This window comes from Phytophthora ramorum, assembly GCF_020800215.1.
Source record: "Phytophthora ramorum isolate Pr-102 chromosome Unknown Phyram_PR-102_s0020, whole genome shotgun sequence".
In the NCBI taxonomy this organism is placed as follows: domain Eukaryota; phylum Oomycota; class Peronosporomycetes; order Peronosporales; family Peronosporaceae; genus Phytophthora; species Phytophthora ramorum.
The window spans coordinates 4,882-275,570 of NW_027150666.1; the positions used below are offsets into that span (position 1 = coordinate 4,882).

At 54.3% G+C, this 270,689-nt stretch overlaps 76 protein-coding genes across 77 annotated transcripts; 35 read left to right on the top strand and 41 right to left on the bottom strand.

Moving 5' to 3' along the window:
• Positions 1-10,162: 10,162 nt before the first annotated feature.
• Positions 10,163-12,124, top strand: KRP23_14054 (uncharacterized protein; the record flags this gene model as incomplete). Of its 2 annotated transcripts, none has more annotated exons than XM_067884839.1 (1): positions 10,163-12,124. In XM_067884839.1, one exon carries the CDS (start codon positions 10,163-10,165, stop codon positions 12,122-12,124), a length of 1,962 nt encoding a protein of 653 aa, XP_067737607.1. The 2 variants fall into 2 exon arrangements, with proteins under 2 accessions (XP_067737607.1, XP_067737608.1); XM_067884840.1 differs by having other exon boundaries at positions 10,532-12,124.
• Positions 12,125-14,939: 2,815 nt separating this feature from the next.
• Positions 14,940-15,767, top strand: KRP23_14055 (uncharacterized protein; the record flags this gene model as incomplete). Its single annotated transcript, XM_067884841.1, has 1 exon — positions 14,940-15,767. The coding sequence occupies one exon, from the start codon at positions 14,940-14,942 to the stop codon at positions 15,765-15,767; it is 828 nt and encodes a 275-aa protein (XP_067737609.1).
• Positions 15,768-18,291: 2,524 nt separating this feature from the next.
• KRP23_14056 (Adenylate kinase 7) lies at positions 18,292-20,703 on the bottom strand (the record flags this gene model as incomplete). The annotated part of the gene is made up of 1 exon (XM_067884842.1): positions 18,292-20,703. The coding sequence occupies one exon, from the start codon at positions 20,701-20,703 to the stop codon at positions 18,292-18,294; it is 2,412 nt and encodes an 803-aa protein (XP_067737610.1).
• A 282-nt stretch (positions 20,704-20,985) lies between these two features.
• On the top strand, positions 20,986-22,054 carry KRP23_14057 (Parkin coregulated gene-like protein; the record flags this gene model as incomplete). Its single annotated transcript, XM_067884843.1, has 2 exons — positions 20,986-21,061; positions 21,138-22,054. 2 exons carry the CDS (start codon positions 20,986-20,988, stop codon positions 22,052-22,054), a joined length of 993 nt encoding a protein of 330 aa, XP_067737611.1.
• A 70-nt stretch (positions 22,055-22,124) lies between these two features.
• Positions 22,125-24,167, bottom strand: KRP23_14058 (Kinesin-like protein KIF20B; the record flags this gene model as incomplete). Its single annotated transcript, XM_067884844.1, has 3 exons — positions 22,125-22,490; positions 22,545-22,572; positions 23,551-24,167. The coding sequence occupies 3 exons, from the start codon at positions 24,165-24,167 to the stop codon at positions 22,125-22,127; spliced, it is 1,011 nt and encodes a 336-aa protein (XP_067737612.1).
• Positions 24,168-24,296: 129 nt separating this feature from the next.
• Positions 24,297-25,377, top strand: KRP23_14059 (uncharacterized protein; the record flags this gene model as incomplete). Its single annotated transcript, XM_067884845.1, has 4 exons — positions 24,297-24,391; positions 24,483-24,992; positions 25,060-25,177; positions 25,258-25,377. 4 exons carry the CDS (start codon positions 24,297-24,299, stop codon positions 25,375-25,377), a joined length of 843 nt encoding a protein of 280 aa, XP_067737613.1.
• Positions 25,378-25,493: 116 nt separating this feature from the next.
• On the bottom strand, positions 25,494-26,284 carry KRP23_14060 (Sodium/potassium-transporting ATPase subunit alpha-4; the record flags this gene model as incomplete). The annotated part of the gene is made up of 2 exons (XM_067884846.1): positions 25,494-26,174; positions 26,270-26,284. 2 exons carry the CDS (start codon positions 26,282-26,284, stop codon positions 25,494-25,496), a joined length of 696 nt encoding a protein of 231 aa, XP_067737614.1.
• A 2,652-nt stretch (positions 26,285-28,936) lies between these two features.
• On the top strand, positions 28,937-30,152 carry KRP23_14061 (ABC transporter B family member 3; the record flags this gene model as incomplete). The annotated part of the gene is made up of 2 exons (XM_067884848.1): positions 28,937-29,910; positions 30,044-30,152. 2 exons carry the CDS (start codon positions 28,937-28,939, stop codon positions 30,150-30,152), a joined length of 1,083 nt encoding a protein of 360 aa, XP_067737615.1.
• A 2,944-nt stretch (positions 30,153-33,096) lies between these two features.
• KRP23_14062 (Phosphatidylserine decarboxylase proenzyme 1, mitochondrial) lies at positions 33,097-34,464 on the top strand (the record flags this gene model as incomplete). The annotated part of the gene is made up of 4 exons (XM_067884849.1): positions 33,097-33,449; positions 33,513-34,209; positions 34,278-34,349; positions 34,426-34,464. The coding sequence occupies 4 exons, from the start codon at positions 33,097-33,099 to the stop codon at positions 34,462-34,464; spliced, it is 1,161 nt and encodes a 386-aa protein (XP_067737616.1).
• A 1,188-nt stretch (positions 34,465-35,652) lies between these two features.
• On the bottom strand, positions 35,653-36,315 carry KRP23_14063 (uncharacterized protein; the record flags this gene model as incomplete). The annotated part of the gene is made up of 1 exon (XM_067884850.1): positions 35,653-36,315. The coding sequence occupies one exon, from the start codon at positions 36,313-36,315 to the stop codon at positions 35,653-35,655; it is 663 nt and encodes a 220-aa protein (XP_067737617.1).
• A 2,235-nt stretch (positions 36,316-38,550) lies between these two features.
• KRP23_14064 (uncharacterized protein) lies at positions 38,551-39,405 on the bottom strand (the record flags this gene model as incomplete). The annotated part of the gene is made up of 1 exon (XM_067884851.1): positions 38,551-39,405. One exon carries the CDS (start codon positions 39,403-39,405, stop codon positions 38,551-38,553), a length of 855 nt encoding a protein of 284 aa, XP_067737618.1.
• Positions 39,406-40,352: 947 nt separating this feature from the next.
• On the top strand, positions 40,353-40,961 carry KRP23_14065 (uncharacterized protein; the record flags this gene model as incomplete). Its single annotated transcript, XM_067884852.1, has 1 exon — positions 40,353-40,961. The coding sequence occupies one exon, from the start codon at positions 40,353-40,355 to the stop codon at positions 40,959-40,961; it is 609 nt and encodes a 202-aa protein (XP_067737619.1).
• A 293-nt stretch (positions 40,962-41,254) lies between these two features.
• Positions 41,255-41,951, bottom strand: KRP23_14066 (Peptidyl-prolyl cis-trans isomerase CYP19-4; the record flags this gene model as incomplete). The annotated part of the gene is made up of 2 exons (XM_067884853.1): positions 41,255-41,507; positions 41,584-41,951. The coding sequence occupies 2 exons, from the start codon at positions 41,949-41,951 to the stop codon at positions 41,255-41,257; spliced, it is 621 nt and encodes a 206-aa protein (XP_067737620.1).
• Positions 41,952-42,388: 437 nt separating this feature from the next.
• KRP23_14067 (uncharacterized protein) lies at positions 42,389-43,009 on the top strand (the record flags this gene model as incomplete). Its single annotated transcript, XM_067884854.1, has 2 exons — positions 42,389-42,578; positions 42,648-43,009. 2 exons carry the CDS (start codon positions 42,389-42,391, stop codon positions 43,007-43,009), a joined length of 552 nt encoding a protein of 183 aa, XP_067737621.1.
• Positions 43,010-43,124: 115 nt separating this feature from the next.
• On the bottom strand, positions 43,125-44,750 carry KRP23_14068 (Aldehyde dehydrogenase, dimeric NADP-preferring; the record flags this gene model as incomplete). The annotated part of the gene is made up of 1 exon (XM_067884855.1): positions 43,125-44,750. One exon carries the CDS (start codon positions 44,748-44,750, stop codon positions 43,125-43,127), a length of 1,626 nt encoding a protein of 541 aa, XP_067737622.1.
• A 2,819-nt stretch (positions 44,751-47,569) lies between these two features.
• On the top strand, positions 47,570-48,691 carry KRP23_14069 (Unsaturated rhamnogalacturonyl hydrolase YteR; the record flags this gene model as incomplete). Its single annotated transcript, XM_067884856.1, has 1 exon — positions 47,570-48,691. The coding sequence occupies one exon, from the start codon at positions 47,570-47,572 to the stop codon at positions 48,689-48,691; it is 1,122 nt and encodes a 373-aa protein (XP_067737623.1).
• Positions 48,692-48,861: 170 nt separating this feature from the next.
• Positions 48,862-49,395, bottom strand: KRP23_14070 (uncharacterized protein; the record flags this gene model as incomplete). Its single annotated transcript, XM_067884857.1, has 1 exon — positions 48,862-49,395. One exon carries the CDS (start codon positions 49,393-49,395, stop codon positions 48,862-48,864), a length of 534 nt encoding a protein of 177 aa, XP_067737624.1.
• A 2,247-nt stretch (positions 49,396-51,642) lies between these two features.
• On the bottom strand, positions 51,643-52,497 carry KRP23_14071 (uncharacterized protein; the record flags this gene model as incomplete). Its single annotated transcript, XM_067884859.1, has 1 exon — positions 51,643-52,497. One exon carries the CDS (start codon positions 52,495-52,497, stop codon positions 51,643-51,645), a length of 855 nt encoding a protein of 284 aa, XP_067737625.1.
• Positions 52,498-53,444: 947 nt separating this feature from the next.
• KRP23_14072 (uncharacterized protein) lies at positions 53,445-54,059 on the top strand (the record flags this gene model as incomplete). Its single annotated transcript, XM_067884860.1, has 1 exon — positions 53,445-54,059. One exon carries the CDS (start codon positions 53,445-53,447, stop codon positions 54,057-54,059), a length of 615 nt encoding a protein of 204 aa, XP_067737626.1.
• A 620-nt stretch (positions 54,060-54,679) lies between these two features.
• On the top strand, positions 54,680-58,618 carry KRP23_14073 (Inositol polyphosphate-4-phosphatase type I A; the record flags this gene model as incomplete). The annotated part of the gene is made up of 1 exon (XM_067884861.1): positions 54,680-58,618. One exon carries the CDS (start codon positions 54,680-54,682, stop codon positions 58,616-58,618), a length of 3,939 nt encoding a protein of 1,312 aa, XP_067737627.1.
• Positions 58,619-58,829: 211 nt separating this feature from the next.
• KRP23_14074 (Eukaryotic translation initiation factor 4 gamma 2) lies at positions 58,830-60,131 on the bottom strand (the record flags this gene model as incomplete). The annotated part of the gene is made up of 1 exon (XM_067884862.1): positions 58,830-60,131. One exon carries the CDS (start codon positions 60,129-60,131, stop codon positions 58,830-58,832), a length of 1,302 nt encoding a protein of 433 aa, XP_067737628.1.
• A 298-nt stretch (positions 60,132-60,429) lies between these two features.
• KRP23_14075 (Leucine-rich repeat-containing protein 74A) lies at positions 60,430-64,883 on the top strand (the record flags this gene model as incomplete). The annotated part of the gene is made up of 4 exons (XM_067884863.1): positions 60,430-60,492; positions 60,557-64,282; positions 64,345-64,515; positions 64,584-64,883. The coding sequence occupies 4 exons, from the start codon at positions 60,430-60,432 to the stop codon at positions 64,881-64,883; spliced, it is 4,260 nt and encodes a 1,419-aa protein (XP_067737629.1).
• A 286-nt stretch (positions 64,884-65,169) lies between these two features.
• Positions 65,170-66,244, top strand: KRP23_14076 (Nicotinamidase; the record flags this gene model as incomplete). The annotated part of the gene is made up of 3 exons (XM_067884864.1): positions 65,170-65,858; positions 65,916-66,105; positions 66,179-66,244. The coding sequence occupies 3 exons, from the start codon at positions 65,170-65,172 to the stop codon at positions 66,242-66,244; spliced, it is 945 nt and encodes a 314-aa protein (XP_067737630.1).
• Positions 66,245-67,360: 1,116 nt separating this feature from the next.
• KRP23_14077 (uncharacterized protein) lies at positions 67,361-68,056 on the top strand (the record flags this gene model as incomplete). The annotated part of the gene is made up of 1 exon (XM_067884865.1): positions 67,361-68,056. One exon carries the CDS (start codon positions 67,361-67,363, stop codon positions 68,054-68,056), a length of 696 nt encoding a protein of 231 aa, XP_067737631.1.
• A 575-nt stretch (positions 68,057-68,631) lies between these two features.
• Positions 68,632-69,726, top strand: KRP23_14078 (Nicotinamidase; the record flags this gene model as incomplete). The annotated part of the gene is made up of 3 exons (XM_067884866.1): positions 68,632-69,326; positions 69,395-69,584; positions 69,661-69,726. The coding sequence occupies 3 exons, from the start codon at positions 68,632-68,634 to the stop codon at positions 69,724-69,726; spliced, it is 951 nt and encodes a 316-aa protein (XP_067737632.1).
• Positions 69,727-70,341: 615 nt separating this feature from the next.
• KRP23_14079 (putative serine esterase) lies at positions 70,342-72,570 on the top strand (the record flags this gene model as incomplete). Its single annotated transcript, XM_067884867.1, has 1 exon — positions 70,342-72,570. The coding sequence occupies one exon, from the start codon at positions 70,342-70,344 to the stop codon at positions 72,568-72,570; it is 2,229 nt and encodes a 742-aa protein (XP_067737633.1).
• Positions 72,571-72,664: 94 nt separating this feature from the next.
• On the bottom strand, positions 72,665-77,746 carry KRP23_14080 (Dual 3',5'-cyclic-AMP and -GMP phosphodiesterase 11A; the record flags this gene model as incomplete). Its single annotated transcript, XM_067884868.1, has 1 exon — positions 72,665-77,746. The coding sequence occupies one exon, from the start codon at positions 77,744-77,746 to the stop codon at positions 72,665-72,667; it is 5,082 nt and encodes a 1,693-aa protein (XP_067737634.1).
• Positions 77,747-78,024: 278 nt separating this feature from the next.
• Positions 78,025-80,493, bottom strand: KRP23_14081 (Ubiquitin-like domain-containing protein CIP73; the record flags this gene model as incomplete). The annotated part of the gene is made up of 1 exon (XM_067884870.1): positions 78,025-80,493. The coding sequence occupies one exon, from the start codon at positions 80,491-80,493 to the stop codon at positions 78,025-78,027; it is 2,469 nt and encodes an 822-aa protein (XP_067737635.1).
• A 2,057-nt stretch (positions 80,494-82,550) lies between these two features.
• Positions 82,551-83,464, bottom strand: KRP23_14082 (uncharacterized protein; the record flags this gene model as incomplete). The annotated part of the gene is made up of 5 exons (XM_067884871.1): positions 82,551-82,717; positions 82,787-82,880; positions 82,955-83,129; positions 83,198-83,248; positions 83,319-83,464. The coding sequence occupies 5 exons, from the start codon at positions 83,462-83,464 to the stop codon at positions 82,551-82,553; spliced, it is 633 nt and encodes a 210-aa protein (XP_067737636.1).
• Positions 83,465-83,605: 141 nt separating this feature from the next.
• KRP23_14083 (uncharacterized protein) lies at positions 83,606-84,401 on the bottom strand (the record flags this gene model as incomplete). The annotated part of the gene is made up of 3 exons (XM_067884872.1): positions 83,606-84,056; positions 84,115-84,165; positions 84,256-84,401. The coding sequence occupies 3 exons, from the start codon at positions 84,399-84,401 to the stop codon at positions 83,606-83,608; spliced, it is 648 nt and encodes a 215-aa protein (XP_067737637.1).
• Positions 84,402-87,725: 3,324 nt separating this feature from the next.
• On the top strand, positions 87,726-88,780 carry KRP23_14084 (uncharacterized protein; the record flags this gene model as incomplete). Its single annotated transcript, XM_067884873.1, has 3 exons — positions 87,726-87,899; positions 87,975-88,274; positions 88,343-88,780. 3 exons carry the CDS (start codon positions 87,726-87,728, stop codon positions 88,778-88,780), a joined length of 912 nt encoding a protein of 303 aa, XP_067737638.1.
• Positions 88,781-89,089: 309 nt separating this feature from the next.
• On the bottom strand, positions 89,090-89,350 carry KRP23_14085 (uncharacterized protein; the record flags this gene model as incomplete). The annotated part of the gene is made up of 1 exon (XM_067884874.1): positions 89,090-89,350. One exon carries the CDS (start codon positions 89,348-89,350, stop codon positions 89,090-89,092), a length of 261 nt encoding a protein of 86 aa, XP_067737639.1.
• Positions 89,351-90,152: 802 nt separating this feature from the next.
• Positions 90,153-90,497, bottom strand: KRP23_14086 (DIS3-like exonuclease 2; the record flags this gene model as incomplete). Its single annotated transcript, XM_067884875.1, has 1 exon — positions 90,153-90,497. One exon carries the CDS (start codon positions 90,495-90,497, stop codon positions 90,153-90,155), a length of 345 nt encoding a protein of 114 aa, XP_067737640.1.
• Positions 90,498-90,838: 341 nt separating this feature from the next.
• KRP23_14087 (Exosome complex exonuclease RRP44) lies at positions 90,839-92,009 on the bottom strand (the record flags this gene model as incomplete). The annotated part of the gene is made up of 3 exons (XM_067884876.1): positions 90,839-91,377; positions 91,446-91,532; positions 91,706-92,009. 3 exons carry the CDS (start codon positions 92,007-92,009, stop codon positions 90,839-90,841), a joined length of 930 nt encoding a protein of 309 aa, XP_067737641.1.
• A 627-nt stretch (positions 92,010-92,636) lies between these two features.
• KRP23_14088 (uncharacterized protein) lies at positions 92,637-93,650 on the top strand (the record flags this gene model as incomplete). Its single annotated transcript, XM_067884877.1, has 1 exon — positions 92,637-93,650. One exon carries the CDS (start codon positions 92,637-92,639, stop codon positions 93,648-93,650), a length of 1,014 nt encoding a protein of 337 aa, XP_067737642.1.
• A 504-nt stretch (positions 93,651-94,154) lies between these two features.
• On the bottom strand, positions 94,155-95,342 carry KRP23_14089 (Nicotinamidase; the record flags this gene model as incomplete). Its single annotated transcript, XM_067884878.1, has 4 exons — positions 94,155-94,164; positions 94,236-94,312; positions 94,376-94,565; positions 94,633-95,342. The coding sequence occupies 4 exons, from the start codon at positions 95,340-95,342 to the stop codon at positions 94,155-94,157; spliced, it is 987 nt and encodes a 328-aa protein (XP_067737643.1).
• A 347-nt stretch (positions 95,343-95,689) lies between these two features.
• KRP23_14090 (uncharacterized protein) lies at positions 95,690-96,202 on the bottom strand (the record flags this gene model as incomplete). Its single annotated transcript, XM_067884879.1, has 1 exon — positions 95,690-96,202. One exon carries the CDS (start codon positions 96,200-96,202, stop codon positions 95,690-95,692), a length of 513 nt encoding a protein of 170 aa, XP_067737644.1.
• A 455-nt stretch (positions 96,203-96,657) lies between these two features.
• On the bottom strand, positions 96,658-97,659 carry KRP23_14091 (Prostaglandin reductase-3; the record flags this gene model as incomplete). Its single annotated transcript, XM_067884881.1, has 1 exon — positions 96,658-97,659. The coding sequence occupies one exon, from the start codon at positions 97,657-97,659 to the stop codon at positions 96,658-96,660; it is 1,002 nt and encodes a 333-aa protein (XP_067737645.1).
• Positions 97,660-98,393: 734 nt separating this feature from the next.
• On the bottom strand, positions 98,394-99,634 carry KRP23_14092 (putative WRKY transcription factor 19; the record flags this gene model as incomplete). The annotated part of the gene is made up of 5 exons (XM_067884882.1): positions 98,394-98,521; positions 98,592-98,741; positions 98,808-98,877; positions 98,952-99,193; positions 99,265-99,634. 5 exons carry the CDS (start codon positions 99,632-99,634, stop codon positions 98,394-98,396), a joined length of 960 nt encoding a protein of 319 aa, XP_067737646.1.
• Positions 99,635-100,558: 924 nt separating this feature from the next.
• Positions 100,559-108,139, top strand: KRP23_14093 (uncharacterized protein; the record flags this gene model as incomplete). Its single annotated transcript, XM_067884883.1, has 2 exons — positions 100,559-100,602; positions 100,669-108,139. 2 exons carry the CDS (start codon positions 100,559-100,561, stop codon positions 108,137-108,139), a joined length of 7,515 nt encoding a protein of 2,504 aa, XP_067737647.1.
• Positions 108,140-108,220: 81 nt separating this feature from the next.
• Positions 108,221-109,789, bottom strand: KRP23_14094 (Protein ABHD15; the record flags this gene model as incomplete). Its single annotated transcript, XM_067884884.1, has 3 exons — positions 108,221-109,264; positions 109,349-109,484; positions 109,680-109,789. 3 exons carry the CDS (start codon positions 109,787-109,789, stop codon positions 108,221-108,223), a joined length of 1,290 nt encoding a protein of 429 aa, XP_067737648.1.
• A 686-nt stretch (positions 109,790-110,475) lies between these two features.
• KRP23_14095 (uncharacterized protein) lies at positions 110,476-111,483 on the bottom strand (the record flags this gene model as incomplete). The annotated part of the gene is made up of 1 exon (XM_067884885.1): positions 110,476-111,483. One exon carries the CDS (start codon positions 111,481-111,483, stop codon positions 110,476-110,478), a length of 1,008 nt encoding a protein of 335 aa, XP_067737649.1.
• Positions 111,484-112,536: 1,053 nt separating this feature from the next.
• On the bottom strand, positions 112,537-113,712 carry KRP23_14096 (putative aminopeptidase NPEPL1; the record flags this gene model as incomplete). Its single annotated transcript, XM_067884886.1, has 1 exon — positions 112,537-113,712. One exon carries the CDS (start codon positions 113,710-113,712, stop codon positions 112,537-112,539), a length of 1,176 nt encoding a protein of 391 aa, XP_067737650.1.
• Positions 113,713-119,140: 5,428 nt separating this feature from the next.
• KRP23_14097 (uncharacterized protein) lies at positions 119,141-119,404 on the top strand (the record flags this gene model as incomplete). Its single annotated transcript, XM_067884887.1, has 1 exon — positions 119,141-119,404. One exon carries the CDS (start codon positions 119,141-119,143, stop codon positions 119,402-119,404), a length of 264 nt encoding a protein of 87 aa, XP_067737651.1.
• Positions 119,405-119,519: 115 nt separating this feature from the next.
• KRP23_14098 (putative aminopeptidase NPEPL1) lies at positions 119,520-119,819 on the bottom strand (the record flags this gene model as incomplete). Its single annotated transcript, XM_067884888.1, has 1 exon — positions 119,520-119,819. One exon carries the CDS (start codon positions 119,817-119,819, stop codon positions 119,520-119,522), a length of 300 nt encoding a protein of 99 aa, XP_067737652.1.
• Positions 119,820-125,759: 5,940 nt separating this feature from the next.
• On the top strand, positions 125,760-126,023 carry KRP23_14099 (uncharacterized protein; the record flags this gene model as incomplete). The annotated part of the gene is made up of 1 exon (XM_067884889.1): positions 125,760-126,023. One exon carries the CDS (start codon positions 125,760-125,762, stop codon positions 126,021-126,023), a length of 264 nt encoding a protein of 87 aa, XP_067737653.1.
• A 115-nt stretch (positions 126,024-126,138) lies between these two features.
• Positions 126,139-126,438, bottom strand: KRP23_14100 (putative aminopeptidase NPEPL1; the record flags this gene model as incomplete). Its single annotated transcript, XM_067884890.1, has 1 exon — positions 126,139-126,438. The coding sequence occupies one exon, from the start codon at positions 126,436-126,438 to the stop codon at positions 126,139-126,141; it is 300 nt and encodes a 99-aa protein (XP_067737654.1).
• Positions 126,439-132,378: 5,940 nt separating this feature from the next.
• Positions 132,379-132,642, top strand: KRP23_14101 (uncharacterized protein; the record flags this gene model as incomplete). Its single annotated transcript, XM_067884892.1, has 1 exon — positions 132,379-132,642. One exon carries the CDS (start codon positions 132,379-132,381, stop codon positions 132,640-132,642), a length of 264 nt encoding a protein of 87 aa, XP_067737655.1.
• A 115-nt stretch (positions 132,643-132,757) lies between these two features.
• On the bottom strand, positions 132,758-133,057 carry KRP23_14102 (putative aminopeptidase NPEPL1; the record flags this gene model as incomplete). The annotated part of the gene is made up of 1 exon (XM_067884893.1): positions 132,758-133,057. The coding sequence occupies one exon, from the start codon at positions 133,055-133,057 to the stop codon at positions 132,758-132,760; it is 300 nt and encodes a 99-aa protein (XP_067737656.1).
• A 5,939-nt stretch (positions 133,058-138,996) lies between these two features.
• KRP23_14103 (uncharacterized protein) lies at positions 138,997-139,260 on the top strand (the record flags this gene model as incomplete). The annotated part of the gene is made up of 1 exon (XM_067884894.1): positions 138,997-139,260. One exon carries the CDS (start codon positions 138,997-138,999, stop codon positions 139,258-139,260), a length of 264 nt encoding a protein of 87 aa, XP_067737657.1.
• Positions 139,261-139,367: 107 nt separating this feature from the next.
• On the bottom strand, positions 139,368-139,667 carry KRP23_14104 (putative aminopeptidase NPEPL1; the record flags this gene model as incomplete). Its single annotated transcript, XM_067884895.1, has 1 exon — positions 139,368-139,667. One exon carries the CDS (start codon positions 139,665-139,667, stop codon positions 139,368-139,370), a length of 300 nt encoding a protein of 99 aa, XP_067737658.1.
• A 5,889-nt stretch (positions 139,668-145,556) lies between these two features.
• Positions 145,557-145,820, top strand: KRP23_14105 (uncharacterized protein; the record flags this gene model as incomplete). Its single annotated transcript, XM_067884896.1, has 1 exon — positions 145,557-145,820. One exon carries the CDS (start codon positions 145,557-145,559, stop codon positions 145,818-145,820), a length of 264 nt encoding a protein of 87 aa, XP_067737659.1.
• Positions 145,821-145,927: 107 nt separating this feature from the next.
• Positions 145,928-146,227, bottom strand: KRP23_14106 (putative aminopeptidase NPEPL1; the record flags this gene model as incomplete). Its single annotated transcript, XM_067884897.1, has 1 exon — positions 145,928-146,227. One exon carries the CDS (start codon positions 146,225-146,227, stop codon positions 145,928-145,930), a length of 300 nt encoding a protein of 99 aa, XP_067737660.1.
• Positions 146,228-152,095: 5,868 nt separating this feature from the next.
• KRP23_14107 (uncharacterized protein) lies at positions 152,096-152,359 on the top strand (the record flags this gene model as incomplete). The annotated part of the gene is made up of 1 exon (XM_067884898.1): positions 152,096-152,359. The coding sequence occupies one exon, from the start codon at positions 152,096-152,098 to the stop codon at positions 152,357-152,359; it is 264 nt and encodes an 87-aa protein (XP_067737661.1).
• Positions 152,360-152,466: 107 nt separating this feature from the next.
• On the bottom strand, positions 152,467-152,766 carry KRP23_14108 (putative aminopeptidase NPEPL1; the record flags this gene model as incomplete). Its single annotated transcript, XM_067884899.1, has 1 exon — positions 152,467-152,766. The coding sequence occupies one exon, from the start codon at positions 152,764-152,766 to the stop codon at positions 152,467-152,469; it is 300 nt and encodes a 99-aa protein (XP_067737662.1).
• Positions 152,767-185,342: 32,576 nt separating this feature from the next.
• On the top strand, positions 185,343-185,606 carry KRP23_14109 (uncharacterized protein; the record flags this gene model as incomplete). Its single annotated transcript, XM_067884900.1, has 1 exon — positions 185,343-185,606. The coding sequence occupies one exon, from the start codon at positions 185,343-185,345 to the stop codon at positions 185,604-185,606; it is 264 nt and encodes an 87-aa protein (XP_067737663.1).
• A 107-nt stretch (positions 185,607-185,713) lies between these two features.
• KRP23_14110 (putative aminopeptidase NPEPL1) lies at positions 185,714-185,998 on the bottom strand (the record flags this gene model as incomplete). The annotated part of the gene is made up of 1 exon (XM_067884901.1): positions 185,714-185,998. One exon carries the CDS (start codon positions 185,996-185,998, stop codon positions 185,714-185,716), a length of 285 nt encoding a protein of 94 aa, XP_067737664.1.
• A 5,012-nt stretch (positions 185,999-191,010) lies between these two features.
• KRP23_14111 (Transcription initiation factor TFIID subunit 2) lies at positions 191,011-192,477 on the top strand (the record flags this gene model as incomplete). Its single annotated transcript, XM_067884903.1, has 1 exon — positions 191,011-192,477. One exon carries the CDS (start codon positions 191,011-191,013, stop codon positions 192,475-192,477), a length of 1,467 nt encoding a protein of 488 aa, XP_067737665.1.
• Positions 192,478-192,616: 139 nt separating this feature from the next.
• Positions 192,617-198,982, bottom strand: KRP23_14112 (E3 ubiquitin-protein ligase UBR1; the record flags this gene model as incomplete). Its single annotated transcript, XM_067884904.1, has 1 exon — positions 192,617-198,982. The coding sequence occupies one exon, from the start codon at positions 198,980-198,982 to the stop codon at positions 192,617-192,619; it is 6,366 nt and encodes a 2,121-aa protein (XP_067737666.1).
• Positions 198,983-217,950: 18,968 nt separating this feature from the next.
• On the bottom strand, positions 217,951-219,001 carry KRP23_14113 (uncharacterized protein; the record flags this gene model as incomplete). Its single annotated transcript, XM_067884905.1, has 2 exons — positions 217,951-218,841; positions 218,900-219,001. 2 exons carry the CDS (start codon positions 218,999-219,001, stop codon positions 217,951-217,953), a joined length of 993 nt encoding a protein of 330 aa, XP_067737667.1.
• A 103-nt stretch (positions 219,002-219,104) lies between these two features.
• KRP23_14114 (uncharacterized protein) lies at positions 219,105-219,926 on the top strand (the record flags this gene model as incomplete). Its single annotated transcript, XM_067884906.1, has 1 exon — positions 219,105-219,926. The coding sequence occupies one exon, from the start codon at positions 219,105-219,107 to the stop codon at positions 219,924-219,926; it is 822 nt and encodes a 273-aa protein (XP_067737668.1).
• Positions 219,927-220,185: 259 nt separating this feature from the next.
• KRP23_14115 (NEDD4-binding protein 2-like 2) lies at positions 220,186-223,881 on the top strand (the record flags this gene model as incomplete). The annotated part of the gene is made up of 1 exon (XM_067884907.1): positions 220,186-223,881. One exon carries the CDS (start codon positions 220,186-220,188, stop codon positions 223,879-223,881), a length of 3,696 nt encoding a protein of 1,231 aa, XP_067737669.1.
• Positions 223,882-224,434: 553 nt separating this feature from the next.
• KRP23_14116 (Mitogen-activated protein kinase kinase kinase 1a) lies at positions 224,435-227,443 on the top strand (the record flags this gene model as incomplete). Its single annotated transcript, XM_067884908.1, has 1 exon — positions 224,435-227,443. One exon carries the CDS (start codon positions 224,435-224,437, stop codon positions 227,441-227,443), a length of 3,009 nt encoding a protein of 1,002 aa, XP_067737670.1.
• A 1,681-nt stretch (positions 227,444-229,124) lies between these two features.
• Positions 229,125-229,868, bottom strand: KRP23_14117 (uncharacterized protein; the record flags this gene model as incomplete). Its single annotated transcript, XM_067884909.1, has 1 exon — positions 229,125-229,868. The coding sequence occupies one exon, from the start codon at positions 229,866-229,868 to the stop codon at positions 229,125-229,127; it is 744 nt and encodes a 247-aa protein (XP_067737671.1).
• A 3,215-nt stretch (positions 229,869-233,083) lies between these two features.
• KRP23_14118 (uncharacterized protein) lies at positions 233,084-233,827 on the bottom strand (the record flags this gene model as incomplete). Its single annotated transcript, XM_067884910.1, has 1 exon — positions 233,084-233,827. One exon carries the CDS (start codon positions 233,825-233,827, stop codon positions 233,084-233,086), a length of 744 nt encoding a protein of 247 aa, XP_067737672.1.
• A 1,803-nt stretch (positions 233,828-235,630) lies between these two features.
• Positions 235,631-236,152, top strand: KRP23_14119 (putative WRKY transcription factor 19; the record flags this gene model as incomplete). The annotated part of the gene is made up of 1 exon (XM_067884911.1): positions 235,631-236,152. The coding sequence occupies one exon, from the start codon at positions 235,631-235,633 to the stop codon at positions 236,150-236,152; it is 522 nt and encodes a 173-aa protein (XP_067737673.1).
• A 4,643-nt stretch (positions 236,153-240,795) lies between these two features.
• Positions 240,796-241,548, top strand: KRP23_14120 (RxLR effector protein; the record flags this gene model as incomplete). The annotated part of the gene is made up of 1 exon (XM_067884912.1): positions 240,796-241,548. The coding sequence occupies one exon, from the start codon at positions 240,796-240,798 to the stop codon at positions 241,546-241,548; it is 753 nt and encodes a 250-aa protein (XP_067737674.1).
• A 5,566-nt stretch (positions 241,549-247,114) lies between these two features.
• Positions 247,115-249,055, bottom strand: KRP23_14121 (uncharacterized protein; the record flags this gene model as incomplete). The annotated part of the gene is made up of 1 exon (XM_067884914.1): positions 247,115-249,055. The coding sequence occupies one exon, from the start codon at positions 249,053-249,055 to the stop codon at positions 247,115-247,117; it is 1,941 nt and encodes a 646-aa protein (XP_067737675.1).
• A 94-nt stretch (positions 249,056-249,149) lies between these two features.
• Positions 249,150-249,538, top strand: KRP23_14122 (LYR motif-containing protein 4B; the record flags this gene model as incomplete). Its single annotated transcript, XM_067884915.1, has 2 exons — positions 249,150-249,209; positions 249,338-249,538. 2 exons carry the CDS (start codon positions 249,150-249,152, stop codon positions 249,536-249,538), a joined length of 261 nt encoding a protein of 86 aa, XP_067737676.1.
• A 178-nt stretch (positions 249,539-249,716) lies between these two features.
• On the bottom strand, positions 249,717-252,713 carry KRP23_14123 (uncharacterized protein; the record flags this gene model as incomplete). Its single annotated transcript, XM_067884916.1, has 1 exon — positions 249,717-252,713. The coding sequence occupies one exon, from the start codon at positions 252,711-252,713 to the stop codon at positions 249,717-249,719; it is 2,997 nt and encodes a 998-aa protein (XP_067737677.1).
• Positions 252,714-252,995: 282 nt separating this feature from the next.
• On the bottom strand, positions 252,996-255,917 carry KRP23_14124 (uncharacterized protein; the record flags this gene model as incomplete). Its single annotated transcript, XM_067884917.1, has 1 exon — positions 252,996-255,917. One exon carries the CDS (start codon positions 255,915-255,917, stop codon positions 252,996-252,998), a length of 2,922 nt encoding a protein of 973 aa, XP_067737678.1.
• A 994-nt stretch (positions 255,918-256,911) lies between these two features.
• Positions 256,912-257,394, top strand: KRP23_14125 (uncharacterized protein; the record flags this gene model as incomplete). Its single annotated transcript, XM_067884918.1, has 1 exon — positions 256,912-257,394. The coding sequence occupies one exon, from the start codon at positions 256,912-256,914 to the stop codon at positions 257,392-257,394; it is 483 nt and encodes a 160-aa protein (XP_067737679.1).
• A 752-nt stretch (positions 257,395-258,146) lies between these two features.
• Positions 258,147-260,131, top strand: KRP23_14126 (uncharacterized protein; the record flags this gene model as incomplete). Its single annotated transcript, XM_067884919.1, has 2 exons — positions 258,147-258,838; positions 259,216-260,131. 2 exons carry the CDS (start codon positions 258,147-258,149, stop codon positions 260,129-260,131), a joined length of 1,608 nt encoding a protein of 535 aa, XP_067737680.1.
• Positions 260,132-261,292: 1,161 nt separating this feature from the next.
• Positions 261,293-263,127, bottom strand: KRP23_14127 (1,3-beta-glucanosyltransferase; the record flags this gene model as incomplete). The annotated part of the gene is made up of 6 exons (XM_067884920.1): positions 261,293-261,522; positions 261,602-261,838; positions 261,913-262,009; positions 262,071-262,499; positions 262,564-262,675; positions 262,748-263,127. 6 exons carry the CDS (start codon positions 263,125-263,127, stop codon positions 261,293-261,295), a joined length of 1,485 nt encoding a protein of 494 aa, XP_067737681.1.
• Positions 263,128-263,569: 442 nt separating this feature from the next.
• KRP23_14128 (Prostaglandin reductase-3) lies at positions 263,570-264,644 on the bottom strand (the record flags this gene model as incomplete). Its single annotated transcript, XM_067884921.1, has 2 exons — positions 263,570-264,285; positions 264,362-264,644. 2 exons carry the CDS (start codon positions 264,642-264,644, stop codon positions 263,570-263,572), a joined length of 999 nt encoding a protein of 332 aa, XP_067737682.1.
• Positions 264,645-264,758: 114 nt separating this feature from the next.
• On the bottom strand, positions 264,759-268,997 carry KRP23_14129 (ATP-dependent translocase ABCB1; the record flags this gene model as incomplete). The annotated part of the gene is made up of 3 exons (XM_067884922.1): positions 264,759-264,874; positions 265,844-266,704; positions 267,665-268,997. The coding sequence occupies 3 exons, from the start codon at positions 268,995-268,997 to the stop codon at positions 264,759-264,761; spliced, it is 2,310 nt and encodes a 769-aa protein (XP_067737683.1).
• Positions 268,998-270,689: the final 1,692 nt, after the last annotated feature.

Genomic DNA, 270,689 nt, shown 5'->3' on the forward strand with positions numbered 1-270,689 from the left:
TTCTTTTCGGTCTTGGCCGAACCATCGAACGACATCACAAATCCGGTATACGACCTCGGTAGGCAGGCATAAAGCAAGTGGGGGTCCATACGAGCAGTAGGTGACCCTTTCGTCGGCGGTGTAACCGGGGCTAACGAGTCTTCCAATTCCACGAAGCTCGTGAGTCCAGCTTGGAGAAGCTGAGCAAACGTGCAATCACGTTCCTTGACTCGGTTAACCACCAGGTGCCACGGGGACAACATAACCGCAAAGTGGGTCGCTCGACCGAACAGTGTCTTAGATTTGTGCACCCAGTCGAGCGTCGAAAAACGCGTATAGACGTGGATGGTCCGACCCACCAACTGGGAGTAGCACACTTTCAACACCAACAGTAGCGCTAAGACCTCCTTCTCGGCCGGGTGGTAGTTCATCTCGGCGTCCTTGAGGACTCGGCCACAAAATCGAACCGGGTGTAACTTGTCATCATGGTATTGCATCAAAGTGGAGCTCAATGCCCACTCATTCGCGAATAACGTGACATGCACCTCCTTAGTCTCGGTCAAAGTGCCGGAGGATCGGTGCCTCTGCAACCTTCTGTTGGAGCGCGGCGAAGCTTCGTTTGGCTGCCGAGAGGCTGCCACCTAGGCGTGAAGTCTCCGTCCTTCAACTGGTACAAAGCTGCTCCATACACTGCGAAATCCTGGATGAATCGACTGTAATAATTCAGCGCACCGAGGAAAGACTGCATCCCCTTTTTCGAAGCAGGGAATGGCAGCTCGGTCACTGCTTTCATCTTCTTGGTGTCGGCTCGAATACCTTCTGCAGAGACTTCGTGTGACAGGAAGTCCACCTTTGGCTGGACGAAGATACTCTTCGTAAAGCTCACACTAATGCGACATTCGGTGAACCGTTGGAGCAGACGGTCTAACGTCTCCAGGCACGCGTCGAAAGTCTCGGACCCAAAACAGATATCATCGACAAACGACCGTCGGTCGAACACTGGCACCAACGAGGATTCATCCGGTTCTCCGGTGGAGAACATGTCGGCAACAGGGCTGTTCACTAACCCATTCACTGCGTCAAGCGTGACCGAGGACTCGCGGTCGGCCTCGAATTTGGTCAACCGAGTTGTTGACTCCTCGAGTCGTCGCGACTGAAGGGTCGGTCACCCCTGTCCCGCGCAACCTCGGCGTGGGCTTCGGCTGTTCGCATAAGCTCCGAGAAGTGGAGCCAGCCGCCTTTGGGTTGGACGAAACCCCACAGAGCATTGTCAATCATTCGCTGGTAAATCATCGGTGCATTCTTCAATCCAAACGGCATACGAAGCCATTCGAAATGTCCGAGTGCACAGACGAATGCCGAGACTTTGCGGGCCCGCATCGTCATCATAATAGCCCAGAATCCACTGGCCGCGTCAAGCGAGCAGAACCATAGGTAGGCTTCCAGGTCGGTCAACAAGTCGTCGACTAACGGCATGGCGTACTCCATAATCGCCGTCACTGCATTCACCAGCTTGTAGTCGATGCACAACCGAATATCAACCCATTCTTCTTGAGCACGATCACGATGGGCGACGCCCATGGGCTGTCCGAAAAAGCCACTAGACGAGCTTTCAGCAAGCCTTTCAGAAGCTCGTACAGCTTCCGAAGGTGTCGGAGCGGTGTTCTCCGAGGCTCTCTGTTTGATGGGTGGATGCCCCTGTACGTCAATATCGCACACCACACCGTAGGCCGGTGGTGGCAGAGCAGTTCCACTCGCAATCATGATCTTCTCGTGTCGTTTCAGCACCGCAACGAGACTTCTTGTTGACGGGCTGTCGCGCTCGGTTCAGAACATTCGGTCCTGAATAATCCAGTACCGTTTCCGAGGCTTCGGTCAGGTCCGGTAAGAACGCCAACTCGTGTGCATAGTCCGTCAACTCGATCTCATTCGCCAAATGTTCGGACGTATTGGTATCGGTGTTCTCACTACCTGAACCGTCCCCCGTGGTAATATCATGCATCATTGCTACGAAGGCAGAGTCCAATCTGAGTCTCCGGGTCATCACCGAGGACTGGGATAGGAGTCCCTTCACTCGTATACGAGGTATCCGCGCCATCAGAGGTGTCGGTCGCCACCGAGTCGTCATCTTCCGTCGACCCAACTACTTCCAACGGTTCGTCAGAGGATTGCATCGTAGTCGTCAACGGCATTCGGTCTCGTTCAGTCGGTTCCTCAGTACTCCTATCTGCGAACGTTATCTGGCCCTCGTCTAGGTTCCCACATCGTCGGATGGTCGAGGTAGGATGCCGCGAGGTGTCGGATAGTCTCGTCGTTCTACAGCGGGTGGCTGATCTGCCAGCCATCGTTCGTAGAGTTTGGCGTTCCCGCGCGAACAAAGTCTCGTCCCGACACTCCGCGTACGCCAGGACTTGCCACTCCTCATACTTAGCGGAGTTCAACCGAGTGTATCCATCTCCTTGTGGCAAGTCACCCCTTTTCACCCAAAGCATACCGATTCGTGTCTCGCGCAGTGAGCAATCTTCGGTGACACGTTCGTTAGTCGCACCATCGTCGGCTGCCCCCGTCGAGACCTCGTTACAGTGGGCACCAGGTTCCCAATCCGGCGGGCCCACACATCATGAGTAGTCAGAGGCGGCCGTCGTCGTGGTAACCTAAATTCTCGCCACTCACGCCCTGGGACCGACAAATCTTCGGTCGGGCGTCCAGTCACTTGCATGCTGTACGGCTCGGCCTCTGCTGGGTTCTGCGACTTCACCAGGGGCACCATTACCTCGTCCGGTAGTCTCGCAGTACCGTGGAAACAGATCCAACCGGACTCCGGCTGGAATCATGAAGTCCGTTCCCAAGACCACATCAACTCCTGCACTGTGATCCATAATCCATACTTCAAATTCGTACACGCGTTCCCAGCCTAGCGTGACTTTAACGAGTGCTCGTCTGCGGGTCTCCATCACCCCTGGGTTAATTCCTCGCACTTCCAGACTCCTACCGTGGTCTGGAACTTCGCGCAAGCGCAACCGTTTCGCATATGACGCGGAAATCACACTGACATTCGCTACCAGTGTCCAGTAGAATCCTCGTTCGCGAGTCGTTTACAGCCCCATTGACGAGGGCTCGCAATCGCTTCCTCTTGTCATAGCGCTGGGATGACCACCACCCCATTCTCTCGCCAGATAACAGTTTAATCGTCTGGCCGAGGTCTCGGGATGGATGGTCGATTTTGGCCATGCTGAGGATCGAAGCATTCGGTTAGCTCCACTCCGTCTCCGTCCACACGTCGTCCATTCACTTCACTCTCACCGAGGCTTACGCCTCTCTCCTTTACATTTTCCGTCGTTTTCACATATTCCATATTCAAGTCATCAGGCCGTTTGCTCACACCTGCGAATGCGAACATATAGTCCGCATCCAGCGCAGGTTTGGCTAACTGTGGCAGCCCGATTGGGACCAACCCAGTTTCAGTTGGCGGGCTGCCTAGTTTAAATGACTCCCATAGACGAGTTCCTGCAATTCCGGCGAGAGGTCCTTCTTCTCGACCTTAGCTCGGAGGAGATTCGTGAGTTCTTGGAAGGCTTCACACTTCCCGGCATCATGAACCTGTTTGCACATCTTGCATCGCTTAAAGCAGTAGTGAGCCGAATGAGTGAGTCCTCCGCAGGCGGCGCACTGGACCATATTGGCGTCGACCATCGCGTCCGGTGGAGTTTCGGCGCTGGTCGTCTCGGTCATACGGGCGTTGGCCATTACTTGCCCTCGGCCGACGGTTGTCGGCGCGAGCGAACGTTCCTTCAGCCGCATTGCGACGTTCAGAGTCGTTTGCAGCAGCCATGTGGCCTCGGTCCTCGGTCGACGCGTATCCGTCGTCCGAGTACCCTTCGGAGTATCGGTCGTCATCGCCAGAGTGATACTCCGTCCCATACTCCTCGGTGTCATCATATCCGTCGTTGTACGCTTCCGGGTATCCTCCACGCGTGTCCGCCGAACGCCCCGTATTCAGTGCCGTCACTATGTTGGTCAGTGCGTCAGTGAGAGTGACCCTCGGCCGATACTGTTGGTCATCCCGGCGACGGTTATCGTCTCGGTAACGGTCTTCTCGACGACGGTCGTCCTCTCGGTGACGTCGGTCTCGGCGATAGCCGTCCCGCGGATCCTCGGAGCGTCCACCATCGCGTCGGCGTGCTACCTCTTGTCCCTCGAGGGCGGCGGACCGAGGACTCGCGTCCGATTTTCGCTCCCTGCGACGAAGGAATATCATTGATCATATCTTCGAGGTCGTGAATGTTCTTAACTCGGACGTGGCACAGACGCTCTTCTAGACCTCGGTCTTCGCACGAATCCAAGAAGTGCTCGACGTGGTCCTTGGCATCACGACCGCCATGCTCGAACTGCACTCCGGCGTTGCGAGCATAGCCGTTGAGTCGGTTGAGGTAGTCGCAGACATGCTCCTTCTCCTCTCGCTTGGCCGAGTAGTACCGAGCCTTCGCAGACTGGTTGAACCTCGAACAGTAGTACTTGATGAACGCATCGCTCAACAATTTCCACGTGCGCCTCGTTTTGCGGGGCAGCTGTCGGTACCAATGCAGAGCACCATCTTGGAGGCTCAATTCGAACGCCATGCACCATTCGTTGGGCGGCGTGTGCGTCCCTTTCATCTCGTATATGAACGCTCGGAGCCACTGCATGGACTTCTCGCTCTTATCGCGGAGTCCCAAGTACGGCTTGATGTTTCCGAGTGGGAGATGCGTAGCGATCTCTAGCCTCGGTGTCGCACTGTCATTCCCAACAGCGCTCAACTCACGAATTTGGCGTGCCCATTCTCCCGTCAAGTCACCCCCGGTGTCTCCGACGTCGAACGAATCTTCGTCAGATGAGTCATCGCGGAGGTCGTAACGTCGGCTGGGCGTCCGACTTGCGCTTCGTCCAGCAGTCGGAGCGGTTCGATATCCATCGGCCTCTCTCGCCAGTCGTTCTGTACGACTGACCGACCTTGGCGTCACCATGTGAGAGTCTTGGAAATACGTCGACGTCGCACCTTGGGCTGAAAATATTCCGGCCTCGGTCGACTCTCTGGGGCGTCTCCCAGGGGTCGATGGCAATGGAATCATGGACGGGTCGACCGGATCCGATGCGTGGCGGACGTTCGGTGGACGGCTAACTCCCGCCTCGGCCACCCCGAAGGCCGACCGAAGCTTCTGCTTCCACTTGCGAAGCGCCGTAGCGGCGTCCTCGGGTGCCCATGCTCGGAGGTCTGCTTCCGACGGGAACACTTGGGGTTCACATCCCATAGCGCGTAGGAGTTGCACCGTGTCCTCGGCCACCTGCCGAGTATTCCACGCCTCCACGGGCACAGTTAACTCGCCACTGAGCTCCATCCAGATGGCTTGGCGAACAACCTCTGGAGCGAAGGATCGCATCCAGTTGCTCTTCACCTTCATGAGTTCTAGGTATCGACCCAGAACTCGGTTGGCGGCCGGGGTGTCTCCGTTAAGAGGAGGTCGGCCGCCATTCGGCCGAGAATTCGCATCCTCGGCCATCGTCGACGATCGGTGATCGTCGGACTCATCTTCGTCGTAACCGTTGGCTGGTTCGGGGACCAGCCACTTCGTTCAACTCTTCGGTGAGGTTTCGCGCAAGCGACCTCACCCCTCCGCTGCGTCCTGCAGATACTGCAGCGGCTTCCGAAAGCTCGGGCATAGCTGCCTTCTCTTCCAGGTCATCTTCTTCGTCATCTTCCTTGGCGTCAGAATAGTCCATCGGCTCATCAAAACTGTCCGAACGCTCGTTGATCGACGCCAACGTACTCGGCGTCGCGAACGACGAACCGGAACGCCCCGAACCCTCGGTACGCGTTCCACTTGACCTCGCCGGCGTTGCTGGTACCGCTGACTTCGCTTCTTTCGCCATCTTCTTTCTTCTTCTCTTCTTTCTTCTCTCGAATGCTCGTTAAGGTAAGAACCTATATGCAACCAAGACACACAGAAGGTCACACCAATCCCGGGTCGCGGCACCAGTTGTCGTGTAGGAACACGCAGAAAATCTCACTACCGAACGGTATGAGTCCCACCAACAACACACGCTTCCCTCGCGAAAGGTCAGCGAACGTTGGATCAACACCTGAAGACCAGGAACGATCCCTTACACCGGGTTGGTTGTAAGCGCCTCTGTATACCAAGGTTGAGTTCGGTCAACCTTAAAACCTGCACTACTAGCCACGAGCGAGGGCTAGAATGCAATATTGCGCTTTCGCGCGAACCCCCGCAGTCCCTCAGAAGTAAGGGTACCGGCAGTCACGCCTAATACGGGTTTGCCGAGGGTAACCTCGGCGGGTAGTGAAATACACTTGGGAACACTCGGGTTCCACCAATATATAGGGACCGACACTCCTTGTCGCCCCTAACATCTCGGCCACTCCTATCTCTTGGACTGACCAGCAACAAACTCTCGGTTCAATGTACCTCAAGCTCGCTGACAGGCATCCCACGCAGCCGAGCGTATCCAGACCCTAAGACAAGCTAGCTAGACTTACCGAAGACGGACTTGACCCTTGGTGGCTTGTGGGGAAGACTGCTGATTTATTTCTCTTATCCTACAGCTCTGGGAGCCTCTGTAGGTCATCATTTGGCTAGTCCTATATCTCTATACAAATATCAAGTGTAAACAGATCTCTGTGGAAATCGTATAGCCGGCTCTACACAGCCGAGGGTACGACACCGAAGTGGGTACAAACGAGGTTTTTAACCTCGGCCGGGGTTTTATTAGACCCAGCCGAGACCTCGGTCACTATTGTTCCTAGGTCACTATAGCGCGGGAAATGAGACCAGCCAATCAAGACACTCTGTCGCCGTTCACTGAAAGGTGCACCGTCCGCCGGGCCTTGACTGTTCGGCTCCAAAACCCAACGCCACAGTAATGTCCGTAGCGCGAAGCCGTTTCTTGAGCTTTGTACACAGGCTTTTCTTTAAGCAGAGTTATCCGCACCATCAATCTACCTTTCGTTTAACTGAGGGTAAACTGCATTCCTACAAATATATCATTTAAAGATAAGTAAAAACAATAATAACAAAATATTCATACCTTTTGCTGTCAGCCACGCGTGCATACCAGCACGATTCCAGCCCATGATTGGGCTTTTATTAATTTGGTACTTATGATAAGAAGCTCCATCCATGCGAATTCTGCAGGATCCATGCTGAGATGCCAAAGTCACACACAATCTTTCAAACCACCGGTCGAACTTTTCTGTGTTAAAGTTGCCGCGATAGTCCACGTCTTCATCGAGCTCGTCTTTTTTTTCTTTTCAGCGTGGAGTTCCAGCATTTAATTGATTTCTCAACAAAGCCAACCTTCACACGACCGCCTACAAACGAAACAAAGCATGCAGCAATGATACAAGCACTAATAATTTGTTTTAGTAAATTGCAACTAATAAAATTAGCAAAATTGAACGCACGTTATTTAATTTTCAAAAAACAGCGTACCGTGCTCCTTTGCCGCTTTTGTTGTAGCGACTTCTGTCTTCGAGAACCCACGCCTTTTCCTGAAATGTGGTTCACGTTGCAGAATGACTCGTCGAGAATACCTCTGTGAGGCGCGGGTTACACTTACCATATCGACATGGTCGCCGTTTCGCAAGTTTTTTTTTCTCTAGATACGTAGCACGGAAAAGTACATTTTCAACCCCATTAGCATTTACATGCCTTTTCTTACCAACAATGTAGTGAAAATCGAGCTCGTTTAGAAGCCGCACTGCATGGTTCGCAGTTCAAGGGTGACATTTGTCTTGGCTGTAACCTCCAAGATGACTTTGTTGGCTGAACGAGTTTGTTCTGCGTCTTTATGAATCTGCGGATAACAGGTTCTAACAGTGCAGGGTCGAACGTGCGCTGTTTACCGCGTTGAGATGGCTTGGAGTACATAATAAAATTATAGAGATTTTGTTATATAACTGATAAGAAAAGAAAGCATGAGCGATTTGGTAGGTAACCTTGAAGTCGGTCAAGTTCTCGGCCTTGTACTCCTCCATGTCCGTCGAAACCGTGCCGTGTCTAATCCCAAGACACGGGGCTACAAGTTCCCTGGTTCGGTGGACCTTGAAGACATTCAGGGCGTCTGCATTGTCCATAAATTTGTAGCACCTTACTGTGAACATTTTCTCCCCCGGTGTCAGCTCTTCGCGAGCCTCCATCGCGGAATGCGCTTTTTCAATAAGCTAAAGAGTCCTGTACACGCCTAGCAATCAATAGAAGCGACTGGTGGTTTTTAAAGTGCCAACAGATAAGTATTTAAAGAGCTACGACATTTTATGTGGTCGGTTAGAAAGTCTTGGTTCAATGATCTATCTATGTCGAGTACAATAGAGCTGAAATCTTCGGAGAAAATTCGATAATAAAATGCTGGTTGTGGTTTGGCGCGCAGATAGCAAAGAACTGTTGGTGGTGCAAACTTTACCCAAAAGTGAGGTTGGTGGTTCATAAATAGGCATTTACCCTTTCCCCAAATCTAAATCCCGCCTCAGTTACACTATAGAGAACCGCCTACCCCAATTGACCTAGCCCTACTCAAAATCGCACACGTTTAACGAAGTCCTACTTCTCTATCCACAGCATCGTTCCCAATTAATGCACGCCCCAAGGCCACAGGAGATTGTCGGTTGAGCTACATAAGGCTAGACGCAGTGAGCACATCGGGTGCTACAAACTTAGGACCAAGTAGCTCGTACATTTGCTTTACGTATTAAAAAAAAAAAAAGAAGAAAGCAATATCACTTTTCTGAAATGCAATGAATCCTTGGATGAAAGCCAATAATAAATGGGTAGAAGCCAAAATGACCATAGTGAAAAAGTATCCGAAAAAAAGAATGGAAAAAATGCCCCCGTCCTAACAAAATCAAATCCGTTTTACAGCATCGTACGGTCCAGGATTTAGGGGGGGGGGGGCAATACGTTTACGTGTACTGTAAAGCTCATGAGGAAGCGATCCAGTGTCACAATATCCAGCTTGCCAGGGATAACGACTAGGTTTTTTTTTCGTGTGCATGTACTACGGCACTACGTTGCCAACGGCACCATTGACCGTCAATTTGACGATCTTTTAGGATCGGCTCTCTGTGACACGCTGTTTTTGACGTCAGCAGCAAGTTGCTGCACATACCATGCGCGTTTGACATTCACTTGTGCCCTCGTGCTGCGGCACGAAGCCCTGGTCCCGCGGAGAGGCAGTGTGCACAACCAATTGTCGCTATTTCTATCGGGTGCGCACAACTCCAGTGCCTACTGTTCTTCGGTATTACTTAAGTAGCACTGAGTTCACGTCCAGCGTGTTAGAAACGAACGAACTACCACTCAGAGTAAGATTATGGCAACTGTGGTTGCACTCAACGCAAGTGCTGTCAGCAGGAACTCGCAGATCCGGTTGCAGTCACTGCTCCTGTTGGAAAAGCAGACTGTCTGCTGCGCTGACGCCGCCAAGCAGAGGATCGGGCCGATCATTGGTCGGAAACTCACTTGAAGCATTATTTGAGCGCATAACGGCACAACGCTGGCACACGAAGTGCACAAGGCGAGATCGCCCGCAGAACTATAATACACACGCAACGGTGAATGCAATGTGTTGAACTTACGTGTCGAGGGCGACAAACGTCAGCCATCCCCGCGAGCAACGGCTTCGTGGCAATCAAGTGGCTGAAGTTGGGCAAGCTCAAGCCCAGGTAGGAGGAGGAGCTCACGAGAGCGGCGCACTGAATACTTTGCTCTGCCTGCACAGTGCAAGTGTACCCCTATCCTTTGCGCTGTTACATGTACGAGACCACTTTTTCCCGTTTATGTTCGCCGTGTTTCCTCTGAAGCGGAGCCTGCCGCCTTCGACACGCTGTCGCCCCCGCAGCTCCAGCTGCCTTGAGCAGCTTCTGCCTTAAGCACTTGCTTTGGTCTCAATGCCCTCAAAGTTTGTCGACTCGTGAGGTTGCGTCAGTGCAGCAGTATACAAACGCCAAGGTAAAGCGTGACGCGACACACATACGTTCACATTACCTGCTGCAGGTCGCGGTGTCGCCATCAGAGAGGGGGCAGGTGCGGGTTGCTCGCTTTTCTGCTCTGGTCTTCAGTTCCAGTTTCTCCCCCAGCAAAGCGCAAGCAGCAAAGCCAAAGAAGAGAGAGAGGACCAGACGCAAGCACAAGTAACCATGGATCTCTCCATGATACTCAGCCCCGCCCTCGAGGAAGAGGAGCGCGTGCTTCGTCCGCCGCACGCTCCTCCGCGGGAGCCCAGTCGCAAGTGGAGTGCTGAAGAGCTCCAATGCGCCGTGGCGATCCTCCAGGACTTCCAACAGCCTTTGAGCGAGCCCGCATTTGACGTCCGTGGCAGAGATGGTGTTGAGTCACTGCGCTACTACCCTGAGTTGCGGTTCAATCAGGAACACCACGTTGATGTTCAACCAGCCTTCGCTCGTTCAGACGACGCCGTCCTCAGGGTGGCAGATGGCCGCCAGCGTGGAAAGCATAGCAAAAGGGCAAAGTCGCAGCAGCAAGGGTCCTCCTCCACTGTAGACGATATGTCCAAGCTGGACCTGCTATTCCAGGCGGATGCCATCATCAAGCGTCGCCGTCCGAAAAAGGCGCCGCCGTCTCCCACAGGTGACAAGCCACAGCATCTTCGTAGCGGAGTGTGGTCTCGTGCAGAGGAAGCGTACGCAGCAGCACTCGTGTCGTACTTCCTGCAAGGCCTGCTAAACTTGCCCGAGGGTATGACGCTCCGTAAGTTCCTTGCCGAGAAGCTTTGCTGCAATCGCCGACGTGTCTCGATGAAACTAGGCACGGAGTCGCTGGCAGGTCAGAAAATCCCAAGGAAAGTTGGCGCCTCGGCGTTTGTTGCTGCTGACCCTCCTCTAAGCGATAAGGAGCGACACGAAGTTAAGTGTGTGCTTGACGAACTCCGAGCGGCCAACTTCTGCTCCGAGCTGTTGAGCGGCAGCTATCCTGACGAAGACGACGAAAGCGACAGCCACCCACAACGCAGACTGTTTAAGCTGGATGAGGACAACGAAGGCGGTAGTTCTCGTCGCTTCAGCCAGCGCAAGAGCTTTAAGCCCAAGCGCGGCAAGCCCACAATCATCCGCACAGGCTTCGAATCACCGGAAGAAGAGGAGTTTGTCAACACCATGTTCGAGTACTTTATGACCGGTGCTCTCGACTTGCCTGAGGGCACGAAACTCGTGAGCTATCTATGCCGGCAACTAGGCTGCACCCCGAAGCAGTTGTCTATGAAGTTAGCGCCACAGCGTATGGGCGAGCGCAGGTTTCCGGATAACGTTGGCTCCATCACTTACGTGCGCAAGAAGGTTGGAGATGCCCCGCCGGATAATTCCGGCGACGACGATTTCTCGGAGGAGCTGTTCGAGATCGAGAGCCGCCTAACCGAGCTGCGTCTTGCTCATGAGGAGACACACAAAAGTGCTTCCGCTGTGGTGTCGACGCCTGTTAAGCGTGAGCGAACGTTTAGCACGGCCAGTGTGTCTAGCACGGCTGCAGCCAGCGTCACCAGTACGCCAAACACTAGCCCCATGCGTGCCTTCCGGCGGAGTGGTCCATGGACTCATGATGAAGAAGTATTTGCATCAGCACTGATTGACTGCTTCTTCAAGGGAGTGCTCAACATTGCTGAGGGGACTACACTTCGTGCATTTCTGTCGTCGCGGCTGTGCTGTAATCCCATGCGCATCTCCAAGAAACTCGCGAGTGAATGCATCGCCGATATTCCGATCCCGAAGAAGCTTGGGAGCTCGACCTACGTGCGCCGCCCTGAATCAACTTTAGAGGAGCAAACTGAGGCCGAGGACGCTCTACAGAGCTTACAGCACACGTATCTGCAATCGAGTTCGAAAAAGGGCAATTCCGTCTCGGGCTCGAAGCGCCCCCGATCGTCTCGCGGTCCACGACCAGTTGTTACCACTGTTGATACGGACTCGGACTCTGCCGAATTGGACTCGGATGCCTCCGTTCGCCCACGCGGAAAGAGCCTCGAGAAGCTGCAGAAGACGGTGAAGACTTACTCGCCAGCCCAGGAAGCACGGAGGCAACGATTCCACGTGCCCCACGTCGGTCCCGAGCTAGTAGTCCCGACACCACTAAAGGAGCAGCTGGCCTAAGACTTTGGTAGACCAAGTTATAAATCTGTACGGGCAAACGTGTGTGCAATGCCGGTAGAGATGAACAGTTATGTGGATTGCAGCTCACTCTGTGGAGTGCCAACTTCTTTGAGGATGGACATGCTGAAGTGCTGTTGAGTGCGCCTTGCCCTCAAATGGTTGACGTTATTTGTGATCGACGGACAAACATAGGCACAAGTTAAAGCCCCCGAGGTTGGTAGTCTATGAAAGCCGCTGCACCGCCCACAGCACCGCGACGAGTTCGTCGTCTCAGATCTCCCGGTGTAGTGGTGCCCCGCCGACTGGTGCCAGGACTACCACCAGTGGTGCAGCGCTCGCGAACACCGGATGGTCCTTCACCACGCGTCAACAGAAGTCCACGCCGACTGGTGGATAGCGCTGCAGATCTGGCGGTGATTCGTGAAGTTGGCCAAGATGATGCTGAGGCCAACAGCCAAGTCGCGAGACTAGCAGATACAGTGCGCGTAGTAATACGATGTCGGCCCACGAATACAACGGAGCGCGCCAGAGGCGATCCGTCGCTGTTTCGCTTTCCGCTGAAGGAGTCTACCACGCTCCACGTCGTGTCGTCTGCAAACGGTGGAAATAGCAGCAGCTCTGGCTCGGCGCGTGAGCTCGTGCGCAGCTTCCAGTTCGATCTTTGCGCGTCAGAGGAGCTTTCGCAGGGACAGTTTTTCCGCGCCTGCGGCGTGATCCCGCTACTTGAGTCAGTGACGGAAGGATATCTCGCCACGGTTTTCGCTTACGGGCAAACAGGATCAGGCAAGACGTACAGCATGTCAGGGCTCGACGAGCTCTTAGCAGGCTCAGACTCGCGAGAGGGTCTGGTGGGGGCGTCTAACAATGCTAGGGAGCTCTCCGACGGGCTCATTCCACGAGCTCTCAAGCACCTCTTTGCGCTACTAGAGCAAGCTCCCATTGATGTGAAGACAGTCGTCCGTGCGTCATATTGCGAGATCTACAACGAGCAGGTTTTCGACCTGCTGAATCCTGGCTCCGGCGCGTTGAATGTGCGGTGGAACGCACGCGCCGGCTTTTACGTGCAAGACCTCCTCGTCGTTCGCTGTGATTCACTCTCCGATGTGCTGGCTGTCGTAGATGAAGGTCATCGGAACCGGCACGTTGCGTCGCACGGTATGAATGCAGACTCGAGTCGCAGCCACTCACTCCTCACGATACACGTGGATCGCACCGAGACGCGAGACTCGGATAGCGGCAATAGTAGTATCACTCGATATGGGAAAATGAGCTTTGTGGACCTCGCTGGTAGCGAGCGGTTGAAAGAAACACGATCCAGCAACGCCGAGGAACCAGCAACATTAACCGTAGCTTGCTTACTCTGGGCAAAGTCATCTCAGCGCTGGCAGCATCATCGACCACCAGCCAATTCCACTACTACGAACTCAAACCACTTCATCCCATATCGTGACAGCAAACTAACAAAACTTTTGATGGACTCGCTGGGAGGGCAAAGCCTGACACTTATGATCGCTTGTGTATCGCCGTCTGCCGCCGCACTGGAGGACACACTCAGCACACTAAATTATGCTACGCGGGCGAAAAACATTCGAAACAAACCGGCAGTCCAGGTGGATCCTATCGAGTTGGAACTTAGCAATCTGCGGCACGAGAACCATGTTCTCCGGACTGAAAACGACGCGCTTCGCCTGCGGCTACAACTGGCTGGCCCAACATCAAGCCAATCGACTACCCAGCTCCAACGACAGTCAAGTCTGGCGTCCATCCCGTCCAGCTCACGCCTACCTCCATTACTGAGCGTGTTGCCGTCCTCTCTTTCCAGCCCCAAACCCTCGCTCCCTTCTCCATCACGTCTTCCAACCTCGCAACGCAACCAGCTTCAGGCGCTTCAGGACTGACCACGAGAAACTGACGCTGCGGGCTCTGGCATCGGAACAGAAGTCGAAGCAACTAGAAGCTGAGAACAACACTCTCCGGCAAAACCAGAATCGGCATCCCTCCCAGCAGCAATCTTCTCCTCGCCAAACCGGTAATAAGCTTAACAGTCCAAGCAACAAGATGAGGCATTTGCAGGAGCAGGTGTATCAGTTGCAACAGCGAGAACAAGAGCTATGCACGCTTTGGTACGTACCCACCACGTCGACTTCAACCCCCAGAGCAAGTCTAACGATCTCAACAAACTTTATGATCTTCGTGCAGTCTCGACGAAGTCGTGGGTGGCGTGACGCACAGGAGTCTGGTGAGTCGGCTAGACATCATTAATCACGGTAATGTGCAATAGAATAACGAAACAAGAGGCCGCACGATGCGACCCGCACCAATTTCAGTGGTGTTGAAATTCATCAAGGTGCAGCCTACGCGTGATCGACTATAATACCTGTCCGAGAATTTCAAGATCCTGGTAAAGGAATGACCCGTTCAAGTCGCCACAATGGATGCTGAGGATTTCAAATGGCGAAGCACTTCGACGAAAGACTGGAGCTCAAACCATATCACTCGTAGTACTTTTGGGACTGGCCCGTTGGAGGAATTCGTTTGTCCATACTAAGTATTCAAGAAATTCCGTGCTATCATCGCCCTTCAACTGATAATGGTGTACTGCCCGCATCGCGCGAGTGAAGGTATTTCGTGCCACGTGCGTTTCGGACTCGCGTTTTCGTGCTGTTCCCATCTTTTTAAAAGGTACCGAATTTGTCTAGTGTGCTCCACACCACGCTCATTTCTCAAAGGCTCAGTTGCATCATGGCGGCGCCGGCGGCGAAGCCCGCTCTTAAGAAGATGCTGCCGTGGCTCAAGCGCCTGAAGGGGGCCCTGGATGACGACTGACTCGTCCGACTCCACGTCACAGCCGTCGGAGGCGACGCCCAAGAAGGTGGAGAGGGAGACGAAGCGTGGGGAGGGCGGGAAACGCCTCAAGAAGCGGCGCCGCGACGAGGAGTCGGGACCTGAAGGCAAGCGTAGCCAGAGTGAAGGGAAGCGCCGCCATGTCCGCCACAACTCCAAGAGCCCCAAGCGCGCTGGAAAATCTCGTCGTGCGTCCTCCGAGAGCAACAGCGATGAAGATCCGGACAAGATTCGACATCGGCGGCTGGAGACGGCGGCACGACGTAAACGGTCGAGACTGGGGGATTCAGATGGCTCCAAGACAGCCCAGTCGCCTGTTGGCTCAGCGCAGGCCAAAGCGGCGACGTCTCGAAAGCATCGGATGCAAAAACTGCGAGCTCTACGACACGAGACTGGTGAGGATGCGAGGCTCACTGCCTTCAAGTTGAAGAGGCAACAATCCTATGAAACGTTTAAGGAGAAGGAGAGAGTCCGGATGCGAGCTATTCGAGCTGGGAGGGTCTCTGGAACTGATGCAGATGTAGAGGATGAAATCGCCCCACGGCCGCGCATTCCGCTTCCCGGTAAACGTGGCACTGCTGGCAAGTCTGGAGTGCCCAAACCTCTAGCTTCGAAAAAATTCCGTGTAAAGGAAATGTTGCATACGACGACATCTGAAGCCGCTAGTCCAAAACCAGCCGAGTCTGAAGAGGAAGATACTGCGGATTCCGCTGTGGTCGCTAAAGATGCCCAGGTTGATACAGCGAAGCCAAAAGGCAACGATGACGAAACCACCAAATGCTCTGCGGATCGCTATTGAGCACCCAGAACCAGTGGAGAATAATGAAGAACAAACAGAGGTGTCTGCCGTCAAGAGCGTCGCATCTGATGAACTGCTGCAAGTGAAACCCGATGTCAATGACGAACAGGACAAAAAGACCAACGGCGTAACTAGTGTCAACAATGTTGAGTCCAACATCCAGGAATGCAACGAGGAAAGGCAGACAACTTCAGTGGCGCTTGTAAACACACCTGTTGTGGCGGTCAAACACGAAGAAATGCAGGTGAAAGCTTGGGTCATCCGCGAGCGACACCACTTCAGGAGTATATGGGGTTGGAACAAGGTCAGTCGATGTATTCCTCGGCTACTAAAAGCTTGTCTGACCCAGCAGAAGCTCAAAATGGAGATAAGGAGACAACATTTGCCGTGAAGAACGAGCAAGTACTGCCCGACGCGATCCCAATCCCAAGGAAAACTGCTGAAAATGGATCAGCCACGATTGCAAATGCTTCGGAATTTGTGATCCCGAAGCGATCTTTTGCAAAACCAGGGAGTCAGAAAGAGGCACCTCGGGGGCAAGTGAACATGGGTGGTACCAAGCGCTTTTTACAGTCCCGTGTTCCCGTCGTATTGAAACCACTGCCGTCTCCTGAATCGAGCCCGCAGTTGTCAAAGCCTGACCCTATACGCCCCCGACGAAAGCGGACGAAGAACCATGTGCCAGTGAAGCCTATGGCGATTTCTAAGCAAGATCGAGCCATGATGCGCCTGTCCAAGAGGCGTAACTCGATCTTCATGGCAATAACAGAGCTGGCGGTTCAATCTAATAAGGCATCAGCACCATCCACGATTGGGTATGAGGTTTTCGACGTCCATGGAGAAGTACTGCCTGATTTGATCCCTCGCTTGAGCTGCGCTACGAAGCCTGAAATTGCGTTGAATCGGGAATCTTACGCCGCTTCGTTCTTTGGTGTGTCACTTTCTGCCCCAAAGTCTAAAGAAAAAGCAAACCCCGACTCTGATGAATACATCAGCGACGAACCGAAGACTCGCGAAATTAACTGCTATGAAAAGCTGCGTTTCGAGCGCCCTAAGGACAGAGAGTTTTACCAACAACGAATGTACGGGACCGCGTTCGTACCGCAGTCATTACGTGGATGGATAACGGTGATTATTCGCAACGCGCGTTTTGAGCGGAGGTCCACCGGCATCCGATTTAATCAGGATCGCGACCGCGAGGAGTTTGCTGCCTCGCTGGTGAAGCGCTATACAATCAACAAATCCGTGCCGCGCTGCGATATCCCACGCGAAAACTGGCAGAGACTGATGAAGAATCAATCTGGTACGGTATATTTGCACTTCTACAATCGCGAGGACGCCAAGCAGGCGTCACAAGTCTTCCGGGATGACTTTGGGGGACCTTTAGAGTTGAAAACGGAGTATAAGGCGGGCGTGAGTATCAGCCCATGCTCTTCCCCTGCTGCAGATATGAGGTTCCAAAGCACCCCGAGGCGATCTTGTTCAAGCGACCGCAATGCACCGAGACCGTCTCCTCTTTCATCGCAAAATGGGAGCGCACGTAGTACCCCATTACGGCAACGAGATCGTCTTCTTGCGTTGAAAAATGGTAATCGGTCCTCGAGATACGATCGTGGCCCACCTCCAGCCGTATCGCCATGGTCCAGAGACGGGAGTCGATTTGGTCCTTCTCTAAGTGGAAACAAGCGCCCACGTAGATCCAGATCCAGGTCTCGCTCGTGGCCCAAGCCGCTCCCTGCTGAGCAATACGATCCAGCAGCTAAAAAATCGGGAGCTTCATCGATATCAGCCGAGTCAAATACTCATCTGCAAAAACCAAAGGATGAAGCATTGCCAAATAATCACGAAGGAACTGGTGCTTACAGTGATAATGGCGATGGCAATCTCGCACAGCAGCGCGTCGCGTCTCCTTCTCCGCTTCGGCCATCAAACGGTTGCCAGGAGAGAGAGATGCGTGAAAAGGAGACGCATAACGATCAAAGAGGAAATTCTGAAAGAGGAAACAGACCTGAAGCTGTGCATGCACACCCTTGTGGAAACAATAGCAAGAGAAGCGCACGTCATACCAGGTCTCCTCCTCGAGGACGATGGACGCAGCAACCAGACCGCATGGAAAACCGTGAACGACGGGATGACTACACGGATAATGCACGCGGTCGATCGCGAGAAAATGACACGGCGTATCGTCAGGGCCAGGAGCAGGTGAACTACCCCCAAAAAAATATGAGACGATCGGGATCGCGACCACGGCGCGAGATCTCGCCATCTTTTGGCGGGCGTAGTAGCGGCCGAGACGCTCCGTCCACCAAAGAGCGTCGGCGGTCCCAGGACTTTGTATCAAATGATGGTAACGATCGTGGAGAGCGCGTGCAGTCGAATAGTACGAATCGCTACGGTGGACGAGGCTATCGAAACAGAGGATCAAACGACCGCAGAGGAGGCGGAGCGTACGCACAACCTTAAAGATTGGTTGATGTATTACGAAGTTGTGAGTGCTTGTATCTCAAGCAGTGTCCAGTGTTGTCTAAGCCTCGTTTGCCTCGTCCTCAAGCTCCTGACCCTTGCGAAAAAGAAACTCCGCCAAGTAGTCGATCGGGTCCGTCGGCTGAACTTTGACGACTTCTAGCATCCCTTCGGTCAGTGCTGGTAGCACTGTATCCATGAGATAAGTACGCAACGGCTTAGCGCGCGTCTCGAGTAGTTCGGTCTCTTCGCGTTGTAGAAGCTCAAGCCGTGCTCGTTCCCGAGCCAGCTTTGCTTGCTGAGCCGCCTCGTCTTGGGCACCTTGTTCCCGTGTGCGTTGTGCAGCACGAGCTTCGGCCTCACGAACTTGCTTTTCTGCGGCAAGGCGCTGGTCACGCAGCTCTGCACGTGTCGGATGAAAGTTGCGTGGTGCCCGACCGCCTTGTTCCATGTAGCGGTTGATCGGCGCAATGAAGGTTGAATCATCACGGTACGCGTGCTCGTCCCTCAGAGCCAGCTCTAGTACCTCCACCCCGTCCATTTTGGGCTCAGGTGTGTTAGCACGAGGCTTCGGCTTCTCGAAGAATGCCTCCAACGCTTCAATGCTGGTCTCGAATTCGTCGAAACGTCGGGCAAATGCGTCCTGGGTGTTGTCTGTGCGCTCAGCTTCCGCCTCTGACAGCGCCTGTGCCCGTATTTCCAGCATTGCCCGAGGTGCCTGTAGCACCATGACTCGGTTGGGTGCCTGTATATGTCGTCGAGGCTTCAGACGTGCCAGTAGTGCTTCAATATCTACAGCGGGGATGGCCATTCCTCCTTCAGCATTCGCGTCTCCAGTTGCTGCTTCGGCGCTATCTCCCTCATCACCAGGATTGCCTCCTTTCTCCTCAGCTCCCCCTGAGGACTCGCCCTCTCCGTCAAGGTTACTGTCGCTGGTTTGGTCATGCGCGAATATTTGTTCTGCTTGAGCAGCTGAAAGAGGGAGTCCGTCCAGCACGTAGCCTTGGTTGCGGCAAGCAGCACCGCGCAGTTTCCAGCGAAGCAACGCCACCAACGCGCTCTCTGGAAGTTGAGTTGTATTTTCAGCCGAGCCACGTGTTGGAGCCCACTGCTGCAGCTCGTCACGCAGCTTCTGCATTTCGGCAACATCCGAAGCCTCGTTTAGCTGGTTGCTTGCATCTGGTGATTCAGCGCTACCTTTATTGCTTTCCGGGGTCAGTGCCTTGGACGACGTAGAATACGTCTCGTCATTTTCAGGCGCGAAAAGCTCCTGCAGGAGTGTTGCAGGAGACAGATACGGCAGATAGTAGTCTTTCGCAAGCCGCCGACTGAGCAACGTTTTGCCGACTCGAGGAGCTCCCAAGATGATTGAGCGCAGTGGATGCAAATCCATGGCGTGAATGAAGTCATCGACAAAGAAGGCTAAGTTCCCTAGCAGACCGCGTGAGTAGTGCTGCCACTCCTCTGGTGCCACCAACGTATGCATCGCTCCAGCAGACGTATCGAAGCGCAAGTGCAGCTGAAGTGGCGTCACAAGTTCCTCCTCTTCATCCAAAAGCAGTGCGTCAGCTTCAGCGTCGGCGGCACCGGCAGAGTCGTCGCGGTCGCGCAGACGCCCGGTGGCAAGCAAAGTACTAACTCCGCGACACACATCACGCAGGGTTGTATGGCCGCTAGTCTTGTCCACTGCAAGCAAGTACTTCTTCGGAGGCGGTGAAGGCGAAGCTATCACGCGGAAAACTAGCAAGGCCAGGTCGTAAAGACTGATCATGGGCAGCAGATTGCGACCTTGACTGGTGGGCTGAGCCTGTGTTGCAAGGCTGGGTACCAACAGTGACTGATCCGGGTTCAGCCAAGCCTCACGGAAGATCAGCTGGAGTTGTGACTGAGCACCGCCATATATAAGTCCTGCACCAACGATGCAGGTTTCCAGCTCCCCAGTGCGATGGGCACTCATGATCTGCGTCTCGGCGGTCTTGAGCTCAGTATACTTCCGAGCTGGGCGTCGAGACTTGAAGTCGTCTTCGACGTGCCCTGAACTTGCACCTGAAGCTGCGAATGGCGCGTTCTTGCTCCACGACAATATCGAAGACACGGCGATAAAGCGTTTAACGTTCTCGCCACTTTCATCTTCGTTCGTCTCCTCGTCCCCCTTGGTCACCCCGCGCTTCTCGAAGGCCTTGAGAGTCTCCATGGCTAGCTTCGGATCGGAGACTACTGCAGTGACCACGACAACGTCGGCCATTTGCACCAGTCGTCGCCACGCTGCGGGGTCACTTTGCAGTGCTACAGGCTCCTTGGCGGCTCCATCAACATCGCTACTCGGATGACTCTGGAGTTGACGTTTCAGCGCCGCCATTTCGGACTTGCCGCCGCGGGCAGCCGTTCCCAGGACTTCAAGTCCCGCATCTTGGCAGTTGCGAGCCAACTCCGTCGACAGCGATGATCCTAAGTCTGTGATGAAGACGCGCATGCTGTGAGAACTGGAACGCGAAGTTGGCTGGAACTAGATGATCTCGAGTGGTGTTGGCACATCGAGGAGGAGTCTCATGGCGGCGGTTGCAAGCGATTCCGACCCGCCGCTGACTCGCTATTTTTGCGATGGCCGTTGTCCGTAACTCACTATGCACGTATATTAGGACTTCGCGGCAAGAGATTGGTGTCACCAAGCTCGAGATTTTCGCCAAGCTGTGTGATGTGCATTCGGCTGCCGATATACTAGTGGGTTTTGCACGCTTAATTCACAACCACAGCCATGAAAAAGGAACTCGCGCCGCTATCCACGGGCCCAAAGAGCATTGCATCGTCGTCGCATCCACGCAAGCGCAATGGTACAGTCGAATGTCTAGGTCGGGGTGATGACTGTGGTAATTGTAATCTAATGATTGGTATTGCGTGTCCATGTAGTGGGTGTGCTCGAAGTCAAGATGAAACATCGACTGCAGGAAGACCAGACAGCCGTGGCGATGGGAGTCTTGTGCCGATCAGGCAAAGCGCAGGGAAATCATCACCATTCGAAGAAGCCGCAGCGACTTCCCACGCTTTCGTCAAAATCGGAGCCTGTACTCAACTCACGTCCGATCTCTTTCGAGACCGATCGAGAGCTGGTGATGTCGGATCTGCAGTTACCATCGCCTACGCGGTCAGTCATTGACCGTCATGTACAAATCACCAAACACAGTATCAAGCTCGCGCACGATACCCTACCACCAGTGGCAGGAGCATTCAAAAAGCGTGGAGCCCCGGCGTCGATGTTTCCTCAGGCATATGCAAGGAACGAACTGCCTATCATGATCGAAGGGGGCAAAGGTGGCGGTAAGACCGGCCTTCGATGGACGGCTCCAGTCGAAGACCTGGACTTCAGTAAGTACTTCCCGCTGTTTGTAGACGGTATGCGTGAGAAAGTGTTCCCATTCAGCTTCTTGGCTCGGGAAGGAGCCTTTCAACTAGCTGCCTTCGCTCAAAGGCACCCAAACAAACTTGTAGATTGTCTGCACCGAGTGATACCAGCACTTCGCACGAATATGGAGACTCGAGATGACGGAGCACTGCGCGACGGACTGTTACTGCTACAGCAACTAACACTAACAGCGGGCGTTGGGCCATTGATCGTGCCTTACTACCGGCAGATTCTGCCGATACTGAATCTTTTCAAGAGCAAACGACGCAACCTCGGAGATGAGATAGACTTCCGCCAGCATCGGTTGCAAGACCTGGGTGAGGTGATTAGCGAGACGCTCGAGTTGTTGGAACGGACAGGAGGCGAAGACGCGTTCATTAACATCAAGTACATGGTGCCAACGTACGAAAGCGCATTGAGCTGACAAGATTAGAGGCATAAAGCAAATTAATACAGGGTGCAGAGCTATCTCTTGTTGTAGGCACAATCACGGTTCACATATTGTCTACTACTGATACTGGTACAAGTTGGGGCTGCAATTTGTCAATTTCTGCTTGATGACGCTTGTGGATGCGCTGAATTTCGTCTTCGCATTCGCGTACCTTCTCGCGAAGCTCCTGCACATGCACACGAAGTTTTTCGCTCTCCTCAGCGTGCTGACGCTCTCGCTTCTTTCGTGCTGACGGCAGATCCTCACGCTGCAAGCGCTGCATACTTTGGTACTGTGTTCGAATCTGCTGCAGCTGCTCGCGCATTTCGTTGCCAATCTCAGCACGAATACGAACCTCCATCTGCATTTTTTCGGCTTCGGTCTGCGCCAACTGCTCTCGCAGCTCCTCATTTTCAAGCTCCAGCTTAGCCTGCAGATGAATGTTAAACAAAACCCACAGCAGGAAATTCACCATGCTACGTACCCAGTGTAGGTTCCTCTCGGCGACCTCCCTTTGGGACTCCATCGGTGATGTCCCAACATCTGTGTTCTTTGGTTTTCCTAAAGACGCAAGTGACCTGTGCTGACGGCGTGCAGAAGATTCACTCGTACGATGTTTGGTTTTGGCTCGAGGTGGGGGCGATACAGCAGTCGATTTCGGTCCCGCAACACTTCGATCCACGGGCGGCTTTGGCACATGAGATGCCGGTGCATCCGTTGACTGCCGCCTCCTCTTCTTTAATCGGCCATCTAGGTCGTAAAATGTAGCCGTCGGGGCAGCTTTCCTAGGAATGGACGTGCGTGTACGCACTAGTTCGCGTGCAACGGCACTATACTTGAGCGTGCGCAGGGTCTCGTCGAACTCATGACTCGAAGGGTTCACTGCCACAATCATCACTAGTGGGCCGTGATCACTGCCCACGAGGTTCTCCTGGAAAAGGCGCGCTAGCTTGGACTCGCGGAACGGAACCATCTTCTGAAGACTCGGCGGGTGCTGTTGGTTCCATCGCAACGTCTCGAGGCATCGCATGAGGTTCATGAGCGAGCCGTTAATCTTGCTGGCCTCCTGCATGCGCAGCCCCGTGGCTCCGCTCTTAGAACCGCGTTCCGAACCAGCCAAATCCACGATGGATACTTTACTGCACAAGTCGGACGAAAACCGCGATACGTGCTGGTAGAAATGCAGCGTGAAAACGCAGTGGCTGCGGCTCGAGTCCGAGTTGCAGTTCGTCTCCGCCATCTGCTTGTGCCGACGTCCCTGTTCCAGCAGCTCCAGGCCGTCTCCCAACGTCTTGATAGGTTTCTCCACAGCCCCACGCACCTGGATCTTACCGTCACAGTCCTGCACACGCAATGCTCTCCGCTTGCGAAGAGCCGGCGACAGCAGGTCGTACACGTTCTCGTTGTAGATCTCAAGATACGTGGCCGTCACGCGCGTCACAGGCTGCGCGTCGTGCTCCTTCCGTCGTGGCAGCTCGTCCATGACATACTGCAGCGCCTGTGGGAGCACCCCGGGCGCGTCCGTCGTGCCGCTGATCGTATACGTCTTGCCCGAGTTGGTGACTCCGTAGGCGAACACGAGGCCACTCTTGCCGCCGAACGCCGCATCCAGCACGGGCTGCGTCGTGGCCTCGAACAACTCCGTCTGCTGCGTCTCCTGCGAGAAGATGCGCGAGAAGTGGAAGTTCGTAGCCGTGCCCGTGGAGCGGTACGACTGCGACGTCTTGGGCGGTTGTGCGAGCAGCGACACGTCCGATAGCACGCGGAAGCTCTCCGGATCCTTCTCCTCGGGCGCGCGCTCCAGCGGCCGCAGACGGATCACGATTTGCACCTTGTTGGGGTCCTTCCTGTCATCCTGTGCATTGACCTGATTGACGTCCTGCTCTTCGTCCTGTCCGTCGTCCTGTCCGTTGTCTTGTTCAGGCTCCGGCTCGTGCTGTTCGTCCTGTTGCGGGTGCTCGTCCTGCTCGTCCATGGCGGCGCCGCTGAAACTCAGTCTTCGCACGATAGTGCTCACCTCTTCTTCCGTGAGGGACGGCGTGTCGCCCGCGCGGTTGTTGCCGTTGCGGTCACGAATGGCGAGCGCGACGTCCTCCCGAGATGCCATCCAAGTACCGAGAAAGTGCGCGCCAACTTTCAAAATGGCAGTTTTCAAGCATACATCACCCTCATTACAGTGACGGGTCTTGTTTCGGGGGAGGGGGCGACATTTGGCTCATCACTCAACGTACTGAAGATGACGCTGTCGAGAGTGTGCACACTGCTGCTCGTGCTGGCCGCGACGGTACTGGTAGCGACGTCCGCCGACCCGCGCGAGGTGGAGAACGCCGAGTACGTGCCTCTGTACATACCACTCCTGCGTCTCTAGTTGCTCTGTAGCCTTAGATCTCATCATCTCCCCCACCGTTCCACGTGTCCACAGACTCCAAAAGGAATTCGGCGACGACTTCGAGGACGAGCGCGCCTTTCCTGCGCTTGGAGAGTTAGAGCAGCATCTCAAATTCGATCTGGAGCACCGGCTGGCGGTGGACGCGCCCTTCGTGCCGCGCGGCATCGTGGAGATCGTGGCCACCGCATCGTCCCCCAAGCCCAAAATCTCCTTCTCCGGGCTACCCACGCTGAGCGGAGACGACGTGGAGAAGCTCGAGACGCTGCTGCGCCAAGGTCGCCACTATACAGTGCGTGCCAAGGCGGACCCAGCCGACCCGGACTCGCACTACGTTATGACGTCCGTACCTATGTGCATGCTGGCGGCCATGCGACTGCGCGAGGACTTCGCCTTCCACCTATCGGACAGCGGAAAACTCGTGGCTATTGAGTACCTCACGCCGTACTTGGATCAGGAGACCTGTGTTGAGTACCAGACGCGCACCCTTAAGGACGTGCGCTTCGGCCCGCTCGGAACGGTCTTGAAGGCACAGACCGGCCCTTCGTACGTAGCAGTTCTGTTGTGTTTGGTTGATGCGGTGGATAGTACTAACGTGTGGTGATCGATGCAGCCCTCCTAAGAGCATTGTGGTCAAGCGCGACCGCGCTCCTCAGGGCGTGAAACCCGTCAAGAGCGAGGACGGCAATGACGAACCGGAAGAAGAGAGCCAATCTTTCCTCCGCAAATACGTACGTGATGTGCCGTTCGTAGTCGCAGGGATGTGTGTTAGTTAAATGTGTGCTGATGTTATTTTCCTTGCTTGTTGCAGTGGTACATCATTTTACCTATCGTCGTCATGAGCCTGTTCGGTGGCGATAACGGTGCTGCGCCTGCTGCTGGAGCTGGTGCAGCCCCCGCTGCTCCTGCCGCTGGTGGAAGACGACGATAGAGCGCTGGGCCGGGATATCGTGAGCGCTCGTAGTGCAATGCTCTTTCAAGTTGATCTTTTGCAGGCACAATATCCCGCAGTAGAACAGAATCTAAGCCCAAGCTGGCAACTCTCCTCTAAACGATCAAGCTCGTTTGCTCCTCTTGGTCTCCCTTTTCCTTTTTCCTCGACGCAGATCCTGGTGCTGGGGGCCACTCGTGGAGCGAGACCATACTTCCCCAGAGCGTGTGGTCTCCGGTAGACACCACCACCGCTACAGCGGTTCCTTGAATCACACTCGCCGTCATCGGGATGATGTTCCCACACCGCAGTGGGTCCTGCTGCAGATGCGTCGGCGGAGTAACCGTTGTCACATGTTTCCTGCTACCTCCCTGTCCTGCCTCGGCATCGTCGCCCACGAGCGTCGTCTGGTCCACCACGCAGTCGTCCGAGCACTCGACAACACGTAGATCGGCGCCCGCCACGTCTCCGGCCTTGAGCTCCACCACATCTCCGTATACGAGACTCATGGCATCCATCCTCATGCGTCGAGTGGCCGCTTGGCCCTGCGTTGCGAACACTCGACGACGCACCGTCGCTTCACGAGGCAGCGCCTCCTGGTACGCCTGCATGGAGGCGGTGCGCAGGAGGCACGGGAGCAGGCAGCAGACCCAGGACGGGCAGTTGACAGGCGGCGTCACGCGGTTGGCGCCGTACAGCGCGCGGCGCGTCATGGCGTCGTCCCGCGAGAGGCCGAGGGCGGGATCCACGCCCACCTCCGCCACGAAGTCCGCGACGTTCGCAGGCTGCTGGTAGTCCTGATGCAGCAGTAAGGAGAGAGGGGCCATGAGCAAGAGGGGGACAAGAAATAAGAGGGGCGAGTGGCAACAGCAGTGGCAGAGCGAGTACGAACCTCGAGCTCCTTCATCTTCAGCGTCAGTTGCTATTTCGTTTCTCACTCATAGTTACTGACAAAACGGTACATACAACAAGCAGCATTTTCGGTGCGCAACGAAAAGGACTCGGTACATTTATTTTCCAGCCTACTCGATAAAGACACATACTTCTCAGCGGTTGAGTCTCAACGCAGTAGCATTGGTGACCTTATAGCGAGGAGCTCACCTCACGTGAAATGGGTCCTCGTCCGCTCTACTCCACCGAGTGAAGTTTGCGGTACGCCTTCTGAGAAGTGTTAGCGCCCGCACCGGCCTTCGCCCCAGTGTTCGTATTAGCGTTCGCAGAAGCAGTCGCCGTCGCAGAGGCACTCACCGACGCACCACCAGTCTTTGTCGTGGTGGTGCCGTCGCCGTTCGTGACAGCCACAGTCTTGCTTGAGTAGCCATCTCCGCCAACGTCGGTTCCAACGCCGGTTCCAACGCCGACGTCAACATCGTGGACCCCTACGGCAGGCGCACCAACACCGACATCGACACCGCTGACACCCACAACACCTGGGAGTCCCACGCCGACACCAGCAACACCGGGGACGCCAACGCCAACGCCCAAGCCCAAGCCATTCACGCCAACTGCTGCAGGAACTCCGACACCCACACTGGCAACGCCCGGGACACCGACACCGACACCGGGGACATCCAGTAGGCCGAAGGTCTCGGCAGCCTCCTTCTCGGCGCGGGCGTTGCTGGAGAGAGCTGCGATGGCGATGCACAGGACGAAGATCTTGCTGCTGTTGAACATGGCTGAAGTTGTTCTGGATTGTAGTAGGGGTCGACTTGGTCCGATAAAACGAGGAAAGTGCTTGGTCTTGGTGGAGTAGGCTCTAGAGGTAGGAGCTCGAGTGGGTGAATTTGAGAATGAGGTGTGCAGGCCAGTGCGCTGATACGGTGTCGAGCTGTGTCGAGTAGCGTAGCTGCTGATGAATACCCTGGACTAATACAGTATGGAGCCCAGTACGCCTCTGACGGCCATTTCCAGTACGTAGAGACGTTGCTGTCACGACGAAGGGGGTGGTGGTCATAGCGCCGGATAACACACAGACGCAGGATTTCTTGTCTGTCGCTCCGTATCGACAATGTTATCCCGCTTCAACTTAGACCATACAAACGGTAGTACAAATGGGTATAAGAAACGGCCGGGCTTTTTCGCTTTGACAGAGAGTGGATTGTGGAGAAACCATAGTCGTAGTCGGTGCCAACCAACCGTTTGAGAGCTCGTACAGCCAACAGGTATTCGATACATGCTTGGTGTCGACTACAACATTTGTAGCAAAATTCGTCAATGTTGGGCCCATGCAGCATCCACAAACTCTCGCACATAATTACCGGATGGTATTTGGCTTAACGGAGGAAGGCACCCAGATAAGAAGATGTAGAGACTGACTGCAAGCGCCCGGAGTGACTGTAAACCGGCGTGCGGCGATTCGCATCTGGTCGTCATCTAGAATGGCCAATACTACAAACGGCACCAAGAATTCGTGCACACACGGAGCTCCGTATCTATCTACAAGTGCTAAGGATCTTTACCACTGTCAATCATGCTCCTCGACAGTTGACCCACCTGACCCGGGCGCGTTGTACGGACAGTAAGTAGGGTCACCACTCCGTATCAGCGCACTGGCCTGCACACCTCATTCTCAAATTCACCCACTCGAGCTCCTACCTCTAGAGCCTACTCCACCAAGACCAAGCACTTTCCTCGTTTTATCGGACCAAGTCGACCCCTACTACAATCCAGAACAACTTCAGCCATGTTCAACAGCAGCAAGATCTTCGTCCTGTGCATCGCCATCGCAGCTCTCTCCAGCAACGCCCGCGCCGAGAAGGAGGCTGCCGAGACCTTCGGCCTACTGGATGTCCCCGGTGTCGGTGTCGGTGTCCCGGGCGTTGCCAGTGTGGGTGTCGGAGTTCCTGCAGCAGTTGGCGTGAATGGCTTGGGCTTGGGCGTTGGCGTTGGCGTCCCCGGTGTTGCTGGTGTCGGCGTGGGACTCCCAGGTGTTGTGGGTGTCAGCGGTGTCGATGTCGGTGTTGGTGCGCCTGCCGTAGGGGTCCACGATGTTGACGTCGGCGTTGGAACCGGCGTTGGAACCGACGTTGGCGGGGATGGCTACTCGAGCAAGACCGTGGCTGTCACGAACGGCGACGGCACCACCACGGCAAAGACTGGTGGTGCGTCGGTGAGTGCCTCTGCGACGGCGACTGCTTCTGCGAACGCTAATACGAACACTGGGGCGAAGGCCGGTGCGGGCGCTAACACTTCTCAGAAGGCGTACCGCAAACTTCGTTCGGTAGAGTAGGCGACTGAAAACCCAATTCGTGTGCCGATTTCGTGAGACGTATTTTAGGTCCCGCAACGACTGGTAGGATTTTTCTACGTTGTATCTTAAGATTTCCAAGCTCAAATACTGGATACAAGCAACCGTTCTTGTGTTTCGATTGTAGTCTGCCCGTTGTACTGGACAGGGGAGAGATGTTCGCGAAAGCAAACTGTGTCAACTGGTGCTACTGAGCCTGCCACCAAACGATGAGACCCCATGAACACTCATCAACCCTGTCTCACCGGATCCCCGCGGCCGAAGTCTCCTTAGTCACCTTTCAATTTGCCAGTAACTGGACGACGCACGATCATGGCGAACTCCCTCCCAGAGCAGCTTCCGTACGCGCGGCTGATAACTCCACGCGCGTCTTCCTCCTCCGTGAGTAAGGAGGCGGCAAGCGTCAACGGGAGCACTTTGGCAGTGGATGTCTTGCACCCGAGCACCGTCACTGAACAACAAGCAAAAGATCCCGAGCTCCAGGCCGTGGATGCCTCGTCCTTCTCGTTCCTGGAGCTCTACCGCTTTGCAACGCTCTACGATCGCGTGTTACTGGGGTTTGGCGTGGTTATGGCAGCAATTAACGGCGCCCTCTTCCCATGCATCGCTCTGGTGTTTGGCGAGGCCATCGCTGCATTTGCCCAGGCGGACGGTGGCGTGGATCGCGAGGCGCTGAACAAGGCCTCGCTCCACTACTTCCTCATCGCCATTGGACTCTTCGTGACGGATTATCTGGCCTATCTGCTCTTCTCCCTTTCAGCAGAACGGCAGATGAAGGCACTGAGAGCTCACGCGCTGCAGCACATGCTGTATATGGATATCTCCTGGTACGATCTCCACGACCCGCTGCAATTGTCGAGTCGAATCACGGGAGACACGGTAAAAATCAAAGATGGCATGGGTCAGAAGCTGGGTGACTTTGTCAAGTACGTGTGCCAGTTTTTTGCAGGCTACATCATTGGATTCGCGCGTGGATGGGATATTACACTGGTGATGATGTGTGTCATGCCGCTAATGACATGGTCCATGACCTACGTTCTACGAAGTTGGCACGCTCGTGCTGCGTATACCCAGAGGATGTACGCAGAGGCAGGTGCAGTGGCTGAGGAAACCTTGAGCTCGATTCGCACGGTCAGTTCGTTGACAGCAGAGCATCGGGCCATCGAGAAATACAACGCAAGAACGTTGGAGGTGGAAAAGGGCAATATTACTCAAGGGCGGGTGTTTGCGCTCATGCTGGGCATCTTTCGGGGCTGCTCGTGGCTCATTTACGCTGCCGGGCTGTGGTATGGTGGATTTCAGGTGTACAAAGGCAAAGTATCTCCTCAACAGGTTTTTCAATCTTTGATGGCCATCGTCATGGGCTCGCGCTCGTTAGCTTTCATCTCGCCAAACCTCACTGCTGTCATGGATGCAAAGGGCGCCGCTGTTGCTCTGTATGAACTTCTCGACACACAGTCTCGAATCGATGCTTCTCAACAAGACCAGGGCATCATTCCCGATTCGTGCGTCGGCAGAATTGAAGTGACTAATGTCGACTTCGCTTATCCGAGTCGGATGGATGCTCCGATTCTCAGAAACTACTGCGTTATAATCGAACCAGGTCAGACGGTTGCGTTCGTAGGCGCTAGTGGTGGTGGTAAAAGCACTATCATTTCGTTGTTGGAGAGGTTTTATGACCCCACAAGCGGTTCGATTCTGCTGGACGGACAAGATCTGAGAACTCTGAACATTAAGTGGCTGCGTTCACAAATTGGGCTCGTATCGCAGGAACCAGTACTTTTTGCAGCAACCGTAGCAGAGAATATCATGGCTGGCCGTACCAATTTCACTCGCGCCGACGTCGTTGCTGCCGCTAAGCTAGCCAACGCTCACACGTTTATCATGTCACTTCCAGAAACGTACGACACTTTGATCGGCGAGAAGGGGGTATCTCTATCGGGAGGGCAAAAGCAGCGTGTGGCAATTGCTCGCGCGATTATCCGAAAGCCAAATATCTTGGTGCTGGACGAAGCCACGAGTGCGTTGGATGCTGAAAGCGAGCGAGTCGTGCAAGAAGCTTTGAATGACTTGATGGCCAAGACAAATATGACGACTTTAGCAATTGCGCATCGGTTGAGTACAATTCGACACGCAGACAAGATTGTGGTTTTAGAGGATGGTCATGTCGTCGAAGAAGGTCCTCACGACGAGCTGGTGGAGATTGAGCATGGCGTTTACCATAATTTGTATACAATTCAAGAGGCAAAACTTCAGGAAGAATTAGAAGCTGCAGCGCTAGCTCGCGCTGAAGCTGAGTCTGAGCGAATTCGTCAAAAGAAAGAAGAGCCCGGTGGATTACTGAGCCGACAAGCAAGCAGTCGCTCTATAAGGAGCAGTGATACTTTCACCAGCGTTCGACAGTCAGCGGATGGAGCTCAAGAACTGGATGCTGGGGGTACAAAAGGCCAACCAAAATTTACTGTGGGAATCGCCAACGCTATCAGTAGGCCGGAACGCAAGTATTTTATGCTGGGTATGGTTGGGTCTGCCATCAATGGCTCAGCTTTTCCTGCTTCGGCCGTTCTTATTAGCGAGCTGGTCGCGATTATGACTGTCGATTATGCCAACTATCAGGAGTATCACGATCGCTCCTATTTGTCCACATTACCTCACGAGGTTACAGTATTTGGCGTGCTCTACCTCGCTGGATCGTTTGTTCTCTTCGCTGGCGCGGCAATCCAAAGTTACGGATTCAGATATGTGGCTGAAAAGTTGACATCACGACTTCGAGAAATGCACTTTTCGTCCCTTTGCCGTCAAAACATCGCCTTCTTTGACGAAACCGAGCACGCGACAGGAGCACTGACAGCAGATCTGGCAACGAGTGCGTTGCGTGTTGCATTGATATCCGGAGAGGCTCAAGGGCGGTTATTCCAAGCTGTGTTCACAACTGTGGCCGCGCTGTTGATCTCGTTTTTATCAGGGAGCTGGCTTCTTACACTCGTGATGCTAGCCATTATTCCCGTTCTTGTGCTCGGCAATGTGTTTCGGTCTAAAAACATGCGTGGCAACGGGATCCTCGCTGATGATATGGCCAATGTTGGTGCTCACGCTTCAGAAGTGCTCGGTAATATTCGCACAGTCGTATCACTTGGACTGGAACCGTCTTCGTGCGACAAATTTTCGGTTCTCCTTGACGAGCCCAGGAAAGCAGGCGAGCGAGACGCACAAGTAAACGGGTTGGCAGTGGGTTTTAGCTCGTTCATTGTGTTCGCGACTTACGCTTTCACATTTTGGTATGGCGGTAAGCTTGTGAATGATGGAAGTATCACGTTTCGTCAGCTGATGCGCTCGCTAATGGCGATCATCATGTCTTCTCAGAGCGTGGGGGCCTCAGTAGCATACGTTGCCGATTCAGATAGCGCATTTGAAGCTGGAAGTGCCATCTTATCTATCCGTGACCGGTATTTACCTATTGATTCCTTCCAAGAAGATGGCCTTCGACCCGCTCACGTTTTTGGCAAAATCGAGTTCAAGGACATTACCTTCCGGTATCCGACACGACCGAGGGTGGCAGTATTGAAAAACTACAACCTCACCATTGAGCCGGGCGAGACTGTCGCGTTTTGTGGGCCAAGTGGAGGCGGCAAAAGCACGTGTGTGGGGTTACTCGAGCGATTTTACGATCCAATCCACGGCCAGGTCTTGCTTGATGGAGTAGACTTGAAGCAGCTAAATGTACGCTGGCTTCGGAGTCAACTTGGACTCGTGGGACAAGAGCCGACTTTATTCATCGGCACGATAGCGGAGAACATCGCGTACGGCCTGGACACCATGCCAAGCATGGAAGAAGTTGCGGCAGTGGCAAAGATGTCGAATGCACATGACTTCATCATGCAATTCCCGGACGGGTACAATACACAGGTGGGAATGAAGGGCGAGCAACTGTCGGGTGGCCAAAAACAGAGGATTGCTATCGCTCGCGCGATGATCAAGAACCCCAGTATTTTGCTGCTGGACGAAGCCACAAGTGCTCTCGATTCCGAAAGCGAGAAGGTCGTTCAGGAAGCGCTTGACAAGGTGGTCGCTCTTCATCGACGCACAACCATTGTGATCGCGCACCGCTTATCTACAATTCGGAAGGCGGACAAGATCTGCGTCATAAGTGGTGGGAAAGTCGCGGAGCAAGGCGCGCATCAGGAGCTAATCAATCGCCGTGGCATCTACGCAAAGTTAGTGGAGACATCAGCCAACTAGGCCTTCGTGCAAGCACCAAACTCGCAATCAAGTAAAGCAGCTCACACACACCTTGTTCGTCCTCGTCATCTACTTGGTCTTCATCGAGAGCTAAATGGCCGGACGACGCGAGTTCTGTGTATCCACACACCAATTTACATATCTCCTAACACATCTACTTGATGAATACCAACGCTTAAGATATCTGCAATTATCCAAACTTCGGTCTCATCTCATTCACAAACGTGGGGACCATGGTCGTCACATATGTCGGTCGTCGCCGCTCCGCTCTCCTTACGCTGCAGCAGCGCCGACAGTTTTCCCAGCAGCAGCCGAATGCCAACAGCAGCGGCTCATTCTTCTCTGGTGGCTGGAAGATCCCGGCCACTGCGGGCTTCGCACTCATTGGCTTCCTGCAGTGGCAGCAGCTCAACCACCCGACGGACGAGGAGCGCAAGACGCACCCGGCGGCGGCGCTGCAACGACTTCCTGGGAGTCACACTGTGTTTGAGGGATCCATGGCCACAGAGCGCCAGCTGCAGTCGCTTAAGCTCTTCCCGTACCGAGCCGCGTCCAGACTATGGGGCCAAGTGCACGACAAGGAGCTGTACGACGAGATTTTGTGATTTATCAGCTTTGGTGGTGAAATTCTCATCGGTTTTTATTGTAGTCCCGTGTGGATGCGTGAACCCGTGTACAAGGCCTGGACCACCGTGTTCGACTGCAAACTGGACGAGATGAAGTATCCCCTGCAAGATTACGCTAACCTCGGTGAGTTCTTCTCGCGTCCGCTGAAGGAGGGCGTCCGTCCGTTCGACTCGGTTCCTGGCCATCTTGCCAGCCCCGTGGACGGCACTGTGGCATCGATTGGTGTGGTGAACGACACGGCCGATGTGCCAACGCTGGAGCAGATCAAAGGCGCACGATACCGACTCGACGAGTTTCTCGGCGGCCTGCCTTCGTTCTTCACCAAGAAGACAGCAGCTTCGCAAGGCAAGAAAGTATTCCACTGCGTGCTGTATCTCGCGCCTGGGGACTACCACCGCATCCACGCGCCTGTGGACTGGCAGGTTGAAGAGCGTCGCCACTTCCCTGGAAACCTCTTTCCGGTGAATCAAACTGCTGCGCGGTTGATCCCGAGCTTGTTCGTGGAAAATGAGCGTGTAGCTTTACTTGGCGAATGGAAGCACGGTTTCTTCTCTCTGACGGCTGTTGGTGCCACCAACGTGGGTTCCATTGTCCTCACGAAGGAGCCGGAATTCTGCTCCAACACTTCTGCACAGGATCCACTTGTGGGTCAGTGTGTTACCAAAAACTACGGTGTTAAGGTGGACACGACGCGCGGCGAGGAGATGGCACAGTTTAAGGTATGACGATACTTTACTTCGGTTATGGCCTAATATTGCACGCTAATATTTGTTGTTTGTGTGAACAGTTGGGCTCTACAGTTGTGCTAGTTTTTGAGGCACCCGAGTCGTTCGAGTTCACTATCAAGCCTGGTGACAAGGTGAGTTACGGCATTCGTGCCGTGGGTCTTATTTCGCTCCAGGAACTGATGGCCTGATGTGTGCGTGTTGTCACAGTTGATTCTTGGTAAGTGCATTGGTAAAGTGGCAAACTAACGTTAGCGAGGATTCACGTGCGAGATACACCCCTGTGAGCAACGCAGCGCTATAACTAGTTGTCAATAGCATAGTACTTCTTCGAGGGCAGATGACCTTGACTTGTCATAGTGCTAGCTATGCATTCAGAGCACATCTTGGAGCTGGAAACAGACGTATCCGTCGCAGTCTGCGCTCCCCCATCAGCTAGAACTTCTAGCTGATGGGGATCTAACAGTCTTGAGGTAGATGTTAAGTTTCTGAACTAAGATTACCAAACCAGTATCTTGATCCATGAATCAAGAGACCAAGACAACCAAATTATCTTAGTGAGGATCAACCGTTCCTCTATTTAATCTGCAGCGTGCAGATTTAAAACCTGTATTTGACAGGTTTTCGCCTGCTCTCTTGCGGTGCACGCGCCCAACTCACTCACGTCGCTGCAACGCTAAAAGTGTTCACTCTCATTCGTAAGCACTTTCACCCAGCAACGGGTGTCTTCCATCGTCCAGTTTAGCCATCCCTAGAACGACTTGCAACGAGGCCAGAAGCGAGCTCCCGGGAAACAATCCCCACGACCTCCCCATCCGCGGCAGCGTGGCCACACGCGCGAGCCCGGGAAGCAGCCACCACCACCATGCCATGGTGCGTGGTCCTCGTCACCCTCCGTCGGTAGCTCTTCTGCGATATCTTCCGACGGTTCTTCCTCGAGGTAGCGGTCGCTATGGCAGCGAGGCCAGAAACGCGAGCCAGGAGAGCAACTGACTCCTCTGTGCCACCAGGCATGATGCTCATCGCTCTCCACCACGGAATCCTTAGGGGCTATCATCTCCGGAGGCTCCTCACGCTGTACTTCAGAGAGGCGACGCAAACGTGCTCCTGTGTCGTGTATATGACGCAGTTAGTTTTAACCTTCTTGAGCTCTTTACTAAAGAGTCTTTAGGTACCAGGCATGTATCTACCTTGTTCCTCAGTCAGAGCGACACTATCTTCGAGCCCGTATATAGTCGGCGCAATAGCAACAGCACACATCGCCACAGCGAGCACCACCAGAAGCGAAGACCCCTTCATTGCTCCTTCTTAACTATTGCTCCAGCAGGTGCTTTCCTTGGCTTGTTACTTTTGAGAGAGATCTCAGAATGAGGCTAAGTTTTCTGGATAGGATATTGTGTTATGATTGATCGCTTTTCCTTACTATTTGGCTAGATCTTACTGGTCGACGCGCACAGCTCCAAACGAACCGCGACGACGCTGGTTAGATCCGCTATACTCCACCGAGTAGAGTTTGCGGTACGCCTTCTGAGAAGTATTAGCGCCCGCACCGGCCTTCGCCCCAGTGTTCCTATTAGCGTTCGCAGAAGCAGTCGCCGTCGCAGAGGCGCTCACCGACGCACCACCAGTCTTTGCCGTGGTGGTGCCGTCGCCGTTCGTGACAGCCACAGTCTTGCTCGAGTAGCCATCTCCGCCAACGCCGGTTCCAACGCCGACGTCAACATCGTGGACCCCTACGGCAGGCGCACCAACACCGACATCGACACCGCTGACACCCACAACACCTGGGAGTCCCACGCCGACACCAGCAACACCGGGGACGCCAACGCCAACGCCCAAGCCCAAGCCATTCACGCCAACTGCTGCAGGAACTCCGACACCCACACTGGCAACGCCCGGGACGCCGACACTGACGCCGGGGCCGACACCACCAGGAACACCGACACCGACGCCGACGCTAGCGACGCCCGGGACACCGACACCGACACCGGGGACACCCAGTAGACCGAAGGTCTCGGCGGCCTCCTTCTCGGCGCGGGCGTTGCTGGAGAGAGCTGCGATGGCGATGCACAGGACGAAGATCTTGCTGCTGTTGAACATGGCTGAAGTTGTTCTGGATGGTAGTAGGGGTCGACTTGGTCCGATAAAACGAGGAAAGTGCTTGGTCTTGGTGGAGTAGGCTCGAGAGGTAGGAGCTCGAGTGGGTGAATTTGAGAATGAGGTGTGCAGGCCAGTGCGCTGATACGGTGTCGAGCTGTGTCGAGTAGCGTAGCTGCTGATGAATACCCTGGACTAATACAGTATGGAGCCCAGTACGCCTCTGACGGCCATTTTCGCTACGTAGAGACGTTGCTGTCACGACGAAGGGGGTGGTGGTCATAGCGCCGGATAACACACAGACGCAGGATTTCTTGTCTGTCGCTCCGTATCGACAATGTTATCCCGCTTCAACTTAGACCATACAAACGGTAGTACAAATGGGTATAAGAAACGGCCGGGCTTTTTCGCTTTGACAGAGAGTGGATTGTGGAGAAACCATAGTCGTAGTCGGTGCCAACCAACCGTTTGAGAGCTCGTACAGCCAACAGGTATTCGATACATGCTTGGTGTCGACTACAACATTTGTAGCAAAATTCGTCAATGTTGGGCCCATGCAGCATCCACAAACTCTCGCACATAATTACCGGATGGTATTTGGCTTAACGGAGGAAGGCACCCAGATAAGAAGATGTAGAGACTGACTGCAAGCGCCCGGAGTGACTGTAAACCGGCGTGCGGCGATTCGCATCTGGTCGTCATCTAGAATGGCCAATACTACAAACGGCACCAAGAATTCGTGCACACACGGAGCTCCGTATCTATCTACAAGTGCTAAGGATCTTTACCACTGTCAATCATGCTCCTCGACAGTTGACCCACCTGACCCGGGCGCGTTGTACGGACAGTAAGTAGGGTCACCACTCCGTATCAGCGCACTGGCCTGCACACCTCATTCTCAAATTCACCCACTCGAGCTCCTACCTCTAGAGCCTACTCCACCAAGACCAAGCACTTTCCTCGTTTTATCGGACCAAGTCGACCCCTACTACAATCCAGAACAACTTCAGCCATGTTCAACAGCAGCAAGATCTTCGTCCTGTGCATCGCCATCGCAGCTCTCTCCAGCAACGCCCGCGCCGAGAAGGAGGCCGCCGAGACCTTCGGCCTACTGGATGTCCCCGATGTCGGTGTCGGTGTCCCGGGCGTCGCTAGCGTCGGCGTCGGTGTTCCTGGTGGTGTCGGCCCCGGTGTCAGTGTCGGCGTCCCGGGCGTTGCCAGTGTGGGTGTCGGAGTTCCTGCAGCAGTTGGCGTGAATGGCTTGGGCTTGGGCGTTGGCGTTAGCGTCCCCGGTGTTGCTGGTGTCGGCGTGGGACTCCCAGGTGTTGTGGGTGTCAGCGGTGTCGATGTCGGTGTTGGTGCGCCTGCCGTAGGGGTCCACGATGTTGACGTCGGCGTTGGAACCGGCGTTGGCGGGGATGGCTACTCGAGCAAGACCGTGGCTGTCACGAACGGCGACGGCACCACCACGGCAAAGACTGGTGGTGCGTCGGTGAGCGCCTCTGCGACGGCGACTGCTTCTGCGAACGCTAATAGGAACACTGGGGCGAAGGCCGGTGCGGGCGCTAATACTTCTCAGAAGGCGTACCGCAAGCTCCGCTCGATGGAGTAAGCTAATCTCGCCTCCCTGAACAGCGTCGCGCCTCCCGGTGCTCTTACAGGCACAGGATGGTCATTCTTACTTGTAAGCACGCCCTGTAGCGTACCGTCGCTATGAGTTGTAGTCCATGTTTACTTGCAGAAATACAACATTTGTATTTCTTAGTGTGCATTTAATATTGTTGTATAATCCATTTTTGACTTGAAATACCCTCAAGTTGAGGGCCTCAACAAGAATATGAAACTGTCGTTACAAGCCTCATCCATAACTCTTGAAAGGCACTTCTGTACAGAACGTCCGAAGCCGTCGAGTGCTGCTTCTGTCGTTGGCTCTGGTCTAATTCCAACCATGAATCTTGCTACAGCGATTACTTGTGCAATAGGTTGGTGTGACAGGCTTGGTCCGCGTTGGTGAGGAGCTCGGCGATCCACCGAAAGAAATCATGGTGAGCCTGGGCCAGACTACTGTGGTGATTAGCCTACAAATCGTTGCCTATATGACCGGAAAAGCGAAATAAGCAGACAATACGCAAGCTGGCATATCACACATTTATTCTTTTTGCACTGCAACAACTACAACTACGCCAGGACCTCAACAAAGAAATCTCCGCAAGCAACAGTCAACGGGTGACGCGGACCTTACTCTGAACGAAGATTGCGGTACGTCTTCTGGGACGGAGTAGCACCTCCAGATGCACCGGCGTCGGCAGTTCCAGTATCAGCAGTTGTCCCAGTACTGCTCGCCTGGGTGGCACCAGTAGCCCCAGTATCAAGGCTTGTAGCATCCGTGCCGGGCGCGTGAACCGTTCCTGGCCCGTAACCCCCTGCTCCACCATTTCCGGCCCCAGGAATCATCTTGCTCAAGCTTGACAGGCCGCCCCCGGCGCTGCCGGCACCAGGGATCATTTTACTGAGCCCAGAGAGACCGCCGCTAGCTCCTCCCGTGCCAGGAATCATCTTGCTCAAGCTTGACAGGCCGCCCCCGGTACTGCCGGCACCAGGAATCATTTTACTGAGCCCAGAGAGACCGCCGCTAGCTCCTCCCGTGCCAGGAATCATCTTGCTCAAGCTTGAAAGGCCGCCCCCGGTACTGCCGGCACCAGGAATCATTTTACTGAGCCCAGAGAGACCGCCGCTAGCTCCTCCCGTGCCAGGAATCATCTTGCTCAAGCTTGAAAGGCCGCCCCCGGCACTGCCGGCACCAGGAATCATTTTACTGAGTCCAGAGAGACCGCCCCCACTTGTTCCAGTACCGCCCATACCAGGTAGCATTTTGCTGAGACCGCCGCCCATGCCAGAAAGACCGCCGCTGGTTCCACTACTGCCCATACTAGGAATCATCTTGGTTATGTCGGAGAGGCCACCGCTCATACCAGGGAGACCACCACTCGTGCCACCTCCACTGTAATTCTCAGCGGCTTCTTGGTCAGCACGTGCACCACCTGAGACGGCGGCGACAGCGATAAGAAGAGCAAATACTTTGTTGGCCGGCATTGGGGCGTGGTGGGCTTCGTGTAATATCTTGGCTTGGCGAAGAACGGGTGAGCAGCTCTATCCGTGCGTTTGTAGGTCGCGCGAGCAGATTTGGAAGTGAGCGTAGGACCTCGAGCTGCAGGGGAGTTGGACCAGATAGCAATGTTCCTGACAGCGCAGAGGGGCTCACGGGATAGTGTTCATGGCGTACTACGACGGCCGTGGATGCCACAGCTGTTGAGCACCATGTGTAAACGTATTCGTGGTACATGTGAGCTCAATATCAATACATGGTTCGGATGCGTGATTGCGGGCATGAACAGCGCCTTCAGCCAGTTCGTTTGCCGTTCTGCGCCGCCCAATGTAGGCTCTCTTCTGCCACTTGAGCAGTTGGTAAATTCGTGATGGCGGGCGCCACTTGGTCACTTTCGTACGAATTGGTCCGGAGGCTTGATTATCCTGCATTCTGTTCGCTGTTCGTGTCCGTCGTGTCGTGCCTTGAACTCAAAATCTTATCCGACGATTGAAATACTGACATTTGTATGCGCAAAGTTGAAGCTAAGTTCGCCATGTCAAGCACGATTTGCATTCGCCCAGACGGACGCTAGATTGTGGTTCACGGACCCGTTATACATATAATAGCAGCTCAACGAGCGCCCGTTTGTATACGGCCATGAAGTGGTATACATGCTTAAGCGGCTGCCATGAACTCCACACAGAACAGATCAAGCCGGTAGGTATATTGCTGTGACCACTCTCGTTGCGGTGACGGATCACAAAAACGCACTCTAGTTGCTGGCGCTCTATACGAATATTTTTCTGAGGCGAGACGCCCTCAACTCCATGCAGACCCACATCCTAGTGCAGCAGTACCGTATTTCGTCGTCGGGGTCACCTTTCGTAGCTCATTTCCGAATCTACTTTATCAAGCTCCGGTTGCATCAATTGGATCAAGCACCAATCCAATAATGGTTAGCAGCAACAAGATCTTCGCGCTACTCGTCGCAGTTGTGGCTCTATCGGTGTGTGTGGACGCCGAACAAGAAGCAGCTCAAACATTCGGTATGTTCGGCGGTGGACTGCCTGGCACGGGTGGAGGCATGGGTGGGGGTCTGTCTAGCCTCACTAAGATGATCCCCAGCATGGGTGGTCTCCCCGGCATGGGCGGTGGTGGCATGTCTGGACTAGGCGGTGGCTTCTCCGGCCTCACTAAGATGCTCCCCGGCATGGGTGGCGGCGGTGGCACCTCCGGCATGAGCAACGGTCTCTCTAGCTTGACCAACATGATTCCTGGCTTGGGTGCAGGTGGTGCCTCTGGTATGAGCGGCGGTCTACCCGGAATGGGTGGTGGTATGAGCGGAGGCTCCGCCAAAACTACTACAGGCTTGACTGGACCGGGCTCAGTCCACGCACCTGACCTTAGCACTGGCACGGGCATTGGCGGTGCTGGTGCTGGGACGACTGGCGTGGGCGGAACGACAGGGACAGCAGGCACTACTGGCACAACCGAGATAACAAAAACTGCTGGAGCTACTGGCGCGGGTCAGCAAATATACCGTCGGCTTCGCTCGGAGTGAACGAGCGTACCCTTTAAGAAGCTGAATGCTTTGCTCGCATCCACCAGTCTTCTATCCACGTGCAGACGCACTCATTCATAGCGAGCTCGTACCCTTGTCGATGAGTTTAGTTTACGATAGCAGTTTTTGAAAACAGTAAATGCGTTCTTTACACGAGTTGTTCTTGCGCGGCATTGTGGGTCTGTTGCACCACAAATGAAATGCGGACAGCACGTCGTTATTTCTTGAAAGTATCACGCTAAGAAGTCGACTCGAGTGACGCTCATCCGATCTGTTCTGCACATTCGCGCCATCTACTCCTCCTCAACGAAGGCGTCCTCGGCCAACTCTCCGCTGTCGGAGATGATCACCTTCTTGCTTGGAGTGCCGCTGGGGGAGCCCACAGCCTCAAGTGCGTCCAGCACGTCCATGCCCTGCACCACGCGGCCGAAAACGACGTGGCGGCCGTCCAGCCACGAGGTCTTGACCGTGCAGATAAAGAACTGGCTGCCGTTCGTGTTGGCGCCAGAGTTGGCCATGCTGAGCGTGCCCTTGCCGGCGTGTTTCCTGCAAATACCCAGCAGCGAAATATAACGTTAGTGCCAGTGATAGAGTGGATAACATTCTGGTTATTTGACCGTACAGCTTGAAGTTCTCGTCCGGGAACTTGGCGCCGTAGATGCTCTCGCCGCCCATGCCGTTAAAGTTGGTGAAGTCTCCGCCCTGGATCATGAAGTTGGGGATGATGCGGTGGAAGATGCTTTCCTTGTAGTGCAGTGGCTTGCCGCTGTTTCCCACGCCCTTCTCGCCCGTGCACAGCGCGCGGAAGTTCTCAACTGTCTTGGGCACGGTCTTGCCGTAGAGACCCATGACGATGCGGCCCGCGGGCTCGCCGTCGATGCTCACGTCGAAGTAGACCTGGTTGGTGATCTTGGGGCCCTTGCTAGCCTGAATCGCCAGCACCAGCGCCGAGAGGCACAGTACCAAGAGGGAGAACGTCCACTTGGCCATTGTCGTCGCGATTGAACGTTAATACAGACAGCAACAATTGAGATATCTTGGAGGGGGGCCAAAGTGGCCGTCAAAAAGATTCCTGTTTGTTTTTTTACGTAAAAAGAGGTAATTACGGATGACGTCAGTATGGTACCCAAACGGTACATGGCTACACAGGGTCAAGTTGAACCAACACGGCAACTATGGCCCCGCGCTACAACTAAGTTGTAGAGCATGGCGCCGACACCAACTACACCCGCTATTGAGCGCCAGACCAGTACGGAAGTATATATTGCTGCGGAGAGTTCCTGCGCGGTGGCAGTGCAGCTATTTCAAGCGAGGTGAACGCGGCGGGCGGTTTCTCCCTGTGCCAATGTGGCGGTTCGAGAACGGCGCAGTCTGCAAGAGGCGAGCAACAGCGATACAGCGTGACGTGATCCTCCCTCACCATCGCTATGGACGACAAGATTCAGGACCCTGTGGTGCGCGCGCTCGCAGAGTACATCAAGACGACGCAGTTCCAGCGCCAGTTCGAGCAGTTCTTCCTGGACCACGCGCTCAGCTTCACGAACGACTTGGAGCACCAGCTCGCGTACATGACCATCTACATCGAGTTCCAGCACATGTTCAACGAGCACATGAAAAGTGAGTTGCATTAGGTTTTGCAGCCTCATCCCGGCCGCCATAGATACTGATGAACTCTTGTCGTGATAGCTTTTCTGGCGGAGCAAGGCGTGACGGAGGATGAGTTCGCAGAGCATTGCCAAAAGGCTATCAAGGTGGACCCCAAAGCCGAGCAGTACCTCGAAATCGTGATCGCGTCCATGGACTATGACGCCTTTTACGGGCTCATGAAGTCGATGCGGGCGCGTGCATCGGTCGAAACCCGTGCCGACGCAAAAGACTGCGAGGACACTGCGAGGACTTGTGGGAAGCGCAAAAGCTCGGAGGGGAAGCTCAGCAAGGATGAGGAAGGCCCAGAAGATGTTGAAGACGAAGGAGCAGCAAAAGGTGCGAAGGTCACCAACAACGAGGAGAAGGATATAGTGGAACTGGACAACAAGGAAAGCAAATAGTAAGCAGTGTCAGCTAGTAAAGCGATACTGCAACTTCATTGTGTTACGCAACGCCTCATTCATTGGAGTCCCGAATAAAAAGATTAAGGAGAGGACGCCTTCTCTGGATCGGTGCTTAGACCGAGAACTTGACAATGACTGCGATGATGGCGAGCACCGCTGCGAACCCCAGAGACTTGAGCAATCGCATGTGTAGGCGGGTGAACGGGTACATGGCGATGCTCAGCACGAACTTCTTAGCCGGTGTGTATGGCGCGTAGCGTTGCGGTAGATCCAGCAGCCCATTTTTGTAGATCACTGCCTTGTAGTGGGAGAAGACTTCAAAGCCGTAATGGCCGTGGTAAGCTCCCATGCCAGAGTTGCCAACGCCGCCAAATGGCACATTCGCGTTCGACAACTGCATAAGCACGTCGTTGACGACCATGCTGCCGGCGGAGGTTTCATTCACCACACGCTCTTTGTTCGTTCCATTGCTGCTGAAATGGTAGAGCGCAAGCGGCTTCTCTCGAGCAGTGATGAAGTTTATGGGCTCGTCCAAGTCACCGACGGAGTAATAATACACCGGCAGCAACGGTCCAAAGATCTCTTCACTCATACAAGCACTGGACACGAAGGAGTCGAGCTTCGTGCGGAAGTTTAACAGCGTAGGCGAAATGAAGCGCTGCTTGTCGTCACTCTCACCACCGTAGGTCACATGCTTGCGATCCTTATCAAGAATACGCGCTAGTCGCTCGTACATGCGCTGGTTGACCACACGACCGTAGCTGTCCGACTCCTTTCCATTGGCACCGCCGTATTGCGCTACCAGCTCCTCTTCGAGCAACTTGACGAACTTGTCACCCACACTAGCGTCCACGAGCAGGTAGTCCGGACGAACACACGTCTGGCCAGCGTTTACAAAAGCTCCCCACGCGATACGCTTCGCAGCCAACTTCATGTCGGCGGTGCCGTCAATAATGCACGGGGACTTGCCTCCCAGCTCCAGCACTGTTGGCGTCAAGTGCTGCGCAGCTGCCTGCGCCACGATCTTTCCCAAAAAGTTGCCACCAGTGGCGAAAATGAGGTCGTATCGTTCCTGCAGCATCTTCTTGGTCTCCTCTACTCCTCCGTACACGCAGCGCACGTAGCGCCTGTCCATATACTTGTCAAAGAGCTGGAGCAGCACGTTATTCAGGTACCGCGTGGTGTCGTCTCCTGGGAGTCGCACGATGACACAATTGCCCGCTCCCAGTGCCGCCACGAGCGGCATGAGCAGCAGATTGATAGGGTAGTTCCACGTGCCAATGACGCACACCACGCCCAGCGGCTCGGGTCTCACGTAGGACAGTCCTGGAAGGTTCACAATATTCGTGGGCTTGAGCTTGGGCTTGGACCAGTCGTCCACGTAGTCGATGAAGTCCTGGAGATCGGCCTTGAGCAGCGAGACCTCCGTGCCAAACAGCTCCACCGGGTGCTTGTGCAGATCCTTCCACACGGCCTCGTTCAGGAGCGTCTCGTTCTCGTTCACGAGCCTCTGCAGCGCCTTGAGCAGCGTCTTGCGCGTCTGCAGGTCCTTGGTGGCGCCCGACGCGAAGCTGGCGCGGAGAGCAGCCACGTCAGCGTGCGTGTCCTGTTTGGCCACGTCTGGCAGCGGTGGGACGTCGGTGGTGGAGCCGTACATGTCCACGACGGTGGGGGCCACGTCGGATACGGCGACGTAGAGGGCGGTCTGCGGGGTATCTGGCGGATCGGAGACTGACATCGCTGATGGAAAAGTGGAAATGATCACGGTACGCCCGTTCGAAATTGTCGATCACTAGATGTTTGTATAAAGTAGACCGTGATTGGCTGAAAAACTGGTGATTAGTGTGTTGGCACGAACTTCAACGTCGGCAACTTTGTTTTTGGGTTGATGGCTGTATCGACTCGCATTGAGATCACTGTCGACTCGCATTGAGATCACTGCATGAAGTCGGCCAGATGTGCTGTTCCTGGTCCTGCGCTGTGCTCACTTGCGCTGTGATCAGCGTGGTAGAAAGCAAAAGAATCGGGGTTACTTCGAGAAAAAAACTTGAGTCTGACAAATGCGTCGCTGGCGTCGCTTTCCTTCGTCACAAAACAACCGTCTCCATACTGATCCTCATGGGGGAACCATGCCGGCACCTCTTCCTTGAACAGTCAAACCAGCCGCGTGGATAGCTGTTGCAACACTTCTTACTGGTGATCAAGTTCCTGCAGGGATACGAATACTCTAAGGAAGAGGTCGTTGACCTTGTGGCATCGTAGGCGTTCGGTAAAGCAGGATACCTGCCAGGCTGCTGCTATTCTCGCTCTCGTCTGGTTGAATAGATATCGCTGGTGTGCCGACGTAGACTGAGGATACCACTGGTATGTTTGATCAGCGACTGTTTGGGCTGCTACTAGTCGTGGACTTGCCTTCCGACCCCGCCACTTATTCGGGTGTTTGGCTCCGATTCCGGGTAAGCACTTCCCAACGGTTCTTGTAGAGATATCGCTGGACGGCTGACGTCGAACTCTTTACTTGCTTTTCGCCTTCGTTGATCACGTTGTCCCCAACGTGAGCCCCATTCAGCTCGTGGTCACGACAGTAGTGTTCTTGCCGCTGCATGCACCGAGGGTAGCTCATCTGACCACCAAAGAAACGGCAGAGACTACCGACTTCCTTGGCTTACTTATTACGGTCACCCATGTACATGGTACAGCATACCACCGATAAACCAGGGTTGAATGCAGCCAACCGTTTCGTATAGATGAAGGTGTTGTGCTTTTGTATCAGTTGGGCTGAGCATTTGGCACACAAATGTTTCGTGCAAATTGAACGATTCAAGCGCATTTTGGGGTTTCACTGTGAATTTGCATGCTGGACATGTTCGGAATTCGCCGTTCCACAAGAGAATGGCAGGTGGAACAACGATCTTGACCTTGTTGAGCAACTCGGGATAATGCCTAGAATCCTGAGTGCAGGAGTATTGCTCGAGATGCATACCGTAATGTTTGCATGCATCATATTATTAACACTTGTAGTATTGTGCCTTTCCCGACTGACTCAGCTGCTTCATCCAGAGCATTGCTCGCACTATTGACTATTTCCGGCTGTCATAAGAAAATCTGACCCCAAAAGGTATTATAGGAAAGCTTTCGTAAGACTCCTCCTCCTACGCAGGACCTTAAAACGGAGGGCGTTTTTGCAGAAAGGCACAATATGATAACTTATGCGGACCATGGGCCGGCGTTTGATTTTACATGCAACCCTTTGCGGATCTAGCCTGCATACGATAACGTACGGACGTGATACCCACTTGATGATCGGTAGGCAACACATCTCGATCCTCGTTGAGAGCAGCTGGCGCATTGGGGTAGCCATCTATCTCCACGCAGCTTGGCGGTGGCGGGTCAACCACTTTGACGAGTCGAACAACATCGCGGAAGGGCACCACGTGGCACTCCTTAACAAGCGGCTGCGAGAGGGTTACAATACTGTCCAGGCACACTTACGGGCAGCGCCATCACTAGTAGTTGGAGCGACGGCGGCGAAGATCGTCGGTAGAGCCCTTCACTCGGGAGGGGACACACTGCCAGCAGTGGATCACGCCGAGGGAGGAACCAGGTACATACTGTTCGTGGCCGGACGGGTGGCAGGAACAAAAAGATCAGGAGCTTGCGGGGCGATCATTGTCAGCTGTAATGACATATCGAGCGGGGCCAACTGGAGCGGGCACATGTCATACGCCAGCTCGTCACCGACGACCACGGAAGCGGAACACTTAGGGCTCCTCATGGGACTCAAGGCGTGCGAGAAGAAGCGGTACTGGCCGCTATGGGTGGTGAGCACGAACAAGATGCTGATTGCACAGCATCGGCAACGCAAGCCCCCAAAGGCACGGCATTTAACACAAATCTACTGGAGGAGTCGGCGCATCGTGGATCGGCTCCGGGAAGTAGAATGGCTACACCACGCCAAAGAAGCCAACCGTATGGCAATGGAGCTAACAAACACAGCGCTCGAAAGCAGAACGAGCGTACAACAGTACACGGCTGACACGGGCACCGATTCAGGGAAATGGAGGAAAGTACTCCGCCACCTAGATGGAGACATGATACAATGGAAAACACACGAGGACAACGCGGCGCAAGCGGACGTCGTGGCCGACAGTCAGTAAGGACACCGGCACGTAACGGGGAAGCGTAAGCTAGGACCTGGAGAAGGCTAACTACCGACATAGGGGCGATGGTTAGAACGGACATAGGAAGTCGTTAGCACAACTAAGTGACATCAATGTACCTCACTGAAAAACGAAACAACACATCTCGATCGCGCTCTTACAAGGGCACGATAGTGCACGGTTGGAAGTTCCTACTTGGAACCCTACCAGTGTTGAATAATCACAAGTTGTTACACAGCGGACAACAGTGAGGCAGGACCATTGACTTGTCCATAAGCCAATCCACACCTCGAGCAACAGCAGCACCACCACGATGAGGAGTTTCCCGATATTCCACCTGGTCGCAGTCGCCATTGCCACCGTCACGACCGCAGCCGACCTCCCGTATTCGACACGAATGATCGAGAGCGTCGTCAGTCGCGAGCAGGGCGTGGTCTCATCGGGCGCCGTGACAAGCACCCTTGAGTCCGGCATCCTCACCCTCGCGATCCAGTCCTGGCTTAACACCTACAGCAAAGACGGCGACTCGGAGCGCGTTGCCAACTTCACGACGTATGCTGACTCCATCGTCGCGTCAATCTCGCCGTCCTTCAAGGGCCCCTCAGCCGCGGCAAAGATGCCCTTGGATAGATTCACCATTGGTCAGGCCCTCCTGGATATCAACGCGACCCAGGGGTCTCTCACCACGGCCGAGGCGGAGACCTTGACGACACTCAACAGCTCCCTCGTCCTGCAGAACCGAAACCAGTACAACGGTTTCTGGTACTACGTCTACCCATACTGGTCGTATCTCGACGGCGCCGTGTCCTTCCTGCCCTATATGGCCGCCGCGCCAGGCTGGTCGTACGAGGACATGCTGTCACAGATTGAGCTACTCTACAACAACACGTATGACAACACCACAGCGCTGGCCGTGCACGGCTACGACGCCTCCAAGACGGCTGTGTGGGCCAACAAGGCAACTGGTGCCAGCCCCTACGTCTGGGGTAGATCTCTCGGCTGGTACCTTGCTGGCCTCGTCAATGCCTGGGAGCAGCTTGGGGACTGTCACGGCGGGTCCAACGCCGATTGTGTGCGGCTGGCGTCCGCGATCCAGCTTCAAGCCTCCCAGTTGTGCGAAAGCATCGTCACCTATGCAGACACAGACACGGGTGTGTGGTGGCAACTTCCTACGTTTGGCGGCAAACAAGGGAACTTTCTCGAGAGCTCTTCGACGATGCTCTACACATTTGCCATTCTGAAGGGCTTGCGTCTCGGGCTACTCAAGGATAATGCCACCTCTGCCCACGGGCTGCAGACCGCCGCGATGAGGGCCTACAACTACACCGTGACCAAAGGCACCTTTCTCGTCGACTACGGCAATGGCACGCTGGGCTGGAACGGGACTGTTGCAGTGTGCAGCTTGAATTCGACGGCTACGTACGAGTACTATGTCGGGAGGCCGATCGTGCACAATCACGCTCTGGGAGAGGGGGCCTTCATTTTAGCAAGCCTGGAGGTCGAGCAAGTTGCCAAGTAGCATGGTTCTCATGCACACTAAGAAATACAAATGTTGTATTTCTGCAAGTAAACATGGACTACAACTCATAGCGACGGTACGCTACAGGGCGTGCTTACAAGTAAGAATGACCATCCTGTGCCTGTAAGAGCACCGGGAGGCGCGACGCTGTTCAGGGAGGCGAGATTAGCTTACTCCATCGAGCGGAGCTTGCGGTACGCCTTCTGAGAAGTATTAGCGCCCGCACCGGCCTTCGCCCCAGTGTTCGTATTAGCGTTCACAGAAGCAGTCGCCGTCGCAGAGGCACTCACCGACGCACCACCAGTCTTTGTCGTGGTGGTGCCGTCGCCGTTCGTGACAGCCACGGTCTTGCTCGAGTAGCCATCCCCGCCAACGCCGGTTCCAACGCCGACGTCAACATCGTGGACCCCTACGGCAGGCGCACCAACACTGACACCGGCACCGTTGACACCCACAACACCTGGGAGTCCCACGCCGACACCAGCAACACCGGGGACGCCAACGCCAACGCCCAAGCCCAAGCCATTCACGCCAACTGCTGCAGGAACTCCGACACCCACACTGGCAACGCCCGGGACACCGACACCGACACCGGGGACATCCAGTAGGCCGAAGGTCTCGGCAGCCTCCTTCTCGGCGCGGGCGTTGCTGGAGAGAGCTGCGATGGCGATGCACAGGACGAAGATCTTGCTGCTGTTGAACATGGCTGAAGTTGTTCTGGATTGTAGTAGGGGTCGACTTGGTCCGATAAAACGAGGAAAGTGCTTGGTCTTGGTGGAGTAGGCTCTAGAGGTAGGAGCTCGAGTGGGTGAATTTGAGAATGAGGTGTGCAGGCCAGTGCGCTGATACGGAGTGGTGACCCTACTTACTGTCCGTACAACGCGCCCGGGTCAGGTGGGTCAACTGTCGAGGAGCATGATTGACAGTGATAAAGATCCTTGGCACTTGTAGATAGATACGGAGCTCCGTGTGTGCACGAATTCTTGGTGCCGTTTGTAGTATTGGCCATTCTAGATGACGACCAGATGCGAATCGCCGCACGCCGGTTTACAGTCACTCCGGGCGCTTGCAGTCAGTCTCTACATCTTCTTATCTGGGTGCCTTCCTCCGTTAAGCCAAATACCATCCGGTAATTATGTGCGAGAGTTTGTGGATGCTGCATGGGCCCAACATTGACGAATTTTGCTACAAATGTTGTAGTCGACACCAAGCATGTATCGAATACCTGTTGGCTGTACGAGCTCTCAAACGGTTGGTTGGCACCGACTACGACTATGGTTTCTCCACAATCCACTCTCTGTCAAAGCGAAAAAGCCCGGCCGTTTCTTATACCCATTTGTACTACCGTTTGTATGGTCTAAGTTGAAGCGGGATAACATTGTCGATACGGAGCGACAGACAAGAAATCCTGCGTCTGTGTGTTATCCGGCGCTATGACCACCACCCCCTTCGTCGTGACAGCAACGTCTCTACGTAGCGAAAATGGCCGTCAGAGGCGTACTGGGCTCCATACTGTATTAGTCCAGGGTATTCATCAGCAGCTACGCTACTCGACGCAGCTCGACACCGTATCAGCGCACTGGCCTGCACACCTCATTCTCAAATTCACCCACTCGAGCTCCTACCTCTCGAGCCTACTCCACCAAGACCAAGCACTTTCCTCGTTTTATCGGACCAAGTCGACCCCTACTACAATCCAGAACAACTTCAGCCATGTTCAACAGCAGCAAGATCTTCGTCCTGTGCATCGCCATCGCAGCTCTCTCCAGCAACGCCCGCGCCGAGAAGGAGGCCGCCGAGACCTTCGGCCTACTGGATGTCCCCGGTGTCGGTGTCGGTGTCGGTGTCCCGGGCGTCGCTAGCGTCGGCGTCGGTGTCGGTGTCGGTGTTCCTGGTGGTGTCGGCCCCGGTGTCAGTGTCGGTGTCCCGGGCGTTGCCAGTGTGGGTGTCGGAGTTCCTGCAGCAGTTGGCGTGAATGGCTTGGGCGTTGGCGTTGGCGTCCCCGGTGTTGCTGGTGTCGGCGTGGGACTCCCAGGTGTTGTGGGTGTCAACGGTGCCGGTGTCAGTGTTGGTGCGCCTGCCGTAGGGGTCCACGATGTTGACGTCGGCGTTGGAACCGGCGTTGGCGGGGATGGCTACTCGAGCAAGACCGTGGCTGTCACGAACGGCGACGGCACCACCACGACAAAGACTGGTGGTGCGTCGGTAAGTGCCTCTGCGACGGCGACTGCTTCTGCGAACGCTAATACGAACACTGGGGCGAAGGCCGGTGCGGGCGCTAATACTTCTCAGAAGGCGTACCGCAAGCTCCGCTCGATGGAGTAAGCTAATCTCGCCTCCCTGAACAGCGTCGCGCCTCCCGGTGCTCTTACAGGCACAGGATGGTCATTCTTACTTGTAAGCACGCCCTGTAGCGTACCGTCGCTATGAGTTGTAGTCCATGTTTACTTGCAGAAATACAACATTTGTATTTCTTAGTGTGCATTTAATATTGTTGTATAATCCATTTTTGACTTGAAATACCCTCAAGTTGAGGGCCTCAACAAGAATATGAAACTGTCGTTACAAGCCTCATCCATAACTCTTGAAAGGCACTTCTGTACAGAACGTCCGAAGCCGTCGAGTGCTGCTTCTGTCGTTGGCTCTGGTCTAATTCCAACCATGAATCTTGCTACAGCGATTACTTGTGCAATAGGTTGGTGTGACAGGCTTGGTCCGCGTTGGTGAGGAGCTCGGCGATCCACCGAAAGAAATCATGGTGAGCCTGGGCCAGACTACTGTGGTGATTAGCCTACAAATCGTTGCCTATATGACCGGAAAAGCGAAATAAGCAGACAATACGCAAGCTGGCATATCACACATTTATTCTTTTTGCACTGCAACAACTACAACTACGCCAGGACCTCAACAAAGAAATCTCCGCAAGCAACAGTCAACGGGTGACGCGGACCTTACTCTGAACGAAGATTGCGGTACGTCTTCTGGGACGGAGTAGCACCTCCAGATGCACCGGCGTCGGCAGTTCCAGTATCAGCAGTTGTCCCAGTACTGCTCGCCTGGGTGGCACCAGTAGCCCCAGTATCAAGGCTTGTAGCATCCGTGCCGGGCGCGTGAACCGTTCCTGGCCCGTAACCCCCTGCTCCACCATTTCCGGCCCCAGGAATCATCTTGCTCAAGCTTGACAGGCCGCCCCCGGCGCTGCCGGCACCAGGGATCATTTTACTGAGCCCAGAGAGACCGCCGCTAGCTCCTCCCGTGCCAGGAATCATCTTGCTCAAGCTTGACAGGCCGCCCCCGGTACTGCCGGCACCAGGAATCATTTTACTGAGCCCAGAGAGACCGCCGCTAGCTCCTCCCGTGCCAGGAATCATCTTGCTCAAGCTTGAAAGGCCGCCCCCGGTACTGCCGGCACCAGGAATCATTTTACTGAGCCCAGAGAGACCGCCGCTAGCTCCTCCCGTGCCAGGAATCATCTTGCTCAAGCTTGAAAGGCCGCCCCCGGCACTGCCGGCACCAGGAATCATTTTACTGAGTCCAGAGAGACCGCCCCCACTTGTTCCAGTACCGCCCATACCAGGTAGCATTTTGCTGAGACCGCCGCCCATGCCAGAAAGACCGCCGCTGGTTCCACTACTGCCCATACTAGGAATCATCTTGGTTATGTCGGAGAGGCCACCGCTCATACCAGGGAGACCACCACTCGTGCCACCTCCACTGTAATTCTCAGCGGCTTCTTGGTCAGCACGTGCACCACCTGAGACGGCGGCGACAGCGATAAGAAGAGCAAATACTTTGTTGGCCGGCATTGGGGCGTGGTGGGCTTCGTGTAATATCTTGGCTTGGCGAAGAACGGGTGAGCAGCTCTATCCGTGCGTTTGTAGGTCGCGCGAGCAGATTTGGAAGTGAGCGTAGGACCTCGAGCTGCAGGGGAGTTGGACCAGATAGCAATGTTCCTGACAGCGCAGAGGGGCTCACGGGATAGTGTTCATGGCGTACTACGACGGCCGTGGATGCCACAGCTGTTGAGCACCATGTGTAAACGTATTCGTGGTACATGTGAGCTCAATATCAATACATGGTTCGGATGCGTGATTGCGGGCATGAACAGCGCCTTCAGCCAGTTCGTTTGCCGTTCTGCGCCGCCCAATGTAGGCTCTCTTCTGCCACTTGAGCAGTTGGTAAATTCGTGATGGCGGGCGCCACTTGGTCACTTTCGTACGAATTGGTCCGGAGGCTTGATTATCCTGCATTCTGTTCGCTGTTCGTGTCCGTCGTGTCGTGCCTTGAACTCAAAATCTTATCCGACGATTGAAATACTGACATTTGTATGCGCAAAGTTGAAGCTAAGTTCGCCATGTCAAGCACGATTTGCATTCGCCCAGACGGACGCTAGATTGTGGTTCACGGACCCGTTATACATATAATAGCAGCTCAACGAGCGCCCGTTTGTATACGGCCATGAAGTGGTATACATGCTTAAGCGGCTGCCATGAACTCCACACAGAACAGATCAAGCCGGTAGGTATATTGCTGTGACCACTCTCGTTGCGGTGACGGATCACAAAAACGCACTCTAGTTGCTGGCGCTCTATACGAATATTTTTCTGAGGCGAGACGCCCTCAACTCCATGCAGACCCACATCCTAGTGCAGCAGTACCGTATTTCGTCGTCGGGGTCACCTTTCGTAGCTCATTTCCGAATCTACTTTATCAAGCTCCGGTTGCATCAATTGGATCAAGCACCAATCCAATAATGGTTAGCAGCAACAAGATCTTCGCGCTACTCGTCGCAGTTGTGGCTCTATCGGTGTGTGTGGACGCCGAACAAGAAGCAGCTCAAACATTCGGTATGTTCGGCGGTGGACTGCCTGGCACGGGTGGAGGCATGGGTGGGGGTCTGTCTAGCCTCACTAAGATGATCCCCAGCATGGGTGGTCTCCCCGGCATGGGCGGTGGTGGCATGTCTGGACTAGGCGGTGGCTTCTCCGGCCTCACTAAGATGCTCCCCGGCATGGGTGGCGACGGTGGCACCTCCGGCATGAGCAACGGTCTCTCTAGCTTGACCAACATGATTCCTGGCTTGGGTGCAGGTGGTGCCTCTGGTATGAGCGGCGGTCTACCCGGAATGGGTGGTGGTATGAGCGGAGGCTCCGCCAAAACTACTACAGGCTTGACTGGACCGGGCTCAGTCCACGCACCTGACCTTAGCACTGGCACGGGCATTGGCGGTGCTGGTGCTGGTGCTGGGACGACTGGCGTGGGCGGAACGACAGGGACAGCGGGCACTACTGGCACAACCGAGATAACAAAAACTGCTGGAGCTACTGGCGCGGGTCAGCAAATATACCGTCGGCTTCGCTCGGAGTGAACGAGCGTACCCTTTAAGAAGCTGAATGCTTTGCTCGCATCCACCAGTCTTCTATCCACGTGCAGACGCACTCATTCATAGCGAGCTCGTACCCTTGTCGATGAGTTTAGTTTACGATAGCAGTTTTTGAAAACAGTAAATGCGTTCTTTACATGAGTTGTTCTTGCGCGGCATTGTGGGTCTGTTGCACCACAAATGAAATGCGAACAGTACGTCGTTATTTCTTGAAAGTATCACGCTAAGAAGTCGACTTGAGTGGCGCTCATCCGTTTTGATTTGGCGTCTTTTCCAGCACTACGTTGTTTTCATCATTACCTTTTCATTAAACTTGGTTGCTGCGGTTTTAGCTTGAGCCCCGATACATTTCATCACTTGATGGGTGTGTGCGACCGAGTGTGTGCATCCACGCTTCTACGAGAACTACAGAGGAGTTCGCAAGTTGAGATGACAGATCACTATTTCCCTTCGAACTCAAGTCCTTGCTGCCATCAGCCGCAAATCAATATCTTCACAAAAACAAAATAACAGCTACCAGGAATCACAATATTCGCATCAACTTCGACGCAAATAAATTCAAAATACATTCCGAAACCTCCCAAACGCAGATTTCGTCTCTCGCCATGGCGGCGCCGCAGAGTCCGAACCTTATGGTCTTTGACGACGAGCCCGTGGCTGTTCCCGCATCGCCCGCGTCCCCCGTGGAGATGCCTCCGAGCGACACCGAGCAGGACCGCACAGCGCTGCACTTCTTCGTGGCCTGCAGGGGCGTGGACGGCAACTCGCTCGTGTCCCCCGCGCGCTCGGCGCAGACGCTCGTGCGTGGCGCGTTCAACATGCTCAGCAGCGCCGCGGCTTTGAGCAACACCAAGTCGCCGCGCGCCAAGCCGCCCACTGATGTGAACGTGGAGGTCCGCGTGGCTCGGGAGACGCCGCTCTTCGGCTTTGGCGCACACTTTCCGATACATCAGACGCCGCCAACTAGTGGCGGACTCACTGTGGAGATGAACAACTTCGGAGAACTAGGCGCGGTCTTTGCGGACAAGGCGGCTCTGCCGGCCGATGGCCTCCTGGACAGTGAGAGCTACTGGAGTGAGCGCCACAAGAGCCGTAACCCCAGGTTCTCTGTGGGCTTCAGTGTGCGCTGCAAGAGCCCGGCAGAGTACGACCGACACGTGCAGATTATGGTCATGATCCCGGACGAAGGCACCACGTCAAACCGCAACTGCCAGGTGTTCGGCTACGCGTTGACGTCCTTTCAGGAGATGTACACCGTTGCTACGAGCGGCAACTTCAAGCAGAAGATGACGCTGCCCGTGCACTCGACGGTGTTGGACGGCGCGACGGTGGAGCTGCAATTTGCCGACATTCAACCACAGCAGCATCCGCTGTTCCAGGCACAGCACAATTTGTTCCGCAGCTTTTTATTCTACCCACTGATGCGTGACGAGCACGCGGAGATGCAAGCTGCGAATGCAAAATTGGCCGTTGAAGAAGCGGCTGAAGTCGACTTCAGTGTCAAAATTCCGTTGCAATTGCTGCGAGTATGCCAGGTTGAGCTGCTGCAAATGTACGACGACTGGAAGTTGCGATACAATTACAACCGCAAGAAAAGTCGCTACTTCGATAACGACGCTGAGGCATTAAACTTCGGCCATGACGTTTTCCGTGTTCAGGTGGTTAGTGGACGAGACCTTAAAACAAGATCGAGAGCCATTTCAACTGCGGGTGTTGAAACTGAAATGAGTATGGAATTGGATGAAAGGCCATCACGCCCGTCAGGTTTCGCGATGGGGATGGTAAGCAGTCGAGGTGGGTTTGTAAATCGGATCAAGGCCGGTAAATGGGGTGGCAATGGTAGCAGTGGGTCGTCATCGTTTAGCGGCAATGACCCCGACACGGCTGATCTGGGGGTTGAAACTGGTACTGGTATCCATCCTTTCGTTGTGGTCAAGTTTGAAGACGGTGTGATTGGAAACCATGAGTACACTGTGGGAAAAACGAACACCGAGTACGACTCGCCCAATCCTGTTTGGTCAACGAATAAGTCTGCAGGTACCAAGTGTCCTCATGGCAAGCCTAACACTAAGTATCATGCGTCAAGAGTATTGCGGAGCCGTGTGGTGGTGTCCCCAGTGAACGCACTCAAGCAGTTTGTATTTTATCGACCGAGTGTGCAAGGATCAAGCGATCAAGCACTTGGCGGGTGGCTGCGCTTCCAAGTTTTTAACGAGCACTATGGCTACATGAGTGGCGTTGAAAATGATTTGATCGGTGAGGTGATGATTCCGCTGCAGAGTGTACGAGATGCGATGGCCGTTGAAGAGAAAACTGTATTTGACGACGATGACGGTATTGAAGGCAATACGGATGCAAATCATGAAACGAAGTCACGCCAACTTGTGACGTCTCTCACGCTCGTCGATTGGTTTGATGTTCGTTCTCCTTCCACGGATGAGATATTTGGTCAAATCCAACTTCGCATTAATATTCTGTTGGCAAACCCGCTGGCACCACGGAGTGATGATCTGATGGCAGTGCATGCAGCGGAACTATCACCAGCTTTGCCAAGGCGATACAGACGAGTTGCTGACTGTTCACCACCACCCGCAGATGGTATTATTGAAAGCGAGATACCGCTTAATTTTTTGTATCCGCACGTGTTAAACATCCGCAAGCAAGTGACGGAAGTAACCGATATGGTTCGACTGTGTGAGCATTTGGTGGAGGAAAAGAAGACGTTCAAATCAAGTCTTCATAAGAAGCGTGCCGATATTCAAGGAATACCAACAAACCTGCACGTGTCTTACTTTCGCATATTCCGCCACTTTGGATCGCAATCTCTGCCGCACCCCGCGATGGATGCTCAGACATCGACCGAGGACTTGCTCGGCTTGGAAGACATCGACGCGCACTTTGGAGCGCCTGTTTCGCACGAGTCCGTGTCGATACAAGAGCGTATGATGATACCAGAGACTCACGCAACAGTGACTTGTGGGGCTCCGACTGCGCACGCGATGGGGCTAAGCGACTGCGGACTGGGTGAAATGGAGTTGGAGATGCACAACTTTCAAAATATCCTCGAGAAGAGTTCGCCACAGCTACTGGGAAGCCCAGTCAGTGATAGTAACTGCTATATTCCGGAAGATTCTTCCGACTTTTTCTATCCCCCGCTAGAAGACGATAATGATACGGATGTGGAGGATGATGTACGCAGCACCGAAAGCGGATTTTCTTCAGATGTGGTCGCTTCCAGCAACCCCAACAATCCTGCTGCGGCTACAGCCGCCTCCACGATTCAAGCAGACGCTGCCCCAAAACAGAAAACCTCGAAGTATTCGATGATGGCTCGCAAGGCTGCTGCGGCTAGAGCGAAGGCGCTGTCGAACAAGCGATTTGTGAAGAAGAAGAGTTCTCGGCAACTTGATCAAAAGAACAGTGAGGAGAAGGCCGCTGTCTATGCGAAGTATCCTTCACTGCGCACTGAGCCAGAGGAAGGTGTGGATCCGACAACGTCCATACACTACGCTGTAAGGATGCTGTGCCGCCTTGAAATGCTCCGCATCGAGCATTATTTGAGAAAAAGCGTCGCTGTGTCTCAATCTGTGAGCAGTCTTGTTACCTGTTTCGTGGCGGAGCTAGATCTGTGTCTGCAGGAAAAGAACGACAAGGTGCTGGATCAAATGGCCAAAATTGGGTTCCTAATCGGATGGGAGAGCCTCATTTCATCTCATGGCAAGGAGCTGTACATGATTTCCGACGCGTGGGTTGCTATCAAATGTTTAGAAACGTTTTCCTTTAAGCTCTGTGAGGGGAGAGACTTGAAGGTAGTGGTGGAAAAGCACGAGGATGCGGGTTACATCATCAAAGTACCAGTACCCCCAGCTCAATTCGCGGTACTCCCGGAGAGTTTGCAAAGTGGGAATTTGATCAGCGTCACGGCGGTGCTATTTACCCAAGGTATCAACGAAATGCAGAGTTTGGCGAACATGGTGGGGCACTCGGGTGTATCGATTCAGCGTAAGATCAACAGCACCAGCTTCCGCACCATCTCGGAGTACTACAATCGCTTCACAGAGGTTTGCGGTATCGGCATGTCGGAGGTTAGTGTGGGGTCACACCCCGACGAGATTTTGCGTAACCTGCGAGTGAGTGTGGAAAGCGAGAACTCGGCTTCCAAGAACACGTGCATCTTACTGCATGCTGCAGACGCAGTGCGAAGCCTGAACGGCGGCCGCGTAACCTACTGCAAGTCTGGCAAGGACAGAACTGCCATGAGTGCGACACTCGAGCAGGCTAGGCTTCTTGTCCAGCGCAAACGCCACGTACTTCAAGAAATTGAATCGGGGAGCGCTACCGAGTACGGCCCGCTTGAGGAAGTGAAGGATGTAGCCAACACGATGCGCGAGTTTGGCGTTCGTATCCACATCGCCAAGAAGAACGTCGGTCGCTTCAAATACTCCTTCAACTCGCTGCAGCGCAAACTGCTCCCGGAGATTTACCGCCCGCCCATGTCGACGATCCAAGACATGGTGACATCGGTCACCGCTCGTGATTCTTAGGACTCTGCTCGGATTATATGCCTGAGTGTATGATTGATGCACATTTTCATTCGAAGTTGTAACTTAGACGCGCATGCCGGAATTGACATGAAAGCAGCAGGTGAGCGACCACTTTGGCCGTCACAATGAACTATGCTAACAACAGCCAGAGCTTAAGTGTCTCTCCCTGCGCACCCGTACGTAAGCACCCTCCTCAACACGCACATGAAATCTATTCTTCGTCCTCCTCCTCGCTCTCCTCCTCGGGCGTCTCGAGCCACGTGAGCCACGACGACGTCTGGATAATAGCCTTCATTCGACCGGGGACGTCACCGTCCACGTCGTACTTGTACTCGAAGAAGCCTGTCTCGTCGATAATGTCCAGACTGTACAGGGCCATGAAGCACTTCTCAAACACACCCTTGGGGAAGTCGTGCTTGTTCAGGAAGATCTGCAGCGCGTACAGCGCCTCCATCTGGTCCTTCTTGTCCGCGTCCTCCATGCCGAACTTGAGCAGCTCGCCATACGCCGGCAAGGCGATCCAGTTGGCGCTGGCCTTGGCCACGTCCTCCGCAGCGGTAGTCACCGCCTCGAAGAGCACAGCGCCGCTAGGGCGTCCGTTCTTAGCAAACACGTCCTTGGCCACGTCCGCAAGGGCCTCGCCCTTCTTGCCGCACGCTAGCACCTGCTTCAAGGTCTCGCGGTCAACGTCGGCCTTCTTAGCCGCCTCTTCCTCCGCCTTCTTCTTCTCCTCCGCCGCGACGCGCTTGGCCTCCTCAGCGGCCAGACGCTCCTCCTCCGCCTTCTTCTTGCGCTCCTCGCGCTTCTGCTGGGCGCGCAGCTTCTTGTCCGACATCTGCGGCTCGGGAGCCGCCTGCTCCTGTCGCCCGCCCACGCGCATGTTCGAGAAGGAGGACGACACGTCGTCTCCTCCGCGCGCAAAGCGTCCGGCCGCGCGGCCACCGCTTTCAAACCGGTCGCCTCCCCGGTCTCCAAAGCGGTCACCACCCCGGTCTCCGAACCGGTCGCCACCTCGGTCACCGAAGCGATCACCGCCGCGGTCTCCAAAGCGGCCGCCACTGTTTCCGCCGCTGTTACCGCCGAACGCGCCAGACCACTTGTCGCCGCTGCTGTTGCGTGCATCGCCGCTGGGACCCTCTCCGCGGCGCGCCAGGTTTAACCGCATGTGAGCGGGGCGTTCCTCGGCCTGGAAGTCGTCGCGCGCCGGGCGGTCGTAGCGCGAGGGGCCGCCGAAGCGGTCACCGCCTCCTCCGCGCCAGTTACCACCGTCCTCACGGCCTCCACCGAAGCGGTCGCCTCCGCCGCTGCGGTCTCCGCGCCACTGGTCCGACGAATCGCTGCGCGTCGGCTCGCGGTCTCCGTAGCGGTCGCCGCCACGGCCGCCGCGGAAGCTGTTTCCGTCGTCGTCGTCGGCGCGCGCGCGGGGGCCCGAGGGCAGCGCCGCCTCCGGGATGTAAGCGGCCGCCTGGTCGCCCAGGAACTCGCCCAGACCGATCTTCTTGCCGCGCACCATGTTTCCTGCTCTGTTGGGGGAGTGACTTGTGTCGGGGCTGGGCTCGATGGGATATGAGCGAAGAATGGCTGGCCCGAGTCAGGGTACACTGTACCGCGTCACTTAATCTGGATCGGCAGGCTGTTTCTCGCTTTACAAAAATGAAGAAACACCGCAGCAGAATTGTCTGCGACCCGAAATAACTGGTCGCCAAGTCGTTCATCCAGATGGCTACACTCTGCCACGTCAGTAACGGCTGACGCCTATTTTCAGGGAAGCCCATGCTGCTGCGTCTGGGCGATTGAGTCGTCTCGAGGCCATGGCGTCAAAGCGCGGCGTCGACAGCAAGGGCCTGACCCAATTGCCGGCAGTGGCCCACCATGTAAGACGCCATATTTGTTTATAGAGACGTATCTCCGCTAACCAGTTGCTTGTCATCAGCGTAGAATGGCGCCGCTACGAACACGAAACACCCCGTTGCAACGCCCAGTGCATTGTCGCCGACGCAGTTCCTCGGCCGCATGAGCTGGGAGAAAGGTATGCTCGACAACGCGTCATACCGCGGCTGCAAGGAGACTCCGGCAGTACCACATCCGTCGCCCACGACCTTGAAGAAGTCGGGGAAAGCGGGGTCACGACCCATGACGATGGAGGAGTCGTACGATCAAGTGGAAAAGATGCTGGCGGAGCACATGCACCAACAGAAGGAGTCGCGACCACGTCGGGTTGAAGCGTTGACGACTGTCGGCGAGCGATCTCCACTGCCGCGCCACACGTTCGTGTTCGCTCCATTAGATGACTCGCGAATGCTGTCCGAGATTGCCGTGCAGGAGGCAGTCGATGCACGCGAAGGGTTTTCAAGAAGCGAAGCTGACATGGAGATTGATCGCGACGTCGGTGCATCGAGCACGCGGTTCAAATACTTTGGCCCCGAGGCGCGCGCTTCTTACTATCGAACCTACAGGGAGCTCCACAGCAAACCCCAACTTTTCGTTGATCGTGACGTCCACGTAAGTCACAGTCTGCGCAACTCAAGTGTCTCCAGTCTAAGACACCCAACAGGAATGAGGCGATCCCTACCGACCTTGGAGCAAGCACAGATTTCCGTGGGCGGCGGCGAGACGAATCTCTTATCATCCGTACCCCGGTCACCTCGTGCGCTCTTCCTTGGGGCGTGCCTGGCGGGGGGCCAAGCTGCACCAACACTACTACTGCGCAAAGAGCACAACAAGCGTTCCTTTGACTTCAGTCACCAAGGCCTTAGCGACAATTCTATTGTTCGCTTTGCTGCTTGTTTGCCCGAGCTGCCGCTTGTTGAGTGCATCAACGTTTGCGACAACCGCTTGACAGACGCGGGGATCAGCTGCCTACTACGTGCACTCGAGAACAAGCCTCACCTAACATCACTGGATGTGTCGTCAAATCCGATGGGCCTCAATGCAGCTAGCGTTCTCCGAGGCTACATACGCTCCACGCTCTGTACATTGCGTGTACTAGCGCTGAACGAAGTGGCGCTATGTGACCACGAGTGTGCACTACTCGCAAAAGCTTTGGAGACCAACAAGTCTATTGAGCGACTTTTGCTTCGAGGGAATCGGGTCGGACTGCACATACTCGCAGCAAATGGGAGGCAACAGGTTGATGCAGATGAGACAGACGATGAAGAGAAACAGATGAAGCTTTTAGCAGGCGGTCAGGCCATGGGTGCCATGCTCACTGCAAACATAACACTGGAGCAGCTAGACCTATCCTGGAACCAGCTACGCGCGGTTGGAACTGCCTTCATCGCTGCGGCACTGCCGATGAACTATCAGCTGCGAGAGCTGGACCTGAGCTACAACTCTTTAGGTAATAAGGGAGCTTTGTCGCTTGCTCACGCTTTGCGAGCTGGTGCACGCATACGAAGACTCACGGTGAGCTACAACGGTATCTCGCCTCGCGGGGGTGTGGGTCTGGCTAGTGGTTTAGCAGTGAATACGTCACTGTCGTTGCTCATACTCGACGGAAATCCGCTAGGAGCTCAAGGCGGTAAGGCGCTCATGCATGCGAGCTGTGCCCCACGATCAAACACAAGTGCTACGTCAAGCGTCTGTCAACTGTCGCTTATGGATTGCAGCTTAAACGTGTCCGCGCCAACAATGTCTGCAACTGGCGACGAGCAGCTACATGTTTTCAACCCGATGGATCCCGCGGGAAGCTACGTGCTAGATCTCAGTGATGCCTACGAGTACATGGTAGCCCATGAACTGCTGCGACTAGCAGTAACTCACCCAGAACGCTACCATTTCACAAGACTTGAGTACCTACCGTCGGCTCAAAATCGAGGACAGGTAACCAAGCTGGAGATGATTAAGCGACGGATTCAACCTTCCACTTCGCCATGTTCAGAAGATGTTGTTGGCGATAACAACAGTAGTAATGGTGGTGGAGCGCAGTCTTTTAATCCGGTGGCACTGCTGTTTCGACGTTTGGATGAAGATGGATCTGGTTCCGTGGAGCTCAGCGAGCTCTTGAATGCGCTACGCAGCTATGGACTTAACGTTTCGGACGAACAGCTCACTGAATTGCTACAGAAGTACGACTACGATAAAAGTGGAGCACTACACAAGCGCGAATTTGCCGATCTGTTCGCACGCGTTGGTTTTACATTTGTTGACGGGGATAGCTCGGGCTCACTGGATGTAGATGAGCTCCGTCGCGTGTTTCAACTCCTTGGAGTGAGCGAGGAAGTCGAAATCAATGACGCGATCGCGCGTATGATAGCGAAGTACGATCTGGATGGCTCGGGTGAGATCGACGCGTACGAGTTCCTCGAGTTTATGACTTCCGAGGTGTTAACTGTTCCTGATGACCCCCAGACAACCAAAGATAATGAGGAGGCAAAGCTAATGCGGCTTCAGCCATGTGAAGTTGGTTCTGGGGCGGTTTGGCAGATTCCCAGCTGTGGTCAGCTCGCCGCTGATTTGGTTCACAGCGGCGGTGGTGCTGATGCTGGCGACGTTGCTAACAAGCAGCATCAATCGCAGACTGGAGCTGATAGCGGGGGCTACGCTGGAGAAACACACCGCCCATCAGACTCGGTACTTATGCCGGATGTTATTCTAGCTCGATTCTTGCTTAATGCATCTAGTGTAAGCCGAAACGTGACAGAGCAGACTGAATTCCTGCATACCGTCCTGTTCGAGTCAGGAATGTATTTATCAGCATCCCAAGGGGAGCAACTGTTGGCCCGACAGGGGGTTGCTTCGTCTGCTGTTCGGCCAGGACGGAGACTGGCAGCGCTGGCAAGACTGCTGCCTCGAATGATCGACCATCGTGAAGCTGCAAGTCTGGTGACTCGGGTCGTAGACATCCACAACCAGTGGTTAGAACGCCTTGCGCTGCGCCGTTGGCTTGGGACACAGCTTTTCAGTGTGTTGCTAGGATCACTCACGAATGCGTACTCTTTCGATCTGACACGCGATGACCATCGAGTAGCTTTGCATAGACTCGCATTAATTGCACAAGAGGAAAAGCAGTTCAGCCGCTGGCGTTCGGGCCGCGCTGATACTTCGCAAAGCGGAAATTGGGAAAACTTCCGGGTGGCAACTTTGGACGGTGAGCCAGTGTTGCTGTCCAGCACTTACATCCTGAATAAGCTACTAGCACCGACTCGAGAGCGCTCATCCCTCCTTGCACCCTCAAAACTTGTCTTCTACTACGTTAGCACGACACGACCCCCTCGAGGTACAAAATGCCTGAGTCAACGTCGCTATGATCAGCTGCTAGCTGTCCTAGCACAGCCTCCAGACGAGAACGAATTATCAGCACTTTGCGAAGACCGTCGAGGCGACACGGAACAGGACCATCATGGCAGCGCAGACAACAAGAAGCAAATGCAGGCCCTACTCCACTGGGAGATTTTACGACGCTCGGTGATGAGTCAGGCAGCTACAAAACGGAGAGCGCTAAAGAGGTGCAGCATTGCAGGCGACACGTTAACTAGGATCACGAGCACAGTTGAAGGCCTTCAGCACAAGTTGCTGCTACTGGAAATCTTGATAGCTGACCGCTGGCTTAGCAGTAGCCAAGCTCAGGAAATTGTCCAAACTTTTCCGAATGCTGTCAAAGCGCGCGCCAAAGCTGCGTGTCTGACTTTTTCTCGCATCGTAGATCTTGAAAACTTCATCCAGGTGCGTTCTTTTCACTGACCAAAGGGCCACTCTGTATAACCTTGTAACTTGTTGCTCTCTAGATTTACGATTCTCTCTCTTCTGAGGATCAAAAGGAGTGTGTTTGCCGACTAGGATGGCTCAATATCTTGGATCCGCTGCAACCGGATCGACAGTACCCGCTCTTGGATTTGAGTATTCACGATGAACGTGAACTGGTGCAGATACTCTCTCAACTCGCGTTACAAGAAGGCGTAAGTTCTCGTCTCCCCTCCGTGAACTGGCCAAGTACTTTTAACTAATCCCTTTCTCTCCATGGCAGACGTCTTGTTGGAAAAGCGCGTCATACTGCCCAAGTTTCACATCGGCTGGAGGTGACTCGGTAGTTTTGGAAGGAGTGGACAGCATGCCCGTGCTGCCACCGCCTGGCTGGGGGCGACCCGATGCTGTGGGCTCCGACAGCGTAAAGCATCACGGCACGGTGTGCTTGCGTTACCACTCCGCCATGAGTCCTACCGGCGGCGATAGTCTACCACAGCAGAGGGCAGACGATCTTCAACGAGATGCCGCCAGGCTGGCGTTGCGGGATCGCGTGTTGTGTGGCTCTCGGCTTTTCCTTTAGCGCCTCGAAGTAACACATCACTTCTACGATCAGCAGAAAATTTACTGTACTTCGGCTGACGGTACACTCGTGGAGGTGGTCAGCAGGAGACTATCGATGGTGTCGAAACTACATGGAGGGGAAACGAAGCAAATCTTCCTTTCAGTGTCGGTGGGTCCGCAGTTCAGATCAACAAACGCCAACGCGCTTGTGTATGTGCCGATCTTCTCGTCTTGCTGTTCGGAGATCATTTCCGATTTTCCGGTTCCACAACAACTCCAACCTCCACCGACGTCGCACTCAAACCATGCTCTGCTCCAAACTTGCCTTAGTCGCGTCATGGGCTGCACTGCTTCTGGCTTCGACAGCGACAAATGTCAATGCTGATCCCAAGGATTGCGCTACCGGATTCGAAAGCGACGTCGAGAGAGCCGCCCGCCGAGCAAACGAGATCCCTGAAGGCGGACTGGGTATCCTGGTCATCGACCAGCAAGTGAGCTTCCACCCGGGCGGTTCGCTGGCCATCGGCAGTGCTAACGAAGACGCCGCTCGTATTGCCGCCTTCATATCCAACCACACGTCTGACCTATCGCAGGTGGTGTTGACCATGGACTCACACCAGCGGTACCACATTGCTCATGGCATCTTCTGGGAGAACGACGCAGGCGAGTCGCCGGACCCCTTCACAACAATTTACTCGCAAAACATCACGGATGGCATTTGGAAGCCGCGTGACTCGACTTTGAACGAGTACGTTCTGGCGTACACCCAGTCCCTAGAGGCTAGCGGCAAGTTCTCGCTCACTATTTGGCCGGAACACTGCGTTATCGGTTCGCCAGGTCACAACATCGTCCCGGATGTGCTTGCATCCGCGCTCGAATGGACGAAACACTCGCTGAAGCCGATCCAATACGTGATGAAGGGTAGCAACCCGTTCACGGAACACTATTCTGCATTGAAGGCGGAGTACGAGCTGCCGTACGACCCATCGACGAGGTAGGACAAAGACTATGAGCGGTACGGGCTTACCATTTTCTAATGTCTATGTTGCAGTCTGAACACAGCTTTGATCAAGTCTCTTCAGCGCGCCGGCAAGCTCGTCATCGTAGGCGAAGCACTCTCGCACTGCGTTAACTTCACCGTGCGTGATCTTGTGGCTTCGTGGCCAGCGGAAAGACTCGGTGATCTGGTAATCTTGACGGATTGCTCGTCGCCAGTAGCCGGATTTGAGGCCGAGGCACAGGTACGAGGCGGTTGCGGTGTTGAGTATGTTGCCTGTAATCGACAGCTAAACTTTGTTTTCATGGTTGATGCAGCAATTCCTGAGCGACATGGCTGCGAAGGGCTTGACATTGACGACTTCCTCTGAGTTCCACGCGTAATGGGTTGCCAGGTCGGGTCAAGTAGCCAAGAAACAAACTCCTAGAAGGCTTGATAGATTTCGGACTGTCATGCATGTGTGAATATATAAGCATCTCGTTTCTTCTCTTGAAAGCACATCTTATACAGTAAAATACCGACTTGATATCAGGCCTTTAGGGAAACTCGGCTACTCTGAGAGTTGCCTCCCGTACGACACTGAGTGGTTGTCTTTGCACACTCAATAGTTCTACAGCCATGGGTTACCAGTCCCAGCAATTCCAAAAACAGGAGAAATTCTGCCACTACGTCCTTGTGCATCTCGATGCTTTCGTAATAGCCAAACACAGATCAACAAATACATTAGCCTTTTAGGGGTAGTTCAAAGGTACAACTTGGTTCTATGGGTGGTGCTCCAACAAACAACACTCGTACTAGGTCAACCAACTTCAACAAAGAGCATACAAACATCAGTACAAATGTGAACTCCTTCTCGAGACCAGCAGCCGTTGTAAAGTTTCCACTGCAAGATTGCGGTGCACTCGGGACGTGTTTGCCAGCACCTGCGCATCCTCGAGAGCTCGAGCGTGGCGACAAACCACGCAGTACCTTATAATGCCCTGCCTTTGCTGCCTCCAGACAGAGGCGTCCGATACATTGAGACTGGGAATGAGCAACGTGTTTCAAGCACTGCCGCCCAAGCGGTGGCCATCATCTCACCAGCAATATCCTCGTTGGCGAGGATAAGAAGACGTAGGGACTGGTGCACGGACAGCTGCTCGGGGTGGCAAACAACCCCCTTGATTAACTGTGACTCATAGACCACCGTGTCGAAATGGTACTTGTTGTAACCCAGCTGACTCACAGCTCGTGACACCGCCAATCAATCGCCATACATATGGATCTCCTCATCTAGACAAGATGCACCATGTGCGGCTACGGCTATGATGGTCACTGCCGGCAACTACCCCATCACCAGTTGACTGCCGTGAACAAACACCGCCTCACTCTCACGAGCTGCATTTGTCTCGAGATCTGCGTAGAGCCCTTCGTCTGTCACTTTCAAATTCACTCTCTCGAGCACAGCCCAACCCACCGAAGCATCATTTCCCTTATTTTTGCTTCACTCCACTTCAACAATGTTCACCAGCAGAAAGATTTCCGCCCTGTGCCTCGCCGTCGTGGCCCTCTCGGGCACCACCCACGCCGAGCAAGAGGCCGCACAGACCTTTGGACTGCTCGGTGCTGGTCTCCCCGGCATCGGAGTCGGCATCCCAGGCGTCGCTAGCGTCGGTGTCGGTGGGCCTGGTGTCGTCGCCCCGGGTGTGAGCGTCGGTGTACCTGGTGTTGTGGGCGTGGGTGGTCTACCGTACGGAACGGATGTCAGTGTGGGAGCCAACGCACTGGGTGTCGGAGTCCCCAGTGTCAGTGTCGGAGTCCCTGGTGTTGCCAGCGTTGGCGTGAATGCCGCTCCTGCCGTCGGTGTCCACGACATCGGTGTCGATACGGGCGCTGGCAGATACTCGCACGCGAGCAAGACCACCACCGCCTCTGCCAATGCCGATATGACGAATGGTGCCGGGGCCACGAAGACAGGGACCGTGAGAAGTGGTGACGGAACCGTCAAGACGGCCACTACGACGGACGGTGATAATACTGTGTCGGTGACCGATGGAGACATCGCCGCCACCGCGAAGATAGGTGGTGCGTCGACGAGCGCCTCTGCGAATGCGAACGCGGATACGAGCCCGAACACGAGTGGCGGAGCGAAGACCGGCGCTACTGGCATCAACACTGCTTCTCAGAAGACCTACCGCAACCTGCGCTCCGAGTGAGTGAGCAGCGTGCACTCCATGCCGGTGAGGTATGAGCCCTGGGTCACTGAACGTTCTACGATACAGTAGCTTGCGCTTTATTGATCGAGCGTGCGCCTGCCCATTAGCCGTTCGCGTTGTTTCTTGGTGAGTCTAGACACGTTAAAGGACGAATACAAAGCACGGTCCGCAAACTGCACTTGACTCGTTATCTCGTTGCCCAGATAGAGCACCAAATGTTGGTGCAGTCGTCGTCGTCGTAGGTCTTGCTTGATAATATGTGCTTCACGCAGAGACCCACGAGTGCATGCGGATGTAGACAGTCGTCTCTTTAATTTGGGGGGGGGGGGTCTACAGTACTACACCAGGGAGTTATACGTCATCGATAATGGGCAGGTGTCCGCGCAAAGAAGACACTTTTCGCCACGCACACACTGTCACCGCCACGTCGGCCTTGTCAGTGCGATTCGCATCATCGTCGTCCGCATAACGCACGTCAAGCGTGGCGTCTAGCACGGGTGTTGCTAGTTGCGCATGCGCAAAGTACATGTATCATTTCCAAACTTCCCAGCTCCGCGTGCACCACACTTTCAGCGATGTTCAGCACCAAGCTCGCCTACGTGGTTTCATGCATGGCCGTGCTGGTGGTTCCCGCTGCGAGCACCGTGTTCATCAGCACGCCGCCCAACAACTGCAGTGCCTACGACGAGAACGACGTGGACACTTCTGCCTGCTTGGCGAACAAGATCAATGAAGGCGGCCTCGGCATCCTGGTCATCGACCAGCAAGTGAGCTTCCACCCCGGAGGTTCCCTGGCTATTGCCACCGCCAACGAAGACGCCGCTCGCATCGCTGCCTTCATCTCGAACCACACGTCCGCTCTGGATCAAGTCGTGCTGACCATGGACTCGCACCAGCGGTACCACATCGCGCACGGCATCTTCTGGGAGAACGCCACGGGGAGCTCACCCGAGCCGTACACGACGATCTACGCGCAGAACATTTCGGACGGTGTGTGGAGGCCCCGCGACGCAAGTTTGCACGACTACGTGCTGGCATACACGGAGTCGCTCGAAGCGAGCGGCAAGTTCTCGCTCACGGTCTGGCCGGAGCACTGCCTCATCGGTTCGAGCGGACACAACATCGTGACCAACGTGTTGGACGCGGCTCTGGAGTGGACGAAGGAGTCGCTGAAGCCGATCCAGTACGTGATGAAGGGCAGCAACCCGTTCACGGAGCACTACTCAGCACTCAGGGCGGAGTACGAGCTGCCGTATGACCCATCAACAAGGTAAGAGAGAGCACCGCAGGAGGTTGGAATCGTGTGCTGCTTACTAACCGAAATGTCTTCCTTTGCAGCCTCAACACAGAGTTGATCAAGACATTGCAGCGCTCGAGTAAGCTCGTGATCGTGGGCGAGGCGCTCTCCCACTGCGTCAATTTCACCGTGCGCGACCTGGTGGAGTCGTGGCCGGCCGATCGGCTGAGCGACCTGATCATCCTGACGGACTGCTCGTCGCCTGTTGCTGGCTACGAAGCGGAGGCGGAGGTACGGATTGCAATTCGTGTGGTACATGTCAGAGCGGAGACTAATAACCTATTGTTGCCGTTGGTGGTTGACGCAGCAATTCCTGAGCGACATGGCAGCGCTCGGCCTCACGCTCACGACGTCCGCCGAATTTTCCGCGTAGATCAGCGTCCTGTAGCGAAAGGAAGCACAATGAATGAACAAAAGAGGTGACCATGTCAGGACTCCGAAGTGTTTTGGTCTGGCGGGCATTCACGGTCGGCGGCGACGGGCTGTGCTTGCCAAGCAAGCTGTTGTACCGCACAGAGAGAGTGCGGCGAAGTGCAGAGCGCGTGCCTCTGGGAGCTGCACTCCAGTCCTGCTGCTCGCTCTCGCATCGTCATGACGTGCAGCCCAATGAGTACCGTACGTCACGCGCTCTCCTTCCGCCGTGCAATTGTGTCTCGACGTCTCCATTCAAGCAGACCCTGCCACCACCAACTCCATTGCCCAATTCCCCGTGCTGAAGACGGCATGAGCTGTCAATTAGCTTTGTAGCGCATCCCCTGTTTTCGTCCACAAACCTCTATGATTCTGTGCACACGTCAACTCAATATGTATCACTTATCTTTCTTCTTCTCTCCACTATCATCACCACCTGTAATATTACATCCCCAAAGGTATCCGCTTTTGATTGGTCGACCACCCGCCCATCACAGCCCCCCGTAACGGTCTCACATACGTCATTCGCCAAGTCTCGCCGTAGCGCTCAAGTCCCGATCTTCGCCGCTCGACTAGCATGACGGAGGCGGCCCCCGCGACCGGCGCGCAGCCCCAGGCCGCGGCCAACACGAAGTACTACATGAAGAACGCCGTGTTCTCCATGGTGTCGCTGTACCTGGCGCACCAGTTCGCCGGCTACATCTCGAACCGCGAGGACCCCATCGCGTGCGAGCTGCACGTGAACGACCACTCGTGGTTCGGCGAGAAGCGCTACGAATCGCTGCGCTTCTTCGACCCCAAGAAGACGCACCACGAGACGCAGTACGTGGCCATGCGCGACGGTGTCGACCTGGCCGTGGACTCGTACCTGGCCGACTACCTCTGGGACAAGCAGCAGCAGGTGCCCACGGTGCTCTTCCCCACGCGCCACGGCCGCGGCTACACGCTCGACTTCCCCTTTAACATCTTTACGCGCTACGAGCGCAAATTCACCAACCCGCGCGTCAACGCCTACGTGCAGCGCTTCGTCACGAACGGATACGCTTGGGTCTCGGTAGACGTGCGCGGCACGGGCGCGTCGGCCGGCACCAAGGCGCACGACTTCGCCGATGCAGAGGTGCAGGACGCCTACGACGTCATCGAGTGGATCACGCAGCAGCCGTGGAGCAACGGAGAGGTGGCCACGTTCGGCCAGGGACTTGACGGCGTCGGCGCGCTGCTGGTCGCGGCGAGCGGACACCCTGCACTCAAGGCGGTGTCTGTCAGCAGTGCACCTGTGGACGTGTTCCAGGACGCGCTGTTCCCCGGTGGCGTGAAGAACGACAAGGCGCTGAACGACTGGGCGTCGTTCACGAGCGCAACGGACCGCCAGATCCGCTGGGACAGCATCCCGACGTTCAAGCCGCGGCTTATGCTCAAGCACTTCGGTGGCAACGTCTACCGCGTGGACGACAACGACGCTAAGTTCGACAACTACATCCACCAGCACATGAAGAACCCGGACCTGGCCAAGGAGCTCAAGGACGTGCACTTCCGCGATGACAAGCTGGCTTCGATTGGCGTGACCCCCGAGCAGCTGGATGCGATTCGTCATCTCAGTGCCATTGCTTCTTCAGGTGTTGCGCTGCAGACCTCGGCCGGGTTCTTCGACATGGGCATCGCGCGCTCCAGCATCTTGTTGTTTAAGTACCTGACCAACACGCTGGACGCTGACACGGCCTCGTTGCTGCCCCCTCTTCCCAAGGAAGCTCTCGAGGCGGTGGAGAAGGATGCGACGCACCACCGTCTCACGCTTGGACCGTGGAGCCACGCCGGTGTCGACAACGCGGATCCGTTTGCCCAGTCGAAGCAGAAGTGCTTCTACCACCTCGACGAAGTGAGCCGCTTCTTCGACCACCACATGTACGCTAACCGCCGCAAGATCACCAAGATCGAGGACGAGCTGCCTGTGCACTACTTCACCATGGCGCACAATCGTTGGAAGGAGTCGAGCACGTGGCCGCCGGCTTATGTGAGCGACGAGGTGTTCTACCTTGGTGCTAACCAGGAGTTCCAGGCCGAACCGGAGACCGAGACGAGTGAGGTAGCTCTGAACGTGAGCACCAAGCCTACGTTGGACGCAGTTTCGCGATGGGATATGCTGGATCACCTGTTTGGTCTGCGTCCGATGTACTACCACGACCGCGCGCCGTTGGCTGACCAGTACAAGACGTTCCTGACCCCCGAGCTGTCGCTGACGGAGATCACTGGCGAGGCGGAGCTGCGTCTCTTCTTCTCTGTGGACCAGCCGGATGTCAACCTTGTGGCGTACCTGGAAGACGTCGACTACACAGCCCCGTTCCCGAACGAGAACAAGCGCCCCGGCGTCACGTACATCACGGAGGCATTGTTGAATCCGGTGCACCAGACGCTGCGTCCGGACTCGCACGTACACTCTTTCAAGCGTGCCAATGGCCGTGAAATCGTGCCCGGCCAGGTCTACGAGGCTGTTTTCCGCTTCGTGCCGACCTCGTACGTCGTGAAGCGCGACCACCAGGTCCGCGTGTCCGTTGGTGTTGCTAGCCCACCCGACTTCGATTCGACCGGCGAGAAAGAGGCGACCGAGCTCACTATTCACTTCGGAGGAGACTACCCGACTAAGCTTACGCTCCCGTCGTACACGGGCGTATACAACGCCAACGTAGTGCCGCGCGCCGAGGTGGTCGACGACCTGGAAGCGATCCCGACTGAATCCACTGAGACGCCTTCGGAGGAGGAGGTCGTGGACGAGTTCGCCGACGAGCCGGTGGCCAAGGACGAGCTGTAGGTATGCAATAGGCACAAGTCATTCCTCCCAGTATGCAGCGCTTTCGCTAGCGCTGCGATTTCAAATACATAGATCGTTGATGGACTACATTTTGTCAGCCAAACAGCAGCATTTGTACACTGACAACAGCATGGGTGACGGTGTCCAGTACCGGAGCAAGTTCGTAGGTTATCACTGGGAAGTTCTTGAGTTGTGGTCGCAGCGCTGTAAGCATCGCCTCCACATCGACAAAACCGGTGGCTTCATCCGCGAAGCAAGCGTGCAGCTGATCCCATTCGACAAGCGGCAAGGAGATACCAGCACCTCCAGACTTCGTGCTAAGCGCTTGCTCCAGCTCGCGTCGAGATAGCATCTTCTTGGCTTTTACTCCGTCTTCAGAGCCATAGTTGGCAAAGGCACCGAACAATGCGTGACTGGCGCGAGCCACATCCACCTGCCACGCTGCGTCGGTGAACTCCCACAGCAATTGACGCAGTTTCAAGAGAATCGATCGAGATAGAGTCGATTCCACTCGCACCTCATTGTCACCGGGCGAATCGGAATCTTCGTCAGCTTCGAGCTGGGGTTGGCGGCTGTCGATCACGCCCGTGATCACTTCCTTCCGCGTGTAGACGTTTTCCAAGTCCATCCGGAGCTTCCCATACACTGCAGCTTCAGTGCAACCAGCAGGGAGCTCCACGTTCTTGCCAATCCATTGCACGAAATGCTCGCAGCTCATTTCATGTGCTGTCGCCCCTGAAAGCTGGAAGCCCCAACGATGGCCGTCTTCCCCCAAGTAGAGTGAGTGCACCGTCAGATTTGACGTAGCAATTGGATGCAGCTCAGCGATCAATGAACGAACGCTAAATCCTCGAGAGCAGACGTTCACGGGCTGAGAAAAGGACCCAAGGTGGCCTCGGGAAGTCAGCGTAAGAGAGACGGCAGCAACTGGTGACTGCCGCGAAAGCTCCAGCATTCCCTGCATCTTTCGGGCTCGAGTTGACACGGTAGTCAGGTCGTGGCAAACGCCAAGCGCGCCCGAAATCTGCCGAGTCAAAATCGGTAGCGTGCTTAGCTGCTCGCTACGAGAACCGGCCGCTACAGCTGGATGATCACGAGGAAAAAGCAGGACCAGTACGCCTACGATCTCCTGCCCGTAACTGCTCCACACAGGACATGCCACCACTGCATGTCGAGTGAACCCCAATCGTACATCGGAGCGCGTGGCTTTCATCGTGTACTTGTCTATACGAGGACGTGAGCGTCGACTTGCTGCTGAAGTTGGCTTTGAAGCGGAGCCACCATCTTGGCGTTGGCCCTCTGCTGTAGTTCCTCCATCTTCTTCGTCGACAATCCAGTGCTTGACGATGACGGCGCTGCTACGCATCAGCACTTGTTGAAAGAGCCCCTCGCTTGTTAGTGCACGGAGTGTTTGGTCTGTCACCACTGACAACTTTCGTGATTGGGCACCTAGCGACGGGATAAAGCTCATTCCAGTCGCTCCTCGGGCGTCGGTGGCTACGAGATGCATATTTGTGGTCGAGCTGTGTGCTGCGAGTGAAGCTGCAGCTTGTGGAGATATCTTCGACGTCCACATGTGACGTTCGCGGTCCTTAACTGGATGTCCGTTTTCATTTTCCTCCCACAAGTAAAGGTGGGCCGTTGTCTCGGCGTCGAAAATGCTCACGCAGGCGTTGTAGACAGCGTTAATGACGCCGATGACACTCATTTCCTTGAAAAATGACATGGAGGCATCAAGGAGCAGAGCGATTTGCTCCTTCTGTCGCAACATGCGCTGCTTCTCCAGAATGGCGGCCAGCACACTGCAGCTCTGACTCTGGACGATGGACAGGAACAAGTCGTGCTGGTCGAAATGCGTTTTGCGTCCCTTGCTGTTTACAAGCTGAAGCAAGCCCACAAGCTTCTGACCTGAGCCACTCGCCGTTGTGAACATATCTTCGCCACCGCTTTTGGAGAGTCTGTCCATCCCTGAGAGTATACCTTCCGAGTCGTCGACAAGCAACGGGGCAAACAGCACATTCCGTGCAGGAATGCCACTGAGGCTGTCAACAAATGGGTTGAACGAGCTAGCCTTCCCGACGTCGTTGACAATCGTGAGCTGTTGTGAGCGCACGGCGTCTTCCATCAGAGACCCGGCGTAAGTGGATTCAGACAGAGCAATCCGATAACGGCGTTTGTGGTGGAAAGTCACCAGCTCGTGGGTATCCGGGTCGACGACATAGACCGCAGCGCCCTCCACTCCAATAATCTGCTCAGCCGCAGTTCCAAGACTTACGATGGCTTCCACGAGGTCTCCGTCGGAGATGAGTTTGCCCACATTCCAGCATAGCTCCTGGTTTCGCTGGAAAAGCTGCGAGTTCTCGATGGCCAAGGCAATGAGCTTTGAAATCGTTTGAAGCAAGAACTCGTCCTTTGCTCGGAATGGAGCGCCTCCTGATTTGTTGATGACCTGCACGACACCAAGCAGCGTTTGCTCTCTCGGAGGGTATGCTGGGGATTTTTTCTCCTTGTCTTCCTCACCGCGTTTGCCCGAGCACGCAGTTGCAGCTCCAGGCTTCTCTGGCGTTCCCATATTTGAAATAATGGGGACTGTCAGCATGCTCTTAGTGCGATAATGCGTCTTTTGGTCCCATGCAGAGTTAAACCGCGGGTCGTCGTAGGCGTCTGGAATGTTAATCGACTGCTGGGTTTCAGCGACCAGCCCAACGATACCTTGACCGAAGTGAATCGTCATGCCTGTGTTCGCCTTTTGCTCAGACCGCTGGTAAACTTCCACACCCGCGCCGCTGATATCACTGTGCCAGTTGTGGAGTGTTCGGCTTGCGTTGTCGGCGACAAACAGCGAGCAACGGTCCGCGTCCAGAATGTTCTTGGCGTTCTCTATCACAACCTTGCCCAGCTCATCAAAGTGGAGGCAGGTAAAAATCTCGGGTGCCAGCTGGATGAATGTTTCCTCGTTGACCTTGTTGCTCTCGACGTCCGTAAAATAAGCGACTTTGGGGAACAATCCACTTGAGAAATGGCAAACCAGTGTCAGCAGCGCCTGGTCTTCCGGAGTGAACGCGTCGCATCTCTCCAAAGCAATGGAAAGGCCCAACGCTTCCACTTGCGTCAGTTTTCCACAGACCTGAACCACCGCAAGAACGCGGTTGTCATGCAAAATCGGCACCAGCAGTGTGGAGGCGTACGGATGCATGACCAGGCGGTCTGCGTTGTCAGTTGCCACGGAATTGCTTGGGTGTCGAGCTATTTGACCAGCAGACAACAGCAGTGCACGTTTAGTATGGTAAACGTGCGCCGCCAACCCACACGGCACCGCCGCCGAAATGGAGCTTGGTGAGCCCGCCAAATAATTTAGAGGGGACAACGCAGACCGCACAGTGCTCATTTGAGGCTTGCTTGAGTTCGTTGACTTGGCCTCCTGGGCGATATTCTCTGGCGCAAGGCGTGACGGCATCCGGCACCAAAACTCTTGCTGCGATTTATCAACGACCAGCACAAGAACTTGTTCAGCCTGCATCAGCTCACGACATTCTTCCGTCAGGACTTCAGCAAGCTGATACATGTGGGTACTTTCCGCGACGTGTTGAAGCGAGCGTGCCATCACCTGGAATGAGTGATGTAGCGTTAACATCTGCGATCCACAGTGCCGCACCTCCCGGAGCCAGTCTCGAGTGCTACGATCCAGTGTGTTATCGTGTAGGGTCATGAGCTGGTGACTGAGCAGTTGCTCAAACGCTTGGCCCACGTGAGAAGTAAACGACAAAGGTGCCAGTGATGAAGTAAGCACTGTGTTTGCTTCACGCGGTGGGTCTTTGTTGGTATCGCCCGAGCTGTTGGTGGCAACGGGAGGAAGCGGAAGCAACCCCTTCCAAATGTCATCCGAGAAAATATTCTTCACTTGTAAACTCTCTCGTCGGCCAGCAGTGCTGTTTGGCGATACCCCGCCAGCTAAAGTCACGCTGTTCTTGCGATGTGGGGCGGTTGTGGATCCACTCGGGGTCGTAAGAGTACTGCAGTAGAGCTGCCGGGTGCGTTGCAAGCGCAGCTCGTTGTCTTTCTCTTGAACCACGACATGAGCTTTCTCCAGAAGACGCTCCAATCGTGACAGCTCGTGCGAGTAGTTGGCCAATTGGTGCGCGTGGCGCTGCTGAAGTTCCTTTCGTTCTTCCTCTGCCTTCTCAAGTTTAGTCATGTACACTTCCAGTGACTGTGTATCCTGAGACTGAGATTTCCCTCCGCATGTGCACCCCTGAGCTTCTGCCATTACCACAGGAGTTCTAGCTCGTGGGCTTTTCCGCTGTCCACAGTTCGAAGGTGACAGTGGTGGCCGTCGAAACGGAGAGTGCGGCGTTACTGTTCTGGATCCTTCATCTTTCTCATCTCTCGAACTAGGTTGCTGTGGTGACCGTGACACGGCGGGTAACGATGCTTTAAGATTCTTTCCTCCACTTGGAGTGGTGGGGTGGAGAGCTCGAAGTGTTTGCTTGTGCATCTGCACCTCAGTGCGCAAACTATCGATCAGCTGCACGTGCTGTTTCTTCTCTTCGGTCAGATGCGCCACCAACTTATTCTGCTGCTCGAGCTGATGACTGAGGCGCTTGTTCACTGCTCGCAGATGAGAGATGACCGTGTACGTATGCTGGTCATAGTAAATCAGAGTTTGACGCTCTCGCTCTCGGTTTGTCGTCTTGACTCGTGCTGTCGGCTGCCTCGAGCTCAAATCGTCAACCAAAGTGTCCTGCCCACTGTTTTCTTCGTCCACAGTGTTACTATAGTCGCTGGCGTCTACCGCAACATCTTCGCTTTCGTTTTCGCTTTCGTTCTCTGCAGCATTTGATGTTTCACTCGGTGCCAACTCCGACTCATTATCTGGTGGCGCACCTCCAGTTTCTTCTTCGGCGTCGTCATTTTCTTGTTCTCCATCGTCATTTTCTTCTTCAGCGTCTTCGGCTTCGAAGGAATCTGCGTACGACTCGGTCTCATCGTCGCCCGCTCGCATGGAACCATCAACACTGCGTCGCGACCTCATGAACGCTGGAAACGGAGCAACCGTCGCTGGAGTGAGTTTTGCATTAGGCATGCCCTGCGCCTGCTGGTATGAAGGCGGGGGCCCAACCTTCTTGGCAGCATGCTTCGGAGTCATGAGACGGATCTCGACTTGCGTTCGCGTCATGCTGCTTTGGCTTCTCAGCGGACGAAACCAGAGAGGATGTTGCTCTTTGGCCAAGTCGCTAAAACAAGAGCTCTAAAAACACCCGGGCCTTGATCGCGTGGATCATCTTGACAACCGAATTGCAATCCCCTGTGCAAGCAAGAAGGTCAAATAAACACTACACAGCACAAGACTGCACACCAAAGAATCCGTTATTCAATATACAACTTCGCAGCATTTCGCTACGAAGTATTTCGCGCCGTATCACGAACTACGACAATCAGCAACGGCAAATAGCCTTAGTCCACTTCGTCCAAGTCCAAGTCCTCCTCGATACTGCTGGAATCACTTGGGCTGCGAGAACGGCTACTAGAATTATCACGGGACCAATGGGCTGCGGTCGACGATGAAGACGAAGCTAGCGAAGATGGGGACGATGAGGAGGACGACGGAAGCGAAAAATCGGAAACCAGCTCCACAGGTTGGCTCGCTTCTTCTGTAGGGCTGTTGTTTGTTTCGTTGTGAACAAGGTTCCGCACGCCACTGAGAGTGCGCCGCATCACTTCCAGAAACGTTGGGAATCCCGACGAACCCGAGGAAGATGACTCCGCCGATGCAGACGACGCTCGCGCGGTCTCACCGCTGTGATCATCTCCATGTAGTTGACTCGGTGTGTGTTCGGATGCGCGAGCTCGTATGCGCTCCTCGGCCTCGGCTACTTCTGGAATGACACCAATCGTACTACTTGAGTACTGCGAGCTATCTCCGCTTTGAAGGGTGCGCGGAGACGATATTTGAGTAGACGGTGAAGGAGGGCGATATGCCAACCGACCACCCTGCATGGCATCGGAATGTGTATAGCGCATGCTTGAATCTTCATCACTGTCATCGTTGTCGCCATCATGACTGAACGAAGACCCGAAAAAGTCGTCCGACAGAAACGCGTCCAGATCCCGCGCCACTGAGCGCTGCTGCGGGTTTGGCTCGCTCGCCTGCGAGTGACTGCGGTGGCGGTAGGAGCCCAACAGAGGTACACGACTGTGATCGGCATCGTCGTCTGGGTTGGAATTTCTACTGTCGTCAAAGCCAAATGAGCGTCGGGTAGGAGGCGTAGAGGGCATCCGAGCCCTTTGGTCAGTAACACCTGTGTCTCCATTGTTACCCGCGTCATTATTGCCACGAGTCAACGAAGCCAAGGACGATAGCGAAGCCGGCGCAACAATCGCGTGGATATGCACGTCGATACTGCGTCTCGGCTGGTTGGCCTCACTTGGCGTGTTCGGAGACGTGGTGATCAGATCACGAATAGATAGCGAATTGTCTTGAGCTTCCATGGATGCCGACACACTTGAAGCTTGCTGTCGTGTAGAACCTCTAGGTCCGTGACGCAACACGGCCGAGCGGCGCTCTTGCTGTCGCTGTGAGGTGTCTCTGAGCTCTGGACGCAGCAACGGATCAAGATACCGCACTGAATCCATCAGCAGCCGCCCAAATCGATCAAAGAGCGGCGCCACCATGTGGGCAACCTCCGACACCTCACTTCCTCGAGTTTCTTCCCCCTCCTCCGTCGTAATCGGCCTCGATAAGTCCGCAAACTCCTCAAACAACCCGTGAATAGGTTCGGGCTCACTTGGCGGGCGTTGATTTCGCTCCTCTCGTCTCAGATCCTCTTCACACAACTCCGCCAAGCGGTCAATATGAGGCATCATTTCCCGCATCAAGTTCCGCACATCGCCCACCATTCGTCGTACATCATTGTCGCTTACTCGAGGCGCACTCGGCACCCGCGTCGTGGGGACGGGCGACATGCGCTGTGCGTTTTGTGTATGAAGCGTGCGAGTGCGAAAGGCTGCGATGCGCTCCGAGTCAAAGTCGATCCACTCGTCCCACCGCGTGGGCCAGCCATGGTAGTGGACCAGCACTTTTCCGTCGGCGATGGCCATCACCGTGGACTCGAGCCACTGGTTTACCGTGTCCTTCACGTCGAGCCACTGGCCCACAAAGAACTGGCGTGGGCCACGCAGCACCATCATCTCCTCTTCTCCCGTCTGTACCTGCAGTTCATTGACCCGTCCTGTTTCCTGCTCCAGTGCCGCTGTGGACAACACCGTCCGCATAGTGAGAAGGCCCTGTGTGATGGGCTCCAAGTCGGGCGTGGCCTGGGCCGCGTTCCGGTTCCCGCCGAGCCCCATGGCGTCGGCCGCTTCTTGCGGGGACTCGCCCATTTCGTCCAGGATCTCGCGCAGCATGGGCAGCGGCTGGGGCGCGGCGGTGGCCGTGCGTCTCAGGGCCGAGCGGAGACTGGCCAGGTTCCAGGCCGGGCCGTCCCCTTCCCGGCCGGTCCACCGTCTCACAGCGCCGGGCGCATCTTCCTCCTGTTCGGCCACGTTCGTCTGCGTTGCGTTGCTGCTGGCCGCGGGATTGGCCGCGCGGGTCGGCGGCTTGGCCACCAGGTGCACAGTGTGGCCGTCCTGCAGGTCGTAGGCGGCCAGTGCCGCGCCGTCCTTGAGCAACTTGCCGCGGTAGATAAGGCGCTGTCTCGGGACCGGCACGGCCGTGGCCAGCGCCACCTTGGCCCGGAAGTCGGCCACCGACATGGACGAGGCCGCCTCCACGTCGAACACGCGCTCGTCCAGCGTCTTGAGCCGCAGGTGCAGCGCGTCGGCGGAGGGTTCTGAGGACTGGTAGGGAGACGACGGGGACGCGAGCGAGTCAGGCGGCGCGGACGACGACATGGCCGCCGCGGAGTCGGCCGGTGCGCGCTCCATCGAGACGTGACAAAAAGGTCCGAATGAGGCGATTGTTCTCCTTGAAGGTAATCCCGCCGAAAAACTATAAATTACGTGTCGAAACTATAAATTAAATCTACGCTTACGTATTCAATACACTTGCCCGGTACTCCACCCACCCCAGACTCCCCTGCACTCCACCAGCCAGCTCGTCCCCACCCAGTACGTTGCCGCGCTCGCAAGTTCGCCAACAGCGGAAAACGTCGCTCTCGCCACCACCGTTGAGGGAGTACACTGCATATGTACGACGCATGCCTACACAACTCGGAAGTACGCTGTCCCCCCAAGAAACACCGTCCGCGACTCAACCCCATCAGAGAAGACCCAAAGCTTCGCAAGCGATACCAGAAAGGGGAGATAATTACCCAGTACTGCATCGAAGCACGGGACACACCCGTAGCATGATCGACTCCCAATCGTCCACGCCCAACCCAGCCCAAACAAGTACGAGTCCAAGTTCAGGTAAACCCTGTCGGTGGACCCCCATGCGTTTCGTTGATGGAAATGCTGAAACGAGGTCTTAAGCATCACACACACAAACCCAACTGCTCAAGGACATCGCAAAGATGATAGGGGTCGACCGTCGAGTATTTTGGCAGGAAACATACTGTGTAGTAGACTACAAACTACAAGCTGTAGACTATTGGTTTTCTCGCGACGAAACTGCACCTCCGAAGCTCATCGATTTGCTCGACGGCGCAGAGACCTCAGTGGATATCGCTTATGTTCATCTTGACGCATCCTGAACTGACCGACGCTACCATCCGTGCCTCTCAGCGTGTCACGGTTCGTGTTCTCGTTGATCGGGCACAAGTCTCCGAGAAAAGCTCAGCTATGATGATCGAAAACGGGGTCAACGTAAAGGTCCCAAACTTTCATGCGCTGGAAGCTAGCGATTATCGACGGAGACATATTGACGATGGAAAGCTTTGCAATTGGAGTGTGGGGGGAATGGCGATGAATTGGGAGCAGACTATTGTATTGCGTGGTCCTATTGTTGAAGCACACGTCGTTGAGCATGACCAGCACATGTGGTCTGTTGCCTTACACAACAACTGGAAAGTTGAGTGATATAGATACCCGCGGTACTGTTCATCTGTAGCGTCAGGCGATGGTGAAAGCAGTGCCGCAGCGGGTACTCCGGCCTGGCAGTTTGTTTTACAAGGCACGGGCAACTACAGCACGGTCGCGTTCGATGGAGTCAGCCACGTAGACTCATTTGAGACGCGCACGGCTCAGGCGCGCCTTGATCCGATCAAGCGCGAGTTCGAGCTGCTCTGGGAAGAAGGACAAGAGGCGCGGCTCATAGCGATCAAACCGCTGCGGCTTGTTGCCGGTGCTCAGCCCTGCAACTCGCAGTCTGCGAGAGACGTTGCTGCTGCCACTCGTAGCCAGCGTTCTTTCAGGGCTGTAGAGTACTTCTCGGACCAGCGTTGTTATCCTCGATGGACGACAGGGCCACGAACTCCTGTCAAAACCCGAGGGGGGGAGGCAGCCACAATTTCAACAGTGCTGGACGCCCATCACGGTCGGCCGTTATATCTACACTTTTGGTGCTTGGACTTACAGACGAACGCAGCCAATCGCTGTTCTGCAGGTCACAGCAGTGCTTGTACAGCCCAGCCCAGCCCTCTGAGCCTCTGTCGCAGCCGAACACTCGCTAATAGCGCTTGGATGGTGGTGGAGTCGGCTCTTCACCGACTACGAGCGTCTCGTGGCTATGCCTACGTCGGAACAACTCTTGGAAAAGGTTCGTGGCAAGCTTGGTGAAGAGCACGCTCACTCCAAGGCCACGCCAACGCAGTCCCTGCAACCACCCGAGTGTCTCCCGTGGGGATGCATTGATCGTTTTGCTCTCCTTGGGCATGTGTGGCCAACGTGCCGCCATCTACCGCCATTCACAATCGTTGCAGCGATACTCCTCTCCGACGTACATCAATGCAATGCCTGCTTCGAGCTGATAGCCCACTGTAAAGAAGCCTGTTGATAGTTTGATCGTCGGTGTCTAGCCGCTCCTTACTCGGAAGTCTTTCCACCTAGTCGCTCTTCTTGACTGCCGACGACGCACCACTGCTCACTACGAGCTTCAAGAACAGCAGCGAGTACCCAGCGGCCACGGAGCTCGCCACCTTGAACTGCAAGTCCTCACCCAGCTGCGAGATGCCCCAGCCGCCACTGTACACACCGAGAATGACGCTGCAGCCTGCTCACATCGTCACACACATAGGTAAGCTCAAAGCAAATATTTAATACCACAGAAGTTGCTACGCACCACCGCCCAGGAACGCCAGGGTGCCGCCGATGCGGTGGCCCGGGTTCTTCCATTGCCAGCTGGTCTTTTTGCCTCCAAAGGTGGTGGCGAGGCCCTACACATTGATCAACCTCAGCCATAATTATCAGTATCTATGCAATATAACACAACATCCCACTGCATACTCACGCCAAGCATGTTGAGCGTCGCCAGCGTCCCCGTGGTCCCCGCGAGCCACGAGTGCGTGGAAGTGAAATGCTCTTTGCCAAAGGCATTCTTGGTCATGTACGCCGCCGCTCCCCCGGCACTGAGCAGCAGCATGGCCAGCACTTGGGAGAACATGTGCAGCTGGGACAGAAACACTCTTTTAACACCACGACGGCGTCAGTCTCCAGCTCATCAAAAAGACTCAAAGTCCCTCCATTTCCGTACCGAGTCTTGAAGTCCGTCGCGCTCTTGCGCTCCAGCATCACGTACAGGCCCCTACAGGCGAAAGACACAGTATCTATTAGCACGTTGTAGCCCACTCAGCAGTCATAGCAGATTTCCCTACAGGGGGAAGCAGAGAAGGAAGGCCACGGCGTTGGCTGCCGGGTGCACGGCGAACAGCGACGGCGCCGCCGCGCACTTGGACAGGATCGTGGCGCAGGGCGCACCCAGCAATCCACTCAGCACCAGCAGCTCCAGCTTCTTGACCATGATACGGATCCGTTCTGGGCTCGACGGACACTATTGAGAAGTGACCGCACCACCGGACGAGATGTACACAATTTAGACTGTATTTTTGTATGGACACACAAAAAGCGGCATGGTAATCAGAGCATGATGTCATCAGCAGCTTCACGCCACCTTGGCCACTTTCCTTAGCTGCACTTGACTCTCTCGACGTTGCAATACGAGCGACTTGCCCAGCAGCGTCACGTGCGCAGCGATGATGAGCACCGTGAGCTGGAACTGCCGCTCCGGAGCAAAGTTGCGCGCACCCCACGAACTCGTGTGTAGTCCGTAGAGCATGGTGGCCACACCGCCGATGTAGATGAGCACGCCCGTGAGGACGTGCGTCTCGTCCTTCCACTGCCAGTTGGACTTGTCGCCCTCGAACGTCAGCAGCAGCCCCTGGAACACGTTGAGCGCGAAGAACATGCCCGTGACCAGCGCTGCCCACGAGTGCGGCGTCGTCAAGTGCGGAGACCCGTCGTTTTTCTTGGCAATGTAAACTGCGACGCCTGCAGCAGCCACCAGCGCGCCCGCCGACACGTTCAGCAGCAGATGCAGCTTGGTGAGCCACACGCTGCACACAGTTCGGTCAATACGGGGCAGATTTCAATGCAAAAACGCTGTCCACGCACCGCTTAGCGTGGCTCGTCTCGTCCTTTCGCTGCAGCATCGCTTGTAACGCGCTTCATTGTATTGCATTGGGGTGCAAACCACCGGGACGAGGGGTCAGCGACAGAGGATTGCTACGGTGAAGAGCTGCTCGATATTAATACCTGGGCAGGCAGACAAGCATCGCCAACGCGTTGAGTGCCGGATGAAGAGAGAAGAGAGACGCGTCGGCCATGCAGCGCTCCAGGATCATGGCGCACGGCAGCATGAACAGCGTCGCAGTGAGCAGCAATTCCGACGGGCGTCCCATACTTGGTTATCAGTGGACCTGAGTTTCGATGTGAAACTTGGTGTAATCCATCAATGTATCCATTGTACAGATCATCCTGTCCTAACTAATAGTTGCCGTGGACCAGACCACTATCAGATATAGCAATAATATCAGATAGAGGAGGACGGGTAAGAACGCGAGGATGGTGTCCTCTTTATTTGGCTTCTATACCTCGCGAATAGCTCCGTTAAATGCTCATTTGGTATTTTACCATGGGGAGGAAGACAAAGCACGTCGGCAACCTTACGTTTGACCACAAGAAGAAGATCTGTCTGTGGAAACGCGATTCTCCGTCCTTAACGCAGGAGCAACTAGCTGAAAAGGCGCAGCGTGAGTTCGCGCTTGTGAAGCCGCCTGTTCAAGGCACCATATCAGCGATCCTCAAGCAAAGTGACCGCTTCCTGAAAGTTCGGGATGAAGATCACGAGACCAGGCGTGCTCGGCCGCTGAACTTTCCAGAGCTGGACGAGGCGCTTGCTAACTGGGTGTTGCATTGCCAGGCTCGCCGCATCATGCTTGATGGCAACATGGTTAAATCAAAGGGATTGCGTCTCCTGGAGAAGCTAGAAATCGCTGAGGACCAGCGAATTGGATTCTCAAATGGGTGGCTTCAATCATTTCAAAACCGACATGGTTTTAAGAGCTTTCGTGTGCATGGTGAGAGTGGATCAGTGGACACCTCCTCGATTCCTGATCAAATCAAGCGCCTCCGGGATGTTATCAAGCCTTTCGCGCTGGCAGATGTGTACAATTTTGATGAGTCGGGACTGTTCTACAAGTTGTGTCCTGACAAAACCATCGCAGCCCGTCAAATCGAAGGTGCCAAAAAAAGCAAGACTCGGATTACTGTGGCACTTGCGTGCAATGCTGATGGCTCCGACACGCGCGAACCATTCTTCATCGGGCATGCCAATAAACCAAGATGCTTCAAGAAAAAAACTGATGAACAACTGGGCTTCCAGTACCGCAACAACAAAAAGGCGTGGATGACTGCCGTGCTGTTTCGTGAGTGGCTGCAAGCTTTTGATAACGACATGGAGAACCAAATGCGCAACGTGTTGTTGCTGCTCGATAATGCGTCGTCGCATATCATTACGGGACTGGAGCTTCGCAGCGTTTCCGTTCATTTCTTACCCCCCAACACTACCTCCAAGTTGCAACCATTGGATGCAGGAATAATTGCTGCACTAAAAAGACGCTACCGTCACCGCCAGCTACAACATGCCCTCGATAAAGAAGAGGAAGGCGTCGACAGGGACATTTACGCAGTGGATCAATTGCTGGCAATGAAGTGGGTAAAGTCATGCTGGAGAGAAATCAAGGGGGATCTTGTCCTCAACTACTTTCGCCACACAAAGTTGATACTTGGACGATCGTCTTCGCGTCGTTCCTGCCGGGAGACTGACGAACTGATTGCTGGTGAAATTGTGTCGTGCATGCAGCGTTTGCGAATTCGTGACCCGATGCAGATTGACGAATTTATCTGCAACCCCGCTGAGGACAAAACTGAAATAGAAACAGTCACCGACATGGAGCTATTGGACGAGTCATCAGATGCATTCTTCATCGAAATGTCATCTGGGGAGCCACTGCAGGAAGATGAGAGTCACGACGACGACCTGAATGTCGAGGGTGATTCGTATGAAGAAAACACTGAGCAAAAAGTGAGCGCAGTGCGCAGTGTTATCTTCATGCTTGCTGATCATCCAGACTTGGAAGACAAACTCATGAGAGATCTTCGCTCCCTTCAAAGCCGAATGCTGGAGCAGCTCAGACTGGAGAAGGAGGAATCGATGAAACAGACTTCAATCACCAGATTCTTCATGGCCAGTAGCCAGTAAAGGGCTCAAGAAGGGACTTCTAGATGCGCCTTAACCATAATATTGCTCATCAATTTTCGGTCGATGTGATATCAAGTTTAACATTTGACAGGGATATCAGCTGTCTGTATACTACTGACTGGGAACGAAGTCGGTGGATTGAAACCATATCATTTATAACAGGATATCAGCGATGAGAGGGACCAATTAGGACAGGATGATCTGTACTCAAACTTGGAATTGGTGTACCACACACACAACCCCTCGGTAGTTATAGTGTTGGGAATCCCCACTCCCAAGGTGTACTAAATGCAAGGCACAGGATCTTCAATGCTTGCTAAGTGTTTGCAATACACCGGGCTACTACTACCCTTGCGAAAACGAAGACACCGAGGAGGTGGACACGATGACCATGAGCTCACTACGCTTGCATGCAAACGATCCGACTCATTCGTGCGGAGGCTACAGGAGTGTTGGATAGATCAGTGAGCAAGCTACAAGAGATGCAACGTACATTCCTAAGGAATCAGACAGGAAGCAAGACCACAAGCAGCTGAAGTATTTGATAAACATCATCGGCTTCCTTGTGTCTGGACACAACGCACCTCTAAAGAGAAAACTTTGCCGATGGTCGAAATTTTCGATGCCCACATGAATAACAACGTAAGCATTGCAAACGCGTAATAGTAGTGTTTGTGTACAGATTGCTCGCAAGAACGGGTTCACCTTTGACAATAATCCATTGAGAGTGAATCGTGCCACAAGATGAGTCACTTAAGTTTTGTATGTAGCCTATTTGTGTCTTTTTTCTACCAACAATGTCAGGAGGGGGTGAACGCCAACTCGCTCGGCAAGCCGAAACAACGCCTGCGGTTTAAGAACCGTGTGCGTAGCACGCGGGCTTAAACCCAGGACCAAGCATGGTCACATTACTTGGCTTAGGGTTCTGTCACCGCGCTCCCAGGGGGGGGTTGAGGTGAGGCTTGGGTGTAGTTTTCTTGTCGGCATCTCCGATTTTTGTGATTTGCAGGGAGATGACATCCGTTTCTCATGTTGTGGCAGTATTCTCTGCCATAATCCATTCCATGAAGCTTTCAAATCAGTCGGGCGAACAGCAGCAGCGATTTCTCAGTCCGAGAGTATCACGACAAACAACAGACCTCGCTCGATGTCCAGACAAGATTTAGAGCCACTTTTGGAGCTGCTGAGGCAGTTGGACCCTCTTTTCAGCGGCGAAGACTTGATAGCCTCTGAGCTAGAGACCACTCATGAACCAGGTGCTGCCCAGCAAAGAAGCTGCCTACTGAAGACCCCATCTACCAAGCCAACAAACCACCCGAGGAGAACAAACTGTTTGCCCTACTCGACGGAGCTTCAGCGTCGTCGGAGAGCGGAGCTGTTGGCTCTACGGTCAGAAGTGCAGCAATTGAGTCAACAACTCAAGCTTCTAGTCCCTTCGAGTAATCCTCCAACCGCTGTCCGGATGTCTGTTGAGCAATCTGAAGGGCAAAGCGAGTGGCGCAAGAAGGCAATGACCAATTGTAAAGAGCGAGTACTCGCAGAGTCGACGAACCGAGAGCTGAAAGTAATTTTGGCACAACAATCCAAGCTGTTCAAGGCTGCTGAAAAGGTGCTCAGTCACTGCGACACACTCGAGGTGGGTCCAAGTACTTGCAATGAAGCGTTCGCCTCAATCTAACGCAATGTGCTGAACCTCGAATTGCGGTTTCAGGGCATGAAGTTTGTTTCATTACCACAGCCAACGACCGACCGGGCCTTTGCTCAATTTGACCCCCGCAATCCTGTCTTTACCGAGTTGTCAGATAAAGCGTGTCACCTGTATCTGCAAACGGACTGCATGCTCCCACCACTCAGCGAAGATATTGCCGTTTCCATACGCACCCAAGCCGAAGCACACGGAATGTACCTCGAGACTGAAGTATCCACGCCCATGGCATGCACAACAAAGGAGGCTCAGAGGATCTTTTGGGACCACGTCATCTCTGAGGGGCTCAAGAAATTCTTCTTGGCCGTAAGTTGCCTGCTGGATAAAGGCAAACATCCCAATTGTAGGCGACAAACTAACACATTATGTCGCAGAGATTTGACCAAGTTACCAGTCATGATGGCTCGAGCTGCAGTATGAACATTGCATCGACACTCTTCACCCGTGACGACGACACCAATGAATTTATCCGGATCGACTCAATGTCGACTATTCAGAGGTACCAAGAAAGCAACCGGACGGTCGTGGTCGGTTCTACACGTTGGCTGGCGCCTTCGCACGGCGTACAACTCGAAGATGTATTCTGGATTGTGGTCGCACCGTCGGCAGTGGACCCTGCACACTCCTCCGTTATCCAGTCGAAGTACCGGCTACAAGTAACGAATCCTGGCTGGAGATCACTTCAACCATCGAAGGGCACTCCTAAACACGAGGTGGTGTTAAATTCTGTTACCACGAAGCTCCACAACTACCACCAAGTGCAGCAAGACAACTTCCTTGACAAGGTGAATTGGCTTAGCACAAATAGGTAACTAAAGGGTAGCCATTCAACGCATTGAAAGGGTTAAACATGCACTTCTCGCCAGCTTAAGCAAGAAACTCGCCATCGATTTTGAGGAAAGGGCGGATGCACCCAGTGTCCAACAGAAGTGATGAACGTCACTCGAGTCGACTTCTTAGCGTGATACTTTCAGGTAGACTCACTGGTTTGGCCACAGCTCCTGTGATAGCTTTCAAATTATACTGTGATCGTAAGAAAATACGCGATAGAAAACTAGATACGTCTGCATGCACTACCTGTTGTCGAAGATCGATGGACACGAGCTAAAAAGCATTCAACATCATAAAGGGACGCCGTCGCTACCTTGCATTTTTTTACGAGCGGCACGCAGACGGTCTATGGCCTTCTTCAGAGCCTCATGGTTCTGGTTGTCACCCTCATCCTCATCCAGCAACTCCATCTTGAGCTCCTGGCGGTTGCCGAAGGTTAGCGCCACGTACACCTTGACACGTACCCGGTCGAACACCTGTAGTTTGCGGTTGCCATCAAACTGCACAACATCCTCATCATCCTGGTCATCCTTATCACACAGGAAGATCATGCCTTGGATATCAAAGTCGGGCAGCAGCACACGCACGCCAGTGTTTATGACGTTCGAGATGACAGCGTCGGTGCGAGTGGGGTATTGCTGGAAGTGCAGAATAATGCAAAGTGTCTCCGAGGCTCGGCTAGCGCGTTGTGCTGCGTGGTAACGCCATTTAAGATGGCCACTGATCTCGTGCAGGAGTGAATTATTCTCGACGTTGTCAGGAGGCGAAGCCCCGCCGATAGCAGCGGCCAATAGGCGGTGCACCACCACATCAGCAATGCATCGGATAGGTGACGTGAAGTGACTGTAGATCGGTGCTGCCAGTCTGAAGTGCTGGAACTCGGGGGGGGGAGCAAAACTTCACCTAAGCTGAAATAGCTGGCCGGCATCATGCAGTGCGTGATCATGTTGCGCAGCAGCTTGTTAAAGTACACGTACGCGTTCGCCAACAACATGAACTCTTCAACGAGTGCTTCGGTGTCGCGCACGGTGTACCTCTGTGAGTTCTATGTCTCCGTGTCCAGCACAAAACGAGAAGCCAGCGTCAAAGCGCCAGCCTCAACGCGCTTGGCACGCAGATGTCTACCAATCGCATTCAGAGTCTTGACGCCACTTCCCAACAACTGCCAGCGCTCGAGCCCCTTATCACGGCCAACCTTTTCCTTCGTAAGGTTATCGTCTTGGCCGTATACTCCACCGGCGTCCGGGTCGTTCAAAATCTCCAGTGCGTCCGCTTACGACAATGAAGCCACAGATCTGATGAGGCTTTTGCAGAAATCCACACCAATAACTTGCACTTTATTGGCGACAAGCTTCAGTTCCCAAAGCACACTAAAGGCAAAGTGATCTTCCATGAGCAAAGCTTCGCCGCCAGCAGATCCGGCAACATATCAAGACGGCGCTGCACTAGATACGTTGAGGTCCCTCGGTCGGCGGCCTCTTTGTCGAGAGGACTATCTGGTGCCACAAAGTGCGTCACGTCCGCAATGTGGACACCCATCTGCAAGTTTCCGTTAACAAGCAGCTTGACGTGGAGTGCGTCATCAATATCCTGATAGTTGGGCGGGTCAATGGTCATGACTGGCAGGTCACGCAGATCGCGACGCCTCGTTGAGTTCTGTGCCGTGATCTTCCAGTCCTTCGGCGGCAGGCAACGCATCACTTCGTCACTAAACTGATTGCATGGAATGTCGTGCTCGATCAGCAGCACATTGGTCTCCGTTTCCTTGTCACCGATGACACCTAGCGTACGAACTTTGGGACCCAGAGGGAAATTTGCTGTCCGCTGGCCACGAATCAATCGTCACATTAATTTGCTTGTCCATAAGCACTTCCTACTGGTGCGGCTGGTTCTTAGTCTTCTGAATCTTCCGGTCCACAGGTACTACGAGACACATTGAGCGTCGCACTGTTGTGCGGAGGCTCAAGAGATCCACAAAACTTGCGCTGAATAATGCCCACAATGCGTCCGAAAGGCTTCGGGTTCCGAGAATCATCACGCTAGACAAGCGCCACCCGCTCCGGCGGCCCCGCGGGTTCTGCCACACCGACAGGCTCGAGCTGCTCAACATCTTTCTTGTCATCGGCAGTCTCCACAGCAGCCTCCGAGTAGGACGGCTTCTCCCACTGATCCTTCGGCAGTAGCTGAATCGCAACCAGATCGCCATCAATCGCACGGTTAATGTGCTCGCGACCTTGTTGTAGTACGAGAATCTGCACTCCGTTCGCACCGTGGACCAGCACATGACAGGTCAACCACCGGTTCCTGTTACATCGAATCGTGCCCTTGAAGAAGCGCTTGTACTGGATACCCGCCAGCAGATCCGCAACAGGCATATACTCCAGGTACAGCTTCTTCTTGTTACGACGTCCGGCCGTGCTGCTCACACCTTCCGCCGTTAGCTCCTTCTCCTCCGCGGCCGACTCCGACACCGACAGCAGATCCTGCAGCTTCGGGAACTGGGCCGCCACCGGCTTCACAAAGTCTGCGATGGTCTTTCCACCTACCACGCCAAACTTTTCGGCGTGCTGCAAGTCCTCTGCGTCGTTAGCCAGGAACTAAACGTTGACGTCCTGGCGCTGCAGCTGCTTTAGGTGCTCCGAGTACCATTTCCAGGCGTGGCCACGGCGCGCTCGTTTCGCTCCTCATCTGTCTCGACGGACGCTTGGTCCTCCAAAGCGTCCTCCTGGTACCCTATTGGCAGCCGCTATTTCTTCTGCACATTACACGCCCAATGATGCTCATTGGCGAACGCCTCAAAGTGTCGAGCAGCGTTCTTGAGCAGCGCGCGCAGCGGGTTGTACACCCTCAGGTCCTGCCGTTTCACAAACTCCTAGACGGTCTCTAGCACTAGGACATCAGCGAACACTTCGTGTCCCTCTCGGTGTTCTTCTTCGTCGAGAACTCGAAAACGTCCATCTGCAGCAGGAGTGTCTTCATGGACGGTAATAGATACACCCCATCGCGCGGGTCGTCACGCAGCAGCGTTTTGGTCGTCCCCAGCACGCGATTCGCCGTTAACGCGTCAGCCTCGACACTGCACAGCTCACAATTGGGCAGCGAGCAGCTCAGATCGTCCCGCAGGTACCTCTCACACACCTTGCGTAGGATGCGGCCGACCTTCGTGGCCACGTTGAGCTCGTCCAAGCACCAGTTAGGAGACTCCTCCATGTCGAATGCGCTAATGGAATGATGATCTCGCTGCAGTTGGGTGCCCGTGCAAATTGCTCCGCAACTATGCAAGAATCTCCAGAATTGGTACCCCCACCAACTATAGCGGTAGTTCCCTGCACGTGTCGCTGCTGAGTTCCAGCAAATCGATGCCGGAGCAGCAAGAATTTCGTACTAGCTGGAGTCGAAAGGGACGGTGCTGAAGGCGGGCGTCTCATTCGCCACGGAGGTCGTCGAGGTCGTCCACTAGCGGTAAGTTCACAGCGCTGGATTGCAGTTCGTCATGCTACGGTTGCTCCGGACCGATCAGCGTGTACACGGTGCCGCAGACGGTGGAGGTGGCGGCGGCGCATTTTCCTGGTCATTTGATTCCCAAAACCTCATCATACAAAGCCCAAGTCACCCATTTGACTTCCCGGTCGTCTTTCCGTCCACTAAGTCCGACCTGATTGCGAATCGACGCTTGACTTGATCTCACTATGCTCTGGAACCTTCGCGATCGGGGTCTGGAACCTTCGCGACTATCCCAGTGATCGACACTCCCAGCCACTTCAACGTCGCTCATTATCCAATCTGCCCTTTGACACGCAAGTCAAACAACAACAACAACCACTAACTAAACCACCAATGGAGACCCAGACATCCGACAAGAGCCGCCTCCAGGCCATCGAGCGCAAGGTGCAGAACGTCCAGGAGACGCTGCGCACGCGGCTGCCGGCCCAGTTCCGTCACGAGGCTGCGCTCGTGTGCGCCGCCAAGTGGCGACTGCGCGCACTGCAGCCCGCGGACGCCTCGTCCGTCGTCAAGAAGGTGCGACTGGAACTCGGCGCCTTCGACTACCGCGTGAAGGAGCAGGCGGAGCTGCTCACCCGTTACCTGCTGGAGCTGGACGACGTTCTGAGCCGCGGAGACGCCGACATCAAGCGCAACCGTAAGGCGCTGGTGGTCGCCATCCAGCAGCTACTGCCCGAGGCCGACGCCTTGAAAGAGCGTAGCGCCAAGCTCAAGCAGTTCGCAGAGGTCGCACTGGGCGGGTTCGGAGCGCAGTCGCCCACGCCCTCGACGCCCGTTGACAGCGGCGCCGAGTCCGACGACATGCACGTGAAGTCGCTGTACGAAGAAAGTGAGGACAGCACTGAAGAGGGAGAAGACGACATGGAGGATGAAGATATGGAGCCTGAAGAGGAAGAAGAGGAAGGAGAGGAAGAAGTCGCTCCTCCGCAGAAGACGCCGAGTCCGCAGGCGCTGGACGTGGACGTCAACTCACTGCCCGAGTGGCGGCCGTACTACCAGCTGCAGCGCCGACAGGATGGCATCTACCTCATCGCGCGCCTCTACAGCACGAACCCGAACGACGTGCGCGTGCAGTGGAACGAGCACAGCGGCGTCCTCCGCATCAGCGGCTTCCGACTGCCCACTCAGAAGGATGCCATGATGTCTCGGCTCAGTGGCGCGCCCACGTTCGGTCGCTTTGAGATCGCCGAGCAGTTCCCGCGGAATTTGCTCGACATGGAGGAGGCCACGCAGCAGATTTCCGAGGACGGTACACTGCAGATCCGCATGCCGTTCCGCGCGGTGCGACGTCCGATGCGATACAATCCGGCGTCGCTCTTCCAGCCTCAGGACTGCTTCGTCTGGTAAGCAGCAGCCCCGACGTGTACGATAGATTAGGTTCTTCATATTCAACAAGAAGTTCTGCATTACAAAAATCTGTTGTGTAAAGTTGCGCTCCAGTCCACCACGATTTTCTAATGAGTCTCATCAGTAGTTCGGGAGATTTTCGTGGAGTCTTGTCGGGTGATCGAAGTTTGGGATTAACCCTGCATAACACTGTCGTACAGAGGAAGCTGTTCGGTTGCTGACAAATTTCCCCGCATCACTTACAGTGCTTTTCGATTCTAGACTTCTAGACATAACCTTCGAACACAGTTGCTGAGGAGTTGGGAACACGCCACGTTTACAAGCGATACCAGTGATGAAATCTGTTCATGTGTAGTTCTCCATTGATCCCACACGAAAGGAAGCAGACAAAGGTAAGGATCATGTATGAATTTCGCACGCTGTTGAAAAGGGGTCTAGCCATATCTTCTCAGATGATAAAAAGTTGCACAGTCGAAGATTGGCATGAACCGAGCCGTGCAAAGCTTAAAACTCGCTGTATTACGCACAAAAGTACCGTTAAAGCCGCAGTAAGCTTAGTTCAATTTGGTAATGAAAGACACGTACCTCGCATATTTCCCCATGATGAATTGATCAGACGTCGTCAAAGTCACCCCCTTTGCAGCCATGTCAAGCAGAAATTGCTACACCGAAACGAATCACGTCAGTTGAGCTAACCCACAAGTTCAAGTACATTTGAGCCGTACCTTTGCTGGTTCTTCAAAACCCGGAACTGGAGACGAGCAGTCCGTCAAGATTATCAGGTCGCTCAGTCTCTTCTTGGGCCACGCTGCAACTAGATCGCGAACCGTGTAGTTCACGCAGTGCGAGAGCGCTTCACCCACTATGACGAGCTTGTCAGCACGCTGCAATGATTTGATCAGCGCCGTGTTGAGGCTGCAGGTACCGGTGTAGCGTTTTCAGTACACATTCAGCCAGAATGACACCGACAGATGCGTCTTACCTTGTAGAGGGGTCGTAGGGGAGCTCGTACTCCGCCTTGAGCGCCGAATAATGCTCCGTGAACGGATTTGTGCCCTTCATCACGTACTGGATCGGCTTCAGAGATCTTTTCGTCCATTCTAGAGCAGATGCCAGCACATTTGGCACGATGTTGTGCCCTCCAGACCCGATCAAGCAGTGCTCAGGCCAAATTGTCAGCGAAAACTTCCCACTCGCTTCCAGCGACTCTGTATAGGCCAGCACGTAGTCTTTTAGACTTGAGTCGCGTGGTTTCCAGACTCCGGTCTTGATATCGTGTGACGAAATGGACGTGAACGGTGCAGGAGAGTTACCGGCATTGTTTTGCCAGAAGATGCCGTGTGCGATATGGTATCGTTGGTGCGAATCCATGGTCAAAACAACTTGCGACAGCTCAGCCGTGTGGTTCGCGATGAAGGTGGCGATCCGAGCGGCGTCTTCGTTGGCAGTTGGGATCGCGAGTGAGCCTCCGGGGTGGAAACTCACTTGCTGGTCAATGACCAGGATCCCCAGTCCACCGGAAGGTATTTCTCCCGCTCGCTTTGCGTCGTCCGTCACGTCATGTTTACCGGCGTTTGTAATGCCATTTAAGATGTCTCCGACTATCGACGGGATGACCGCAGGCGGAACGACTGCAAACGATGGAGTCAGCAACAGAGCTAGACACGACGCAATTCTAGTGACCCTGTCCATTGCTTTGAATCGGTGGTGTCAAGGTTGGGTTTGAGAATGGCAAGCGAGATCTTGAGGGCCGCAAGATCATTCTCACACCAGGTTGCGGCGCCTCTCTGGAGACGATTGCTAGCCGTAGAAATTCTACGGCCACGGGGAGGTGAGATCTTCTGCAGCAGACAGCAGATCGTTTTAACATAAAATGGATTGAGGATACCAGCACTAGTATAAAAAAACAAGTTAAGGATACTGCATTTTTGGAGTTACGCTTGCGTACGGGTCTCGGCTAGATGTGCTGCGTAGCTCTTGGACGATTACTTGGTTTTCTACTGGCTACTTGTCTTCTGAGAGATTGGTGTTGTGAGAGATTAATTGTTCACCTCCAGAACTAGAGCGACTGCGTTCAGCGCGATGATCGACGCGATGGCAACGTACGGTAGTTGCACCACTGCCGCATTGCCGTCTCCATCCGCCATGTTGATGTCGCTGCCGACTGTGTTTCCGAATTCACCGCTTGAGCTGAATGCTGCCGAGCCAGCCGCTTCATTAAGGGAACCGGTCTGGTCATTCGTCAGGTCACTACGACGAAGCGTGCTCGACCAGTTGGAGTAAAACGACGGTCCTTCGCTAGCGGAGGCGCTAGCCACCAGAGCGTCGATGAACGCCGCGAGGTTCGAGAAGTCTTCGATTGGGTTGGGCATCAAAATCTCTGCTGTGACTTCGTCAAGAAAGTCGGCACTGGACGTGTCAGACTCGTTCTCTTCACGCTGGAGATGGCGTTCATCGGAGCTTGGACGTGGCAGACGCTGCAGGAAGACGGCTCCGTCCACTTGGAATGGAAGCAGGAGCAGAAGAAACACGAAGCTGAGAGCGACGTTCATGCTTGTTGGGGGAGGAGGTGGTCTTTTCTGGAGTTGGATGGTCTTGATCGGACTCTTGTGGTCTTTGTGTCTTGTTCGGGAGTGACGCGAGAGTTTGAGGATCGGAAGCGGCAACGAGGTTCTCTGAGCAATATTGTTCTCAGCCAGGCTGGCGAGAAAGTACTTCAGTTTTTTTTTACTTTGCTACACTGAAGACTGCATACAACCTTCGCCGTCATGGAGAACAACCAGAAGAATTTGCTACATTTCTTTCTTACGCCAATCCATTCTACTTCTCGACAAGCAAAGTCGGCTAACAAGGTCAACACTGATGGTCTCCTCGGAGTGATGAGAGAGCTTCACAAAAGCTGAGACTGGTAAACTGTTTTCTCTTTGGCTTTCGAACATTGATTAGCTCTTCAGCTACCACTCACTGCCTTTCTCACTAAAAAAGAGGTCCAGCTGGTACGTCGCCCTTAGGGGAGCTGCACGACGATCTTGCCAATGTTCTTGTGCGCGTACATGTGGTCGATGGCGTCGGGGACCTGCTCAAGTCCGTGGAACTCGGTCGGATCCACACCAGCGAGCAGTTTGCCTTCTCTGATAAGCTTGAAGAGGTTTGCCATGTGTGTCGGGATGATGTCGGCGTACGTGCGCAGCAGGAACCCGCGCACAGTGATCGCCTTCATGAGCAGTACCTCGTTCATAGCGCTAACAGTGAACGGCGAGCGCGGTATGTCGCCACGGTACTCCGAAATGTGTCCGAACACGATGATTCGGCCACGAACAGCCATGTTGTCGAACACAGTCTTGAACATTTGCCCGCCGATGGTCTCAAAGGCAATGTTGATTCCCTTGGGGTACTCCTTTTTCAACACATTATCGATGTCCTCCTTGTTGTAGTTGATCACGCGGTCGCAGCCGAGCGTCTTCAGGTGGGCCGCCTTCTCGTCGTTGCTGCACGTGCCAATAACGTGGTTGCCCGCCATCTTGGCCAATTGCACCACGAATTGACCAGCGCCGCCTGCAGCCGCAGTCACGAACACCGTCTCGTTGGTCGACAGTTCGCCGCACTCCTTGATGGCGATGGACGCCGAAATGCCGCACACCGAGAGCGGTAGTGCAGCCGGTGAGAGCTCGGGCAGTTTGTGCACAGAGTTGATGGGCACCTCCACGTACTCGGCGTAGGCGCCGAACTTGTCGTACACGACAGAGTCCCCCACCGTGACCTGGGTGACGCCCTTGCCGACTTCGACCACCGTGCCGGCGGCGTCTAGCCCCGTGCCGAAGGGCGGCGGGTTCTCGTTGAAGACGCCGTTGGTCACGTTGATGTCCGTGGCGTTCACGCCCAGGAACTTGTTCTTGACCACGATGTGGCCGGCGCTGGCGGTGGGCAGATCCGGGTGCGTCACGATCTCCGTCGCCTCGCGGAAGTTGGTGGTCAGTTTGGTGCACTGGAGCTCACGGTAGCTGGGCATTGTGAAGCTGGCGATTGTTTGCGTTGGAGGCGAATTGAGGAGTGGCGAGGACTTTGAAAGTCATGGTTAATCTGCTTGGGGTCGTATACCGATCGGCCGGCCGTTGATGCTGATGACGCGAGCTATTTCGTGTCGAGTAATAAGCGCGCGTATGTTTGCGCGCTGACCAATGAGAGTATTTATCCGACACGCTAAATTATATGATTGGTTGAGTGAAAAAAATGCATGCTTAGACGTATTATTATTGATCCAGTGTCAATGTGCAGACTGCACAGAACAGTGAGCTTCACGGGGCACGATCGTCGAGAGTGACTGGTAACGCGTTGCTCATGATGTATCAACTGTATGTGAGGCACGACGGTGTGGGGGCTTCAAAGACTTGAAGACGCCTACCGGTAGCTTCTCAATTGTGGCTGGCAACGCACGACACAACGATGGCACTGATTTGCTGAAGCAGAAGTTCTCGTCAGAACTGTAGCAAAATTACACCATCAACAAGTCGTGAAGTTCGTGAAAAACAACGGATCTGACTGTTCTTGCTTTGCTCGACGTAGAATACTCAACGAAGCCATCCCGACGCCTTTCCTTCAACAGTACATGTACCCTCCTCTACGTAGACCTCCTTTCCGTCGGATCTCAGCGATCATGAACAGCGCGACGTTTTTCCGTGGGGCTTGGTTCCAGGTGGAAGGTCCACGTAGACGTTGTCCCGAATAAATAACCATGTGAATTGTTCAGACGCTTGGGTTATGCCGAGCCAACTCGAGGGCGGTCAGCTGGTACTGCTGGAAGTGGCTGTTGCAGTAGTTGCAGGTCCGTTCGTACGCCTGCTTCCGGCAGCCTGGCACGATGCAGCGCTTGCCTGCAAGTCATTCATTCATGGCGTAAGTGACCAGTCCTGTGCCCGCAAAGAGGCGACTAAGTGTGCTTACCTCCGCCGTGGGCCCAGCACAGGCCATTGGAGATCGCAATCTTCTCGCACGCTCCCGTTTTACATTTCGTACCACCGCCGTGGGACCAGCAGAAGCCCCGTGACTTGGCGCGGTTGCAGCACTCTGGAGCCTTGCACTCGACCGACCCGCCTGCATCGAAAGTGGAGGCGTTAGAGGGGCCTATCAGGTACCATAAACCAAAAATGACCATCGTACCATGTCGCCAACAGCGACCAAAGTGCTTGGCACGAGCCGTGCAGCCCTCCGCAGTGCAGCGCTTCCCACCCTGTTGTAGGAGGCATGTGAGGAACGACGTCAGCGTGTGGTGCTAGACCGTGCGAGGAGGAATCAGCTACGTACCCCGTGGCGAACGCAAAGACCGTGGTCGACTACGTAGTGGGTGCAGCCAGCGAATCTGCACGTGCGGTTTGCTGGCCGCGACGTCGGGCTGGGTGGGACGTTTTCGATGGGTCGAGTTCGTGCTCCTACGAGTCCTGGCGGCGTCATGTCCCCACTGGTAATGGCGTAGGCGCTTGTCGTCGCTGGGAGACTTGGAAGCACAAGTCCACTGCTCTTGTGGTAGTCTGCAGCATGTGGTCGCGCTGCGGAGACAAATAACACGGTGTTAGACGACGAGAAAGCGCTAGAGGAGCACTACAACAGACGGGCGTACTCATGAATGTAGCAGAGAACGTCGTTGGGTATTGCTCTGTGACGACGGCAGTTGAGGTCGTGTAGCTGCTTTTGTCGATGACAACCCCGTAGAGGTGCACGGACGCCGCAGTCTCCTGGTTCTCATGCTGGAAGTGCTGCGGACTCGTCGTGCGTAGCACGTCCGAGAAGGCTGGCAGCATCGGGGCTCGAGGAGGGAGGAGCGGTGGGAGCTCCACGATTCTTGGTCGAGAAGGTACGAGCTGAGGCTCCTGCTTCACGTAGTCATATCTCTGTTGCTGCGGCTGGTACTGCTGATGGTGTTGAGGAGGCGACGGCCGGAGTAGATCCGTCAGCACGATCGCGTTCTCGGGTGGAGACCACGGCTGCATGGTCCTGGAGCTGTTGGTGAATGCGTGGCGAGTGACTAACTGTCGGTCTTGCTGCTCTCGCGTGGTTTTCGAAAGTGCACGCTGACGTGACTGGAGTGACATGAGGAAGAGCAGTGAAGGCGGCAAAAAGGAGCGACTCCACTTCGTCCGGTCGTCCGACAACGAAATACTTGAGCTCGTCTCGCCACGCTGGTATGCGCGCGCCACCTGTCCGTGCAGTGCCGGGCTGGGAAGTGCTGTTGACGGACGCCACGACATCAGGAGCGAAAGGATCAACGCTTTCGCCGTTGACTCACGGCCAGGCGTTGCACACAGCTCGTGATTGACGGCTGTGGTGGTCGATATGGCTCCTCTCACCCTGTCCAACGTGGCGACAACAACCTGACGGAACGCTTGCCAACTGTCGCTCGTCATGTCATCGGCGTCGGCAGGTGGACGCTAGCATGGTGGCGCAGAAGACGTCGAGCGCGCAGCTGGCCGGCGAGCGAGCTGCTCCATGCTCCAACGGCAATGGCTCGACAAATAATAACCCACGGCCGTCGCGAGCGAGCGATCACCGAGCTTTGAATTCGCATGTGGTAAGGACGGAAGGCGTGCGCTCTATATTACGAGTCTCTACTTTGGCGAGTCTACCACTATGGATGGCAGACCTCGACCAGGTCGTGGGTGTGGCAGCCCCACAGCCACAGTGGCTCGGAGTCTTCCAGTTTCGCCAAGTCTGGAGGTTGTTTCTTCGAGTTGTTCACGGTGACGTGTGGCGGCGTGATACCTCTGCGACCGCACCTTCAAATCCGTCACGGCGATCCAGAGCTGAAGGAATGACGAGCAACAGTCTGGAGGATCGCGTCTTTTCACGGGTCTGGTTTCGGATCGGAGACTTGTAGTATAGTTCATAGATTCCCGTGCGTTTAGTGAGGACCGTCGATGGAGGGCTACCTCTGGAAGAAGGGCCGCAAGGTGCCGAGCATGTAGGTGGTCGTTCACGTTTTGCCTCCGTCCTGTCCTCGCAGACTCAATTGTTGTGTGCCCTGCAGGAAGCGGCACTACGCCGTGCTCAAAGGCACCATGGTGGCCTTCCACGCCACGCAGGACGAGGCGCAGCGGTCCGGCGCCGTGCCCCAACGGGTGCTGGAGGTGGTCGACTTTCGCATCATGCCGGGTGCACCCTCCACGGACACGACGCACCCTCCGCACATCGTGCTCCGGTACCTGGACGTGGACGGAGGTGGCACACTACAAGTCCGCGCAGACTCGCGGGAGACGCAGCAGCTTTGGCTTGAGGCGCTGCAACACGCACTCAAGGAACCGGACCGACTGGCGCAGGAGGAGATCGCGGAGGTTCAGGACGAGCTCATGAAGGACGCGCAGCGCCACACCCGCGCGGTCCAGCAGGCCACGGAGGCGGTGGAGGCTGCGGGCAGGCAGCACCGAGACCAGGCCAACGCCGAGGCGGCGTTGCAGCAGAACCGAGAGATCGCAGTCGAGCTCAAGACGCAGCTGGAGACCGCGCGGGCGTTGCAGGGCGAGGCGCTGCAGAAGCTGCAGGCGCTGCAAAGTGCGCTCGAGGAGGCGAGACAGCGAGTCCACGCGTCGTCCATCGGCTCGGACGAGTCTTCGTCGTTTGACCAAGCCATGGAGGCGGTGGAGCGACTGGCAGCCAAAGTGGAGGTGGCCGCAAGTGCCGAAGCTACCCATTCCCGAAACGGTGAGCTGCTTGAGCTGCAGACGGAGGCGAACGCCGTAGAGCAGCAGGAGCTCGTAGTGCGTGTCCAGCAATGCGCAGAGCAGAGCAAAGTGCTGCGTCAAGTCGCGGCCAAGAGTCTCGAAGACGCTCAGCGCGCCAAGCAAAGAACCAAGAAACTGGCGTCGTGGGGAGACGAAAATGGTGAAGGGGTCAACACGAGGCCTTCTCAACTAGACCCACTGGTCGAGGGCTACTTGCTATGTCAGCATCCGATGCGCACCTCGATGCACCGACGCTACTACGTCTTGACGGGCAATACGCTTTGCTGGTACCACGACCAGGACGCTTTTGTCAACAAGATGGACGCTCCGAGCGGCGTCCTCCACGTTGCCGAGGTGGCCGAGTGGGATGGTAAAGTCAAACCGACATCACCGCTTCGAAGACTCGTGGTGCCGTTCGGCAGCTCCAAGGCAAGCTCAAACGAGCAGCATCCACATCCGTTTGCTGTGCTCACTGTAGAAGGGAAGACGCTTCGCTGCTGTGCACCGCTCAAGAAGAGCCAGGAGGACTGGATCGCAGCACTGCACGTGGGGCTCACCATGCCGCCGTTGTCTCCTCATCGAGCTCGAGCTGCTAAAGCACGTCGAGACTCGTTCGACTTGTTGGCGTCAACTCCATTGTCGCCCAAACGACAGAGTAGCGACGAAGCCAAGAAGGAGGCACCCAAGGCGTTTGCTTCCAGTCAAAAGCCCGAGGAGACTGTGGAAGCAGCGGAGTTAACCTCTGAGGTGGTCGTGGAAGGCTACTTGGTTGGGAAAAGCTCGCTGGAGGAGACCATGAAGAAGAAGTACTGTGTTCTGAGGGCTCTCACGCTGTACGTCTTCACTACACATCAAGAGGCGGCAAGTACCGCAGCGCCGGAGCGAGCTCAACAGGTTCCCGCAATTCGCAGCACCACGTTTCACGTTTGTGGTGTGTCTAGCTGGGACGGCCACGCCACTCTGATGCATTACGATCAAGGCTTCTTGATCCAGACAACGGAGCATCAGAGCATTTACTGCAGCGCGCCCAGTCTCCAGGAGAAGAATCGCTGGGTGAATGGCGTGCAGCAGGCGCTGCTGCGGTACCGGCACGATGCTAAGCGTGGCTCCAGTATGTTCAATCACCCCTCAGACAACGATGAAGAGAAGACTGCTCAGCCTCAACGTCGACCTTCGTATGCTTCGGCCCGACGTGAGTTCCTGTCCATTTTACAGCAATACTATGCCGAGTATCATCCCGGCAAGTTGGGAGACGTACCAATGCTGCTGTCACGGTACCAAGGGCGTGAGCAAGCTCTCGTCGAGCACCTCGATCGCCTCTATGGCACGACAATGGGGAAAGACTCCACTGTCCAGCTCATGCTAGCGGCGCTGATGAACTCCACACAGCCACCGTCACCGAAACCAGTTCGATCCACTCACAGTGCTCCGCCTTCCCCAGCAACGAGAGCGCCTAGTAACCTCACGGACTGGCTTACGTGGAACAAGGAGAGCAGTGCTAGCTTCTGTATCTTGTCTGGAAATCGACTCGAGCGCTTTGAGTCGGAGCAGCAAAGCAAGACTGGGCCACCCTCGGCGGTGTTCCTAGTGACTGGAGTTCACGACTACCCGACACCATCACCAACAATGAATCGATCGACTATGGTGGATCAGCAGCTGCAGTTCTTCTTGTCTGGAGGGTACGAGGTGGACGGCAAAGGTGCTGGATCCTCGACGGAGCTGCTGGTACTCCAGGCAAAAACCTCAGAAGCGAAGCAGAAGTGGATGGAGAAACTCCTTAGTGGGCTGAGTGCGGCAGCAGCAGAGCCTAATACCGCCCAGGAGCCTCCCCCAACTGTATCTGGTACGGCTGAGAGTCTACGCGTCATTTCGACCCAGGCCACTACTTTTCAGGAAAAGTTGGTGGAGTTTTATGAGCAGCACAACCCGAAACGTGTCGGTGACGTGGAGACATTGATGAGCAGCTTCGCCGGTCGTGAGCGGCAGCTTCTGGCTGCGCTGGATGCAACGTATGGCACTAATGCGAGCTCTGATGGCAGTTTTACGGCTTTTCTTCCTCAAGCATCGCCTCCGAACTCACGCCCGAGTGGCCCGAGTGCTCCAGTCCACCGGGAGGGCTACCTAGCAGTGAAACACCCGAGGCTGGGTACTTCCTTCCGCAAGTGCTTCTGTGTACTTGAAGGAACCAACTGGCAATGCTTTGACAGCAGCGTGGTGGCGCACAGTGGACACTCTGCCTTGCTGGCAGATACAGTCGTCAGCCTTCACCCCGTGACCGCGAAACTCGCCGAGACGATGGCATTCCGCTTAGAAACCCAAACCAACGGCGTCATCTTGCTCCGTTCCGACGCTGCTGAGATTTTGCACGATTGGATCCACGCTTTACGTGCTGCAGTTGCCAGTCCGCCTCCACAGGACGGAGCGAAGCTTGAGGGCAAGCAGAACGAAAGCACCGGCGGATCCTTTCAGCAGCTTCGCACACGGATCGTGGACTTTTACGACAAGCACAACCCGTCGAAGGTTTCTGACGTGGATTCACTCCTCCACTCGTTTCAGGGACGCGAAGGTGCTCTGCTGGAGCAAATCGACACGGTCTACAAAAGCCAGCTTGCTACCGACCCGGTGTGTACGTCTTTGTGTGCCGATCTCGCTGCGAAATACGCAGAAGAGCATGTGAGTATTTCTCCGAGCAAACCAACCACCGAAGGCCCAGTGAACGAGGCCATTCTGGTGGAGGGTTACCTCATGAAACGCGGACACAAGATCCCGTCCATGCGCAAGAGGTACTGTGTGCTCCTGGGCAACGAACTCTCGTACTTCGTTACCCACGACGACAGCAAAAATCCTGGCGGTGGAGCCACGACAGCTCCACTTGGCAAATTTCGCGTTGCGGTTGTAGGCGACTGGCATGGGAAAACAGCCACGCACAGTTACGAGCACGGGATGGAGCTTGAGACTAGCGACGGTAAAACGTTCTTCTGTGCTGCGTCGACGGCCAAGGAGAAGCAGCTGTGGGTCGATGCCATTCGCCGCGGCATCGCGCTCGCTCGAAACCAACAACGACGAGCTGAGATTGAGGAAGGCGACGACGAGGCCGAAACCGAGCACGAGCGACAGCTACGAGAGCAATTTCGCGAAAAGCTGGCAGACTTTTACCGTGTACGAAACCCAGCAAAGCTGCCAGACTTGGATCTGCTGTTGAGCTGCTACGCACAACGTGAGTTGGCGCTGCTGCAGGCTATCGATGAAGCCTACGGGACAGGCCTCGCGGCGGATGAAGCCCTCTTGACACTTCTTCCACCGCTGCCTGAGCAGGCCACAGCGCTGGCGACTCTCAAACTGGACGGGTACTTGAAAAAGACGGTCGGTGACAGCTCCAATTCGCTCTGGAAGCGCGCTCAAACCGTGTATGTCGCTCTTGACGGCTTGACGCTTACGCTTTTTGCCACTCGTGAGGGGTTCAAGAGTGGCGGTGCTGGCTTGGGTGACGGTATGACGGTGTTGGCAGTGAAAGACGATGACTCGCGCCATTCAACAGCGACTCGCTTCGCTGTGGAGACCAGTGACCACGAGTGGCTCCGATTCGAGGCACGCGATACTATGGAGAAGCGCTTGTGGACGCAGGTGCTACGTGCAGCGCTGGACACGGTGCTGGCACAGAGTTTGCTAGCCGATGACGGCCCTCACTCCAGAGAAGCACTTGCTAGCGGCGGCACAGTGGACGCGAGAGGGTTCCTCCTGCTGCGGCTCGACTTTGACTGTGCTCAAGAGGATCATTGGAAGCGACGAGAGCTTGCAACGCCGATTGAAGAGCGCTGTGTGGCTCTGGAAAATGGTAACGAGTTTGCGATAACCAAAGCAACGTCGTCTGAGAAGCTGGGAGCTGAACAAGCGCGCTTTCGAGTCGTCAGCACTCGCGCGTGGGCCCCGAGTGCTCGTTGCTGGCCTGTGACGGCCAGCAACCGAGCACCTCGCTTCCCCTTCCAGATCGTGACTCAAGAGCAGTTTGTGCTGAGCTGTAGCGCAGCAACCGATGCCGAGCGAGCAAAGTGGATCCGGCAGCTTCGTCTGGGTGCTGAACAAGCCGCAGCTCTTGAGATGCTGGAGGAGCAGCTGCTGGAGACCCAAGCGCCAATGTCCCCGGGCCGTCGAAGCTTGGTTGACAGGCGAGAGCGCGGCTTTAACGAGGACGGTGAGATTGTCGTGTCTTCTCCTGTCGTTCCGAAGCAACACGAAGAAGAGGAGCCCCCGGTGACGGGCTACTTATCCTTCCGACTCGCTCAATCCCCGCTCTCTTCTGGCGAAGCTCGACATGCTTCCCAAGTGCCGATCCCGCACGAAGGCTTCGTGGTGCTGACAATGCGGGCCCATGTTGCTGTCTACGAAGACGAGAGTGCTTATTACCGCCGAGATGTACCCGCGTGCGAAGCTCAGGCCGTTGAATTGCTGTCAGAGGGGGTGGCCTCGCTTGATGTGTCTTCGCACAGCCCCAAGACGAAGTCGAATCTGCGCCACCTCTTCCCAGGAGCGAAGGAGGCAGTGCCTTCGTCAAATGCCTTCGCCGTGCTGCTCCATCCGTTGAGAGACGGCGGCAATGCAACTGCAGACGACATGAACAACGACCATGAGCCTCACACTGCAATGCTCGAGTTTTTCCCGACGCTGCCGTCGCAGCGGGACATGTGGATGGAGGCGTTCGCGAGCCGCATCGACTTGGCGAGAGGAGAAGCGCTTCTGGCCGATGAGAAAATCATGCTCAGGCTCGAACGGGACTACGAAGAAGTGCATGAAGGAGAACCGAGTAGCGAGGATGCGCGTGAAGGTGCCAGTGGGAGTGACGAAGACGATAGCAGCGGAGACGACAGCGGGTTCGAAGACAAGCCGTTAACGGTGGAAGTCGACTGGCTTTCAGACGAAGCTGCCACAGACGCGTCGACTACGAGCGCGGTTGCCTCCTTTTTCGTCTTCCGAACGGCAGCCATGGAGGGGGTTCTAACGCCGTGGCAGACGTCAACGTCTCCGATCCGATTGCCAGGCAGCTCCAAGATGAAGCCGATGGACCGCGTGTATGCAGTTCTTGTAGGCTGCCGACTACGCTGTTATCAATCTCGAGAAGCTGCTACAGCCGCGGCTGCTACTTCCTCCAGGAGGGACCTCTCGTCAGAAGAAGAGCCTCCGTCACTCGATGTCGAAGTCACCGGGTGCTCTTCCTGGGACGCCCCGACGGTATCTTGGCTGACAATTGGCAAGGAGAACGAGAACCTTGGTTTCAAGGTGGAAGTCAAAGGATCTCGCCACGGCCCGTGCTTCACGGCCCCAACTATTGAGGCCAAGGAGCAGTGGATCCACGTACTGCAGCATGAACTGAATTTCGTCGTGGCCGAGCGATCCATGAGTTTGTCCGAGCGGAAGTTCACGCAGGAAGTGGCAGCTCATCTCGCCAGTATCGCCGCAAGTGCCGAAGCAGCGCAAAACAGTAGCGCCGGTACCGTCTCAAACGTGGCCAGGACTGAGGGGCAGCTGCAAGTACGGCACCACAACTTGGGCTCCATTTGGCGAGCTCGCTTCGTGGTGCTCGAAGGAAGCAAGTTGTCGATTTACTCGGAGAACCGCGAGGCAGATGAAAGCAAAGACAGCGACGACAGATCGAAATCGGCCTTGGAGCAGCACGAGCTGGTCGGAGTGGAGAAATGGCGTCCAGTGTTCGCCAACATCGGTCGGACCGGGTGTGCGACCTTGAAAGGCTCAGGCTTCCGCGTCGAGACGAGCAGCGGCGTGTACTTGGAATGTACCGCCGTAGACGCGACCGAAGCCTCACGGTGGAGGAGCGCGATCACTGCTGCAACCACGAAAGAGACGTCCGAGAGCACGGTCTCCAGGGATGCAACGTTACCCTTCGTGTCTGGAGCGCGGATGGAGGGCTATCTCAAGCTCAAGGACTCCAACAAGTCGACCGAGAAGAAGAAGACGATCAAGATGAAGCCGCTCAAGCTCTGGAAGACGCGCTACTGCGTTGTCGTGGGCCCCCACTGGCTTGTGTACGCGAACCAGTCGCAGGCCATTTCCTCGGGCGAAGCGCCCACGCCCGTAGCCGTGTACGAGCTTCTGGACATCGCAGTACACGATGGGGACGAAGACGAGTTTTCGATTCACGTGGTTCCTGGCCGACAGGTCAAGTGCCGAGCTCGCTCGAGTCTCGAGCGCAAGCGGTGGGTGAATGCGGTCGAAGATGAACTCTTGACCCAGGCGAAAACGTCGGAGGATCTGGAGCGGTCCGTGAAGGAGCGGGAGCAGAAGCTGGCAGCCCGAGAAGCGGTCAAGAGCAAGCTGCACGAGGTGAAGACCGATGCCCGGCGCTTGTCGGCGTTGCTGGGTGAGGCGATTCTGAGTGCTCGAGGGGACTCGGACTCGGACGCGCTTGACCACTCTTCCAGCAACGAGGACGACGAGAATGCGTCACTGCACCAGCGTTCGGGACCCGATTACATCGACGGCAGTCCAGAGAGCTCCCCGATGCGGAGAAATGGTGGGGAACAGGCCTTCCCGTTCGACACGCTCGAGAGCAAGTACTCGGACACCAAGCACAAGAACTCGCCGCCGTCTCCGATCACGAGCTTCTTCGCTTGTTTCTTCCGGTGCCTTCCCATGAGCTCCTCGAATGGGAAGAATGTCATCGCTCCGCTTGGCATCCCTGGGTACCCTTCGACAGCAGCTGCTTGCAACCCGCTGTACACCTGCGACTACTACGAGGACGACGGGTATTGCGGATTAGCCAAGTAGGTAGTGAACGAGCGCAGTTGATATGTACGTATACAGTCCGGATCTAGGTCAACACGATGAAGGTGCGACTTGCTTACGTCTCTAAGCTGTAGCAGCAGCCGTCGGAGCGTCCCCGCTGGCCTCAGGAATGCTCTCAGCGTCGCTGCTGGCGTTGAACTCTCGCAGTCGGTCGAGGTACGTCATGGCGGCTCCATTGCACCACGACTTGAGCTGGAAGTTGCCCTCGTAGAAGGCGCAGTGGCTGCCCTCGCCCGTGGCCAAGAGCATGGCCTTGGGTTTCCTGCGGAACTCGTGGTACGGGATCGTCTCCTTGGTGCACACGGGGTCGTCCAGCGCGTTGATGCACAGCAGCGGCATGCTCAGGTTGTCCACGTCGCGCATGGGGTTGTTGACCTTCCAGTACGACTCGAGGTCGTCGTAGCCGTGCATCTTCATGTACACGTGCTGGTCGAACTCGCGGATGCTCGTGGCCCGCAGCGCGGCGTTCAAGTCCACGACCCCCCCCAGCTCCTTCTTGTGACGCAGCAGGAAGGACTTGAGCGTGAAGGTCATCAAGAAGTCGTACACGGGGTTGATCTTGCCCTGGCAGAAGAGGTCGAAGGCGTTGTAACCTGGCGAGATGAGCACTCCCGCTCGCAGACGCGAGCGGTCTCCCAGTTCGCACAAGTAGCTGCACAACAGGCCCGCTCCAGCCGAGCAGCCGATGCCGTAGAGTTCACTCTCTGGGAAGGACTTCTCCACGTGAGCAATAGCTTCTGCCAGGTCCTGCACGCAGCCGAACTGCTGCAGCTTGGGCGTGGCGAGTTTCAAGCCGCCGTGGCCGCGTTTGTTGAACACCACGGGCCGGAACCCGTGGGCCAGCGCTTCGGCACACAGAGACCGCATGTTGACACTGCAGCCCACGAGTCCGTGCATGATGATGGCAATAGGAGCGTCTTCGGTTAGCGGAGACTTGAGGTCGGCCTGGAGTGCCCAGTCCAGAGACGCCCGGCCGCCGTCTTGCAGCGTCAACACGTCTCTCTTGTACTTGACGGGCGACTGGGGCACCAGGAACGTCAAGAAGCACTGGATGTGCGAGTTGGTCCACCATGTTGGCGTGTACTTGTCCAGTAAGGGCTGCAGCGCCTGCAGCGCGTTGAATACGGCAAATACCACACATCAGATTATAAATTGACCATAGTTAGACATGGCTGCCATATTTCACGTTACCTGCGTCATGTACGCGTTGAGCTCCGAGTTGCCAGCCACGATGCGCTTGCTAGAGACTGCACGCGAGCCCCCGACGCCTCTGGCGGCCAGCAAGGCGCAGCCGGAGATCACCGCCGCCGCAGTCAGCACGTAGCTCCTGTCGTACCACAAATAAGAAGTTAGTTGTGGCGTTATCGACTCTGGGCAGCCGCAAAATGGGCACATTTGCGAGCTGCCAAGATAGCGCCACAGCGTCCACGACGAGAGGAACACCAGCGGTGTGCGGAAGGCCATTGTTGCGCGAAAAGTGACGCTGCCAAGTTGCAGTGCAAAACGAAGAGTGCGCACTCACTCTCTTGAGGCCGCGCCGGTCATGGCGCCCAGCATGCTCATGCTCGAGCTCCTCGGCGCCCCCTTCTGTGTCCTGTCGCGCAAATCTGCGTGTGACCCGCTGTCGTCCATGCCGCTTTTGCGCTAAACGACGGTATCAGATGCGAGCGCCATTGTATAGTGAAAGCAAGAGAGCAGACTCAGGTCCGAGTGGATCCGTTGGCTAGAACCGGGCGAAACCGTGCAAACGAAACCCCCGCGTACGTGGCAGCCGTGCAACAAGTAGTTGCCTTTTGTGCAACAAGTAGTTGCCTTTTGCGCAAAAGTCCACGTCTAGCCTGGGGGGTACATGCACTGCACTCCACTAGAAAAAACCATTGCCACAAGTGCCACCGTTTGACAAAGTGGCCCGTACGATGCTTCACGTCGCTTGCCAACGGTGAGCTGCCACGTAGGGATCCATCGGCTGCAAAGGTGCGAAAAAGAGTGTGGATCCCTTCCTGCTGGTTTGACACGCGATGGATATTTATCGCGCGCTGTGGACCAACGGCCATTGCGCTTTTAACGCGCTGGCTGCAGCCGCACGCGGCCACATGAAGCTCGAGGTGCTGCGTGGGGATCGCAACGGAGCAGATCGGTTTTGAAGTCGTGGTCGCTTTCATCTGCTGTCTATTCTATTCGAGCTGGTCGTGAACGACACTCCAATGCACATTCCCTATCTCCTCTGTACTGTGGCCGGACGAAACATGTAGATGTTCATGGAGAATGTATTGCTGAATATGAAGAACCTAATCTATCGTACACGTCGGGGCTGCTGCTTACCAGACGAAGCAGTCCTGAGGCTGGAAGAGCGACGCCGGATTGTATCGCATCGGACGTCGCACCGCGCGGAACGGCATGCGGATCTGCAGTGTACCGTCCTCGGAAATCTGCTGCGTGGCCTCCTCCATGTCGAGCAAATTCCGCGGGAACTGCTCGGCGATCTCAAAGCGACCGAACGTGGGCGCGCCACTGAGCCGAGACACCATGACGTCCTTCTGAGTGGGCAGTCGGAAGCCGCTGATGCGGAGGACGCCGCTGTGCTCGTTCCACTGCACGCGCACGTCGTTCGGGTTCGTGCTGTAGAGGCGCGCGATGAGGTAGATGCCATCCTGTCGGCGCTGCAGCTGGTAGTACGGCCGCCACTCGGGCAGTGAGTTGACGTCCACGTCCAGCGCCTGCGGACTCGGCGTCTTTTGCGGAGGAGCGACTTCTTCCTCTTCTTCCTCTTCAGGCTCCATATCTTCATCCTCCATGCCGTCTTCTTCACTCTCTTCAGTGCTGTCCTCACTTTCTTCGTACAGCGACTTCACGTGCATGTCGTCGGACTCGGCGCCGCTGTCAACGGGCGTCGAGGGCGTGGGCGACTGCGCTCCGAAGCCGCCCAGTGCGACCTCCGCGAACTGCTTGAGCTTGGCGCTACGCTCTTTCAAGGCGTCGGCCTCGGGCAGTAGCTGCTGGATGGCGACCACCAGCGCCTTACGGTTGCGCTTGATGTCGGCGTCTCCGCGGCTCAGAACGTCGTCCAGCTCCAGCAGGTAACGGGTGAGCAGCTCCGCCTGCTCCTTCACGCGGTAGTCGAAGGCGCCGAGTTCCAGTCGCACCTTTTTGACGACGGACGAGGCGTCCGCGGGCTGCAGTGCGCGCAGTCGCCACTTGGCGGCGCACACGAGCGCAGCCTCGTGGCGGAACTGGGCCGGCAGCCGCGTGCGCAGCGTCTCCTGGACGTTCTGCACCTTGCGCTCGATGGCCTGGAGGCGGCTCTTGTCGGATGTCTGGGTCTCCATTGGTGGTTTAGTTAGTGGTTGTTGTTGTTGTTTGACTTGCGTGTCAAAGGGCAGATTGGATAATGAGCGACGTTGAAGTGGCTGGGAGTGTCGATCACTGGGATAGTCGCGAAGGTTCCAGACCCCGATCGCGAAGGTTCCAGAGCATAGTGAGATCAAGTCAAGCGTCGATTCGCAATCAGGTCGGACTTAGTGGACGGAAAGACGACCGGGAAGTCAAAACGTATGGACGCCCCGGCTATGACTAAGAGACACCCGCACTGCAGAGCTGCAGTGGTAACCGCAATTTTCGTCCATGCGGCTTCGGCCACGTGTATGGCCCATCAAGACGCTTCTATCCTACCGCTAGCTCGTCACTTGTGCCGAGCTTTCGTAAGACAGTTTGACGACCTGCTGCGTACTCGAACCCTGCTTACTGAGTCAGGAAGAGAAGCGTGTTCTTGCCTACGGAACTAGGCAAAGCCTGTTTTCCCGATAGAAATCTTCCAGTGCTAGCATAATATGCTCACTCTAGTGGTTCCTGAAGAACCTCACATTTTCCAACTCAGCGTTTTCTTGATGAATGGCAAAATCATTCGACCACTCACTCAGCTCGAAAAACTGACGAAGAGCTGGCAATTCAAAGTGGCCCCACTCGTGGTGCGTCCAGTCCCACACGAACGACATTTCGTCCAGCTCCTTTTCTTTTGCGTCGGGTGTATCTCCACTCCTCTGTCTCTCCTCTGCGTCCTCAGCCACTCGACGTGTTCGCCCAGCGGATACCCCTACGTCTCCACTCGGGACTCGACTATCAATATTGCAGGAACGTGTGCAACGCAGGCCCCACCGCCTGCCGCCACGCCACGGGGTTGCGCACTGCGTCTTCTGCTTGCGAGGAAACGGGGCGTCTGCACGTTCAGGGTCTTGTCACTAGTCGCGACACCGCTTTTTTTTACTTCCGCAACATAAGATGCTGAAGTTGCCCGGTTCCATTCCTGCAACCTAAAATCTTCAACTGTCATTCAAGTTTGCCTGAAAGTCCTCACTTGCTACCGACCGACCTGCGGCCAGAACCTACCACCCCGCGCCGTCGATCTCCTTCAGAAGCGATTGGATGAACGCAACTCCGAAGCCGGTCGATCGCTCGTCGTCCGCAGTGAACACAGGGAACGCCATGTCCACGTGGATCCACTTGCCCGTCTGCTCATACTCACCCAAGTGATTCGCGATGAACTGCCCGGCGCACGACACCTGTCCGTTGGCGCGGTTCTTGACCGAGTTCTTCATGTCCGCCACCGTGCTCTTGAACTCGAGGCGGTGGAACTCGGGCGCGTACGGCATCGGATGCACCAGGTCGCCCGACACTTTCCCAGCCTTGATAGCCAGAGTCTCAAGCTCTCCGTCGTTCGTGTAGATGGCGCCGATGCGGTTACCTGTCGCGATACCTTGAGCGCCCGTCAGCGTAGCCATGTCCACGATCACCTTGGGGTTCAGGTGCTTGGCAGCGTACGCCACGCCGTCGGCCAGTACCAGACGACCTTCCGCGTCCGTGTTATTCACCTCCACGGTCTTGCCCGAGTACATGACGAGCACGTCATCCACCCGCGTGGACTCGGGGCCCACCGCGTTTTCTGCCACGCAGAGCACCACATGCAGCGGGGTCTTGTCCGTCGTGTTCTTGGCGTGACACGCCGCCTCGAACGCCGCCAAGAGCGACGCCGCGCCGCCCATGTCGCGCTTCATACCGACCATGAAGCCGCCTGTCTTGATGGACAGACCTCCCGTGTCGAAGATGATGCCTTTGCCCACCATAGCCACGCCTTTTGTATCCGCAGCTCCCTCCGGCACGTGGCTCAAACACACGAGCGCCGGTTTGTGCGCGGCCGCCTTCCCGACGCCGTAGATGCCTCCAAAGCCCTGTTCACGCAGCTCTTCCCCCTGGATGACTGCAATCTTGGCGCCGGTCCGCTGCGCCACTGCACGCGCCTCGGCAATGAATGCGTCCGAGTGCAGTTCATTGGGCGGGGCGTCCACGAGTCTCGTGGCCAGTTGGATGGCGTCGGCCGTGTGCTGCACGAGCGTCGTCTCGTCACTCGAGAGCGGCGTCTGGTACACCACCTCGAGCTTGTCCGGTTTGGTCTCCGTTACGGGCAGACCGTTGGTTCGCAGCAGCTTGTGCTCGTACAGCGGAGCCGCGCGCGCCACGGCTGCACCGGCCGCGAACCACGTGTCGCTGTGCCCTGGTAGCATGAGCACCACGAGTACCACGTCGTCCTGCTCTTGCTGGTCTCTCTTGGTCACCAACTGGCTGTGGCTCTTGACGAAGGACGCGATGGCGTGCGGCCGCGCGAAGCTGTTGGAACGCGAGACCTGCGTCGGCAGCGCGTGCAGCGTCACGGGCAACGCGTCGACGCTCGACTCGCGACTCAGTAGCAGCTCGGACGTGGCGCCGCTGTCTGCGCTGGGCCGCAGCGTGTCCAGCGCGTGCTGCAGCAGCTGCGGGTTGGCACCTGCGAACGTGGCGGAGGCCTTGACCAGCGTCTGCTGCAAGAAGCTGTCGGCCGCGCCTTGGGTCTGGAGCGTCTCGAGGGACCCGACGACGAGCACGCGGTTGACGCGCTTTTGCAGCGAGGAGAGGGCGGCGAAGCGCACCATTGGACTGGGTTAAGGGATTTGTCTGCTTGGGTGTCGATTGGAGACTGACGAGGATATCGACACGGAGGAATGCAAAGCGGTGGGGACGGAGGACAGAAACCTTGAAGAGGGTGAGAGAGATACAATGGAAAGTGTTGTAGGGGTGACACACCGTCGAGGGGAAGATGTAAACGAACGCGATAGAGAAGGGGGCGGATGAGTGTGTTTTTCGCGTGGTTATTGCTTTGCATGGCGGGGTTGGAGCGACTTGACCATGGCCGCGAGCTGCTCCAGAGCCTGCGATCGATGGGGATGGTTAGAAACTGGTTAGAAGACGGCACGTTCGCGGCAGACAATGGGCATGTACCATAGCGTAACATTGCGTCGCGACCAGGTAGTCCTGTGCCTCGAGAGAGGTCGACAAACTGTCGCCAGCTCTACACGTAGGAGATCGTAGAGACTGTGTGAGGTTGAGTCCACGTGATACCATGGGTAGGTAGGCTTGCGTACGTGTGAAGCAACCGCTCGACGTGGTCCAGTTGTCGAAGAGATGACTGGTAGGTTGCTACTGGCTTGGTTTGGAGATTGCTGGTTGGACGAGAATCCTGGGCTTGACTGGGTGAACACATCGTCCGTAGCTGAATGTCGAATCGCTCTTGCTCATGCGAAAGCCACTGCTCCTGCACATGGCGAATATCTCTATCCAGTGCTTGAGAAACATCTTGCTTTGGTCGAATTTGTACGCGATGTACATTCTGTACAAGTGAGAGGGTACTCGTGTTCTCTGGCGTTTGATTCCGCTGCAGTTCTAGCACGCTTGGTGCGTCGTAGTCGGTCTGCCGGTAGATGATAAATTGTCAGCATTGACCACATTGGTTAACTTACCACAGGTGAGTTCCGTACCAGTGGTATATCATTCGAAGCACTGCGAGATTTTGCGGGCACGAGGGAAGCTAGAACTCGCCGCCGCCCATATCCCCTCGAGTTTGTCATCTATCGCAGCACACACCATGCCATGCATGAGCTTTGTGTCTATTAGCTATAATAGAAAGTCTATTCGAGGATAACTAGTTTCACCCAGTCTGGTTCATCGCATTTCAGTCAAGGAGAGCTCAAACCATCCAAGAAGCTTCGTAAAACTTACACAGATTGACGGTACTGTCAAGTGAGCACATACAAAATACAGCACTGCTGAAATGGACATCGACACCAGTGCGCAGCTCGAGAATTGAACAGTCAAGTATACGTCGAGGTGGTTGACGTGGTGGAACGACACTCCGTGTCTGATTTCCCAATGCAGGATCTCTTCCAGCTCTCGCACACCAACTCGCTGTGCTGGCACCGATTTGCACGGACGAAGGACTGGGAGCGGCAGTTGCCATGCGATACGAAGCAGAAAGCGACGACGCATTGCATCGACTCCAAACTTGAAACTAAATTGTTGCTGGAATGCTGGCACAGCGTGCACAAATACGTGTCCAACGCGTCTGCAGGCAGCGCTTCTAAGCGTTGCAGTGGCAGTGCTGCTTTCCCAGGTCGATGCAAATGAACCGGTGCAACTTGGACAGGCGATGCAGCCGCGTGGCCAACACTACATACTACGTAACCTACTGGCCAAGGCGACTTCAACTTGTTGGTACGTTGCATCTAGAATAGTGCAGCATCTGCGCAACTTAATGTTTCTTATGTGGGCCACACTCGCCTTCCGCCTTTTAATCCGTCACTTCCTATTCAGCCGCGAAGTCGTCCCTGTCATCATGATCGGTGACTTCGAGTACGTGCAGCAGCGCGTGGCGCTCCAGGTGGACGTCATGCGGCGCCACGTGACAGGCGTGGCCGAGGTGGTGCTGGCGCCCAGGGCCGCTGAATTGCGCGTGTTGCGGCTGCATGCTCGGCAGTTGCGCGTGCGTACGGTGCACATTGATGGAGTACAGGCCAATTTCGAGCAACTTAACTTCTTGGGCGAGGTCGTGGACGAGAGCTACCGGGACCTGGCCACGTTTGACCTCTTCTACCGAGGCGCCATCGTCGCGTCTAAAGAGGGGGAACTCATCGTGGAAGTCCCGAGGGACGTGACGTTCCAGGAGGACGAGGAGGACGCCGAGGACTCGAGCAACTTAAGCGACCCCCAGGACGAGGACGAACACGACGAAGAGACAGAAGTGGGTACTCACAAAGAACAAAAGTTGGTACTGGACGCCTGGGACCTGGACCGTCTCCCCAAGAGCTCCACGGGCTACAAAGCTGTAGTAGTGAGGGTCGAGTACGACATTGACGAGCCCAGTGGCGGTTTGAGGTTTGTGCTGCCAGATGAACTGTACCAACCCAAGAGAAGTCCCCATATGTACACTTATTGTGGACCTTTTGGCGGTCTCTGTGACGGAGCTCGCTCCTGGATGCCCTGCAGAGACACTTTGAGGGACGCCTGCACGTTCCGCATTGAGTTGACGGTGCCGGACTGGTGTGTGGCCGTGTGCAGTGGCCAAATGGTGCAGCAGGTGCTGAATCCAGAGGTGGATGCGGACGGAGTGCAGTGGCGCACGTTCCGCTACGTGGTGAACCCCAAGACGAACTGCTCGTCCATTGGGTTTGCAGTGGGACCTTTCAGATTGTACGTGCCGCCCGAGATGCCCCGGATGACGCACTTTGCACTGCCAGAATGTTTTGAAGATCTTGTGCACTGCACGTCCAAGTTGGCGTCAACGATGACGTATTTTGAGCGAGCGCTGGGAGCTTCGTACCCGTTTAAGACGTACCAGCAGGTGTTTGTGGAGGACCTGCCGGACCAGCTGCAGTACATTGCAGGAGGAGCTGTCTTGGACCAGAATCTGCTGCACGGACCTCGGATTATTGATCGTGAACTGCCGTCGCACTTGGCACAGGTGAAGGCGCTTGTTGGTAGCTGGATTGGCGGCGCAGTTGGAATTCAGAGCACTAAGGATGCCTGGGTGCTGATTGGTGTCATTGGCCACCTGGTGAACACGTACGTTCGCTCGATTTACGACGAGGAGGAGTATGGATATCGCATCCAGTTAGCGATGGATGCACTGACAACCATTGAGCTTACGACCGACCAGCAGTCTCCTGCGTTACACTCATCCGAAGTGGACGTGTATTCTGAATATGATCCGCTGTCGCTGACGTTGCTCGAGGTGAAGGCCCCGCTTGTGCTCCACATGATTGAGCAGCGCGTGGGCCCAAAGCACTTAAGCATCGCTATCCAGCGTGCTGTATCTGGTGGGGGAGCAGGAGCAACTAACGGCACGAGTGGAGGTGGCGATGCATCTGCGCCTAATGGTGATGGAAACAAAGATGAAGAGGCAAGCAAGGCTAACGACGACAAGAAGAGTGGCGGACGTGATGGTGATGATGATGGAGGTGATACTGGTGGTGAAAGTGTTAATGCTGGTGCAGCTGGAAAGCCTTCCGGGGACTCAGCTCCGTCTGAGCCTCTGACGACCTTATCGTTTCTAAAGACGGTGAAAACAATCGCAGGCGCTTCTGGCCAGGACCTCACGAAGGCGTTTCTGACATCATGGATTGTAGAGCCTGGAATGCCTTTTCTCACGGTCGGGTACTGGTACAACCGTAAGCAGACCCAAGCCGAAGTAGTCCTGCAGCAGGAAATTCCTCCTGGTGGGAAGCTTTATACTGGCCCGATTTCCATCACGATCGTCGAGGATACGAGCGAGTACAGCTATCAGAAACGTATTGAGCACAAGCGGCACAAGTTTGATTCCCCGTGCCACTCGAAGGTCCGAAAGAAACGACGAAAGCGCCAGGGACTTGCAGACCCAGACGACTCAGTGTCCGTCGGTGGTCCTGGGATGGGTCTGAATGATACACCTGAAGATCGACACAGGTTGTGCGTGGTTGCGGCATGTGGTAATGCACCCACCAGACTTCAACTGGATGGAGCAGCTGCTGTCTGACAAGAAGGTCGGCTCACGTGTGCACGCTGCTACTTGAGTCTCCAGTGCCACCTGAGCAACCACATTACCAACACCGGATCCAATACTTAAGTACCCAGAAATATGTCGGTGGCCTTCAATCGCGGTAGAACAGAGAACATCGCAGTCACTCCCAATCAATAATTATAATAATTTACCACTTTGAACCCTTAACGTAGTCACTTGCCCTTTGTCAAATGCCGGCTGTCTCGCTGGGGGAAACAACCTCATATTCGTTCACTGAGAAAACCTACCACTTCCGTCCAAGCATGAGCGCCGACACGTCTCGTAAAAGGCTTCAGCAAAAGTACAAGAGCAAGCAGCGAGCAAAGCACGACAGCATGCGCGCCAAGTGCGAGGCGGTGGGCGTCTAGTACGACGGGAACTGCGTCGGATTCTCTTTTGCTGATCCTCACCTGCAGCCCGTGTCCGTGCATGGTAACCCGATGGTCAGTGACCTTGTGCGTTCAGCGTACTTTCGGAACCAAGTTGCGCAAGAAGCAGAGCGCGGAGGTGTCCATGTGGTAGATCTCGAATGGGGCTCGATGGTGCTAAACCCGACCGTGGCGTCCAGCGAGACGCGCGTGAGGGAATGGCGTGAAGAAGCAGTCTCCAAGGACCTCCTCTTGCCGCAGGTCATAATACCGGTTCGAGAAGGTGCCAACAGCGGTAGAGCAAAACTCCTCGAGCAGATACAAAAACTATCAGCCCCCCCCACGGTAGTCGAAGAAGAAGTGGTGCCTCCACCAACGCAACAAGCCACGGGTATGGCAGAGATAATGAGAGCGATGAAGCAGTTTCGAAGCGACCTGGCCAGCCAGGGAACCGAGATCAAGGCTCTCAAAACAGCGAACCTCGCGCAGCAGAAAACCATCGATGCGCAGCAGAAAACCATCGATGAACTGCGCCAAACCATCGATGCGCAGCAGAAAGCCATCGATGAACTGCGCCAAACCATCGATGCGCAGCAGAAAGCCATCGATGAACTGCAGACTACAATCTGGAAGTTGGAAACGAAAATCACTGACCAGGGCCGTGCTATCCAAAATCTGATAGCTTCCAAGGCCAATCCCCAAGACGTGGTACTACGGCAAATGCTGGAGCTCTACCGTGATAAACTTGTGCAGGAACGTGTCCCTGAAAGCATTACGACCCTCGTCGAGAAGATGCAGTACCTTCGCAGAACCCTAACGGATGAGTTCGAGAAGTGGGTTTTGGATGAGTACAAGGTGGTCTCCAAACGGATCCGTGGCACTCCCTCTGTGGCCGAGATGAGAGATGCCATCCGTCATCGTGCAACAGCTAGCAACGAGATGTACCAGGAGCTGTTTGACCACGTGGAAGCCTTGGCTTCTTGAGTCAATAAGGCTTTCATTAGACCAAATTGGCAAAGTTCGTAGCTAGACTGAAACATCCAAGTTTGATCGCCTCCTCCGTCTTACAGTTCCTTGTAAACTAGTCGGCGACGAACCCTCAACGGTGTTTGACAATGAAATACCCGGCACACGACACCTGTCCATTGGCGCGGTTCTTGACCGCGTTCTTCATGTCCGCCACCGTGCTCTTGAACTCGAGGCGGTGGAGCTCGGGCGCGTACGGCATCGGATGCACCCGTTCGCCCGACACTTTCCCAGCCTTGGCAACCAGGGTCTCAAGCTCTCCGTCGCTCGTGTAGATGGCACAGATGCGGTGCCATCTACACACGGTCACCTTGGGGGCGTGGGCCACGCCGTCAGCCAGCACCAGGTGTCCTTCCGCGTCCATGTTGATCATCACTTGCCTCAGTACATGAAAAGCACGTCATCCACACGCGGGGGCTCGGGCCCATCGACTTCTCCGCCACGCAGAGCACCACATGCAGTGATGGGCTGTCCGTTGTGTTGTTGACTTGAGACGCCGGCTCGAATCTCGCCAAGACCGACCGTCGCAACGCCCACACAAAGCTGGCCGTCTTAACGAACAAACCTCCTGTGTCGAAGATGATGCCCTTACGCGTCCGAGTACAGTTCATTAGGCGGGGCGTCCACGAATCTCGTAGCCCGTTGGATGGCGTCGGCCGTGTGCTGCACGAGCGTCGTCTCGTCACTCGAGAGCGGCGTTTGGTACACCACCTCGAGTTTGTCCGGTTTGGTCTCCGTTACGGGCAGACCGTTGGTTCGCAGCAGCTTGTGCTCGTACAGCGGAGCCGCACGCGCCACGGCTGCACCGGCCGCGAACCACGTGTCGCTGTGCCCTGGTAGCATGCGCACCACGAGCACCACGTCGTCCTGCTCTTGCTGGTCTCTCTTGGTCACCAACTGGCTGTGGCTCTTGACGAAGGACGCGATGGCGTGCGGCCGCGCGAAGCTGTTGGAACGCGAGACCTGCGTCGGCAGCGCGTGCAGCGTCACGGGCAACGCGTCGACGCTCGACTCGCGACTCAGTAGCAGCTCGGACGTGGCGCCGCTGTCTGCGCTGGGCCGCAGCGTGTCCAGCGCGTGCTGCAGCAGCTGCGGGTTGGCACCTGCGAACGTGGCGGAGGCCTTGACCAGCGTCTGCTGCAAGAAGCTGTCGGCCGCGCCTTGGGTCTGGAGCGTCTCGAGGGACCCGACGACGAGCACGCGGTTGACGCGCTTTTGCAGCGAGGAGAGGGCGGCGAAGCGCACCATTGGACTGGGTTAAGGGACTTGTCTGCTTGGGTGTCGATTGGAGACTGACGAGGATATCGACACGGAGGAATGCAAAGCGGTGGGGACGGAGGACAGAAACCTTGAAGAGGGTGAGAGAGATACAATGGAAAGTGTTGTAGGGGTGACACACCGTCGAGGGGAAGATGTAAACGAACGCGATAGAGAAGGGGGCGGATGAGTGTGTTTTTCGCGTGGTTATTGCTTTGCATGGCGGGGTTGGAGCGACTTGACCATGGCCGCGAGCTGCTCCAGAGCCTGCGATCGATGGGGATGGTTAGAAACTGGTTAGAAGACGGCACGTTCGCGGCAGACAATGGGCATGTACCATAGCGTAACATTGCGTCGCGACCAGGTAGTCCTGTGCCTCGAGAGAGGTCGACAAACTGTCGCCAGCTCTACACGTAGGAGATCGTAGAGACTGTGTGAGGTTGAGTCCACGTGATACCATGGGTAGGTAGGCTTGCGTACGTGTGAAGCAACCGCTCGACGTGGTCCAGTTGTCGAAGAGATGACTGGTAGGTTGCTACTGGCTTGGTTTGGAGATTGCTGGTTGGACGAGAATCCTGGGCTTGACTGGGTGAACACATCGTCCGTAGCTGAATGTCGAATCGCTCTTGCTCATGCGAAAGCCACTGCTCCTGCACATGGCGAATATCTCTATCCAGTGCTTGAGAAACATCTTGCTTTGGTCGAATTTGTACGCGATGTACATTCTGTACAAGTGAGAGGGTACTCGTGTTCTCTGGCGTTTGATTCCGCTGCAGTTCTAGCACGCTTGGTGCATCGTAGTCGGTCTGCCGGTAGATGATAAATTGTCAGCATTGACCACATTGGTTAACTTACCACAGGTGAGTTCCGTACCAGTGGTATATCATTCGAAGCACTGCGAGATTTTGCGGGCACGAGGGAAGCTAGAACTCGCCGCCGCCCATATCCCCTCGAGTTTGTCATCTATCGCAGCACACACCATGCCATGCATGAGCTTTGTGTCTATTAGCTATAATAGAAAGTCTATTCGAGGATAACTAGTTTCACCCAGTCTGGTTCATCGCATTTCAGTCAAGGAGAGCTCAAACCATCCAAGAAGCTTCGTAAAACTTATACAGATTGACGGTACTGTCAAGTGAGCACATACAAAATACAGCACTGCTGAAATGGACATCGACACCAGTGCGCAGCTCGAGAATTGAACAGTCAAGTATACGTCGAGGTGGTTGACGTGGTGGAACGACACTCCGTGTCTGATTTCCCAATGCAGGATCTCTTCCAGCTCTCGCACACCAACTCGCTGTGCTGGCACCGATTTGCACGGACGAAGGACTGGGAGCGGCAGTTGCCATGCGATACGAAGCAGAAAGCGACGACGCATTGCATCGACTCCAAACTTGAAACTAAATTGTTGCTGGAATGCTGGCACAGCGTGCACAAATACGTGTCCAACGCGTCTGCAGGCAGCGCTTCTAAGCGTTGCAGTGGCAGTGCTGCTTTCCCAGGTCGATGCAAATGAACCGGTGCAACTTGGACAGGCGATGCAGCCGCGTGGCCAACACTACATACTACGTAACCTACTGGCCAAGGCGACTTCAACTTGTTGGTACGTTGCATCTAGAATAGTGCAGCATCTGCGCAACTTAATGTTTCTTATGTGGGCCACACTCGCCTTCCGCCTTTTAATCCGTCACTTCCTATTCAGCCGCGAAGTCGTCCCTGTCATCATGATCGGTGACTTCGAGTACGTGCAGCAGCGCGTGGCGCTCCAGGTGGACGTCATGCGGCGCCACGTGACAGGCGTGGCCGAGGTGGTGCTGGCGCCCAGGGCCGCTGAATTGCGCGTGTTGCGGCTGCATGCTCGGCAGTTGCGCGTGCGTACGGTGCACATTGATGGAGTACAGGCCAATTTCGAGCAACTGAACTTCTTGGGCGAGGTCGTGGACGAGAGCTACCGGGACCTGGCCACGTTTGACCTCTTCTACCGAGGCGCCATCGTCGCGTCTAAAGAGGGGGAACTCATCGTGGAAGTCCCGAGGGACGTGACGTTCCAGGAGGACGAGGAGGACGCCGAGGACTCGAGCAACTTAAGCGACCCCCAGGACGAGGACGAACACGACGAAGAGACAGAAGTGGGTACTCACAAAGAACAAAAGTTGGTACTGGACGCCTGGGACCTGGACCGTCTCCCCAAGAGCTCCACGGGCTACAAAGCTGTAGTAGTGAGGGTCGAGTACGACATTGACGAGCCCAGTGGCGGTTTGAGGTTTGTGCTGCCAGATGAACTGTACCAACCCAAGAGAAGTCCCCATATGTACACTTATTGTGGACCTTTTGGCGGTCTCTGTGACGGAGCTCGCTCCTGGATGCCCTGCAGAGACACTTTGAGGGACGCCTGCACGTTCCGCATTGAGTTGACGGTGCCGGACTGGTGTGTGGCCGTGTGCAGTGGCCAAATGGTGCAGCAGGTGCTGAATCCAGAGGTGGATGCGGACGGAGTGCAGTGGCGCACGTTCCGCTACGTGGTGAACCCCAAGACGAACTGCTCGTCCATTGGGTTTGCAGTGGGACCTTTCAGATTGTACGTGCCGCCCGAGATGCCCCGGATGACGCACTTTGCACTGCCAGAATGTTTTGAAGATCTTGTGCACTGCACGTCCAAGTTGGCGTCAACGATGACGTATTTTGAGCGAGCGCTGGGAGCTTCGTACCCGTTTAAGACGTACCAGCAGGTGTTTGTGGAGGACCTGCCGGACCAGCTGCAGTACATTGCAGGAGGAGCTGTCTTGGACCAGAATCTGCTGCACGGACCTCGGATTATTGATCGTGAACTGCCGTCGCACTTGGCACAGGTGAAGGCGCTTGTTGGTAGCTGGATTGGCGGCGCAGTTGGAATTCAGAGCACTAAGGATGCCTGGGTGCTGATTGGTGTCATTGGCCACCTGGTGAACACGTACGTTCGCTCGATTTACGACGAGGAGGAGTATGGATATCGCATCCAGTTAGCGATGGATGCACTGACAACCATTGAGCTTACGACCGACCAGCAGTCTCCTGCGTTACACTCATCCGAAGTGGACGTGTATTCTGAATATGATCCGCTGTCGCTGACGTTGCTCGAGGTGAAGGCCCCGCTTGTGCTCCACATGATTGAGCAGCGCGTGGGCCCAAAGCACTTAAGCATCGCTATCCAGCGTGCTGTATCTGGTGGGGGAGCAGGAGCAACTAACGGCACGAGTGGAGGTGGCGATGCATCTGCGCCTAATGGTGATGGAAACAAAGATGAAGAGGCAAGCAAGGCTAACGACGACAAGAAGAGTGGCGGACGTGATGGTGATGATGATGGAGGTGATACTGGTGGTGAAAGTGTTAATGCTGGTGCAGCTGGAAAGCCTTCCGGGGACTCAGCTCCGTCTGAGCCTCTGACGACCTTATCGTTTCTAAAGACGGTGAAAACAATCGCAGGCGCTTCTGGCCAGGACCTCACGAAGGCGTTTCTGACATCATGGATTGTAGAGCCTGGAATGCCTTTTCTCACGGTCGGGTACTGGTACAACCGTAAGCAGACCCAAGCCGAAGTAGTCCTGCAGCAGGAAATTCCTCCTGGTGGGAAGCTTTATACTGGCCCGATTTCCATCACGATCGTCGAGGATACGAGCGAGTACAGCTATCAGAAACGTATTGAGCACAAGCGGCACAAGTTTGATTCCCCGTGCCACTCGAAGGTCCGAAAGAAACGACGAAAGCGCCAGGGACTTGCAGACCCAGACGACTCAGTGTCCGTCGGTGGTCCTGGGATGGGTCTGAATGATACACCTGAAGATCGACACAGGTTGTGCGTGGTTGCGGCATGTGGTAATGCACCCACCAGACTTCAACTGGATGGAGCAGCTGCTGTCTGACAAGAAGGTCGGCTCACGTGTGCACGCTGCTACTTGAGTCTCCAGTGCCACCTGAGCAACCACATTACCAACACCGGATCCAATACTTAAGTACCCAGAAATATGTCGGTGGCCTTCAATCGCGGTAGAACAGAGAACATCGCAGTCACTCCCAATCAATAATTATAATAATTTACCACTTTGAACCCTTAACGTAGTCACTTGCCCTTTGTCAAATGCCGGCTGTCTCGCTGGGGGAAACAACCTCATATTCGTTCACTGAGAAAACCTACCACTTCCGTCCAAGCATGAGCGCCGACACGTCTCGTAAAAGGCTTCAGCAAAAGTACAAGAGCAAGCAGCGAGCAAAGCACGACAGCATGCGCGCCAAGTGCGAGGCGGTGGGCGTCCAGTACGACGGGAACTGCGTCGGATTCTCTTTTGCTGATCCTCACCTGCAGCCCGTGTCCGTGCATGGTAACCCGATGGTCAGTGACCTTGTGCGTTCAGCGTACTTTCGGAACCAAGTTGCGCAAGAAGCAGAGCGCGGAGGTGTCCATGTGGTAGATCTCGAATGGGGCTCGATGGTGCTAAACCCGACCGTGGCGTCCAGCGAGACGCGCGTGAGGGAATGGCGTGAAGAAGCAGTCTCCAAGGACCTCCTCTTGCCGCAGGTCATAATACCGGTTCGAGAAGGTGCCAACAGCGGTAGAGCAAAACTCCTCGAGCAGATACAAAAACTATCAGCCCCCCCCACGGTAGTCGAAGAAGAAGTGGTGCCTCCACCAACGCAACAAGCCACGGGTATGGCAGAGATAATGAGAGCGATGAAGCAGTTTCGAAGCGACCTGGCCAGCCAGGGAACCGAGATCAAGGCTCTCAAAACAGCGAACCTCGCGCTGCAGAAAACCAACGATGCGCAGCAGAAAACCAACGATGCGCAGCAGAAAACCAACGATGAACTGCGCCAAACCATCGATGAACTGCGCCAAACCATCGATGCGCAGCAGAAAACCAACGATGCGCAGCAGAAAACCAACGATGAACTGCGCCAAGCCAACGATGAACTGCAGACTACAATCTGGAAGTTGGAAACGAAAATCACTGACCAGGGCCGTGCTATCCAAAATCTGATAGCTTCCAAGGCCAATTCCCAAGACGTGGTACTACGGCAAATGCTGGAGCTCTACCGTGATAAACTTGTGCAGGAACGTGTCCCTGAAAGCATTACGACCCTCGTCGAGAAGATGCAGTACCTTCGCAGAACCCTAACGGATGAGTTCGAGAAGTGGGTTTTGGATGAGTACAAGGTGGTCTCCAAACGGATCCGTGGCACTCCCTCTGTGGCCGAGATGAGAGATGCCATCCGTCATCGTGAAACAGCTAGCAACGAGATGTACCAGGAGCTGTTTGACCACGTGGAAGCCTTGGCTTCTTGAGTCAATAAGGCTTTCACTAGACCAAATTGGCAAAGTTCGTAGCTAGACTGAAACATCCAAGTTTGATCGCCTCCTCCGTCTTACAGTTCCTTGTAAACTAGTCGGCGACGAACCCTCAACGGTGTTTGACAATGAAATACCCGGCACACGACACCTGTCCATTGGCGCGGTTCATGTCCGCGTTCTTCATGTCCGCCACCGTGCTCTTGAACTCGAGGCGGTGGAGCTCGGGCGCGTACGGCATCGGATGCACCCGTTCGCCCGACACTTTCCCAGCCTTGGCAACCAGGGTCTCAAGCTCTCCGTCGCTCGTGTAGATGGCACAGATGCGGTGCCATCTACACACGGTCACCTTGGGGGCGTGGGCCACGCCGTCAGCCAGCACCAGGTGTCCTCCCGCGTCCATGTTGATCATCACTTGCCTCAGTACATGAAAAGCACGTCATCCACACGCGGGGGCTCGGGCCCATCGACTTCTCCGCCACGCAGAGCACCACATGCAGTGATGGGCTGTCCGTTGTGTTGTTGACTTGAGACGCCGGCTCGAATCTCGCCAAGACCGACCGTCGCAACGCCCACACAAAGCTGGCCGTCTTAACGAACAAACCTCCTGTGTCGAAGATGATGCCCTTACGCGTCCGAGTACAGTTCATTAGGCGGGGCGTCCACGAATCTCGTAGCCCGTTGGATGGCGTCGGCCGTGTGCTGCACGAGCGTCGTCTCGTCACTCGAGAGCGGCGTTTGGTACACCACCTCGAGCTTGTCCGGTTTGGTCTCCGTTACGGGCAGACCGTTCGTTCGCAGCAGCTTGTGCTCGTACAGCGGAGCCGCGCGCGCCACGGCTGCACCGGCCGCGAACCACGTGTCGCTGTGCCCTGGTAGCATGCGCACCACGAGCACCACGTCGTCCTGCTCTTGCTGGTCTCTCTTGGTCACCAACTGGCTGTGGCTCTTGACGAAGGACGCGATGGCGTGCGGCCGCGCGAAGCTGTTGGAACGCGAGACCTGCGTCGGCAGCGCGTGCAGCGTCACGGGCAACGCGTCGACGCTCGACTCGCGACTCAGTAGCAGCTCGGACGTGGCGCCGCTGTCTGCGCTGGGCCGCAGCGTGTGCAGCGCGTGCTGCAGCAGCTGCGGGTTGGCACCTGCGAACGTGGCGGAGGCCTTGACCAGCGTCTGCTGCAAGAAGCTGTCGGCCGCGCCTTGGGTCTGGAGCGTCTCGAGGGACCCGACGACGAGCACGCGGTTGACGCGCTTTTGCAGCGAGGAGAGGGCGGCGAAGCGCACCATTGGACTGGGTTAAGGGACTTGTCTGCTTGGGTGTCGATTGGAGACTGACGAGGATATCGACACGGAGGAATGCAAAGCGGTGGGGACGGAGGACAGAAACCTTGAAGAGGGTGAGAGAGATACAATGGAAAGTGTTGTAGGGGTGACACACCGTCGAGGGGAAGATGTAAACGAACGCGATAGAGAAGGGGGCGGATGAGTGTGTTTTTCGCGTGGTTATTGCTTTGCATGGCGGGGTTGGAGCGACTTGGCCATGGCCGCGAGCTGCTCCAGAGCCTGCGATCGATGGGGATGGTTAGAAACTGGTTAGAAGACGGCACGTTCGCGGCAGACAATGGGCACTTACCATAGCGTAACATTGCGTCGCGACCAGGTAGTCCTGTGCCTCGAGAGAGGTCGACAAACTGTCGCCAGCTCTACACGTAGGAGATCGTAGAGACTGTGTGAGGTTGAGTCCACGTGATACCATGGGTAGGTAGGCTTGCGTACGTGTGAAGCAACCGCTCGACGTGGTCCAGTTGTCGAAGAGATGACTGGTAGGTTGCTACTGGCTTGGTTTGGAGATTGCTGGTTGGACGAGAATCCTGGGCTTGACTGGGTGAACACATCGTCCGTAGCTGAATGTCGAATCGCTCTTGCTCATGCGAAAGCCACTGCTCCTGCACATGGCGAATATCTCTATCCAGTGCTTGAGAAACATCTTGCTTTGGTCGAATTTGTACGCGATGTACATTCTGTACAAGTGAGAGGGTACTCGTGTTCTCTGGCGTTTGATTCCGCTGCAGTTCTAGCACGCTTGGTGCGTCGTAGTCGGTCTGCCGGTAGATGATAAATTGTCAGCATTGACCACATTGGTTAACTTACCACAGGTGAGTTCCGTACCAGTGGTATATCATTCGAAGCACTGCGAGATTTTGCGGGCACGAGGGAAGCTAGAACTCGCCGCCGCCCATATCCCCTCGAGTTTGTCATCTATCGCAGCACACACCATGCCATGCATGAGCTTTGTGTCTATTAGCTATAATAGAAAGTCTATTCGAGGATAACTAGTTTCACCCAGTCTGGTTCATCGCATTTCAGTCAAGGAGAGCTCAAACCATCCAAGAAGCTTCGTAAAACTTATACAGATTGACGGTACTGTCAAGTGAGCACATACAAAATACAGCACTGCTGAAATGGACATCGACACCAGTGCGCAGCTCGAGAATTGAACAGTCAAGTATACGTCGAGGTGGTTGACGTGGTGGAACGACACTCCGTGTTTGATTTCCCAATGCAGGATCTCTTCCAGCTCTCGCACACCAACTCGCTGTGCTGGCACCAATTTGCACGGACGAAGGACTGGGAGCGGCAGTTGCCATGCGATACGAAGCAGAAAGCGACGACGCATTGCATCGACTCCAAACTTGAAACTAAATGGTTGCTGGAATGCTGGCACAGCGTGCACAAATACGTGTCCAACGCGTCTGCAGGCAGCGCTTCTAAGCGTTGCAGTGGCAGTGCTGCTTTCCCAGGTCGATGCAAATGAACCGGTGCAACTTGGACAGGCGATGCAGCCGCGTGGCCAACACTACATACTACGTAACCTACTGGCCAAGGCGACTTCAACTTGTTGGTACGTTGCATCTAGAATAGTGCAGCATCTGCGCAACTTAATGTTTCTTATGTGGGCCACACTCGCCTTCCGCCTTTTAATCCGTCACTTCCTATTCAGCCGCGAAGTCGTCCCTGTCATCATGATCGGTGACTTCGAGTACGTGCAGCAGCGCGTGGCGCTCCAGGTGGACGTCATGCGGCGCCACGTGACAGGCGTGGCCGAGGTGGTGCTGGCGCCCAGGGCCGCTGAATTGCGCGTGTTGCGGCTTCATGCTCGGCAGTTGCGCGTGCGTACGGTGCACATTGATGGAGTACAGGCCAATTTCGAGCAACTGAACTTCTTGGGCGAGGTCGTGGACGAGAGCTACCGGGACCTGGCCACGTTTGACCTCTTCTACCGAGGCGCCATCGTCGCGTCTAAAGAGGGGGAACTCATCGTGGAAGTCCCGAGGGACGTGACGTTCCAGGAGGACGAGGAGGACGCCGAGGACTCGAGCAACTTAAGCGACCCCCAGGACGAGGACGAACACGACGAAGAGACAGAAGTGGGTACTCACAAAGAACAAAAGTTGGTACTGGACGCCTGGGACCTGGACCGTCTCCCCAAGAGCTCCACGGGCTACAAAGCTGTAGTAGTGAGGGTCGAGTACGACATTGACGAGCCCAGTGGCGGTTTGAGGTTTGTGCTGCCAGATGAACTGTACCAACCCAAGAGAAGTCCCCATATGTACACTTATTGTGGACCTTTTGGCGGTCTCTGTGACGGAGCTCGCTCCTGGATGCCCTGCAGAGACACTTTGAGGGACGCCTGCACGTTCCGCATTGAGTTGACGGTGCCGGACTGGTGTGTGGCCGTGTGCAGTGGCCAAATGGTGCAGCAGGTGCTGAATCCAGAGGTGGATGCGGACGGAGTGCAGTGGCGCACGTTCCGCTACGTGGTGAACCCCAAGACGAACTGCTCGTCCATTGGGTTTGCAGTGGGACCTTTCAGATTGTACGTGCCGCCCGAGATGCCCCGGATGACGCACTTTGCACTGCCAGAATGTTTTGAAGATCTTGTGCACTGCACGTCCAAGTTGGCGTCAACGATGACGTATTTTGAGCGAGCGCTGGGAGCTTCGTACCCGTTTAAGACGTACCAGCAGGTGTTTGTGGAGGACCTGCCGGACCAGCTGCAGTACATTGCAGGAGGAGCTGTCTTGGACCAGAATCTGCTGCACGGACCTCGGATTATTGATCGTGAACTGCCGTCGCACTTGGCACAGGTGAAGGCGCTTGTTGGTAGCTGGATTGGCGGCGCAGTTGGAATTCAGAGCACTAAGGATGCCTGGGTGCTGATTGGTGTCATTGGCCACCTGGTGAACACGTACGTTCGCTCGATTTACGACGAGGAGGAGTATGGATATCGCATCCAGTTAGCGATGGATGCACTGACAACCATTGAGCTTACGACCGACCAGCAGTCTCCTGCGTTACACTCATCCGAAGTGGACGTGTATTCTGAATATGATCCGCTGACGCTGACGTTGCTCGAGGTGAAGGCCCCGCTTGTGCTCCACATGATTGAGCAGCGCGTGGGCCCAAAGCACTTAAGCATCGCTATCCAGCGTGCTGTATCTGGTGGGGGAGCAGGAGCAACTAACGGCACGAGTGGAGGTGGCGATGCATCTGCGCCTAATGGTGATGGAAACAAAGATGAAGAGGCAAGCAAGGCTAACGACGACAAGAAGAGTGGCGGACGTGATGGTGATGATGATGGAGGTGATACTGGTGGTGAAAGTGTTAATGCTGGTGCAGCTGGAAAGCCTTCCGGGGACTCAGCTCCGTCTGAGCCTCTGACGACCTTATCGTTTCTAAAGACGGTGAAAACAATCGCAGGCGCTTCTGGCCAGGACCTCACGAAGGCGTTTCTGACATCATGGATTGTAGAGCCTGGAATGCCTTTTCTCACGGTCGGGTACTGGTACAACCGTAAGCAGACCCAAGCCGAAGTAGTCCTGCAGCAGGAAATTCCTCCTGGTGGGAAGCTTTATACTGGCCCGATTTCCATCACGATCGTCGAGGATACGAGCGAGTACAGCTATCAGAAACGTATTGAGCACAAGCGGCACAAGTTTGATTCCCCGTGCCACTCGAAGGTCCGAAAGAAACGACGAAAGCGCCAGGGACTTGCAGACCCAGACGACTCAGTGTCCGTCGGTGGTCCTGGGATGGGTCTGAATGATACACCTGAAGATCGACACAGGTTGTGCGTGGTTGCGGCATGTGGTAATGCACCCACCAGACTTCAACTGGATGGAGCAGCTGCTGTCTGACAAGAAGGTCGGCTCACGTGTGCACGCTGCTACTTGAGTCTCCAGTGCCACCTGAGCAACCACATTACCAACACCGGATCCAATACTTAAGTACCCAGAAATATGTCGGTGGCCTTCAATCGCGGTAGAACAGAGAACATCGCAGTCACTCCCAATCAATAATTATAATAATTTACCACTTTGAACCCTTAACGTAGTCACTTGCCCTTTGTCAAATGCCGGCTGTCTCGCTGGGGGAAACAACCTCATATTCGTTCACTGAGAAAACCTACCACTTCCGTCCAAGCATGAGCGCCGACACGTCTCGTAAAAGGCTTCAGCAAAAGTACAAGAGCAAGCAGCGAGCAAAGCACGACAGCATGCGCGCCAAGTGCGAGGCGGTGGGCGTCTAGTACGACGGGAACTGCGTCGGATTCTCTTTTGCTGATCCTCACCTGCAGCCCGTGTCCGTGCATGGTAACCCGATGGTCAGTGACCTTGTGCGTTCAGCGTACTTTCGGAACCAAGTTGCGCAAGAAGCAGAGCGCGGAGGTGTCCATGTGGTAGATCTCGAATGGGGCTCGATGGTGCTAAACCCGACCGTGGCGTCCAGCGAGACGCGCGTGAGGGAATGGCGTGAAGAAGCAGTCTCCAAGGACCTCCTCTTGCCGCAGGTCATAATACCGGTTCGAGAAGGTGCCAACAGCGGTAGAGCAAAACTCCTCGAGCAGATACAAAAACTATCAGCCCCCCCCACGGTAGTCGAAGAAGAAGTGGTGCCTCCACCAACGCAACAAGCCACGGGTATGGCAGAGATAATGAGAGCGATGAAGCAGTTTCGAAGCGACCTGGCCAGCCAGGGAACCGAGATCAAGGCTCTCAAAACAGCGAACCTCGCGCTGCAGAAAACCAACGATGCGCAGCAGAAAACCAACGATGAACTGCGCCAAACCAACGATGCGCAGCAGAAAACCATCGATGAACTGCGCCAAACCATCGATGAACTGCGCCAAACCATCGATGAACTGCGCCAAACCATCGATGAACTGCGCCAAACCAACGATGCGCAGCAGACTACAATCTGGAAGTTGGAAACGAAAATCACTGACCAGGGCCGTGCTATCCAAAATCTGATAGCTTCCAAGGCCAATCCCCAAGACGTGGTACTACGGCAAATGCTGGAGCTCTACCGTGATAAACTTGTGCAGGAACGTGTCCCTGAAAGCATTACGACCCTCGTCGAGAAGATGCAGTACCTTCGCAGAACCCTAACGGATGAGTTCGAGAAGTGGGTTTTGGATGAGTACAAGGTGGTCTCCAAACGGATCCGTGGCACTCCCTCTGTGGCCGAGATGAGAGATGCCATCCGTCATCGTGCAACAGCTAGCAACGAGATGTACCAGGAGCTGTTTGACCACGTGGAAGCCTTGGCTTCTTGAGTCAATAAGGCTTTCATTAGACCAAATTGGCAAAGTTCGTAGCTAGACTGAAACATCCAAGTTTGATCGCCTCCTCCGTCTTACAGTTCCTTGTAAACTAGTCGGCGACGAACCCTCAACGGTGTTTGACAATGAAATACCCGGCACACGACACCTGTCCATTGGCGCGGTTCTTGACCGCGTTCTTCATGTCCGCCACCGTGCTCTTGAACTCGAGGCGGTGGAGCTCGGGCGCGTACGGCATCGGATGCACCCGTTCGCCCGACACTTTCCCAGCCTTGGCAACCAGGGTCTCAAGCTCTCCGTCGCTCGTGTAGATGGCACAGATGCGGTGCCATCTACACACGGTCACCTTGGGGGCGTGGGCCACGCCGTCAGCCAGCACCAGGTGTCCTTCCGCGTCCATGTTGATCATCACTTGCCTCAGTACATGAAAAGCACGTCATCCACACGCGGGGGCTCGGGCCCATCGACTTCTCCGCCACGCAGAGCACCACATGCAGTGATGGGCTGTCCGTTGTGTTGTTGACTTGAGACGCCGGCTCGAATCTCGCCAAGACCGACCGTCGCAACGCCCACACAAAGCTGGCCGTCTTAACGAACAAACCTCCTGTGTCGAAGATGATGCCCTTACGCGTCCGAGTACAGTTCATTAGGCGGGGCGTCCACGAATCTCGTAGCCCGTTGGATGGCGTCGGCCGTGTGCTGCACGAGCGTCGTCTCGTCACTCGAGAGCGGCGTTTGGTACACCACCTCGAGCTTGTCCGGTTTGGTCTCCGTTACGGGCAGACCGTTCGTTCGCAGCAGCTTGTGCTCGTACAGCGGAGCCGCGCGCGCCACGGCTGCACCGGCCGCGAACCACGTGTCGCTGTGCCCTGGTAGCATGCGCACCACGAGCACCACGTCGTCCTGCTCTTGCTGGTCTCTCTTGGTCACCAACTGGCTGTGGCTCTTGACGAAGGACGCGATGGCGTGCGGCCGCGCGAAGCTGTTGGAACGCGAGACCTGCGTCGGCAGCGCGTGCAGCGTCACGGGCAACGCGTCGACGCTCGACTCGCGACTCAGTAGCAGCTCGGACGTGGCGCCGCTGTCTGCGCTGGGCCGCAGCGTGTGCAGCGCGTGCTGCAGCAGCTGCGGGTTGGCACCTGCGAACGTGGCGGAGGCCTTGACCAGCGTCTGCTGCAAGAAGCTGTCGGCCGCGCCTTGGGTCTGGAGCGTCTCGAGGGACCCGACGACGAGCACGCGGTTGACGCGCTTTTGCAGCGAGGAGAGGGCGGCGAAGCGCACCATTGGACTGGGTTAAGGGACTTGTCTGCTTGGGTGTCGATTGGAGACTGACGAGGATATCGACACGGAGGAATGCAAAGCGGTGGGGACGGAGGACAGAAACCTTGAAGAGGGTGAGAGAGATACAATGGAAAGTGTTGTAGGGGTGACACACCGTCGAGGGAAGATGTAAACGAACGCGATAGAGAAGGGGGCGGATGAGTGTGTTTTTCGCGTGGTTATTGCTTTGCATGGCGGGGTTGGAGCGACTTGGCCATGGCCGCGAGCTGCTCCAGAGCCTGCGATCGATGGGGATGGTTAGAAACTGGTTAGAAGACGGCACGTTCGCGGCAGACAATGGGCACTTACCATAGCGTAACATTGCGTCGCGACCAGGTAGTCCTGTGCCTCGAGAGAGGTCGACAAACTGTCGCCAGCTCTACACGTAGGAGATCGTAGAGACTGTGTGAGGTTGAGTCCACGTGATACCATGGGTAGGTAGGCTTGCGTACGTGTGAAGCAACCGCTCGACGTGGTCCAGTTGTCGAAGAGATGACTGGTAGGTTGCTACTGGCTTGGTTTGGAGATTGCTGGTTGGACGAGAATCCTGGGCTTGACTGGGTGAACACATCGTCCGTAGCTGAATGTCGAATCGCTCTTGCTCATGCGAAAGCCACTGCTCCTGCACATGGCGAATATCTCTATCCAGTGCTTGAGAAACATCTTGCTTTGGTCGAATTTGTACGCGATGTACATTCTGTACAAGTGAGAGGGTACTCGTGTTCTCTGGCGTTTGATTCCGCTGCAGTTCTAGCACGCTTGGTGCGTCGTAGTCGGTCTGCCGGTAGATGATAAATTGTCAGCATTGACCACATTGGTTAACTTACCACAGGTGAGTTCCGTACCAGTGGTATATCATTCGAAGCACTGCGAGATTTTGCGGGCACGAGGGAAGCTAGAACTCGCCGCCGCCCATATCCCCTCGAGTTTGTCATCTATCGCAGCACACACCATGCCATGCATGAGCTTTGTGTCTATTAGCTATAATAGAAAGTCTATTCGAGGATAACTAGTTTCACCCAGTCTGGTTCATCGCATTTCAGTCAAGGAGAGCTCAAACCATCCAAGAAGCTTCGTAAAACTTATACAGATTGACGGTACTGTCAAGTGAGCACATACAAAATACAGCACTGCTGAAATGGACATCGACACCAGTGCGCAGCTCGAGAATTGAACAGTCAAGTATACGTCGAGGTGGTTGACGTGGTGGAACGACACTCCGTGTTTGATTTCCCAATGCAGGATCTCTTCCAGCTCTCGCACACCAACTCGCTGTGCTGGCACCAATTTGCACGGACGAAGGACTGGGAGCGGCAGTTGCCATGCGATACGAAGCAGAAAGCGACGACGCATTGCATCGACTCCAAACTTGAAACTAAATGGTTGCTGGAATGCTGGCACAGCGTGCACAAATACGTGTCCAACGCGTCTGCAGGCAGCGCTTCTAAGCGTTGCAGTGGCAGTGCTGCTTTCCCAGGTCGATGCAAATGAACCGGTGCAACTTGGACAGGCGATGCAGCCGCGTGGCCAACACTACATACTACGTAACCTACTGGCCAAGGCGACTTCAACTTGTTGGTACGTTGCATCTAGAATAGTGCAGCATCTGCGCAACTTAATGTTTCTTATGTGGGCCACACTCGCCTTCCGCCTTTTAATCCGTCACTTCCTATTCAGCCGCGAAGTCGTCCCTGTCATCATGATCGGTGACTTCGAGTACGTGCAGCAGCGCGTGGCGCTCCAGGTGGACGTCATGCGGCGCCACGTGACAGGCGTGGCCGAGGTGGTGCTGGCGCCCAGGGCCGCTGAATTGCGCGTGTTGCGGCTGCATGCTCGGCAGTTGCGCGTGCGTACGGTGCACATTGATGGAGTACAGGCCAATTTCGAGCAGCTTAACTTCTTGGGCGAGGTCGTGGACGAGAGCTACCGGGACCTGGCCACGTTTGACCTCTTCTACCGAGGCGCCATCGTCGCGTCTAAAGAGGGGGAACTCATCGTGGAAGTCCCGAGGGACGTGACGTTCCAGGAGGACGAGGAGGACGCCGAGGACTCGAGCAACTTAAGCGACCCCCAGGACGAGGACGAACACGACGAAGAGACAGAAGTGGGTACTCACAAAGAACAAAAGTTGGTACTGGACGCCTGGGACCTGGACCGTCTCCCCAAGAGCTCCACGGGCTACAAAGCTGTAGTAGTGAGGGTCGAGTACGACATTGACGAGCCCGGTGGCGGTTTGAGGTTTGTGCTGCCAGATGAACTGTACCAACCCAAGAGAAGTCCCCATATGTACACTTATTGTGGACCTTTTGGCGGTCTCTGTGACGGAGCTCGCTCCTGGATGCCCTGCAGAGACACTTTGAGGGACGCCTGCACGTTCCGCATTGAGTTGACGGTGCCGGACTGGTGTGTGGCCGTGTGCAGTGGCCAAATGGTGCAGCAGGTGCTGAATCCAGAGGTGGATGCGGACGGAGTGCAGTGGCGCACGTTCCGCTACGTGGTGAACCCCAAGACGAACTGCTCGTCCATTGGGTTTGCAGTGGGACCTTTCAGATTGTACGTGCCGCCCGAGATGCCCCGGATGACGCACTTTGCACTGCCAGAATGTTTTGAAGATCTTGTGCACTGCACGTCCAAGTTGGCGTCAACGATGACGTATTTTGAGCGAGCGCTGGGAGCTTCGTACCCGTTTAAGACGTACCAGCAGGTGTTTGTGGAGGACCTGCCGGACCAGCTGCAGTACATTGCAGGAGGAGCTGTCTTGGACCAGAATCTGCTGCACGGACCTCGGATTATTGATCGTGAACTGCCGTCGCACTTGGCACAGGTGAAGGCGCTTGTTGGTAGCTGGATTGGCGGCGCAGTTGGAATTCAGAGCACTAAGGATGCCTGGGTGCTGATTGGTGTCATTGGCCACCTGGTGAACACGTACGTTCGCTCGATTTACGACGAGGAGGAGTATGGATATCGCATCCAGTTAGCGATGGATGCACTGACAACCATTGAGCTTACGACCGACCAGCAGTCTCCTGCGTTACACTCATCCGAAGTGGACGTGTATTCTGAATATGATCCGCTGTCGCTGACGTTGCTCGAGGTGAAGGCCCCGCTTGTGCTCCACATGATTGAGCAGCGCGTGGGCCCAAAGCACTTAAGCATCGCTATTCAGCGTGCTGTATCTGGTGGGGGAGCAGGAGCAACTAACGGCACGAGTGGAGGTGGCGATGCATCTGCGCCTAATGGTGATGGAAACAAAGATGAAGAGGCAAGCAAGGCTAACGACGACAAGAAGAGTGGCGGACGTGATGGTGATGATGATGGAGGTGATACTGGTGGTGAAAGTGTTAATGCTGGTGCAGCTGGAAAGCCTTCCGGGGACTCAGCTCCGTCTGAGCCTCTGACGACCTTATCGTTTCTAAAGACGGTGAAAACAATCGCAGGCGCTTCTGGCCAGGACCTCACGAAGGCGTTTCTGACATCATGGATTGTAGAGCCTGGAATGCCTTTTCTCACGGTCGGGTACTGGTACAACCGTAAGCAGACCCAAGCCGAAGTAGTCCTGCAGCAGGAAATTCCTCCTGGTGGGAAGCTTTATACTGGCCCGATTTCCATCACGATCGTCGAGGATACGAGCGAGTACAGCTATCAGAAACGTATTGAGCACAAGCGGCACAAGTTTGATTCCCCGTGCCACTCGAAGGTCCGAAAGAAACGACGAAAGCGCCAGGGACTTGCAGACCCAGACGACTCAGTGTCCGTCGGTGGTCCTGGGATGGGTCTGAATGATACACCTGAAGATCGACACAGGTTGTGCGTGGTTGCGGCATGTGGTAATGCACCCACCAGACTTCAACTGGATGGAGCAGCTGCTGTCTGACAAGAAGGTCGGCTCACGTGTGCACGCTGCTACTTGAGTCTCCAGTGCCACCTGAGCAACCACATTACCAACACCGGATCCAATACTTAAGTACCCAGAAATATGTCGGTGGCCTTCAATCGCGGTAGAACAGAGAACATCGCAGTCACTCCCAATCAATAATTATAATAATTTACCACTTTGAACCCTTAACGTAGTCACTTGCCCTTTGTCAAATGCCGGCTGTCTCGCTGGGGGAAACAACCTCATATTCGTTCACTGAGAAAACCTACCACTTCCGTCCAAGCATGAGCGCCGACACGTCTCGTAAAAGGCTTCAGCAAAAGTACAAGAGCAAGCAGCGAGCAAAGCACGACAGCATGCGCGCCAAGTGCGAGGCGGTGGGCGTCTAGTACGACGGGAACTGCGTCGGATTCTCTTTTGCTGATCCTCACCTGCAGCCCGTGTCCGTGCATGGTAACCCGATGGTCAGTGACCTTGTGCGTTCAGCGTACTTTCGGAACCAAGTTGCGCAAGAAGCAGAGCGCGGAGGTGTCCATGTGGTAGATCTCGAATGGGGCTCGATGGTGCTAAACCCGACCGTGGCGTCCAGCGAGACGCGCGTGAGGGAATGGCGTGAAGAAGCAGTCTCCAAGGACCTCCTCTTGCCGCAGGTCATAATACCGGTTCGAGAAGGTGCCAACAGCGGTAGAGCAAAACTCCTCGAGCAGATACAAAAACTATCAGCCCCCCCCACGGTAGTCGAAGAAGAAGTGGTGCCTCCACCAACGCAACAAGCCACGGGTATGGCAGAGATAATGAGAGCGATGAAGCAGTTTCGAAGCGACCTGGCCAGCCAGGGAACCGAGATCAAGGCTCTCAAAACAGCGAACCTCGCGCTGCAGAAAACCAACGATGCGCAGCAGAAAACCAACGATGAACTGCGCCAAACCAACGATGCGCAGCAGAAAACCATCGATGAACTGCGCCAAACCATCGATGAACTGCGCCAAACCATCGATGAACTGCGCCAAACCATCGATGAACTGCGCCAAACCAACGATGCGCAGCAGACTACAATCTGGAAGTTGGAAACGAAAATCACTGACCAGGGCCGTGCTATCCAAAATCTGATAGCTTCCAAGGCCAATCCCCAAGACGTGGTACTACGGCAAATGCTGGAGCTCTACCGTGATAAACTTGTGCAGGAACGTGTCCCTGAAAGCATTACGACCCTCGTCGAGAAGATGCAGTACCTTCGCAGAACCCTAACGGATGAGTTCGAGAAGTGGGTTTTGGATGAGTACAAGGTGGTCTCCAAACGGATCCGTGGCACTCCCTCTGTGGCCGAGATGAGAGATGCCATCCGTCATCGTGCAACAGCTAGCAACGAGATGTACCAGGAGCTGTTTGACCACTTGGCTCCTTCGAGTCAATAAGGCTTTCACTAGACCAAATTGGCAAAGTTCGTAGCTAGACTGAAACATCCAAGTTTGATCGCCTCCTCCGTCTTACAGTTCCTTGTAAACTAGTCGGCGACGAACCCTCAACGGTGTTTGACAATGAAATACCCGGCACACGACACCTGTCCATTGGCGCGGTTCTTGACCGCGTTCTTCATGTCCGCCACCGTGCTCTTGAACTCGAGGCGGTGGAGCTCGGGCGCGTACGGCATCGGATGCACCCGTTCGCCCGACACTTTCCCAGCCTTGGCAACCAGGGTCTCAAGCTCTCCGTCGCTCGTGTAGATGGCACAGATGCGGTGCCATCTACACACGGTCACCTTGGGGGCGTGGGCCACGCCGTCAGCCAGCACCAGGTGTCCTTCCGCGTCCATGTTGATCATCACTTGCCTCAGTACATGAAAAGCACGTCATCCACACGCGGGGGCTCGGGCCCATCGACTTCTCCGCCACGCAGAGCAGTGATGGGCTGTCCGTTGTGTTGTTGACTTGAGACGCCGGCTCGAATCTCGCCAAGACCGACCGTCGCAACGCCCACACAAAGCTGGCCGTCTTAACGAACAAACCTCCTGTGTCGAAGATGATGCCCTTACGCGTCCGAGTACAGTTCATTAGGCGGGGCGTCCACGAATCTCGTAGCCCGTTGGATGGCGTCGGCCGTGTGCTGCACGAGCGTCGTCTCGTCACTCGAGAGCGGCGTTTGGTACACCACCTCGAGCTTGTCCGGTTTGGTCTCCGTTACGGGCAGACCGTTCGTTCGCAGCAGCTTGTGCTCGTACAGCGGAGCCGCGCGCGCCACGGCTGCACCGGCCGCGAACCACGTGTCGCTGTGCCCTGGTAGCATGCGCACCACGAGCACCACGTCGTCCTGCTCTTGCTGGTCTCTCTTGGTCACCAACTGGCTGTGGCTCTTGACGAAGGACGCGATGGCGTGCGGCCGCGCGAAGCTGTTGGAACGCGAGACCTGCGTCGGCAGCGCGTGCAGCGTCACGGGCAACGCGTCGACGCTCGACTCGCGACTCAGTAGCAGCTCGGACGTGGCGCCGCTGTCTGCGCTGGGCCGCAGCGTGTGCAGCGCGTGCTGCAGCAGCTGCGGGTTGGCACCTGCGAACGTGGCGGAGGCCTTGACCAGCGTCTGCTGCAAGAAGCTGTCGGCCGCGCCTTGGGTCTGGAGCGTCTCGAGGGACCCGACGACGAGCACGCGGTTGACGCGCTTTTGCAGCGAGGAGAGGGCGGCGAAGCGCACCATTGGACTGGGTTAAGGGACTTGTCTGCTTGGGTGTCGATTGGAGACTGACGAGGATATCGACACGGAGGAATGCAAAGCGGTGGGGACGGAGGACAGAAACCTTGAAGAGGGTGAGAGAGATACAATGGAAAGTGTTGTAGGGGTGACACACCGTCGAGGGGAAGATGTAAACGAACGCGATAGAGAAGGGGGCGGATGAGTGTGTTTTTCGCGTGGTTATTGCTTTGCATGGCGGGGTTGGAGCGACTTGGCCATGGCCGCGAGCTGCTCCAGAGCCTGCGATCGATGGGGATGGTTAGAAACTGGTTAGAAGACGGCACGTTCGCGGCAGACAATGGGCACTTACCATAGCGTAACATTGCGTCGCGACCAGGTAGTCCTGTGCCTCGAGAGAGGTCGACAAACTGTCGCCAGCTCTACACGTAGGAGATCGTAGAGACTGTGTGAGGTTGAGTCCACGTGATACCATGGGTAGGTAGGCTTGCGTACGTGTGAAGCAACCGCTCGACGTGGTCCAGTTGTCGAAGAGATGGTTGGTAGGTTGCTACTGGCTTGGTTTGGAGACTGCTGGTTGGACGAGAATCCTGGGCTTGACTGGGTGAACACATCGTCCGTAGCTGAATGTCGAATCGCTCTTGCTCATGCGAAAGCCACTGCTCCTGCACATGGCGAATATCTCTATCCAGTGCTTGAGAAACATCTTGCTTTGGTCGAATTTGTACGCGATGTACATTCTGTACAAGTGAGAGGGTACTCGTGTTCTCTGGCGTTTGATTCCGCTGCAGTTCTAGCACGCTTGGTGCGTCGTAGTCGGTCTGCCGGTAGATGATAAATTGTCAGCATTGACCACATTGGTTAACTTACCACAGGTGAGTTCCGTACCAGTGGTATATCATTCGAAGCACTGCGAGATTTTGCGGGCACGAGGGAAGCTAGAACTCGCCGCCGCCCATATCCCCTCGAGTTTGTCATCTATCGCAGCACACACCATGCCATGCATGAGCTTTGTGTCTATTAGCTATAATAGAAAGTCTATTCGAGGATAACTAGTTTCACCCAGTCTGGTTCATCGCATTTCAGTCAAGGAGAGCTCAAACCATCCAAGAAGCTTCGTAAAACTTATACAGATTGACGGTACTGTCAAGTGAGCACATACAAAATACAGCACTGCTGAAATGGACATCGACACCAGTGCGCAGCTCGAGAATTGAACAGTCAAGTATACGTCGAGGTGGTTGACGTGGTGGAACGACACTCCGTGTTTGATTTCCCAATGCAGGATCTCTTCCAGCTCTCGCACACCAACTCGCTGTGCTGGCACCAATTTGCACGGACGAAGGACTGGGAGCGGCAGTTGCCATGCGATACGAAGCAGAAAGCGACGACGCATTGCATCGACTCCAAACTTGAAACTAAATGGTTGCTGGAATGCTGGCACAGCGTGCACAAATACGTGTCCAACGCGTCTGCAGGCAGCGCTTCTAAGCGTTGCAGTGGCAGTGCTGCTTTCCCAGGTCGATGCAAATGAACCGGTGCAACTTGGACAGGCGATGCAGCCGCGTGGCCAACACTACATACTACGTAACCTACTGGCCAAGGCGACTTCAACTTGTTGGTACGTTGCATCTAGAATAGTGCAGCATCTGCGCAACTTAATGTTTCTTATGTGGGCCACACTCGCCTTCCGCCTTTTAATCCGTCACTTCCTATTCAGCCGCGAAGTCGTCCCTGTCATCATGATCGGTGACTTCGAGTACGTGCAGCAGCGCGTGGCGCTCCAGGTGGACGTCATGCGGCGCCACGTGACAGGCGTGGCCGAGGTGGTGCTGGCGCCCAGGGCCGCTGAATTGCGCGTGTTGCGGCTGCATGCTCGGCAGTTGCGCGTGCGTACGGTGCACATTGATGGAGTACAGGCCAATTTCGAGCAGCTTAACTTCTTGGGCGAGGTCGTGGACGAGAGCTACCGGGACCTGGCCACGTTTGACCTCTTCTACCGAGGCGCCATCGTCGCGTCTAAAGAGGGGGAACTCATCGTGGAAGTCCCGAGGGACGTGACGTTCCAGGAGGACGAGGAGGACGCCGAGGACTCGAGCAACTTAAGCGACCCCCAGGACGAGGACGAACACGACGAAGAGACAGAAGTGGGTACTCACAAAGAACAAAAGTTGGTACTGGACGCCTGGGACCTGGACCGTCTCCCCAAGAGCTCCACGGGCTACAAAGCTGTAGTAGTGAGGGTCGAGTACGACATTGACGAGCCCAGTGGCGGTTTGAGGTTTGTGCTGCCAGATGAACTGTACCAACCCAAGAGAAGTCCCCATATGTACACTTATTGTGGACCTTTTGGCGGTCTCTGTGACGGAGCTCGCTCCTGGATGCCCTGCAGAGACACTTTGAGGGACGCCTGCACGTTCCGCATTGAGTTGACGGTGCCGGACTGGTGTGTGGCCGTGTGCAGTGGCCAAATGGTGCAGCAGGTGCTGAATCCAGAGGTGGATGCGGACGGAGTGCAGTGGCGCACGTTCCGCTACGTGGTGAACCCCAAGACGAACTGCTCGTCCATTGGGTTTGCAGTGGGACCTTTCAGATTGTACGTGCCGCCCGAGATGCCCCGGATGACGCACTTTGCACTGCCAGAATGTTTTGAAGATCTTGTGCACTGCACGTCCAAGTTGGCGTCAACGATGACGTATTTTGAGCGAGCGCTGGGAGCTTCGTACCCGTTTAAGACGTACCAGCAGGTGTTTGTGGAGGACCTGCCGGACCAGCTGCAGTACATTGCAGGAGGAGCTGTCTTGGACCAGAATCTGCTGCACGGACCTCGGATTATTGATCGTGAACTGCCGTCGCACTTGGCACAGGTGAAGGCGCTTGTTGGTAGCTGGATTGGCGGCGCAGTTGGAATTCAGAGCACTAAGGATGCCTGGGTGCTGATTGGTGTCATTGGCCACCTGGTGAACACGTACGTTCGCTCGATTTACGACGAGGAGGAGTATGGATATCGCATTCAGTTAGCGATGGATGCACTGACAACCATTGAGCTTACGACCGACCAGCAGTCTCCTGCGTTACACTCATCCGAAGTGGACGTGTATTCTGAATATGATCCGCTGTCGCTGACGTTGCTCGAGGTGAAGGCCCCGCTTGTGCTCCACATGATTGAGCAGCGCGTGGGCCCAAAGCACTTAAGCATCGCTATCCAGCGTGCTGTATCTGGTGGGGGAGCAGGAGCAACTAACGGCACGAGTGGAGGTGGCGATGCATCTGCGCCTAATGGTGATGGAAACAAAGATGAAGAGGCAAGCAAGGCTAACGACGACAAGAAGAGTGGCGGACGTGATGGTGATGATGATGGAGGTGATACTGGTGGTGAAAGTGTTAATGCTGGTGCAGCTGGAAAGCCTTCCGGGGACTCAGCTCCGTCTGAGCCTCTGACGACCTTATCGTTTCTAAAGACGGTGAAAACAATCGCAGGCGCTTCTGGCCAGGACCTCACGAAGGCGTTTCTGACATCATGGATTGTAGAGCCTGGAATGCCTTTTCTCACGGTCGGGTACTGGTACAACCGTAAGCAGACCCAAGCCGAAGTAGTCCTGCAGCAGGAAATTCCTCCTGGTGGGAAGCTTTATACTGGCCCGATTTCCATCACGATCGTCGAGGATACGAGCGAGTACAGCTATCAGAAACGTATTGAGCACAAGCGGCACAAGTTTGATTCCCCGTGCCACTCGAAGGTCCGAAAGAAACGACGAAAGCGCCAGGGACTTGCAGACCCAGACGACTCAGTGTCCGTCGGTGGTCCTGGGATGGGTCTGAATGATACACCTGAAGATCGACACAGGTTGTGCGTGGTTGCGGCATGTGGTAATGCACCCACCAGACTTCAACTGGATGGAGCAGCTGCTGTCTGACAAGAAGGTCGGCTCACGTGTGCACGCTGCTACTTGAGTCTCCAGTGCCACCTGAGCAACCACATTACCAACACCGGATCCAATACTTAAGTACCCAGAAATATGTCGGTGGCCTTCAATCGCGGTAGAACAGAGAACATCGCAGTCACTCCCAATCAATAATTATAATAATTTACCACTTTGAACCCTTAACGTAGTCACTTGCCCTTTGTCAAATGCCGGCTGTCTCGCTGGGGGAAACAACCCCATATTCGTTCACTGAGAAAACCTACCACTTCCGTCCAAGCATGAGCGCCGACACGTCTCGTAAAAGGCTTCAGCAAAAGTACAAGAGCAAGCAGCGAGCAAAGCACGACAGCATGCGCGCCAAGTGCGAGGCGGTGGGCGTCCAGTACGACGGGAACTGCGTCGGATTCTCTTTTGCCGATCCTCACCTGCAGCCCGTGTCCGTGCATGGTAACCCGATGGTCAGTGACCTTGTGCGTTCAGCGTACTTTCGGAACCAAGTTGCGCAAGAAGCAGAGCGCGGAGGTGTCCATGTGGTAGATCTCGAATGGGGCTCGATGGTGCTAAACCCGACCGTGGCGTCCAGCGAGACGCGCGTGAGGGAATGGCGTGAAGAAGCAGTCTCCAAGGACCTCCTCTTGCCGCAGGTCATAATACCGGTTCGAGAAGGTGCCAACAGCGGTAGAGCAAAACTCCTCGAGCAGATACAAAAACTATCAGCCTCCCCCACGGTAGTCGAAGAAGAAGTGGTGCCTCCACCAACGCAACAAGCCACGGGTATGGCAGAGATAATGAGAGCGATGAAGCAGTTTCGAAGCGACCTGGCCAGCCAGGGAACCGAGATCAAGGCTCTCAAAACAGCGAACCTCGCGCAGCAGAAAACCAACGATGCGCAGCAGAAAACCAACGATGCGCAGCAGAAAACCAACGATGCGCAGCAGAAAACCATCGATGCGCAGCAGAAAACCAACGATGAACTGCGCCAAGCCAACGATGAACTGCAGACTACAATCTGGAAGTTGGAAACGAAAATCACTGACCAGGGCCGTGCTATCCAAAATCTGATAGCTTCCAAGGCCAATTCCCAAGACGTGGTACTACGGCAAATGCTGGAGCTCTACCGTGATAAACTTGTGCAGGAACGTGTCCCTGAAAGCATTACGACCCTCGTCGAGAAGATGCAGTACCTTCGCAGAACCCTAACGGATGAGTTCGAGAAGTGGGTTTTGGATGAGTACAAGGTGGTCTCCAAACGGATCCGTGGCACTCCCTCTGTGGCCGAGATGAGAGATGCCATCCGTCATCGTGCAACAGCTAGCAACGAGATGTACCAGGAGCTGTTTGACCACTTGGCTCCTTCGAGTCAATAAGGCTTTCACTAGACCAAATTGGCAAAGTTCGTAGCTAGACTGAAACATCCAAGTTTGATCGCCTCCTCCGTCTTACAGTTCCTTGTAAACTAGTCGGCGACGAACTCTCAACGGTGTTTGACAATGAAATACCCGGCACACAACACCTGTCCATTGGCGCGGTTCTTGACCGCGTTCTTCATGTCCGCCACCGTGCTCTTGAACTCGAGGCGGTGGAGCTCGGGCGCGTACGGCATCGGATGCACCCGTTCGCCCGACACTTTCCCAGCCTTGGCAACCAGGGTCTCAAGCTCTCCGTCGCTCGTGTAGATGGCACAGATGCGGTGCCATCTACACACGGTCACCTTGGGGGCGTGGGCCACGCCGTCAGCCAGCACCAGGTGTCCTCCCGCGTCCATGTTGATCATCACTTGCCTCAGTACATGAAAAGCACGTCATCCACACGCGGGGGCTCGGGCCCATCGACTTCTCCGCCACGCAGAGCAGTGATGGGCTGTCCGTTGTGTTGTTGACTTGAGACGCCGGCTCGAATCTCGCCAAGACCGACCGTCGCAACGCCCACACAAAGCTGGCCGTCTTAACGAACAAACCTCCTGTGTCGAAGATGATGCCCTTACGCGTCCGAGTACAGTTCATTAGGCGGGGCGTCCACGAATCTCGTAGCCCGTTGGATGGCGTCGGCCGTGTGCTGCACGAGCGTCGTCTCGTCACTCGAGAGCGGCGTTTGGTACACCACCTCGAGCTTGTCCGGTTTGGTCTCCGTTACGGGCAGACCGTTCGTTCGCAGCAGCTTGTGCTCGTACAGCGGAGCCGCGCGCGCCACGGCTGCACCGGCCGCGAACCACGTGTCGCTGTGCCCTGGTAGCATGCGCACCACGAGCACCACGTCGTCCTGCTCTTGCTGGTCTCTCTTGGTCACCAACTGGCTGTGGCTCTTGACGAAGGACGCGATGGCGTGCGGCCGCGCGAAGCTGTTGGAACGCGAGACCTGCGTCGGCAGCGCGTGCAGCGTCACGGGCAACGCGTCGACGCTCGACTCGCGACTCAGTAGCAGCTCGGACGTGGCGCCGCTGTCTGCGCTGGGCCGCAGCGTGTGCAGCGCGTGCTGCAGCAGCTGCGGGTTGGCACCTGCGAACGTGGCGGAGGCCTTGACCAGCGTCTGCTGCAAGAAGCTGTCGGCCGCGCCTTGGGTCTGGAGCGTCTCGAGGGACCCGACGACGAGCACGCGGTTGACGCGCTTTTGCAGCGAGGAGAGGGCGGCGAAGCGCACCATTGGACTGGGTTAAGGGACTTGTCTGCTTGGGTGTCGATTGGAGACTGACGAGGATATCGACACGGAGGAATGCAAAGCGGTGGGGACGGAGGACAGAAACCTTGAAGAGGGTGAGAGAGATACAATGGAAAGTGTTGTAGGGGTGACACACCGTCGAGGGGAAGATGTAAACGAACGCGATAGAGAAGGGGGCGGATGAGTGTGTTTTTCGCGTGGTTATTGCTTTGCATGGCGGGGTTGGAGCGACTTGGCCATGGCCGCGAGCTGCTCCAGAGCCTGCGATCGATGGGGATGGTTAGAAACTGGTTAGAAGACGGCACGTTCGCGGCAGACAATGGGCACTTACCATAGCGTAACATTGCGTCGCGACCAGGTAGTCCTGTGCCTCGAGAGAGGTCGACAAACTGTCGCCAGCTCTACACGTAGGAGATCGTAGAGACTGTGTGAGGTTGAGTCCACGTGATACCATGGGTAGGTAGGCTTGCGTACGTGTGAAGCAACCGCTCGACGTGGTCCAGTTGTCGAAGAGATGGTTGGTAGGTTGCTACTGGCTTGGTTTGGAGACTGCTGGTTGGACGAGAATCCTGGGCTTGACTGGGTGAACACATCGTCCGTAGCTGAATGTCGAATCGCTCTTGCTCATGCGAAAGCCACTGCTCCTGCACATGGCGAATATCTCTATCCAGTGCTTGAGAAACATCTTGCTTTGGTCGAATTTGTACGCGATGTACATTCTGTACAAGTGAGAGGGTACTCGTGTTCTCTGGCGTTTGATTCCGCTGCAGTTCTAGCACGCTTGGTGCGTCGTAGTCGGTCTGCCGGTAGATGATAAATTGTCAGCATTGACCACATTGGTTAACTTACCACAGGTGAGTTCCGTACCAGTGGTATATCATTCGAAGCACTGCGAGATTTTGCGGGCACGAGGGAAGCTAGAACTCGCCGCCGCCCATATCCCCTCGAGTTTGTCATCTATCGCAGCACACACCATGCCATGCATGAGCTTTGTGTCTATTAGCTATAATAGAAAGTCTATTCGAGGATAACTAGTTTCACCCAGTCTGGTTCATCGCATTTCAGTCAAGGAGAGCTCAAACCATCCAAGAAGCTTCGTAAAACTTATACAGATTGACGGTACTGTCAAGTGAGCACATACAAAATACAGCACTGCTGAAATGGACATCGACACCAGTGCGCAGCTCGAGAATTGAACAGTCAAGTATACGTCGAGGTGGTTGACGTGGTGGAACGACACTCCGTGTTTGATTTCCCAATGCAGGATCTCTTCCAGCTCTCGCACACCAACTCGCTGTGCTGGCACCAATTTGCACGGACGAAGGACTGGGAGCGGCAGTTGCCATGCGATACGAAGCAGAAAGCGACGACGCATTGCATCGACTCCAAACTTGAAACTAAATGGTTGCTGGAATGCTGGCACAGCGTGCACAAATACGTGTCCAACGCGTCTGCAGGCAGCGCTTCTAAGCGTTGCAGTGGCAGTGCTGCTTTCCCAGGTCGATGCAAATGAACCGGTGCAACTTGGACAGGCGATGCAGCCGCGTGGCCAACACTACATACTACGTAACCTACTGGCCAAGGCGACTTCAACTTGTTGGTACGTTGCATCTAGAATAGTGCAGCATCTGCGCAACTTAATGTTTCTTATGTGGGCCACACTCGCCTTCCGCCTTTTAATCCGTCACTTCCTATTCAGCCGCGAAGTCGTCCCTGTCATCATGATCGGTGACTTCGAGTACGTGCAGCAGCGCGTGGCGCTCCAGGTGGACGTCATGCGGCGCCACGTGACAGGCGTGGCCGAGGTGGTGCTGGCGCCCAGGGCCGCTGAATTGCGCGTGTTGCGGCTGCATGCTCGGCAGTTGCGCGTGCGTACGGTGCACATTGATGGAGTACAGGCCAATTTCGAGCAACTTAACTTCTTGGGCGAGGTCGTGGACGAGAGCTACCGGGACCTGGCCACGTTTGACCTCTTCTACCGAGGCGCCATCGTCGCGTCTAAAGAGGGGGAACTCATCGTGGAAGTCCCGAGGGACGTGACGTTCCAGGAGGACGAGGAGGACGCCGAGGACTCGAGCAACTTAAGCGACCCCCAGGACGAGGACGAACACGACGAAGAGACAGAAGTGGGTACTCACAAAGAACAAAAGTTGGTACTGGACGCCTGGGACCTGGACCGTCTCCCCAAGAGCTCCACGGGCTACAAAGCTGTAGTAGTGAGGGTCGAGTACGACATTGACGAGCCCAGTGGCGGTTTGAGGTTTGTGCTGCCAGATGAACTGTACCAACCCAAGAGAAGTCCCCATATGTACACTTATTGTGGACCTTTTGGCGGTCTCTGTGACGGAGCTCGCTCCTGGATGCCCTGCAGAGACACTTTGAGGGACGCCTGCACGTTCCGCATTGAGTTGACGGTGCCGGACTGGTGTGTGGCCGTGTGCAGTGGCCAAATGGTGCAGCAGGTGCTGAATCCAGAGGTGGATGCGGACGGAGTGCAGTGGCGCACGTTCCGCTACGTGGTGAACCCCAAGACGAACTGCTCGTCCATTGGGTTTGCAGTGGGACCTTTCAGATTGTACGTGCCGCCCGAGATGCCCCGGATGACGCACTTTGCACTGCCAGAATGTTTTGAAGATCTTGTGCACTGCACGTCCAAGTTGGCGTCAACGATGACGTATTTTGAGCGAGCGCTGGGAGCTTCGTACCCGTTTAAGACGTACCAGCAGGTGTTTGTGGAGGACCTGCCGGACCAGCTGCAGTACATTGCAGGAGGAGCTGTCTTGGACCAGAATCTGCTGCACGGACCTCGGATTATTGATCGTGAACTGCCGTCGCACTTGGCACAGGTGAAGGCGCTTGTTGGTAGCTGGATTGGCGGCGCAGTTGGAATTCAGAGCACTAAGGATGCCTGGGTGCTGATTGGTGTCATTGGCCACCTGGTGAACACGTACGTTCGCTCGATTTACGGCGAGGAGGAGTATGGATATCGCATTCAGTTAGCGATGGATGCACTGACAACCATTGAGCTTACGACCGACCAGCAGTCTCCTGCGTTACACTCATCCGAAGTGGACGTGTATTCTGAATATGATCCGCTGTCGCTGACGTTGCTCGAGGTGAAGGCCCCGCTTGTGCTCCACATGATTGAGCAGCGCGTGGGCCCAAAGCACTTAAGCATCGCTATCCAGCGTGCTGTATCTGGTGGGGGAGCAGGAGCAACTAACGGCACGAGTGGAGGTGGCGATGCATCTGCGCCTAATGGTGATGGAAACAAAGATGAAGAGGCAAGCAAGGCTAACGACGACAAGAAGAGTGGCGGACGTGATGGTGATGATGATGGAGGTGATACTGGTGGTGAAAGTGTTAATGCTGGTGCAGCTGGAAAGCCTTCCGGGGACTCAGCTCCGTCTGAGCCTCTGACGACCTTATCGTTTCTAAAGACGGTGAAAACAATCGCAGGCGCTTCTGGCCAGGACCTCACGAAGGCGTTTCTGACATCATGGATTGTAGAGCCTGGAATGCCTTTTCTCACGGTCGGGTACTGGTACAACCGTAAGCAGACCCAAGCCGAAGTAGTCCTGCAGCAGGAAATTCCTCCTGGTGGGAAGCTTTATACTGGCCCGATTTCCATCACGATCGTCGAGGATACGAGCGAGTACAGCTATCAGAAACGTATTGAGCACAAGCGGCACAAGTTTGATTCCCCGTGCCACTCGAAGGTCCGAAAGAAACGACGAAAGCGCCAGGGACTTGCAGACCCAGACGACTCAGTGTCCGTCGGTGGTCCTGGGATGGGTCTGAATGATACACCTGAAGATCGACACAGGTTGTGCGTGGTTGCGGCATGTGGTAATGCACCCACCAGACTTCAACTGGATGGAGCAGCTGCTGTCTGACAAGAAGGTCGGCTCACGTGTGCACGCTGCTACTTGAGTCTCCAGTGCCACCTGAGCAACCACATTACCAACACGGGATCCAATACTTAAGTACCCAGAAATATGTCGGTGGCCTTCAATCGCGGTAGAACAGAGAACATCGCAGTCACTCCCAATCAATAATTATAATAATTTACCACTTTGAACCCTTAACGTAGTCACTTGCCCTTTGTCAAATGCCGGCTGTCTCGCTGGGGGAAACAACCCCATATTCGTTCACTGAGAAAACCTACCACTTCCGTCCAAGCATGAGCGCCGACACGTCTCGTAAAAGGCTTCAGCAAAAGTACAAGAGCAAGCAGCGAGCAAAGCACGACAGCATGCGCGCCAAGTGCGAGGCGGTGGGCGTCCAGTACGACGGGAACTGCGTCGGATTCTCTTTTGCCGATCCTCACCTGCAGCCCGTGTCCGTGCATGGTAACCCGATGGTCAGTGACCTTGTGCGTTCAGCGTACTTTCGGAACCAAGTTGCGCAAGAAGCAGAGCGCGGAGGTGTCCATGTGGTAGATCTCGAATGGGGCTCGATGGTGCTAAACCCGACCGTGGCGTCCAGCGAGACGCGCGTGAGGGAATGGCGTGAAGAAGCAGTCTCCAAGGACCTCCTCTTGCCGCAGGTCATAATACCGGTTCGAGAAGGTGCCAACAGCGGTAGAGCAAAACTCCTCGAGCAGATACAAAAACTATCAGCCTCCCCCACGGTAGTCGAAGAAGAAGTGGTGCCTCCACCAACGCAACAAGCCACGGGTATGGCAGAGATAATGAGAGCGATGAAGCAGTTTCGAAGCGACCTGGCCAGCCAGGGAACCGAGATCAAGGCTCTCAAAACAGCGAACCTCGCGCAGCAGAAAACCAACGATGCGCAGCAGAAAACCAACGATGAACTGCGCCAAACCATCGATGCGCAGCAGAAAACCAACGATGAACTGCGCCAAGCCAACGATGAACTGCAGACTACAATCTGGAAGTTGGAAACGAAAATCACTGACCAGGGCCGTGCTATCCAAAATCTGATAGCTTCCAAGGCCAATCCCCAAGACGTGGTACTACGGCAAATGCTGGAGCTCTACCGTGATAAACTTGTGCAGGAACGTGTCCCTGAAAGCATTACGACCCTCGTCGAGAAGATGCAGTACCTTCGCAGAACCCTAACGGATGAGTTCGAGAAGTGGGTTTTGGATGAGTACAAGGTGGTCTCCAAACGGATCCGTGGCACTCCCTCTGTGGCCGAGATGAGAGATGCCATCCGTCATCGTGCAACAGCTAGCAACGAGATGTACCAGGAGCTGTTTGACCACTTGGCTCCTTCGAGTCAATAAGGCTTTCACTAGACCAAATTGGCAAAGTTCGTAGCTAGACTGAAACATCCAAGTTTGATCGCCTCCTCCGTCTTACAGTTCCTTGTAAACTAGTCGGCGACGAACTCTCAACGGTGTTTGACAATGAAATACCCGGCACACGACACCTGTCCATTGGCGCGGTTCTTGACCGCGTTCTTCATGTCCGCCACCGTGCTCTTGAACTCGAGGCGGTGGAGCTCGGGCGCGTACGGCATCGGATGCACCCGTTCGCCCGACACTTTCCCAGCCTTGGCAACCAGGGTCTCAAGCTCTCCGTCGCTCGTGTAGATGGCACAGATGCGGTGCCATCTACACACGGTCACCTTGGGGGCGTGGGCCACGCCGTCAGCCAGCACCAGGTGTCCTCCCGCGTCCATGTTGATCATCACTTGCCTCAGTACATGAAAAGCACGTCATCCACACGCGGGGGCTCGGGCCCATCGACTTCTCCGCCACGCAGAGCAGTGATGGGCTGTCCGTTGTGTTGTTGACTTGAGACGCCGGCTCGAATCTCGCCAAGACCGACCGTCGCAACGCCCACACAAAGCTGGCCGTCTTAACGAACAAACCTCCTGTGTCGAAGATGATGCCCTTACGCGTCCGAGTACAGTTCATTAGGCGGGGCGTCCACGAATCTCGTAGCCCGTTGGATGGCGTCGGCCGTGTGCTGCACGAGCGTCGTCTCGTCACTCGAGAGCGGCGTTTGGTACACCACCTCGAGCTTGTCCGGTTTGGTCTCCGTTACGGGCAGACCGTTCGTTCGCAGCAGCTTGTGCTCGTACAGCGGAGCCGCGCGCGCCACGGCTGCACCGGCCGCGAACCACGTGTCGCTGTGCCCTGGTAGCATGCGCACCACGAGCACCACGTCGTCCTGCTCTTGCTGGTCTCTCTTGGTCACCAACTGGCTGTGGCTCTTGACGAAGGACGCGATGGCGTGCGGCCGCGCGAAGCTGTTGGAACGCGAGACCTGCGTCGGCAGCGCGTGCAGCGTCACGGGCAACGCGTCGACGCTCGACTCGCGACTCAGTAGCAGCTCGGACGTGGCGCCGCTGTCTGCGCTGGGCCGCAGCGTGTGCAGCGCGTGCTGCAGCAGCTGCGGGTTGGCACCTGCGAACGTGGCGGAGGCCTTGACCAGCGTCTGCTGCAAGAAGCTGTCGGCCGCGCCTTGGGTCTGGAGCGTCTCGAGGGACCCGACGACGAGCACGCGGTTGACGCGCTTTTGCAGCGAGGAGAGGGCGGCGAAGCGCACCATTGGACTGGGTTAAGGGACTTGTCTGCTTGGGTGTCGATTGGAGACTGACGAGGATATCGACACGGAGGAATGCAAAGCGGTGGGGACGGAGGACAGAAACCTTGAAGAGGGTGAGAGAGATACAATGGAAAGTGTTGTAGGGGTGACACACCGTCGAGGGGAAGATGTAAACGAACGCGATAGAGAAGGGGGCGGATGAGTGTGTTTTTCGCGTGGTTATTGCTTTGCATGGCGGGGTTGGAGCGACTTGGCCATGGCCGCGAGCTGCTCCAGAGCCTGCGATCGATGGGGATGGTTAGAAACTGGTTAGAAGACGGCACGTTCGCGGCAGACAATGGGCATGTACCATAACGTAGCATTGCGTCACGACCAGGTAGTCCTGTGCCTCGAGAGAGGTCGACAAACTGTCGCCAGCTCTACACGTAGGAGATCGTAGAGACTGTGTGAGGTTGAGTCCACGTGATACCATGGGTAGGTAGGCTTGCGTACGTGTGAAGCAACCGCTCGACGTGGTCCAGTTGTCGAAGAGATGGTTGGTAGGTTGCTACTGGCTTGGTTTGGAGACTGCTGGTTGGACGAGAATCCTGGGCTTGACTGGGTGAACACATCGTCCGTAGCTGAATGTCGAATCGCTCTTGCTCATGCGAAAGCCACTGCTCCTGCACATGGCGAATATCTCTATCCAGTGCTTGAGAAACATCTTGCTTTGGTCGAATTTGTACGCGATGTACATTCTGTACAAGTGAGAGGGTACTCGTGTTCTCTGGCGTTTGATTCCGCTGCAGTTCTAGCACGCTTGGTGCGTCGTAGTCGGTCTGCCGGTAGATGATAAATTGTCAGCATTGACCACATTGGTTAACTTACCACAGGTGAGTTCCGTACCAGTGGTATATCATTCGAAGCACTGCGAGATTTTGCGGGCACGAGGGAAGCTAGAACTCGCCGCCGCCCATATCCCCTCGAGTTTGTCATCTATCGCAGCACACACCATGCCATGCATGAGCTTTGTGTCTATTAGCTATAATAGAAAGTCTATTCGAGGATAACTAGTTTCACCCAGTCTGGTTCATCGCATTTCAGTCAAGGAGAGCTCAAACCATCCAAGAAGCTTCGTAAAACTTATACAGATTGACGGTACTGTCAAGTGAGCACATACAAAATACAGCACTGCTGAAATGGACATCGACACCAGTGCGCAGCTCGAGAATTGAACAGTCAAGTATACGTCGAGGTGGTTGACGTGGTGGAACGACACTCCGTGTTTGATTTCACAATGCAGGATCTCTTCCAGCTCTCGCACACCAACTCGCTGTGCTGGCACCGATTTGCACGGACGAAGGACTGGGAGCGGCAGTTGCCATGCGATACGAAGCAGAAAGCGACGACGCATTGCATCGACTCCAAACTTGAAACTATATTGTTGCTGGAATGCTGGCACAGCGTGCACAAATACGTGTCCAACGCGTCTGCAGGCAGCGCTTCTAAGCGTTGCAGTGGCAGTGCTGCTTTCCCAGGTCGATGCAAATGAACCGGTGCAACTTGGACAGGCGATGCAGCCGCGTGGCCAACACTACATACTACGTAACCTACTGGCCAAGGCGACTTCAACTTGTTGGTACGTTGCATCTAGAACAGTAGCGGCTACTTGAGCTCTATCGAGCTCTTCGCGCGCGAGTTCTCTCAGCCAGCAACAATGAAAGCATTAACTACTATTAATATGCACTAGCCAAAGAGCAGAGACTGAAAGCGTTGAGCAAAATATACTTATGTTGTGGCTAACGCCAGGCTTCACTTGTTACACATAAACGCTTGGAGTCCAACGAGTGCTGAGTTAATGCTGCGACAGCAATACTGAAGCTTTCGGTGATCCACTTCGAATGCTTTGTTTCCATCTCCGTCGTGGCATAGCACGTTCCGCGTTTGAACGAAATAGGCCATGTCTTCGTCTAATTGCTTGGCTTCGTCGTCGCTACAGCTCTGCATTAGGTTCACGGCAAACTGTCGTTGCTTGTTTCGACTGACGATATTATCTGCTTGCAAACCACACATTAAACTCTTTGGTTCAGAAATGATCGTAAAAAAGCAGCCCGTTTCCCACCTGGGTTGGTTGGATGCGTTTTTCCGTAATGCCACAAAGGCGATATGAATAAAGTTTGAGCTTGAATTCGGCGCTCTCTCGCTCCAACTCGACAATTGTTTCCTTGGCCTTTTCGAGTTCGAACCTTAACTGGTCTTTACGACGCCGATTCGCGGCACATTCCTCCAGTGCTTCTTCCTTTTGCTGATTATACTCGTCCGAAATGTACTTCCATCGTTTAGCAGCTTCTGAACATTCGTTGAACTCAATTTGGCCCTGTAACGCACGGATTGCACGGCTGAGTTCCATCGTCATAGCTTCTCTTTCATCACGCCAAATGTCATTTTCTGCAGAATCCTTTGCACGTTCCTCATCAAACGCCATTCGCACTGAATGCTCCATCTTTTTGTTGAGCTTCATTTGAGTCTGTAATCGCAACCCTTCTTCAAGCTGATCGGCAGCTTTTGTCGCCAGGCTTGTTTTCTCCTCCTCCAATTCTTTTTGTTTTGCTGAAAGTTTTGCTGCTAACTCAGTGAGATCCGATCGAGATTTTTGTTGGTCCTCGCGTTGCTTGTCCAGGCTAGCTTTCAGCACAACTAGCTCAGCGTGGCTGAGACTAGTTTCCGTTTTCGCCGACTGAGACTCTTGTAGTTGTTTAAAATCATGCTTCACGGACTGTAGCTCATTCTAGAGCTCGGCCACACTAGCTAGACGCACAACATCACGCTCCTCCAAGTGAATTATCTTCTTCTTCAGCTCCGCTTCCGTTTGATGATGGAGCACTTTGCAGTGTGAAAGCTCCTCCTGCCAATCTTTCTTCGTCTTTTCCTTGATGTTGGCGTCTAACCGACGTTGCTCTCTCAATGCTTCCTTCATTTCCCGCACGAGTGACTGCTCGAGCGCTTCCAGCTTCTTTGCGTGGCCCTTAAACGTAGCGAAGTGTCGACTGCGAGCCATCCGCAGGTAGTCGACAGTTGTATCGCACTGCCGGGCGGCTTTGTACGAAGTCGCCATGAGATTTTTTTGCGACGCGGACAGTCTGAACGGCTCACACTTTAGCCGGCGCCCATATTGACGATGTCCATGCTTGTCTCGTTCCAATTTGAGTTTGAGTGCGCGGCACGCCTCTGGTAGATCTTCCAATGTGAGCTCTTCGTCTTCAAAAGCAATGGCGGTGTCGTTCTGTTCATTCGACGGTGGAGCCAAGCTGGACAAGCAACTAATGCTACCGCGACCAGAGTTTTTTTTAGGATGCGCATCAGGAGAAATGATTGCAGGTGCTACACCCGTTTTTCCAACTGCAGTCGTATCGGGTTTCTCGGCTCTATCATGAGTGACGACGTCTGCCTTATGCCTGTTCAAAACGTGTAATACATAAACGTTACAATCCTTTATCTAACAATATGTATTGTACCCACCTTACCTCTTCCCCGCAATCTCGTTCGCATACGCGTTTTTGCGTGCTCGCTTTCGTGTGTCTCTGGACTCGGGCGGATACCCAGGCTGTGGTATCTCCGTTTGACTGGTCTCTTGACGAGGCTTGGCCTTGGCGTCCGCGTCCGCGTCGTGAGCCATGCTGTCGACCTTGGACTCTCGAGATTAGCAAAGTGAGAAGATGAGATCAACAAAGTGAGAAGACTGGTGGATGATTTTTTTTTAATATTATAACGGATGTAGGGGGATTTCATAAATAACAGGAGAAATGTGTGGATTACCCAATGCCACCTGTTCAATGGTTGTCCATGGCTATTATTTTACTTTTCGTACACCTTATAAAGGTCCTAATTACGCGCAAAACTTAAGCCCACGGCTCACGAAGTCGTCATAATCCTGCTCCAGGGCGTGTGCCGATGCAAGATGCATTCAAGCGGCTGATGGCCCCCTGCCTGCCACGAGTGGCGCAGGTGGACGCGGGGCTGGCGGCAGCGGTGCTGGTGGACGAGGTACGGGTGGTAGGCTGCATGTGGGCGACTGCGTGGCGTCGCGCTGATGAGCGCGGCGCTTCCAAGAGCAGTAGTCTACATTGGAGCGACTGGTAGTCTATTGCTTACCCCAAGCAGCACTGATGAATGAGGGACCGGTGGACGCGGTGCTGATTGCAGGCTTAATTCGGGTGATTGCTGAATATCACGCTGATGAGCGTGGCACTGACGAATGTGGCATGGTGGATTTGGTAGACTGGCAGCCGTCCTTCCTGCCGCGAACGGCGTTGATGGTCGCGAGGCTGATAGACGCGGTACAGGTGGACGCCGCACGGGTGGTAGGGTGTATTGCCGACTGGTAAAGGTAGCGTTAATGATGAATACGTGGTGACAAGAACGGCAGGCTCTGGTTGCCCCCTGCCTAAAACAAGAATGGTAGCGCTATTAGCAGATAACGTGCAGTGCGTTCATTATATGTGTTGTGTAGCCTTCCATGCGTTAAACGCGTTTGTTTCGTCTGTACATATGTAGGGTGGAAAAACTACGAGGTCAATCAGGCGTTGCATTTCTGCGGCAATCGCTTTTGTCGGCGTAAATTGCTTCAGTAAGTGTTAGTCCATCGAGGCTGACGGCGCGTGATAACGCAACGTATAGCGTTTGACACGGGACAGCACGACGCCGATCCAGCCGTGTAACAACTATTCCATCGTGGCAAGTTTTGCCTTGAAGCTTTTCGGTTGTGCATGCGAACGCGGGCACAAGTGCAAATTGTGTCACTGTGACGGTGGATTGGGACAAATTCGGAATATTAGCGAGCCGTACGCTTCCGTGGCGTGGGGGAAGACCAATGACACCTTCCGGGAAGCCATCTATCAGTATTGACTGCACCCCATGCAGCCGGATGAGCATCAAGGTTGGCAACCGTAATAGCTTGTGGATGAAAACATCAGACGCCTCATAGACAATTTCAGGTAGCTCGTCAAGGGGCGGGTGTGTGCCTACCAGTGTTCCTATCACTCCGTTCGCAATCACATCTGCATCGATCAAGTCGGGATGCTTATGCGTTACCATAACAGGCATTCCGACGAAAAAAAGCAGCTTCATCGGGATCCGGTCTGTAAGGTTATCATTTACGTTTGCGAGGTGTTCACAAATCAGCTTTGACCGTGTTGATGGAACCGCGATACATTCATATACGGCACATTGCCGTGTGTCCGCAATCCGGAAAATCATATCGTTGTTGATTGCACAACGCAGCTTGTTGGTGCAAACAACAACCGGTCGATATTTAAATTCGCATTGTCCCGTTGCTGGTTCTTCCCGTGATTCTGCCGTCTGAACTCTGTTGTTTAACAACTCCAGTTGAGCACCCGAAAGACGCCCCCATCGCAAGTCGTCGAGTATCTTTGTGTAGATAGAATCAAATCTGGCTCGCATATTTTTTGTAAGAAATACGACGAAGTTGATTGCTGCATAGAGTGCGTAACCAGTATGCCTTTGCCGACTTGCGTGAGCTGGAGGGGGTACGAAACCTAGGCAAAGAGTGGCACAACTTGTTAGACAAGATACTAAGGTGGTATCTACACACTAGCTAGGAATCGTACAAGGTGAGCCTGCGACGGGTGGTAGCTGCAAGAGGTCTCCAATCAGGATTGTATGCTTACTTCCCATGAATTTTTCGGGTGTCGTTGACATCGAGCGCGATACGGCGTCCGTTCCCCCGAGTAAACCTTGATCGATTATCGAAATTTCATCTATAACAACTAGCACCACACGCCTGAATCGAAATTGCATCTCAATCGTTGGGGATCCATTGGGTTCTGCACCGTTCAGTTTTAAATTGCGAGCACTGTGCATCGTTCGGCCTTTAATGTTGATAGCCGCTACCCCTGTGAAAGCCAATGTTTCTACACTTCCCGCTCGCCCCCACTTTCTTGCAAACGTGAGCAGTGCATCAACAACAGTTGATTTTCCAGTCCCTGCTTCTCCTCCTAAGTAACCAATCAATTGATCTTTGATATCGTAAGGCCTCACTTGCGTCTGCGTCGGTAGTAATGGCTCCGACAGTGCTTCAGATATATCTTTTGAATACGCGTATAATAGATGACGCGCAGCAACGTCAAACACAACATGCTGCCAAAAATTGAGCTGAAATGCTTCTGATACCATCGCAATTTCTGGAAACGCAGGCAATTTTGTTGGCAACCAGCGAGGCCGCCCGTCAGGAACACGAAACAGCACTGGTCCGAAACATTCACGTAGTTTTTCTAATCGCGTTGGAGCCTCTTGAAACTGCGCAACAAAATTGTGCGTACCGAGACACTCGTCGTTATCCATGATAGTTGTCGTCACCAGCCTGGAAGCGTACGATGCAATATCAAATTCTGGTTCAATCGAGATAGCGCTAAACAGATTAGAATAAGACTGGCCTGCCGACTCAATTGCAGTTTCCAAGTTGAATACATTTCGAATAGTCGCTTTTGCATCGTCCAATAACTTCTGAGTGGAATAATCTGGTGTTACGATTGCATTCGTGTCGATAAGGTCGTCAGGAATGATTTCATCTAGAGTGCCAGCATATTGGCGTCCATTGTCCGCAGCAGTTGGTATTGAGGACGTAGTTGCAGGAGGCCTTGTTCTGAGTAATTCAGCTTCAGCAGATTCTCCTCCCCGATCATCAGATTTTTCACCGCGATAAAAGTCCTGTAACTGTGCCTCGAAACGCTGCATGTTGCAGACGCTAGTCTTGTCGCCATGCTGTAGAAATTCACGGTATCCGTCGAGTGGCGACTGATTTTCAGCTAGAAGAGTGAATTGTCGATGAGGTTTAAATAGTGCCAAAATCGATAGGTAGTAGAAGTTGAGTCGTTCAGGATCCAGGTGGCTCGTAATATCTGGTATTGGTGTACCGCTTACCACTAGCACCTTCCGTGACTTTAATCGAATAACCGAAGTTTCATCCGGAGGATACCGCCCACTACCGCTTGCATCAGCCGACCTTTTCATGGTGAATTCGAATCGCTCTAAAATATCAATAAACGCTGTCAACGCTAGTCTCACGTTCCGCTTCCAGTACTTTTCAAGTAGGCTGTCAGAACAAATACTGCTATGTCTTTGCGAATTATCACATTCCTGCTGCGATACGCTGATCTCAACTGAGTTCCCTCTTTTCTCCAGCATTTTCCACAGATCCACTCGAATAAAATTGTGTGAAAACCAAAACGGCGACTTGTTGAGTATGTATAGCGCTGCCATAGGCGCCGCCACTTCTTGCCCGTTGGTAATTGTGTACAACATAGATCCAAGCATCTTATAGCCTCGCTCAATCGCTGATGTATCTGGTGGTAAAGAGCTTGTTTTTGATGCGGCCTTCGCGAAGGCTGCCAACGACAACGCAATTTGGTTTTCAACAGGATTTTGACACTTGAAACAATACTTTGCAACGTAAGCAGCAGTATCTTTGGATCCATTACTCAGCACAAACTGAGCATCATGGTTGCACTTCATTGCGGTCATCACCACGGGGTTGTATGCATTTATATACTCGCACCCAATAGGTCGATGAATACGAAGACATTGATGATCGTCAATACTAGTGTGGTCGATGTGAACAGTTTCTGGTTTCAGAAATCGGCAAACACTCCCATTAGGCGTTCGAACAGTTTTCTGCGTTAATATCATCAGCACAAACGTGATGAAAAGTCAACCCATAGCTCCGTTGGTCATCCGAAAATCGTAGCAATGCACATACCTTGAAACAGGACTTGCAGTGGTTCCAGTAATGGACTTGAAGTTCGCGAACAAGTAACGACATTACAACGGCGCCGTCCGATTCCGAGCAGTGATGCGGAGGCCGGCATTTTTCAAAGTCTTTCCACTGCAAATTCGTTAAATCACACTGATCGCCTGCCGCGGCAATCAGAGATGCATCAATGATGTCTTTATCTTTAAAGTTTGCACCACAAGATGCGCAAGTAGCTGTTGTAGGAGGTGCGGTGCCGGGGGAAGGACGGCGATATGCATCGATCCCAGGAGTTACCGCCGTAAGTGTGCCATTGCTGTGGCAACGTACACATTCCCCCTCATTAACTAAGCACGGCGGTTTGGAAACTAGAACTGAATCCGCAAGCTGAAGGACTCGAGCTTGAAATGATGCGTCGTTATCTATAGCGTTCCCAAATTCCACAGAAGTCGTAGGAAAACCGTGTAGCCATACAGCAAAATGGGCATGGAGATCACCAGCTACTTGTGATTCCGCAGAAGCCCCAAATGCTCGTACTACTCCGAAGATACCGCCACCCTTTTTCGGAGCATTGACCTCCTGATCCCATCCAAGAAGAACTTCGATAACGGTATTGATTACCGTTAAGAAATATCGTGCACATTCCACAGGATATGATGCAGCGATTCGCTTTCGTTCAGCGCGATTCGGCATGAGCATGGTATTGGCCTCGTCGATTGCTCTTTTCGAAACCTCGCCTGCTTTAACAGCAATATTATATGTTCCAGCGGAGTCGGGTGATATTGTAAAAAATATCTGGAGGGGTCCAAACCGCTTCAGCATTCCGAAAAGATCATGACGAGCACGCATACGACTAATGTTAGATCCGTAGAAAGCAGACTCCGGCACTCGAAGCCCCTTGCGCAAATCAATAACTTTTTGTACTTCGTCCACCGGGGGTATCGGCTTCATTCCCTTCGCTTGACATTCCGACAGGTACTTGAAGTACTCAATCGCTTTAATGACTGTACTTCGTTTGACTTCGGCTGCTTCCAATGCTTGCCGCTTGACATCCAGCCTAATGTAAAGCGTTCGCCTTGCATTCTCAGTTGCAAGATAGTCGAACGCTAGAAGCATGAAAGCGTAGTGACTCTCAACTCGATGACCGTGGATTTGCAAACACCGTAAAATCCAGTGTCTTACCGACATATACTTTTCTCGTGATTCTGTTGGACCTCCACACGCGGCTGGGAAAAGTGTAGGAAACATTCGCAGACAGATTGCCCACTTTATCAATGACATGTATGCATTTGACTTCCGCACGACAACGTCGATGGATTCAGCAGGAGTTGGCGACATTAAAACGCTAGAAGCCCCAATCCATGTTTCCTCTATGGCAGGATCAATGCCTTCTTCTAATGTTGATCCAAACGCTGAGTAGATGCTCTGATCTCGAAGATTCTCTACGAAAGAAGAGGACGCGCTGGATTCGCCCGGTGCTGACGTATGATCAACAATAACACTCCAAGACGCCATATTATCACCTCCACGGCGAATGTGACCTTCTTCACGCGCATCAACTGCATCCGAAACACCCGGTCTTCGCGTATTTATGACGGCAATTCTTGTTGCACCACGCATGTGAACCCTGGAAACAGCTAGTGCCAATGCGCCTTGGTGCTTTTTGTATTCGCGGTTGTGAAGATACAGAAAGTGGAGATATCTGCGGCAAAGCGGTAAATTAAGCCGATAGCGTTTTTTGCACGCTACTACCTGGTCATTAGTCATTTGGCCAACCATTGTTACGCGCACTCGGCAACTCAAATCTCTTGGCAACATTTCCACCACGGGACCTTCAGTGTTTCGGACAACGTAATGATGTGATTTGATCGTGCGGCATGGCCCTCCTGTCACGACAGACATTGATACGCACGGCAAAACCAGCGCTACCGCTTGCTCATCTGTTCGTGTAAGAGCCTTGAAGCGACTAGGCAAATGGCCAATATAGTTCCCGTTGGCAATTGCGTTCACAGGTAAGCTAGGCGACGACCCTCCCGTAATGGATTCATTGCATGAGGGGCAAACTTGACCCCACACACCGCCGCTAGACTTATAAATTGCTATCGCACAGCAAAGAATAAGATGCTTATTCACTAATTTTTCATCATTGTTAAAATCTTACCCGGGGGGTAGAGCAACAACCCCTTCAATCGCTCATCGACGTCTGAAGCGCTGTACTGACCAATAATTACGTCTGGGACGTTCTTTGGTGTCGTCAAACAAACCTTCATACGCTGCAACATGGAACAGAATAGTAAACAAGGCTTTGTAAGCAAATGTTATACCCAAAATTATACTTCACTGGGAGAAGCAAACAAACGTGAATAAATTCTTCCGTCAATTCCATCCGAATTATCTCGGTTTGTCCATAGCTGAGCTCACAAATACAACAGGCCTGCGCCTCCTCCAATGCTGAGACCATTGCTTTTATTGCTTCCGATTTAATGATATTTAGTCGTTCCGGACTTGGCACTATGAATTCACAGTTTTTGTCGATTGCTTCCAATTCAGAATCACTGTAAACGTGAGGAAGGCACGTATCGACGACTCCATCATCACAGGCTTCTTCCGATACCGACACATTGTCATTACGCCTGCTAGGCCTGCTAGGCCAATTATGCCGATCACTCATAGTTTCACTGACCGCCGCAACATCCGGCAACGTAGCTGGTGTCGATGTACGATCTGATTGCATCCACAACGAATTCAAACTTGGAGGCTCTGTTCTGGTTCCACTATACCATTCACGAACGGCAGTGCTATCAAAAAACGAGAAATTGACAGGACTACCACTATTTTCTTGCCGAGTATCACTTTGATTTTCGGACAGATGCTGTCGCTGACGAGACCGTCGAATGGTATCACGTTCTTGTGCTAGAACGCTGTACATTGCGCTGTTTCGTATCGAATCATTTGCTTCATGTTGTCGTCTTCGCTTTGTCGGCATTTTGAAAACCGGGCAATGGCTGACGTCACTTCAGCTGTAAACGGTGCGATGGTGTGATGTTCGGCATTGAAGTGCACAATCAAGTGCAGCGCTTCGAATACACATTCGTACCGGTAGGACAATCCAAAGCGCGTTAAAATAATTTGGAGCCAAATAGAAGAGCTTGGCACGCCCCCATTGCCCATTGTAGCAGCCATGGACCAAGATCAAATACAATGTAACGCCCTTTATCGGCGTGCAGCGCAGCATGCCAATCTCCCGTCGCGGTCAAAGTATCTGCATCACCACACCTTGTAGCGTGCAACCACCAAGCATGCCGTCTCCTCTTGTCGCACGGCGGCTTCAACAATGCTCCCATCGCCTCATAATAAATCGCACCTTGACTTTCCGCGACTTCGCACCCTATTGTACAGACAGTGTAAGATAATTCTGACATCGTTCCCACATGACGCATATTCGATAATCCCAGCAACTGCCCCTTCACAACTTACAGCACTCTTGCCCATCGTAGCAGCCATGGAGCAAGATCGAATGCAACCGAAGCCGCCATGGGCCAAGATCGAATGCAATGTAACGCCCTTCATCGGCGTGCAGTGCAGCGTGCCAATCTTTCTTCGTGACCAAAATATCTGCATCTTTCTTCATGACCAAAGTATCTGCATCACTACACCAAACCAGTGGTTGTAGCGAGCCACCGCCAACCCAGCACGCATCGGGAGCACCGAGCGGAGCTTACCCCGTCTTTCGGTGGTCCACTTGCTCCATGCCAGGACATTCAAATCCATGTATACCACTACGTGAGCCGCAGACCAAGCACGCCGCCTCCTCTTGTCGCACCGCGTCTTCAACGATGTTCCCACCGTTTAGGTTTAGGGGTTCCACAACGACTAACGACCATAAATCACACCGCGATCCCACGTGACTTCGCTTTCTGTTCTACAGGCAGCGTAAAATAATTCTGACACCGTTCCCACATGACGCATGTTCAATAATTCAAGCAACCGCCCATTCATCACCTACAGCACCCTTGCTACTGAATCAGGGGGCAGAAAACTTTTGATGTCGCACACCGTGTAGGACTGACTCACATGGGCACTGGGACATGGGCACTGGGATTGTTGTACAAAACAATTCAGATAATTCATACAAGCTAAATGGCGCAGCATTTAGAAAACATGTCAAACAGAGACCATTTCCTTCACAGGCCGTTTGCGCCACGCGTTGTCGTCAGCGTCTCGAACAGCTCCTTGGCGCTGGCACTACGTGTCTTCTTCGTGGGTGCCTCAAGGGTTTGCTCGTTGCCGTTGCCGTTGCCGTTGTCCTTGTTATTATTATTGTTCTTGCCGTCGATCTGTCGCGCCTTGCGCTTGGGTGGCGTCTTCGTTGGCGCAGCAGCTTTTCCAGATGCTTTCGGGGTAGTGATTTCCGCCGTCGTATCAGAGCGCTGAGGGGACAGGTCACGCGAAGCATTTGCTGTCGTTGCCTCACAGGTTTCCGTTGGTGTGCGCACAGCCGCACTAGCCCTTCGTGCACTCAAAACAGCAGGGTGAACTTGCGGAGCCAATTGCGGGTTGTAGTCACCGACTTGAAACCCTGGAGGCGGAAGTGGAACTGCACACAGGTGCCCACGAATTTGCAGGGACCCAACGGGGTTTCCATACGACAGCTTGAGTGAATGCACTTTCGCAAAACGGTAGCTGAACCCCGCCCGAAAGTTGATGACGTTCAGTGCCTCGTCGCGACTCTTCCAGAGGGTCAAAGTGAACACGCACTTGTTACGACGGGCGGGGTCGATGCCGGTGATCTTTTCCACGACCTGGCTGAATACTTGCTCGTCTTCATGGTTAAGTAGTTCGGCGCGCCAGAAGCGGTCGAACTCCTTGGCACCCAACCAGCACATGTCGAGTGTGATGTTGGTGGTCGGAGCAGGAGCTTCGGCAGTGATGAACGCCCGAATCGAATCAACAGTTTCGAATGGCGGACGCGCTTCCTCCGCTTCTTGTGCCTCTTGTTCGGCGCGCAGTAGTTCCAGCGTTGACAGCATCGCGAGAATTCGCAAATGAGGGCTTGCTCGACGCGGACTAGCCATGCAGAAGCTTCACATGACTGGAGTCTTCATTGAGCACAGCACTGGCCTCAGCTGCAGATCCACAGCTTCGCACGCAAGCACATCATATTTATCGAACAAAACCCATATCCAAGCTGGTACAATAGTCACAAGAGAGACATGCACCCTCCAAAGACACATGACGGTTTCCTGCTTCGGTGCTCCATCACCACGCCAACAAATTCAACTCCGCCACTGCCGGCAATCCCATTATCCATTCTTCGTTAAAGCTCAAACATCATTCCTGTTTCCCCACCAACCCATGCTGCAACCCCACAACCACCACCCGCCACTACGCCAAGAACCGCACCAGCTTCTCGCTGAAACCCACCTCCTCACTGCCGGTCAACACGCCTGGCTCCGACTATTCAGCTCAAGCCAGCAACGCCATCATATCAATCCACCATCGGTGCTGCTCGTTCCACCGCAACCACACGTGCCTCAACCACAAGTACCACAACCACACGTGCCATTGCCTATTGTTGGCGGCGACTACGACTTCGTAGAACCTCGAGAGTGGCCCACAGACGTTGTCCGTATCGATCACAACGTCTTCTCGGCTTCTCGGCCTTATCCAGTAATGGAAGTTCCCCACTTTAGCAACGAAACCTGCGAATGTGAGATACACTGTGTTCCCCCCATTGGCACGCATCTGACAAGTGCGTGCGTCAACGTAAGCACAGCTACCGTTTGCGATAGCACCAACTGCAGACTTGGTGAAAACTGCGGTAATCGATTCCAGCAGCACTTTCCGCTAGATTTAGTCGAGTCTCGAGTTGGACTTGGCGTGGTTTCCGCCCACTGGATTCCGCAAGGGGCCTTCATTATTGAGTATGTCGGCGAAATCCTGTACGGAATTGAAGCAATCGAGCATGCTGACCGACGATTCCAAGCACAGTTTCGCACTCGAACTAAGTGGAGTGGAGGCTCGATGGTGTTTGTCGACGCGCTGGCCTGTGGAAATGAAAGCCGATTCATCAACCACTCGTGCCAGCCGAACTGCGCCATGTACGAGTTCAACTGGACCAACACGACTCGCCTCGGGATCTTCGCAATCGACGATATTCCTCCCCTCCAAGAGCTAACGTTCTATTACGGTCGTCACGGCCGACAACTGTTCAAATGCCAGTGTCCTGCGCACCTTGGCAAGCTCTCTGAGTATCTGTGCACATATTGCCACCATAGTGAGTTAATACGTTTTCATGAGCAATTACTTGGTCGGCCTTGGTCGACACTTTTGAGAGTACTAGTAATACCTCCATGCCGGCCACCCAAGGCAGGCAGCAGCTCCATGCTGGCTGTCGACGGCGCGTCGTCTAATAGCAGTGCGGCCTACATCAGTTCAACAGTAATAGCGCCGTTTAAGGCAAGCGGAAACGCCATGGTGGCCACTGAAGGGAAGCAGCAGCTGCATGCTTGCTGTCGGCGACGAGGCGTCGTGCCTTCGAGCACCGCAGCAGTAATGACGCCGGCGAACGCGAGCGGAAGCGCCATGCTGGCCCTGCACCGCAGCTTCCAGCAATGCGCCACTGGTACAACTGCTTTTCTCAGGTGTACCGTTTTTAATTCTAAACGATTTCTATATGGCAAGTTGAACCTGGGGGGCCCTTACAAAAGCCAAGTGAGAAGTCGCGCCATATTTAGTGATTCGCTCTCATTGGCCGAAAGTGTACCCATGTTTACTTTGGCAGGTAACCCTGACGGTACTTTTACGCGACAAACGACCCTTCCTCCTGTGGATAGAGTACCGTAACTATCTGGCGAAGTTAATTTCTAAGAGTAAGTCCAGTGCAGCAATAGACTACGTTAACTTTAACCAGGGCAGTACCGTGAATTGCTGAAAAAGTTAACGAAAAGTAAATGGCTTCAATTGGGTAATTCTTTGAGAGCAAGTGACTCGACAAACCGGTACATTCACAAATATGAAGGGTCGTCCCATGCGAGTTTTCCGGACGGATGGCTCATACAAGCGCCAAGTGAAGCCAAAAGAACAATTTACAACAATCCGTAAAGAACAGGTGTAGCCACTCCCGGTTTTCGCAAAAACGGAATAAAACACCCCCAAAATCCCAAAAATTCAGTTGAGTGCCCTTTAGAAACGAAAGTTGGCTGTTATACAGTAGCGGCTACTCGAGCTCTATCGAGCTCTTCGCGCGCGAGTTCTCTCAGCCAGCAACAATGAAAGCATTAACTACTATTAATATGCACTAGCCAAAGAGCAGAGACTGAAAGCGTTGAGCAAAATATACTTATGTTGTGGCTAACGCCAGGCTTCACTTGTTACACATAAACGCTTGGAGTCCAACGAGTGCTGAGTTAATGCTGCGACAGCAATACTGAAGCTTTCGGTGATCCACTTCGAATGCTTTGTTTCCATCTCCGTCGTGGCATAGCACGTTCCGCGTTTGAACGAAATAGGCCATGTCTTCGTCTAATTGCTTGGCTTCGTCGTCGCTACAGCTCTGCATTAGGTTCACGGCAAACTGTCGTTGCTTGTTTCGACTGACGATATTATCTGCTTGCAAACCACACATTAAACTCTTTGGTTCAGAAATGATCGTAAAAAAGCAGCCCGTTTCCCACCTGGGTTGGTTGGATGCGTTTTTCCGTAATGCCACAAAGGCGATATGAATAAAGTTTGAGCTTGAATTCGGCGCTCTCTCGCTCCAACTCGACAATTGTTTCCTTGGCCTTTTCGAGTTCGAACCTTAACTGGTCTTTACGACGCCGATTCGCGGCACATTCCTCCAGTGCTTCTTCCTTTTGCTGATTATACTCGTCCGAAATGTACTTCCATCGTTTAGCAGCTTCTGAACATTCGTTGAACTCAATTTGGCCCTGTAACGCACGGATTGCACGGCTGAGTTCCATCGTCATAGCTTCTCTTTCATCACGCCAAATGTCATTTTCTGCAGAATCCTTTGCACGTTCCTCATCAAACGCCATTCGCACTGAATGCTCCATCTTTTTGTTGAGCTTCATTTGAGTCTGTAATCGCAACCCTTCTTCAAGCTGATCGGCAGCTTTTGTCGCCAGGCTTGTTTTCTCCTCCTCCAATTCTTTTTGTTTTGCTGAAAGTTTTGCTGCTAACTCAGTGAGATCCGATCGAGATTTTTGTTGGTCCTCGCGTTGCTTGTCCAGGCTAGCTTTCAGCACAACTAGCTCAGCGTGGCTGAGACTAGTTTCCGTTTTCGCCGACTGAGACTCTTGTAGTTGTTTAAAATCATGCTTCACGGACTGTAGCTCATTCTGGAGCTCGGCCACACTAGCTAGACGCACAACATCACGCTCCTCCAAGTGAATTATCTTCTTCTTCAGCTCCGCTTCCGTTTGATGATGGAGCACTTTGCAGTGTGAAAGCTCCTCCTGCCAATCTTTCTTCGTCTTTTCCTTGATGTTGGCGTCTAACCGACGTTGCTCTCTCAATGCTTCCTTCATTTCCCGCACGAGTGACTGCTCGAGCGCTTCCAGCTTCTTTGCGTGGCCCTTAAACGTAGCGAAGTGTCGACTGCGAGCCATCCGCAGGTAGTCGACAGTTGTATCGCACTGCCGGGCGGCTTTGTACGAAGTCGCCATGAGATTTTTTTGCGACGCGGACAGTCTGAACGGCTCACACTTTAGCCGGCGCCCATATTGACGATGTCCATGCTTGTCTCGTTCCAATTTGAGTTTGAGTGCGCGGCACGCCTCTGGTAGATCTTCCAATGTGAGCTCTTCGTCTTCAAAAGCAATGGCGGTGTCGTTCTGTTCATTCGACGGTGGAGCCAAGCTGGACAAGCAACTAATGCTACCGCGACCAGAGTTTTTTTTAGGATGCGCATCAGGAGAAATGATTGCAGGTGCTACACCCGTTTTTCCAACTGCAGTCGTATCGGGTTTCTCGGCTCTATCATGAGTGACGACGTCTGCCTTATGCCTGTTCAAAAAGTGTAATACATAAACGTTACAATCCTTTATCTAACAATATGTATTGTACCCACCTTACCTCTTCCCCGCAATCTCGTTCGCATACGCGTTTTTGCGTGCTCGCTTTCGTGTGTCTCTGGACTCGGGCGGATACCCAGGCTGTGGTATCTCCGTTTGACTGGTCTCTTGACGAGGCTTGGCCTTGGCGTCCGCGTCCGCGTCGTGAGCCATGCTGTCGACCTTGGACTCTCGAGATTAGCAAAGTGAGAAGATGAGATCAACAAAGTGAGAAGACTGGTGGATGATTTTTTTTTAATATTATAACGGATGTAGGGGGATTTCATAAATAACAGGAGAAATGTGTGGATTACCCAATGCCACCTGTTCAATGGTTGTCCATGGCTATTATTTTACTTTTCGTACACCTTATAAAGGTCCTAATTACGCGCAAAACTTAAGCCCACGGCTCACGAAGTCGTCATAATCCTGCTCCAGGGCGTGTGCCGATGCAAGATGCATTCAAGCGGCTGATGGCCCCCTGCCTGCCACGAGTGGCGCAGGTGGACGCGGGGCTGGCGGCAGCGGTGCTGGTGGACGAGGTACGGGTGGTAGGCTGCATGTGGGCGACTGCGTGGCGTCGCGCTGATGAGCGCGGCGCTTCCAAGAGCAGTAGTCTACATTGGAGCGACTGGTAGTCTATTGCTTACCCCAAGCAGCACTGATAAATGAGGGACCGGTGGACGCGGTGCTGATTGCAGACTTAATTCGGGTGATTGCTGAATATCACGCTGATGAGCGTGGCACTGACGAATGTGGCATGGTGGATTTGGTAGACTGGTAGCCGTCCTTCCTGCCGCGAACGGCGTTGATGGTCGCGAGGCTGATAGACGCGGTACAGGTGGACGCCGCACGGGTGGTAGGGTGTATTACCGACTGGTAAAGGTAGCGTTAATGATGAATACGTGGTGACAAGAACGGCAGGCTCTGGTTGCCCCCTGCCTAAAACAAGAATGGTAGCGCTATTAGCAGATAACGTGCAGTGCGTTCATTATATGTGTTGTGTAGCCTTCCATGCGTTAAACGCGTTTGTTTCGTCTGTACATATGTAGGGTGGAAAAACTACGAGGTCAATCAGGCGTTGCATTTCTGCGGCAATCGCTTTTGTCGGCGTAAATTGCTCGAGGTATTCTCGCGTAATTGCTTCAGTAAGTGTTAGTCCATCGAGGCTGACGGCGCGTGATAACGCAACGTATAGCGTTTGACACGGGACAGCACGACGCCGATCCAGCCGTGTAACAACTATTCCATCGTGGCAAGTTTTGCCTTGAAGCTTTTCGGTTGTGCATGCGAACGCGGGCACAAGTGCAAATTGTGTCACTGTGACGGTGGATTGGGACAAATTCGGAATATTAGCGAGCCGTACGCTTCCGTGGCGTGGGGGAAGACCAATGACACCTTCCGGGAAGCCATCTATCAGTATTGACTGCACCCCATGCAGCCGGATGAGCATCAAGGTTGGCAACCGTAATAGCTTGTGGATGAAAACATCAGACGCCTCATAGACAATTTCAGGTAGCTCGTCAAGGGGCGGGTGTGTGCCTACCAGTGTTCCTATCACTCCGTTCGCAATCACATCTGCATCGATCAAGTCGGGATGCTTATGCGTTACCATAACAGGCATTCCGACGAAAAAAAGCAGCTTCATCGGGATCCGGTCTGTAAGGTTATCATTTACGTTTGCGAGGTGTTCACAAATCAGCTTTGACCGTGTTGATGGAACCGCGATACATTCATATACGGCACATTGCCGTGTGTCCGCAATCCGGAAAATCATATCGTTGTTGATTGCACAACGCAGCTTGTTGGTGCAAACAACAACCGGTCGATATTTAAATTCGCATTGTCCCGTTGCTGGTTCTTCCCGTGATTCTGCCGTCTGAACTCTGTTGTTTAACAACTCCAGTTGAGCACCCGAAAGACGCCCCCATCGCAAGTCGTCGAGTATCTTTGTGTAGATAGAATCAAATCTGGCTCGCATATTTTTTGTAAGAAATACGACGAAGTTGATTGCTGCATAGAGTGCGTAACCAGTATGCCTTTGCCGACTTGCGTGAGCTGGAGGGGGTACGAAACCTAGGCAAAGAGTGGCACAACTTGTTAGACAAGATACTAAGGTGGTATCTACACACTAGCTAGGAATCGTACAAGGTGAGCCTGCGACGGGTGGTAGCTGCAAGAGGTCTCCAATCAGGATTGTATGCTTACCTCCCATGAATTTTTCGGGTGTCGTTGACATCGAGCGCGATACGGCGTCCGTTCCCCCGAGTAAACCTTGATCGATTATCGAAATTTCATCTATAACAACTAGCACCACACGCCTGAATCGAAATTGCATCTCAATCGTTGGGGATCCATTGGGTTCTGCACCGTTCAGTTTTAAATTGCGAGCACTGTGCATCGTTCGGCCTTTAATGTTGATAGCCGCTACCCCTGTGAAAGCCAATGTTTCTACACTTCCCGCTCGCCCCCACTTTCTTGCAAACGTGAGCAGTGCATCAACAACAGTTGATTTTCCAGTCCCTGCTTCTCCTCCTAAGTAACCAATCAATTGATCTTTGATATCGTAAGGCCTCACTTGCGTCTGCGTCGGTAGTAATGGCTCCGACAGTGCTTCAGATATATCTTTTGAATACGCGTATAATAGATGACGCGCAGCAACGTCAAACACAACATGCTGCCAAAAATTGAGCTGAAATGCTTCTGATACCATCGCAATTTCTGGAAACGCAGGCAATTTTGTTGGCAACCAGCGAGGCCGCCCGTCAGGAACACGAAACAGCACTGGTCCGAAACATTCACGTAGTTTTTCTAATCGCGTTGGAGCCTCTTGAAACTGCGCAACAAAATTGTGCGTACCGAGACACTCGTCGTTATCCATGATAGTTGTCGTCACCAGCCTGGAAGCGTACGATGCAATATCAAATTCTGGTTCAATCGAGATAGCGCTAAACAGATTAGAATAAGACTGGCCTGCCGACTCAATTGCAGTTTCCAAGTTGAATACATTTCGAATAGTCGCTTTTGCATCGTCCAATAACTTCTGAGTGGAATAATCTGGTGTTACGATTGCATTCGTGTCGATAAGGTCGTCAGGAATGATTTCATCTAGAGTGCCAGCATATTGGCGTCCATTGTCCGCAGCAGTTGGTATTGAGGACGTAGTTGCAGGAGGCCTTGTTCTGAGTAATTCAGCTTCAGCAGATTCTCCTCCCCGATCATCAGATTTTTCACCGCGATAAAAGTCCTGTAACTGTGCCTCGAAACGCTGCATGTTGCAGACGCTAGTCTTGTCGCCATGCTGTAGAAATTCACGGTATCCGTCGAGTGGCGACTGATTTTCAGCTAGAAGAGTGAATTGTCGATGAGGTTTAAATAGTGCCAAAATCGATAGGTAGTAGAAGTTGAGTCGTTCAGGATCCAGGTGGCTCGTAATATCTGGTATTGGTGTACCGCTTACCACTAGCACCTTCCGTGACTTTAATCGAATAACCGAAGTTTCATCCGGAGGATACCGCCCACTACCGCTTGCATCAGCCGACCTTTTCATGGTGAATTCGAATCGCTCTAAAATATCAATAAACGCTGTCAACGCTAGTCTCACGTTCCGCTTCCAGTACTTTTCAAGTAGGCTGTCAGAACAAATACTGCTATGTCTTTGCGAATTATCACATTCCTGCTGCGATACGCTGATCTCAACTGAGTTCCCTCTTTTCTCCAGCATTTTCCACAGATCCACTCGAATAAAATTGTGTGAAAACCAAAACGGCGACTTGTTGAGTATGTATAGCGCTGCCATAGGCGCCGCCACTTCTTGCCCGTTGGTAATTGTGTACAACATAGATCCAAGCATCTTATAGCCTCGCTCAATCGCTGATGTATCTGGTGGTAAAGAGCTTGTTTTTGATGCGGCCTTCGCGAAGGCTGCCAACGACAACGCAATTTGGTTTTCAACAGGATTTTGACACTTGAAACAATACTTTGCAACGTAAGCAGCAGTATCTTTGGATCCATTACTCAGCACAAACTGAGCATCATGGTTGCACTTCATTGCGGTCATCACCACGGGGTTGTATGCATTTATATACTCGCACCCAATAGGTCGATGAATACGAAGACATTGATGATCGTCAATACTAGTGTGGTCGATGTGAACAGTTTCTGGTTTCAGAAATCGGCAAACACTCCCATTAGGCGTTCGAACAGTTTTCTGCGTTAATATCATCAGCACAAACGTGATGAAAAGTCAACCCATAGCTCCGTTGGTCATCCGAAAATCGTAGCAATGCACATACCTTGAAACAGGACTTGCAGTGGTTCCAGTAATGGACTTGAAGTTCGCGAACAAGTAACGACATTACAACGGCGCCGTCCGATTCCGAGCAGTGATGCGGAGGCCGGCATTTTTCAAAGTCTTTCCACTGCAAATTCGTTAAATCACACTGATCGCCTGCCGCGGCAATCAGAGATGCATCGATGATGTCTTTATCTTTAAAGTTTGCACCACAAGATGCGCAAGTAGCTGTTGTAGGAGGTGTGGTGCCGGGGGAAGGACGGCGATATGCATCGATCCCAGGAGTTACCGCCGTAAGTGTGCCATTGCTGTGGCAACGTACACATTCCCCCTCATTAACTAAGCACGGCGGTTTGGAAACTAGAACTGAATCCGCAAGCTGAAGGACTCGAGCTTGAAATGATGCGTCGTTATCTATAGCGTTCCCAAATTCCACAGAAGTCGTAGGAAAACCGTGTAGCCATACAGCAAAATGGGCATGGAGATCACCAGCTACTTGTGATTCCGCAGAAGCCCCAAATGCTCGTACTACTCCGAAGATACCGCCACCCTTTTTCGGAGCATTGACCTCCTGATCCCATCCAAGAAGAACTTCGATAACGGTATTGATTACCGTTAAGAAATATCGTGCACATTCCACAGGATATGATGCAGCGATTCGCTTTCGTTCAGCGCGATTCGGCATGAGCATGGTATTGGCCTCGTCGATTGCTCTTTTCGAAACCTCGCCTGCTTTAACAGCAATATTATATGTTCCAGCGGAGTCGGGTGATATTGTAAAAAATATCTGGAGGGGTCCAAACCGCTTCAGCATTCCGAAAAGATCATGACGAGCACGCATACGACTAATGTTAGATCCGTAGAAAGCAGACTCCGGCACTCGAAGCCCCTTGCGCAAATCAATAACTTTTTGTACTTCGTCCACCGGGGGTATCGGCTTCATTCCCTTCGCTTGACATTCCGACAGGTACTTGAAGTACTCAATCGCTTTAATGACTGTACTTCGTTTGACTTCGGCTGCTTCCAATGCTTGCCGCTTGACATCCAGCCTAATGTAAAGCGTTCGCCTTGCATTCTCAGTTGCAAGATAGTCGAACGCTAGAAGCATGAAAGCGTAGTGACTCTCAACTCGATGACCGTGGATTTGCAAACACCGTAAAATCCAGTGTCTTACCGACATATACTTTTCTCGTGATTCTGTTGGACCTCCACACGCGGCTGGGAAAAGTGTAGGAAACATTCGCAGACAGATTGCCCACTTTATCAATGACATGTATGCATTTGACTTCCGCACGACAACGTCGATGGATTCAGCAGGAGTTGGCGACATTAAAACGCTAGAAGCCCCAATCCATGTTTCCTCTATGGCAGGATCAATGCCTTCTTCTAATGTTGATCCAAACGCTGAGTAGGTGCTCTGATCTCGAAGATTCTCTACGAAAGAAGAGGACGCGCTGGATTCGCCCGGTGCTGACGTATGATCAACAATAACACTCGAAGACGCCATATTATCACCTCCACGGCGAATGTGACCTTCTTCACGCGCATCAACTGCATCCGAAACACCCGGTCTTCGCGTATTTATGACGGCAATTCTTGTTGCACCACGCATGTGAACCCTGGAAACAGCTAGTGCCAATGCGCCTTGGTGCTTTTTGTATTCACGGTTGTGAAGATACAGAAAGTGGAGATATCTGCGGCAAAGCGGTAAATTAAGCCGATAGCGTTTTTTGCACGCTACTACCTGGTCATTAGTCATTTGGCCAACCATTGTTACGCGCACTCGGCAACTCAAATCTCTTGGCAACATTTCCACCACGGGACCTTCAGTGTTTCGGACAACGTAATGATGTGATTTGATCGTGCGGCATGGCCCTCCTGTCACGACAGACATTGATACGCACGGCAAAACCAGCGCTACCGCTTGCTCATCTGTTCGTGTAAGAGCCTTGAAGCGACTAGGCAAATGGCCAATATAGTTCCCGTTGGCAATTGCGTTCACAGGTAAGCTAGGCGACGACCCTCCCGTAATGGATTCATTGCATGAGGGGCAAACTTGACCCCACACACCGCCGCTAGACTTATAAATTGCTATCGCACAGCAAAGAATAAGATGCTTATTCACTAATTTTTCATCATTGTTAAAATCTTACCCGGGGGGTAGAGCAACAACCCCTTCAATCGCTCATCGACGTCTGAAGCGCTGTACTGACCAATAATTACGTCTGGGACGTTCTTTGGTGTCGTCAAACAAACCTTCATACGCTGCAACATGGAACAGAATAGTAAACAAGGCTTTGTAAGCAAATGTTATACCCAAAATTATACTTCACTGGGAGAAGCAAACAAACGTGAATAAATTCTTCCGTCAATTCCATCCGAATTATCTCGGTTTGTCCATAGCTGAGCTCACAAATACAACAGGCCTGCGCCTCCTCCGATGCTGAGACCATTGCTTTTATTGCTTCCGATTTAATGATATTTAGTCGTTCCGGACTTGGCACTATGAATTCACAGTTTTTGTCGATTGCTTCCAATTCAGAATCACTGTAAACGTGAGGAAGGCACGTATCGACGACTCCATCATCACAGGCTTCTTCCGATACCGACACATTGTCATTACGCCTGCTAGGCCTGCTAGGCCAATTATGCCGATCACTCATAGTTTCACTGACCGCCGCGACATCCGGCAATGTAGCTGGTGTCGATGTACGATCTGATTGCATCCACAACGAATTCAAACTTGGAGGCTCTGTTCTGGTTCCACTATACCATTCACGAACGGCAGTGCTATCAAAAAACGAGAAATTGACAGGACTACCATTATTTTCTTGCCGAGTATCACTTTGATTTTCGGACAGATGCTGTCGCTGACGAGACCGTCGAATGGTATCACGTTCTTGTGCTAGAACGCTGTACATTGCGCTGTTTCGTATCGAATCATTTGCTTCATGTTGTCGTCTTCGCTTTGTCGGCATTTTGAAAACCGGGCAATGGCTGACGTCACTTCAGCTGTAAACGGTGCGATGGTGTGATGTTCGGCATTGAAGTGCACAATCAAGTGCAGCGCTTCGAATACACATTCGTACCGGTAGGACAATCCAAAGCGCGTTAAAATAATTTGGAGCCAAATAGAAGAGCTTGGCACGCCCCCATTGCCCATTGTAGCAGCCATGGACCAAGATCAAATACAATGTAACGCCCTTTATCGGCGTGCAGCGCAGCATGCCAATCTCCCGTCGCGGTCAAAGTATCTGCATCACCACACCTTGTAGCGTGCAACCACCAAGCATGCCGTCTCCTCTTGTCGCACGGCGGCTTCAACAATGCTCCCATCGCCTCATAATAAATCGCACCTTGACTTTCCGCGACTTCGCACCCTATTGTACAGACAGTGTAAGATAATTCTGACATCGTTCCCACATGACGCATATTCGATAATCCCAGCAACTGCCCCTTCACAACTTACAGCACTCTTGCCCATCGTAGCAGCCATGGAGCAAGATCGAATGCAACCGAAGCCGCCATGGGCCAAGATCGAATGCAATGTAACGCCCTTCATCGGCGTGCAGTGCAGCGTGCCAAACTTTCTTCGTGACCAAAATATCTGCATCTTTCTTCATGACCAAAGTATCTGCATCACTACACCAAACCAGTGGTTGTAGCGAGCCACCGCCAACCCAGCACGCATCGGGAGCACCGAGCGGAGCTTACCCCGTCTTTCGGTGGTCCACTTGCTCCATGCCAGGACATTCAAATCCATGTATACCACTACGTGAGCTGCAGACCAAGCACGCCGCCTCCTCTTGTCGCACCGCGGCTTCAACGATGTTCCCACCGTTTAGTTTTAGGGGTTCCACAACGACTAACGACCATAAATCACACCGCGATCCCACGTGACTTCGCTTTCTGTTCTACAGGCAGCGTAAAATAATTCTGACACCGTTCCCACATGACGCATGTTCAATAATTCAAGCAACCGCCCATTCATCACCTACAGCACCCTTGCTACTGAATCAGGGGGCAGAAAACTTTTGATGTCGCACACCGTGTAGGACTGACTCACATGGGCACTGGGACATGGGCACTGGGATTGTTGTACAAAACAATTCAGATAATTCATACAAGCTAAATGGCGCAGCATTTAGAAAACATGTCAAACAGAGACCATTTCCTTCACAGGCCGTTTGCGCCACGCGTTGTCGTCAGCGTCTCGAACAGCTCCTTGGCGCTGGCACTACGTGTCTTCTTCGTGGGTGCCTCAAGGGTTTGCTCGTTGCCGTTGCCGTTGCCGTTGTCCTTGTTATTATTATTGTTCTTGCCGTCGATCTGTCGCGCCTTGCGCTTGGGTGGCGTCTTCGTTGGCGCAGCAGCTTTTCCAGATGCTTTCGGGGTAGTAATTTCCGCCGTCGTATCAGAGCGCTGAGGGGACAGGTCACGCGAAGCATTTGCTGTCGTTGCCTCACAGGTTTCCGTTGGTGTGCGCACAGCCGCACTAGCCCTTCGTGCACTCAAAACAGCAGGGTGAACTTGCGGAGCCAATTGCGGGTTGTAGTCACCGACTTGAAACCCTGGAGGCGGAAGTGGAACTGCACACAGGTGCCCACGAATTTGCAGGGACCCAACGGGGTTTCCATACGACAGCTTGAGTGAATGCACTTTCGCAAAACGGTAGCTGAACCCCGCCCGAAAGTTGATGACGTTCAGTGCCTCGTCGCGACTCTTCCAGAGGGTCAAAGTGAACACGCACTTGTTACGACGGGCGGGGTCGATGCCGGTGATCTTTTCCACGACCTGGCTGAATACTTGCTCGTCTTCATGGTTAAGTAGTTCGGCGCGCCAGAAGCGGTCGAACTCCTTGGCACCCAACCAGCACATGTCGAGTGTGATGTTGGTGGTCGGAGCAGGAGCTTCGGCAGTGATGAACGCCCGAATCGAATCAACAGTTTCGAATGGCGGACGCGCTTCCTCCGCTTCTTGTGCCTCTTGTTCGGCGCGCAGTAGTTCCAGCGTTGACAGCATCGCGAGAATTCGCAAATGAGGGCTTGCTCGACGCGGACTAGCCATGCAGAAGCTTCACATGACTGGAGTCTTCATTGAGCACAGCACTGGCCTCAGCTGCAGATCCACAGCTTCGCACGCAAGCACATCATATTTATCGAACAAAACCCATATCCAAGCTGGTACAATAGTCACAAGAGAGACATGCACCCTCCAAAGACACATGACGGTTTCCTGCTTCGGTGCTCCATCACCACACCAACAAATTCAACTCCGCCACTGCCGGCAATCCCATTATCCATTCTTCGTTAAAGCTCAAACATCATTCCTGTTTCCCCACCAACCCATGCTGCAACCCCACAACCACCACCCGCCACTACGCCAAGAACCGCACCAGCTTCTCGCTGAAACCCACCTCCTCACTGCCGGTCAACACGCCTGGCTCCGACTATTCAGCTCAAGCCAGCAACGCCATCATATCAATCCACCATCGGTGCTGCTCGTTCCACCGCAACCACACGTGCCTCAACCACAAGTACCACAACCACACGTGCCATTGCCTATTGTTGGCGGCGACTACGACTTCGTAGAACCTCGAGAGTGGCCCACAGACGTTGTCCGTATCGATCACAACGTCTTCTCGGCTTCTCGGCCTTATCCAGTAATGGAAGTTCCCCACTTTAGCAACGAAACCTGCGAATGTGAGATACACTGTGTTCCCCCCATTGGCACGCATCTGACAAGTGCGTGCGTCAACGTAAGCACAGCTACCGTTTGCGATAGCACCAACTGCAGACTTGGTGAAAACTGCGGTAATCGATTCCAGCAGCACTTTCCGCTAGATTTAGTCGAGTCTCGAGTTGGACTTGGCGTGGTTTCCGCCCACTGGATTCCGCAAGGGGCCTTCATTATTGAGTATGTCGGCGAAATCCTGTACGGAATTGAAGCAATCGAGCATGCTGACCGACGATTCCAAGCACAGTTTCGCACTCGAACTAAGTGGAGTGGAGGCTCGATGGTGTTTGTCGACGCGCTGGCCTGTGGAAATGAAAGCCGATTCATCAACCACTCGTGCCAGCCGAACTGCGCCATGTACGAGTTCAACTGGACCAACACGACTCGCCTCGGGATCTTCGCAATCGACGATATTCCTCCCCTCCAAGAGCTAACGTTCTATTACGGTCGTCACGGCCGACAACTGTTCAAATGCCAGTGTCCTGCGCACCTTGGCCAAGCTCTCTGAGTATCTGTGCACATATTGCCACCATAGTGAGTTAATACGTTTTCATGAGCAATTACTTGGTCGGCCTTGGTCGACACTTTTGAGAGTACTAGTAATACCTCCATGCCGGCCACCCAAGGCAGGCAGCAGCTCCATGCTGGCTGTCGACGGCGCGTCGTCTAATAGCAGTGCGGCCTACATCAGTTCAACAGTAATAGCGCCGTTTAAGGCAAGCGGAAACGCCATGGTGGCCACTGAAGGGAAGCAGCAGCTGCATGCTTGCTGTCGGCGACGAGGCGTCGTGCCTTCGAGCACCGCAGCAGTAATGACGCCGGCGAACGCGAGCGGAAGCGCCATGCTGGCCCTGCACCGCAGCTTCCAGCAATGCGCCACTGGTACAACTGCTTTTCTCAGGTGTACCGTTTTTAATTCTAAACGATTTCTATATGGCAAGTTGAACCTGGGGGGCCCTTACAAAAGCCAAGTGAGAAGTCGCGCCATATTTAGTGATTCGCTCTCATTGGCCGAAAGTGTACCCATGTTTACTTTGGCAGGTAACCCTGACGGTACTTTTACGCGACAAACGACCCTTCCTCCTGTGGATAGAGTACCGTAACTATCTGGCGAAGTTAATTTCTAAGAGTAAGTCCAGTGCAGCAATAGACTACGTTAACTTTAACCAGGGCAGTACCGTGAATTGCTGAAAAAGTTAACGAAAAGTAAATGGCTTCAATTGGGTAATTCTTTGAGAGCAAGTGACTCTACAAACCGGTACATTCACAAATATGAAGGGTCGTCCCATGCGAGTTTTCCGGACGGATGGCTCATACAAGCGCCAAGTGAAGCCAAAAGAACAATTTACAACAATCCGTAAAGAACAGGTGTAGCCACTCCCGGTTTTCGCAAAAACGGAATAAAACACCCCCAAAATCCCAAAAATTCAGTTGAGTGCCCTTTAGAAACGAAAGTTGGCTGTTATACTCTCAGCCCTTCAGGCTGAGAGAATAGTGCAGCATCTGCGCAACTTAATGTTTCTTATGTGGGCCACACTCGCCTTCCGCCTTTTAATCCGTCACTTCCTATTCAGCCGCGAAGTCGTCCCTGTCATCATGATCGGTGACTTCGAGTACGTGCAGCAGCGCGTGGCGCTCCAGGTGGACGTCATGCGGCGCCACGTGACAGGCGTGGCCGAGGTGGTGCTGGCGCCCAGGGCCGCTGAATTGCGCGTGTTGCGGCTGCATGCTCGGCAGTTGCGCGTGCGTACGGTGCACATTGATGGAGTACAGGCCAATTTCGAGCAGCTTAACTTCTTGGGCGAGGTCGTGGACGAGAGCTACCGGGACCTGGCCACGTTTGACCTCTTCTACCGAGGCGCCATCGTCGCGTCTAAAGAGGGGGAACTCATCGTGGAAGTCCCGAGGGACGTGACGTTCCAGGAGGACGAGGAGGACGCCGAGGACTCGAGCAACTTAAGCGACCCCCAGGACGAGGACGAACACGACGAAGAGACAGAAGTGGGTACTCACAAAGAACAAAAGTTGGTACTGGACGCCTGGGACCTGGACCGTCTCCCCAAGAGCTCCACGGGCTACAAAGCTGTAGTAGTGAGGGTCGAGTACGACATTGACGAGCCCAGTGGCGGTTTGAGGTTTGTGCTGCCAGATGAACTGTACCAACCCAAGAGAAGTCCCCATATGTACACTTATTGTGGACCTTTTGGCGGTCTCTGTGACGGAGCTCGCTCCTGGATGCCCTGCAGAGACACTTTGAGGGACGCCTGCACGTTCCGCATTGAGTTGACGGTGCCGGACTGGTGTGTGGCCGTGTGCAGTGGCCAAATGGTGCAGCAGGTGCTGAATCCAGAGGTGGATGCGGACGGAGTGCAGTGGCGCACGTTCCGCTACGTGGTGAACCCCAAGACGAACTGCTCGTCCATTGGGTTTGCAGTGGGACCTTTCAGATTGTACGTGCCGCCCGAGATGCCCCGGATGACGCACTTTGCACTGCCAGAATGTTTTGAAGATCTTGTGCACTGCACGTCCAAGTTGGCGTCAACGATGACGTATTTTGAGCGAGCGCTGGGAGCTTCGTACCCGTTTAAGACGTACCAGCAGGTGTTTGTGGAGGACCTGCCGGACCAGCTGCAGTACATTGCAGGAGGAGCTGTCTTGGACCAGAATCTGCTGCACGGACCTCGGATTATTGATCGTGAACTGCCGTCGCACTTGGCACAGGTGAAGGCGCTTGTTGGTAGCTGGATTGGCGGCGCAGTTGGAATTCAGAGCACTAAGGATGCCTGGGTGCTGATTGGTGTCATTGGCCACCTGGTGAACACGTACGTTCGCTCGATTTACGGCGAGGAGGAGTATGGATATCGCATCCAGTTAGCGATGGATGCACTGACAACCATTGAGCTTACGACCGACCAGCAGTCTCCTGCGTTACACTCATCCGAAGTGGACGTGTATTCTGAATATGATCCGCTGTCGCTGACGTTGCTCGAGGTGAAGGCCCCGCTTGTGCTCCACATGATTGAGCAGCGCGTGGGCCCAAAGCACTTAAGCATCGCTATCCAGCGTGCTGTATCTGGTGGGGGAGCAGGAGCAACTAACGGCACGAGTGGAGGTGGCGATGCATCTGCGCCTAATGGTGATGGAAACAAAGATGAAGAGGCAAGCAAGGCTAACGACGACAAGAAGAGTGGCGGACGTGATGGTGATGATGATGGAGGTGATACTGGTGGTGAAAGTGTTAATGCTGGTGCAGCTGGAAAGCCTTCCGGGGACTCAGCTCCGTCTGAGCCTCTGACGACCTTATCGTTTCTAAAGACGGTGAAAACAATCGCAGGCGCTTCTGGCCAGGACCTCACGAAGGCGTTTCTGACATCATGGATTGTAGAGCCTGGAATGCCTTTTCTCACGGTCGGGTACTGGTACAACCGTAAGCAGACCCAAGCCGAAGTAGTCCTGCAGCAGGAAATTCCTCCTGGGGGAAAGCTTTATACTGGCCCGATTTCCATCACGATCGTCGAGGATACGAGCGAGTACAGCTATCAGAAACGTATTGAGCACAAGCGGCACAAGTTTGATTCCCCGTGCCACTCGAAGGTCCGAAAGAAACGACGAAAGCGCCAGGGACTTGCAGACCCAGACGACTCAGTGTCCGTCGGTGGTCCTGGGATGGGTCTGAATGATACACCTGAAGATCGACACAGGTTGTGCGTGGTTGCGGCATGTGGTAATGCACCCACCAGACTTCAACTGGATGGAGCAGCTGCTGTCTGACAAGAAGGTCGGCTCACGTGTGCACGCTGCTACTTGAGTCTCCAGTGCCACCTGAGCAACCACATTACCAACACCGGATCCAATACTTAAGTACCCAGAAATATGTCGGTGGCCTTCAATCGCGGTAGAACAGAGAACATCGCAGTCACTCCCAATCAATAATTATAATAATTTACCACTTTGAACCCTTAACGTAGTCACTTGCCCTTTGTCAAATGCCGGCTGTCTCGCTGGGGGAAACAACCCCATATTCGTTCACTGAGAAAACCTACCACTTCCGTCCAAGCATGAGCGCCGACACGTCTCGTAAAAGGCTTCAGCAAAAGTACAAGAGCAAGCAGCGAGCAAAGCACGACAGCATGCGCGCCAAGTGCGAGGCGGTGGGCGTCCAGTACGACGGGAACTGCGTCGGATTCTCTTTTGCCGATCCTCACCTGCAGCCCGTGTCCGTGCATGGTAACCCGATGGTCAGTGACCTTGTGCGTTCAGCGTACTTTCGGAACCAAGTTGCGCAAGAAGCAGAGCGCGGAGGTGTCCATGTGGTAGATCTCGAATGGGGCTCGATGGTGCTAAACCCGACCGTGGCGTCCAGCGAGACGCGCGTGAGGGAATGGCGTGAAGAAGCAGTCTCCAAGGACCTCCTCTTGCCGCAGGTCATAATACCGGTTCGAGAAGGTGCCAACAGCGGTAGAGCAAAACTCCTCGAGCAGATACAAAAACTATCAGCCTCCCCCACGGTAGTCGAAGAAGAAGTGGTGCCTCCACCAACGCAACAAGCCACGGGTATGGCAGAGATAATGAGAGCGATGAAGCAGTTTCGAAGCGACCTGGCCAGCCAGGGAACCGAGATCAAGGCTCTCAAAACAGCGAACCTCGCGCTGCAGAAAACCATCGATGCGCAGCAGAAAACCATCGATGCGCAGCAGAAAACCATCGATGAACTGCGCCAAACCAACGATGCGCAGCAGAAAACCAACGATGAACTGCGCCAAGCCAACGATGAACTGCAGACTACAATCTGGAAGTTGGAAACGAAAATCACTGACCAGGGCCGTGCTATCCAAAATCTGATAGCTTCCAAGGCCAATCCCCAAGACGTGGTACTACGGCAAATGCTGGAGCTCTACCGTGATAAACTTGTGCAGGAACGTGTCCCTGAAAGCATTACGACCCTCGTCGAGAAGATGCAGTACCTTCGCAGAACCCTAACGGATGAGTTCGAGAAGTGGGTTTTGGATGAGTACAAGGTGGTCTCCAAACGGATCCGTGGCACTCCCTCTGTGGCCGAGATGAGAGATGCCATCCGTCATCGTGCAACAGCTAGCAACGAGATGTACCAGGAGCTGTTTGACCACTTGGCTCCTTCGAGTCAATAAGGCTTTCACTAGACCAAATTGGCAAAGTTCGTAGCTAGACTGAAACATCCAAGTTTGATCGCCTCCTCCGTCTTACAGTTCCTTGTAAACTAGTCGGCGACGAACCCTCAACGGTGTTTGACAATGAAATACCCGGCACACGACACCTGTCCATTGGCGCGGTTCATGTCCGCCACCGTGCTCTTGAACTCGAGGCGGTGGAGCTCGGGCGCGTACGGCATCGGATGCACCCGTTCGCCCGACACTTTCCCAGCCTTGGCAACCAGGGTCTCAAGCTCTCCGTCGCTCGTGTAGATGGCACAGATGCGGTGCCATCTACACACGGTCACCTTGGGGGCGTGGGCCACGCCGTCAGCCAGCACCAGGTGTCCTCCCGCGTCCATGTTGATCATCACTTGCCTCAGTACATGAAAAGCACGTCATCCACACGCGGGGGCTCGGGCCCATCGACTTCTCCGCCACGCAGAGCAGTGATGGGCTGTCCGTTGTGTTGTTGACTTGAGACGCCGGCTCGAATCTCGCCAAGACCGACCGTCGCAACGCCCACACAAAGCTGGCCGTCTTAACGAACAAACCTCCTGTGTCGAAGATGATGCCCTTACGCGTCCGAGTACAGTTCATTAGGCGGGGCGTCCACGAATCTCGTAGCCCGTTGGATGGCGTCGGCCGTGTGCTGCACGAGCGTCGTCTCGTCACTCGAGAGCGGCGTCTGGTACACCACCTCGAGTTTGTCCGGTTTGGTCTCCGTTACGGGCAGACCGTTCGTTCGCAGCAGCTTGTGCTCGTACAGCGGAGCCGCGCGCGCCACGGCTGCACCGGCCGCGAACCACGTGTCGCTGTGCCCTGGTAGCATGCGCACCACGAGCACCACGTCGTCCTGCTCTTGCTGGTCTCTCTTGGTCACCAACTGGCTGTGGCTCTTGACGAAGGACGCGATGGCGTGCGGCCGCGCGAAGCTGTTGGAACGCGAGACCTGCGTCGGCAGCGCGTGCAGCGTCACGGGCAACGCGTCGACGCTCGACTCGCGACTCAGTAGCAGCTCGGACGTGGCGCCGCTGTCTGCGCTGGGCCGCAGCGTGTGCAGCGCGTGCTGCAGCAGCTGCGGGTTGGCACCTGCGAACGTGGCGGAGGCCTTGACCAGCGTCTGCTGCAAGAAGCTGTCGGCCGCGCCTTGGGTCTGGAGCGTCTCGAGGGACCCGACGACGAGCACGCGGTTGACGCGCTTTTGCAGCGAGGAGAGGGCGGCGAAGCGCACCATTGGACTGGGTTAAGGGACTTGTCTGCTTGGGTGTCGATTGGAGACTGACGAGGATATCGACACGGAGGAATGCAAAGCGGTGGGGACGGAGGACAGAAACCTTGAAGAGGGTGAGAGATACAATGGAAAGTGTTGTAGGGGTGACACACCGTCGAGGGGAAGATGTAAACGAACGCGATAGAGAAGGGGGCGGATGAGTGTGTTTTTCGCGTGGTTATTGCTTTGCATGGCGGGGTTGGAGCGACTTGGCCATGGCCGCGAGCTGCTCCAGAGCCTGCGATCGATGGGGATGGTTAGAAACTGGTTAGAAGACGGCACGTTCGCGGCAGACAATGGGCACTTACCATAGCGTAACATTGCGTCGCGACCAGGTAGTCCTGTGCCTCGAGAGAGGTCGACAAACTGTCGCCAGCTCTACACGTAGGAGATCGTAGAGACTGTGTGAGGTTGAGTCCACGTGATACCATGGGTAGGTAGGCTTGCGTACGTGTGAAGCAACCGCTCGACGTGGTCCAGTTGTCGAAGAGATGACTGGTAGGTTGCTACTGGCTTGGTTTGGAGATTGCTGGTTGGACGAGAATCCTGGGCTTGACTGGGTGAACACATCGTCCGTAGCTGAATGTCGAATCGCTCTTGCTCATGCGAAAGCCACTGCTCGTGCACATGGCGAATATCTCTATCCAGTGCTTGAGAAACATCTTGCTTTGGTCGAATTTGTACGCGATGTACATTCTGTACAAGTGAGAGGGTACTCGTGTTCTCTGGCGTTTGATTCCGCTGCAGTTCTAGCACGCTTGGTGCGTCGTAGTCGGTCTGCCGGTAGTTGATAAATTGTCAGCATTGACCACATTGGTTAACTTACCACAGGTGAGTTCCGTACCAGTGGTATATCATTCGAAGCACTGCGAGATTTTGCGGGCACGAGGGAAGCTAGAACTCGCCGCCGCCCATATCCCCTCGAGTTTGTCATCTATCGCAGCACACACCATGCCATGCATGAGCGTTGTGTCTATTAGCTATAATAGAAAGTCTATTCGAGGATAACTAGTTTCACCCAGTCTGGTTCATCGCATTTCAGTCAAGGAGAGCTCAAACCATCCAAGAAGCTTCGTAAAACTTATACAGATTGACGGTACTGTCAAGTGAGCACATACAAAATACAGCACTGCTGAAATGGACATCGACACCAGTGCGCAGCTCGAGAATTGAACAGTCAAGTATACGTCGAGGTGGTTGACGTGGTGGAACGACACTCCGTGTTTGATTTCCCAATGCAGGATCTCTTCCAGCTCTCGCACACCAACTCGCTGTGCTGGCACCGATTTGCACGGACGAAGGACTGGGAGCGGCAGTTGCCATGCGATACGAAGCAGAAAGCGACGACGCATTGCATCGACTCCAAACTTGAAACTATATTGTTGCTGGAATGCTGGCACAGCGTGCACAAATACGTGTCCAACGCGTCTGCAGGCAGCGCTTCTAAGCGTTGCAGTGGCAGTGCTGCTTTCCCAGGTCGATGCAAATGAACCGGTGCAACTTGGACAGGCGATGCAGCCGCGTGGCCAACACTACATACTACGTAACCTACTGGCCAAGGCGACTTCAACTTGTTGGTACGTTGCATCTAGAATAGTGCAGCATCTGCGCAACTTAATGTTTCTTATGTGGGCCACACTCGCCTTCCGCCTTTTAATCCGTCACTTCCTATTCAGCCGCGAAGTCGTCCCTGTCATCATGATCGGTGACTTCGAGTACGTGCAGCAGCGCGTGGCGCTCCAGGTGGACGTCATGCGGCGCCACGTGACAGGCGTGGCCGAGGTGGTGCTGGCGCCCAGGGCCGCTGAATTGCGCGTGTTGCGGCTGCATGCTCGGCAGTTGCGCGTGCGTACGGTGCACATTGATGGAGTACAGGCCAATTTCGAGCAACTGAACTTCTTGGGCGAGGTCGTGGACGAGAGCTACCGGGACCTGGCCACGTTTGACCTCTTCTACCGAGGCGCCATCGTCGCGTCTAAAGAGGGGGAACTCATCGTGGAAGTCCCGAGGGACGTGACGTTCCAGGAGGACGAGGAGGACGCCGAGGACTCGAGCAACTTAAGCGACCCCCAGGACGAGGACGAACACGACGAAGAGACAGAAGTGGGTACTCACAAAGAACAAAAGTTGGTACTGGACGCCTGGGACCTGGACCGTCTCCCCAAGAGCTCCACGGGCTACAAAGCTGTAGTAGTGAGGGTCGAGTACGACATTGACGAGCCCAGTGGCGGTTTGAGGTTTGTGCTGCCAGATGAACTGTACCAACCCAAGAGAAGTCCCCATATGTACACTTATTGTGGACCTTTTGGCGGTCTCTGTGACGGAGCTCGCTCCTGGATGCCCTGCAGAGACACTTTGAGGGACGCCTGCACGTTCCGCATTGAGTTGACGGTGCCGGACTGGTGTGTGGCCGTGTGCAGTGGCCAAATGGTGCAGCAGGTGCTGAATCCAGAGGTGGATGCGGACGGAGTGCAGTGGCGCACGTTCCGCTACGTGGTGAACCCCAAGACGAACTGCTCGTCCATTGGGTTTGCAGTGGGACCTTTCAGATTGTACGTGCCGCCCGAGATGCCCCGGATGACGCACTTTGCACTGCCAGAATGTTTTGAAGATCTTGTGCACTGCACGTCCAAGTTGGCGTCAACGATGACGTATTTTGAGCGAGCGCTGGGAGCTTCGTACCCGTTTAAGACGTACCAGCAGGTGTTTGTGGAGGACCTGCCGGACCAGCTGCAGTACATTGCAGGAGGAGCTGTCTTGGACCAGAATCTGCTGCACGGACCTCGGATTATTGATCGTGAACTGCCGTCGCACTTGGCACAGGTGAAGGCGCTTGTTGGTAGCTGGATTGGCGGCGCAGTTGGAATTCAGAGCACTAAGGATGCCTGGGTGCTGATTGGTGTCATTGGCCACCTGGTGAACACGTACGTTCGCTCGATTTACGGCGAGGAGGAGTATGGATATCGCATCCAGTTAGCGATGGATGCACTGACAACCATTGAGCTTACGACCGACCAGCAGTCTCCTGCGTTACACTCATCCGAAGTGGACGTGTATTCTGAATATGATCCGCTGTCGCTGACGTTGCTCGAGGTGAAGGCCCCGCTTGTGCTCCACATGATTGAGCAGCGCGTGGGCCCAAAGCACTTAAGCATCGCTATCCAGCGTGCTGTATCTGGTGGGGGAGCAGGAGCAACTAACGGCACGAGTGGAGGTGGTGATGCATCTGCGCCTAATGGTGATGGAAACAAAGATGAAGAGGCAAGCAAGGCTAACGACGACAAGAAGAGTGGCGGACGTGATGGTGATGATGATGGAGGTGATACTGGTGGTGAAAGTGTTAATGCTGGTGCAGCTGGAAAGCCTTCCGGGGACTCAGCTCCGTCTGAGCCTCTGACGACCTTATCGTTTCTAAAGACGGTGAAAACAATCGCAGGCGCTTCTGGCCAGGACCTCACGAAGGCGTTTCTGACATCATGGATTGTAGAGCCTGGAATGCCTTTTCTCACGGTCGGGTACTGGTACAACCGTAAGCAGACCCAAGCCGAAGTAGTCCTGCAGCAGGAAATTCCTCCTGGTGGGAAGCTTTATACTGGCCCGATTTCCATCACGATCGTCGAGGATACGAGCGAGTACAGCTATCAGAAACGTATTGAGCACAAGCGGCACAAGTTTGATTTCCCGTGCCACTCGAAGGTCCGAAAGAAACGACGAAAGCGCCAGGGACTTGCAGACCCAGACGACTCAGTGTCCGTCGGTGGTCCTGGGATGGGTCTGAATGATACACCTGTATTCTGGGTGAAGATCGACACAGGTTGTGCGTGGTTGCGGCATGTGGTAATGCACCAACCAGACTTCAACTGGATGGAGCAGCTGCTGTCTGACAAGAAGGTCGGCTCACGTGTGCACGCTGCTCGTGCGTTAGCATTGTTTCATCGGCCGCATGAGAAGCCGAACGTGATGTCGTGCAGAGTGCTCACTGAGTGCATGAGTGGTCTCACTACTCATTCCAGACGGCTGCGTGCCGAAGCTGCTCAATCGCTCGGTATATGGCAGTCAATTCACGCGCCTCTCACCAACGCGAACACACAGCTCCCGATTTGGAAGGGTATGCACAACCTGTTCCGCATTTTCAAGGAGCATTTCTTCGACCGGGTCACGGATATGCCGCTGCCCAACTACTTCTTGCCGTCCGGTGGTAGGGTTATCCTCGAAGCTCTGGGAGCACAGGAAGCGTCGATTTCCAGTAAGCAGATTCAGGTGCAGGACTATGCAGCTGGAGAGTACGAAATCAAGAAGAGTATTCCCAAGGCGCTAGCAATGATCCGTGCACAGAATAGCAAGTCTCCTCCAGAGATCGAGACTTTCCTGCTGCAGCTGCTTACCGAGAACGACAACTCGAAGAACTACGTGGAAATGGGTGACCAATCGCAAGTGGCTGATGACTGTTACTACATTGGTAATCTGGTGCTGTCGTTGTCGGTACTAAGCCTCGACCAGCCTGCGCGGGCGGACGATGGAGATTTTCTTGTCGTGCGCGAGATCCTGCGCTATCTCCACTATGACCAAGTTCAGCCCAGCTACAACAAAACAATCACGGTATGCTGTCTGGAGGCACTGTGTAACCTTGTGCTTGTCGGGCGTTGCGAGGAGAAGCTTGTGAACTTTCACTCATTCGCTTCACCAAAGCACTCTAACCTGGTGCGCAAGGCTGCGATCGAGAGTATCCTTCGATTGTATTTCGCTGAAGATCCGAACGGACCGAGTGCTGGAGAAAGCAGTTCGTCGACCATGGGCCTAACCTTTTCAAGTGTGCAGCAGAAGCCAAATAGCAGAGCCAAGGCGAAGGGATCATCCTCCTTGCTCTCGCAGTCGTATGGCGCCACGGCGGCTATGTTGTGGCTCTGTGAGTTGCTGAAGGCAGAACAGTCTCCAGGAATCCGCTTGTTTGCTGTTCAGGTATGCCTGAACTGCATGCGCGGATTCCCACCCGGAGTCGGAAAAGAAGTGCTGGCGACGTGGGATCACAGCTACACGCTGGGTCTGATGAATTCTATTGAGATGAAGGAGCCGACGTCGTTCGTTCTCAAGAGCCCGGAGAAGGACAAGATACTGACGTTGTTCGATCGCCCCAATCTGAGCAAGCTTCGCGACGACAGCAGCTCTGCTAAACGCATCGTCGAAGAGTTGTGGAGCTTGATGAACTCGACCGCCGCGATGGATCAGAGGCTACGCGTGGCGCTCATTGTCCTGTACAGAAAGGTGTGGGGGGAAGCTACTCCTCTCTCTGTGGCGCACATCGTTCAAGACAAACCTGCGAATTGGGCTGGTGGCTACGAGAGCCTCCGGCTCATGATGGAGGACAGCAAGAACCGAATGATGATGAATGGAGGCCGTGGGGGCAACATCAACGGGTCTGACGCCAACAGTGGGCTCGGCCGGAAGTCCGACGATGACCGCAAGCGCGGTTTCTCGTCGGCGGCCAGCAGCTCGGCCGATGCCGCACTGGAGCAGTTCCGCGGCAAGAAGTTCAAGTTCAAAATGGGCGACACGACGTTCCGGTCGCACAAGCTGTAAGAAGGCATGCCACTACTGCAAGAAGCAGCCTAGGAATACACAAACGCACGTGTAGTGTTGCCGGTGAGTATTTACTTGGTGTTTGTGTATTGATTCTCGAGCGTGGCCATCTATGCCAGCGCCGTCCCCTCCTCTTTGCTCAGTAATAGTTATTGCGAATGTACTGGTCGGAGGTGCGGCGATTGCGCGCGACCTCGTTGGCCAGCTGGTGATTCGCGTACAGCGCCTGTAGCGCCTTCATGCGCTTGGCGTTCAGGTACAGCGGCCGGCCGCGACGCACGTTGATGTCTTCTTCACCAAACATGTCGAGATACGGCGAGCCGAAGTAGGAGCTCCTTGGGCCGAACACGAGCAGCACGGACGACGACCTCATGAGGAAGAAAAGACCGACTCCAGCGCCACATGTGATGGCGTGGTGCGTGCAGGCACCCATGCCGTCGCTGCGTCTCCTGCAGCACTCTGTACCTGCGCACAGAACCTGCTCGCACACCAGGCAAATGGCTGGGTTCTCTACTGTCTTCCACGTTTGCTTGCACTTGCTCTTGCCCAGCACCTCCGAGTGCAGATCCGTGTACGACGAAGCCAGCTTCACCAGCCGAATGTTCGCAAAGTGGAACAAGTTCTTGTGCTGCTGCGCGTCCAGTTCCAGGCGGAGAGGCAGCGCAGGTATCTCCCGCAGGTTACTGCGAGCAACCAGCGCTTCCCTCGTCGCAGCATCGCCAGCCTGTTTTCCTCCCGCCAAGATTGCTCCCCGAAGTGCGTCAACGAGCGGGTCGATGAGACCGTGCTGCTTGTAGCGCAGCTGTACTTCGTCAGACACAACAGCGCTTGTAGGACGAACACGAAGCTCTCGCGCAGCTCGCAAAAGATAATCAACAAGAGCCTCATCCGCTAGTAGCTGAGTAATCCTCGCCAAACCAAGCTGCTGGCACATGTCGTGATAGTTGGTGCTGAGACGCAAGGAGCTCACAAAGTTGGCACTCCACGACGCGTCAGGGTCCTGCTCGCCTCGGAAGAACGCACGGCACAAAAGGGTAACCTGCCGCATAAATGCCAGGCACGACGACTTAAACAGCAGCTGGAGCTGACGTCCTTGTGGACATCGGCGTGAAGAGGCTGCTGCATCCTCGTCGTCAGTGTTTGCAACGATATCTACGCCAGCTTCCTGTGCGAGACGCTCCATGAGCGACTCGAGTCCTCGTTGCATTTCCTCCATTTGTTCGGGAGATGCGTCGTCGCTCGTCGGGCGACGTCTTGTCTCCGTTTCGTTCTGCTCTTCTTCGAGGCAATCGTCCTCGTCTTCTGCTTCTGTTTGGGCGAGCTGGATGAGTACTTGAGCCATGTGCAAAACACACACAGATCGAATAGTGAGCAAGATGTCCGCCTTCGTCGTCAGCATACTGCTGCAGATCGCCACACAGAGGTAAAACAAATCCTGGCCCAGGATAGGCTGACCCAGCTGCAGCGGTGGCCCCTGCGGTAATGTCTGCAACCATTGGTCAGGCGAGAGACTAAGACGAAGGTTTTGTGCGATGGGAAAGCACATACTTGAGTAGAACCCTCGTCGACGGCTCGTGAAGAGCAGCGGGACGCGCCTCAGCGAGCGAAGCAACACGTTCAGTTTGCTGTCATCCTTGGGAGTAAACTGATCCAGCTGGGGGTCCAGCGCTTCCGGAAGCGACACAGCTAACCGCGTCTTTAAGCACGGCACCGCCGGATTCAGGATGGACGTGATTCGCAGTGATGAAAAGGAGGACGCAGCAGTCGCAGGACCCGTACTGCCATTAGTTCGAGGCACAGAATTCGCTCGCCAGTTGCCTCCTTTCTGCCCGTTCCGTGACGAAGATGCATACGTCTCCAGGGAATAGATGGCGGATGAGATACCGCTAAGCTGAGTGCTTGTTATCATCGAAGCCACAGACGACCAGATTAAATGTGTCAGTTGCGGGCCAGTTGAGAAAAATCCTTTCTTGATGGCAGCCATCGCAGTTGCCAAATGAGCCATTTCCGGCTGAAAGCGTAGCATTGCCTCCAGGAACGACACTGCGAATTGGTTCGTAGCGCGGATATCATCTTGGCGCTGCAAGCGAGTTCTTTCATCCTCGTCTTCTTCATCATCGCTCGTACTTTCACCTTCAGGCCTCAACGATTCTAACCGAGTGGGAAGACCGTCCGACAACCACGATAGAATACTGGATGTGTCTTGTTTGGCTTGGAAAACGCGCTCCATGGCTTCGCGGTCGCGTTGCTGATCGACCAAAGTCAATGGGGAACAAACTGGCAGGCATGGCACAAGCATCGAGCTAAGTGCTTGGCACAGCGGGCACAGGAATTCGCCAAAGTGCGCATCGAATGCGATGTTTGTCTGGCTGTGTTCCAGGTTAAACCGAGACTGCGCCCTCACTGACTCGAAGTATTTCTGCCAGCAGTGCAGGTGCACAGCGTGACCACACAACGACAAATGAATCTGCGGTGGGAACACGGTCGTCCCCGTAGCAGACGAAGACAAAGTGTTGTTGCTATCACTGCTACTTGCTGCGTCGGCCACTGTAGTCTCCACATCACCAGGGAGGTTTTCCCGGGCATGAGCATTAACCCGAGTCATCTGCGCATGACCGATATACATAATCGGCTCGTCCTTCTCTTTCTGCGAACAAATAATACAGTCTGGTGGAGGCGGTGGCTGATACACAATCGTATGCCCAGGAAGTTCGTGATTAGGATCGTCTGCAGAGTCCATACTAAACTTAACTCCAGATCCAGATCCACCGGAGTCTTCGTCGTCCTCCTTTTCATCATCCATCTCAGCGAAGGCACTCGACTGCGCGAACGCCTTTTGGCGTGCCATCATCGCCTCGATAGCGCGTTGCTGGTGAAGCTTCTTGAGCTGCGCCTTGGACATCCCATTCTCAGTTACCAGCTCTTCATGTTTCTTCATACCACTCCAGACCTTCAGCTCCACATAGACGTGAATGACGCGATCCAGTGCTGCCAACTCACGCAGGATCCAGTAGATAGCCGAGATCGTCGACTTCGACGTTTCGAAGTCGTGCTTTACCATATCCTTCGAAAGCGCCACGAGCAACGCAATAATACTCAGATCCATCACTTCACCCTGGTCGCTCTGATCACTATCACTGCTCATTTGCACATCACCATCTTCGCTGGACATTTGTTGCCTCTTCACACGCTTTTTGCCACGAGTAGCAGTATCGGGTTCTTCAAATATTTCGGGGCCACCGCGGAGCAGTGCTAGCGTCTGACGCCTCTTGCTCTCAGGTAATAGAATCTCATTTTGTTGAGGGAGAGTTGAACCGCCGGCACCACGCTTCAGCACAAGTACCACCAAGTTAATCACGTGGATTGCACGCAACAACACCATAACGTTGGTCCTGTTGACTCCAGGGGTACAGCTCGTTCCTTCGCAAGGACCATCTGCAGAGCAGTTGGCATCTTCCAGCACAAGCCGCAAGACGTTTAGTAGACCCTTTTCGAGTACAAGGAAGCGGACCGTGCCTAATGATACATGAGGAGGTGGCACCTGCGCTACCAATGGAATCGGTGTATCCTCGACTTTCCACGTCTTAAACAATGCCTCCTGTCGCGCAAACTGCGCCTTCTCATGACTGGAGCGGCTCAAGTGATAGAAGGACGGGTCATACTCTTTGTAGTACTCCTTCTTCAGAATGTACTTCGTGGGTTCCATGGCGCCGTCTCCCATGCTATCGTCACCAGCTCCATCACCAAGAGGGGCAACCATGACAGATCGCTTAACCTGCTCATCAGCCACTTCCTCCAAAATACGTTCGAGTCGCGTAAGGTGCTGCTTCTCCTGACGAGCTGAAATACCGCCAAAAGGTGTTGACACAACGAACGTGGTCTGGTCCAGCAGCTCCGACAGCCTGCATGGGTGTTGGCTTAGCCGATGGATGATCTCGCGTCGCAGCACCGTATCTCGTTGTTCAATGGCATCCAACGGCGGTGTGAGCTCAGTCACAATCCAGATAAGCTGCAACAACGCGGCCTCCAACACGGCAACAAGTTTTTCATCCTCCGCTCCACCGGACAGGGCTTCACGAGCAGAAATACCAGAGCTCTCGTCGCTAGCGTTGCGAACGTTTGCCCACGTAAGAAGCCACTCGGAGAGGCCAAAACGATCGAAAAAGATAGTTAGGAATTTGGGGAAACCCACAATTGTTGCGCTCACTTGCACGAGAAAGAGATCTAAGTCTCGCAGCTCACTGCACCACGGCGGGCTTGTGTAGTTAAGCATCTGCCGCTGCATGTTCTGGCCATTACGGATCCAGAGACCACAGCTGATTTGCGCGCAGAGCACCAGAGAGCGAAGCGGATATTCCATCATTCCATAGATCAGCATTGTTTTCTTGTGGCGGACAAATTCATTCTGCTCCTCCCCCTCGCTTAGCTGAAGCACCTTCGCCATAGATTTGTCAAGAAGCACACTCCAATTCGTGATCCATGGGATTGCACTTCCTGGCGCCGGAGATGGGCCGTAGTATAGGCTTTCAATAAGGAAGCTGGCGAGCAGGCCGTGGAGTGGATAGTGGAAGGACACCGGTTGGGTAGACACGTCATATTTGACGATCCTCTCTGAAACAGGTGATCCCATCAGCCTACCGCATGGCGGTGTGTAGAGCTGTAACCGAGTTGTGGCAACACCGGCGCGGTCCAGCTGGTCCCAGAAGCCTTCCAGCATGTTAAACACCATGCGCTCGCGGTCCTGGTTGCGAGATTCTGTGTCTGTAACCTCATGATAGCGAAGACCTTTCGAGATAAATGTAAGAATCTTGCTCACATTGGCGTGGAAAGCAAACGCTGTAAGCCACGACTGCGTCTCGTACGTCACGTGCGCACGGCCATCTTGTATCCGGACCTGCGGATCTAAACCCTGAATTTCTGCAAGCGCATCGAGCCACTTCTCCAGTAAATCGGAACGAAGAAGTAAGGCACTTGACATAGCTGGAATGCCCAGTACATAGCCAAAATTCTCAATCACAAAGTGATACCGCTTGAATTTTAGCAGCGGGTGATCGCAGTCCAGGGTGTGATGAACTCCTTGGTGCTGGTGCGGTGGTAGCGTCGGAGCACGTGCCATCTCAAGAGCCGTATTGATTGTATCCAGCAGCATATCCAGCAAACCAAGACTCGCCAAATGGTGCACAATGGATGGCGTAGTGAGGATCTGCACGCCGTACTGAAAGAGTGATTCTTCGCGTGTGCCCACCCCACAAAAGTACTTGAGCATCATGCGGTTGTACACTTTCAGGAAAACAATCGAAAACTGGAGCTTCGGGTCCTTGTCGCCCTGCAGCTTTAAATACAATTCGTACAGCTCCAGAACGATATCCTTGCGGAAGTACGGGTCCGACAGGAACATAACCTGAATAGGCTCCTTGTTCTGACCCTCAGTCGTAGCAAAGAGCTTGCCGCAGAACAGCACATGCAGTTGCTTGGACTGCGAACAAATCGCCTTCACCCACTGCGTCACACGCAACAAAACGTCCTCGTCATGAATAAACTCGTCCTGTACAACGCATACATGCCACCCCTCACTCTTCAGCGCCTGCATGAGCGTCAACGCATCCCGCAGTGTCAAATCCCGCGCTACAATCTCCGACCCATTCGAGTCGATCGCACGCACAAGGTCTTCCGCTCTCGTGATGCGTTTCTGCGATAGCGAGCGGATCAAATCTTCGTCCGAATGAACGTCGTCGTTGCAGATCCGCACGTGGAACTGCTTCTCCGCCTTCTGCGAGTCCTCCACACTATATCCACGTTCCTGCATATTCTCTCTCAACTGGTGCAGTGTCTGTCTGCCCTGCGCGTCCACACATTCGGCGTCAAACACCTGCATTGATCGTTTGGCCATTTCTACACAAAAGTCCACAATTTTCTCAAACAGTGCGTCAGCCACGTGCACAATTTCCTCTGGCAGCGACCCGGCGCTTTCGCTGTTGGTCACGTCTCCGTCTCGCTGTCCGTGGTGCACACAGAAGCCTTCGGGCGCCCAGGCCTCGCTGTCGCCGCAGTCGCACACGCCACCGGGGCTAGTGCGGTGGAAAAAGACGTCGTGGCCCTCGTGGTTGCCGTTCTGGAAGCACTTGAGGCATAGCACGCACGTCTCGTCGCTCTGGCACGTCTTGCAGTTGAACACGATGTCGTTGCGCTGGAAGAGATAGCCGCAGAGCACTTGTGCGCTGCTCCGGGGCTTAAACCGCTCGAAATACGCCTCACGCGTCACAGGCGGCAATTGACCATCACTCTGCTGCTCCAAATCGGCATGGGCTAGTAAAATGGCGTCCAGGAAGGCCGTGACGTGTTCCAGAGGCACTGAACTGGCATTATTTCCCTCCTCTGGCCTCCCCAGACGCCGTAATTGCTGCATCAAGCGTGGCATCAGGTCCTGGCAGATGCTGGAAACGCTCTGCGCCCGCAGGAAGCGCCGCAGCACCGCCGGTTGCGTGGACACAGCGGGCGTTGACATGTTTTCAGCTTGGATGGAGATTGCGGGCCTTGGAATGCGAATTGTACGATAGGAACGGCACAAGCAGAAAGACGAGACGACGGCGCGTGTGATGAGGGGCGTGCGCGCGGCGGAGAGGCGAGATGGCGGCCGCAATGAACAGAGAGAGACGCCGCTCCGAGTGCCGCGTGCGGAAGACTACGGCAGAAGAATTATGGGGAGTGGCGTGGACACACTAAAAATAGTAGCTTTTTTTGTGACTGTTGTGTTTGCAGTGATCTGGAAGACTTTAAGTTACGACGGGTGGCATCTACTATGCCGCTGCGTTAACTGGTGTGGAGAGACTAGGCCTCCCCCCCCCCCCCCCCACCTCACTCGCAGTGCTGGGACGACTTTGCACGGTCGATGGCCTGGAGCGACACTTGCCACGCGATACGAAGCAATATCGACTCCAAGTGGACATATGCACGGGACCGGTCCTTTGTGTTTCAAGGGCTTCAGCCAGACGAGTGGCTGATCCACTGCGGCGGAACGTACTTGTTGTCGTGCAGGATTCGATGACGAGAGAAACTTTCGCGGACGACTCGTCGTTCGCATTCGACGTGTGGTTCAGTCTGCTCGATATGGAGAGCGCAACGGCGTGATTTCTGCTGGGAGAACAGTTGTCCTTGATGCGCCCGTATTATCGCGGTCGAGGGTAGTCGATGATTGACTTGCAAGCGCTGTTCCTACGCCAAAGCAGGCCTACCAAGCTAGGTGTAGTCAGGTTTAGAGAGCTACTGAGATGAAGCATGCTATTCACCTGCGTCGTTCGCATGATCGTCGACGAGCGAAGCGCGCTGCAGACCAAAAACATGGCTTGGGTACGCAAGTTTAAGGGCGCGGGGATCCCTGTCAAGACTGGGCGCGTGCCCACCTTTATGATCCACATCAAGTGGACCGTCGTGAACGGTGAGTTCATTTTACAAGGCACGGGCAACTACAGCGCGGTTGCGTTCAATGGAGCCCGCCATGCAGAGACGTTTCAGACGACCACGGATCAGACGCACCTTGATTCCATCAAGCGCGGGTTCGAGCAGCTTTGGGATGAAGGACGGGTGCTTCAATGGGCCTCGAGGCGTACTGCTTGCTTCATGTACTTGGGGGAGGACGAGGACGAAACAAAGTACCCATCGGGAGAGCAGGACGAAGACGAGGACGCAACGATGTGCTACTTGAGAGAGGAGGACGGCGACGAGGAAGAAATGAAAATGAACCCCCCGGGAGAGCAGGACGAGTACGTTGCTCATGTGTAAGACGTGGTTGAACGTGATGTGTTTGACCGTGATGGGTGCACGTGCTTCTTCATCAAGAACCAAGTGAACGCGTCGCAATTGGTGGAGGAGATCTTCGCAGCTCCCAGTCACAGCGTGTCGCGCGCCTGCGAGTCGTTTGTGGCTGCGCTCACGCACATGAGCGTCGATGACACACATGTTTGCATGCCCGAACGATCCGTAATTGGGTAGGCCCCTCTGTCGGGGTTGCCAAAGACTCAGCGTGCTACCGGCAGATGGAGTCTTTCAACAGCAGCAAAGTGTGTCCATCAGGCTACACCTTGGACGATGACTACTGCATCGCTCAGTGTCCGCTAGCGTACCCCGTGAAGTGTTTTTTGGAGTGCATTCCTCAAAATGACAACTGTGCGCTGGAGATCCTGCACAAAAACAGTGGCTGTGGTGGCAGCAGTGGTTAATGTGGCGACGACAGGCGTCTTAGGTGCCATTTTTTTTTTAATTTTGCTACTACACACTCTTTTTCCGCATCAAGGTCTGTCCCGCATCAAGCTTAAGACTCCAGACTGCCCACTACGGATGAGGAGGTGGACACAGAGGCCGGGCGACACCAGTGGAGCGAGCAGGAGCTGGGAATTCTCAACTTGGAGGCGCGTAGACGAACCTATTCAAGCCTTTGAGCTGTTGTCACCAACCACAAGCATCATGACAAGGCGCGGGAGGGTCGCAGGCGTCGAGAATTAGATGTAGTCACCCTCCTGGAGTTCATTGCTGATGTTCTGCCGACGGGTGCGAATGAATGGGAGTCAGTGCGGCACAGCTACGAAGACTATGCGGTCGAAACCAACCACGCAGGGTGCGAACTGGTGTCGCTCAAGAAGAAATTTCAAGCGTTGCTAAACGTCAAGAAGCCAACTGGGGATCCAAGGTGCCCTGAAAATGTCCCGGTGGCCCGTCAGATCCAGCGCCGGATCGAAGAAGAGGTGTCTCTGGAAAACGACGTTGGCGAAGAAAGAGCTTTGAGCAATGAAGAAGACAGCCACTCGACAGCATCCCACGCTCATCTAGCGTTAGGTGAAAATGAAGGTGAAAACTCATGCCGTTGCCTGTTTGCACCGTACCTGAGTTCAAAGTGCGAAAGCAAGTAATGAAAGCAGCTAACATCAAATTTGCTCGTGGTGATAAACGCTCTGCCATTTCAAGCGCCGTACATCGCCATTCCATATCGTGGCTCGGGGTGGAGGTCGGCTCTCGTGAGGTAGTGTTGGCCGCGCTGACGATCACGCCTCTCTCTCTCTGGCCTTCGGCGGTGAGTACAAGCATCGGAATGAGCACAATGCACTCGCCGTTGCCCTCGTAGCTCATATTATAATAGCTGCGGAACAGAGTGCTGCGGATGGGCACGTCCTTTTCTAAATCTGTGCGCACGAGCTAAACCTATGTTTTGGCGTCCCAGAATAGCTGCGGGAATCGCTCCAATACTTCATTTTAATACTCTTGTTGCGGTCAAAAGAAAGTCTGATATTTGAAAGAAAATTATTCCAGAAATCAGGCCTATGGAACAGGCTAACCAGTTTAACTACCCCAGCTCTGGATACAAGGTCAAGGCGATTACTGACTTAAAGATTTGCATCTATCATCGCAATCATGCTCTTGGTGATAGCAAAGCTATCATTGCTAACGAAATTCGCGAAAACAAGCATGTCATCAATTTTCCCAAGACGAGCAGCAAATGTGTCTTCCATTGCATTGCATCGTATTGCTACAAGACCCTAAGAAGGATCCTCGTAGAATTCAGGCTCAAGTGAAGGAGGTATTCAAGCGATACTGTTCTTTCAAGGGTATAATCTATACTCTGAGTCTATTCCGAAGCTTTAAGCGTATTAACCTTCAACAATTTGATCAGCTGGAGGACTGCTTCCGGCTCGCTCAGTGTTTATACAATGAATGTGAAATCGGGCAAAGTTGAATGTATTCGACGCTCGGACAAGGAGTTTGAATCCATGGCCATCCTATTTCATGAGAACCACGCTCTGTACATTAAGAGCACAGATATGCTTCAAAGCAAGTATCAATGCCCTAAGTGTGAAATGGCCTTCATTTGCTTAACAATCATAAGCGAAACCAATATGAGCTGTGAATATTGAGAGCTTCTCAAAAGAGACAACTATCTACAGACCGCCTCAGAATTCCATAAAATCAATGCTAACAAAGTACTCCACCATGAAGATTGACCACTACATCGATCACTTCACGGTGTACGATTTTGAGGCCATACTGATGCCGACGGGTATCCAGCACGATGTAAGCACTGTCTTTACGAATGAACACGTTGCTGCTTCGGTATCAGTAGCTGAAAGTCCCTCTGGGGAAGTATAATACTTCATAAATGATTAACCGAAAGAATTGTTTAAAACAATATGTTTGATTACATTAGTAAACTCGGCTTGAAGATCCAGGAGTACAATGTTCAAAAGTATGAGCCACTTCTCGAGAAGATTATCAAATCTCACGGTTTTGGTGGTATGGAGATCTCTGGGTTAAAGCTTGGAAAGAAGTACTCAATGGCTGACACTGATAACTGGATCAAGGATGAAGATTATGTGGATAACCGGGATCACGAAAATTGCTGTCGTGACCTCCGGCTTACCAGCGGTACGCCCAGACTGTCGACTATCGGAGGGGGTACTCCGTTGACCAGGCGTGATCGGAAAATCTTGTAATCACCTTGTGTACCTGACGGCGGGGCGGTTTATGCTCTTCCAGTGTTCACTGAAGGCGTGAGTGGGTGTCCAAGGTGGAATGGGGAGCTGGACTGCTCCTTCCGGGGAATGGGTGGGTGACGGCCACGCGGGTATTCTTCACGCGGTCGTCGGTGGTCTGCCGATCGGGGCCTGGTGGGGCTTGATCGGCGTGGGGGGTATCCTTGGGTGTGTTCCTTTACGTGCTTGCCGCTTCCTATGGCGGGGTCTTCTGGGGGGGGGGGGGGTTAAGCGGTTGCGCACCTGGCCAAGCGATCCAGGGGCTCCCGTGTAATTACCTTGCGCGACGAGGTGAGTCCGAAGTCGTCAGGAGGGCCAATATACTTCCCAGCCTGGAATGAACGAACGCCACTTGTGTTGCAAGGGAAAGCTTCTTCTTATCGAATTAGGTAAAAACAAACAATGATCTCAGCTTCCTATCCCCCCCCCCCTTACTGGATTCTTTCACCCATCTCCCGAGGTACCTTCAAAGATCCCTTACTTCCGGAATGATTGCGGGTGTACCACCGAAGTGGTACGCCCCGATCGACATTTGCGATCGGGATCGCGATCGCAGTTGTGGCCACGATCGCATATCGAAATGATCGCACCATACCGCATACCGGTATACACCGATGACTGATGGCGCCACTGTACCCATTGGGTCTCCATACCCCTACCCCTCAGGTCCAATCTAATCCCTCCAAAGTCGGTCTTCATCAACCTCCGATCGTACGTCCGGTCCCGTCCGATCCTAGCCCATCGTTGGTCCATCACGAAATTTCCAACATCCACTTCACCACAATCGCCCCCTGTACATGCCGGGGCTGCCCAACTGTCTTGGCGTGCACACTCATCACTTCTCCTTCTCACGCCTCGCCACCACACCTCCACAGCACCATGTCAGGCAACTCCTCGCTGGATCAGAGAGATCCCACAAGCGATCCTTCTCCTCATTCGTCCACGTCAGCTTCCTCTCGATCTCCTTCGCCGCAGCAGAGGGCTACCACCTCGGACCCGTCCATCGCAGTTCCTACAGCACATGACGCCACTGCTACAGTTCCGGCCGCCTCTCCCAGGCCTGTCCAGCGAATCGAAGGTCAGCCTGGCGCTCTCCCGGTCGAACCGTTGCCCCAAGTTGGTTCCTCGTTGCCGCCCCTGGACCAGACCACCATCCGGAGATCGCTGGCTGCGGTCGAGGCCGCTCTGGATCGCGAGAGTGAGTTTCATGCACTCCAGCGCAGCAACAACGATTTGTTGCAGTCCTACTTCGCCTTGCGACAGCGTGTGGCGGACCTAGAACACACAATTCGTTCAGCAGCTCAGTCGGCGTCCCCATTCGTCTGCTTCGTCCAGCAGAAATACGATCAGCTGTCCCATTGTCTCGCGCAGTCTACCCTGGACTTAGCGGAAACCCGAGAAGCTCTGGCCCAGAGACTCGACAATGCAACCGAGCTCACCAACCTCCGTGATCGTATGCGCCTCCAGGATCGCGTACACGCGGAAGCTGTCGCTGACTTCCAAAAGGAAATTGACGATTTGGAGCGGCGTCTAACGGCCGCATTAGCGGTCGCCAGCACGACTTCCGGCGACCCCGCTCTACCTCCGCCTGGGGTCAACCCGAACACCCTCCAACTCCAATCACAGCTGAACGTGGCGATCGCAGCCCAAGGTCTAGCGAACCGCGATCTGGATCAGGCCCGCGACTTTATTCGCGATCTCGAGACCTCCCAGAAAGCTCCCGAGGGATCAGCGCAGATCCTCCGGCAACAGGTGGCGCTACACGAGCGTCGTGCGTCCGAATTGCGCGACCAGTTGGCGCAAGCCCGACACGGTTCCCGGCGTGCCCTCGACCAGAGTCTTCAGGAACGACAACGGCTGCAGGACCTACTGGACAAGTCCGACCAAGATCTAAGCGATCAAGCGGCGAAACTACAACGGGTGACGCAAGAACGTGATCGCGCTCGGAACGAGCTTTCACAAGCACGTACGTAATCGTGTCGGTCCTTCAGCGTCCGTTGATCTAATCGCGTTCTCTTTCTTGCAGGTAACCAAGTCACGTCCGCTCGGCTCTCCATCGCTCGGCTAGAGCAGCGAGCAAGCAACCTCCAATCTTCGGTAGCCGCCAACCACCCGCTGAGCAGCACCAATGCCGTGTTGCGTACCGACCTCGTGACCGCCCGTAAATCCCAACAAGATCTGGAGAGCGTGCGTGATCAGCTGATCACAGAGCGAGACGGTGCTTTACGGCGCGTTTCGGACATCACCAGCATACTTCAACCTGGCTCGATCGTACCTCCGGCGACACCTGTTCCCACGCCAGCCAGCGATCCCTCCCTGCTGAAGAAGACTTCGTCCCGGAAACGTCTCGCCAGCCAACCTCCTTCCCGTCGCTCTCCATCAAGTCCATCGTCTCGTCGTAAACGGCCTCACAAGTCTCGACGTCGCCGATCTCCTTCACCCGGCGACAGCGACGATGATGCTCTGAACGCCGGTCTTGCTCGATCGCGTTCCTCTGGTAGACGATTACATTTGTCTCGGTCGAAGCGTCGCGCAGCAGGTACCCCCAGCAAGCCGATCAACGTCGACTCTTCTAGCGATCGTGGATCGGATGGCCAAGCCAGCGACGACGGCGATAACGACGATGGCGGTAACACCAGTGACGACGACCGTGATGACAACGATGGCGGTAATGCCGGTGACGACGACCGCAATGATGGCGGTAACGACGGTAACGGCGACCGCAATGATGACGGCAACGACGGCGATGATGACGACGACCGCACTGATGGCGGTAACGACGGCGATGATGACGACGACGGCGATAACAACAACAGCGACCACGAGGGCGACAACGGTGACAGCAACGATGACGACAATGACGATGACGTTGGCGGTGACGGCGGCGGTGATGGCGGTGACTCATCCGGAGGCAGCTCCGTCGGCGACCACCACTCGGGCGACTCCGATAGCAGCGACTCAGCGAACGCTGTCTTGTCCGATGCCGAGCTCGGTCAGCTCGATCCCACCACCATCTATCGGGACCGTTCGATCCCAGGGTACCGGAGTCCTGTAAGGTTCGCGGGTACGGACGTGGACCCTTGGCCTCTTTCTCCGGTTCGTCAACTCAGCGTCCGCCATTTGACGGTCGCCACGTTATTTCGTCAGTGGAGTCGTCCGCCATCTTGGCTATTCCCGCGCCGGACCCGCACTCCTTCTGCTGGCACCTGGAATCCCGACCTGATCACCCAGGCTAATATCTTGGCGTTGTATAAACTGCGACCATGGATTGTGTTGGGTCGGGCAGTTCCGCCGCAATCGTTTGATGCGACAGGATGGTTCGCGGAGTTCGTACAGTTGTACGCGGCATTCGAAGAGGAGTTTCGTCAAGCGTTCTGGGAGTCTACCCACAAGCTACCGATCACCAAGGCCATGAAGTTGGCCAACCCTTTTCTGGCTAAGGTTTGGCTCGGGTGCAAACAGCGTCGATCTCGAGCTGGTCCTCGGTGGCAGACCATCCTCAAGCATTTACTGGCTGGGATGATAGCCGGACACTGCGATCTCGACCTGCTTCTGGATCTCTTCTTCCTTCATTTTCCGCGCCAAAACTAACGGTGCTTTTGGTACCCTGGATTTGGAGCCACGCGGGCGCCCCCTGACTTGATCAAATCTCTTCCTACCGCAGATTCTGCCGACCCTTGGCGCAACCAATATCGCACACAACTGAGCGATCATCCCGGGTCCCGTATCGCACGTCTGGACGGTAAGTTTCGGTCCGTCGTCGATTCTGAGTGAAGTAACCCTCTCCAAGGTCTTGATAAGCTTCTGCAATACATTCTTTCTCCTCTCTTTCCCTCTTTATCGGGTCACCCGACCCCGATCGGCCTCTTCCTTCCCCGATCGCAAACTCACAATTCACAAATTACCCCTTCCTCCGATGTGCGGCCATCCCGCACATCCTTCATTCTCCTCCTCCCCTACAGTGCCTGTTACTGCAGGGGGCCTTCCGCTTCCCCTTCATGGGACTGCATCACCTCAAATCTGTTCCGGCTGGCCAGTCCTCGTTCAAAATCGCGCAACATAGCGCCGCAATTAAGGTCCGCCTCATCGACCCAAGTTGGATCGTCGTAACCCTTCCAGAACACCAGGAAATCTCGGTGGACTCGTCCATAGCGCGTCCGGCGGCCGGTTCTTACATCCGCGATCTTCTCCACTTCAAACTCGCCTTCGTCGAGTGGGGTCTCCCAGCTGTCTTCCGGCAGGAGGGCTTCATCGAAGACCAGGCGATCGCTCTCGGCCACAAGCAACGACGTGTCAGGACGATCGTGGAACCTCCGGACCAACTTCAATTTGGACACATGCACGATCGGGAAGATCCTATACTCCGAGCCCGCGATCTCAAGACGTGCGGCGTGATCGCCAATCATCTCAGCGACACGAAAAGGTCCATGCCACAGGTGTGCAAGCTTTCGTGCATACCCCTCCTTAACTCGGTCGAGGTGCAGCCATACCTGAGCGCCTACCGCGATATTGTGGGACCGCAGATCTTCGTTGTGTCGGTTGGCTCTGCCTCAGATGGCCTCGCGCAGTCGCTCGCGAACCTGTTCCCGCGCTCGCTGGTAGTGTTCTTGTACGTGGTACCTCCATCGACGGGGCTCCTGATCGCGTCGGCGCGTGCTGCCTAACGGTAGCGCCGCCTCCAGCGTCGATCGCGGATCCCACCAACGGCGTGTCGCCACGAACTCGATATAGGGCAGTATTTAGAGCGAACGTGAGTCGTTCCGCGTACTCGTCCCAGTCTCTCTGGTTCACGTCTGACACGTACATCTTTAGCGATCGCGTTAGAGTCTGCACCATTCGTTCGGCAGTTCCGTTGGCTTGCGGCCGGTACGCCACCGTAGCTCTCTGTTTCTGATCCACTATCCGGCTAAAAGCACGGAAGAAATCTGACATAAAACCGGGCTCTCGATCATGGCGGATGACCTCACTGGCCCCGAAACGTCGAAAGACGCATTCTTCGTAGTTCTCGGCGATCGTTTGGGCAGTGCGAGAGGCGCTAGCCTTCGCGATCACGTATACGGTGAAAAGGTCGACCCAGATTAACAGCTCTGTGTTTCCTTTGTACGACTTCGGTAGAGACGGAATGTGGTCCATGGCGATCATTTGGAGTGGGTACGTAGCTTGTACATTCCCTGGCGATTCTCCCTGAATGAGGGGGCGCCCTTTCCCAGTTTCACAATCCACACATTCTCCCACGAACCGCTGAACACTCCTGAACAGCCCTCTCCAGTGGAAGTGCGCCTTGACCCGCTGGTAAGTCCTCCCGATCCCTTGGTGCCCGCCTTCCAGGCTAGCGTGGTAATGATGCAGAACGTCTTGTTGTAGCGTCTCCGGGATGACCAGCCGCAAGGGAGTCTCGATCTTCGTCCGATTGCGGTTTTGTCGGGCAATAAAGCAGACGGCCGCTCTCGTCCAGCTCGTAATCGCAGGCAGTCTTGGCGCAGGACTTAGCGTCGCTCGACGACAAGTCGGTCACTTCGCCCCGCAGGTACGATTTCATGTTCGCGATCCACTGTTCCTCGTCTTGGGCTTGCGTGATCCGCTCACTTCTGATGCGTTGCACGATCGCTTCTTGCAGAACTTCCGGCGTTCGTCTCGACCGTCGTGCTGATCGCGTCACTGCTGACACGCGAGTCACAGCGTTACTATCCTTCGGCTTCAGGAGCTCGTCCAGCCGATTGAGTGTGATCAGGTCCTGCCGATCATTTTCCAAGGTAACTACGGTTCCTTCGCCCCGTTGAAGAGCTTCGCTAGCTAACTTGTCCGCGCTCTGGTTCCAATATCGTTTCATATGCAGGAACTCGTGTCTTGGCCACGATCGGAGCCGATCCATCGCTTTCTCGCGCAATAACAACAGGCCAGGGGCCTTGCATGCGATCTCACCACGCATTTGCCGGATCGCTACATTGGAGTCGCCGCAGATCACGACCCGCCCCCTGTCCATAGTGGACAGGAGATCGAAGCACAACAACAGTCCGCGGTATTCAGCTTCGTTCACCGTCAGATCAGGCATGTACTCCGATGCGGCCGTGACGATCATCCATTCTGGCAGCTTCCACACGATCGCGCTATAAGCGCCACCACTGCGTTTGACACGCGCTGATCCGTCGAAACTGGCGACCAGCAAGGTTTCATCCGCTTCGACCGTAGGGGGTGGCATGGTGATCGTCTGTCGGGGCTGCTTCACTGGGGCAATCGCGATCAGCGCTTCGTCTACCTCTGCGCGAGGTGTTATGCTTGCTGCGATCGCTCCCAGAATTTCATCCTCCCCTTTCGTGCACTTCCTGATCTCTAACGTCCATTCTGACAACAAAGCTGCCCAATTACCCAGTCTCCCCTGGAAGCTGGTTGAGTTGACCAGCCAAGCCAGCGTCGAATGTCTGGACAGCACCAAGATCGATCTCGTCGTCAACAGGGTGTAATTCACGTCCAGCATCCGCAGGAGTGCCAAGACTTCCTTGTCGACAATCCCGTAGTTGATCTCGTTGGGTTTCAGAGTACGACTGGTGAAGGTTACTGGCCAATACACGCCATCATGCTGTTGTACGAGTGCCGCGGAGATCGCACACTGGCTCGCGTAGACTACGATCACCGGGGTGCGATCTGGATCGAAATGTTTCAGTACCGGAGTGGACACGATCTTGGCGTACAGCATCGTGAATGCGATCTTCGCTCGGGCCCAACGGTCAGCATATTCTGCTCGCGTGACAACGCCCCCAGCTACTTGTTCGCTGGGGATGGACCTGTCCTGTTGACCTATCTCGTGGAAGTCCGCTTCGCGCAGCTCGTATAAGACAGCGGCATAAACCGCGAAGTCTTCGATGAAACGACTGTAGTAGTTCAAGCATCCGAGGAAGGACTGCATCGATCGCAAAGTCTGCGGGAAAGGAAGGTTGCCTAATACTTCAACGTCTTTCGGATGGGCTTCCAAACCGTCGACGGATACTCGGTGTCCCAAGTAGTCCACTTTCCGTCGGCCCCAGAAACGTTTGACCACACTGATGGACAAATTCCACCGTTCGCAAGCGTCGAGCAATGCTTCAACCTTCTCACACAGCATGTCCCAAGTGATCGCAGTCACCAGAATATCATCGATGTACGATCGTCTTCCCAACACTGACAGTCTCGGCTCTGGTTCTGGCTCGCCTGAATCGAACACATCGATCGGCGTCGACGGATCGTGACTGGAGCGGATTCGGAGATGTCCATACAGCGCGTTATCAATCAACCGCTGGTAGATCTGTGGCGCATTCTTCAGCCCGAAAGGCATACGCGTCCACTCGAACGGCGTGATAAAAGCAGAAATCTTCCGTGCGCGCTCCGTCATGGAGACTACCCAGAAACCACTCGCCATGTCGAGTGAGTAATACCAGAGCATTTTGTCCAAGTCTTCCAGGAGATCGCTAATTAGCGGCATGGGGTACACCATCAGTCTCGTCAAACTATTCACCAGCCTGTAGTCGATACAGAGTCGGATGTCAACGCCGTTCTTCTTGATGATGATTACGATCGGGGGCGCCCATGGTGAAGTCGACGGTGTGATCATCCTCGCCGATAACAGACTCTTGATCAGATCTGACAACTTCTCGCCGAATTATGGAGCGACTTTTCTGACGCGTTGTGCAACAGGAGCTGCTCCTCCCACATCGATGTCACAGACTGCGCCAACGGCAGCTGGTGGTAACGCGTTTCCTTTCCCGATCAGGAGGTGTTTCCGTCTCCAAATTATCTGTCGCAGGCGATCGATTTCTTCCGGGGTGTTTGACTCAGGATCGACCACCTGGATATCCTCGATCGTGACTTCATCGGTGGTGGTCACTACTTCCGGCAAGATTGCCATCTGTCTTTCCACATCTTCCGCGAACAGGTCGCCACCTTCGTGGTAACATACTTCTTCGTCATCCAGCGGTTTCGGATCAACGATCGGAGGCATTTCGGCCCGGGGCACAGACTCCAACTGGTCAGCAGTCATCTCGCTTCGTGTGGCCTGCTCAATTGGTGGAGATTCTCTCGCGTCCTGATCGCTAGCATCAACTTCTTGATCTCTTGGAGATCCCTCAGTTTCCGATTTCCTCTCGGCGGGTCGAGGCACGGTTAGTCGTGTGACGATCGATCTCGAAGTTTCGCGGTCACGGCACAAGATTTTCGTCGCTGTGTCGTACTGAGGTCGATCTACCATGGGTCCGGTAGTAGCGGGTTCACGTTCTTCTACCTCCACACAGACTGGAAAGCCAGATTCTGCCACTCGGCATACCTGCGCGATCCAAGTAACACGAAACCGGGAGTGCGAGGTACGCGTCTTCCTTCAAGCCACATGCCAACGTGGGTGTCGTCTTGCAGTACTAACTTTTGATCGCTGATGTTCGTGATCTTCAGATAGCGAGTTTTCCCCAACCCAGTCACCAGACTCGGTACCCATCTATCTCCTCGAGTAACCCACAGCTTCCTGTGGCTCGACAAGATGAAACCCTTCCGAATCTCGATCGACTCTCCGACTTCCAACTGGCAATGTTCTCCGAGCTTGACCTGCGTGACCTTCTCTCCGTAGAGTTGACGTCGACCGGCTAGCTGAATCCGCACTTCGTCTGGAAGATTGATTGATCCATCAGCCAGATCGAGGCGAATGCTAGCTGGCACCATGAAGTCCATCCCCAGGATCAGGTCTTGGCCGCCTGTGGGAAGACCGACCCACGCGTCGAAGTAGTACACCAGTGATCCAGCGAGCGTGATCTTGATTCGGGTACGCCCATCCGCCATGTAGGGATTCTTGCCAAATCCTTCACATTCCAACTCTTGACTGTTGTCTATGTAGCACCCAACCTTACGAGCAAAGGCGGCATCCAGAATGGACACCTCGGCGCCGCTGTCAAACAGCAATGTGGCTCTTTCGTTGTTGATCTTCCCCATGGCTTTCGCCTGCCAGAATTTCTTGTCTGGCACATGGTACTTCCAATATCCTCGCGACTCTCCGTGCAGGAGATCCAGAGCCATCGTCACTTTTGATCGCGAATACTCGTCGTCTTGGTGGAGGCTGGAGATCGCCATGGTACGTTTGTCATGAAGGTCACATGTATTGTCAGTCGGCCGAATCAGCTTACTCACCTCTGACTTCGACTGTTTTTCGACATATGCATAGATGCAGAACTGAGAACGCTCGTCTCGTACCGGATTCAAACCTGGCGAGCGTTCTAGTTTAACATCTTCTCGGCCGCTTGCGGGAGCATTCCACCGTGCTTGGTGGGGTTGTACCATTGACGGATCAAGTTATAGAACTCCTCCATCGGGCATTCTCCGGCTCCGTCGATCTCGCCGCAGGCCTTGCAGATGAAGAGGCAGCGATCGGTCGGGTGGCCCTTTTTGCCACACTTTTCACACGTCAGACGCTTCCAGCAACCAAGATCGGTGTGCTATGACGATCCACAGTGGGAACATGGCTTCCGCGGGACTTTCCCCTCGAGAGGTCCGGCGGGACGATCGAGGCGACGGTCGTTGGAGTTTCGACTAGGGCGGCGTTGTTCCTGATCCGAATGCGATCTGGTCGGCTGATCGGGCGTTGCCGCGAAGTACACCTTGCGTAGGTCTCCTTCTCCCTCTGATCCGCTGGTTTCCAATTCGGAGTCGCTCGAGTTGACTGTTGCGCGGATTGTGCGGACAGCGCGAGCATTAGCGGATGGGGTGATCCCCGTGGGTGATTTCTGCTTGGGTTTGATGGATCCGTACACTGTTTTTCCTTGTCTCGCCTTCGCACGCTGTCGGGATCACAGTGTCCCTTCGAGAGTGTCAGCGTCCGGTATTCTTAGCAGTGCCAGTTGGCTGGCTAGATCGCGATCGTCGAGTGTTTCGATGAAATAATCGACATGTTCACGGCGGACCTCAATCGATCCATCCTTGATCGAGAGCTGAGCTCGCAGACCATCGACATTCAAACGGTGCAGATATTCCAACGGCGATTCATCCGATCGCTTTCGCGCATGGTAGTACTGTCTCGCGACAGACACGCCACGTCCGCAGTATTGAGTCTGGAAGTTCTTAGACAAGCTCTTCCAGTTGCCGCGCGTCGTTCGACTCAGCTGTCGGTACCAATTACGTGCGGGCCCAGTGAGCAGATCTCCAAACACCAGACACTTCTCGCCATCAGGAGCTTGATCGCGGACAAAAGCAGACTTCAGTTTGCCGAACCAGCTTCTGGCACGATCTTCGTCGTTGTCCTTCCCCGAAAATTCCTTCAGTTCTGAGATCGCGGAGACTCGGATCCTTGTGGCCGAAAGTGTTCCGCCGCCTGTAGTTCCAGCAGATGCGACTGCGGCACGAGGGGCAGCATCGACACTCAGGTCATCCGGATCGTACTCGCTCGGGTGCGAATGGTCCCGGCGATTCGACTCCACGGACTCCATGTCAACGTCTTGAGCTCCAGGTGGCTTGGTTTGGTCGACGACTGGCGGGGCCGAGACTACTTGCTGTTCCTTCAGGAAACGCTCCATTGCTGCATTGAAGAACGATTGCATGCGCTCAGGGGGAGCTTGGGCTGGATCGCTCGACGCGATCACTGTCGGCTTGGTTTCCGATCTCTCCTTCCGTGACTGTAGCATGGCTGCTCCGGCCGGCCCAAGTGTCATCCGCTGCAGCTCGATCGAGCTGTCCGATCCCGCTTCGGATGTGGCTGAGGCATATTGCGACGATCCGGTTTGGCTGCGAGTCGGTGTTGGTCTTTCACGTTGAACCGGGACAACACTACCGACAAGGGGCGTCAGCTTCGCGAACAGGCTCAACGTTGATTCCCTGATGATTGTCAATTCCAAGTCGAACAGGTCGTTCGCGTCGAAGGAGCCGAGCACGATTCCCGCTTCTTTCAGCATACGCATCAGCAGTTTGACCGCCTCGAGTTGGCTGGTTACTTCCTTCGGTGCCTTCACTGGACCTTGCAGTTCCCCAATTGGCTTCGGGCGCACGATCTTCATTACGGGATCTTCGTGCAGAAACTTGTAAAGGTCCTTGTAGAAGAAGGCCGACTCCAGTTGCTCGTCCGTCCACGTGTTGCGATCCTCCTGATCTTCGGCTTCAGACTCCGGTGCCTTCAGCTTCTTGCGTGAGATCTTCGACTTCTTCTTCTTCGAGGTTACGTGCGGAACTGGAGGAGTGGTTTTGGATGAAGGGCCTTCGGTTTTCACCGTCGGACCTTCGTCCGGCGGATCACGATTCGCATCGCGATCCGCGGGGGTCCCCGACGGGACCTGGGGAGGGGGTTGAGGCTTTTCTTCTAGGTCCATCGCTGAACCTTCCTCTCTCACATCGTCAGAGCTCCTCCCAGCACTCTCAAGATCAGTGGATCCTGGCGCTTTCAGCGCCGTCGGCGGCGACCCTTTTTCCGTCGACGACTCGTTCCCTGGTTCCATCTTAATTTTGACGTCTTCTTCTGTGGACTCACGGTGAAATCCCTGTGAATCACCAGACGGTCCGGGCACGCGCAGCATTGTGGCGAAGCGGGATCACGAAAATTGCTGTCGTGGCCTCCGGCTTACCAGCGGTACGCCCAGACTGTCGACTATCGGAGGGGGTACTCCGTTGACCAGGCGTGATCGGAAAATCTTGTAATCACCTTGTGTACCTGACGGCGGGGCGGGTTATGCTCTTCCAGTGTTCACTGAAGGCGTGAGTGGGTGTCCAAGGCGGAATGGGGAGCTGGACTGCTCCTTCCGGGGAATGGGTGGGTGACGGCCACGCGGGTATTCTTCACGCGGTCGTCGGTGGTCTGCCGATCGGGGCCTGGTGGGGCTTGATCGGCGTGGGGGGTATCCTTGGGTGTGTTCCTTTACGTGCTTGCCGCTTCCTATGGCGGGGTCTTCTGGGGGGGGGGGGGGGGTTAAGCGGTTGCGCACCTGGCCAAGCGATCCAGGGGCTCCCGTGTAATTACCTTGCGCGACGAGGTGAGTCCGAAGTCGTCAGGAGGGCCAATATACTTCCCAGCCTGGAATGAACGAACGCCACTTGTGTTGCAAGGGAAAGCTTCTTCTTATCGAATTAGGTAAAAACAAACAATGATCTCAGCTTCCTATCCCCCCCCCCTTACTGGATTCTTTCACCCATCTCCCGAGGTACCTTCAAAGATCCCTTACTTCCGGAATGATTGCGGGTGTACCACCGAAGTGGTACGCCCCGATCGACATTTGCGATCGGGATCGCGATCGCAGTTGTGGCCACGATCGCATATCGAAATGATCGCACCATACCGCATACCGGTATACACCGATGACTGATGGCGTCACTGTACCCATTGAGTCTCCATACCCCTACCCCTCAGGTCCAATCTAATCCCTCCAAAGTCGGTCTTCATCAACCTCCGATCGTACGTCCGGTCCCGTCCGATCCTAGCCCATCGTTGGTCCATCACGAAATTTCCAACATCCACTTCACCACATTGGCATGACGACTCTTTTTGCTACCCTCGCCAAGCTAGTGGTTGAGCTAAACCTCGACAGCTCCCAGGTATTTAACATGGACGAAACAGCTTTTCAAACAAGGAAGAAGAGCAAGGAAGTGGTAGCTGTTCGCGGATCGAGCAACATTTGGTGCACTGACCCTTCAGTCAACTTCCATCTCTCCATTATTGCGTGTGGAAGCGGTGCCGGCTTCGAGGTACCACCGGCGTTTATTCTACCAGGAAAAACCATTGAATGGAACATTCTCCCAGGATGTGGCGTCCCCGGTGCGGCAATCACCACATCTCCCAGTGGCTTCATCAACACCTATTTGTTTGAGAAATGGCTTCACTTCTTCGCAGCTTCGGTACCAAGTAGTGTGAAGCGCCCTCTGCTACTCGTGCTGGCCGGTTGTGAATCGCATTACTCTACCGGTGTGGCCGACACCGCAGCGGGCTTGGATATCCTGCTAGTTTTACTGCCACCAAATGCAACACACTTACTACAGACACTGGATGTGGCTGTGTTTGCAACTCTGAAGGAAAAGCTGTGCAATTTGATTAATGAGATGGTGGCGGAGGATGCTGAAGGCTGTTATTCCAGTAACAAGCCCACGGCAATTGATAGATATGACGTGAACAATAAGTAAGATTGGCCGCAACATCAAGATCGGATTTAGAGCGTGTGGGATTTTTCCTCTTTCGCTGGTGAGCATGAGCGACCGTCTGCAAGTGTACAAGAAAAACGTTGCCCCCCGTCATGTTAATCTTGCAACATGGCTTACTGTCAAACCAATAGTCGAGAAAGAAATCCTGACGCTGCCAGCGCGGCCGAAAAAATCTACGAAGCGCAAGCGTGTGTCATTGGGTGGACATCTGTTGACGCGTGCCAGGCTGGAGGAAGCTGCATCTACTTCAAAACCAAAGAGAGCCAAGCGTGCCAAGACTGGAGTGAATCCTGCCAAGGCCGCCACAACGACACCTGCCAAGACCGCGACGATGATATCTGTCAAGTCTGTGGCAACGACGTCAGTTTCGGTTGGAACAGACCCACATGATATTGTGTGTTCAGCCGTAGTATAAAGGAAGAGAACGAGGTTAGTATGGATTCAGACACAATCAACAATTAAACAAGACTAACCATTTAGTGCGGAGCATTAACGGCATCGAGTGGACTCGAACCCGCGACAACCCTGCTCCCCAAAGAACCCTCAATTAGCTGGCCACTTTAACGACCTGAGCTGTCAGCACTGAATACCAAGTCTCATTTGCAATTGGCAAATGGCTTCATACTCCCTTTCATATATATTGTCTAATTTTAGGTAAAGACCACAATATTAGGTATCGCAGTGGACCTATCCCTATACCACCTCGATATTCTTGTCCACCGTGAATGCTGGCACTCATACAAACTACAAGATTAAATCCGGCCCTTTATTGGCAATGAGACCAAAACGGAAAGCCAACTTTGCAGAGCTCTCATTGATTGGTCTGTCAAGGAAAAAAGTACAAAGAAAAAGCAGAGACCAAGGGCTTTCGTACCTGCCACGTTTTGTTTTCTCTATCCAAAGATATGATCAATATGCTGTAGGAATGTTGATACGGCCCTTAATTGGCCATTTCCCTTATATATTCTATACTCGTGGAGATGACTTATAATTATTGGATGTTGTATTAGGACAGACAACGACAAAAAAAACCGACGCTGTTGAATGCCATCCGCCATACTATAGTGCTCAGGGTTTTGGTAAACTTACTGAGTGTGTGAAAAATGTCGAGAACTGAAAAAATAGTGAGTACTTGTGTTTCATTTTCTGCAAGGTTAGCATACTTAAATGTGCGATGTGGCACATATCTTACCGAAAAACTCTTATCGAAAGGCACCCCTTGCAGCACCAGGGATGCCGAATGCATGCGAAGAGGCATCTGCAAATAAATAACAGCTGCATCACTCGGAATTTATTTATCAAGGATATTTTCCTGAATAGATTACGGTCACCTCGCTGGTTCAGTTGGCTTCCTCGGGGCATTCTTGCAGACTGAGTAATGGCGAAGTGCAGTGCTGATGAATGGCTAGCTCGCTGCGTAACCTATCGACTGGTGGTAATTTATCTCCGGGGTGCCTTTCGATATGTCATGAGAGATGATCAAAATGGAGTGATCTGATAGGTTGATATTTTTTAACCGCCGCCTGCAAGGGGTGCCTTTCGATAAGAGTTTTGCGGTACTGCAGGCTTTTTACAAAGCTCTGCAGGTTTGACATACTTTTCAGCACTAGTTCTTACCGGCAGCAACAGTAGCTAAACTCGTCCACTGCGGAAAATCCGACGGCCCGTGATTCTCGGCACGCTCATGATCGTCGTGACGCCTGGGTCAACGCGCGAGCTGCCCAATGTACCCATTCAGCTGAAGGAAAAAGTGTGGTAGGTCACCCAGCGAGGATGCGAACTCAATGAATCGATCACGAAACAACTTCGCAAATCGGTTGGTGAACCCCTAATTTTATTGAGTCGCAAACAAGATACGATAGCTTCGAGCGGTCGATAGCTCCTCATCGAACTGGCCGCTCTGAAACAACTCGGTGATGTCTGCAGAACTCATAGTCGTTTCGTCTCTGACGGCACTGTGTTCCTCCGTCACCTCTTCGTCATGCTTCTGTTTTGTAGACTCGATTCGCCACGCTTTCTCTGTCTGCACGTGTGGTGCAGAAGCACTCTTCGTGCTCTTCGCCTGCTCCGTCGAATCAGTTATAACCTTCACCCTCTCTGTTTCTTGCGCTAACCTGTCTGACACACTTGCTTCAGCAGGTCGCAGAACGATCGGCAACTCCTTGACCACCTCCACGATCTTCTCCACCACTGTCGGGCGGAGGTACGTGTCTACCACTGCACTCTTGAGCTCTAGCAGCTCGCTCTGGAGCGCCTGTAACTCGAGTCCCCGCGTAAGCTGCATCGAGGACGAGCTCGCCTTCCTTGCTGCAGCTTGACTCGTCGCAGCAGAGTATCTGTTCACCCGTGCGCTCAGCAGCTCCGCCGCCTGGTCATACTGCGTCTGTTGGTGCTTCACCACGGCCAGCAGCGCCTCCACCTTGGCGCTCATGCGCTTCTGATGCTGCAGCTTGTGCATCTCATGTCCAATGACCAACTGCTCAGATTTGCTTTTCTTAAACTGCACATAACCGTAGCCCAGCAGCGCGAGCAGCAGCGTCGCCACGCCGTATTTCTTCACGATGAACTTGAGCAACTTAAGCGACGAGAAAGCAGCAGATGAGGAAGTGGAGCCCTCCGCCAGCTGAAGACTGGGTGCGTCGACCGTACGCCGCAACAGCTGCGAGAGACCATTGCGGTGCTCCAGACTCTTGAGACACCGTGTGATTTCCTCCGGGGACAGACCCTGGCAGAATGGAGGCTAAGTAGGGGGAATACAGGGGTTATGGGGAGGGTTACAGCACCTTCTTCTCGAGGAAATCCACGCGCTGGGCGAGGGACAAGGCGCGCACGGTCGGATGCAGCAGGAACTCCTCACACTTGTGCAGTAGATCGGGAGACGCCATGGCAAGAGCTGCTATGTGGCTGACGTGAACAAGACCAAAATGTGGTGTATACGTACATAACTTGAAGAGACGGAGTGGTGGTCTCCATTGCAGGGAACGAACGATGCCAACGGAGCCAACGCAGGAGACGCCCGACCGCACGTCGAGTGAGGACGAGCAGCGGCGAGACAGCCGCGGCGTCCTGCACGTGGGCAGTGGCCTCCCGCCCATGGCTCCAGTGAAATTAGCAGCCAAAGTTTCGCTGGAAGGAATTGCAGCCGTGAAGGGAACCGGGCCACAGGAGAAAGAGAAAACGGAGACGGCGAAGGTGCTGGGGACAACGCTGAACGACGCTCAACGTGAGAAACCAGCGAAGGAGAAAGCGAGCGCCAAGGGGAAGACGAAGGCCGGCAAGATGGTGGTGGCTAAGTCTGAGCGTGTGGATCGAAGGCGGAAACGCAAGATGAAAGCGGGACGTGAAGATGCTGGCATATCACAGGCATCGGCAAAGATGTTGTTCCGATGCACGTGCCAGGCGCTCAGGACGCAGGTGTTGAACTATGACGTACGTGCTCGCGAGATGGAGGAGCGCAACTCGACGCAGGCCAAGGAGATCAACGAGTGGGAGAAACGGATCCGCAGTCTCAAGCGCGAGCTGCACGAGTATGCGGGCGAGCAGCCGGAAGAGACGATGAGCTTGGCGCTGATGGAGTCCAAAGCATCGGCTAAAGTATTGGAAGAGCAGCAGAAGCCGACAGCAGCAGCTGGTATGCCGTCCGTGCTTGCTGCAGCTCAGTCGGCGTTTGTAGCCGAGTCATCGCTGCCCCCTGCTGTCGCCGCAGTTGAAACCAAGCTGCATGAAGAGCTGCACAAGCGTACGAAGAAGTTGGACGAGTTTAGCCGCAGCGTGCCGGGCTTCATCGACTCGCTGGACGAACGTCACTGAGGGAGGCGCCGCCAATTTATCCACCATCCGAGCAGGACGGTCGACGTTATTTTATTCCGAGGTCTCGACAAGTTCGTGGCGTGTCACCGTGTTCAACCAGGTCAATACATTCTCGCAGTCACCGCGATCTTTTGCCAGGGCAGTGTATCACCCCGCTATCTTTCATGCTGTATGCCATTCCATAGGTTTCCCGAGTGATGGTCACCACCCGTGGCCATTGCGGAATTGACCTTTGAGGCATCAAGTGCAACCTTCCACCATGGCCTGGGGTAAGAACCGCCGCGGCGGCAGCGCCCCCGCGTCCTCTTCTGGGTCTCGGCCTGCGTCATCCGGCGGTCGGGGTGGTCGTGGCGGTCGTGGCGGTCGCCGGCGGCCCCCTGGGGAGCCCACGGAGCAGGACATCGCGCGCAGCATCCAGCAGAGCGTGCTTCGGGTGCGCGTGGCGCTTCAACTTGGAAGTTTTGGGGACGAGAAAGAGACGCTGCGGGATGTTGTGGCGCGGTTCGAGGACGCGTTCGAGGCACGACGGGCGAACGCGGTGACGCAGCGTCACGACGTGCGCGTGGAGCTGCTGGAGTGTGGCTTGAATTCGTGGCAGCATCTCGTGGAGATGCAGCGCGTGGTGGGGGCAATCAAGAGACCGATGGAGCTGCTGGCGAGCAGAGCGGCACTGCGACATGATGCCAAGTACGACGAGTGGACGCTGGCGCTGAGCTTCAGTAGGCACGCGGAGGACGCGCTGTGGACGTTTGCTAGCAGTTTGATGCTGAGACTGAAGAGCTGCGGCGTGTTGGCGAAAGTTCTGCTGCCGTCGCATCGTCTAACGCTGCCGTTGATGTCGGCGTTTATGGAGTGGGGCGACAGTGATATTGGGGAATATCAGTGGGAAGGAAGCCAAGCGTGGAATGAAGTGGTTGTGAGTGTCGTAGATGAGCAGAGGCAGGAGATCCAGCGCGTGATTCTCGCGCCGATACATGTCTCGTTGTCTACCCAGGACAGTATTGCTAATCTCCGGTATCCAAGTTTGCTCCCTGTTGTGGACGACATGCTGGCTGGCAACACTGATGCCAGAAAGCCTGTTGTGGTCATTCTGCGAGGAATTCCAGGCAGTGGAAAGAGTACACTTGGACGCGAGCTCGAAGCCATTTGTCGCTATCGTGAAGTGGCTTTCACAGCGTGTTCTGCAGACTTTTTCTTTGAAACGCCTAGGGGATATGTGTTTGACGTCAAGAAGCTGGCAGCGGCCCACAGCGAGTGCAGAGTAGATTTTACCAGGGCTGTTCACGGTGATGTCCCGCGTAGCCATGGCGGTAGCATGCAATGCCGACCTCACCAGCACATGGTTTTGGTTGACAATACCAGTACACAAAGGTGGGAGTACGAACCGTACGAGGATATCGCCAAGTCGAACGGCTGCCGCGTGCATATCGTTGAAATGAAGTGCCCGGACGCACTCACAGCGTTTCGAATGGGTCAGCGCAACTCGCACGGTGTGCCACCCGATAAAGTTGTCAGCATGTTCATGCGGTGGGAGGAAGACCTGCGTGCCCACTGCTTCAGACCGCAATTCGAGTATCCCACCCTCACAGCAAACCCACTTTCGGACGGAATTGTTGGAGGCTTGACATACGTTGGTCTCTTTCTGGACACCGATTCACGGGAGAAGCTGCTGGCTGAGATATTACCTGTGCATCCTAATAAGGCTGCCGACCACGTTACACTGCTGTACCGACCGAACAAGCAGTACGCTAGAGACGCTGAACTTGGCGCATCGTTCACTGTCTACGGAGTTGAAGTCGTGAAAGACAATCTTGGTCAGTGTCTTCGAGTCGAGTTGGACAAGCGACTGCCATTGCAAGCGAGAAACAAGATACCGCACATTACAATCTCAACAAGAGATGGTGTAAGCGCGTCATATTCGAATGACCTTCTAGAATGCACAGCAGCTACACGAACGGTCATCGACCCGCCAATTAAATTGACCGCGCGCGTTGGAGCTGCTCTTCTGATACAAAATCAGCGAGTGATTTCAACATCTTCGCCGTTTGCTGTAGATGTCCGTTGCTGCTCCATGAATGATACCGCATCCTGGAAGGCGGGTAATTTACGTGCCGGCAGTGACAGAGACGTATTCCAGGGACCGGATACGCCAGCAGGCTCACAGTTATTTATTCTTTACATCAACGAGAGTGATGTCATGAACGACTCTGAAGACGACGAGGCCAGGCTTTTATGGCGGACGCAGATCCTGCGCAACATGGATTCTCAGTGCCAGGCACGCCGACTGCTTTGTGTCCACGTATCTCAGGATGCTGCACCGCCACCAACCGCTCTATTGTTGCGTAATTTGCAAGATCAGTTCCTCTTCTCTTCGCTATTCCGTTTCGACGAAGTGATGGTGATGTCTCGGTCTCATTCACTCTTCCAAGAGTTTGAGGATGTTATGAGCAGGCACCTGAGAGACACGGGTTTTGGCGCGATGAGCAAGCTCACGATATTGACGACTCTGGAGGAATCCATGCAATGGCCTCTTCGTGAGATGAAGTCCCTTCAAGATGCTGCAGTGAGCGTTTGCTACGTTGGGCACTCAGATAAGGTGGTGCGATATAACACCTCTTTGGCACCTCCGAGCTCTACTATCCCGTCGGTGCTTGATTCTCTGGGCATCAACATCGAGGAGCGGACACGAAGCGCTGTTTTTTGTGGCATGGAGGTCGTGGAGAATGCTTGGGCCAATGCTCTTGGTTCCAGGGTGAACGCGGATCGCTACGCAGTGCGACGAATCGACAGCACACTGCTGGGGCTGAGATCAACGCTCACTGAGCTCTGTTTGGTGTTGCCAAGTGAGACTGCTCAAAGCGAGGTGGCAGCACTTAAGATCAACTTATTGAGCGCGCTCAAGGATACCCGAACTGTCCGACAAGTTGCCGATTCATGCGTCTCGGACCAATTCTACTTCAGTCTGGATGCTGCATCGGGTTGCGCTCCAGAATTCTGCGTGCGGATGATAACTCAGCCGGAGGGCCTTGAAAGTGATGTTGATACGGATGGTGTTGCACAGCTGAAGTTTTGCGAGCACTTACGACGGACAAGCCGAGACGTGTGCGATACTGAGCCATACAGTGTTCTGGCTGTACTCCTTCGCGCAATCGTTCTGGGTCGGACTCGCAGCTTCTTGCCAAGCACATGCCGTCTGTCTTCGCTGGTCAACCTCGCTAGCGAGCGCTTGGTACTCGAGTATTTCCAGAGCACCGAATCGAGCGTCGGAACAGATACAAGACCGACGGCGGACGACGTCACATCCGGCCGCATTATCTTTGCGTTCTATCGCATGCTCAGCTATCTGTCGAAGTTGGGTCCGCAAGAGTGGCGCGCTGCATTCGGCGGTTCTCTTCGAGCGCTACAGGGCAACGAAAAAGCACAAACAGCATGGGTTGAAGCGATGGCGAGCGCGCTGGCGAGCTGCAAATCTGTGATGGCATCTTATCGTTGCCTCGGTGAAGGCTTGCAGAAGGAAACTTCGTTGAATGTCGAGCGCCACCTTCGAGTTCTCGTCACGCTTATCAAACCACGAAGTGACACAGCGATTACTTGCACGCGCGCGTACATTGAAGTGTCGGAACGCTCCGATTGGAGTCAACTGCACTCGCAAGTGCTCTGCGACAAGCTAAGACACTCAGCAGCGATGGTGGTGCCTCAAGACGACGACGAGTGCGATGATGACAGCGCTGAATTTTTCTTCTGCGAGCCAAGTCTGGCTGCTCGCCGTGTGGACGTAGCGGCTTCGTCGCTTGATGTCGTGCGCAATGTCCTGGATAAGACCAACGCGCTCGATGCGGCTGGGCGCGATTCTGAAGGTGCGGACCTCCCTGCGGTTTCCGGTGACGACGTGTACGTGATCCACCGAGCAGAGAGCGACGAAGAAGTGCGGTCCGACTTGAAGCGCTCGGCATGAGCAGCAGAGCAAGAGAGGCCCCACGATGGGAGGCCTTGTATACGCGATCCTCTGCGGCGGGCATCTTCCGATTGTATGCACTTGCTCCTGCTCGCGCCTTTAGCGGTGCTCCTCGGATGGGATGCGATGCTGCATCAACAAGTCTGCTACCGTATTGAGTGCAGTATTTAGTGCAGATGGTTAATAAGTCAAAAGAAGTCACGCCGTGCCTGTTACTGCTGCTGTCGGCACCATCAGCAGCCTCAGGAAAGGCTCCCGCATTACGAACAAGACCATCGTGACCCTTTTTGTGAAGTGCCACATCGAGCTTCAAGATCAGCCACAACCCCTCGACGGGCCGATACACCAACGGTCCGCTCTCTGACAGCAAGTCTCTCCAACGCAGCCGCATCTCACGATCGCCGCCGCCCGCTCCATCGTTCGAGACGCCACCAGCCACGCGCAAGCTCCCGCAGCTCGACGTTCCTTCGATCGGCCAACCATTCTTGGTTCTTTTCCCGCCGACCCGCCCGACCAGTCCGACGTCCCATTACGCAATACGCCACTTGCTACGATGGAGCCGGCGCTGATGGCGATGCAGACGCTGTGCGAGCGTTCGTGGGAGCTGCGACCGCTGTGCGAGACGCTGCTCGGGCGCCTCGTGGCGATCTGCGGCTACACAGACCATTTCCGGGAGCAGGAGGCCGACAAGAACCCCGCAGAGGCTGGCGAGTGGCCTGTTCAGGTGGACGCAGCTCTCTCACGCTTCACGTTACTGCTGCAGAGTCTGGCGGCCACAGAGAGCGCCGTGTTCCGACTAGCTGTGGCTCCGTCTCCAGTGCGAGAGCTGCGGTCGTTGCACGTGTGGCTGGACGCGTCGTTCCGTGGCCTGCACGCGGAGCACGTGGACCCGAGTGCGTGCTGGGCCCAGGAGTGGGAGCAAGAGCTGGAGCGAGTGGAGCAGGCGCTGCAGCTTGCTGCTCGGGCGCAAGTGGATGCGGCAGCCGAGAGCACTGACAATGAGCAGCGCGAGCTGCTTGCGGTGGTCAAGTTCGCTTTCAAGCAGGTGCAGGACGTGGCCAGGCGCTCCAAGAAGAAGCGACTAAGCCGCAGCTACAACAGCAGCAAAGACGGCCCTGCGGAGATGCAGAAAGATGACGGAGCAGAGCTGTTCCCAGACCACGAAGAGTCCCTGCGGGTGCTGTTCCGCAGACTGGTGCGTGTGTGTGGTGTCCAAGTGCCTGTGCTGCCGTCGTGGTTTCTTTCTCCCGCTGAGGTGGTGCTGAATCCGAACACTCGCTTCCGTGGCGGCCCGCACTGCCAGATCACAAGTGCTAGCTGGATGCGCAGTCGTGGCCAGCGGAAGCGTGGAGTGCAGCAACTGCTCATTAAGCAGCTGGCGATTGGAAATGGGGCTGCTAGTGTGTCCAACCTCACTCAGGCTGTCGAGGCTGTGCAGCGCGAGACCGAATTGCTTCGGGATGTTGTCTGCCACCCGCACGTGCTGCAACTGGCAGGAGGGTCCATCTTCGGCTCACAGCCATACTTGGCGTTTGTGAGCCCATGGGCGGCCCCAGAGCCGGGCTCAGCGACAGTGACCTCGCTAGAGGACTATCTGAACTTGTCCGTGGATCATCGGCGACAACTATTCCGCCTGCTTGCTCAGGCCGCTACGGGACTCCAGAGTCTGCACGAGGCGTCTCTGATCCACGGTGATCTCTGCTGCGCGAATATTGTTGTTGGAGACGACGGTCAAGCCAGACTCGCAAACTTGCGCTCGTTCTCCCTAACTCGTTGTGAAGCGGAGTCTGAGGCAAATCTTGCTGATTTTACCTCAGTAAAACCAGCAGCACCTCGGTACTCGGGATCGCTAAGGTGGCAAGCCCCAGAGCTCCTGAATGACGACCCGAAGGCTGAATTGGCATCGGATGTTTACGCATTTGGAATGACGCTTTTGGAAGCACTGTCGGAAGAATTACCGTGGGGATTTATGGCTGATGATGACGTTCGTGAGCGTGTACTGCGTGGTGAGATGCCCTCCCCGCCTGTCGGAGTGGAAGATAATGTGTGGTCGCTAGTTGAGGCCATGTGCGACCCTGACCAGGCTGCAAGGCCTGACATTAATACGGTAGTCGAAGAGCTGCAGGCTTTAGCTGAGGAGGAGCGCGCGCGCGATGGCGGCGGTACACGCTTTCAAGACGATGCAACCACCCCTGCGTTGCCCTTGCATCGAGTCTCTAGCGCTGATTATCTACGCATTAATGTGGGTACTTCGCCTGCTGTGCCTTTGGCAACGAACGTAGTGAATGCACCAGAAGTTCCTAGACGCCAGAGTAGCCCAACCAGCAACCACACCGTGCAACCCACGGCAGTGGGAATACCTGTACGCGCGTATCCGACATCGCCACACCAAGTTGAGCCTGGATCACCAACTGCGACGGTAGCTGTCGTAGAACTTCGTCAAAAATGGTTAGGCGTGAAGATCAACTCTGTTGGCAATCGTGTCGTCGTCAGCAAGTTTCTTCGCGCTGAATCTGGTGCGGCTGGTGAGATTGAAGCCTCGGGCCGTGTGGAGCGTGGTGACATTATCGTAGCGGTTAATGGTCAGAGTGTGTGTGGACTTGACCGCCTACAGATCGGTGCGATTGTCCAGAGCTCTCCGCGACCTCTAGAGGTAACGTTCAAGCGCGACCCGCAAATGCTCACAGACTCTTTCCGCTTCCGTGGACTTCCGATGGACCCGCGCTGGCGTGATCGCGGCTCAGCATTACCGTTGCCAGGGTCGCTGTCCCAAATGCTCACCAGCAGTGGAGATTATGAAAACGAAGCCGGAAGCACAGCCGACCCGTTCTCAATTGAAATGTGGTTTTCACTCGCCGAGCTAGGGGATACGTTTATGGGCGGCATTTTGCTGGGCTCACAAGATCTGCCCTTTGTGGAGTCGAGTGATGCTAGTGGGTGGCCCTACGTCCACGATCAGTTGCTGTCGATTGATCCCAACGGTAACCTTTGGTGCTCTTTCCTGAACCGCCCAACCCCGATTTGTGTGGCTCGCGAACTCTCGTCAAACCACTGGTACCATCTCGTGGTAACTTATGGCGGAGATGCTGGAGCAGATCGCGCCACCTTCACGAGAACTGACCAGCCCGAGCAACTCCTGACCGTTTACCTCAACGGAGAGCAGCGAATCCAAGATGCTGGCCCTCTACTTGCAGATTGGGACAAATTGCAGCACGTGAACGTTGGCTCCGGCTGCGTAAGCGGACTCACGCCAGCCAAGCCGGAGCCACAATTCACTGGTTGGTTCGGCTTCAGCGGCCTTGTCTTCGACATGCGCGTGTGGCGACGCAGAGAGCTCACGAGCTCGCACGTTCAGCTGCTCTTCCGCGGCAGTAGTGACTTCATTGACGAGCCCATTTACTCTTTACGGCGAGACCTGCTGGGGGATGCCATTGACCAGAGCCCCAAGGTCCGTCGGAAACGCTCTAGCTCCGCCCGCACCAACAGGCTGCAAGGCCCGCAGTTTGCTGAACTCGTGCGCACAACGTGGCCATGCCAGGTCGGTGCGCAGGTCTACAGCTAATAGCTACGACCTCTTGAGCATATTTGTGTTCCAGACCAAGCGTTTGAGTGTTGTTTTCAAGCAGTTGTCAGAAATCAATCAATGTCGTCCACTGTATGCTTGAATCCGCTCCCATGGTGATGCAGTTAGTGATTGTTTCGTCTGGCTTCGACAAGCATGCCTCGAGATCACTCCACCAAGAACTAGAGCCCTCTCAAATGACCTCGGGCATTTTCAACAACGGCTGGAATATTCGAAAACGCGGTGGGGATCTACTACGTGTAGGTGGCCCAAGCAAAGAGAACCATGCTGGTACTAATACATGCACGTAAGGTATAGCATGTTCTGATAAACTGGTTCTCGAGTGTGACCTTCACCTTTTCGAACATGCGCGCCAAGGCCTGTAGAGTTCCTGACTGCTTGAACATGAGGTCATGTTCCAGTCGGCTCGTGTCTGCAATCGCTGTCTCAACCAAAAATCACGGAACCGCGCACAGCAACCTCCCCCAGAGCATTCTGGCAAAACTGACTTTCTGACTTCGAGTGCAACAGCGCGTTCTAGGTAGACGTCATGCGGGGGGTTGAGTTGCGCGTGCTCGTATCTCGTCAATCCACAACCGTTTCTGCTAATAATTGTTTAGGAAATGGTGCATTAATGGCGATTCCAGAAGTATTACAATCAGCCCAATCCGTTCCGTGCCCAGGTGAAGGGTATGTTGATCTAATAACAACAATGGTGTGCATGCGCCAAAGTCAAAGACTCCCAAGGGACAACCCGATGTTTTGTTTTCTTCTGACAAAGTTGCTGGCCATCAGGAACCTTTGATCGCATCTCTCCCTTACTGCCACCACTGTTTGTTCTTTGAAGCCCTTTCCGCGACGTAGGATCGTACAGCACTATCCTGGCCTCTTCGGTACTCCAGATAGACCCTTTCTAAACTATTTTCTTCCCGCTTTGTTATCTTCATACGAAACTACTGTTTCCCTTCGATTCGCTTTATGACTGAGTTGGTATCTTCGTCAATCTTCCGTTGTATTTCAACTGCCTTCACCGCCTTCTTGAGTGCCTTCTTAATTCCATGGCCCTTGTAGAAATAGAATGTTTGCCTCAGCGTCTAGGTTTGAAGCTTTTGTCGCTGCTGCACCCTGTTTTCTCCTTCAACCCTTTGAACCAGGCAGTCATGTTTTTAAAACCCTCAGATTCTTTGGACGTTTCCCCTTAAAGAGACTGCTGAAAACCACACCCATCTCTTCGTCCTCGGTACTGCTGTCTGTCTTGACGCTAGAGCTTCTCAAAATTCATCTCTCACTGGTCAGGAGCTGAATTCACGAATACAGCGCTGCGCGATGTGTAGTAATCGTCGAGTGAAACCTAAATTCTTGTTGTTGCTTTCCAATCTACAAACATCCGCAGTTTGTTCAAACGATGGGGTAGCGTGGGCGTCCTCCGGATTTGTGGATAATCCAAATAAACGCGCAATCAGAGTGACGAGGGGACCTAGCTAATTTGTAGATAATCCACTTGCGCGCACAATCAGAGCGACTGCGCTCATTTGATTTACGTTCGTTGCACCGTCCAAAGTGATTGTCAACACAAAAACTTCCGCTCAGTATTTCTCGAAAATTGCTGCAAGCATACCCAAGAAGGTTACCACCAAACAATAGCCATAGGAAAGCAACCAAAGCCTCAACCCACCCACTCTCAATCGCGAATGTTCAATCCAGAAAGCTGCTCACCAATGTCCACATCATCATTTCTCACTTTGACATCTTCCAGCGCCTTGACGAAGCTGTTCACCGTCGGGTCGTCAATATTCATCAACGCAATGCGTTGCACCTTGGTCGCATCTCCACGTTCCTTGCAGAACTTCACCGTCTCCGTCACGATCTCCTTGGCCCCCAAGTCCCGCGGATACCCGAAGATGCCCGTGGAGATGCCGGGCACCGCCACCGACGTGAGCTCCAGTCGATGCGCCTCCATCAATGCACTGTGCACGGCTCGACGCAGCAGCTTGGCATGCTCTGCAGTGAGGGTTGCACAGCCCACATTGGGCCCCGCTGTGTGGATCACGTAGCGACTCGGCAGCTTCCCCGCTGCAGTCGTCACCGCGTCTCCGACACTTAACGAGCCGTGGCTTTTGACCCAGTTCGTGCTCTCAACCTGTATGGACGAGCCTCCCGCGCGTACAATCGCGGCTGCCAACCCCCCGCCATGCAGCAACTGGCAGTTGGCGGCGTTCACGATGGCGTCGGCTGAGCACAGCGTGAGATCTCCCTGCATCACCAGCAGCTCCGGACCCTTGTCGGACACTTTCCATTGACTCAAGACCTCCCCACCAAGAGAATCGTCGACTTTATCACTTGTAGAAGTGACTGGAGGGGACTTGGTAGGAGATTTCGAGCCATTGCGACTTGGAGACGACATCTCGGATAAGACCTTGTGCATTAGTTCACTTTTGGATCTGAAGATGGTTGGGCAAATGGTTGCTTTTGATCGACATGCTCTTTTGGACGGAATACAGATGTGGAGCAACTTCAAGGCGAGCACAAAGAAGTACTGTAGTATCTATCCTAAGCTGAAGGAATGACTATAATATTCCGGCTTGAAGAGGAATCCACGTCGAGCATGTTTACCGCCGTGAAGAGCGGGCAGACCCAGTCCACTGTAATTGGCACTACGTAGATAAACGCTGGCGAGAATACATCCTCTCTTGATATCGGGTACGTCTTATCGACCTGATAGCTCTGCGATATAGGATACTAAGTGAGGCCAACCAACCAACAGTACTGACAAATCCAATGGCAGTCGACAGTGGGTGATGACGTTTCAAGTGCTAGTGTGTTTAGATGTACGTGCTGAGTGCTGCTGCTGCGTACAACTGCGTGTGGATGCTGTAGCCAACGGCAAAGTGTGTGTTCGATGCTGCCATTCGAGCACGTCAGAAACGCTGGTGACGCTGGTCACCTCGGTTAACATGAATCAGCTCAAGCGCAACGATAAAGGAACTCTCTACCTGGAGTCCACCTGGCATAGTGCATATAACCCCAACGAAGGCTAGTAGCCTAAGGCCCGCCAAGCCGTTGGCGCTGCCTGAGACGGATGAAGCACCTCTCGCTGGACATGAGCATGCTCGCCATCAAGAAGCTGAGCCCCGTCAAGCGTAGCAACACCTGGAGCTCACGACCAAGAGAGAAAGAGTTCGCCGCCTTCCTGCTGGACAAGTGCAAGGACAACGCGGTGCCCAAGTACACCACCGAGTCCACGACGTCTCCGGATGATCCATGATGTCGCTCACCTCGGACGACCGAGTTCAACGACGACTTCGCCGACTGGCGTGCGGTCTCGATGGGCTCAGCCTCGACTCCGTCACCACAGCTACGTTCGAGTGCGGCCTCCAGTTCCACGGCCTGTGCGGCTGGACGAGGAGGCCAAGTGCCCGCTGAGTTTTCGGGAGTGTTTTTGCTGTCCGTTTCAAAGTGGATTTCTGAGGCTATGGTAACGCGTCCGTGAAACGCTTTGCATCAACCGGCTCGCACGCGAGGTGGCGCTTTACCACTCAACGTCGTTCTTCGATTTGATTTCTGCAAAAGGGAATGGACCAGGTCAGAAAGCACCAGCATAAAACGTTACTTCACTTGCCGTGTTGTACGGTCCGATGGGTGCGCAGCTAAGTTATGTGGTCCCGATGCTGGACTGCGAGCCCTTCGTCTAACACGACGCACTTTTGAATTCAAGCCGACGCAGCAACGACAGCGATAGAAGAAGTTAGAGAGCAGCGAGATGCCCACTATCCATGTGAGCAGGTTGGATGTCGCGATCGCGATTGTCAGCTGCATCTCCCTGGCTCTTGGTTGTGCAGCGCTCGCTGTGCTGGGCGTGTTCCTGCCAGTTCTTCGAAGCAACAAGCTCTGCTTTCTAGCTGGCGGGTCCCTACTTGCTGCCATCACCAGCCGTATCCTGGCACTTCGTGTGAAGAGTAGAAGCATCCGAATTGCCTCCATCGTCGTGCTCCTGTTGTGCTCCGTTGCCACGGGCATCTTTGCAATTCGCGAGTCCTGGCAAGATTTCTACCCCCACACTGCTAGAATCACCTCCTACGGTATTATCCTGCATATCCGCACACCGATCGTCGCTGCCAGCCTTACAGCCTTCGGAGTCTCGGTTCTTGAGCTTGGAATCGCCGTTTTCACTTGCTGGAGACCGTCAGCGACGGCAACTCTCGACAAAGGTGAAAGTCTAGCGTGGCTGGAAGAGAACAGACTCGGCCCAGAAGACGGAGGATACCACCTTCACCGAACACCTGTTGGAAACCACGACGCCACTTCCCCCGCTACGAGACAGGGAACTGCGCCTCAAGGAGGACACCATCGTCCACGTAGTAAAGTGGGTCTCTGGACTGACGATGGTATCACTACAGCGCGTATCCCGAGAGAGAGAATCGAGGTCGGGGAGCTGATCAGCCGAGGTGGGTACGGCGAGGTGTACAAGGGCGTCTTCAATGGCCTCGTCGTTGCTGTCAAGAAAATGTTGCCGGCAAACCGCAAAAGCGTCCCCCACGTCAACAACTTTTTGGCTGAAGTCAAGCTCATGGCGTCTCTGGATCATCCGTGCATCGTTCAGTTCGTGGGCGTAGCGTGGAATGCGCTAAGCGATATATGCGCTGTGACGGAGTACATGGAAGGTGGGGACTTGAGGGGGCTTCTTGCTTCGTACAATGACCAGCAGTACTCCACCGGCTTCGACAACGACAAGGTCAAGATCGCACTGCACACTGCACACGCACTAACCTACTTGCACTCGATGAAACCCGTTGTGATCCACCGCGATCTCAAGTCCAGGAACATTTTGCTGACTTCCGACCTGGACGCCAAGCTGACGGACTTTGGTGTGTCTCGGGAGCGCGCAGACCACACCATGACGGCTGGAGTAGGAACCTCGCTGTGGATGGCGCCGGAAGTGCTCATGGGGGAGCGGTACGACGACAAGGCCGACATTTTCTCGTTCGGGGTGGTGCTGTCGGAGCTGGATATGCACGTGCTCCCGTATTCCCACGCGACAGAGAGCGATGGATCGGGTCGTCGAATGCGCGACTTGGCTATCCTCCAGCGCATGGCCACGGGTAAGCTACGCGTGCAGTTTTCTCCTGGTGCCATGCACTCAATGGTGGCGCTGGGGAACGAGTGTGTGTCCGTGAACCCCAAGGATCGGCCGACTGCAGCTCAAGTGCTGTACAAGCTGCAGAAGATTCAGCGTGAGTTAGCGTAAGCAGTCCACCTCCAATGAACAACTCCACCCCTCTCTTCGCCCTCGTCACTGCTGTCTGTCTTGACGCTAGAGCCCCTCAAAATTTGTCTCTCACCGGTCCGGACAGTCGCGTGAGTTGGGTCGTCTTTTACGAGTGGACGCCTGCTTGCAATCGTGACAGTGGATGTGGCACCGCACCTTTGAAGTTCTCCAACGAAAACCTCAATGTCCTCGAGTAGGTGTGCGAGAGGTCGAAGACGTCAAAACCCGAGAGATCGCGCCTAGCCTGACAGCACTCGAATAAAAACCACGAACGGCAATCTGAAAAAGATAACACTCACTCATTCTCAAACCCAAGAAAGTTACCACCAAGCAATAGCCATAGGAAAGCAACCAAAGCCTCAACCCACCCACTCTCAATCGTGAATGTTCAATCCAGAAAGCTGCCCACCAATGTCCACATCATCATTTCTCACTTTGACATCTTCCAGCGCCTTGACGAAGCTGTTCACCGTCGGGTCGTCAATATTCATCAACGCAATGCGTTGCACCTTGGTCACATCTCCACGTTCCTTGCAGAACTTCACCGTTTCCGTCACGATCTCCTTGGCCCCCAAGTCCCGCGGATACCCGAAGATGCCCGTGGAGATGCCGGGCACCGCCACCGACGTGAGCTCCAGTCGATGCGCCTCCATCAATGCACTGTGCACGGCTCGACGCAGCAGCTTGGCGTGCTCTGCAGTGAGGGTTGCATGGCCCACATTGGGCCCCGCTGTGTGGATCACGTAGCGACTCGGCAGCTTCCCCGCTGCAGTCGTCACCGCGTCTCCGACACTTAACGAGCCGTGGCTTTTGACCCAGTTCGTGCTCTCAACCTGTATGGACGAGCCTCCCGCGCGTACAATCGCGGCTGCCAACCCCCCGCCATGCAGCAACTGGCAGTTGGCGGCGTTCACGATGGCGTCGGCTGAGCACAGCGTGAGATCTCCCTGCATCACCAGCAGCTCCGGACCCTTGTCGGACACTTTCCATTGACTCAAGACCTTCCCACCAAGAGAATCGTCGACTTTATCACTTGTAGAAGTGGCTGGAGGGGACTTGGTAGGAGATTTCGAGCCATTGCGACTTGGAGACGACATCTCGGATAAGACCTTGTGCATTAGTTCACTTTTGGATCTGAAGATGGTTGGGCATATGGTTGTTTTTGATCGACATGCTCTTTTGGACGGAATACAGATGTGGAGCAACTTCAAGGCGAGCACAAAGAAGTACTGTAGTATCTATCCTAAGCTGAGGGAATGACTATAATATTCACGTTTCAAAACTACGCTGCTGCTGCGGCTGTATCTTAAGCTCAAAGTCTTTAGAACCTTCAGCAATATCTTGTACATACACTCGGTACGATCAGCAATGGGATGGAATTGCAGTTTTGTAGTCATCGCCACGACTTGTTTGACAAAATACCCCGTCTTAAAGTGCCATTTCTTAAACGCTCGGAAGATGTATTCATCGTTGCTTGGCATCTTCGTGAGCATTTTCTCGTTCCCCATCCCCATCGCCTTCGCCACGGCTACTTGGAGTTGTGCCTTCTTCGCTGCCTCTTTAGCCGCCTTCTTTGCGGATGTGCCAAGGACATTCTGCTTCAGGTTCTTCGGCCATCCAAAATTCAAATCTCTCTTCTTTGTAGACATCTTCATTCATAGCAATCACTTCGAGAGTGCGTTGGAACCTCTGAAGTCCAATGCGTGCTTTCTCGGTTTCAACCGGGGGTGCAAAAACACTATTTGACACTGCCAAGGCGGTGAGGAACGATCGACAAGCGCGATCGCAGCAATCAGCAGCAGAATGCCCATATCCCGCATACTTCCTTGGGAGCGTCAATAGTCTCTTTCGTTGGAATCGTGAGGACTGATAATAGCGCGATTTGGGAAGTCGAAAGAAAATTGCGAACTAAAGTCTACTAACAGAAACTCGAACAGCACACAACCTGGCAGATTTATAAATTATGGATTGCTACTATTACGGCGCCGTCTTGTTAGTAAAAGTAGCGTGATCTCTTATGTAGTCCAGATGGTTTGCCACCAACAAGCCACCTCAATACATGCTGTCGTCACGAACGAGATTAGGCAACTTTGTTCTCATTCCATCTTCATCATGTCTCCGCAACACGAGCAAGAAGCTGCAGTATTAGATATCCCGCGCTGTACATAATATATGCTGGACAGCACTGCGTGTAGCCTGCGAAACATCTCTGTGTACGATTAACTGACGAGGTATCGAGCAGCATCTCGTAATCTTTCTCCGTCGCAATCAGAGACTCATCCAAACTCAAACTTCTTATTACGCAATTCACACTGAAGTCCTCAGTTTACTGCCCCCTCAAGCTGCTGCGAAGCCTAGAGAGAAAGAACATAATATACTCACGATTACTTTTCTCAAGGAAAAAGCATTCAAGGTTCGTCTTCAAAGGGAAAGCGGCGGCCAAAGAAGGCACAAAGCTGTTGACGATTTCCTCTTCAAGAAATTCGCCGAGTGCGGCAAACATTGACAGACATCTCCACGGAGTTGAAGTATGCGCACAGCATAAACAAAACTCTTACCGCAGCTGAGTGAGCAGCACTTGCACTGCAACGTGCGATTACATGTACTCTCTGCGCAGATTTTATTTTGCATCGTGAGTTCAATCTCCACAATCCGAGTGAAAGTCATGCTTTTCTTCGCCTTCTGGGCTGTACTTACAGCGATGAACGTCAACTTCACCATTCAAATCAATATCCAAATCCAGAAGTAACTAGTTCTCACGGTGGGTTTGTACTTTGCCTTCGTTCAAATCACGATCGAATATCCTCGGTTATCCGTTTATACCGCTTCCAAAAATGTATTGGCCAGGAAGCCAGGAAAAGAAAAAGCGACTTTCGTCCTCACTCAATTCGAGCAAGTGCCGAGTTTCATTGACGTCGTTCATGGCCGTCGCGTCGGATGGAGAGGCCCGCAGGGCCCGTGGGAAGAAGCGCCCGCAAAGCGGATCGATTGCTCCGGCCAAGTCGAAAAAAATCGGTCGTCCGGCGGGGGAAGGCAGTCAGTGCACGCATCCAGGTTGTGCCAACAAAGCTCAGTCGCGAGGCAAGTGTCGGACCCACACAGGCGGCGGCAAGTGCATCCATCCAGACTGCGACAAACAGGCTCAATTCAGAGGCCTGTGTGCTGCCCATGGCGGACGGAGGATTTGTACCGCCCCAGACTGTGACAAGAAAGTGGTGTCCAAGGGCAAGTGCGCGGACCACGGAGGAGGGCGACAGACTTCGACACGACGTCGAACCAACGGGTCTAGAGCCCAGTCCAGGGACTTTGCATCGTTGCCGACTGCTCCGTACCAACAAGTTCAAGGCCACGAGTCCATGATGTCGCTGCTGGTGGGGAACGCGTGGCCTCCAGAACCAGCGCACGAGGTGCCAGGAGACATTACAGAGTTCGTCTTGCTTTGACGGAGATGGAAACGAGGAAATAATAGAGCGTCAAGCGTGAAGAACCTTCGTTTGAGTACATTTGAATGTAAATTGATAAGACATGTTTAGCTCGGACATTTGATGGTGATGTTGCTACTAACAAGTTTGAAGCTGAAGGTGGTATTTTCAGTTCCGTTGCTTTCCTCGGATTCTTACGCACGTAAAATTAGTGCACGGCGTTGACGGTGAGGAGGAAATGGGGGCTACCTCGATCGTGGCTTCAAATCAAAACCAGCAGAACCCGAAGCAGTTTGTGTCACGAATCTCAAGAGTCAATGGCGCAGACGAAATCGAAACGCTTTGAACAGATTACTCACCGACAATGCTCAACTGCTGGCTGCGTCAACAAGGCCCAAACGAATGGCAAGTGCCGGACGCACACTGGGGGCGGCCAGTGTTCGCAGCCAGAATGCGAAAAGCAGGCTCAGTTCAGAGGGTTGTGCGTTGCTCACGGCGGAAGAAGAATTTGCACGCACCCAGGCTGTGGTAGGACGGCTGCGTCAAAAGGAAAGTGCTCTCATCACGGAGGAAGTAGACGGCGATATTCTCCAGCTAGCGCGGGACGAGCTGCGGCAGGAGACAAGACCGAAATCCAGTCCCGAGAAATTACGACGTCTGGTCAAGAGTCCATGATGTCACTGCTGCTGGGAGTGTGGCCTCAAGGGATGGATACAAGTGGAGGTGACCACCAAACCGTCCATTCCGACAGCGATATGACTTTTCCGGCAGCAGATCAGTACGTCAGCACCAAACCCTCGTCGTTTGAACCTCCATTGGTTTCTACCGGAGTTGTTACGCCCATTACTTCGAATCAAGAGAAGCAAAGCCACACTTCCATGATGTCGCTTTTGCTAGACGAGTGGCCTCCTGAAATGGCAATGAAATCGGACGGGAGTGGCGAAGTACGGGGAGTCAGAGGAGGTGCAGACAGGTCTCCGAAAACTAACGAAGATGCCCGACCCCGGAAATCTCGCATCAGAGCTCTTTGCTCGCACTCAGATTGCTCCAAGATAGCTCAGTCAGAAGGTTTGTGCGTTGGCCACGGAGGCAAACGGTGTTCGCAGCCAGGGTGCATCAAGGGCGCCCAGTCAAAAGGTCTGTGCATCGCGCATGGAGGGTCGAAGACATGCGGACACCCAGACTGCACCAAGATCGTCCGATCAGCTGGGAAATGCTTTGAGCACGGCGGAGGAAAGCAGTGTGCGCACTCGGGATGTGTCAGACAGGCTCAATCGAGCGGAAGGTGCCAGGCCCACCGATATAAATGATGCTGCACGAAGAGTAAGACTTTCTCTGCGTGGCGACTTCTTCAGGTGCCCAGAGGATGGCGACGACATGCTGATCCCCTCAAAACTGAAGCCGAGTGTAGACAAGTTCCCTGCTGATAGTATTATGACCGAAATCTGCTTAAAATGCTTCTTCCCTACCACCGATCGTGCGCTGATGAACAGAAGATAGCATTTCCTGTATAAATAATTCAAAGCAACCTGATGATCGAAAAGCTCAGATTTTGTTTTTGCACCAAAGCGCGTCAGTTTCCAACCCTCTATGTCGGAAACCAAGAACAAAGTGCGTCTCAGCTATCGTGTCGTGGCCCTCGCTGTCTGCTCCAGTGCGTCTGATTCGGGCAAACTGAAGTGCTTGTTGATACGGTTTCCAGCGCCGAGCGATTCTTAAGGAACCACATGAGCACCGCACTACACTGTCATGTAAATAAAATTGACTAGCACTGTCTACCGAATACTTATTTGCCTCCCGAGCTATTGAATATCGCGGAAAAAATAAATTGGTCTATACGCCGGAAAAATATTGTAACTCCAAGGTCAGATTACAACATTAAGTGATATATATGTATTAATCCATATTTTGAATTGTATTGCTCGTGTTGCAATGAAACACACAACATCCAACTGTGGTCCCTTGTCTGGGAACAGTGGCCGCCATTGCAATGTTGACGGCAACGGCGAGATATCATATACTTCTCTGTTCCACTGGAATTTCCACATGAAAATGCAGTAAATAGCGAAGTGCAAGTATATTTTGAGCTACTATTATAATAGCGAGCAGATTTGAAAGCTACAAGGAGCATGAGAAAGGGCCTGTGCAAGTACTTCACTGTTTAAAATACGCTATTATCATGTACTATTCCTACCATTTACTAGTAAAAATAGGAATATATAAATATATTTATTGGACTTTGATTTGGACAAGTGACCCTCTCTTACCTGATAGAGCAGGTTTCACAGCAAGCGACTAGGGTGTCGTATTGAAGCTGGGGCTAGTGGTTTTGTTGTGAGCACAACCGTTCACATCCAGGATGCACCAGACGAGTACAAAACAATGCCAAATGTGGCGAGTATTGTGAGCGTTATTATTAGAGAAGAACTCGTGCGGTACAAGTCGGGCTGGCCAATTCAAAATGTTGATTTATCGAGAGGGTCCGAGGTTGGTAGAGACCATTTGACGGGGCAAACTGCTGGAAGATATGCGCACAGCGTACAATATGTACTTTCTGATTGTGACGCGTTTAGGAATGGTGCCTTGGGCTCCACGAAATGGTCGCACACAATGCATTTGATGGATGTGTTGTGTTGTGTTGAAGACAACTGCCTGGTACGTTATGGCTGGAAATGCATGCTACAAAGTACGCTACGGCGGATGCCCAAAGTCTAAGTCTAGAGGCCTCTGCATTGCTGATGGTGGAAGAAGCAGTGCGCTAAGAAACCGAGGTTGGGCGTGACAACTTTTGGCATAATCATTTTCAAGGGATCAATTTTGTGGCTTTCGCGCTCTCACGACCATGACTAGAAAAGCAAACAGTGTTTCAGCGGCCAGAGTCCAGAAGGCAACACCACGCGTTCGTTAACTCGGAGACCATGAATGCGTGTTAACCCGTACCAAAGTGGTTTATAATACGTCCGACGCGCTGCTTACGCTTTTTAGTACATGTACAGTGCAGGTACACCATACATGTACAGACAATCCTCTCCTTTGTGATAGCGTCGGGAACCACCACATTATCACTCGCTGGAGTTATTACAAGGCAGAAATGTGCCGTAAAATTGGTACATTTGAACTTAACCGCGGTTCGTTTGGGAGGTTGGGAATGGTTGGTAGACCCCACTCTCTCGACAGCATCCCTCGACAGCACGCTGCTTCCTTACCGTCCATTTTTGGGTGCGGTCAAGATGTCGGTGATGGCGGTATCGAGGACGAAGAAGAAGAAAGCACTTCTTCAACCTATCCAACGCCCGAAAACCTGTCCACAGAGGAGCTGAAGGAGCGTCTTCAATGGATAGCACAACTTTTCGTTACCGCCGGTGCGATGGGGGTCCGTTCAAGGGACGTTATCGGGCTTCGAACGATGCAGCGAGTATTTAGAGAGGAGCTTGCGTGTAGACAAGGCCACAAGCAGCAAAAGTCGATGCTCGACTTCTTCGGACGTCCTGCACCAAATGGACCTTAGCAATAGTTAAGCACCTTTGAATAGTGATAATGACGTGTTTTGTATCACAAACCAGTAACTAGAGGGTAGAGGTATATTTGACTCGTGCTTGTATGGTGACGGTCATCGGGAGCCCTCCCCATATCTCTCCGTGGAGGGTATCACTACTCAGGATATCACGACCGAGAGGATTGTCTGTAGTGATTTGGTGGGTCTCGGGTTGAAGTCGGGTCGGAAATGGTTGGTGCCGGTTCTGGCACAGTCATAATACATGCAGTTGTTATGTTTCCGATACGTTCCACCTAACTAAGAGACAACGCGCATCAGCGCTTTCATCATCAACACAACTTCTGAAGTATATCAGTGCTTTGCGTGGTAGGCATTCCATACTGGTCAAACATCGAGTAATTGTGTCCATGATCACAACTTGAGTGGCTCAAGTTCAGTGACGCAACGATCAGCTAAAACCTGCTTTATGGCAGCGCTGGCAAGTGTGAGATCACTTTGTGCTCGGACTTGCTGTTTTAATACAACACCTAAAACACATTATCATAGATACGGTACAGTGTAGCCACAAATGCGTTGAATGGCTTTTGTCTTTGTCAGGCAGTGTCCGGCAGGACATACGGACGATCCAGCATCTTCCGAGAGATTTGAGATCACCAAGCAAACTTTTTATTATGTGTCGGGAATCGGGAATAGCGGATGTTCGACAGGATCCGGCACGTTGGTCTGTTCCATGCCTCAAGAATCAAGTGACAGAAGAGTGAGCGACTAACCCATGTTCATGCAGCACAACAGACGTCGGCTAAATGGGCACGTCAACAAACCATATTTTTGCAATGCGCTCAGACCGAAGTCTCCGAAGGCGTATACCTAGAGAAGCCTCGCGGCAAATACATGTAGTATCTGCGTTGACTGCTACAAGTGATATGAGCATCCTCCTAGAGACTGCGGTGGGCGTGTACCCATGTATTCAACGGTCTCGTCACCATCGTTGAGCTATGCCTAGTAACAAATCCTCATTTTGCTGCTCGTGCATAGCACCCGAACAAATCAATTCGTGCCGGCCCAGAACACAGCAGAAAGCAGCACTGTTAGGTTTTGCTTACTTCTCGATTCGCTCTGCCCCGCTCAATTCGGTGGAGCGTCTTGCTTCGCACCTTCAAGAACCGTCATGCGATCGTTTTTCGTTCTGCTGCTGACGCTGGCCACCGTGTTGGCGTGCAGCAGCGACGTTGAGGCCGCCACCTCCACTTCGGCCCGCTCAATCAACAAGTTTGAAAGCACTTTCAAGCGTGCGCTGCGTTCCGAGACAAAGACCAACGTCGACACTTCCGAAGAGGAAGAGAGGATAGTCCCTGCGCCCACGTGGCTGACCAAGTTTCGCGTCTGGAAACTGAAGCGCGAGGCTGGGTTTCAATTGAGCAAGACGCCCAAGCAGCTCCAGAAGGAGGCTGAGAAGGCGGAGAAAGAGCTGTTAAAGGAGAAGAAGGAGTATGACCAATGGTTGGCGGCAAAAATCTCGCCCGAGACGATTTACACCAAGCTGGGTCTCACCAATCTGGGTGCCAAGGCTTCGGAAAGCAGCAATTTCCGCCGGCACCAAGCGTACATGAAGGTATTCAAAGATCGCGCGCAAGCGGGTGGAAAGGATGCCAGTTGGATCAGGAAGTGGCTGATCAACTACAGACTCGGCAAGCTGAAGAGCAAGGCTGCAACTGAGATGACGAAGGCGGACAAGCAGCTCGTGAAGGAGAAGGAGGAGTATGACAGGTGGCTCGACGCAGGCTTCAAACCAAACTACATGTACGAGAAGCTGGGGCTCAAGGAATTGGGCAGCAAGGCACCAGACAGTATTAATTACCGCCGTTGGCAGGAGTATTCGAAGCTGTGGGACGACGCCAAGAAGGCCAATGTAGCGTCTTAAAGACGTTCACTTTTGCTTTTCTTACTCTTTCGGAAATGATAATGGAGTGTTAGCTAGACTGTATTACAATACGTTGCGTATTTACCTTTTAACAGTGTAACCTCGTTGCACTGCAAAGTTTGCAGCGAGCATCGAACAAAAATTTATCAAACTGTACATGAACTGTTGAAGTTAGGTGGACTCGCTGTATCTAGGTTGCGTTGAGATAAATAACCAGTACGTTCGACCGATATCTCCCGGCTGAGAGTACAAGGCTCTGATCGACAGGATTTGGCCTGTCAAGTGTGCACCTTAGCCATCACATCGAACAAAGTCTCAAGCACTTGAATTGTGTTGAAATGCGTTGTAGTCTCTAGAAATCAGTCGCGCCAGATCTTCGCTCTTCATCGTATGAATCGTTATCTTGTTCATGAGGTGTGAGCATCCGTTTGCCGTTGATATCGGCTAGGACTGCGTCAGTCCACTTGGACGTGGCAAGAGAAGCATCTGAGATATATCGACTTGCCTGGAAGTGGTAAAGATAAATCCGTGCCAGAAAAACTTGGAAAGCTTACGATCTTGAGTAGTTCGAAGTCTCAGGGGTAAGAGAGCCTTCGGTAGGTGGAGTTGCCTCGCAGGCTTTACAACCAACCCGAACAACGTAATCAATGCTCGCGTGAAGTTAGAGTCGCTGCAAATCGACCTTGTGCAGGTACATGTACGCGTCCAGTATTCACGATTACTGGCTTGGCGCACGTCACAGAAGACTAACATCGCGTCGAACCCGTCCGTAGCATCGATTACCGGACGCCGTGCAAGGCTACGAAATCGGATGGAGCGTTCATGAAGATAGAGCTGGGGGGGGGGGGGGGGATGCCGTTGACTGTAACAGCTTCGCTACCGATTCATTTCGAATTGCTCAGCGCGACGAGCAGATCAACAGTCCCATGAACTCAAGTGTTCTTTGCCCACCCAGCATCCACCTCCTAAGTGACCAGGTCATCAACGTTATAGCGCACCGCCCCAGGACGTCCCACGGCATCACCAATGGAATAGGCCACCAGAAAGAACTGGGAACAGCCTTGTGCCAATCTGGCCGAGGTTTTAAACTGACCCAATCCGCTGCTGGTACAAAGCCACCGGGAGATGCGAAGAGGAAGCGAAACGAGACATTGGTCCGGGCCTCAACGCCTGATGACAATTCCACTTCGCTGTTTGAGCTTGGCCGATGCATTAGACGCAAAAAACACCGAGAAATCAAGAGACGATCTAGGAAGAGGAAGACAGACTTGCTGACCAACCTTGTGTCGACCACTGAACAGCTCCGTGAAGAAGTCACCCAATTGCAAGAACGTCGCAGTCGTATTACTTCGCTTCTTCTCGCGAGAAAAAGCATCTGGGGCGTAGCGGTGGAGTATTTCAAATTGTTCCGCTGCGAGCTGGAGCTGGGGACGCGACTCCCAAAACATGCAGCTAGAGCTCAGCTGGATTTTGTCCAAGGATCGTTGGCTTCTGATGTTGCGTCGGCGGCAGGTAATGGCCCGGGTGTGGTCATGGAGAGTTGGGGCATTTTACAGTTGTTCGACAATGTCAAGGTCCAGGTTGGAAACATGGAGAAGAATGCAGACAACTCGCTGGTTGTGTCGACGAGAACAAGTGTGACCATCACTTCACGAACATTAAGTGTCCTGTTCCCGCACCTGTGTACCGATGGCGGCGATGATAAGTTGGCGCAGAAACTGTTGAACCAGCGAATTGACCTGAGCGGCTCGACGAGGTTTCAATTGGATGATGCTAGCGAACGTGTGACGAGCCTGGTGACTCAAAGTGACTTCTTCACGCCGATGCTACGACTACTAGGCAGCTTGGACGCTGTGGCTTTTGCGTTTGAGCATGCGCTGCTTTCGCCGGATTTCCTGTGCCGGTCGGAGCCGTAGACTTTGGAGGTGGGCAGTAGCAAACCAACATTATCTTTCTTAGACAAAACACGCTACTTTTCGCACGAGGTGTCGGATTGTTTTAGGTAGTTTGTGTGTGTGTGTGTGTTTTTTTTTTGTGTAATTCAAAGCTCAGTTCCGCCTGAGAATCGTGAAGGACTCATTGAACCTCGTCCACGGAGGTTATCCAGTATAGCCTAGTGAAGATAATATCTACACCAGTGTTGAGGCTCTCGTTTGACCAAGACATCGAGAGTTGGCACAGCGTTGGGTGCCTTGGTGCGAAGGCAACCACGGCGGACGGTTTCGGTTTCGGCAATGATGTGCCTTTGCTTGCATTTGAGGGGATTGTAATGCCCGTTGCCTTGACCCAAGACGGAGGTGGTAATGGCACGAAGATGCCTACGTTGCACGAAACGTTGGTGGCAGATCTGGGAGCGAGGGATACAAGTGAGAGCGATGAGGAAGAGTGGGTACCGGACACCCACATCATGACCTATGCAGCGAAATTTTCTCCGGTTTGGGCGTCAATTGAAGCCCTTGTTCAAGTGATGGGGGTATTTTCGACGATACTCTGTCTGCCGAGCACAAGAATTGTAGGCTTCCGACTCACCATCCCGTGAATGTTTCATATTTGAAAGGTTGGCGATTACAAGAATATCGTTGCGAAGTGTTTCATGAATGAAAACGCTGTATTTGCTTGTCTTTGGGTCAACTTTCACGTTGAAGGACAAGGTCGTGGTTAGTTATTGGAACTTCGTTCTAGTTTTTTTTTCCTATGGCGACTAAAACCAGGGGGTTGTATCGTGGACACATTCATCTTCGACTCATGCAGCAATATTTGATCTCTACCTGACGAATACCTGGTGATTTGGCGACTTTAATCTTCACACCTCAAGCACACACGTAGGAGGAGGCATTGTTTTTACAGAACAGGGAGATCGCCCAGGCGTTGAGGTTGACCGAGAAAGAGGGCTCATTGTTGGAGGCCCTGTTCAAGAAGAAGGCTACCGGATCAACTTTATGAGGTGCAAGTACACGCAGACTCTATTTTCTTCCAGGGGTCACGAATTCTGTGGCATTGGCACTCTCGCGTCAAAATCTATCAAGTATGTCCTAAAACATCATCTCTGGTGGAGTGGAAACCCGTAAGAAAAATTAGCGGGCGTATTCGTAGGAACAACTTGCTTCCTGTCCCGGAAAAACCAGCTCGTTCGCACTTTTTTGAGTTGATCCGTACACGTCTTCCGAAAAATACTGGCAGCAGATCACGCCACTTGTATTAGTTGGCGGGATCGATGCTGGCGCTTGTCTTCGTGGTTTCTGTAGTTGCCCGAGTGCATGGATGCTGCGCTTCGCCAAGCCGCCGGAATGACAACCGTTTGGTAACGCAGTCTGGGCTGAAGATGTGGGTAGACCCTGACACCCCACAGGAGAGCTACACCTGGGACACCTCGCGCGGCGAGACGTGGGATCTGGTCATGAGCGACGAGTTCAGCATGGCAGGACGAAGTTTTCGCCCTGGAGACGACCACATGTGGACTTCGATCGAGAAGCCTGATGGAGTCAACGACGCGATGGAAGTCTACGCGCACAACAAAACGACCACGGCGTGTGACGCCGACGGTGTCTGCAGCTTCCAGATTGAAGTGGAAGACTCGGTGATGCAGCTCCAGGTCTGGAATAGCTACATGAAGAAACCAGGCTTCGAGAACGTCACCTTCGTAAGCGCTCCTTTGCTTGATCTACCACCAGTGTTGATGCTTGACGCAAACGTTCTTCTTCCACAGTTTTACCGTGGCGGTATGGCGCAGTCTTGGAACAAGTTTTGCATGCAGGGCGGCATGGTCGAAGTGCGAGCGCAGCTTCCTGGAGCTGTGACACGGTCATCTGGCAATCCTGATGAGCTCTTGGAGTCGAGCGCTCGAGCTGCATCACAGCGTTACTACCCGACTTGGCCTGGAATCTGGATGATGGGAAATCTCGGTCGAGCAATCTTCAGTGGCTCCACAAACCGCATGTGGCCATTCTCCTACGATTTGTGCGACCCGGACACGTTAGATCCAAGCAACCAGCGCATCAGTGCGTGCGAAGGAGCCCCTGGGTCTGGGTTAAACCCGCACCAGGGCCGCGGTGCGCCTGAAATCGACATTGTAGAGGGTGGCGGCACCACGATATCATCGTCCATCCAGGTAGGACCTGGCATGCCACCGGATTTCCGAGTCGTCACTCCAGTGGACGAGAACAAGTTGTGCATATACTCGAGTTCGTGCGAGACGCCAGGCGCCAATCTCCCAGGCATCCCAGAGAGCGTGTATCTCGGAACGCGTGGCCACCAGTCCTGGTACCAGCGTCTGCGGTACGCTGCAAATAATTTCTGCCAGCAAAACGCCAGCCAGATTCAAAACTACGCCGTCGTGGAAGCCGCACTGAACGCTGGGATTGAAGACAACGTTTGCTCACTCGCAAAGTGTCCAGCCTCTTTCGATATCAACTCGGACTTGGGGTTCATGTCCACTGATGGGGACCGATGGGGAATCAACGCGAACGGCACCTGCTTCTCCGTCATGAATTCGTACATGGGCGAGTTCATCTGCAGCGCTGGGAACCCGGACCCGAGCTGTAAATCACTAAAAGACGCGCCAGTCGTGCCTCTAGATGACTCGAGCTTCGCCTTCCAGATGGATGCACTCTCAGCAAATTGGCCGGTGCACATGGCCGCATACACGGAGTTCCTAGAGTACCAAGTGGAGTGGGTTCCAGGCCCTACTGGCTACGTCCGTTGGATGCTGTCGGGGGAGCCTTTGTTTGAGATTCCTGCTAAAACCATCACGGATCCTCCACAAGGTGGCAACGTCAAGAACCCTCGCAAGATCATGATTGAGGAGCCGTTGTACCTCATTTTCAACGTGGCCATGTCCAGCAAGTGGGGCGCGCAGCCACCCAACCCCAAGAAGCCGTGTCGTGGAGACGGGCTGGACCCGGTCGCGAACAGCATCTGCGACTCGTTCCCCATGTTCTTGAAGATCGACTACATCCGCGTGTACCAGGACCTGTCCAGCAACTCGCTCATGAGTGTCGGGTGCGATCCAAAGACGCACCCTACGCGTCAATGGATTCTGGATCACCTCAACGAGTACGAAGACGAGAAGAACAAACTCGTCGAAGTGGATGGCAAGGCGTTCTGTCGATCGGACGCCGACTGCACCGTTCAGTCAAAGCATCGTCAGCGTCCCAACACGTTGGTAAGCTCCACCAAAACCAGGTCGCTGACTGTGCTGACGGGAAGATGTGTGAACCAGCGCTGCAAATGCGTCAGCAGCACGTGGACTGGACCACGATGCATTGTGCCTAGCAAGTCGAACGTAGTCTCGTTTGGCCCACCTATCGTGGTGGCGGAGTGCGTTGGCGCATTGCTGGCTGTTGTGATACTTGCTTCTTGTGTAGCAATGCGCTTTGCGCGGAAGAAGGACGTTGAAGCTGGTCACGCGGAGCAAAAGGTGAAACAACAGCAGCGTCTGCAGACGAGAAGCCGGTCCAGCCAGCGTCTCCGTAGCGAGTGGTCTTCCGAGTTGTCGGAGTAGTTCTTCCACTGATAAATGACAACATGAGCCGACAGTTTGTTCACATTCCATCCGCAACCCCCACAGCTAGGAGATGACACACTTCTCCTGCGAAGGTGAGTGGTACTGGGCTTGCTGCATAGCTTTCCCTTCTGCAGGACGAGTGCACATTTTGAGCTGCACATTAACTCTCCACGTCAGATGCATCATGCGCTCCCTGGCAGTGTCCACCTTCACAGACGCGCGCATTCTGACGTTCGGTAGCGTCCCCCCGTGTGCTAGTGTAGTTACGTCGTCCTGGCTGATTACCCCACTCCAGATGCTAAAGTCGTCGATGATACCGTGAAAACCATACCAGCCGATATACTCGGGGCGGGGGAAGTTGAGCTTTCCTGCAGTGATAAAGCCCGTTCCCACCTGCTCGTGTGTGAAGAAGCCCCACTCGGGATGAACTGCGCCGGTGCTTGAGTGGACACTTACACCATCCAGGTACACCTCTTGGCGGTGGTGCTCGTTGTCGTATGTCAAAGCGAGGTGATACCATCGATTTGATTCTAGGTTGCTCGCCACCACGGGTCTGGAAGCCAACACGGAGCAGTGCAGGTCTCCTGTTGAGCTAACCATCACGAACTGTTGGTGGTAGTGAGGCCACCCTCGACTCTCGCGGCTGCCCGACTGAAGACCGTAGATAATACCACCGAACGCCTTTCCATCTGAAGCAGGGAGAAGACTGAACCACACGTCAAAGCTGAAGCTCTCGCTGCCAAGAAAGTTGAGGCGGAAGTGCAACGGTCGCTGTTGATCTCTTCCGCCGTATGCGAAGTACGCGTAGGATTCGACACGATGGCCGCCATCAACTTGCAGCCCCGTGAACAGCATCGACCGTGACAACATGTACCGCTCCTTCCACGCCGAAGCTGCTGGAACTTGGTTCTCGTTACCCGTCAACTCTGGCAAACATTTTTTCCAAAGCAAACCATCCGAGAGGTACTGCAACCACCAGTAGTTCGTGTGCGACAAATGGAACGCGTCAAAGCCGGTGAGAAAGCTGCACAGCGTCTTGATGACATCTGCTGGCAACTGTTCCGGTCTCACAATGACAACTTTCCTCCAGCTGCTCTTGTTCATCTCCAGTTGTCGACTTTCCAGAGGCTTTGAGCACCAAACCTCGCGTACATTCCATCTGGACCCGAGCGGTGGTCGTCCAGACACCTTCAACGTCCCCAGCAGCGTCTGCTCCTCCAACGTTTCTCCACCCGCCAACTTCCCCACATCAACCTCCGTCAAAACGCCGCCCCAGACACGAAATTCGTCCACCAATCCATGAAACCCGTACCATCCGAGGTAACCTGGTTTAGGAAAGTGAAGGCCGTTGGCAGTGATGCAGCCCGTGCCCACCTGCTCATACTCGAGAAAATCCAACTCTTTATGCAGCGTTCCAGTGTCCGATCGAAGTTTTTCTCCACCGAGATACACATCCTGTCGTTGATTTTGGTGGTCGTACGTCAGAGCGAGATGGTACCATCTCCCACTTCTCAAGTTGCTCGCCACCACTGGGCGATAGTCGATCACAGAGCAGAACAAATCTCCAGTCGCACTCACCACCACGAATTGCTGGTGGAATTTCGGCCACACTCGGCTCTCCGGGCGCTGGGACTGCAGGCCGTAGAGGATCCCTCCAATAGAAGATCCGTCGGGGTCTTGCGCCAACAACGCGAACCAAATGTCGAAGCTAAGGTTCCTGCTTCTCAAACGTGACAGTTGTACGCTCTTCCCCTTCATATATGGTACTCTGTCAATGAACGCGTACGAGTCGCCCGTGAAAGCCAGCGACCGACTGCGCAGGTAAAGCGCCTTGTAAGCCGAGGCGTGCAGCGGATCGGGCATAGACGGGAGCAGCGACTGCCAATAAGGAGAAACATTAAGTTGCTGCAGCCAGAACGAGCTGCAATGCGACAGCGAGAGCGCGTCCAGCCCCGACAAGAAGCTGCAGACGCAAGACGCCGCCGAGGGAGGGAGCGACGCCATCTTTATCAGAAATGAGTGCCACAAAATATTTATGTAAACCACACAATAGCACACATTCCCAGTGTTCATTCTCCGCCTTCCGACCGCCTCACAAATGTCTTCGCCCGCGCTGAGTCTGTACCGCGAGATGCTGCGCCACGCCGCCCAGCTCGAGGTACGCATCGTGTTGCCGTTCGTCTCCTCTCTGCATCGCACCCTCATTCGCCTTCCATCGTGCGCTGCTTCCTAAACAAATTGCTTATCTGCAATTACATTTTCTTATTGCTCTTCAACCGTATGCAGACCTACAACTTCCGCAGCTACGCCCTGCGCCGCGTCAAAGAAGATTTTCGCAAGAACAAGAGCCTGCAAACCGGCAGTCACGAGCAGCAGGAGGCGCTCGCGTTCGCGCGCCAGCAGGCGGACGTGCTCTACCGCCAGGTGGTCGTGTCCAAGCTCTACCCGCCACACATCAAGAGCGTCATGGAGACGCTGCCCAAGTAGCCGAACTGCTCGTCAAGTGTCAGTGACACAATAAGAGCATGAACTATGAACGTCCTGCATCAATGTTGCTGTTTCTCGTGGTGTTTTGTGGCCGAGATATGAAGATTTTACTGTGCTGGAGGAGATTTTACTAACATTTTGCAGCTTTCGTTTAGGTGGTGACTGTACTGTTTCCTTTTTACTTTGGCCCCCAGGGGCTATTGGCTTCGACTGTTACGGTCTTTGCTTCCTCTTCGGTTGGACCTTCGTCCGTTGCACAGACCACGCGAGCTGTCGTTCTTTTCGTCGTCGGGTTCACGGTCATGACTCCTCCGGTTCCGTTTGGTTCGAGATACCATTTCACAGTTTTCAGGTGTGCGTGGGATCCGGCGGCGCAGTGGACGGAGACAAACTGGTGCATTTTGACGCCCGTGGGCTGGTCGACGATGAACTTCTTGAGCTTCTTGGCGATGCTGCTCTTCTCAGTCAACTGGCGAGTGCCGAATAGTTCAAGTTGCCGCGCAATCTGTGGAGTCGCGCAATGGTACAGCACCGAGTCGAGGCCCCGCGTGCTCCATTTGGCCACGAACGCGCGGTCATCGGTCTCTCGGGCGGAAACCTCGCGCCATATCGTTCTTGACGACCGCTTTCGCAACAGTCGGCGCAGTTTCTTTGAGTCGGTCGATGCCATGTGGAGCAGCAGAAAACCTGTCGAGATGATGAAAGCCACAGCTAAGCCGCCAAACATGGCGTACAAGTGCGGGTCCGAGTGCAGCTCAGCATTGCGGAGCATTAGATCGGCGCCAACCTTGCAGGAGAAGTGGATTATCAGCACCGCTATCGCATTGAGCGTCCAGAAGCGGATGAAGTCGTTGCGTGCGGCATGATCGAGACGCATTGTCAGTGACCGCGTCTGCAGCGTGACTCGAATCACCCAGTAGCTGCTGCTGAGTGTCGTGAACACAAGCGTGAGGCTGCGCACAGGAATCGCTGGTGTGCAGTAGATGACGATGCTGCCCTCGGCAGTAGAGAGCTGCGCCGTACAGCCAAGCGAGAAAATGTTGCTGAGCGCGCCAATCGCACCAAGGTACAGCAGTACCATTGTTCCCGGGTGCTCTAAGGCTCCGTCTGCAGGATCGCACTGGAGCAGCCCGAAGAGCCCGATGCGTACAAGCGGGGTCGCATCTTCATTGAAGGAGTCCAACGATCCATGGCGAGACTGAACCTCTCTCGCCGGGCGATAGACGCTGTTCCGAATGAAAACCCACACACTTTTGAGGATGTAAATGTACTCGAGAGCGTAGTACGAGGCGCCGATCAAGTTGAGAATCAAGAGGAAGGTGCGGATCTGTCGACTCGTGTTGTCTTGAATGCGGATTCGTCGGTTGATCATGGTGGTATCAATCATAAACCACTCAATCTGACGCAGATTCTCCTGCTCGGCTGCCTGCACCTCTGCGCTGGCGCCAGCAGTGATCAAAGACGCGCAGGTCGGGAGAGCAATAAGGTCTCCGTTGAGGTCACGGAAGAGAACCTCGTTTGAAGTCATGAACAATCGACATAGCGTCTGAAGCTCGGTTTCCTGAGAGTCGCGGAATGCGCAGTTGCCAAGACCGTCGCCCATGTACGCCTGGTACTTTTGCACGTTGCGCCCGCTCTGCTGCATCACCGAGTCGACGACACCTTGACAGTCTGGTGTGTACAGATATCCATACGGAGTGACCGCTGGCGTAGCTGCTGCTGTGTCCACGCGAGACTTTGTCCATGCAGTTCCATCGATTGCCAGTAGCGGGGAGTGCGTCAGAGTTTCAGGGATCTCCAGTGCCACATAACCCGCCGTGGTCTCGCGTCGACGCCCCAGCGTGTACGTTGTCGTGTTATCCAGCTTGGTATAATCGCGGTCATCTTTCTGGAACAGGAACATGAGGTTGACTGCGAAGGTCGGGAGGATCAGCGACAAGTCACGCCCGCACTGCTTGACCGCCACGCCATCCACATCAGCGACCGTGATGGCCTTGTCCATTGTTGTGTGCTTGATGGCACAGTTCCAGAACGGAGCCAAGTGCATGGTCGAGACCAAGTGCATGCCAACGGTATTGATCAAGAAGTCCGAGGTGAAGAACGATGCTGAAGCGTGCGTCACCTCTGCTAGAATTGCAGCCTCTCCGTTCACATTGACGCCCATCGTGAGCTGCTGAGACTCCAGATAATACTTCAGCAGTGCGTCGACACCAAGAACGTCAACCAGGGCCACGTGGTCGGCATCAAATGAACCCGGGAGCAACGCCACGACCTGTGCGAGCGAGATGCCTGCGCTGTACCGATCCACAATGGCCTCCGCGACGGCGTTCGTATATTCCGGCAGCTCAAGGTCCATATAGCCCTCCTGTACGTTCTTCATTACCTTGCGGACGACGAGGGCGTCATTGAAGTGGCGCAAATAGACCTCGGACATGTTGACGACTGCGATGAGGCCCAGCGTGACGGCACCAACGCTCGACAAATTCGCATCGACCGGAGCCTTGTCGTTGTGGTTGAAAAAGCGATCGCGTGGGAACTTGTCGTGGAAATCACGGCAGAACTCGTGACGAATAGCTGGGAACCAGTTTCCGAAGAGTAGCTGCGCTGGTGTTTCCCATGATGATACGGATGAAGTCACCGGCCCACACAGAGGGGCCAGAACGTCAACCATGAGATCTACAGGTTGCTCCAGCATAGCCTCTGGCAAGCCAGCAAGAAGGTCGTGTCGACGCAGATTAGCACGTACAAGAAAGTCTGTGAGCGAGAGGTTCCCCGCCGTTGAACGGGTGAGCGCGGACTTGGTATCAAGGTCGATCAGTGGGAAAAGGGGCCGTTCAAACGTGTCGAAGTAGTGAACGCCGCTCGTGACGACGCCCATCTGGTTGAGTTTTCGAGCTGCAGCTTCATCCCGCACTTCGTCGAACGGTTTGGTGACGTAGCTTCCAAGATAGTATTCCTTGAGCGGGATCATGCTGACGCCGGCAAGGACAAGCAAAAAGATGGCGATACACGTCCTGTACGAAATCTCATAGTCGTGGAATTGTACCAGTTGCGCGGTGGGGCCCTTCATCTCGTCGTTGGCATTTGGTGGTATCAGCGTGCCATGGATAGACACTGTGTGCACTGTTGGCGACTCCTCTTCAGCGCCATTGACGTTGTTCTGTCGTGTTGCCATATCTGGGGCCTGGATGGGCTGGCAGCGAAGATAATTGACTCGGAATTGCAGGAAGGAGATTTCGTCGAGTGCGTTGGAGCTTTCATTTCGACCACGTGCAGTGAGAAACTATCTTCGTGGCGATAAGAAAACCACGAGACAAGCCGTTCCGGGGGTTATTTTAGAGCCGAAACGAGTTGTTCGTCTTCACGTCTTGGCCGAAGTCCAGGAACGCCAATGTGGAGCCAATTTTCGGCATTCTCGTGATGAAGAATGGCTACAGTACTTGGAACTAGGTGGCTATTAATTACCGGGACTTGCCTTTTTGGGATTTTCGTCGCAGCAGTAAATGCGAGGGTGTGTAGCGATCAGTGGCTCTACAGTCGTGACCCCACCCCGTCCTTTTGGATCGAGGCGCCATTTCACCCCCTTGAGATGCGTGTGAGCTCCTCCAGCGCAGTGTACAGCGACAAACTCGTGGATCCGAATGGCAGTGGACTCTCCGTTCTTGACCGGTTGTCCTGACCTGCTACCTTGCTTCCAGGCGGCGTAGTCTCCTGGTACACTGGAGACCTGCAACTGTCGTGCAATCTGAGGCGATGCACAGTGATACAACACCGAGTCGACGTCCGCTGTGCCCCATTTCGCCACGAAGGTACGATCATTGAGAGCTCGAGCCTTCGAAGCACGCCACAGCGTCCTCGTTGATTCCTGGCTAACCATGTTACGAAGTCGAACAACATCCGTCGACGCTATATGGACGAGCAGAAACCCTGCCGAGATGACAATTGCGAAGCACAAGCCCCCGATCACTGCGTAAATGTGCGGATCCGACCGCAGCTCGACGTTTTGAAGCAGCAGGTCCGCGCCACCCTTGCAGACGAAGTGAATGGCCAGAACTGCAGCAGCATTCGTGAGCCAGAAACGCAGAAAGTTGTCGCGAACGACGTGATCCAGACGCATGGCGAGCGACCGCGATTGTAAAGTGACTCGGATGACCCAGTAACTACTACTGAGCGTCGTGAACACAAGGTTCAGACTGCCCACTGGGATTGCCGGCTTGCAGAAGATCACAATTCCGGCCCCTGCGGCCGACAGCTCTGCGTCGCATCCAAGCGAGAAGATGTTGCTCAGCGCCCCAATCGCGCCAAGGTACATTAGCACCATGGTGGCTGGATGCTCTAAAGCGCCGTCGGCTGGGTCGCACATGAGCAATTCGAGGATCCCTAGCCGAACAAGTGGCGCTGGCTGATAGTGAAGACTGGCGGTGGATGCATGGCGAGAACGCTCGTCTGCGGCAGGTTGGAGCACGCTGTTGCTGACGAAAGTCCACACGCTCTTGAGGATGTAAATGTACTGCATCGCGTAGTGCGTCGCGCCGATGAAGTTGAGCATCAGCAAGAACGTCCGGATCTGACGACTCGTGTTGTCTTGGATACGAATTCGACGCGTCAGCAGGCTCGTATCGATCATGAACCACTCGATCTGACGTAGATTCTCCTGCTCTAGAGCCTGGACCTCAGCACTGGCGCTTGCAGAAATCAAAGACGCACATGATGGCAGTTCAATAAAGGCGCCGCTAAGATCACGGAACAAAACCTCGTCGGACGTCATGAACAACCTGCAAAGCGTCTGAAGCTCCGTCTCTTGCGAGTCTTGGAACGCACAATTGCCAAGTCCGTCGCCCAAGTACGCCTGATACTTTTGAACGTTCCGTCCAGTCTGCGATAAAGCCTGCGTGACTAGCCGTTTGCAGTCGGGCGTGTACAGGTAGCCGTACGGGGTCGTCGCGGCTGTGGTCGACGCGTTTGCTGTCTTCTTCGCCCAGCTCGAGCCGTCGATGGACACAACAGTCGAGCCGTCAAATGTTTCAGGAACAGCCAGTGCTACATACTCAGCGTCGGATTCGCGTCGGCGTCCCAGTGTGTACGTTGTGGCGTTATCGAGCGTGGTGTAGTCTCGGACATGCGACTGGAACAGGAACATCAGGTTCACTATGAGCAGAGGCAGCATGCCGCGTATCTCCGTGCCGCACTGCTTCAACGCGTCTCCATCGACGTCATCAACAGTGATGGTCTTCACCATCGACGTGTGCGAGATGGCGCACTCCCAAAAGGCTGCCAAGTGCGTCGTCGAGGCGTAGTGCATCCCCACTGTGGTGATGAGGAAATCGGTCGAGAAGAAGGAACCCGCGGCATGAGTGACCTCGGCTGAAATCGCTGCTTCACCGTTGATATTTGTCCCCATCGTCAGCTCCTGCGGGTCCAAGTAATACTCCAGCAGCGCGCTCAGGCCCAGCACGTCGACCAGCGCAATGTGGTCGTCGTCGAAGGAGCCTGGCAACAGCGTCAGCACGTCTGCGAGAGGGATGCCGCCGGCGTATCTGCTCACAATCGCGTCGGCGACGTCGTCAGTGTACGCTGGCAGCTCCAACCCCATGTAACCTTCTTGCACGTTCTTCATGATTTTGCGGATCACGTGGGCGTCGTTGAAATGACGCAGATACACCTCCGACATGTTGACCACAGCGATTAACCCGAGGGTTACGTTTCCAACGCCAGCCAAGTGGGTATCAACCGGTGCCTTGTCGCCATGATTAAAGTACCGATCGCGCGGGAACTTGTCATGAAAGTCTCGGCAGAATTCGTGTCGAATGGCGGGGAACCAGTTCCCAAAGAGCAGCTGCGGGTCCGTTTCCCACTGGCTGGAGGCTGTTCCGCACAGAGGACCGTGGACGTCCACCATGAGGTTTACAGGTTGCGAGAGTACTGCCTCTGGTAGTCCGGCCAGCAGATCTTGGCGACGCAGGTTGGCGCGCACAAGAAAATCCGTCAGGGTGAGATTCGCTGCTGTTGGCCGCTTGAAATCGCCTTTGGTGTCGAGGTCGACGAGGGGCACAACACTACGGTCGAACGTGTCGAAGTAGTGCACTCCGCTGATCACGACGCCCATTTGGTTGAGCTGCCGAGCAACCACGTCGTCTCGAACTTCGTCGAATGGGTCGGTGACATAACTGCCGAGATAGTACTCTTTGAAAGGGGTGACCACGGCGACGCAGCCCAGAAAGAGGAAAATGGCCACGCACGCTCTGTACGAGATCTGTCGGTTGAGCAGCTGCAGCACTTGGCCCAGTGGTCCGTTACTTGTTGGAGGTTGTGCTGTAGCGGCTGTGTTTGAAGAGGTCGTCGCATTATTCGAAGGCGAAGTTGACGTGGGCTCACCCATCGTACGCCGTTATCTTCTGCTCGGACTCTGGCCTTCGGTAGTGAACCGTGCGGTGGGCGAGATTCGCATACTTCGAGAGCAGTGACTGCCTATTTTCGATGCAAAAACGTCTCCGGAACTATTTACAATGCCAACAATGTCTCGGTGTGTCGTGGTGGTCCCTGGGGCGAGGGAGTACACAGATCGGGACGTATCGAGGTCTAAGAAAAAGTCTCCGTGCTAGATACGAGTCGACCGAGAGGGATCCAGCATAATTTCCAGCAGCAGGGATGATGAGTGGCAAGCAAGCGAGTGCGAGTGCTTTGGATGGGGTGGACAAAACGGGGCAAGGAGATCAGCTGTGCATTGCTCCAGAGTTTTGTAAGTTGACGCGGACAAGACTGTATCAAGAGAAGAGGACAGATACCAGGACTACTCAGTCCGAACACCTCCATTCGGATCTGGCGATCGGGCTGCGCCGTTCTCTTTGTGAAACGAATATGCGTGGACATACATTATCACATACACAAAATGTTCCCGTCCAAGGTGGTACTACAGTTGTGAAGATAGCGCTGCGCTTTGCTGTGCGCAAAATCTATGTTACGTGCCGCGTCAACAGCGGTCCTTCACAATCAAGCTCGAGGGCGGCAGTGCCACGACAGATACGCTGCCCAACGTTGTACCCTACTACAGTAGTATAGTATATCTAAATGAAGATAGCGCTGCGCTTTGCTGTGCGCAAAATCTATGTTACGTGCCGCGTCAACAGCGGTCCTTCACAATCAAGCTCGAGGGCGGCAGTGCCACGACAGATACGCTGCCCAACGTTGTACCCTACTACAGTAGTATAGTATATCTAAATGACGCTATAGGTTTTAGGGCTGAGAATGATCAAAACCTATGACTACCTTTGAATCATTCACGCCCAGAGGAAGTATAATACATGTAATAACACTCGAATTCATCTCACTTGGCAATCTGCCATCAAGCGCGCACGCAAGAGGGACGGAGAACAATGCGTGGGTTTCTGTTCATGGTCGTGGCTGTCGTGTTTGCCATGAGCAGCACGTCTGCTGCCACTCTCGGCGAGCAAAACACTCTCGGCTTTGTCGAGAGCAAACCCAGCGGCAAGCAGAATCTCCGGGCCTCCAAACCCAGCGACGTACGCGGAGACACTCACGAGGAGGAGAGGTCGGTCGCAAACACCGCGAAGACTTTGGCGAGGAGCAACCAATTTGTCAACGTCAAGGCCGTGGCAAAACAGGCCCACCTCGATCGTGCGGCTGAGCTGATTCGTAAAGGAGAATCGTATCAAGCTTTCATGAGGGAGAACATTAACCCGAAGCAACTCTATCAGGCGCTGGGGCTGGAAAAAAACATGAAAAACGCGTGGTTTCACGTCAACTGGAGTACACTGCGCCAGAACTACAAGTATAACATGTGGCGCACCTACGAGAGAATGTGGACGCAAGCGCAACGCCAGAAAAGCCAACTGTAATAGTCGCGAGCGCTATTGGTTTGGAGAATTTCCTGTCGGAGGCGAGGCAGTCAAAACGGATCAATGCATTCTACGTGAAAAAGTTTTATGTTTTATGTGTATAACGTGCGGTTTGTTGTGTGGGAGTGTTTTGGATGAATGCTGAATCAGTATGCTCTCTCTCTCTCTTATGATACACAGCTTGGCCTTGACGGACGTCGATTTGATACTAGCAGTGAGCTAGAAACAGATTAACTCTTGGTGTACCCTGATAGCAGCTTCATCATGAGCGGTGATGTCGTTGGTCCTGTAGCATTGGGCGAGTGTCTGCATCCACCACGTATTTGAATATTCAAGCCACTGACGCCCTCGGGCGGTATTCGTGATCCATCCTGCGTTTCTCGCTTTCATCAAGTGATCAGAACTCGGCGATATTGTACCCCGTTACCATCGTTCTCCCGGCACCCTGGTATTCAGTGCATGCCATCGACTCGAACTCTTGGCCGCTCCTCTCAGCTGACGCCGACATATCTTCTCCACTGCCGTGTACTTGCACAAACTGTGCTTCTCGCCACTTGAGTTGAAGAACCTCTCGTCGTACACCATAGTCACACCATTGTCTCCATTCTTATCGACGGTTGTTGTCGTATGATACGCACCGTCCTCCATTCGTCTTGCTGAGACTCTCTGCTGACCTCACGTTGTCGTGAGGGATTTGCTTGAAGTTCAAACTGCTGCTCTGGTCGATCACTTCCCAAGTCTCCGCCTCGAGGATGGAGCTCCTCCCAGCAGACACTTTGAAACTATTGAGCAGCTTCTTGACGGGCCATGACGCGTTCAATCTGTCGCACACCAGTTCATGGGGGTTTAAATACGTCGGCGACGGCTTCGCATGGCAGCGCCGCCTTCGGTCGCGTGGGTCGTGGCAGAAGCGGTTCATGGTGGCGCCGTCGCTGCTTTTCCAAGGTCGACAGGCAGGTAACAACCTCCCTCTCGACTCCTTCGCCTATCTACTACACAGCAAGGATCAGGACGCCTTCCGCTTCACCAGCCTACGCCACCAAAGCTTCAGCTTCGACGTGTGGTTCAGTCTTCTACCAGCATCTGACGGACAGCGTTTCGGAGGAATCCTCTACGGTCTGCAGTCGAACAAGCGCGACAGTCGGCCGTGGCCTCACTACCATCAACCGCTTGTGGTTGTGAACTCGTCTGGGGACTTGCACTGCTCTGTGCTGGACGCCAAGCCTGTGGTAGCAACGGACCTGCAGTCGAGTCGATGGTATCATCTCGTCCTGAGCTACGCCCACGATCTCCGGCGTCAAGACGTGTACCTCGACGGCGAAAAGGTTCGGGTCGATACCGGCCCACTGCACGAAGAATGGAGCTATCTCACGCATGAACAAGTGGGCACAGGGTGTGTCACTGGAGGAGACTTGCGCTTCCCCTACCGAGGACATTTAGGCTGGTACGGATTCAATGGGCTCATCGACGAGTTTCGTGTATGGACAGGAGTCTTGACAGCAGAAGACGTTGAGGAGCTAGCAAACGGAGGGAGGCTATCCAGCGAGCTGCGAGGGTCACTGAAGGTGGATACTTTGATACAACCGGATAGTCGATGGGTAAATGTACAGACAGTATCCTGCACTCGGCCGTCGGAGGGTGCAAATCTCAAGATAGACCGACTTAGTCCGTGATAATCGTGGGTGGAGATCGATATCTGTTCGCGGTGTCTGCTCATTCTTGAATCCGCCACGCTCGACTCGCGATGACTGCGGATGGCTTCGATCCGGGGATTGCTAACTCATTGATCGACTTGCCCGGTGTCACGGAATTGTTGTGCAGTTTTCTTACGGGCTTCGACGCGTTCAACATGTCGTTCGCCAACACTTGGTGGAGGAACTACCTGTCGGACGAGACTTTCTGGCGGGAACGCTGTCAGGGCGTGAGGACTACAGAGGGCGAGGCTTCATGGAGGAGGCAGTACATTCAGTCGCGGTCGATGCTGTTCAAGAGTCTCAAGGTGGAAGACGACTCGGATGAGCTGGACGCCGCCTTCTGCATGCTCGAGTTTGAAGGCGGCCGTCGTGGCTGTAATATGGGCCGTCCGTCGTTTTTCACGCTCGCTTACATGGGCAGCGCGAGTTTCAGCTTCGACGTGTGGTTCGGCCTGCTGCCAGCCTCCAAGAAAGAAAACTACGGCGGCGTTCTGCTGGGGCTGCAGTCTTCGCGTCGCGAGAGTCGTCGCTGGCCCCACTACCACCAGCAGTTCGTTATGGTGAGCGCTAGAGGAGATCTCTACTGCTCGGTACTAGCCGGCAAGTCGGCCGTGGCCAGTGACTTGCAGCCCAACCGCTGGTACCACCTCGCCCTCACGTACGACTACAACCTCCAGCGACAGGAAGTGTATCTCGACGGCGACAAGATCGGGTCTGAGGTCGGGCCGTGGCATCCGGAATGGAGTCTCCTGGCGTACGCGCAGATCGGGACAGGGTGCGTCACGTCGGACACGTTGGAGTGTCCTCGCCAGGGCCACATTGGGTGGTACGGATTCCACGGCGTCGTGGATGCCTTTCGGGTTTGGAGAGGAGTTCTGTCCCCTCAGGAGCTTGCGCCTGGCAGCGAACCGCCCACGACGAAGCTTAAGGCTTCGTTGAAACGCGGCCAAGAGATCGCGGCACTCCACAACATCCAGCGTAATGTGCGGATGGTAAAGTGCACTCGTCCCGGAGAAGGGAAAGCCATGCAACTGGTCAAGTGAGGCCATGCAAGCCATAGTACTCTTAGTAGATGAAGCCAAGTGCTTCAAGCCCACATCTTTTCCAATGACATTTAGCTACGATCGATGGCTCTTAGTAGCTTCCATGGTTGAATGGACATCGTTGCTTGAAGGAGCCGACCGTCCACTTGTCCATTCCTGAATTCGCTCATAGCAAAGCAAAAGCACTGAGAACGAGATGGCCCCAAGCTCCTGTGTCGTGAATTCGCCTGAGCATTGGCCAGCAGACATCGTCGAAGGACTGTGCAGCTTTTTCACGGGCTTCGACGCGTTCAACCTGTCGCAGTCGACCTCGAGGTGGAGAAACTATTTGTCGGACGAGTCGTTCTGGAAGACATGCTTTCGAGCCTCCAAGGCCAGCGACAAGGAATTGCAGTCGTGGAAACAGAGGTACATCCAGTCGCGGTCACTGCTGTTTACAGTGCAACATCAGATGCCCTTCGCGTACTTGACATGCCGGAATGACAAACACCCCTCGGCCCATTTCCAGTTAACACACATAGTTTCAGCTTTGATGTATGGTTCAGCCTTCTGCCAGCCTCGACTGATGGTCCTTTTGGAGGAATCCTCTACGGAATTCAGTCTTCGAGTTGTGAAAGCGGCCAAGGTGCATTCTACCACAAACACGTTGTGAGTGTCAGCTCCACGGGAGACCTATACTGCTCACTCTTAGCCGACGGCTCAGTAGTGGCTCGCGATTTAAAGCCCAGCGTGTGGTGCCACGTCGCGCTGACCGACGACCACGCTGCTCAGAGCCAAGAAGTGTTTGTCAACGGCGTCCAGACGCAGTCCAAGTCGGGGACTTGGCAGTACCATTGGCACTTCATGATGTACGGACAGATAGGGACGGGCTACAGCACCGCAGACTGCCCTGGATGGGTCGGCTTCCACGGCGTCATCGACGAATTTCGAGTTTGGGGAGGAGCTCTCTCACAGGACGACGTCACATTGCTAGCAAGTGGCGGAGTCGTGCCGGGTGAAAAGCTGCAGGCTTCGCTACAGCACAGCAAACCCGGAACGAAGCTCCGAAATGTGCGGGTAGTGAAATGCACACGGCCAACCGAAGCGAGAAGAATGGAGGAGATAAAATAAAACGTGATAATGTAGCATGACGAACGAATACCTGTCTACATTTTTCAAAACTTAAGCCAACACGACCAGGACGATAACCCCCATTGCAGTGCCCCACGTGGTAGCACTGAAGCAGGTCGTAGCCGCCGACGAGGATCCGGCCGCCGCTTCTTCGGCCGCAGTAACTTCGTTGGACGGAGTTTTCTTGTCTCCGAGAGCCACGTTATCTGTCGTCTTCCCCACTTGGTTGGACGTTTCTCCGTTGCAGGTGGGCTGTGTCTTGGCACACGTTAGCGTCTTAACTGCGTGCGAGTCATCAGCCAAAACATCAGCAACGTGCGTACTGTCCCTTTTGAGAACAACAATCAGTTCGTTGCTTACCTTTCGGCAGGGGAGGGAGATCGGCCGTCACGTTCTTCGGGCACTCGAGAATAGCCGTTCGCTCCGGCGTGTACGAGTCGAAGGTGACTGTGGAGGACGTTTCGGCAGAGTACGCTTTCTTGAGGTTGTCATACTCTGGGTACTTGTTGAACTCGCACGGCACCTTGTCGTGGTCGCAGTTGTCAGGGCTGAAGTACCCCATCCCATAGCGGCCAGTGTCCGCGGCCTTGCTAACCTCTGCAGGAAGAGCCAGCAAGAATCGTGAGCTCTATGAGCCCAAACAAGCAGCAGAAATGGAATAGCACGCGCACTTTTGGCGACGGTGTTGTGCAGCTCTGTGACGAACTCGAAGACGTTGCCGCCCACAATCTCCGCGGTCATCTCCTTCTCTTGGTTCATCCATTTGGCCTACACACACAAGGGTAAGTATCGGGCCTCGGCCAGCCCAAACACGAGTCAGAACTCTTACGTCGTAGAACGTGCGCTGGTTCTCGTATCCGTCGACAGTGTTCTTGCCCAAGTTGCAGCCGAACTCGCCGAACATCAGCGGTCGCGGATACTGCGCGCTGCTGTACTCTTTCATGAGCATCTTGAGGCCGGGCGATTGCGCGTATTGCGTGTGTGTAGCTGGATCGCACTCGACGTACTGATTGTACCCGAGCCACTCTGCGCGCGTGAACTCGTTGTCGTCCACACTGCAGTCATAGTAGGATAGGAACGTTTCTCGAGGCTGGATGTCGGCGTTGTCAAGTCCGATAGGGACCTGACGAAGGCCTGACGCGCAAGAAGCAGCGTAGTTCCGAGTGTCACGGAGTAAGGCCTTCACGCACGGCGCGGTTTGAGTGCCCCCAGCTTGCTTCGAGCGCTGAAGGTTGTTTTCGTTGCCTACACTGAATCCCTGTCGTAAGTTGACAGTGAGCACGTGCTTTACGATGTTCAGGTCCTCGATTCCGAGTACTTACGAGTGTGTTGTCGTAGATGGCGAAGGCGTTGTAGACCATCTGAGCTCGGGTGAACATCTCGTCCGGGTAGCACTTCGGCGGCAGAGCGTCCAGGATCGAACAGTTCTCACATCTACAGGACAAGATACAAAGCGTTTGAGACGAGATGATACCCGGTGTCCACAGAGAGCAGGGAATCGCTTACGGTGCGGCCATGCCAACCAGGACGTAGATCCCGGCATCGGAACACGCGCACATGAACTTGCCGTGCTTCTTGCTGGGGTCCACTGAATACAGCCGCAAAGTGTTGACTCCGAGGTCTTTGAGTGTCTTCAGGTGGGGTTTCCAGACGTCCTCGTGCTCGTCTGCCGCCCAGTCGTAATTGTCCACGGTCGAGAGCTTGCCAGCGTTGGGGCGGGGGTAGTACGCCATGCCTTTGACTCGAAACTCGTCTCCAGTGTCCGCGTCGAAGAATTTGTTGCCTTTGGGGACGATCGGAGCTAGCCAGGCTCCTGCCAGCGAGCAAAGTACCGCTGAAGCGAGTACAGCAGCACACACGCCGCGCATGGGTCGTCCGAAGGCCATACTGTGGTTGGTACCTGGTAAATTGAAATCTGCAAGGAGCTTTCGCCGTTCGAGCGCAGCGGATGATTCTCTGGGGAACTTGAGCAAGCACGTCCATCATCGATGGTGTTTTAACGTCGTTGCCTCTGACGTACTGACATACGCCGGCAAATGGTGGCCGTGAGCCACATGCACTTGCCAGCTGCCCTCCAGCTCAGCCGGAAGCCAGGCATGATGGACACGAACACTAGAGCATATGCTGGTACGCCATACCAAATGGTTGCAGGCTGCAACTTGTAGCATAGGACGGATGCTGAACAGACAGTGAGATGATCCGACAGAAAGCAACATCATGTCAGTATTGTAAGGTACAGCAAACTGATCAAGCAAAACAATCATTTTTAGTCGAGTTGTGTAGCAAACAGCATCATAAACCCTGCAAACACGGACGCCCTGGATCTCATTAAGCAAGCTTCACCACGACCTTACCCACGTTCTTGCGCGCGTACATGTAGTCGATGGCGTCTGCAATCTTCTCCAGTCCTTCGAACTTGACCGGGTCGACCCCCGGCACGAGCTTCTTCTCGTCAATGAGCTTCAGCAGCCGCTGCATGTGCGGGTGGAACTGCTCGCGGTAATGTCCCGAGACGAACCCGCGCAGCGACGCAGACTTGAACAGCAGCTTGGGCACCATCTCACTCGCCGTGAACGTGTCCTGAGCTCCGTGGTAGCCCGAGATCGACCCAAACGCAATGATGCGGCCCTTGACCGCCATGTTGTCCACCGCAGCACGCAGCAGGTCTCCGCCCACCGTCTCAAAGACCAAATCCACGCCGTTCGGGTACTCGGTCTTCAGTACGTCACTCACGTTCTCCGTGTTGTAGTTGATCACTCGGTCGCACCCAATGGACTTCAAGTGAGCGGCCTTGGCCTCAGAACTCGTCGTGCCAATCACGTGGTTACCCGCCAATTTGGCCAATTGCACCACGAATTGGCCAGTGCCTCCGGCCGCAGCCGTCACCAGCACCGTCTCCTTGCTCTTCATCTCTCCGACTTGTTCCAGCGCAATGGACGCCGAGCTCCCAGACACGATCAGCGGCAGGGCGTCAGGCGTCGGGGCCGGCACTTTCACCACCATCGCCATGTCCACTTCGTTGTACTCGGCAAAAGCTCCCAACTCTGAAAAATAAGGTTAGCAAAACGATGTTAGTTCCCTGCAAACGTAAACTTTTATCGTGAAAGTTGGATTTCTTACTTCGGTAGGCTACGGCGTCACCGACTTTGACGTCGGAGACCCCCTCCCCGACTTGCAGCACGACGCCCACAGCGTCCAGACCGCAGCCGAAAGGAGGCGGCAACTGACCCGTGTACACCCCGTTGGTCACGTTGACGTCCGTGGCGTTGATGCCCACAAAATGATTTTTCACGACGATGGAGTTGGCGTGCGCCGTGGGCAGCTCCGACCCCTCGACGAGGCGCGTGGCCGCACGGAAGTCCGTGGACTTGGTGTGCACCTCCAGACGCTTGTAGCTCGGCATGGCTGGAATTCACTTGAGCTCTTGGACGCAAATCAAACAATGAAGATATTTTGTTGACACCAATTGAGCTGTACCGGGGAATTGGTACATGAACGCATTGTCGCAGCGTTTACGTCATCGAAAAGTTATCAAATTAAAGTTTTTGATATTCGACGACTTCCTCGTTAGCGTGCTGCACTGCACCTTGTCGGTTCTAAGTGTCGTCCCGGTCGTTTCCAACTTGGAGATGTCTGTTTCAACGCCAATAGGTTGCGTGGAGATGATCTCTGTCGTAGCTTATATGCTTAACCTGAGTGGTACAGCCGAGTGTTCGGAAATTCTTCAGGTTTTCAACACTTCAGGTTTGGAACAAGATATGAAGGATTATGAAGTCGTTGCAATCTGTACGAAGGCAAAATGCAATCTCCACAGGGAGGAATAATGCCGACAGACACTTCCCTACGACGAGGCTGTCTCCACCAACTTTGCGTACATCCCCCGACGACCTAGCAGTTCTTGATGTGTGCCCTGCTCGGAGATCTTGCCACCACTGACCACGCAGATCTTGTCGGCGTGTCGAATCGTCGACAGTCTGTGCGCGATGACGATGGTCGTGCGGCGTTGGCTTGCCACAACTTTGTCCAGCGCCTCCTGCACGATCTTCTCGCTCTCCAAGTCCAGAGCACTCGTCGCCTCGTCCAGAAGCAAGATGCTGGGGTTCTTGATCATGGCGCGAGCGATAGCGATCCTCTGCTTTTGGCCTCCCGACAACTGCTCGCCCTTCATTCCGACCTGAGTGCTGTAGCCGTCCGGGAATTGCATGATGAAGTCATGCGCGTTCGACATCTTCGCCACGGTCTCGATCTCTGCCATGCTCGGCATGGTATTGAGGCCGTACGCGATGTTCTCCGCTATCGTGCCGATGAATAACGTCGGCTCTTGTCCGACGAGACCAAGTTGACCCCGCAACCAGCGCACATTCAACTGCTTCAAGTCCACTCCGTCGAGCAGAACCTGGCCGTGGATAGGATCATAGAATCGCTCGAGTAGCGCCACGCACGTACTTTTGCCGCCGCCACTGGGTCCACAGAACGCGACAGTCTCTCCAGGCTCGATAATGAGGTTGTAGTTCTTCAGTACTGTCACCGCTGGTCTTGTCGGATACCGGAAGAGTACGTCCTTGAATTCGATTCTCCCTTCGACGGTGTGAGGCTGCAAACCTTCCTCACCGAACGAGTCGATGGGTAGCGGTCGGTCTCGAAGCGAAAGGATGATCCCGCCAGCCTCAAAGGCGCTGTCCGTATCCGCGAGATACCCGATGGAGCCTCCAACTGTAATGGACGACATGATGATCGCCATGAGCGAGCGCATCAGCTGCAAGAAGGAAATCGATCCGTCATCCACCAGTTTCCCGCCGTACCAAAAGGCGAAAGCGTACGTCGCAAAGACAATAAAGGAGCTGAAGCCCACTGCCAGGCCATTCACTTGTGCGTCTCGCTCACCGCTCTTCATGGGGGCATCTAGTAGCACCGAGAATTTATCGCAGGACGAGCTTTCGAGACCCAGCGACACCACCGTCCGGATGTTGCCCAGCACTTCAGACGCATGCGCGCCAACCTCGGCCATATCATCGGCTAGGATACTTTTCCCGCGCATGTTGTTGCCTCGGAACATGTTTCCCAGCACGAGGAATGGGATGATCGCAAGCATCACGAGCGAGAGAAGCCAGCTCCCAGCCAGAAACGAGATCAAGAGCGCCGCGACCGTCGTGAAAATCGCTTGGAACAATCGTCCTTCAGTCTCGCCAGAGATCACTGCGACGCGCAGAGCGTCTGTCGCTAGGTCAGCCGTCAGCGCTCCGGTCGCGTTCTCAGTCCTGTCAAAGAAGCCAATGTTTTGCCTGCAAAGAGACGAAAAGTGGATCCCTCGGAGGCGAGCCGTCAGTGTCTCCGCCATATACTGAAACCCGTAGCTCTGAGCAGCACGGCCGAGGAACAGAACCGCAGCTCCAGCAATATACAGACATCCGTACACTGTCACTCTGTGCGGCAAGGAAGATAGGTACGATCGATCGTCGTATTCTTGATAGTAAGCGTAGTCGGTCGTCATAATCGACACCAGCTCACTGATAAGAACAGCGGACGCTGGAAACGAGGCACCGTTGACTGCAGCTCCGACCATACCCAGGATAAAATACCCACGCTCTGGCTGGCTCAGGGCGTTGGCGTCTCTCAACGTAAATTTTCGCGGAGCAGGATCTCTTGACTCGCCACCAGCGTCAGCATGGCCGCTGTATCTGCCTCCATCACTTCTCATGGACCGATTGCTTGCTTTTCGTGCCAAAGCCGCAGCCAAACCACCGCTCTGCTGCTCTGATTCTGTGTCCGACAAAGCTAGAGAGGCTTCTTCCTGGGCTTTTGTCTCCTGGATCGTGTACAAGTTGCGGTACACGCCGTGCTCAATTCCCACCAGCTCGTCGTGAGGACCTTCTTCGACGACATGGCCGTCGGCCAGCACCACGATCTTGTCTGCGTGTCGAATCGTACTCAACCGATGAGCTATGGCCAGTGTTGTCATGCTTGTCTTGGCCATGAGCTCGTTCAGCGCCTCCTGCACGATCTGCTCGCTCTCAGCATCCAGCGCACTCGTCGCTTCATCGAGAACCAAGATCTTGGGCTTGCGAATGACAGCTCGAGCGATTGCTACGCGTTGCTTCTGGCCTCCAGACAACGAAACACCCTTCTCACCCACCAAAGTGGCGTAGTTTTCGGGTAACGACATGATGAATGAGTGCGCGTTGGCCATTTTCGACGCAGCGATGACATCTTCGCGCGTAAAGTCAGCTCTACCAGCAGCAATGTTCTCTCCGATGGTTGTAGCAAACAGCACGGGCTCCTGCGACACCAGGCCAATCTGAGAGCGGAGCCATTTCACGCTGAGTGTCCTTATATCGCGCCCATCCAGCCGAATCGACCCACTTGTCGGGTCGTAAAACCTCTCCAGCAGCGAGATAATGGTGCTCTTCCCGCCACCACTCGCACCCACGAACGCCACCGTCTGGCCGCTTTCAATGGTGACGCTGTAGTCTCTCAAAATGGGAGCGTCCGGACGACTTGGGTAGGCAAAGCTGACGTTAACAACCTCAATCCGACCCGAGCACGAGTCGGGAGCGACTCCATCAGCCTGAGATGCATCAATGTGAGATTGCGTGTCCAGCAGCCCATAGAGCGCGACAGCGGCGCCTTTGGCTTCCAGGATAGCCGTAAGATTTGGGAAAATGAGTCCGATGGAGCTCATGCCCATGAGAATGCCCATCAACGCCTGGAACACAGCTTTCGGCGAGGCTTCTCCTCTCCACACTTTGGAGCCTCCGTACCACAAGCCAGCGGCATACATGAGCCAGTCACAGGCCCGGCAAAGGCCAATCATAAGCGCAAGCATTCTGCTCTGTTGGATGTTCCCTTTCTCGACCTCGGCAGTGTGCTGGTTGTACTTGTCCAACGCGCGTTGCTCAGCCGTTAGAGAACTTACAGTCCGGATGGCGCCCAGCGTTTCTTCCGCCACAGCTCCTGCTTGGGCGTACACTTGCTGTGCGTAGGTGGCTCTCGTTTGCCACTTTTTCATGACAAATCCCATCGACCAGCCCATAACAGGAATGACACACGTCATCACCAGCGTAGTATCCCAACCGCGAGCAAGCCCAATGATGTAGCCCGTCACGAACTGGCATATATACTTGATGCCGTTGCCCAGCTTTTCCCCCATCCCGTCCTTGATTTTGACAGTATCTCCCGTGATTCTCGTAGATAATTGCAGTGGGTCGTGAAGGTCGTACCACGCAATATCCATGTACAGCATGTGCTGCAGCGCTCGAGCACGCAGAGCCTTCATCTGGCGCTCGGCCGATAGTGAAAACAGCAGATACGCCAAATAGTCCGTCACAAACAGCCCGATGGCTATCAGAAAATAGTCCAGAGCTGCACTGTTTAAGGTACCACGATCCACGCCCCCGCCAACTTGGGCGAAGGCGCCGATGGCTTTGCCGAACACCAACGCAATGCACGGGAAGAGTGCGCCGTTCACTGCCGCCATGAGGACGGCCGTGATGGTTAGCACGCGGTCCCATGGCGTCGCGAAGCGGTACAGATCCAGGAACGAAAACTTGGACGCTAACTTCTGCTGGTCACTGAAGCATTGTGAAGTTTTCCTGTCGATTTCAACGAAATTGGGGGCAGCAGCGCGTGGCGTCACCAGTTGGGCGAACGGCACTTCACTGGAGCCACCTTTTTCAGGCGAACTTGCCATGAATTTCCACTTTAGGAACACGAAGCGAATTGCGTAATGGCAGTCGAGACCGGTCAGTCTTGGCTCCATTTGCTCTGAGACAGTGCCACTGATTACAGCAAAAGTCGCTGGTTGGCTGATTACGTCAGATTTCTGGACGAAAATTGCGCTAGACGATCGAAGTTATTCGGTTGCCGAATTCTATTCACGGACGTGTTGAAACTCTCATCTTCTTATGTTGCTTTTGTAGGCTGCCACCATAGACAAGCCGAAGCGAAAGCGGGAAGAAGAAGATGATGCGAAGTCGACGGAACTCAAACGTGCTCGGAATAGCTGCTGCAACATGACGATATCCTTTGGCGACGACTCGCCTTCAGTCTTTCGCAGAGAAATGATCATGAGATTCCTGCCGATTTCGCTCCTTTCGCTGCCCAGCGGATCGACGCGTTGCTGATGTCTCCAGACAAGGCAATGCTCGAAGCGGCAAGAGCAGGACAGACGAAATGGTTGATGGAATTGGTGGAGGAATATACGGTAAATGTGTGCGACGTCATCGTAGCTGCTGGCGAGAGTGGGCTACTTGAAGCCGTGAAGCTTCTGTCAAATCGTCTTGGATCCCCTGCCAACCAAAACCCAGCGATGTGGAAAGTCATGGAAGCAGCAGCTCGCAATGGGCATCTCGATGCCGTGCAGTTTGCAGCCGAACGTGGGAAGGAGGAGATCACGAATAGGTGGGGATTGCGTTCAATTCCAGCAACTCCTACGAGTAACGCACTCGCATCTGCAGTGACCGGCGGGCACACAGAAGTGGTCAAGTTTCTGGTAATCTGCGTAAATTTCGGTGGGATTTAGGCGAGGCGCTTGACCAAGCAGTTGTGCTGGGGAAGCAAGAGGCAATTGATCTGCTGGTTCAAGTGTGCTCTCAATACGATTGGGAATTCAAGAGCGAAACCAGCCGCATACTGGCTTTCGCGACTGCTAGAGCATGGTCACGACTCCGCTGACGTCGTCGACAGAGCCGTTTTAACTGCAGCAAAGACCGAGAACACGGAACTGATGCAGTTTTTCCTTGATGTAGGAACGGTATCACGGAAGGGGTTTAATCTGGCTTTTCGTACCACCTTGTATCGCAGATTGGTTGCCTCTGCAAGGTTCTTGGACAGCAAGAAACGAGCATTGGCGAAGACTAAAGCGAAAATATTCCAAGAAGCCGCCGAAGACAACAACATCAGCTTCGTTGAATTCTTGTGTGATGAAGGATACGCTCCTGCCGTGGAAGTCGTCTCAGCGTTTGAATTTGGGGCAAGACACAACAGCTATAAGCTTATAGGTGAATTGCGCCCATTTGTTTCCATCGAGGTCATCACCAAGGGGATTACCACTGCCACATCTATCGGTTGTAAAAACGTCCTGGAGATTTTGTATAAAGCGCAGCCCCTTCCACCAGAAGTAGTAACTGAGGCGTTCATGGGCGCAGTCCACAACGAAAACGACGCGGTGGTGAGGCTTCTCCGAGATGACGCGGGTATTTCCTCTGACACGGTTACGTAGGCGTTCGTATACGCAGCTGAAGTCGGTCGTACCGCAATGTTGCAGTTGTTGGTTTCAAAGCAAAATGCTTCCTCGGAAGTCCTCGGCCACCTACTCAAAAACGCGGCAAGCCGCGGATTTCTGACAGTCGTGAAACATCTGATCGGAAGGCGAGGCGTACCTCTAGCTGCGAAGAATGAAGCTCTCGTCGAAGCAACTTATCATAGCCATGAAAAGGTTGTGGCGTTTTTG